Source organism: Calliphora vicina, chromosome 2, assembly GCF_958450345.1.
Source record: "Calliphora vicina chromosome 2, idCalVici1.1, whole genome shotgun sequence".
Classification (NCBI taxonomy): domain Eukaryota; kingdom Metazoa; phylum Arthropoda; class Insecta; order Diptera; family Calliphoridae; genus Calliphora; species Calliphora vicina.
The window spans coordinates 58,292,585-58,574,195 of record NC_088781.1 but is presented as its reverse complement, the minus strand read 5'-3'; the positions used below and the strand labels follow the sequence as shown (position 1 = coordinate 58,574,195).

At 31.0% G+C, this 281,611-nt stretch overlaps 10 protein-coding genes and 1 pseudogene across 30 annotated transcripts; 5 read left to right on the top strand and 6 right to left on the bottom strand.

Annotated features, from left to right (window-relative positions):
• The first annotated feature begins 7,540 nt into the window (after nt 1-7,540).
• On the top strand, nt 7,541-17,824 carry LOC135951836 (sodium- and chloride-dependent glycine transporter 2-like). 2 transcript variants are annotated; one of them, XM_065501571.1, is made up of 10 exons: nt 7,541-7,729; nt 10,348-10,482; nt 10,552-10,721; nt 10,780-10,868; nt 10,992-11,130; nt 11,317-11,644; nt 11,718-11,866; nt 12,621-12,749; nt 12,828-13,034; nt 17,440-17,824. In XM_065501571.1, the coding sequence occupies exons 1-10, from the start codon at nt 7,573-7,575 to the stop codon at nt 17,728-17,730; spliced, it is 1,794 nt and encodes a 597-aa protein (XP_065357643.1). In that variant the 5' UTR covers nt 7,541-7,572; the 3' UTR covers nt 17,731-17,824. The 2 variants fall into 2 exon arrangements, with proteins under 2 accessions (XP_065357643.1, XP_065357644.1); XM_065501572.1 differs by lacking the exon at nt 10,348-10,482.
• A 4,200-nt stretch (nt 17,825-22,024) lies between these two features.
• LOC135952013 (sodium- and chloride-dependent neutral and basic amino acid transporter B(0+)-like) lies at nt 22,025-39,152 on the top strand (annotated as a pseudogene).
• Nucleotides 39,153-46,518: 7,366 nt separating this feature from the next.
• LOC135950489 (sodium- and chloride-dependent neutral and basic amino acid transporter B(0+)-like) lies at nt 46,519-52,794 on the top strand. The gene is given in 11 exon segments (XM_065500027.1): nt 46,519-46,660; nt 46,730-46,864; nt 46,921-47,090; nt 47,158-47,258; nt 47,330-47,465; nt 47,545-47,872; nt 47,944-48,092; nt 52,019-52,147; nt 52,214-52,420; nt 52,487-52,712; nt 52,715-52,794. Coding segments are annotated over 11 exon segments (1,803 nt in total).
• A 5,377-nt stretch (nt 52,795-58,171) lies between these two features.
• Ntl (Neurotransmitter transporter-like) lies at nt 58,172-65,575 on the bottom strand. Its single transcript, XM_065500025.1, has 10 exons — nt 65,347-65,575; nt 61,322-61,453; nt 61,081-61,244; nt 60,949-61,010; nt 60,574-60,697; nt 60,180-60,513; nt 59,033-59,184; nt 58,846-58,974; nt 58,575-58,775; nt 58,172-58,515 (listed from the first exon to the last, which is right to left on the bottom strand). Exons 1-10 carry the CDS (start codon nt 65,573-65,575, stop codon nt 58,192-58,194), a joined length of 1,851 nt encoding a protein of 616 aa, XP_065356097.1. The 3' UTR covers nt 58,172-58,191.
• Nucleotides 65,576-72,633: 7,058 nt separating this feature from the next.
• On the top strand, nt 72,634-82,727 carry LOC135950155 (uncharacterized). The gene is made up of 7 exons (XM_065499683.1): nt 72,634-73,551; nt 73,662-73,920; nt 73,983-74,449; nt 74,508-74,795; nt 74,859-75,096; nt 75,169-75,257; nt 82,052-82,727. The coding sequence occupies exons 1-7, from the start codon at nt 72,670-72,672 to the stop codon at nt 82,340-82,342; spliced, it is 2,514 nt and encodes an 837-aa protein (XP_065355755.1). The 5' UTR covers nt 72,634-72,669; the 3' UTR covers nt 82,343-82,727.
• Nucleotides 76,536-79,838, top strand: LOC135951652 (uncharacterized). Its single transcript, XM_065501336.1, has one exon. It carries the CDS (start codon nt 76,536-76,538, stop codon nt 79,836-79,838), a length of 3,303 nt encoding a protein of 1,100 aa, XP_065357408.1.
• LOC135950154 (thioester-containing protein 1 allele R1-like) lies at nt 82,379-110,138 on the bottom strand. Its single transcript, XM_065499682.1, has 18 exons — nt 109,593-110,138; nt 93,572-93,749; nt 93,025-93,503; nt 92,629-92,959; nt 92,378-92,566; nt 92,218-92,312; nt 89,392-89,503; nt 89,054-89,324; nt 88,174-88,719; nt 87,978-88,109; nt 86,636-87,054; nt 86,200-86,547; nt 85,958-86,135; nt 85,536-85,891; nt 85,295-85,470; nt 83,378-83,501; nt 83,156-83,309; nt 82,379-83,074 (listed from the first exon to the last, which is right to left on the bottom strand). The coding sequence occupies exons 1-18, from the start codon at nt 109,688-109,690 to the stop codon at nt 82,857-82,859; spliced, it is 4,404 nt and encodes a 1,467-aa protein (XP_065355754.1). The 5' UTR covers nt 109,691-110,138; the 3' UTR covers nt 82,379-82,856.
• A 2,945-nt stretch (nt 110,139-113,083) lies between these two features.
• Nucleotides 113,084-115,443, bottom strand: Ugt36A1 (UDP-glycosyltransferase family 36 member A1). Its single transcript, XM_065501878.1, has 4 exons — nt 114,505-115,443; nt 114,002-114,432; nt 113,686-113,902; nt 113,084-113,620 (listed from the first exon to the last, which is right to left on the bottom strand). The coding sequence occupies exons 1-4, from the start codon at nt 115,140-115,142 to the stop codon at nt 113,335-113,337; spliced, it is 1,572 nt and encodes a 523-aa protein (XP_065357950.1). The 5' UTR covers nt 115,143-115,443; the 3' UTR covers nt 113,084-113,334.
• A 13,061-nt stretch (nt 115,444-128,504) lies between these two features.
• LOC135951762 (thioester-containing protein 1 allele S3-like) lies at nt 128,505-194,912 on the bottom strand. Of its 19 annotated transcripts, none has more exons than XM_065501466.1 (8): nt 194,657-194,912; nt 187,272-188,615; nt 186,947-187,208; nt 186,618-186,885; nt 182,672-182,900; nt 132,085-133,168; nt 129,251-129,769; nt 128,505-129,184 (listed from the first exon to the last, which is right to left on the bottom strand). In XM_065501466.1, exons 1-8 carry the CDS (start codon nt 194,719-194,721, stop codon nt 128,618-128,620), a joined length of 4,338 nt encoding a protein of 1,445 aa, XP_065357538.1. In that variant the 5' UTR covers nt 194,722-194,912; the 3' UTR covers nt 128,505-128,617. The 19 variants fall into 19 exon arrangements, with proteins under 19 accessions (XP_065357538.1, XP_065357535.1, XP_065357536.1 ...); XM_065501463.1 differs by lacking the exon at nt 182,672-182,900 and adding an exon at nt 178,950-179,190; XM_065501464.1 differs by lacking the exon at nt 182,672-182,900 and adding an exon at nt 178,950-179,187.
• Nucleotides 194,913-206,335: 11,423 nt separating this feature from the next.
• Nucleotides 206,336-225,765, bottom strand: LOC135952198 (pregnancy zone protein-like). Its single transcript, XM_065502038.1, has 9 exons — nt 225,655-225,765; nt 225,175-225,589; nt 224,260-225,083; nt 223,938-224,199; nt 218,660-218,942; nt 213,898-214,009; nt 212,746-213,820; nt 212,167-212,679; nt 206,336-206,901 (listed from the first exon to the last, which is right to left on the bottom strand). Exons 1-9 carry the CDS (start codon nt 225,726-225,728, stop codon nt 206,374-206,376), a joined length of 4,086 nt encoding a protein of 1,361 aa, XP_065358110.1. The 5' UTR covers nt 225,729-225,765; the 3' UTR covers nt 206,336-206,373.
• A 25,484-nt stretch (nt 225,766-251,249) lies between these two features.
• LOC135951192 (CD109 antigen-like) lies at nt 251,250-280,874 on the bottom strand. 2 transcript variants are annotated; one of them, XM_065500790.1, is made up of 8 exons: nt 280,035-280,874; nt 279,713-279,974; nt 272,599-272,875; nt 264,037-264,148; nt 262,885-263,959; nt 262,610-262,817; nt 262,305-262,528; nt 251,250-251,974 (listed from the first exon to the last, which is right to left on the bottom strand). In XM_065500790.1, exons 1-8 carry the CDS (start codon nt 280,832-280,834, stop codon nt 251,447-251,449), a joined length of 3,486 nt encoding a protein of 1,161 aa, XP_065356862.1. In that variant the 5' UTR covers nt 280,835-280,874; the 3' UTR covers nt 251,250-251,446. The 2 variants fall into 2 exon arrangements, with proteins under 2 accessions (XP_065356862.1, XP_065356861.1); XM_065500789.1 differs by having other exon boundaries at nt 262,305-262,817.
• Between the last annotated feature and the right edge of the window lie 737 nt (nt 280,875-281,611).

The window sequence follows — 281,611 nt, the reverse complement described above, 5'->3', positions numbered from 1 at the left end:
TAAATTTGATTTTTATGCGAAAAAAATGAACAATCTTGCAAAAGTAAACTGGCCTGGTTTTAATTAGTTCATATTATCGCTTATTGACTTAATATCATTTATTTTTGAAATTGTTATTTTCAAAAACTAGCAGTAAGAAAAAATTTCAAATCAAAATCTTTAATTTATTGGCAGCACTAAAATTAAAACATTTTTAAACATACTATGTACATTTGGAACAAATCAAGATCCCAGTAACAGTTTATATTTTCATTTTTTTTTTCTGTTAATATTCATATTTTCTGTATTGACGGCCATCGGCCGGGAGAAAGTACTTTAAACTCTGGGGTGTATCGAACACCGGCTTTGATAAAATCACTTTTTCTATATGTATGTATATTAAAATGTTCTGAAGCATTGTTATATAAATTAAAAAAGGAATTTTTGGTACCATATCGAGCCCTAACCGCAAAAATAACGTAAGCGACATTTTTTTCAAAATTGACTTTTTAATGAAAATCGATAGAAAACTTTCGTGCGCATCAACACACGAAATAATGAAAATTAAGTGTTTATATATACAGAGATATCGCAATTTCAATTATATCGTAAGCGACACTCACCTTTTTGCTTTACCGCAAAAATAACGTAAGCGACATAAAAGCAAAAACGGGCGGTAAATGAAAGTAAGAATAGCCGAAGAACTAGAGAGAAAATCAAAAGAAATTGAAATACAAAAATATAGATGTACTAAATGTGATCAAGGGAAAAATTTAGACAGCAATCACAACCAAACAGAAGAATTTAAGCTTAAGAATTTTTTTGAAGGAACAAAAACAAAGGAGGGAAAATGTTTTGTTTTTAGGTGCTAGTTTCGACCTTCAAAAAGTTTTGAATATGCCTCATAGTAAAACAAGTAAGAAAGTATGGTTGGTCAAGCCCGACCATATAATACCCTACACTAAGAAAAAGAGCAAAATCATTTTTCTTTTAAAATATCAATAATTTATATTTTTGAGTGATGGGCCTTATATGGGAGCTATGGCCAATTATGGACCGATCGCCATGAAATTAGGTAGTGAGATTTATGTTTACATGAAAGTTATTTATGTTGAATTTTATGTGTATACCAAAATTTTTAAGAGACTTATGCACGTTAAAGTGATTTTTGGAAGCGGGTCTTATATGGGAGCTATAACTAATTATGGGCCGATCACAAAAACATTTGGTGACATGAATTCCGTATATATAAAACTTATTTGGAGCGAAATTTGTGGATATATCCATATAAATTAAACATTTATGTCCGATAAAGTCCAATTTCGATAGGACATTTGTATGGGGCTAGGTAAAATAATGGACCGATTTCAGCCAGTTTCAATAGGCTCCGTCCTTGGGCCGAAAAATTAATCGACTCAGAAAGTGATTCTGAGTCGAAGGTGGGTGCTAGGCATTACAAACATCTGCACAAACGCATAATACCCTCCCCACTATGGTGGTGTGGGGTATAAATATTACACTGTTTTATTCAAGAAAATATTAGTATTGCAATTTAAGTGTTTATGGATTGTGTTTTTTATGGAGTGAAAAAGACGGCAAACGATGTTGTAATGAAATTTGTACTGCAATGTACAAATATCTCCTTATTTTAGACGAATGGAAAACTGTGAACGATTTAAGTTTGTATTGCGATAGCTGTGCCTGGCAAAATCATAATAAAACTATGTTAACCATGATAGCTTATTTCATTATATCATCCAAATTCATTAAATCTATTAAAATTACTTACTTACTACCACGTCTTACCATGATGCCTGTTGATTCTATTCACAGCACAATAGAATCATTTACCGAACTGTATGGGCTCCGAAGTGCAAGAACAAACCCTTACGGTTATGAGTGTATATCGTTGAAGCACTCTGATTTTCTAAACTGGAAAATGTTTTCTGATCTGCTTCTTCCAAAGAAAATAAGATTTCAATTAAATACAGCTATTTAGACAATATCGAGGAAAAGACTATTAACATTGATTTAAATACTTCTACGGTCCGTGGACCTCCTCCGCTATACAACACAGAATTAAAAAGTTCGTCACATAAATTCAATGATATAAAAACTCTTTGCAATAAAAATAGTATTCCTCAATGTTTTCATAACGAATATATTGGCATAAAACATTCCCTAAATATTAAAGACGCATTAAAGGAAACATATGAAGAAGATGTGCCTTAATTTCCTAAGTATAATTTATAACAAATATTTAATTTACTGTTTAATTTAGAAAATATATTTTTTCGAAACTTAAGAAAATATTTTTTCTTTGTAAAGCATTTATCGTATGCGCCACAATTTAGTCTCAGCTGCCTGTAATAGAGACGGTAAAAATAACGTAAGCTCCAAAATAAATATGTTGCTCATAAAATTAACTTAAAAATGCACTTATCGCATTTTAAATTTTTTACATTTTAATTTTTAAAGAAATCCTTCGCACAACTTAAAAAAAAAACGAAAAAAACTCTCTCCTATAAAATTTGATTTTTGGCGCTTACGTTATTTTCGTGGTTAGTGCTCGATATCTTCTTTATATATGGGGCATTTCATGTCAAGTGAACCAACTTTTGAAATCGATGTCTTCCGATCGGGATGAAATTTGCACCAAGGTTAGCTCTATTGTAACTCAGACACAATTTTTCAACAACATCGGTCGAGAACTCTCTGAGTTATAGGGGGTAAAATTTTGACAATTTGGTCAAACAGGGGTTTTTTCTTATCCATGTAACTTATTACCTATTGTTCTTAGCAAAATGTGTCCCAAATAGTATAGATAGCTATTTCTTCGATCTTTCGAAAAAAAATATTTAAAAAAAAAAATAAAAAATTTTTAATATTTTTTTTCCGAAATCAAAAACTTTTTTGACTTTTTTTTAAAATGGGTCCTTTTTTTTTTTTTTTTCTTAAAATAAAGTTTAGATATTTTCCTTGAACACCTACTTGGTCGCTTAGTGGGATGCGAGTGGGATATCTATCAAAATAAATATTTTGTAACTCAAAACATAAAATTTTTGACTTTTTTTGCAAAATCAAAAACTTTGTTGACTTTTTTTTTTCAAAATGGACCCTTTTTTAATCTTTTTTTTTAGGTCAAACAAAAGCTTAGATATTATCCTTGAAGACCCTTTTGGTCGCTTAGTGGGATGCGAGTGGGATATCTATCAAAATAAATATTTTTTAACTCAAGACTTACAATTTTTGACTTTTTTTTTTGCAAATACGATTTTTTTTCCAAATGGGCCCTTTTTTTAAAATTTTTTTTGTAGTCAAAAGAAAGCTTAGGTCCATTCCTTTAAGATATTTTTAGTCCCTTAGTGGGATGCGAGTGGGATATCTATCAAAATAAATATTTTGTAACGCAAGACATACAATTTTTTAATTTTTTTTTGCAAAATCAATTTTTTTTTCCAATATGGGCCCTTTTTTAATTTTTTTTTTTGCTCAAAAGAAAGCCTAGGTCCATTCCTTTAAGATATTTTTAGTCCCTTAGTGGGATGCGAGTGGGATATCTATCAAAATAAATATTTTTTAACTCAAGACTTACAATTTTTGACTTTTTTTTTTGCAAATACGATTTTTTTTCCAAATGGGCCCTTTTTTTAAAATTTTTTTTGTAGTCAAAAGAAAGCTTAGGTCCATTCCTTTAAGATATTTTTAGTCCCTTAGTGGGATGCGAGTGGGATATCTATCAAAATAAATATTTTGTAACGCAAGACATACAATTTTTTAATTTTTTTTTGCAAAATCAATTTTTTTTTCCAATATGGGCCCTTTTTTAATTTTTTTTTTTGCTCAAAAGAAAGCCTAGGTCCATTCCTTTAAGATATTTTTAGTCCCTTAGTGGGATGCGAGTGGGATATCTATCAAAATAAATATTTTGTAACAATTTTTTAATTTTTTTTTTGCAAAATCTAAATTTTTTTCCAATATGGGACTTTTTTTTAAAAATTTTTTGCAAAATCAAAAACTTTGTTGACTTTTTTTTTCAAAATGGACCCTTTTTTAATCTTTTTTTTTAGGTCAAACAAAAGCTTAGATATTATCCTTGAAGACCCTTTAGGTCGCTTAGTGGGATGCGAGTGGGATATCTATCAAAATAAATATTTTTTAACTCAAGACTTACAATTTTTGACTTTTTTTTTTGCAAATACGATTTTTTTTCCAAATGGGCCCTTTTTTTAAAATTTTTTTTGTAGTCAAAAGAAAGCCTAGGTCCATTCCTTTAAGATATTTTTAGTCCCTTAGTGGGATGCGAGTGGGATATCTATCAAAATAAATATTTTGTAACTCAAGACATTCAATTATTGACTTTTTTTTTGCAAATTCGAATTTTTTTTCAAAATGGGCCCTTTTTTAAAAATTTTTTTTTAGTCAAAAGAAAGCTTAGGTCCATTCCTTTAAGATATTTTAGGTCCCTTAGTGGGATACGAGTGGGATATCTATCAAAATAAATATTTTGTAACTCAAGATATACAATTTTTGATTTTTTGGCAAAATCAAAAACTTTTTTGACTTTTTTTTAAAATGGGCCCTTTTTGTAATTTTTTTTTTTGCTATAAAGAAAGCTTAGGCCTATTCCTTTAAGATGGTTTTGATCGCTTAGTGGGATGCGAGTGGGATATATATCAAAATAAATGTTTTGTAACTCAAGACATACAATTTTTGTGTTAAAACATTTATTTTGATAGATATCCCACTCGCATCCCACTAAGGGACTAAAAATATCTTAAAGGAATGGACCTAGGCTTTCTTTTGAGCAAAAAAAAAAATTAAAAAAGGGCCCATATTGGAAAAAAATTTTGATTTTGCAAAAAAAAATTAAAAAATTGTATGTCTTGCGTTACAAAATATTTATTTTGATAGATATCCCACTCGCATCCCACTAAGGGACTAAAAATATCTTAAAGGAATGGACCTAAGCTTTCTTTTGACTACAAAAAAAATTTTAAAAAAAGGGCCCATTTGGAAAAAAAATCGTATTTGCAAAAAAAAAAAGTCAAAAATTGTAAGTCTTGAGTTAAAAAATATTTATTTTGATAGATATCCCACTCGCATCCCACTAAGCGACCTAAAGGGTCTTCAAGGATAATATCTAAGCTTTTGTTTGACCTAAAAAAAAAGATTAAAAAAGGGTCCATTTTGAAAAAAAAAAGTCAACAAAGTTTTTGATTTTGCAAAAAAAGTCAAAAATTTTATGTTTTGAGTTACAAAATATTTATTTTGATAGATATCCCACTCGCATCCCACTAAGCGACCAAGTAGGTGTTCAAGGAAAATATCTAAACTTTATTTTAAGAAAAAAAAAAAAAAAAGGACCCATTTTAAAAAAAAGTCAAAAAAGTTTTTGATTTCGGAAAAAAAATATTAAAAATTTTTTATTTTTTTTTTTAAATATTTTTTTTCGAAAGATCGAAGAAATAGCTATCTATACTATTTGGGACACATTTTGCTAAGAACAATAGGTAATAAGTTACATGGATAAGAAAAAACCCCTGTTTGACCAAATTGTCAAAATTTTACCCCCTATAACTCAGAGAGTTCTCGACCGATGTTGTTGAAAAATTGTGTCTGAGTTACTATCCAATAGAGCTAACCTTGGTGCAAATTTCATCCCGATCGGAAGACATCGATTTCAAAAGTTGGTTCACTTGACATGAAATGCCCCATATATAATTCTTCTGTACGTGTGTTAGTAACTGAACTCCTCCTTAACGGCTGGGCTGATTTCGATGAAATTTGCTGTGTGTGTTTGGATGGTTTAGATTCACAATTGACCAATATAGGCACAATGGGTATGGCATCTCCCATACAAACTAAAAATGTATTATTCCATATCTGGATTACAATTATACCGGTAGTCTTCAAGCTTTGTGTGAGCTATGGCAGAACAACGTTTGCCGGGACAGCTGGTTAAGTGTATATCATGTTAAAGATATTTTGAAGTACTATTCAATGATAACATAATTAAGAGAGCTATGAGAACAAAAAATTATTAAAATGTAAGCTGATTCGATGATCTCGATGTATACCAATAATAAACAAGTAAGGGAACTATATATGGCTTCACCAAATTATACTTCAAAATACAAATTTTAAATATTTTTAGGTAAGAATTTTTATTTTTTTTTCGAATTATTTTAAAATTTTTAAATTTAAATTTGTTTTTTTAAAATTAGTTTTTTTATATTTAAAAAATTTTTTTTTGTTTTTATAAATTTTTTTTTTGGTTAAAAAAAAATTCGGGTTAAAAAATATTTTTTCCGATTTTGACCCATTGTAGGTCCAACTTACTATGGTCTTATATACGTCGTTGCAAAGGTCTTTGAAATATCTATCATTACATATCCATATTGTCTATATTAATGACTTAGTAATCCAGATATAGGTCAAAAATAGGTAAAAAATCGAGGTTGTCCTGGTTTTTTCCTCATATCTCAGCCACTTATGAACCAATTTTGCTGATTTTAAATAGGAAACTTCTCGAAAGCATGTCTGAATTATTGAAGATTTGGATCCCGAAGATATCTGGGGTCTTCAGAAAATTGATTTCAAAAGACGGACAGACATACAGACAGACAAGTTGTAGAATTATCGCATGTTCGTTCTTGTGGTGAATATGTATGAATTGACACAGCTAAATAAAATACACTTGAGTGTTAAACAGTCCTTTTGCATATATATTTGAAAAATTAATTGAGAATCACATGGAATATAGCAAACTATGTTGTCCCTAATTAGCTGGCCACCAAAGTATGTGTAATTTTGATTTCTCTCTTTCAATTATCATCTACTCCCCTGCACTAATGTTTCTAGGAAGATTTTTGAGGTTCTAACTATTCCAGTTCGTCATATATTCGATAATAATAATGTTCATTCCTGTTAATTGAAAATTACAAGGAAATCGGTTCAGCGGTTTAGTCTTCTATAAGGTACAAACATACAAACACAAATTCATTTTTATATATACAGAATCTGTATTACAGATATAGATTTTTAGCAGACATTGTGGTTAGCGAAGCACACCGGTTTATAATTTATTATTAAACGAGAGAGAGATGAGACAAAATAAAACAATGTGTCCGTTTGATTGGCTGTGTGTATTTTGTGTCGTTAGTATTCAAATTGCATCGCAAAATTGTGTTTTTTATTCGAAATATATCGTTACTTTTCAGTTGTTTCTACTAATTACAACAAGTAATTTAAAACTAAAGCTAAAAAATTAACAAAAAAAAAATATTTTTTTAATACTAAATACGGATGACTATATAATGTTCTCTTCCCTAAATATTAATATCAACAAGTGAGTTTTTTCCGAAATATTACTCTCGTACATTTTTCGGACATGCGTATAAAAGGTTTGATTTAATTATTAAATGTTTTTGTTTTCTTAATTTTGGTGGTCATAATTTTGAAATTCAATGTCAAGTTCACACAAAACAATTTTGTAGATAAAAGCTGAAGAAAAGAAACAAAACAAAAATAAAATTGTTTATATATTGTATATTTCTGTTAAGATTTCCATAATACGTTAGTGACTTGAAAATGGTGTATGAAACATCTTATGAGAGTGGCCGCACTCCCTTTATACCCGACACTAAACGTGGTTATTGGGCCAATCCCTATGATTTTGTCTATGCTGGTCTGGGTTTGGCTTTTCGTTTGGATGTGTTTACATGGTTCTATTTAATGCAATTGAGTGGTAAGTGTAAAATAATAAATAAAAATAAGCTAATGTTGATAATAACAGTGAATAAGTATAAGGACAATTAATCGGAAACAATAACAACAACACAAAATTTGAAGAAAACAATTAATTACTCAGTTGGGAACTGAACTCGCGATCTCTTGTTTAGATTTATTTTTGCGTTGACGATGGCTATACAATAAAGCATGAAGAATGGGTAGTGGAGAGTGGAGCGTGGCTGATTTATGTTAATATTTAATATCATAATATTAATAGGCAAGTCGATTTCTTTAGACCCCTTTTACGCTCACATTATACATTCAATTTGAACAAAAAATATACCATTTTAAAGGGATTTGGTCATAGATGTGCAGAATATATATTTAATTGAAATCGGTTCAGTTTTTTAGGAGTTATAAGCGTTTAAAGATGTTACTAACACATATGCAAAAACGTGTACATGTGAACCTTCCCAGCAGTTCTAGGAGACAGTACCGAACTAGTGATTTTACCCATCATTTAGGGTGGGAGCTAGTTACTTCAATAGCCACGTGACTAGTCATTTTAACACGGGCATGTCCTAGGCAGGGGGTCAATTGTCTCTTTTTGATTACAATGGGACTGTCTAATAGCTGGTCCAAAGTAGGCAACGCATTGGATTCACAAACTGGTTACATAGCGTCAGTTACCTTGCTAGCTTTGTAACTGGTTACTTGATCAGCTACTTGACTAGTTATTTTAACACGTGCATGTCCTAAGCAGGGGGTCAATTGACCCTTTTGATTACAATGTGACTATCGGATAGCTGATCGAAGGTAGTCAACGCTTCTGGTGGGTAAAATAAACTGCAGTACAAAAAAAAGTTTGAAGTGACTTCACCATAGGTTACTAAGAGACACTAAAGTGACTAATGACTTCATGCTATGTTACATGCGATATCAGTATACTTAAGCAAAAATAAAAATAAACTGTATGAGAATTATATTAACACAATTTGTAACAAAACCAGTTTGTACGAATTACTCACAAAACGTTTAAAGTGACTACACTCTCGATTAATTAGAGACACTTAAGTGACAATTGTCTTCACGCTAGATTACTTGGGATGCATAAAGTAACCAATTGTCTTCTCTCTGCACTACAAAGTGCACACTCGTGTCAAATGACCAAAATATATAAAATGGAGTCAGCCAAGTGATAAGACATTTGTGACAATTACTGTCTTTAAGGGATACATTGACTACTTGCTTAACTAAAAAGCTAAAGCTAAAAAGTAAACAAAGCAATGTGTGATTGTCCCGTTTGTTGTTGTAAATAAATAAGAGAAACAATTAAACAGTATTGAATTCGCTCTGTTTTAAGTGAGAGTTGTTATAGAAAACAAAGAAGAAGACTTTAGAAATTTAAAGTCACTTAAAAAAATATATTTTGAAGGTGTTTTTTTTATTTTCTAACAGTTTTTAAATTTATCAAAGATTTATAAAACAAAATTTCCATTTAAAATTGTTTATGCATATGGGGTAAATATGTAATTGTACATAAGTAAATAGTTATTTTATAATATGAGCAGAACTATAATAGTGAAGGTTTTCAAACTTCATACGAATCAATTTCTTATCACTGCATGAAGTGTAATCAAAAATGGGACGGGTACAAATGGTGAGTCACCTCCCATACAAAGTAAATTGTTATTTCTAAATATTTTGTGAAATATAATTGCAAGATTTTATAAATTTTGTCTAAATAGCTCCTTTATCATTTTGCATAGTTTCATTGACAATTTTCGGGATTGAAATAGTGGGCGTGGCACTCCCAATACAAAGTAAATATTTAATTTCGAATATTTGGAGAACTATAATTTTAAAAGTGTTTAAACTTTTTACGAATTAATTTCTTATTATTATGCGGAGTTTAGCTTAATATAGACGAAATTAGATTAGAGGCGTAGCGCCTCCCATACAGATTTCGAATATCTGGGAAATCAAAATGGGAGGGGTCGGAAAAGGAGGTCTGTCACCTCCCATACAAAGTAATAATTGCAAGGTTCTTCAAACTTTGTCTGCTTACCATTTTACATAGATTGGCTGAAAATGGTCGGGATTGCATTAGTGGGCGTGGGAGAAAGTAAATAATTAATTTTGAATATATGGAGAACTATAATTCTAAAAGAATTTAAACTCTGTATCAACCAATTTATTACCATTCTACGGAGGTTAGCTAAAAACGAACTTATTCCTGATTACTGTTCGCAGTTTAGCTAAGCATGATCGGCTTAGTAGGAATGATATCTCCCTTATAAAGGAAAGTTAAAGTAAAGCTTGATATTTACATAAAAGGTTTAAAAGGGATCAGAGCAGTGGAGTGGTATCTCCCATACCAAATTAGTTAGTTATTTTCGAATATCAAGTGAACTGTAATTGAGGGATTCTCAATATTTTGTATGTGTAGTTAGGTTTTATCAGAAATCCATTAATTTTTTTTTTAATTTTACTAGGGTAGGGGTAGCGAAGTGCACCGGGTTATGCTAGTAAACATAAATCTCCCCATTAATCAATTCATCTTAATGGCATTTTATGTTAAATAATTTGAAAAATGTTTCACATATTACTCAATTACCTATATTTCTATTACAGTTATTTCCTATGTGCCCATCTATTTAATAAGTTTATGTATCTATATAATACCATTTATTGTGATAAAATCATTTTTGGGTCAATTTTCCAGCAGTGGATACATCTCAGCATTTCGTTTAACGCCAATCTTTAAAGGTTTTTTTCATTTTATCTAAAAACAAATAAATGTTTCGAACCTATAACGTTTTAAATTTTTCATTCCAGGCATTGGTTATGTTTCGCTGGCCCTAAATATTTGTGTTGTATCCTATTATAGTATTTTTGCCATGGTACCTCTAGTCTACATGTTTGCCTCCATGCAACCAACTTTGCCTTGGGGCTGTGAAGGTCTGAAGAATTGGACCCATAAACTAACGGAACGGGAGAAGATAAATGTAATTTTTTTTTAAAGTATTTAATTTCGTTGAAATAATTAATTTTTCATATTTCTAGGTTTGTAATTTGTATGTACAAAACGAGACAGACCATACGTATAAGAACATCTTTTATAATCATCATATACCTTCTGTGTTGTATTTTAAGTAAGTTCCGGGTTCGATATTTTGTATACCCTACACCACCATAGTGGGCAGGGTACTATGTGTTTGTGCTGATGTTTGTAACGCCCAAAAATATTAGTATTTTTAACTTTATTTCATTTACAGAACTCTTTTTAATGATATAAATCTATTTAAATATGGAAGTTTTGCAAAGTTCTTCATGTCATGGCAATTGCTTGTATGTGCCATTATAGTGTGGACCGTTGCGATTATAATTTTTTATAAATTCTTCAATACAGAGAGAGTAAGTGTGATTTAAATTCAAAACTTATTGAAAAACAATATTTTGTTAAAATAACATGTTCGTTTATAACCGATTTGATGGAAAAGTTCAAAAACTGAAGTTAAAATATGTAAATTGAATGAATAGCAATATATGTATGTCTTTTCTCAAATTTAGTACATCATCTAATCCTATTTCGTTTTACAGTTCGGTCAAATTATCCGTTACACTGTTTGGATATTACTCGGTCTTTTGGTATTGTTAATAATACGCTTCAGCTTTTTACATAACTCTGGTGCTGTTTATGCCAGATTTTTCACACTTACTTGGTCAGATATAACAAATGGTTTTGCCTCCATACCTGTTTATGGACTAACCGCTTTTGGACCCGGCTGGGGTATCTTCATAACACTCTCCAGTTTTAATAAATTTAAAACGAATATTATGAAACAGAGTTGGTTCATTGGTCTCGGGCAGATGCTTATAGTTATTGGTTTGGACTTGTTGTCCAATTTAACGAGACAACATTTTAGTGGTAAGTTTTCGAAATTGTAATTAATTTCGCATATTCAGTGTGTATTTTAAATGTGTGTAATTTAAATTTACAGAATTAACAAACTTCAAATACTTTTCGGATGTGGAATATCTTTGGGTTTTATATTTATCACCAGCTAGTGTTATGTCCCATATGGAGTGGGCCAACTTGTGGACAATATTATACTATTTTATGCTATTTTTATCTGGCATGCTTTTAATTGTGAGTTATTACAATATTTATACTATTTAACATGTTTAATTAAATGCTTAGCGCACGCATCGAAATTAAATATTTATTTTGTATGGGAGGTGCCACACCCACTAATCCGGTCACGCCAATATTAAAAATTTAAAGACATTCAGAGTTAATCTTAATCACAATATATACTATGTTTTTATATCCACTATCAAAAAATGATGGAGGTATAATGATTTGGTCATTCCGTTTATAACACATCGAAATATTCATCGCAGACTCACAAAAGTATATATATTTTGGCTGCTTATGAAATTGACGACAAGGCCCAAGCGAAAGATGATATCTGGCTGAAATTGTCCATAATTATTGTTTGGTATTGATAGACAATATCGCTCCATGATTTCACCTAGCCCCCATACATATTTATGACTGTTTGAGCAGTCATAAATATGTTGATTATGCGACAATCCTGATACAAATTTCACAAATTAGGAAGGCCAAAATGGGTCTACACATGTCCCTAGTCCCCATACAAGGTCACACTCAGAAATGTCATTTTCTAATTGTCTTCATAATTGTCTTATAAAAATTAATATCGTGATGAAATGGGACATAAACTAGTTTTATATGAACCAAAATCTTTCTAACAACTTTTGTGAGTATCGGTTCATAATTGCCTGTACCCTATCCTACCCTATATTTGAAAAATATAGAGTGTGGATTCGGCACAAGCGAATACAACACTCTTACTTGTGACATATCGGTCTACTTCCAGATCACGCAATTGTTTACAATATTGACTACCATTTTCGATGAGTTTGCGGCCTTGAGAGAACGTAAAGCAGAAGTTTGCATGGGTCTCATAGCCGCCACAGCAGCCATTTCTTTATATTTCACCTCAAATGTAAGTATGATCTTTAATCGTTTTAAATTCAACCTTATAAACTCTTTTAATATCTAATTTGTCTCTCTCTCCTAATAGCATGGCGTTATATATTTCGTGGTTCTCTTGACCGATACTTACATCACACAAACACTTATTAATTTAGTACTACTCTTGATTGTATTGTGGATTTATGGACGTGAACGTTTTCAACGGGACATAGAATTTATGATAAATGAGCGATTTTCCACATGGAAAATAAATTTTCTACGATTTGTGGCACCTTTGGGAATGTTAATGATTCTGGTAATTTGTGGAAACATTTAAAAATTAATTGTGTATTTTAAGTTAAAATTGTATTCCAAAAGAGTTTCCAAAAGAGTTTTCACCTCAAAACAAGTTAGTTTGTGAAGCATTTCGTTACAGCAATATTCCTTATTGTCAACTAACTATCTATTACACTGTGCAACATGAGTTTTGCCCAAAGTCATACACTTTTTTTTATTATTATAAACTAAAGCATACTTTTAGGCAGCTTTAAAACAATTTATTTCGATTTTTTTAAAGTTTTTTGCGATTTTGATCTTGACATAAAGTTTTTTTTTATTTTATATGTTCACAATTTTTGTTCTTTATGATAAGGGCTACAACTTTTCCTCAGAGAGTAATTCAAAATTCCGAACTGTTTGCAAGATAGGAGCCTGAGAAAATTATCACCGAGGCCCCAAATTTTTGGGGGCCCATAAAAAAGTGCATGACTTTGGGTAAAACTGGGAGACACGTGTATTTTTTTTTTGGTCTTTTATAACTTAGTGGTGTCCGTATATGGTTATATTTCCATGACTCAAACAATTACACACAGCGTTATAGAATTGTAAGGTTTTGGAGAACGGACACTTTTTATTCCAGGATCTTACTTGTGTCATATAGCTTTTTACAATATTTTTTAAGATGTTTTAATTAAGGTTTAAAGATAACACAGTGCAACAGTGAAAAAAACACACGATCATGACTATATAGGTTCGACTCTACTACCAAAGGGTAGTAAAACCCTATACTCAGTTTGTCCATTTTGGTGACCGATTTTTTTTTATGGGCTCCCAAAGTTTCTGAAAATCAGTGGGGCCTCTAAAAAAGGTGTCATCAGTTTTTGGTTAACAGCTAATTCAGACTTTGTGATACAGCTTAACTTTATATGGCAATAATATAGCTAAGATTCCGCCAAATAAAGTTTGTTACAATTTGTTTTCAAAAAATAGCTTTTTCGTGCACTTTTGTTTAAAAAATATAGGAAGAAACATTTTTTTTTTACTTTTTTTAGAATAACTTCCAGGGTCTCCTAATTTTTCACTAACAATATTTAGCAAATTTGTAGCTACGGTAAAGTTGAACAACTCTTGAGAACAAATCAATGCATTCTGAACGTGTCTAGTCACTCTAAATAGCACATAAAAATCACTTTGTACCTAAAAATTTACGTTTTTACTATTTTATTACGCTAAAACAAAGATTTTTTGTCAAAATAGTATGATCAAGTCCACACTTCTATGTTGTGCTGTATTATTTACTCGGCTGAGGTGTTCGGAATGGGGATCAGTGAGTGGACCCTCAATGTCACACATTTAAAAAAAAATCGCCAAAAAGCCATTTATGATCCGAATAAGCTGAAATTTAAAATATAGATAGTCCTTGAGAAGGTCTACAAAAATATGATTTTATCTGTAGGTATCTCTTTTAGTTCAAGAGATATTTAAGTTTAATTTTTTTTTTTAATTTTGCTCGATCTTTCATTTGTATTTTACACATGATGGGCCTACGAAAGGTCGAAATTTGTTTTTTATATACGACGTATATTTGCGATAAAATTCTAAAGAAAATAAAATAAACCTGATAACAATTATTTCGTCCCTATAACAAGTTACATGCATCCAAAGTTGAAGCTTCTTTTTATATAAGGAGTGAGATCGAAAAATTCTTAACATACATATATGTTTATAAAAAAGAAACCACTAAACTTACAGCTTTAATTTTTTTTTTATTTGATTGAAATTATTATTACAATTTACAAAAAAAATTATTTTTATAGTTTTAATCACTAGTGATGAAATTTTGAACCTTTTTCGGAAACCCTTCCATTAACGTTTTTATAGTGCTTTCTGTCACTTTGCTCGAACATGTAGTCCATCTCCGTTTAAAATCTACCACACTTTTGGACACCTTTTTTGTACTCTTCAATTCTCTTTTAACAAGAGCCCAATATCTCTCCACTGGCCTTAGCTCCGGGCAGTTTGGAGGATTTGCCTCTCTTGGTACAAATACCACATTATTGTTCTTGTACCACTCAAGGGCTTGTTTGCCATAGTGACAGGATGCCAAGTCAGGCCAAAAATAAGTGGACACATTATGAAGTCTTATGAATGGAAGCAGCCTTTTTTGTAAACATTCCTTGATGTAAATTTCGGTATTTATAGAGCCCGTTGTAACAAATGAGTGGCTTCTTTTGCCGCAACTGCATATTGCTTGCCATACCAAGAACTTTCTGGGAAATTTTGTCTGCTTTTCTTCAACATTCCCTCGAGCATCAGCAACATAAAATTTTTGACCTGGAAGTTGCGAAAAATCTGCCAGAACATACGTTTCGTCATCCATTATGCAGCAAGAATATTTTTTTATAAAACTTGACTTCAATTTCCGTGCTCTGTTTTTGGCCTCTAAATTTTTAGTAGCGTTCCTGTCAGGAACTTTTTGAGCCTTGTATGTTTTTAAACCTGCATTAGCTTTAACTTTTCGTACCAAATAGTCCGAGCACTGAGCTAACCGGGCTGCTTTCCTACCGGATGTGTTGGGAGCTCTTTTGAAAATGCGTTCTATTTTTTTGGCTTTAGAAACATCATGTGGACCATTCCTTCTACCTGAACCAGGTTTTCTATCAACTGACAAGTTCTCCCGGTACTGTTTAATAACATTGGAAACAGTTTGACGGCAGACCTTTGTATGCTTGGCCAACTTTTTGTAAGACCAAGTTGGGTTTTGTTGAAAATATTTAATAATTTCAGTACGCACTTTTTTCTGGTCACTCATTTTAATCAGATTAACAAAAAAATTAATATAATTGACATTACACATAATAACTGACATGTTTTTCAAAGGTAACTTGATCAAAAAAAAATTCAAATAATACTTGGGTTAAAAAATGTAATGAAAAACGTGTGTTAAGAATTTTTCGATCTCACTCCTTACATTTCAACTTTGTATGCGTTTGTTTTTTAAGTTTTTTCCAAAAAAAGTCCCCATATTTTTTCTTTTATAAAAAACTAATTTTCTTCGTTGCTATATAAATTTTTTATGATCTGGAAAGAGAACTTAATGCAAAAACGTATAAAGTAAAATTTGACTAACTTAAGCGGACATTGTACCCCCCAGCCCTATCCAAACTTGGCCAATTTTGAAACAAAATTTTAGGTTTGAGTAAAAAATTCTAAAAACGCAAAGCACCGATCCTCAAAAGCTCGTCATATTTGTATAGCCCTATATATTGTTTATATACATACAAAACGTTTTTACTATCATACTGTAAATAATGTCAAAGTGGGCTATTTTCTTAAAAAGCTCAGTTTTTGGAACACATTTTCCCCGTTTTAGGAATTTCGATGTTTGAAATCAAAGAATGGCAACATTAGTGATGCCATTGACTTAAGAACATTTAGATCTATATTACTTCCAAATTTTATTGTGATGTCTATAACTGTTCAAATTTTACATTAATTCAAAGTTTTTATTTTTCTTGATGGAAAATCAACATTTTATAATATAGTTAGTTTTTAAGGTAAAATACGTCCGAAAAAACACAAAATTTATTCATTTCACTAAAATGTCAATCTCCAAGTCATAAGGTTTCCACCGATATCAAAAACTTTTATAAAAAGCTTATATTTACTCTTCAGAAGCTCCACAAACCTTGCCCCCTTTCAAAAATTTTGATGTTTTTTCATATCTTGCATCAAGCCGGTCTTGCGTGATCAACATTGGATACAGTGATGCGCCCGGATCATATCGATAATGATTTGCCCATTCTTCGTTATTCCAGCACAATAGAGAAGTATACACTCGAACATACATTTTTAACAACAAATTTTTGTTTTAGAGTCAAAAAATAGTAAAAAACTAAAATTTTTATGCTACAAAGTCATTTTTGACAGCTATTTAGAATGCCTAGATATGTTCGGATTACATTGATATGTTCACAAGAGTTATTCAAATTTACCGTAGCTACAACTTTGCAAAATATTGTTATTGAAAAATTAGGAGTCCCTGGAAGTTATTCTAAAAAAAGTTAAAAAAAAAAATGTCTTCCTATATTTTTTCAACAAAAATGCACGATAAAGCTATTTTTTGGAAACAAATTTTAACAAAATTTATATGGCGGACTATTAGCTATATTATTGCCATATAAAGTTAAGCCGTATCACAAAGTCTGAATTAGCTGTTAACCAAAAACTGATGACACCTTTTTTAGAGGCCCCACAGATTTTCAGAAACTTTGGGGGCCCATAAAAAAAAATCGGTCACCAAAATGGACAAACTGAGTATAGGGTTTTACTACCCTTTGGTAGTAGAGTCGAACCTATACTGTCATGATCTTGTGTTTCTCCAAAAGTCTTCATTTGTTGCATAGTGTAGTTAATACATTTTTTTAAAACTTTCTTTTCAGTTATATGGCTTTGTTTTAGCCTTTTTCGGACACTTGGCATCGAATATAGTAATTGCAGTCTTCGCTTTAATCTTTATTATTATTCCATGGCTATTAATACCGGTATATGTTGTCTATGCGATGCGCCACGGTATGGGTTCATTTAAGACTCGTTTCCAACGCAGTTGTAGACCAAACGATTGGTATCCTGTTGAACAAGAGGACCGTCAGTGTTATGAAGAAGCCATGTGTAATATGGATATAACTCATCAACTAAATGAGATTACCGACAATGATATATCGTCAATATAATAAGTTATGATTTCTTGAAGCTGTCAAATTATTTTTATACAACAATTTCAGAAAATTTTTAATTAATTCTAGCTAAAGTGTAATTGAATAAATAAAACTGTTGTCATATTCTTACAATATTGTCAGAAAATGTTCAATAAATGGATTTCTGAGCATGTTCCTGACAATCTGACAACCTTGTGTACGTTGATTTATGAGTGTTATATTCGGCAATTTTATATTTTCTACTACTAGAATATACATAGCAGTGGTAAATTTTACCTTTGCTAGATTCATGCATTCAAAAATTATCGGCAACAAAATATGTGTTGTTACGAAATTGTACTTGAATTCAAATATAACGATTTTAACGGCTGATTCAAAAGTTGCATAATGCTTTCAAATAGCAGTGCTGTAATAGCAAACTGTAACATATCTGTTAGCATTATTAACATTGAATAGAAGCTTTCAGTTGACCATTGATCGTAGGTATTGCAACGCTGTTTGCTGCGAATTCGAATATTCAGTTAAAGAACATTGTAGAAAATACACCACAGATGGCGTATGTATTAGAAAGCTCTAGAATATACGAGCTTTGACAGTTAAAGAGCAATTTAGAGTGCAGATGGCAGTGTTATAAATAGTTGCAGAGGTTGCAGTCGTGAGTGAGTTTATCAGAGACGCTTTTCAAATAAACATCAAATGAGTGCCTTAAAGTGTGCTGTGTTTTTCAAGTGAATTCGTGTACATTATAAAGTGTGTCTGTATTTCTGAGAATTTATAAACGTGTATAAAAAAACACTGAGTGACTATTTAATTCTGTTGTGTACATTTTAAATAAATAAAGAGTTGTTACAATTTTCAAACTACTAAACGGCTTTTATTTGCAATCAAAAGTATCCTATTTAATTAAAGGAAATAAAGCAACGTTTTGAAAAGGTTAAAACGTAACAGTAGCGGAGTTCAATATTAAGTGCGAATGGTATTGCATCATTGCAAATGCAAAATTGTAAATGTTTTTGTGTGTATTTTGTTATTGGATTACGGTAAAATTTTGCATTTGCAATGATGTATATAAATTCTGGGTCCTACAAAATTCTAAAATGAATTCCAAACATCTGTATGTTGATCAGATTAAAAATCGGTCATCTAGTACAAGAATTGTAGACCAAACTACTTACTACAAATATCTTCCCGGAATGTTTATAAAAAACCGACTTTTTAAACCGGTTTGGCGGTTAACCAAAAATTGGCCTTTTTAGAAAACCGGTTTTTCGGTTAAACAGGTTAACCGACATTGAATGGAATTATTTTAAAACAATACATTTTTATATGTAGCAAATATACAATATCCAATAAAGTAGTAGTCAGGAATGTTTAATATTTAATAACTCTAAATATGCTAAAGTGCCTAAGTTCATCTGAATTTGTGCATATGTTTGTAACGCCCAATAATATTAGTCTAACACCCACTTTAAAGTATACCGATGGACTTAGAATCACTTTCTGAGTCGATTAAACGATGTCCGTCCATCCGTCTGGCCGGCTGGCTGGCTGTCCATGTAAACCTTGTGCGCAGAGTACAGGTCGCAATTTTCAAGGTATTTCGATCAAATTTGGAAAATATTATTTTTTCGGCCCAAGGACCAAGACTATTGTAACTGTCTGAAATCTGTCCATTATTTCTCCTAGCCCCCATACAAATGTCCTTCCGAAATTGGACTTTATCGGTCATAAATGTTTAATTTATATATGTATCTCCCACTGCAAATAAGTTTCATATATACAAAATTCATGTCACCAAATTTTGTTACGATATCTCCATAATTAGTCACAGCTCCCATATAGACCCGCTTCCGAAAATCAGTTTAACGTGCATAAATCGCTTAAAAATGTTGGTATAGACACAAAATTCAGCATAGTTAACTTTAATATAGACATAAATCGCACGACCTAATTTCATGGTGATATGTCCATAATATAGCTCCCATATAAGGCCCTCTTCCGATAATCACTCAAAAATATAAATTATTGAAATTTTAAAAGAAAAATGTTTTGCTCTTTTACTTAGTGTAGGGCATTATATGGTCGGGCTTGACCGACCATACTTCCTTACTTGTTTTATTTTGTAAATATTTCAAAATTATTATCTCAGTCAAATACTTGTTTTAATTATTGATTTATTCATTAAATTTCAACCAAAAAATGTAAGTCATAAATGTTTTAATTAAATATTTGATAATTTTGAAATTTATTATACATATGTATATTTCTGATATGAAACAGAAAATGTTCCAAGTCCCAAAAAAAGGACCTATAAGATGCAAACGCACTTCTAATTAACTGTGACCATTTGTTATTATAAATCGTACCAGGGGGTGTTTGGAGTAACAAGTTAAAGTCCTAATCATCATCTAAAAATACATTAAATATAACATTTATATTTAAACTTTAAAAGCAAATTATTTAAGAAAAATCCCTCTTTAATTGCTGATAACGGAAATGGCACAAAATAAAGCAATTATATAATGCACATTTGCGAGGGATGCTAACATCGACTTAATGTTATAAATATCAGTATTGTGAAAAGAAAACTAAGCCACATTTTATGAAATTTTTTAAATCAAATTTTGATTTTAATATGGTGTGTTATTTATCTCGAACTAATGATTTTACCTAAAATTTTGGGTCACCACTAGTTACATAATTAGCTACGTGACTACTTATTTTAACATGTACGTGTTGTAGGCGGATGAAAAATGGCCCCAATAGTCAGTCTAAAAGACAGCTCCTAGAACTCAATCCAACCAAATACCAGCTAATAGTGCATTCTTAGTAGTGGACCCATTCTCAGGCAACATAGAGACTGTCCTATAACCGGCAGTAAGTACCGGTAGCAAATAGTAACAAATAGCAACAAATTGAGACTTTTTGATTAGAACAGAATAGCGACCCAATTCTTATTATCAGAATTATATTGTGATTTGATGGGGATGGGGTTTGATGGGGATTATTTTTGTGGAAGATCTCTCTCTCCTCTCAACTTCACCCTTATTTCGAGAAAATCAAAAAAAGTACTTTAAAGAAAAGACATTTAAGGATTAAAGTATTTTATGAAAATGTTTGCCGGAAAATTTCAATGGAGGTCACGACGAAGGGTCTAAATTTCTATAACTTGTTTAACTGCTGAGTAGATGTCCTTATTTAAACAAAAGTAAATACCCAATTTATTATAAACAAGTAAGAGTGCTATATTCGGCTGTGCCGAATCTTATATACCCTTCACCAATTTTTTTTAAATTTAAAATTTTTTTTTTTAAATTTAAAAAAAAATTTTCTTTTAAATTTTAAAATTTTTTTTTTTAAATTTTAAATATTTTTTTTTGTTTTTTCAATTTTTTTTTTTTTTTAAAAAAATTCGGTTTAAAATTTTTTTTTCCCGATTTTGACCCATTGTAGGTTCAACTTACTATGGTCTAATATACGTCGTTGCAAATGTCTTTGAAATATCTATCATTAGATATCCATATTGTCTATATTAATGTCTTGGTTATCCAGATATAGGTAAAAAAAATAGGTCAAAAATCGAGGTTGTCTTGATTTTTTCCTCATATCTCAGCCATTTGTGGACCGATTTTGCTGATTTTAAATAGCAAAATTCTCGAAAGCATTATTGAAGATTTGGATCCCGAAGATATCTGGGGTCTTCAGAAAACTGATTTCAACAGACAGACAGACGGACATGGCTTAATCGACTCCGCTATCTATAAGGATCCAGAATATATATACTTTATAGGGTCGGAAATGAAAAATGTAGAAATTACAAACGGAATGACAAACTTATATATACCCTTCTCACGAAGGTGAAGGGTATAAACATGAACTTAAGCCTAATTAAAATTTACTTTCAAATTATGTAAATACCCAATATTAATTTTTAAATCTCGAATGTAATAATTTATTATCGTACAATTGGCATCCCCAATAGCAATGTTGTCGATACCGATGTCCATGATGATGATGCTGATGACGACAACATATATTTGCTCACTCATCATGCACTTGATTTCTACAATGTGTACTTTCGATTGTATGCAGAAATTCTCGTTGCAGTTGTAGTTTTGAAAAACAAGTGTTTTGTGATAATCACATAAATACAAAATAATCAAAATGTGAACGAGAGGCCGTTAGTATTCCAATCGCATAAAAAAATTTACAAATAAAAAAAGGAAAATGTATTAATTATTTTATTTATTTATTTGTTTACTAATTCACTTTAGATTTGTCATCAGTGTTTTTAGTCGTGTGCCAAAGCTGCGACTATTTAGATCGAGCTGTGTGGCAAGTAATTTTAAAATATTATTATTTTTTTTTTGTTCGTGTATTCAAGATAATGCAATAATTTACTAGTAAAAAAAACATAAACAAATCAAATAATTAATACAAATAAACCTACAAATACATTTACAAAATTAAAACAAAAAAATAATAATAAAACTACGTCTCTCAAATTTGACTCTCAAAAAGTCTGTGTTTAAGATAAGAAAAAAATATTTTCTTTGTCAAGTTCACATAAGTATTAAACTGTGTTTATTTGAATTTAGTTTGATTAATTATGGTTTATGAAACATCGTACGAAACCGGTCTTCGTCCATTTGTTCCGGATACACAACGAGGCCACTGGGCCAGTCCCACTGATTTTATATATGCTGGTATTGCTTTGGTATTTCGTATGGATTTTTTCTCCATGTCATGGTTTTTTTCTATGGAATTTGGAGGTGAGTTTTTACAATTTTTTAAAGTAGTTATTTCCTATAGAAAATAAATATACATATGTATGTATGAGGAAAATCAAACAATTTGGAGAATCGTTGAAATTGTATTGTAATTCTATTGGTTTCCGAAGTTAAAAAAATCAGTGACACCTAGAAGAAAAGAACTGTGAAAAAGACAGAAAAATTTAAATTTTAAAAAATCTTTGAAACTTACAGAAAGAAGTTTTATCATTAATCTGATATCAGTATTAACAGTTTCTAACATACAGATTAAATCCAACATAAATTAGAGTCACTCGATTTTTGACATGTTTATAGCCTATAAATTAGTGTTTCCAAAAAACGGAAGAATTTCAAAACCGCTGTTTCGGTTGTAAATAAAATTGAAAACCGATTAATTTCGGTTTTGTGATAATTTATTAAATATTAAATTAATTGATTTATATTAAATTAATCACAGGTTTATTAATTAAATTTTGTAAGAAAATATTGTTTTATAAACCTTTGATAAATTTTAAAATTGTTTATGAATATGGCGGTAAATATATTAGAAACAAAATCAGTTGATAATATAGGAAAATATTATAAAATACACATATATGTATACTACATATGTATTAATGATGTCAAATACAACTACAATAATCTATATACATTAGAGTGACAGCCGATTTTTTTTTTTTAGATTTCAAAGAGTGCCGGGTGGAATATTGTGACACTAGGCCTAAATGTTAAGTGCTGAAAATTTGAGCCAAATCAGGCAACGATTTCTGGACGCGCATCGAGGTCAAAGTTCAGATATATGCAAAATTATACTATTTATATGGAATAAATAGGTGAAACTCGTAAAATTTCTGCATTGTTTTCTAGAAATGTATAGATTTATTTATATTAATGAATATTACATTAAAAAATTTTTTTGGAAGTTAACCCTGCATCTCCTTTGGGTCAAAATGACCCAAAAACTGTATTATCGCCAAAATTCGGAAAAAATGCAAATTTTTCAGATATTTTAAAAATTTTGCTATTAAATAAATACTTTTGTAATTGAATGCAAAAGAATCGAAATGTGTACGTAATTATCGTTGTAATGAGATATAAATGACTAAATTTGGTTAAAAAATGTTAAAGTTATTACAAATTCGCCAGACCATTAACGTGTTTCAGGCCACTTGAACAAAAAATTTAGGAAAAAAAATTAACATATTTCGAGAAAAATTAAAATAAAAGCTAATTTTTATTTAAAATATATCCGTATTTACTTGTGTATGAGTTTTTGTCTTCGTAGGATACCGTTAACCTATTCGCAGGTATGGCCAAAAAAAAATATTTTTTTTAACGGCTGTTTCAAATCTCCATTTTCAAATTTTTAAAAATTTTGTTAAACAAATTTCAGAATTTTTTGATCATCACATTGGGATTTATTGAGATCAAAATAGGGAATAAAAATATGAAAAAATTATGTCAATACCTCTTACAGTTTTTCCGTACCTGCGATTTAAATGTTGCGATTTTCAAGGAAAACTAATTTTTTGTCCATATTTAGGCGAATGAGCCCAATTTCCTTAATGTTATAAATTTTAAGTAAAACCTATTCATAATATTATAGTCCTTGTAATTTTAAATATGTTCTGAAAGTTTTACTAAAATCGGTAAACGATAACCTTTGAATCGTGAAGGTCAAAAGTCAAATTTTTCAATATTTGGAATTTCTAATGAAAAGATAGCGAAATGTTATATATTTTTGGGCCGATTTTAATGCAACTTAAGGAAAATATAACATAAAGTCCAGAATTTAAAATAGCAGATTTTAAACAAAAATGGAAATTAACCCTTAGCAGCACTTGGGGTCCAAATTACCCTCAATTTTTAAAATCACGAAAAACACAACCATTTGACCCCAAGTCCTCTTAAAGGTTAAAATTCATTTTTGCACTGTTTTTGTAAATGCTAGACCCCCATTATATATTTTCCTCAAGTTTCATGAAAATCGGCACAAAAATATATAACAGTTCGCTATCTTTTCATTAGAAATTCCAAATATTGAAAAATTTGGCCTTTGACCTTCACGATTCAAAGGTTATCGTTTTCCGATTTTAGTAAAACTTTCAGAACATATTTAAAATTACAAGGACTATAATATTATGAATAGGTTTTACTTAAAATTTATAACAGTAAGGAAATTGGACTCATTCGCCTAAATATGGACAAAAAATTAGTTTTTCTTGAAAAAACGCAAAATTTAAATCGCATGTACGGAAAAACTGTAAGAGGTATTGATATAATTTTTTCATATTTTTATTCCCTATTTTGATCTCAATAAACCCCAATGTGCTGATCGAAAAAATCTGAAATTTGTTTAACAAAATTTTTAAAAATTTGAAAATGGAGTTTTGAAACAGCCGTTAAAAAAAATTATTTTTTTTGGCCATACCTGCGAATAGGTTAACGGTATCCTACGAAGACAAAAACTCGTATACAAGTAAATATGGACATATTTTAAGTAAAAATGAACTTTTATTTTAATTTTTCTCGAAATATCTTAATTTTTTTCCTAAATTTTTTGTTCAAGTGGCCTGAAACACGTTAATGGTCTGCCGAATTTGTAATAACTTTAAAATTTTTTAATCAAATTTTGTCATTTATATCTCATTACAACGATAATTACGTACATATTTCGATTCTTTTGCATTCAATTGCAAAAGTATTTATTTAGTAGCAAAATTTTTTCAAAAACTGAAAAATTTGCATTTTTCTCTAATTTTGGCGATAATACAGTTTTTGGGTCATTTTGAACCAAAGGAGATACAGGGTTAATTTCCAAAAAAAAATTTTAATGTAATATTCATTAATATAAATAAATCTACACATTTCTAGAAAACAATGCAGAAAATTAACGAGTTTCACCTATTTATTCCATACTAACAGTAAAATTTTGCATATATCTGAACTTTGACCTCGATGCGCGTCCAGAAATCGTTGCCCGATTTGGCTCAAATTTTCAGCACTTAACAATTAGGCCTAGTGTCACAATATTCCACCCGGCACTCTTCAAAATTTTAACAAAAATTTTTTTCCATACAACTGATTGTCACTCTAATATACATATGTATATAAAAAAGAGTAACGTAACTGACTGATTCAACATCGACCAGCCCAAACGCCTAAAGCTAGATTCACTAAGAGGGAATTTTTGGGAATATCGATTTTTTAGGGAAATACACTTTATTAAAAGCCAAATTTAATAAAATTTTAAACAGGGAAAAATTTCCCTGGAATTTTGTTTAGATATTTCTGTATTATTTCAGTACAGATTCATTGTGATTTGTTGTCAATCGAATAAATCGATTATATTTATAGATTTTTTTCAGTTGCGGTAGCAGAATTTATTGTTAACGATTTTGTGTTCCTTGTATCGAAAAAATCAATGTTCTCATAGTCATAAAAAAACAAGTAAGAAAATTTGGTGGTTCAAGCCCGACCATATAATACCCTACATTAAGTAAATGAGTAAAAGCATTTTTCTTTTAAAATATCAATAATTTATATTCGTGAGTGGGGTTTTTATCCCGGGAATTCCCGGTACAAATTTCCCGGGAATTTTGGCAATTTTTCACTACCCGATTCCCGGTATTTTTAGTCGGGAATCCCGGGAATTAAAAATTGACGAAAATACATAGAAAACAAGTTAGAAATCTATTTTTTCTCCAAAAAACAGTGAAAGGTTTTTTACAGTTTTTTGCTTATTATTTATTTGGGGTTTTTCGTATGAAAATTTATAAAGTGAATTCATTATTTATAGAATTTATTTCTTATTGAATCATTCTAATTTCTTTAAATTTCTTCTTCAAATCCATAACAAAATAGCTTCTCAAATTTATTAATTGATTAAATTTGTCTTCAATTCAAATCTAGTACAAAAAGGCTTAAGACAATTTTTATACCCTTCACCTTCGTGAGAAGGGTATATATAAGTTTGTCATTCCGTTTGTAATTTCTACATTTTTCATTTCCGACCCTATAAAGTATATATATTCTGGATCCTTATAGATAGCGGAGTCGATTAAGCCATGTCCGTCTGTCTGTCTGTCTGTCTGTCTGTCTGTCTGTCTGTCTGTCTGTCTGTCTGTCTGTCTGTCTGTCTGTCTGTCTGTCTGTCTGTCTGTCTGTCTGTCTGTCTGTCTGTCTGTCTGTCTGTCTGTCTGTCTGTCTGTCTGTCTGTCTGTCTGTCTGTCTGTCTGTCTGTCTGTCTGTCTGTCTGTCTGTCTGTCTGTCTGTCTGTCTGTCTGTCTGTCTGTCTGTCTGTCTGTCTGTCTGTCTGTCTGTCTGTCTGTCTGTCTGTCTGTCTGTCTGTCTGTCTGTCTGTCTGTCTGTCTGTCTGTCTGTCTGTCTGTCTGTCTGTCTGTCTGTCTGTCTGTCTGTCTGTCTGTCTGTCTGTCTGTCTGTCTGTCTGTCTGTCTGTCTGTCTGTCTGTCTGTCTGTCTGTCTGTCTGTCTGTCTGTCTGTCTGTCTGTCTGTCTGTCTGTCTGTCTGTCTGTCTGTCTGTCTGTCTGTCTGTCTGTCTGTCTGTCTGTCTGTCTGTCTGTCTGTCTGTCTGTCTGTCTGTCTGTCTGTCTGTCTGTCTGTCTGTCTGTCTGTCTGTCTGTCTGTCTGTCTGTCTGTCTGTCTGTCTGTCTGTCTGTCTGTCTGTCTGTCTGTCTGTCTGTCTGTCTGTCTGTCTGTCTGTCTGTCTGTCTGTCTGTCTGTCTGTCTGTCTGTCTGTCTGTCTGTCTGTCTGTCTGTCTGTCTGTCTGTCTGTCTGTCTGTCTGTCTGTCTGTCTGTCTGTCTGTCTGTCTGTCTGTCTGTCTGTCTGTCTGTCTGTCTGTCTGTCTGTCTGTCTGTCTGTCTGTCTGTCTGTCTGTCTGTCTGTCTGTCTGTCTGTCTGTCTGTCTGTCTGTCTGTCTGTCTGTCTGTCTGTCTGTCTGTCTGTCTGTCTGTCTGTCTGTCTGTCTGTCTGTCTGTCTGTCTGTCTGTCTGTCTGTCTGTCTGTCTGTCTGTCTGTCTGTCTGTCTGTCTGTCTGTCTGTCTGTCTGTCTGTCTGTCTGTCTGTCTGTCTGTCTGTCTGTCTGTCTGTCTGTCTGTCTGTCTGTCTGTCTGTCTGTCTGTCTGTCTGTCTGTCTGTCTGTCTGTCTGTCTGTCTGTTGAAATCAGTTTTCTGAAGACCCCAGATATCTTCGGGATCCAAATCTTCAATAATTCTGTCAGACATGCTTTCGAGAATTTTGCTATTTAAAATCAGCAAAATCGGTCCACAAATGGCTGAGATATGAGGAAAAAACCAAGACAACCTCGATTTTTGATCTATTTTGTTACCTATATCTGGATTACTAAGACATTAATATAGACAATATGGATATCTAATGATAGATATTTCAAAGACATTTGCAACGACGTATATAAGACCATAGTAAGTTGGACCTACAATGGGTCAAAATCGGGAAAAAAAATTTTGAAACCGAATTTTTTTAAAAAAAAAAAAAAATTGAAAAAACAAAAAAAAAATTGAAAAATTTAAAAAAAAAAATTTTTTAAATTTAAAAAAAAAAATTTTTAAAATTTAAATTTAAAAAAAAAAAAATTTAATTTAAAATAACAATCGAAAATTTTTTTTTTCAAAAAATTCAAAAAACAACTGGAAAAAAAATTAAATTTTGTTTACCTAAAAATATTTAAAATTTTGAAGTATAATTTGGTGAAGGGTATATAAGATTCGGCACAGCCGAATATAGCACTCTTACTTGTTTCAATTAATTTTGTAAATGATTTAATTTAACAAAAATTTAATCATTCAAAGTTTGAATAAATTCTGTTACTAATAAACTTTAAAATTAAATTAAATATTAGGATGGATTTATGGAATGAAAGTTCGACATTCATTAATTGCGGATTAAGATTTTAGTGAATTAAGCTCAAATATTTTTAATTAATTCGAAGCTCTGATATTTAATAATTATAACACTAAGTTTTTATATGAAATTTGACTATAATATTCCTAATTTACAGTATCATTATATATTTCGGGAATAGCCGAGTACCCGGGAATGTAGAAAACAATTTCCCGATTCCCGGGAATCAAAAAAGGTCTGGAAATTAAAAACCCTATTCGTGAGTGATTTGCGGAAGTGGGACTTATATGGGAGCTATGACCAATTATGGACCGATCGCCATGAAATTAGGTCGAGTGATTTATGTCTACATGAAAGTTAATTATGTTGAATTTTGTGTTTATACCAACATTTTTAAGAGATTTATGCACTTTAAAGTGATTTTCGGAAGCGGGTCAATATGGGAGCTATGACTAAGTATGGACCGATCGTAACAAAATTTGGTGACATGAGTTTTGTACATATAAAACTTATATGGAGCGAAATTTGTATAGAAATAAATTAAACATTTATGACCGATAAAGTCCAATTTCGGAAGGACATTTGTATGGGGTCTATGCCAAATCCGGGTAAACAATTCGGTACTCTTTTTAAAATATATTTTTTCTTTAGCACATGAACACAGATTTAATTCGTTTGAGGTACATACACTTTGTCCCATAAAATTTTGCCAAAATGGAGTAATTTGAAAATTCAGGCTTGACGGATGTTAAAGAGGATAAAGGAATATTTGTACTTTTTCATTTAATGGTACTTTTTTTTAATATATTAAATTAGTTGTCAAGAGGATAAAGGAAGATTGGTAATTTTTCTTTTTATGGAACTTTATTAATATTATTACAATTTTACCTTTTAAAAACGGTGGTTATTTCTTTTAAATAAAAAATTTTTGAAAAATATTTTTATAAAATTCTTCAAAATTTTTGGTTTTTCTCATATATTCGCTAGCTCTATATATCCTTTAGGCAATATCTATCGCTTAGCTTAATATATAAAAAATCTGTATAACTAAGTAGTTTTAAATATTTCCCATTTATTCGTAACTTTCAGATACTGCCATTATACCCACATATTTATTAACATTGGCTGTGTATGGAATACCTTTGATGATATACAATCATTTTTGGGTCAATTTTCAAGCAGTAGTTATATATCAGCATTTCGTTTGGCGCCTTTATTCAAAGGTAAGTTATTTTTTGAAATTATATCCTAATATCTCTGCTAACCATTAACTATCTTTAGGTGTTGGTTACATAACATTAGCCATAAATTTGTGTGTAATCATGTACTATAATGTATTTGCTGTGATACCGCTGGTCTATATGTTTGCCTCTATGCAGCCCACCTTGCCCTGGAGTTGTGAGGGTTTTAAAAAATGGGCCATCAACTTAACAGAAGAAGAAGAGACCAATGTAAGTAAATAATTTAATTATTTACTTTTTATTTTCTTATGTGAACCCTATTAATTTATTAAATTGTTTCTAAAGCTGTGTAATATAAAATTTGCAAATGCTACAAATGATGATGATGGGGCCGGAAATGATACCACGTATGAATACATTAATCATCATATACCATCTGTCTTGTATTTAAAGTATGTTTTGAATGTAAATTGTATGTTAACAATTAATAATGTTTTATTATCATTTTGTTTTAGGAATATCTTTAATGATGAACACTTATTTGAATATGAAGACATGGCGTTTACTATGTCCTGGCAATTGGTTTTGTGCTCGATTTTATTGTGGTCTATAGTGGCTGTAATAATTTATAAATTTTTCGAAGCAGAAAAGGTAATTCAAAATTTATGATTCATGAACATTTAAGTACTTATTAGGAATTATTTCGAATTCAAAGAATTGTGGAAAAAGGTCTAACATGACCTAAAACTGCATTGGTCACAATTTCAGCCAAATCGTAAAATAAATAAAACTTATATGGGAGCTGTGGCCAGTTATGGACCGATATTCATGCGTTTGTGCAGATGTTTGTAATGCCCAAAAATATTGGTCTAACACCCACCTTAAAGTATACCGATCGACTTAAAATCACTTTCTGAGTCGATTAAACGATGTCCGTCCGTCAGTCTGGCTGTCCATGTAAACCTTGTGCGCAGAGTACAGGTCGCAATTTTGAAGATATTTCGATCAAATTTGGTACATATAACTTTTTCGGCCCAAGGACGAAGCCTATTGAAACTGACTGTAGTCGGTCCATTATTTCACCTAGCCCCCATACAAATGTCCTCTCGACTTTATTGGTCATAAATGTTTAATTTATCCATGTATCTACACAAATTTCGCTCCAAATAAGTTTCATATATACAAAATTCATGTCACCAAATTTTGTTACGATCGGTCAATAATTAGTAATAGCTCCCATATTAAAAATTTTGGTATATACCCAAAATTCAACATAAATAACTTTAATTAAGACATAAATCACACGACCTAATTTCAAGGTGATCGGTCCATAATTGGTCATAGCTCCCATATTAGGCCCACTTCCAAAAATCACTCACAAATATAAATTATTGAAATTTTAAAAGATAAATGTTTTTGCTCATTTACTTGGTGTAGGGTATTATATGGTCGGGCTTGACCGACCATACTTTCTTACTTGTTTTTAAAATTAGAATTGTTTCTATTGGGGGTATTCATTTCAAAAAAAATTTAAAATTACACTTTGATTTTTTTACACTTTTAAAAAACAAAATAATAAAAAAAATCCAAAAAAAAGTTGTATATTTTTTTGGGGAATTTTGTTCATGTTTTGATTGTGTAAAAGTGTAAAAAAATCATAGTGTAATTTTCCATTTTATTGAAATGAATAACCTTATTGATATACTGTTTACCATGATATAAAAAAATTACAGGGTAGTTTCATTTATATTTTTTTGACAAGAAAGGGGATTTTTGAAGTTTATTTTATTTGTAAATATTCAGTGAAGCGTTGCCACATTTAGACAAATGTTACAATACTTCAAGAAATTTTCAATGAAATATGTGTAGTATGTAACAGTTCACAATACTGCAATTTATATTTAAAATAAAAAAAAGGATTAATCTAAGACGTGTGCCTTTATATCACATAGGCCATGACAATTAAGAGCTGCCCGAAGATAGTGATACCTTTTTCAATCAGACTTTAAAAAAATGGATGCTTTTAAATTTATAAGAGGAAAGGATTTTCTGGTCGACTTTCTTTTATAAAACTAGCCTGTGCTACAAACGTGTTACTGGAACTACTTTATGAGTTGGCTAGATATTTGAGAGAAGACTTTTATCCCTATTTTCAACGTGTCCTGGATAGATTAATATGTTTGCTCAATAGTCATGAGGCTAACCAATTGGAGTGGACTTTTAGTGTGTTTCGCTTATCTATTTATGGTTCTTAAGCCTTATTTGAAACGCAATACAGGATTTGTCTTTAATTGTATACCACCCTTGCTGGACGACAGACGCTATGAAGAACGTGTTACCAATTATGCCGTTTTTCATTTATAGCTCGGGATGTCCGTGATTATGGCAAGTTCCTGAAGTTTATATTGAAAACTATAGAGCGTGAACAAGCTGATAGTGTGCAGGGCTGTGGGAGTTCATTGAGATAAAGCGTTGCGTAAAGGGACAATTCCATTGCATTACCGGAGACTTTGCAGTTTATTTTTGAATCTTTGGTGGCGGATAAGAAGATATAACCACAACAGAGCCATCTTTTGAATGATATAGTGGAATATCGTTAAATATTCCACTGTATCATTCATCATACCAAGTATCTCAAATCTTATTAATAGATTACCCCAACGGTTGTACATTCCTAAAATTGTTCTCTTATTCGTGGAGGTGCAAGAGGTTTGTGCCGCTTTGTGATTTAGTTGCAGATATAACCACGATCAAGCATAAACTAAATCCTTATGCTCAATGTCTTAGATAAACGCACAATAATATTTTGAATAAAATATTTTTAAATATACTTCAATAAACGCAAAAATCGGATTAATTTTAATGAATATGGTAGCTTTGTTTTAGTCATAAACTTCAAATCCCCTTTATTGTCAAATGCTTAATTAGATTGACATATAGAGAAAATGCAACTACCTTGTATTTTTTATATCATGCTATTTACATTTTAATATTTTTTAATGAAAATCTCCAATTTCATTGAGTTGCTTTTTTCATAACTGCTCAATCACGTAGTTGATATAGTGCCGTTTTCGGCTTATCATTTTCCAAAGCCCATTGTATGCATGTTTATTGATCGTCCACATTAAATTCTACGATTCCGTATTTGATAATTCCATTTGCTCCTCATTACTTTCCACATGAAATTCTTCTTGAATCCAGTTTTTATGTAAGCATTCGTGAAAAGATTTTCCGTATTTGAGCTGCAAGTGTACCAATTATTGAAAGATCTTCGTTTTCTTCCCGAATTATATTTTGTAAGATATTTAAGGGCAAGGCGTTCCGGGTTTTTGGGATGTTGGACACTCACATTTTTTCGCAGGACATAACTAGAATCTGAACTGCATTTTTATACCCTACACCACCATAGTGGGGAGGGTATTATGCGTTTGTGCAGATGTTTATAACGCCCAAAAATATTAGTCTAACACCCACCTTAAAGTATACCGATCGACTTAGAATCACTTTCTGAGTCGATTAAACGATGTCCGTCCGTCCGTCTGGTTGGCTGGCTGGCTGTACATATTACTTTTTCGGCCCAAGGACCAAGCCTATTAAAACTGGCTGAAATCGGTCCATTATTTCGCCTAGCCCCCATACAAATGTCCCCTCGACATTGGACTTTATCGGTCATAAATGTTTAATTTATCCATGTATCTACACAAATTTCGCTTCAAATAAGTTTTATATATACAAAATTCATGTCACCAACTTTGGTTACGATCGGTCCATAATTAGTCATAGCTCCCATATAGACCCGCTTCCGAAAATAACTTTAACGTGCATAAATCGCTTAAAAATGTTGGTATACACACAAAATTCAACATAGTTAACTTTAATATAGACATAAATCACACGACCTAATTTTATGGTGATCGGTCCATAATTGGTCATAGCCCCCATATAAGGCCCACTTCCGAAAATCACTCAAAAATATAAATTAATGAAATTTTAAAAGAAAATTTTTTTTTGCTCTTTTACTTAGTGTAGGGTATTATATGGTCGGGCTTGACCGACCATACTTTCTTACTTGTTTATAATTTAATTTGACCAAGTTTATAACATTTTGATCTAACAGTTGAATATGCGCAGTGCAATTGGATCTTCTCTTTTTAGTTCTTCAACTGGGTGACACGTCGCGTTATATAAAAGCAAAACAACCGTTTGAAGCTAAAAATTCTTGGACCTAACAAATTTTTACTTATGAACCACTTAATTTTACTAATTGGTGAAAATTAACTTACGTGGATAACAAATTGGTCGTCATCCAGGCGTTTTTATTGGATTTCTTCGCTCTTTACATATTTTTCTTCCGGTAGCAGTTTTCTCCTTACAACAGTGTGTTTTGGAAGCATCCTGTAATACAAACCAGATTCGTCGACATTGTAGATTTGATGAAGAGACAACCTATGCTCATCAACGTAATCCTTAAACTCCTCCACAAATATATCAATAAGATGAGGTTTCGAAGACAATTTCCCGACCGTAATTTTTAAAAATCTAATTCTGTCGACGCTTAAATTTCTTCAATAATGCTTCACTGGCATTGGAATTTGAATTGGTTTGATACATTTTGGAATACAAATGACTGGCTTTTGATTGTAAAATCGCTGCTGATATTGGAACATTTTTCCCCTTTTGTTTTATAAACCACTTACATATAAAGAAGCTTTCAGCTTTCTTTAAGGTGCAACGTTTGCCAGGGCCACTTTTTCTTGTACGCTTAATAATGCGTTAAACCGAAGTCTGCAACTTGTAATTCATGCAAATTGCATTTATGGAATCTCCACTTTTAATTTTTTTTAAATTTCTAATTTTTGAGAATTCGATGGCTTTAAAATATGTTGAGCTTTTCCCTTATTAAGAGACAAAATTTAATATAAAAATCATCCAAAAGGTTACCAAAAGACGAGGATTTCCCTTTTTTGGTTATAGACATTGTAATCAAATAGAACCCGTTTTTCGTAAACTGTCGCGATTATCCTCCTCAGTCCCAAGGAAAAACCAAGCGTCGGAAGTCTTCAAAAATATTTTTTTTATGCTTCTGGAAGAAACAATAGAATAAATAATGTGGACATAAAGGACGAAAGGTAATGAAATATCTTGTGTTTGAGGCAAAACTTCGGGTGGTGGTGACTCTTTTCTTTCCATTAATTCTTCCGCTATTTCCTCTTCAAAAGTCAAACCAAAATAAGGGCCTAGCAATAAATTTAATGAACATTTATGTACATTACATTGATTATCTAATTGTTAACAATAAAATTATATATTTCTTCACCTTCGTGAGAAGGGTAAATATAAGTTTGTCATTCCGTTTGTCATACAAATCATATTGTAATTTCCACAATATAATTTTCCGACCCCATAAAGTATATATATTCTGGATCCTTATAGCCATGCTTGTCAGTCTGTCTGTCCGAAGCCGCCAAATAACTTACATACACGATTTATACATACGGTTGCTATTTAAAATCGAGAAAATCCGTCTACAGATGGCTGAGATATAAGGAAAAAACCAGAACAACCTCGATTTTTGATCCATATCTGGATTACTAAGTCATTAGTATAGACAATATGGATATCTAATGATAGATATTTCAAAGACCTTTGCAATGACGTATATAAAACCATAGTAAGTTGGACCTACAATGGGTCAAAATTGGAAAAAATATTTTTTAACCCGAATTTTTTTCACCTAAAGCTTTTTTTTCGCTAAATATTAAAAAAAACATTGAAAAAAACAAAAAAAAAACAAGTAAGAGTGCTATATTCGGCTATGCCGAATCTTATATACCCTTCACCTTTGTTGTGGATGCATTATTATTTTTTATAATTAGTATATATGTATGTACATTGCCCACTTTCAGCGTACAGCATCCTAAATTTATCAAGAACACAAAAAACAACAACAACGCCAAACGAAACAAAACACCAAAAGAAAAACAAAAACAAAATACGCAAGGCAATGAAACCAACACACATCCAAACATACGTTTAATTGTATAAAAAACAACAACAACGCCAAAAGAAACAAAACACAAAAGACAAACAAAATACGCAAAGCATGCACATTCAAACATACGATTGATTTTTTGTCAAAAAAACCAACACACAACCAAACAAACGTTTAGTTGTATAAAAAACAACAACAACGCCAAAAGAAACAAAACACAAAAAAAAACAAAATACGCAATGCTTGCACATCCAACCATACGTTTTGTTGCTTTTTTGTCAAAGCATGCAATACATTGTGTTTTGTTGATGAAATTTTCAGAGGTTGTCTCGGATTTTTGCTCATATCTCCGTTATTTATGGACGGATTTTGCTGATTTTAAATAGCAAAATTCTCGAAAGTATGTCTGACAGAATTGTTGAAGATTTGGATCCCGGAGATATCTGGGGCCTTCAGAAAATTGATTTCAACAGACAGACAGACAGACAGACAGACAGACATACAGACAGACAGACAGACAGACAGACAGACAGACAGACAGACAGACAGACAGACAGACAGACAGACAGACATACATACAGACAGACAGACAGACAGACAGACAGACAGACAGACAGACAGACAGACAGACAGACAGACAGACAGACAGACAGACAGACAGACAGACAGACAGACAGACAGACAGACAGACAGACAGACAGACAGACAGACAGACAGACAGACAGACAGACAGACAGACAGACAGACAGACAGACAGACAGACAGACAGACAGACAGACAGACAGACAGACAGACAGACAGACAGACAGACAGACAGACAGACAGACAGACAGACAGACAGACAGACAGACAGACAGACAGACAGACAGACAGACAGACAGACAGACAGACAGACAGACAGACAGACAGACAGACAGACAGACAGACAGACAGACAGACAGACAGACAGACAGACAGACAGACAGACAGACAGACAGACAGACAGACAGACAGACAGACAGACAGACAGACAGACAGACAGACAGACAGACAGACAGACAGACAGACAGACAGACAGACAGACAGACAGACAGACAGACAGACAGACAGACAGACAGACAGACAGACAGACAGACAGACAGACAGACAGACAGACAGACAGACAGACAGACAGACAGACAGACAGACAGACAGACAGACAGACAGACAGACAGACAGACAGACAGACAGACAGACAGACAGACAGACAGACAGACAGACAGACAGACAGACAGACAGACAGACAGACAGACAGACAGACAGACAGACAGACAGACAGACAGACAGACAGACAGACAGACAGACAGACAGACAGACAGACAGACAGACAGACAGACAGACAGACAGACAGACAGACAGACAGACAGACAGACAGACAGACAGACATGGCTTAATCGACTTTATAGGGTCGGAAACGAAAAATGTAGAAATTACAAACGGAATGACAAACCCTTCTCACGAAGCTGAAGGGTATAATAAAAATTTAAAAAAATTTGTTTTAAAAAACAATTCGAAAAATTTTTTTTTCCAAAAAAATAAAAAAAAACATGTTCAGCTAGGTGTATAAATCAGGTCTGCAGACGTTTGAATGTCCAATAGTCTGCACGCCAGGACCGAGGAGGTTATAGAACCTGCAATTTTAAAAATTAAGCCGTCGTGATAATAGGTAGTCGTGAATACCGAGCTTGCACTGTATATGGGAATTATTTATGTCAAATTTTAACCTGATAGAGCTTTTTATAAGAAATTTATAAATATTTACGTGATTTTTCGATATTCACACAATATAGTAGTATCTTTTGTGAATAAATACTACTGATATCTGTAAAATTTTAATTCGGTAACGATATTTTTCAGGTATTTATGAAAACTATTGTGTTTTTTTTTTAATTGGGATCTATAACCACTTAAGGGCGATTTTTATGTACATGGGGACTATGCATATCGGATTTCAACCTGATAGCGAAATATTTAAGATAATTATCCGATAATTACTTTAACTTTTTTTAAATTTTGAATCTTCTATCTTTTCCAGCTGGGACAATTGATACGCTATGGCGTATGGACTTTTCTTTCTCTATTAATTGTGTGTTTAATACGCTTTAGTTTTCTACCCGGAGCCGGTGCAGTTTATCAAAAATTATTTCTACCACCATGGAGATATTATTTACGTGGTATCTCTATGATTCCCATATATGGTCTATCGGCTTTGGGTCCTGGTTGGGGTCTATTTATAACACTTTCCAGTTTTAATAAATTTAAAACAAATATCAAGAAAACAAGTTGGATAATTGGTTTGGCGCAGATGTTTGTAATCGTGGCACTAAGTTTATTAATCCATTTAACGGAAAGGTACTTCAAAGGTATGAGAGTTATACATAACTTTACATAAATATATGAAAATTAAACGAATTTGTATTTGTTTTGGTTTTGCAGAAGCTACTGATGACAATTATTATTCACGTGTGGAACGTGTTTCGACTTTATATTTATCCAGTGGCAGCGTTATGGCCCACATGCAATGGGCCAATTTATGGTCCATCTTATTCTTTTTCATGCTGTTTTTGGGGGCTCTTCTTTTGATTGTATGTAATTGGTTTTAACGCTTAACACTTATATGTAAATTTAATAAGTTTTCTTTAATTTAGGTTATACAATTATTTTCAATTTTAACAACAATATTTGATGAATTCGCCTCGCTAAGAGAACGTAGAACTGAAATTTGCATGATGCTTACTGGTGCCGTGGCATTGTGTTCCCTATACTTTACCTCAAATGTAAGTTGTTTAGGAATATAGAAAAATTGGCGGCATAATTCATGTCTGATTTTCTTAATTTTAGCATGGTGTTACCTATTTTAATGTACTTTTAAATGATTCCTACATTACACAAAATGCTACAAATTTATTGTTAATTCTTATTGTTCTTTGGATATATGGTCGCGTTAGATTTCAACGTGATATAGAATTTATGATAAAGGATCGTTTCTCAACATGGCAAGTAAATATTTTGAGATTTGTCGTACCATTGTTTATGATCTTGGCTTTGGTAAGTATTTAAGAGAAATAAATAGTAATTTAAAGTGGCCAAATTGGAAATAAATAGCATTAAGTTAATATTTTGTGGCCCGATTTCTTGTGTTTTCATTATGATCAATGTTTTTCTTTATACATATTTCAGCTCACTGCTATAGTAATATCAACGATGGAACATATTATCGCCGTTCCTGGCATAATATTCATTTCCTTAACATTTGTTTTTGTGCCTTGGATTTTTATACCCTTTTATGCCATTCGTTCCATGTACCAGGGTATAGGTACAATAAAACAACGTTTTCAACATTGTTGTCGACCAAACGACTGGTATCCCGTTGATGCTGAGCAACGGCAACGTTACGAGGAGGCAATGGGCAATTCTGATGCCACACATCATCTAAATGAGGTTACCGAAGACATGTAATTTCTGCTGAGATGTAGTTATATGTAATAATTAACATTCTGAGATTTATTAAATTCAAGCCAAATTCATGTAAAATGTGATAAATTTATTAAATTATAACTGTCTTAATAAATATAAAGTAATTATAAAAAACCTTTAATCGGGACCAAATGTTTATATATGGCTGTTAAAGTATGTTTTCGTTAATGGTCAAATTTCAAGAAAAGTATATTTTTATCCGATTTTTTTTAAAATAGCAATACGCTTCGTACACTCGAAAGTAGTCTCGGCCACTTATAAGTCGGTTCTTCTAATATTTAATACCAAATTCTTACGAATATATCAGATATATTGGTTCTATATGATGGTCCGTATGTTATCTATGGTCTTCGGAACATCTTCATCAACCAATACACCAAACAATCGGAAATCGCTTAATCGAATATACTATTTTCTTGGTAGGGCCGCAAATAACTCATTTTATAACCACCTAATTAATATTTTTAGTCATGAAATGGATAAGTTGTTCTAGGTATTATGAAGATAATTGGAATGTGGGAACTAATCATTGGAATTATGGTCGACATTTCAGCTAACGATATGCATATGTATGTATATCATTAGCTTAGCGTGCAAACGTTATAAGTTCCATTTCCTTCTAAAATCATTTGTTTTAAATATTTTTAAAATTTGTTAATACAAATTCATTACTCATTTGGTACATTTTATAACGATAAATAATCACAGTTATAACGATAAATAATCACAGTATATTTCTTTAAGTTTACTTTAATAATATCGGACTAACCGTTTTTGAGTAATCATTAATTATGTGGAGAAACGTCTAAAAAAAATCACAATTTTACTTAAATTTTTTTTTAAAAAAACCTCTCCATACACGCAGAGAAAAAACATGGTTCGACATGGTTACGACAACTATACTATGTTAATTGTAACAATATATTGTTGTAGTAAACATATAATTGTTGTTTTAATTTAATTTCAACAATATTTTAGTTACCTTAAACGTTTATGTATTCATGTACCACCATTAAATGTTATTAATTTGAATATGGTTCACCGAATGGTTCGGACAACTGCATAATGATAAATAGGTAAACATATTATTATTATGTACAACCATTAAATGTTAAGTTTCTATACTCGTAGTCATAATATGTTTAAGATGCAAACAAAATATGTTTACTTTTAATAGTCTTTTTCCCCACCATTTGTGAATGTTGGTGTTTGTCTAAGCTATAATATTTTTACGAGTAAATTTTGAGTGTATGTAATTCTCATTCGCTCCATAGTTTTAATTGTATAATATACAAAAAAAAAAAAAAAATACGATGTATATTATCTTTAACTTTCCTAGAGCGAATAAAAATAAATTTCAGTGAATTTATTAATAATATTTTCATTGGGAATTTAGTACCTTAAAACTGAAACCTATAAAAATAAAATTTTGTATTTTCAAAAATAAATTTTAATAATAATATGATTACTTTGGATCTTGATATGATTTCATTGGATCATAATATGATGTCATTGGATCATAATATGATATAATTGGGTCATATTATGTTTGATTTATATCATAATTTGATTATTTCAAAACATATGATATTTTATGATAATAATAATGATCATAATATGTTTTGGACAACAATAATAAATAATATGTTGCTCTTAGATTATGTTTACCACAACCATGTTTTTTCTCTGCGTGTAGAATTTAAAATTGGACCATATTTTTACTACTGGAACCACAATACATCAAAATTGTGTAGTGGTTTAAAAAGCCTCTAAAATTTTTTCGATTTTGTGTAATATTAAATCAATTTAAGAAATTTCGCAAAACATGTATCTTTTAATTAATAACAAACAAATAAAAATATAAACTAATTCATTTTATTATTCTATTTAAAATAAATAGCTGATAATGAAAATAAAATTATTAAGGCTTATCACTTTTGGTGGTAAATTTATCACCTAGTTACTACGAATTTGTTGTATATTGTAAACAAATAAAAAAACTGACTTTTTAATTAGATTAGAAAATATTTGGCGATATACATACATGAATTCCGATAGATACATATATTATTTAGTAACAAAATGCAATAATAGTTCAAATTAAATATTCTTACTTAACTCCTTGGTTCATGTTTGATTACACTGTCCAACAAATTGAGACTTTTTGATTGGAACAGAATACTGACCCTATAATTCTGAAAGAGCATGTTGAGTAGATTATTTTTGTAGAATAAACTTATAGTCCAGCTGGTCTGAATTTTTTTACAGTGGGTCAAATGTTATTATCTGAGAGAATTCTTATGATCAGAGTTATATTATGGAATTTTATGGGGATAATTTTTGTGGAGGATCTTAACCCTCTAGCTCCTCTCTTTAGAGGTCAATTTGACCCTTATTTGTGAAAATCAAAAAAAAATCCTTTCAAAAAGGACATTTAAGGATTCAAATATTCAACGAAAACTTTTGCCGGAAAATTTCAGTGGGGGTCACCAAAGATAATAAAGATGTATGTATATAAAGCTCTTTACGCTTAACCCATTATCGGCCACTACCAGAATCCGACGGAGCTTATTAAATTCCTTTTAAGGGCATGGTTTAAAAGCTCCAATTAAGAAAAAAAATTGCCATTTCCCTAGTATGGCTTGGTCGAAAAATCGACCATTGGCCGAAAACGATATAATTTAAGAAATATAAATATTTGCAATTAATAAAAGAAACTCTTTAGTTTGAAGGAAAATATTAAAGTAATGCGGTTTTATTTAAAATAATTATTATTTCTGAGTACGTGACATTTAAAAAGAATGTATGGTATTCATCAAAACATTTGATGTGTATATAAATATTGCACTTCTTACATGTAAATAAAGTGTGCTTTTTGCATAGCTTACACCGACTATGTTATTCTACGCGCTTTTTGATACGGCATGTACTTTCTCATTGATTCACATTTTCAGACTCATTATCCTTTTCATATGTCAATAGTTTACTTGTGACTTCAGAATGAAAATCAATTTGCGATAATGGTTTGTTGTTTTGAAGTTTTTCTATTCTTTTATTACTTTCGGCTATGGAATTGTTATGGTTTTCTTCTACTTGCGACAATATCCTTTGGCATTGCCCAGTGGTTCAACTGTGGAGTTATTGTTATAACATTACTGTTGACTATCAACTAAAGGAACAAATTCTCCTCGCTACCTTTCTTTAGATTTTGTAACGGAACATTTTCCATTCTGTTTTCACGTATAGTTCCAGTTGCATAAAATTTTCGCTCAAAAAGACACATAAGCTGATAAGAAGAACAAAAAATTGTCAAAGGAAACAGAATGAAACTCCGGATCAGGTACGTTAGCAAGCATATTTAAAACTTTTTGGGCACCAGGACATATGCTCTTACTATAAGATGTGGCTGAACCACTGTATAAAATACTATAAAATAAGTAGCCCTTTTCTGAACATAAGCACCACGACTTAAAGCCGAATCGAATTGGCTTTTATTTTATAAACATCTTACATGAGTGCAACAAAACGATCTGATATATCCAAATTAGTATTATCGGCAAGATGCAAATACTTGTTTCAACATTGATAATGCCATGTCGAATTGTGAAGACCAAAATTGATCGATATGTGGTAAAGTATGATAACCAGACAAATATAAAATTCCAATGAACCGACGCAATTCTGTTGGTGTATGGTTAGCAGTAGCATTATTTTCACGCACATAGACATTTGTAAAAGCAACCATTTCCGCAATAATGGAATTATCCAAATGTAGTGCATAAATATCAAAGGGAGATTTAGGTCCCACAAAACAAAATGATATGCATTTATCACACAAAAATTACCCAAGGGTAAAAATAAAACATATGTTATGATTTTGAAGCATTTTAATATAATAAGAAAAGAAAATAATTAAATTAATATGCACGACGCTATATGATGGGTTTCGGCCATTGGTCGAATTTTCGACCACCAAAAATTACGGCCTCTCAAAAGTAAGAGTTTTATCATTTTGAATATGATTTCTTTCTTTTCTGATAATTTGGTATTTTGTTTTCGCGGAAAAGTAATAAAAATAAATTACTTTTTTATTTTTTTAATTTTTTTAACATTTTAGAAAAGTGACTAAAAATTGAATTTTTTGCTCCATCAAGAAAAAATTCTGGTTTTACTTAAAGACAAAAAATAAATATATCAAAGATGTTAAAAAAATATAAAACTTCATTTCTGTTAAAACATATTTAAAAAAATATGGTCAGCTTCTTAGATATTCACTTACAAAGTTGCAGGTCGAATGACCACCAGCCGAAAATGGGTTAATTAGCAAAATTATACGCCACCTTGGCTGTAATCACAAAAAAATCTATTTATGATCCGAATGAGCTGATATTTAAAATATAAATAGTCCTAGACGACCCTGACCCACTTTAAAACAAAATTCAGACTAGCTGGACTATAATTTTTTTCTACGAAAATGATCTACTCAACATGCCCTTTCAGAATTATAGGGTCGCTATTCTGTTCCAAAAATGCTGTTGGACAGCTATCAAATATTAATTTTCATGTGAACTTACTACAGCTTTTTGTATGGTGTTTCTGAAGCAGCAAGTAAATTATGGTAAAGGGTGATTTTTAAGCCCCTTGAAATTGTTTTTGGTTACATAGCTTAGCTATTAGCAATAACTATTTGTGCCAAATTTCTAAGTCTACTCTAATCTGTGGTTTGTATATGCGAAAATCGATTTAAATCAAACACATACACACTTTAAATAATAGTTTCCGAAAAATTAATTCCATTTGAGGCAACGCCTTTTTCTATTTATTTACAAACATACAAAAACAGATTTCAAATATTTGTATCTTTGTTTATACATTAGGGTGGCACCAAACAAATTTTTGTAGATGTTCCCAACTAAAATAAAATTTAAATTTATTTTAATATACTAAAAATATTTGGCCTGAGTTCAGGATTTCACGCAAAGGAAACATTTGAAATATTAGTGTCAGGGGAAAGGTCCTTGAAAGGCGCTTTCAAAGCCATATCTGAATTCTCGTCCAAATCTAACAATATTTGAAGTTTTGTACATATGTATATAGTTTATTTAAATTTTGTTAGATAACTTTTTGTATTTCTGAGAATATTTTCTATTTTCCTCTTATTTTACTAGTTTTACCAGCATAGCGTTGCATACTTTATGATCGGTACTGTATGTATATTTCTATATAAATACATATACCCATTTATAAATAGGTACAAATAAAGTAAACAAAAAATGTAAAATACTATTTCCAGAGCAAAAACCAAGTTCCACAATGACGAAAGAAAAGTCAGTCGAAAAAATGTGTGTGAAAAACACTCAGTTTTTGTAATTCTTTCCAATCGTTTTCATATACATTTTTCGACGCACTTCTTTTTTGACATCGTGAAACTCGCAGTACATAATAAAATATTTTGTATATTACCGTGTAAATAAAAAATATATTTTTTAAACTGACAAAAAGAATTATTTTAATTATCATATCACACAATTATCAGCTGTGCCGAATCCTTTATACCCTTTATCAAAGTATTTTTTAAGATAGTGTTTAAGAAAATGTTGGAGAAAAAAATGTTTGTTAAAAAAAATATTTATAATGAAAAAAAGAATTTGTGGTGAAAAAATTGTTTACGAAAAAAAAGTAGACATATAAGATGCACTTGCGAAAAACATATAAATTTTGTTATCGAATCAAAAATTTACTTAGATCAGTAACATGTATGCAAAAACCATACTACTGAATTTTGTGATTAGCTGCTGGATGTTGTGACTATAGGTCCACAATTTTATATAGATTCTAAAAAGGCATAGTTCCCAAAATCAATTGTACGCGAAGAAATATCTTATTTATATTATCTAACTTAGAGATAAAGTTCTACTCTATTCTCTATTGATATATAATAATAACCATACATGACCTACTTCTCAGTCATTTCGACAGTGTTATGGTGTTATAGGATCCAGCTAAGACGCCAATACAAGAATAATATTCACATACACAAAGATCTAAACGTCTCTAACAAGTAAGAGAGCTAGCTATATTCGGCTGTGCCGAATCTTATATACCCTTCACCAAAGTATACTTCAAAATACAAATTTTAAATATTTTTAGGTAAACAACATTTTTTTTTTTTGCAAAGTTGGTTTTTTAATCTTTTGGAAAAAAATTTTTTAGAATTGTTTTCTTTAAATTTAATTTTTTTTTTAAAAATTTTTTAAATTTAAAATTTGGTTTTTTAAAAAATATTTTTTTCCGATTTTAACCCATTGTAGGTCCAACTTACTATAGTCTTATATACGTCGTTGCAAAGGTCTTTGAAATATCTATCTTTAGATATCCATATTATCTATATTAATGACTTAGTAATCCAGATATAGGTCAAAAATCGAGGTTGTCCTGGTTTTTTCCTCATATCACAGACTTAAAATAGGAAACTTCTCGAAAGCATGTCTGACAGAATTATTGAAGATTTATTATATCTTATTGGCCAAGATATTAGCGAATTTATATATTTCAAGTTTTTATATAAAAAATCGATTTTTGACCAGAAATATGAGTGATCACATATCGAACTCCTTTTCTTGATTAAACGCTTATTAGCGATTTTTACTACGAACATTTAAAAGCAAATTAGCCAAATAGCCATTTTCCAATTTTATGTAAATCGAAAAAGTGGGCGTAGAAGTGGACATGGTCAATTTTTCCTTCAGTGAAAACTTAAATTGGATGACTACGAACATTTAAACAAAAAATTAGCCAAATCGGTGTAGCCGTTTTCCAATTTTAGATAAATCAAAAAAAGAGGGCGTGACCAACATTTAAAAAAAAAATTGTCTAAATCGGTCCGGCCGTTCTCAACTGATGCAATTACCAACGAACAACAATTAATTTTTATTTATGTATATAGAAGATTTCTCAAAATATGTTAATTTTGTTCCTACATTTCTTGTTCTAGTTGCCTGTGACACGTTAATGGCCTGGCGAATTTTTAATAACTTTAACATTTTTTGACCAATTTCTGTTTTTTATATCTCATTAGAACGACAATTACGTACACATTTCTATTTTTTTAAATTAAATTGCAAAATTAATTTTTTAGTAGCAAAATTTTTACAAAAACTAAAAAAAATGCATTTTTTCCCCTTGTAAATGCATCTCAAAACTTCAGAGAGCTAAGTAGAAGTTTCTAGCACTGTAAATGTTGAATAGTTAATGCAGCTTCGTAACCATATATAACGAATTAAATCTATTATTTGTATTATTCGAACAAAATAAATATAATTTGGCTAATCAAATTCAATTACAATATCTTCTCATACACAGAAAATACAGGACCTAAAGCAAAAAATCTTAAAGCGAAATATAAAACTGAGCTTTAAATTCTACATTAAAATTTAATGTTCTGTAAAAATAATTTGAGTTAATTTCAGTTTGATTAATTATGGTTTATGAAATATCATATATTCCCGATAAAAAACGAGGCTTATGGACGACATCCAATGATTTTATATATGCTGGCATTGCTTTGGCATTTCGTTTGGATTTTTTCTCCATGTCCTGGTTTTTCACCATACAATATCGGGGTGAGTACTAGAGAATTTCTATCGTTTGATCAACTATATTTAGCTGTTTTTTGTATTATCTTTTTTCAGATACTGCTATGATACCATCCTATCTAATAGCATTGGTACTATTTTCAATACCAATGATGGTAATACAATCGTTTTTGGGTCAATTTTCAACCAGCAGTTATATATCAGCATTTCGTTTAATACCTTTATTTAAAGGTAAGTTTGTACCACCTCTAATCACTAATCATAATCACTTTAAATCGCACCTATAGGTGTTGGTTATATAGCATTAGCTATCAATTTATGTGTGCTCGCATACTATAGTATTTTTGCGGTGGTACCTTTGGTCTATATGTTCGCCTCTATGCAGCCCACCTTGCCCTGGAGTTGTGAAGGTTTGAAGAAATGGGCCACTGACTTAACTGAGGAAGAAGAGATCAATGTAAGTTAATAAATTAATTGTTTGTTTTTTTGTTTGACTGCTACTAATTTAATATTTTTGTCTCAAGCTGTGTAATATACAATTTCAAAATGCTTCAGCTGATTTGGATGGAAATAAAACCTTATTTAAAAATCTTAATCATTATATACCATCTGTATTGTATTTTAAGTATGCTGGGTTTTCTTTATTTTAGGTTTTTTCTTTATTTTAGGATTCAATTATTGTTTTTTTGCTTTCAGAACTCTTTTCCATGATCAAAATTTATTCAGATATGACTCTATGGAGTTCACAATATCCTGGCAATTGGTTTTGTATTCCATTTTAGTTTGGACCATAGTTGCAGTTATAATTTATAAATTGTTTGATACCGAAAAGGTAATTTATTATTATAGTTTATATTCTCAAGAATCTAGCTATTTTGAAGTGATAGATAATTCAAAGTCTTAATTTACAGCTAGGTCAATTAATTCGTTATTCTGTATGGATTTTCGTTGGTTTATTGGTCATATGTTTAACACGCTTCAGTTTTCTGCCTGGAGCCGGTTCCGTTTATCAAAGGGTTTTTGCGCCAAATTTTTGGGATTATAAATCTAGTCTCAACATGATCCCAATATATGGCTTATCCGCCTCTGGCCCTGGTTGGGGTTTAATAATAACACTTTCAAGTTTTAATAAATTCAAAACAAACATCAAGAAATCAAGTTGGATAATTTGCTTGGGGCAAATGTTTGTAATTGTGGCACTAAGTTTATTGACCCATTTAACGGAAAGATACTTTAAAGGTACATACATATGTTTGGATATACGATAAACCTGAACTTTTTATAATTATTTTCTTTTTTTGCTTCTACAGTAACAACTGATAACAACTATTATTCACGTGTGGAGCGTGTTTCGTCTTTATATTTAGCCAGTGGCAGCGTTATGACTCACATGTTATGGCCCAACTTATGGTCTATATTATACTATTTCATGATGTTTTTGGGAGCTCTATTATTAATTGTAAGTTGGTCTATTATTTTTAAATATTGTAAAGTTTTTACCTATTAAAAACAGTTGTTTATTTACTTTTAATAAACCAAATTCTTTTAATTGTAAATAAAGCGATCAGTAGTTTAAAAATTGTAACTCTTTATTTATTAAAAATGTTACTTTCTATTAATATATACGCTTTAAAAACACACTTTATAATTTACAAGAATACATTGCTTAATACAGTTGATGTTAACTCTAACAGCGCTTACGATGTACTAACTCACTCACAACTAGCTGTTACTACTTATATATACAGCGCCATCTTCTAGAAGTCTCATGAATAATCTAACGGAAGAAAAAACTCGAATGTTCCATTTCCACATTGATCAGCTAGAGCTTTTAAAGCTGCTTCACAGTTAATATTGTCATACTTATAATCAATGTTAATAACAGCTTGTTATCAACATTGCACAGTGGTTTAGAAACTTTTTTTTTTGGAAATAATTCGGTATCTTGGGAAATAGAGTTACAAAATTTCACATGGTTTGAGCCGATGTGTTTTTTTTAGTCGATTTACTTTATCCCCCCAAAGTTGATCATCTCGGGTCTAAATTTTTTTTAAAAAATCTCCGAAAATCCATTTATGATCCGAATGAGCTGAAATTTTATATATTAATAGTCCTTGAGAAGATCTACAAAAAATACGCTTACAAGTGTAGGTTATTATTAGCCTATTGTCAAATCTATCAAAGCTATTCGAAAAACTCTTAATGAACAAGTTAAAGGCGATAGTGAATCATTTTGATTATATTCCAACTCAACAAAATTACTACAAATTTACTGGCTAATTGGTAAAAACTCGAGATTGAGTTTAGATTGTAAACTTTTGCTGTACAGCTCAATAATAAAACCCATATGGTGCTATGGAATTCAATTATGGGGCACGGCCTCAGCTTTTAATATTGAAAAAATTCAAAGATTCCAAAATAAAATATTAAGAATGATAACATCAGCGCCCTGGTATGTGAGAAATATTAATATTCATAAGGACCTAGGTGTATTCCTGGTAAAAAATTAAATAAAAAAACTAGCGGAGTCATATTTGAAAAAGTTACCAGCTAGCAGGTAACTCCTCCCTATAAAAAGTTATACGCACCAAAATTTGGAACTTGTAAAAAAGGCCGTATTTTTACATTATTTACCAAAAAATCCCATATATTTTTTCTTTTGTAGAAAAAAATTTTAAATAACGTCACAGTGGGCACTTTTCTAAAGTTTTTGGAACACATTTTCCCCGTTTTATGAATTTTGGTATTTGAAAATAAAGAATGTCAAAAATTCTAAATCCATTGATTTGAGACCCGAGGTGACCAACTTTGAGGAGCAGCGCACTGGCCCCTATTAGCGCTAGGAAGCTGACTCGTAAATCGACTCGAAAACACCTCAGCTCAAAACATGTGAAATTTCGTAACAATATCTGCAATAGTTCCCAAGATACCGAATTATTTCCAAAAAAAAATTTTCTAAACCACTGCACAGTGGTATGAGAATAAAAAAAGAGGGAATTAAATCTGTAACTTCTAAACCCTTAGTCCGATTTGAATGAAATTTCACATGCGCAAAGAGGAAGTGTAGTCGAGTTCAAGTATTGAATTTGTTCATTGTTAAAAGTTATATACATTATTGGAAAGTATACAAAATCCTATATACATTGATATATAACATGTCTACCTTATGTTTTTTACGTGTCAAATAAATTAGGGAAAACTAAACAACTCGCTGAGAATTTACCTAACATAGAAATTCATAAAAAAACATGTTGCCTACATAACAACATTTTTATACCCTACACCACCATAGTGGGGAGGGTATTATGCGTTTGTGCAGATGTTTGTAACGCCCAAAAATATTAGTCTAACACCCACCTTAAAGTATACCGATCGACTTAGAATCACTTTCTGAGTCGATTAAACGATGTCCGTCCGTCCGTCCGTCTGGTTGGCTGGCTGGCTGGCTGGCTGTCCATGTAAACCTTGTGCGCAGAGTACAGGTCGCAATTTTGAAGATATTTCGATCAAATTTGGTACATATTACTTTTTCGGCACAAAGACCAAGCCTATTGAAACTGGCGGAAATCGGTCCATTATTTCACCCAGCCCCCATACAAATGTCCCCTCGAAATTGGACTTTATCGGTCATAAATGTTTAATTTATCTATGTATCTACACAAATTTCGCTCCAAATAAGTTTTATATATACAAAATTCATGTCACCAAATTTTGTTACGATCGGTCCATAATTAGTCATAGCTCCCATATAGACCCGCTTCCGAAAATCACTTTAACGTGCATAAATCGCTTAAAAATGTCGGTATACACACAAAATTCAACATAGTTAACTTTAATATAGACATAAATCACACGACCTAATTTTATGGTGATCGGTCCATAATTGGTCATAGCTCCCATATAAGGCCCACTTCCGAAAATCACTCAAAAATAAAAATTATTAAAATTTTAAAATAAAAATATTTTTACTCATTTACTTGGTGTAGGGTATTATATGGTCGGGCTTGACCGACCATACTTTCTTACTTGTTATGAATGCAAATAACAGTGATAGGTAAATTATCTACGAGTTGTTAAGTTTTCCCTAATTAATTTGCCACGTAAAAAACATAAGGTAGACATGTTATATATCAATGTATAGAGGATTTTGTCTACTTTTCAAAAATGTATATAACTTTTGACAATTAAAAAATTCATGGAATACTTTTTTGAAAAATATGACAAAAAATGCTTTTTAATGAGTTTTGGCATAGATACAAATTTTTCAAATTGAAATAAAATTTTTATTTATGAATATTTTATAATGAAATTTTACACTTATATAAATTTTTTTATTGAAAATGGAAAAATAAAAACAAATTTTGAAACTTATAATCAGGAATCCGGCAATTCCCAAAAAGTATTGAAAAATCCCAAAAATGGGATTTTTTCGTTTTTTGGCTATAATATCCATACAAGGGCGGGGTTATCGGAACCCTTTACAAAATAATTAAGAACATATTGGGCCATCTAAAATAGGTTTCTATATTTTGATATCGACTATGCGATTTGAGAATTTTTGCCCTAAAGTTGAATTTTACATAAAAAATAGGCGTTTTTTGAATGGACCTGGTCACCTCGTTATCAAAAATTATCAATTTTTTTTCATTTAAAATATTTTGTTTAAAGTTAGTTTTTTAAAAAGTACAAATTAATTATACATCCTCTTAGAAATTTTTTCGATAACTTACAAAGAATAAAAGTACTTTTTTACCAAAAAAATTGCGAAAAATCGCCTTTTTAAAATTTTTTAAATTCAAATGCATGTAACTTTGGACCCAGTCATGAGAGAAAATGGAGAAAATCGGGAAATTTTTGGAACCGCGGTCATCAAAAAACTGGAGTAGGGTGGGTAAAAATGTTGAAAATTTAATTTTCAAATGCGAATATCTCCTAAGCTATAAGAGATAATTGATATTTATGTAGAGCTCGACGAGAAGATTCCACAAACGTAATTTTTTTGAAATCGGAACACAAACGAAGAAATAGGATTACCCGTGGTGTCCTACTTTGGGGACCCCTGGCCCCGCTCCTGGTGGGCCCATGAGGTCCAAATTCGACAACACTTCCGCTTTGCGCTTGTGAAATTTCATTCAAATCGGACTAAGCGTTTAGAAGTTACAAATTTATTTCCCTCTTTTTTTTCCTCATACCACTGTGCACTGTGCTTTGTTGATAAGTAGACGCTTCTACTGATGGAAATGTTTATAAACATGATGAATGTTGCAAAATGTCGTTACAGAACGATAAATTCAAATTGATAATGCAATGCCGTAACAATATAACTAATAAAATGTATATTAACGCCAGGATAAATAGGTGTATACAAATTTTCTTTAATTTCAGATTATACAATTAATTTCAATTTTGACTACAATATTTGATGAATTTGCCACGTTGAGAAAACGTAAGATGGAAATTTGTATGATGATTACCGCTGTCATAGGATTATGTTCACTGTATTTCACCTCAAATGTAAGTTGTCAGTACAATAACACAAATATTTCCTAAGGATAATAGAACAAGCACATCTTTTTTTAGCATGGAATTACCCATTTTAACTCTCTCTCAGCGGGTTCCTACATTACACAAATCGCCCTAAATCTATTGTTGATTCTAATTGTTCTTTGGATATATGGTCGCACCAAGTTGCAGCGTGACATCAAATTCATGACAAATAAACATTTCTCAACCTGGCAAATAAACAGTTTGAGATTTGTGGTTCCACTGTTTATGGCATTTTCGTTGGTAAGTATCAAATGTATATTTTCTATTTTCATAAAAAATATGTTAATTTATTGTATGCATTTTCAGCAAACTGCTATATCAGTAGCATCTCATGAATATGATATCGCTGTTCCTGGTATTCAGTTAATTTCCATGATTTTTGTTGGTTTGCCCTGGATGTTTATTCCTCTATATGTCATACGTTTCATGTGTCAGAGTATCGGTACAATAAAACAACGCTTTCTGCGTTGTTGTCGCCCCAACGACTGGTATCCGGTTGATGCTGAGGAGCAGCAACGTTACGAGGAAGCATTATTGTCTTAACGCATCAACTAAATCAGCGGTCGGCAATCATGGCAACCAGTGGCCGCATACTCATACAAATTATCAAATAAGAATAAAAAATCACAATTAATAACTGGTCAGATGACAACAGATAATGAAAATGCTTAACATGTTGTTATAATCGATGTTATCTTAATGAAATTTTAGGAATTACAGATTAAAATTTTTTTGAAATTCTCCTACTGTGTTGGAAAAACTGTCAAGCGAGGCACCCGGCGGGTTAACTTAATTTTAGTACGCTGAATCCAGTGGTTCTAACAGTTTTTTATACCCTCCACCACCATTAGTGGTGAATGAGGGTATACATGTGTAAGTTTGTCATTCCGTGTGTATCATTGAGAACGGCCGGATCGATTTAGACAATTTTTTTTTTAAAATATTGGCCATAGGTTTTTATGGAATGACAAAATTTACCACGCCCACTTTTACGCCCACTTTTTCGATTTATCCAAAATCGGAAAACGGCTGCACCGATTTGGCTAATTTTTTGTTTACATTTTCATAGTAATCCAATTTAAGTCTTTACTAAAATAAAAATTGACCACTCCAATTCCAAAATCGCAGGACGCCTGGACCGATTTGGCAATTTTTTCTTAATGTTCGCAATAATCCGCAAAAGCTTTTACACAAATAAAATTTGTCCCCGTTCACTTATCAAATACATCTGCAAAATACATCGATCTGTGATCACTCATATTTCAGACCAAAATTCGATTACTTATATAAAAACTCACAACTTAAATCATTAATAATTGGCCAATAATCGTTTAATCAAGAAACGGAGCTCGATCTGTCATCACTCATATTTCTGACAAAAACTCGATTTTTTATATAAAAACTCAAAATATCTAAATTCGCTAATAACTTGGTCAATAAGCGTTTAATCAAGAAAAAGAGCTCGATCTGTGATCACTCATATTTTTGGGCAAATATAGATTTTTTATATAAAAACTCAAGTTATCTAAATTCGCAAATAACTTGGCCAATAAGCGTTTAATCAAGAAAAGCAGCTGGATCTGTGATCACTCATATTTCTGAACAAAAATCTAAATTCGCTAAAAACTTTGCCAATAAGAGTTTAATCAAGAAAATGAGTTCGATCTGTGATCACTCATATTTCTGCCCAAAAATCGATTTTTTTTTATCAAATACATAAAAAAACTCAAAATATCTAAAACCGTTAGTAACTTGGCCAATAATCGTTTTATCAAAAAAGCAGCTCGATATGAGATCACTCATATTTCTGAACAAGAATAGATTTTTTATATAAAAACTCAAATTATCTAAATTCCCTAATAACTTGGCCAATAAGCGTTTAATCAAGAAAAGGAGCTCGATCTGTGATCACTCATATTTCTGGCCAAAAATCGATTTTTTATGTAAAATAACTCACAATATCTAAAATCGTTAGTAACTTGGCCAATAATCGTTTAATCAAGAAAAGCAGCTCGATCTGTGATCACTCATATTTCTCAACAAAAATTGATTTTTTATTTAAAAACTCAAATTATTTAAATTTGCTAATAACTTGGCCAATAAGCGTTTAATCAAGAAAAGGAGCTCGGTCTGTGATCACTAATATTTCTAAACAAAAATTGATTTTTTATTTAAAAACTCAGAATATCTAAATTCGCTAATAACTTGGCCAATAAGCGTTTAATCAAGAAAAGCAGTTCGTGACTGCTTTGAAAGCGTTTAATCTGTGAGCACTCATATTTCTGGCAAAAATCTATTTTTTATGTAACGAGCTGCTTCTTTTTTTAGATATTTTGAGTTTTTATATAAAAAATCGATTTTTGGTCAGAAATATGAGTGATCACAGATCGAGCTCTTTTTCTTGATTAAACTTGTCTGCAAATATTGTACACAATTGGAGTCATGTTTTGACATACGAGCATCGACTAGGTCCAGATTTTTATGTATATATTTAACCTTCGCTTTACCAATACCCACCCGGGTGACCACTCGGTTTTTGTTAGCTTAATAATTTTTTTCATTTTGTTTCGATTTAAATAAAATTTAGACTCAATGAACAAATTTTAGAGTTCTATATAATTTAATAAAAACATTTTAAACTTTTTATAAGGTTTTTTCGATTTTTTAAAATTTTGTTCATCGGATATATGTATAGAAGTGCAGTATCACCCGGGTGGGTATTGGTAAACCTCGTACATAAAAAACCTTTGGTAAAGCGAAGGTTAAAAAAAAAACGCTTACATTCATCTATATGTATTGTACTAGCCTTTCACAATTGTTAGTGTAAAACAAAATAAAGCAAAAAACTGTAACTTACAAAGATGTTTTTCCCACTCACTCAGGATCAGATCCTTTATAATAGAAAAATCGAAAAACACCATACAAAAATGTTTTTCAGACGGACTAATGCATTGTTTTTCAGGCTGCGGTTTCGGTCATCAAGAGCGGTGGGAATTGGTGTTATCGGATATATGGAGTTGATTTTCGTATATATCCCATTAGCCAGGCATATTGTATAAAAGACATTTCTTGTTTAACAGCGCAACTTTAAATGTGTTCAGTTTGAACATTATCTAAATCATCTGGTTAAAAAACTAAATAATTCTAACCCCCATAACACGATGTCTGATTATGAGTTAACTAATATTTATACTGACAGTTTTCATACAGTTTTAACCGACAGTATAACTATTAATTAACACATAACAAGGCATCGCACAGAGGGGCCAAATATACTAATTTTGCGAATTAATTGATAAAACAAATTTCAAATTTCAAGCTTATAAAGCACAAAATTCTACATCTCAGGCAAGAAATTAATGTGAAATATGTAACGGTATTTTTATAGTCACGTGTTGAAATTACATATTGTGAGGAAAAAACCTAAAAAAGTGATAAAAATTTGCGCAAATAAATACTATTTGTAATAAGTAATTTCGAAAAATTAACAAATCTAATCAGGTATTTATTGATAGTTTTGGTTAAATTTAAATTATTTGTGGAATTGGCTTTTTTATTAAGTTTTATAATGGAAATGCAAAAAAAAATGGATTTTATCAGTTCAAATGGACATAAAGCTGGGCAGAGAATTTAATATAATTTAAAAGCCTGGACAGTTAAGCGTTGTTGCAGAAAAAATTAGTTTGCGCATCGCATCGTAAGTTATATGTAAATTAGTAACAGTTTCACCCGTTAAGTCTACCAACAAAAAGCACTTTGCGATTCTGCTAAACGTTTTATCGCTGTCGTTGTTGTTGTTATTGTCATTGTTTTTTGTTTTATAAGAGATGTTCAAGTGTTGTGATTATTAATACCTGATTCACGTGTGAGTCAGGCCTGGGCGTGGCTATATTCTTGTATTATAATGAGATAAACAATAATAAACTTTTATGAATTCCTTTTCTTTATTTCAGTTTAGTTTTCCATCCGTTGAGTTTATAATCGTGAATGAATAGCAAGCGGGATTTTAACAATTTAACTCTCACGCACTCACGCTTGTATATGCTTGTTTAAAAGTTTTTTTGTGATTAATTCGAAGACTTCCCCCTCCTATATTCCTAAAACTTTGTTACAATATGCGGATTGGTCTAAGAGTTACTCACGTAAAATTTTACGAGCATCGCTTTTATTGTTGTTGAGATTTGAATAAATCCGTAAAAAAGGGCATTTGACCCCACTGTGCATGGTTTTTTTTGCGGTTAGATAAATAATTTTTTTCGATTAGAAAAAAATTTTAAATTTTGAATTAAATTAAATGAATTAAATGACGGTTGTCAAAAAAAGTAATATCGAACCATATGCTCTACAACCACTTTTCAATGGTTGTGGTTGGCAGAGCGAAAGAAAAATAAAGTTTTCCATAGGCAACGAGTATGATATTTGTCACTCTTTCACAAGCACTTTGAAATTTTCTTTTCTGAAACAAGCTGATACATATCTCTATAATTTGAGCTAATATCTATCAGGGTTATCTATACGACATCCAACTTCGTTCTGGAATGACGAGAATCTCTTTACGATATCGCGAAACATTTCTCAGATTTGAGATGTAAGATTGCCTGTTTTTGCACGACCTGATGGATCTGTCATAGCTAGCTTGATAATAAAATTTCGATTTTTGAACTGAAATTTCAATCAATCACATTTTCATCAAAAATCAACATTTTTGTTCTTGTCGATTTAAAATATTGCTACGAAATTGTATTTGAATTCAAATGTAACGGTTTCTAACGGCAGGTTTCAAGTTGCATCAAGTTTCTCAACATTTCTTTTCTTGGAGACTTCTAATTGTGGACAATGTTGTTTACCGTTCGATTAACAGAAGTTAACATAACTGTAGACATTATTAACATATCTGTGGATATTATTAACATAGCTGTGGAACATAAAATATTGAATAAAAGCTTTTAGTTAATCATGGTAGAACTTTCATGAAGCTACTGGAAATAAGGTATTTGATATCATTTTTGTAAACATATCGCCTATTTGCTGCAACAACGTCATAACTAGGTTTGGGGTCCGGTATTTCCCGGCCAGGAATTCCTGTAAAATTATTGCCGGGAATTCCCGGGAAATTTAAATTTTTTTCCCGGGAAAAACCGAAAATTTAAAATTAATTAAAAATACTTTAATACATTTAACTATAACATCTATGTTTGATGAATAGCTTGTTCCAAATATTAGTTTTAAACCCCATTAAGGATACAGTAGAAGTATTAAGTTCTATGACGAACATATAACATTATTTATATGAAATAATAGCGGTATTCACAATTTGTCTAACAAAAGAGCAGCAGAAACCAAAAACAAAATACATTAGAACTACTTTTTTACTTATTTGCTCTTTTGAAAGCATATGACGTAATTTTTGTTTTGGAAATATATTAAATTTTATTTTAAAATATATTTCATAAAAAAATATAATAAAAAATATGTATAACAGAAAAATTAAAAGAATGAAGCTTAAACTGCATTACAAATGCAATTAAAATATTGATCGACAGTGAATTATAAAGGTACATTCACAATGTATAAAATTTGGCTGTGGAACATAAAACATTGAATAAAAGCTTTTAGTTAATCATGGTAGAACTTTCATGAAGCTACTGGAATTTTATTTGCAGTCACATTTATCCGGTTTAGTTAATGGAAATAAACCACCATTTTTAAAAGGTAAAAATGTAACAATATAATACAGAGAATACAATATATTCTAATTTAAGAAGTCCAATCTGCGAATGCGCAAAAATTCAACTCGGTTGTGTAGAATTTTTATAGAGGAAATTTCTGCATGATACTTTTAACGATGATGTCTTTTGATGTTCCAAAACAATTATAAAAACACCACATATTATTCTAAATTGTCTTAAAATTTTTGGAATTTATTAAAACGTTGTACATCTTTTTCATGCAATTTGTACTAAGAAGATAGTTAAACACTATTACTTAACCCTTAACACTATATAACTAAACTACTTTTTAACTTTCTTTAACAATTCTAAAGTTTCAAAATTATTCATAGTTAGTTCTTTCATAATTTTTTGCGAATTCTTAAATTCATTATAGGCCAAGCGATAATCATCTTGAGCTGGTAACCAGAATTTAGCCTGCAACGAACGCAAGAAGTTCTCTTTTAGAGTGCCTTTGGGCAGTAAGATTTTCTTTAGCATATATAAAGGAATGCAAATTATAGAAATGGCACAACTGCACCAGCCCACTATAATGGCCCATTCGGGATAGCTTTGGTCATTATAACGCACGGGCCTATTGAAGACAATGGTGGTAAAGAAAATCGACTGTAAAGATATAAATTATGAAAAATATTAACAAATTAATGCATATTATTTGCACTTACCACCAAAATAAGTGGTGTTATATATTTCCAACAATAGCGCCAGATTATTTCGGGCTTTTTGCCAATCATAAAGTAAATGTCATCAATAAAGTTATCGACTCCATAAATCCAACCGACCATTATAATCTCAAATATACAAATCAAAATCACCGATACTGAAGCTGAATACCAATCCAGCAATTGCAAAATGAACATGCCTCCCTAATTATAAATTATAAAAATTGGTTTTATTTTTAAATTGCTTAGAATTGCTTCCATTATTTGTATTTACATTTGTAGTAAGTATGATGGACATGGAGAACATCAGAATACAGGAAATTAAGGTTACTGCAAATTTATATGGCCTCACTTTGGGAATTTCATCCAATATGGATGAAATTATGGCTTCGATCTGTACAAACTGTAAAGGAAATATTTAAGATGTAGCCTCTATATAATTTAATAATTAGGGAATTTACCACACTGTCCAACCCCAGCAAAAAAAGCATACTGAAGAATAGACCTGCCCATACTTGAGAAAACGGCAACATTGATATTGCCTGCGGGTAAGTTATAAATGCTAGACCGGGTCCAGATGTTGCAACAGTTGCCACTGGAATTCCAGTTTGATCTAAAAATATATATTACACAAATTTTAATAATTTTATACTAAAATTGCTTTTATAGAAAAATTGCTTGCAAGAGAAGCTACTATTCTATAGAAAAATTGCTTGCAAGGGACGCAACTTTTCTATAGAAAAATGTCTTGCTCGGGAAGCAACTTTTCTATAGAAAAATTGCTTGCAAGAGAAGCAACTTTTCTATAGAAAACTTGCTTGCAAGGGAAAAAATTTTTCTATAGAAAACTTGTTTGCAAGGGAAGCAAATTTTTAATAGAAAAATTGCTTGCAAGGGAACCACCTTGTCCATAGAAAATTTGCTTGCAAGAGAAGCAGCTTTTCTATAGAAAAATTGCTTGCAAGAGTAGCAATGGAAGCAACTTGTCTATAGAAGGGAAGCTAATTTTCTATAGAAAGATTCCTCACGTGGAATCAACTTTTCTATACAAAATTGCTTGCAAGGGAAGCATTATTTCAATAGAAAAATTGCCTGTAACGGAAAATTGTTTGCAAGGGAAGAAAATGTTCTATAGGAAAATTGTTTGCAAGGGAAGAAAATGTTCTATAGAAAAACTGTTTGCAAGGGAAGCAACTTTCTATAGAAAATATCTTGAAAGGGAAACAACCTTTCTATAGAACAATTACTTGCAAGAGTAGCTACATTTCAATGAACAATTGATTGTAAGGGAAACAACTATTCTATAGAAAAATTGCTTGCAAGGGAAGTAGCTTTTCTATATAAAAATTGCTTGCAAGGGATGCAACTTTTCTATAGGAAATTTGCTTGCAAGGGAAGTAGCTTTTCTATAGATAAATTGTTTGCAAAGGATGCAACTTTTCTATAGAAAAATTGCTCACGTGGAAGCAACTATAGAACAATGGCTTGCAACAGAAGCCACTTTTCTATAAAACAATTGCTTGCAAGAGAAGCAACATTTCTACAGCAAAATGTCTGCAATGAAATCAACAAAAAAGCTAACTATTCTATTGAAAATAAAATACTTACGTGACAAAAATCCCAATACCGAAAATACCACAAATCCCGCAAAAATACTCGTGGAACAATTTATAATCGGTATATAGATAGAATCACCTTTCGCATTATTACGAAAGTTATTAAAACTAGCCATATTGACAATACCACCCCAACCAGGGCCCAATGAGAAAAATATTTGTATGGCGGCATCAGCCCAAACTTTGAGATCTAATAGACGAGACCACTCTGGATAAATGTAAAATAGAATGCCTTTGGCGGCACCGGGTAATGTTACGCCACGTATAAATAAAATGAATAGTATGATGAAGGGAAAAGTGGCGGTAAAATAAACCACTTTACCGACCTGCAATGAATAGCATAATTATTTTTGAAATTATTAAACAAAACTCTGTAATAAACTTACGGTTTCAATGCCTTTAATAATGCACACATACACCATAATCCAGGCTATCAGTACGGCCAAAAAAAGCTGCCATTGAACAGTGCCAATTTCATCAATCCCTTTGGATATTTTTAAAATTTCTAAACTTGAAGTAAAAAAGTATGTATAATAACTTTAATGATGATGTGAATAACAAATAAATCAATAACTATTTCCTAATTATTTATTCAAAGGAACCAGAATTTCTTCTTAGAACCAGAATCTCACAATCATGTTTATTTTAAAGAAGTCTCAATAGAATTAACTTCAAATGATATTTTTCATTGATGTAGCACATATTTTAGACAGTCTTCTAAAGGAATCTCTATATGAACTATAACATTATATCATACTTACTGGAAAAACTCATCAGCTGGTGTTTTGAAATCTCCACGATGCGTAATATTACGATGAGCCATCTATGATAAATTTCAAAAATAAAATTAGAATAACTACAGCTATATGCAGATATCGGAAATAAATTCTTACCTCAGTCACCTCAATACAATTATCCGTATTCCAAGCATTCCCACAAGATTCCCACGGTAATTTGTCAGTAAATATATGTTTAAGAAACATTAAGGGATACGCTATGATTACCGAATAATAAACGGTACAAAGTATATTTACTACAACTATTGCATAGCCAGCTCCTGAAATCGGCAAATAAAATATGGTTTAGATATACACTGAATATATTTGTTGAGCTCGAAATACGTTGTGTACTTACCTTTGAATAAAGGAGCCAAGCGAAAGATTCCAATACATCCTAAACTAGAAAATTGACCCATAATAACTTCCATAAAAAATAATGGAATGCCACAGAAAAATAACATTAAAAGATATGGAACTAAAAATGCACCTGTAAAGTAGAAAGATAATGTGATAGGATAATATAAAGGATAAAAATTATTTATTAGAATGTTAAAATTTTGATACAATTATTTATTTGAGATTTATTAAATAGTTGACCGAACAGAATAAGCAGCTAATAGCTCTAATGCAATTCATTGCCAAAAAAGAAGGCATGGATCCAGCAATAAATACCTGATTATAAGCACTAATCTACTTAGGATAACGTTATCCCGATTCGAAGTTTTTTACTAATTACACGTTTACGGCTATTCCAAAAATAGTTTTTCTAGATCACTTAGTTTTTAAATGGAAAAATTAAAAATTAGTTTCAAGAGAAGTTATTTATGATGTTTTGAAGTTGTAACTTTAACCCTATGTCTCCAAGTAGAAATTTTTATTGCTAAACACAAGCAATAACGTCGACAGAACAACAGCACAGCGATTGCTGATTGCTTTAGGTGGAGAAAATGTTCGTCACAAATACAAATTTTTCAACGCGAGAAGTTCTATGAAAAACTGATGTGTATTTTGCTTATATTTTGTGTTGAATGATTATTTCACTAATTTCTTTGTTTTTTTTTTTTAATTTTGGTACTTAAATAAATAAAATATGTATAAATTATTTGCACTGAATAACAGAAAGAAGAAATTTTACATTAATGTCAACTAAACTGACAGCTTATTGCTCAGGCAATCAGTAAAGCAATCAGTAAAGCAATCATTGCGCAATGGATTGCTACATATGGCAATTTTCGGTCTACACTCGCAAATTTAATTGACGCAATCAAATTTGACAATTGCAGCAATAAATATTGCTACGTGGAGACCTGGGGTAAAGCAATCATTGCGCAATAGATTGCTATTTATGGCAATTTGCGGTCTACACTCGCAAATTTCATTGACGCAATCAAATTTGACAATTGCAGCAATAAATATTGCTACGTGGAGACTTCGTTAAGAATCTAAAACGAAGTGATCGAACAAAACTTAAAAAATTTCAGTACTCTATGGACTTAAATAAAACATAATTGCTAAATGACAACCTCTGCATTTTATTTTTTTGGTTCACTTTAAACATCAGTATCTCTTTTGTCAATATTTGGACCAGAAAGGCATAAACAGGGGAAAACGGTAAAATTGGTATCTTTAGTTCTTAAACAATCAAGACTAAGCGGATTTGATTGAAATTTGCAACGAAGATACATATTAACATCAATGGGCTATTTATATTTTTATAACTTGGACCTTGAAGGGATGAAAAGGGGAAAATCGGGAAAAAGTTTATATTTAATATGGAATGTCTGGTAAGTTACGATTGTGCGCTGCTTAACGCAAAATTGACGGGATTGTATAAATCATACAATCACCCATACTAAATAAATAGTTATTTTCTAATATCTGCAGAACTATAATTGTGACAGTCTTCAAACTTTATACGAATCAATTCCTTATCACTGCATGAAGTTTAACCTAAAATGGGACGGACCGGAACAACATACAAAGTAAATAGTTATTTCTGGAGAACTATAATTGTAGAAGTCTTCAAAGTTTGTCTAAAATGGGCGGTATTGATTTAGTGGGCGTGGTAACTCCTATATAATGTAAATTGTACACATTTACTTTGTACACATTTATTTCTTATCACTATACGGAGTTTGGTTAAAAACGAGCGGGATTTGTATTTGTGGGCGTGTCACCTATCACACAAAGTAAATAGTTATTTTCGAATATCTGGAGTACTATAGTTGAGAAAGTCTTCAAACTTCATATAAATCAATTGCTTATCACTGCATGAAGTTCAACCAAAAATAGAAGGGACCGGAAATGGGGGTAAGTCAGAACTATAATTACGATATTCTTCAAACTTTGTCCGAATAGCTATATTATCATTTTACATAGTCTGGCCGGAAATGTGCGGAAGTGGATTAGTGGGCGTGGCACCTCATACAAAATACATACTTAATTTTAAATATCTGAATAACTAAAATTGTGAGACTCTTCAAAATTTATCCGAAACATTTTTTTTATGTAATTTGTCTGAAAATGTGCGGGTTATTAATAGTGGACATGGAACTTCACATACAATATAAATATATATTATTAAATATATGGTGGATTGTATTAGAGAAATCCGTAAAATTTTTAAGGATTTATTTTGTTACCATGTTACGTAGTTGGCTGAAAATGTGCTGGATTGTATTAGTTATTTTCGAATATTTGCAGAACAAAAATTGTGAAAGTCTTTAAGATTAGTACCACAGTACGAAGTGTAGCTAAAAATGGGCGAGTTCGAAACAGACATTACTTTGTCTGAATCACTTTGTAATATTTTAGGATGTTTGGCTGAATAGGGTGGAATCGGATTAGTAGGAATGAACCCTTTCATGTAAAGAAAATAGTTATAATTGAATATATAATAGTTAAAATAATGCTTCAAATGAGTTAAAGTATCAACATTTTTTAAAAGAGCAGGATATTTTTTATAAATTCCTGAATTAATTATATTCATTTATTTATTATACAAAATCCTTTCACATTTTTTATTTTACTACCATAGGGGTAGCGAAATGCACCGGGTCAAGATAGTGTTCAGCATATATTGCATTTGATCTGGGTCATAACATGTTTTATTTAAATATTTGACATACATATGTATTTAATTGCCCAATTATATCTGAAAAATTCGAGTTATGAGACTTACTGCACTAATTTTTTTTTCTTTAATATTGGGTGAATGACTTAAAAATGCGGAATTTTTTTAAATTGTTAGCTTTTATTTTGCAACATTTGCGTTGTCATGATGATATATTCATATCTGGCAGTTTTTCGTCAACTGCTCGCATGAAACGAATCAGTTGCATTCGGTACAGGTTCCCTGTGATGGTCTGGCCAGATTTCAGCAGCCCCTTCGGTCCCACCAAAAACAGAGCATTATTTTTGCGAAATGGATATTTGGCTTTGGTGTGATTCGGCTGGTTGGCCGGGCTTCACATACGATCTCACGCTTCGAGTTATCGTAATGGATTCAATTATCATCGCAAGTAATGATTCGGTGCAAAAATTATTTTCTTTTCAAAATTGTATTTCAAGGTCTCTTGGCTTCAATTCGTATGTTTCCCGATTTCTCAGCTTTTGAATGAATCCTGATACTCGCAAACATTTTGAAATTACAGCTTGAGCAGCTACTAATGATTTTTCAAGCTCTTCTTGAGTTTGACAAGAATCTTCATGGATTAATGCCTCCAATTCTTCCGTGTCAAAACCACCACTTCTGAACAGATGGAACAAATTCACCATAAGCTTCGGTAAGCTTTTTTTCAAACCAAAAAAAGAGCGAGTAAAATTTAAAAAAACTAATAAACATAAATATCTATTGAACTAAAAGAGATAACTTACATATTTATGCATGTTTTTGTAGATCTTCTCAAGGACTATTTATATTTTAAATTTCAACTCATTCGGATCATAAATATATTTTTTACGATCTTTTATTCTACAAAAATGATGTACTCAATATTGCCTTTCAGAATTATAGGGTAGCTATTCTGTCAAAAAGTCTTAATTTGTTGGACAGTGTATTTAATTTGTAAAGAAATTATTCCTTAATGTATTCAATACGATTGAAGTACTAAGGAATAGATTCGTGATCAATGCTTTAATGGAATGAAGAAGAATCTAATTTGATTTTAAAAAATTGAATTTGGTATTAATTATTAAAAAAGAGCTATCTCAATAGCATTTATTATCACTTTCGGATAAATTCCGTCTATTCCTGAGGGCTTATTGTGAAATAAATTTGGCAAATACTACATTCAGGTTGTTTTCGATCTAAATGTCGGTCTGCATTTTAGCAATCCAATTACCATATTACAATTTATTAAAAATTACTATTTAACTTACCGCCACCACTGCGATAGCAAAGATATGGAAAACGCCAAACATTTCCCAGACCAACCGCATAACCTAGACATGATAATATAAATTCGGTCTTTGAACCCCAACGACCTCGATTTTCATCGGGAGTGTATTTGTCAGCTCCAGCAACATCAGCAACAGTTGACTTTGTGTTTAAACCGCCACTATAGTTTTCAGCATCAGTTTGTTGTTGCACATGTTTCGCACTAGACATTTTCAAATTTATAACAAATCTCACACCAAGGCGAATATATTTACAATGTATTAAGAAAATAAAGAAAAAAACAATTCTGTTCACTTAAAATTTGAATGCGAGTGCACAATGGTGTAGAAAATTTTAAAATTCGTTTTTAAGTGTTGTGTTTAATTTGTTTCTAAATTTAGTAACACTTGATTTTCACTTTTAAATATGTACTTTAATAGTTTGATCATAGTTTTTATGGATTTTTATATTTTCCTTTAAACGTACTTAGGTATTTGCAAATGTATTTTTTTTTAAATATTCCTTTCTATTCACATTGCTTTACTTCTTGGGGAGAATTTCCACATTGTAACCGTTCAAAAACTCGATGTCAACTAAATTGAATTTGTGTTTTGGATTTGAAGAACTTTTTTACATTTTGAGATTTTTTTTCTTTGCATTTTTCCTTTTGCGCCCCCATTTCCGTCACTCCCCAAATTACGTTGTCTTGATCCATGTATTTGTTGTTGCTGCCACAGCAGATGTTGCTATTTTCTCATTCTTTAGTAAATTTTTGTCTAAATTTGTGTGAATTTTTTTAGTTTTCACTTGTAGGTACTCGTTGAGAGTGTTTTTTTTATTGTTGCTAATTTAAATGATTAAGCATCGTCAATTTAAGTATGAGGAACTAAACAAAAAAAAAATATAAAATAAAATGAATAAATAACTAAATCGTTTTTGCAACAAACTAAACACAAGGTGCCATACGCGCCATATGACAAATATCTACACAATAAGAGAAGTTCACAACTATTAAGGTTGTTATAGTGTTAATGACATTTTGTTAATTTATTAAACAGTAGATAATCAAAGAATTATTTAATAATCTAAACATCAGAGTGGAGTAACGAGGGTTTTAACAAAAGTTTTACACAACTGTTTGACAATAAGTACTCGTATGTCTAAAAAAAAAATATTATTTATCCGTAGTTGCTGTAATGAATTTCTCTTTCATCCTGTGTCCTGTTTAATCAATTGTTACTTTTATTTAATATGGTGAATGTACTAATGGTGAATTTTAATTTTTGGATTACAGTACGAAGCATGGGCTGAGATATGCTAATAGCTCAATCTTTATTCTAAAATAACCGTAGGGTTCCATTTTTTTTAATTATTCTTATATTCTCCACCACCAAAAGTGCTGAATATATTTATTTTTGTCATTCCGTGTCTAACATTGGGAAATATTCACCAGAGACCCAAAAAAATATATGTATATATTCTTGATCCGTCTGTCTGTCTGTCTGTGTAAAACACTATCGTCCAAAATACATAACCGAAATTAATGAAATTTATACCGTAGCAAAATCAGATTAGCTGAACCAAAGTTATTGACCAAAATGTAAGACCTCCAAAAATTTTGATAATTTTCACATACTGCATGCATATTATTGATTATTTTTTGTAAACACATTGCAGATAACACCGTACAACAAAAAGAGAAAAAATCGTTAGACACGAACCGGATCGTTAGATCCTCTATCCTTTTTAAAGGACTTCAAAGTTTCAAAGAAGTACATTTTTCAAAAAATATTTAAAAATACTTCTGCTGCTCCAACAATACCAAATTTGATGTCAAAAGAACAAGAAGAGTTGTGAAATATTTTGTATTATCTTTATTTTATCCTGTCAGGATCAGAAGATGTCAAAAAAAAACCAAATTTTGTGACGATCGGTCCTTAATTAGTCATAGCTCCCATATAAGGCCCACTCATTTGGACCACAAAATAAAAAACTGAGAACGCAATTTGGCTCCGTTTAATCTCTAGTTTCAGACTTTTATCATCTGGTTCGTGTCTAATATTGAGTGTCGTACGGTGTTATAAAAGGACAAATTGTTAAAAATGTATGAATCGGACAATGATTTCTCCTAGCTGTCATTTAAATTTCTCTCCGGAATATGGCTCTATGGCTTACAAAAAGTATCCATACAAAATGCAGCAAAAATAAGTTTGGAGCAAAAAGGAGTATTCCTTTAATGGAGTGGAACGGAGTAATTGAGACATCTGCAAGTCCTTGGAGTTCGCCCGTAGTTTTAGTTAAGAAGAAAGACGGCAGCACCAAATATTGCGTTGATTATAGAAAGCTGAATGACGCACAGTGGTATGGAATAAAAATCTGTAACATCTAAACGGTTAGTCCGATTCGAATGAAATTTGACATGCACAAAGAGGTAGTGCTGCAGAGTAATCCGGAATCTCGCATATCCCAAAAAAGGGTTGAAAAATCCCAAAAATGGGAATTTGTCCTTTTTTAAATTATTTAAATTCAAATGCATATAACTTTGACTGACACCTTGATGAAGTCATTAAACAAATATCAGTGACTGGACTAAAATGAGTAAATTCACTTAATTGTGAATAAATTCGAAAAAATCAATCGATTTTTATGATCGATATCTCATTTAGTTGCTATTATATTTGGGTTTGCGATAAATCAATAAACCTGAACCATTTCTGCCGTATTCGATTTTTCATGAGTTTTTTAAAACCAAAAAATTTGCTATTTTCATGTAAAAAATATATTTTTTGCTTCAATTTGTTATTATAACTCCGAATATACTGAGCCGATTAAATAAACAGATTAAAGGTTATGTAAATTGGAACTTTTTTAAGTTTACTTAAATAATATCAGACTAACAATTTTTAAGTTATCATAAATTATGTGGAGAAACATCTACAAAAATTCGCAATTTTGGAAAAAAAATCTATCCATAGAATTCAAAAATTTTACTATTTTTGTACTTTTTTTAATTCCTTCTATTACAAATTGAATGGTTGTAAAAAGTTTTAATTCAATTTGTAATAGTTTAATATTAAAATCAATATACATTGCGCAAATACGAAATATACATATATACACTTTTCTAAATTGAATATTTAAATGTATGTAATTACAGAGAAAATCATAAAATATTCATAATAAAAATTTAAACCCATTGGTTAGGATATAAATATATATATTAACATATTTATTTGTCATAATATTTTTATATCTTATCATTTGGGAACTTTTACTAATTTATATTGGTGTGGTGCAAATCTATTTCTGTCATTATATAACAAAACTGCCAAGAAAAAATTAAATAAAAAATATTGTTCAATAATTTCTATTTAAATAAAATAAATTAAAACAAGTAAGAGAGCTATATTCGGCTGTGCCGAATCTTATATACCCTTCACCAAATTATACTTTCAAATAAATTTGTTTAAATATTTTTAGGTAAACAAAATTTAATTTTATTTTTTTAATTTTTTTCCAAAATTTTTAAAATTTTTTTTTTTAGTTTTTAAATTTTTTTGAAAAAAAATTTATGACAAAAAAAAATTCGGGTTAAAAAATATTTTTCCGGATTTTGATCCATTGTAGGTCCAACTTACTATAGCCTTATCTACATCGTTGCAATGGACTTTGAAATATCTATCATTAGATATCCATATTGTCTATATTAATGACTTAGTAATCCAGGTTTTTTGCTCATATCTCCGTTATTTATGGACCGATTTTGCTGATTTTATATAGCAAACTTCTCGAAAGCATGTCTGACAGAATTATTGAAGATTTGGATCCCGAAGATATCTGGGGTCTTCAGAAAATTGATTTCAACAGACGGACAGACAGACAGACGGACATGGCTTAATCGACTCCGCTATCTATAAGGATCCAGAATATATATACTTTATAGGGTCGGAAATGAAAAATGTAGAAATTACAAACGGAATGACAAACTTATATATACCCTTCTCACGAAGGTGAAGGGCGTAAAAATGAGCGAATGTGATTTTCCTCCGACGACTTAATTGAAGGTGTAAATTATGACCCCCCAAAAGAAAAACGACAAAAACGATTTCGCGAAAGAAATAGCAGCCGGTCATTCTTTGGGTATACATATCACTAAATAGATAAATTACCATTTTTAAAGAAAGTTTGCAGCATTAGCGTGTAGAAACTTTACAGTTTGCCATAATTTTGTAAAAATTAATGAAATTATTGAAGAAATACACAACGAATACAACCTCAATAACAGACAAATAGTTGCTACAGTAACAGACAATGCGTAAAATTTCATCAAAACATTGAAGGAATATGGAATTGAGACTTTTTATGATTCATCGGATTGTTTAAATGAAGATGATGAATTCGAGTTTCATAATGACGATATTAAGAAATATCTTCCTGCCCATTTACGGTGATGCTCTCACACACTAAGTCTTTTAGCCTCCAAAGATTTTGAGTCAAATTTTAAGAAATTTCATAAGAAGGTAAAAACATTTATTTTGGGACATTCTTTAAAATGTCCTGTAATAACCCGGTGGAATTCACTTTTCAACGCTTTTGTTCAACTTGTGCAAATAAAAGAAAAACTTAAGAATATTTCAGCAATTTTAGAACTTACACCCTTTACCGAAAATTTTCATTATACACACTCCCCAACTTCAGAATACCTAAATTACATGATAGATCAATCCACTGAAATCCAAATGCTGAGTAGGTATCCGAAACTTAAGAATCTTACATCATCGACGCCAGTGGAATGAATGTTTTCATACGAGGGTTTAGTTTAAAAAATTATTTAATTCAATTTGTAATAGATTGAATTTGAAAAAAAATGTTTCATTCATAGTGAATTTAACATTGCACTATAGGTTAAACGGTTACCAAAACTGTGCTAAAGTCCAATTTTTCAAATGCAAATATTGCACTTGTTTTAATGCCATTTTGTTTTTGGTAAATATTAAATTCCATTGGACAACAAGCAGTCAAAGACATTGCATCGTAATTACTTAATACATTTTGTTGAAAAGCCTGTATTGCTTTCAAATTTTCAATTACATGTTTAAATAATTTCGCGAGTTATAAACAAGAAAGTGAAAATGGAGAACAATAAACTAAGTAAGTAAGTAATGTTTTTTGTTAAAAAATGTGATAAAATTGTTTAAAAGTGCTGTGATTGTTTTCAAAATGTAACTTCGTGGAAGCTTTTAAAATTTCGGCAAAGTTCGGCAGATTAAATGAAATCAGAAATGAATATATTGAAATGTTATAAACCAATTTTCATTTACATATAATAGCCCTTTTTAGCCGTTTTCGAATAATACTATCTTTTTTAGGTTTTTTTTTAAATTTGGCTTAACGAAAATTCAAAAAAAGAAAAATTTTATGCCGTTTTCAAACATGTAGTGGACAAAATTGAAGTAAACGTATTTTCAGATGAAGTGGAAAAGCATATAACGAAAACAATAAATTTGTTATACCCTACACCACCATAGTCGGGAGGGTATAATGCGTTTGTGCAGATGTTTGTAATGTCCAAGAATATTAGTCTAACACAAACCTTAATATGGTACATATAATTTTTTCGGCCCAAAGACGAATCCTATTTAAATTGGGTAAAATCGGTCCATTATACCACCCCATACAAATTTCCTCCCGTAATTGGACTTTATCGGTCATAAATTTTTAATTTATATATGTAGGTATCTACACAAATTTTATATATACGGAGTTCATGTCAGCTAATTTTATGATGATCGGTCCTTAATTAGTCATAGCTCCCATATAATACCCGCTTCCGAAAATAACTTTAACGTGCATAAATCTCTTAAAACAACAGAAAATTCAACTCTCATAAAGAAAATAATCACACGACCTAATTTCATGACGATCGGTCCATAATTGGTCATAGCTCCCATATAACCCACTTCCGAAAATCACTCACGAATATGAATTATTGAAATTTTAAAAGCAAATGAGACTCTTGACAAAGTTTCCTTGCAATCTATTTTACTTCATATTGCTGAAAAAGTTTTGAGATGCAAAAAGACGCTGTAATGGAAGCGGAGAAGACATATTTTTTAAGCTCCGAATTAATATTAATATTAAGCTGTACCTCAGATCCATTAATTTCCACATAATTTTTAGATAGGCGCTTTCAAAACCGAAAACGTTCCACACTTCTACCAGAAGTAATTCAACTGTTATGTTGCAGTGAATCCATGGAAGAATTAATGTATTAAGTTTGCATTTATGATTGTAAATGGGTTAATTTTTGGTCATTAGTGGGTTAAATTCCATTTTTTAATAGAATTCAGGATGCACTAAGTAAGGTGAAATCAACCACACAGCTGATTTTTATTTATCTATTTTGAAAGTGCTTGTGTTTTGTCAAACTGAATTTATTTTGAAAAAATAATAAATTTTATTTTCAAAGAAAAAAAATTTTAAATCAAAAAACATGAATGAAAATGTGAATAGAAAGATGTCATATAATGAAATTTGGATAAAGCACTATTAAACCGTTGTTCTTTCTCAAAAATAATTTAAATTTAACGGCCGTTTTTTAGTTAATATGCAAAAATAAAATTTGTTTATTTTTTATTTGACAAATTCAATTTTGACAAAACCTATGCTCTTATCAGCAAGAAATATTGTGTTTGTTGTCGAAACGCTCTCACCTTACTTATTACATCATGAATAGAATTATTCTTACTTTCGAAATTCTTTAAGGTTTTGGTTTGAATACCATGATTTTGTAGTCGTTATTAATTTAGCACAGAAAAAGTAGTCATTTAACCTATAGTGCATTGATAATAATTCATTCAAAAGGAATTTGTCATTTCATAGGAATTAATTCACCTAGGAATTGATTCAACAACATCAAAAGCTTTAAGAATTAATTATTCGAATTATATCTTACAGAATGCCTTATAAGAATTGTTAATTCCTTAAAATATAGTTCAATTTCTAAAATTCTTTTACAGCTTTGCATACAACTATCAAATTATTTCGAATAATATGACAGTTAAAATAAAATATAAAACTTTTTGACAAACAGATGTCGCTGACATCTAAAACAATTCTGGTTTGTCGTTGCAACCCTGTTTCGCCACACTGAACATACTGCATCATTCAAATGACGGCGGCTGACAATTGTTTAGTTTGCTAATTTTTCAAAAGTCTCATTTAATTGTACCGCAAAAAGGAATTTTTCTTTGTTTCTCTTATTTGTTTTGCATATTTTTACCGAAATAATTATTTAAAAGTATTACACATTTGAAAGCTGAAATATGGTGTCGCGTAAAAACAACAGCAATCATAACAACGATACCTCCAATGCCTTTAGCTATGTGCGTGATTTTAGTGCCCAGGCCAGTCATTATCGCAACAACAAATCGGAAGAATCTTTGGTACTACTTAACCGCACAGCTTCCTTACTAAGCACAGCCATACATCCGCATCATTTTTCACCGGGCAATTTGGAAATCTCCAAGTTCTTCATTGATTTGCATGCCGTCATGGGAACTTTGTCAATTGATTGTGATGCTTTGTGGACTTGTGTGGGTATATTGCAGCATTGCTCTAAAAATCTGGAGGCACGTAAAGCCATTGTGGATGAATATCGTTATATACCTCTGTTGAGCTTTATACTGAAGCGTTCACAAGCGGGAGATAAACGTCACCGTTTACTTACCCTTTTGCAGGAATTGACATTTGGCATTAAAATCACCTGGGAAGAACCATATATAATAGTGTTGTTGGAACAGTTGGTTCAAATTATTTACCAAGCTGCTGACGAGGGCGAGGAAATACATGCTCAATTGTCGCTGTCAATTCTGATAAATCTTTGCTACAAGAATTTTGTGGTTTTATTTTTGTTCTTGCGCTCTGTAAACATTTCCAGTTTCAGTCGACGCATACAAAACTATGGCATGTTGGCCAACAAGATGTTAATCATTCTCTCTGAGGACATACATTCGCCGGATCAAAAGGAGTTGCATATATTTTTACGTTCCAGTTTTGCCGCTGTTGATGATTGCATCAAGCTTTGGAATGTTCCGCATTTGAGGCATATTGTAGAATTTCTCAGAGATTCACGTGCCTACAGTGGTCTACATCAGGCTATGCTGTGCTATGAGTACTATTGTGAAGATATTGAGAAGCTGTTGGATGTAAGTTTAATATACTCTCCTACATATTTGATTTTCACATAACGATTCGTGGAAATCATTAAAGTACTTTTTGGCAAGTTCGTTATTTGAATACAATTTAAATTTTCCAGCATATAGAAGCACGCTCCTCCATGGATGACTCTAGTGAAGAAATTCGTAAGCATCAGCAAACGTGCATGGGTTTACTGTTTCAATTAATTGAATATATTATGGAATTATCCGCACAGCCAGATACGGATGGTAATGAAAATGTGGCAATTAGTTTAGATTCAAATATACCACGAATATTTGAACTGTTAAGTAATTGGCTGGAATCGGAAGTATGTGGAGTGGAAGCAATTAATCTATTGGATAGTTTAGTGCGATTAGGTAATATTATATTCCATAAATACTACAAGATAAATTCATTTCAATATAATTTCTTTCCCCAGCTAAAAAAGAGACTATAGCCCCACGTATAGCCAGAGATCCCTCAATAATAATACAACTTATAACAGCCTCGGAGAAAACTGATGCATCCGCTCTACACACTGCAGCAGTTTTACAACTTTTAGTATCGCTGTTGCATCAAACAAAAACGGAGAAATTAATTTTATCGAAAATAACTGAATCATATTTTGATAAAATTCTAGCGCCTCTATTGAATATAAAGTCAGAAATGCCCGATAATAGTTTAAGCATGGAAGAAATTGAAAAATTCATATTTTGTTTACTATTACTCATAAATTTCACAGAAATAGCTAAAAAGGCGTATTTTGAAAAATGTTGCACTCTACTGCAATTGCCCCAAATACAAAATGCTTTGGCACGGGCCATGATAACAGGCAATGAGAAATTATGTTCGACAGTATTTCAAATATCACAATTTGAACATTTTCCACAAACAGAAGTGGCCAAGGTAAAATATATTTTTATAAATCTTTTATTATACAATAATTCATATATTTCATTATCAGCTTATTTCGAAATTAAATGCTTCAACAAATCAATTGACTCCGGCGGCTCCTACGGGCGATCAATGGCGTAATTTGAATGCAATTTTAAAGAGTCATAAGACATTTGTCAGCAAAGAACTGGAAGAACGTCTACAGGCCCTCATTGATGTTATAACACAGGCCCAAAACAACAATCAACTGCATAATGTGGCCACTTCGCAAATTATAGAACTTTTCAATTATAAAATCGAAAAATTTAATTCAGCCGAAAGTTGTATGCAAAAAAGACTAGAAGAAGCCAGTAAAGAGGTCTTATGGAAACTCATAATGTTTAAACATTTTTAGAATTTAGAATTTTTTCTCCACTTACAGATCACTCATTTAACCCAGCGCATCAATTTACAAAATGCCGAACTGGACAAATACCACACCATGAACTTTGAACTGCACATTAATCAGGAATCTTTGCAGACTCAGTGCAAAGATTTGAAACATCAAAAAGATAATTTAAAGCGTAATATGACCGATGTAATGAAAAAACTTTCAGAACTATCGGAAACCTTAAAAATTAATGAGAAACGTTTATCGGTTAAAGTATCGGAAATGATTGGTATGATTATTATTAGAATAGTTATAGTTTTTTAAATTTGTTACAATAAAATATGTGTTTTTTGTTTTTCAGTTTTACAAAAAGACTTTAATGATCTTAAAGACGAACTGCAGGTTAAAACGGAAGATTTAGAGAAGCTTCATGTGGCTGCCAAGGAAAATGTAAGTAGATTTTTAAACTTAAAAGTGCTTATATTTAAGTTGTGAAAAGCCATGTTAGCGTGTTAATGCATGACATTAATAATTATGTTGCTTACGAGCCAATTTGGACTCTGCAAATAATAATAATTTGGAAATTTCGCTTCTTAGTTGAAAACACATTTTTGCATATAATCAGCCCAATTATGAATAAAAAATTCAGCGGTAGTTTCTTTCTCGGGAGTTTTTTCCCATTGAATTTGAATAGGAAAAATGAGAAAAGGAAAAAACTCCCGTGGAATTTTTATTCATAATTGGGCTGAATATGATTTCGAGATTTTTCCTATTGAAAATAAAAAAAATTGGTTTAAGAATATATTTTTAAAAAATATACGGCAATTCTTTGAAAGTTTGAGATGTTCCTCCATCAATAACCTATACCTTAATAAGCTAAAATTTAAGTATATTTTAAATGATATTGTCAAAATTGTATTTGACTAATTTGATGAATATGTCGTGTATTATAAAAACTGAAAATCGGTCAATTTTTTTTTCGCTTGTCTACAATTTTCTGCCAAGAAGTATTACTACAATTATGTAAAGAGTACCAAAAAGTACAAAGTCTAGTAACTCTAATTTACTTTGGCTTTAATCTGTGAGTTAGAAACAGTGATAACAGATATCAAATTAAATTCTTGTATGTTTCACTGTTACTAATTTTTTCATTTTAAAACATAAAAGAAATACAAAACATCTGAATTCAGTTTCAACGATTCTCCAAAAGTTTGGATTTTGGATTTGGATGTATATATAAAAGAGCAGCAGCAACTAAGTGATTTTTGGAAATTCAGGGCCTTATTGTAGTATGAAGTACATAATATCGGGAGCTGTCATGGACTGTATTACATCTCGGAACGAACTAGTGATGCACAATGAATTGAGATTGTGATGGATACCTGGCCATCAAGGTCCTCTCGAACTGCCTTCATTCCCTTATTATTCATTCCTAGCTAGTTAACTACAACAAGGTTGTTTCTTATAAAGAGCGCTTTTATAAACTACCTTTAAATTATTCCAAATATTCATTAAAAAGCACATTAAAAGCCATTGAAATTTTGTAATCAACATTGCCCTAATGATACAACAAATGAATGTCACACTAATCACCTATAAATTGAGTAAATTACAACCGGCATTAACGTAACCATGGTAACAATAAAACCACAACCAAGTTTTTAACTATCCTTAAAATTTTTCACATTTGCCAACACCAATCACTCAACACAATAAAAGCAACAAAGCATGAAGCATTTATTTCCAAATATTCTAATTATTTCAACAATTTTGCTGCAAATCTCTAAGATTTCAACAGAAGAAGTGCCATCCTTTCGCATTGTGGCACCACAAAATCTGTGCAAACACAATGACAGCGAAACGGGAGCAAAGCAACCCGAGGGAGTGACAATAACTTTTCAACCCAAAGACGGCATTAAATTGTCGTATAAATTTAAAATATTCTTTAAAATCATTGGACCAGAACCGCTGACACAACGTGAAACGTTGTTGGTATGGAAAGCGGTCAGAGCTTTGGAACAGCACCTGAATAGCAAGGAGAGATTGCACATCATGAAGAATAATATGGCTTTGATAAAGAAGACACAAGTAGTGCCGGGTGTAAGTTATATTTTCCATGTGGTGGGCATAACAGATGCAGGAGAAACTAGTCGTGAACAAGTATTCACCATTGATTATGCGGAGGGTGTTTTACAGAATAGCAATGTGCCGGAGGGTATTAATTTCCTGCTTATAGGCTCAGAGGAAGTTGTGGCCAGCATAGAGTATAGTGTCATGGCTAAAGTTACTTTTTGTAAACCTAAAAATGACTATTACATACAGTGGAAGGTAAGCGATTTAGAGGAGAGATATCAAATGATAGAAAATACCATTTCAAGTGTTTTGCTGATACCACCAAATGCCTTGAGTGCTGAGAGGAAAACGGCCATTGAAGCGGAAGTCAAGGAGAGTGGTAGCAACAGACTTTTAGCTAAAGAAGTAATATGGGTGGAGATCTTGAACAAAGGATTCCAGGCCATGATTATACCGTGTGCGGCCAGAATTGGTGAGGGTACTCATTTAACTTTTCGTCTATTTCTACGCAACTACGATCGTGTACAGCAGCTGGAAATTAAGTGGTTGGTAGAGGATGCCATAACAAACGATGCTTTGCAGACCAGAGAAGACAATCAGCAGTATTTTAAAATATTATTCGAAAAAGCCGGCACCTACCAAGTTGTTGCCCAAGTTAAAATCAATGACATAGTTACTAAGGTTAAGGCCGATATTGAGGTGATATCTTCGGTGTTTATCAGCTATGATTTTCAGGAAATACCCAATTTAAATCCTTCCTCCTATGAGGAATTTAAATTCTCGGTTATGGTCATGAATATGGTGGCCAATTGTGAGGCCAGTTGGTTGAGTGCCCAGGAAGAAGGTTTTCGACTTATACCCAGTGGTGTCTTGGATAAAGAGCACTATGGTTATACAAAAATAACCAATTTGGAGAAGTATTATCTGGAGGAAATTATAGACTTTACAAATTCCACAGTAAATCGGGAGATTACTTTAAACATACCCACACAACACATAAAAACCGATATAATGTGGCCAGGCTTTGAAGGAGATTCCATGTATAAATTTCGTTTGGATGTTACTTGCCCCAAACCGTTTACCGAAAATCCCCAGCAGGGGGACATAGAAAGCGAACCTTGGATAAAAGTGGTCACTAGTTACTTCATCATAGACATACACACCAACGCCCCGCCTCAAGCCTTAATGGTTTTAATGGATCCCCTGCAAGGTGTGGCCTTGAAAACTGTTTTCAATATTAATTCTCATGAAGCAAAAGATCTGCTTTTGGATTCTCCTGTTAGTTATGAACTAAAGGTTATTATGGATAAATTTGAGTTATCATTTGGTAAATACTTTCAATACAAAACCTGGGAAACCATATTGCCCTATACTCTTACACCTCTACAAATAATGGTGGAAATATGTGATATTCGCCAGGCTTGTAGTACAATTAAGAATGACACAAAATTGTCTATAAATTATGAAGAATTTAATAATCTAGATTATGCAGCTTACGAACATAAGGTCAATGGTCTTTTTATGAGAACCGATTTCCAAGATGCTTTAAATTACCTAATAATGGCCACTATAACCTTCAAAAACACCCAAAGTCCGTTACATGAAAAATGGCTGGATTTTGTTAAATTTTCCATTCACAAAGAAATTGACAAACTTCTGGAGCAGCCAGAAGATAAAATCTATATTAATTCAGATTCAAAATTAATATTTGTAGTAAAATGCAAAGAAATTTTAGATTATACCCATCTTATGAATAAAGAAATGCTGGAAAAACTTTTAGAGATTCTGGAAAACCTAATGGACTATACAGACGCAAAAGCCGATTTACAAAAGCAAGCACGTTTTAAGCGCTCCAGCCGAAAGAGACGAATTGTTAACCATTCCCAGCAGTTATATACCAAAACTCAGTTGACTTTATTGGAAGATTTACTGAAATCAGAAGAGTACTCTTCGCAAGCTTTACAAAACTTTATTGGCAAAATAACAAATTTAGCCAAAAAGATGTGCTTAAATGAAGATGTAAGTCAAGAGTCCCTAAAATCCTCACTCGTATCCTTGACTTTGAGAAAAATGCAAGGAGCATTTTTACAACAGCACACCACGCAAATAAATGAAAATGTTTTTGACAAACTAATACTGCAATTCAAAACCATCAATATGAATTTTATAAAACCTCAAGCAAAATATTGTTTAATCATAAAGTCTTACAACTTTAAAGAGAATTTACAAGATGATATCTCGCTAATCGAATACAATATCTATGAAATAATTGATACTACACAACTGCAGGAAATAAAATTGGGGGAGCTCAACAAAACTCCCTCCAATGTGCAATTAGACATTTATCCCTTAGAGCAGCATGTCAACAAATGTTTAATGAAAACATCGTACACGGCACCCTGGTCGCCAGAGCCTTGTAAATCTTTGGTAATGGGAAAATTCCTGAGATGTTCTTGCTCACAAACTGGATTCCTTAAAACGGCTCTGGTAAATATACCCTCAACATTGAGACCCATAATAAATAATGACCTAGCAACTGCTATGACTTCTCTGCCCACATTCATCTCATTAACAACACGCTCTGTTAGCACGTTTGCCACATCTACTGTTTCTACAAGAGCTATTGCCACCACCACTTCCTCTACCACAATGGCCTCATTTGTACCAAGTATTAAGCCAGAAACCAGCAATGACATGCAAGTTAATCCCACTACTTCTTCATCGGACATGGATATTGTGCAAAAGGCCTCACCTTTGACTTATATTATTCCCCTTATATTGGTTTTAATTCTCTTGTTGTTTGGCATATTGTATATATTACATCATCGCCGCTTAAATCAAGCTTCGAAAATACCCTCTATTGCAGCACCTTCCACAGTTTTGGAATTTCGTCAACCAGCTTCAGGCATTAGATATGCAAATATATACGATGATCATTTGTTAAGTGGTAATTTTTAAAGATTGTTTTTTTATTTTTTCTATTACTTTTATTGCTGTTTTTATATAATTAAAGTTTTTTTTAATAAATTGCGTTTTAAGCATAAAACTTGGTATTTTTTCTGGGGGACAGGATTTAAATATGGGCAACGATCAATGTGAGAAGTACCAAATTAGTAATGTCGATTCGTTGGTAGCATGCTGCACTCACTCATTCAAGTAGAATCAATTATATAGTCCCCTTAATAAAACAATAGTGTATAATTTTTTTGCCATTTCGAAATAATTGAGTTTAAAATTTTTGTGTTAGTAAACATCTAGAACAAAAGTAATATTTCAATTGATCTTTTGACCCACTTTGTTGAAGTAGAACTTCCCCAAATTTTTATCCTATTAGATCGCATAATTTGATGTCGTCCGATGTGTAATCTGTAAACAGGATATGAAAAACTGTTTATTCTCGGTCCAGGTACCTGCGGAAGTAACTGTTGAATGGAATTCCGAGTTTAATTGCATGCTTGCCTATCGCCCAGTGACCAGTTAGCCTCGAAATGGGCATCCAGGATTTGTATACTGCGTTTCTCGTTGTAAGCTGCCCACAATCTTCTGGCTGTCTAGCTTGTTTCCAATTTGAGCCACCTATTGACAGCCTTCTGAAGATTTCGCTTCTAATTGTACCAATCAGTATTGCGACAAATAATACATTTGCGACATCCAAAGCCTGCTCATAACCGCAGTAATGTAGTAATCTATCCGCAGGGACCCAAAGTAGAGTGATGTCAGTTATACGGACCCAAAGTAGAGTGATATCAGTTATACGAATTAACCTAGACAATTCTTTCTTGCACTGCACAGTGGGGCAAAATCAAAATTTTTTGCAAATAAATCTGTCATTTCTAAACGGCTGGTCTGATCGGGATAAAATAGGCCCTACAATAGATCCTGGGGCTGCGCTATGGCGACTCAAAGTAGGGTACCTTCGACATGTAATATTTTTAACCACGAATTTTTATATTTTTGGAAAGCGCTCGGCTAGGTCGTGAAAAAACTTGCTTGCGTGTGCTATTTATCTCTTATAACTTTCAAGTTATAGGCATTTCAAAATTGAAATTTTAAAAATATAGGTCGTACTTTTGGATCGAATGTACTCGAATTTTTTCTGTTAGTTAGACAACAAAATTACGAATAACATACAAAATATTTCAGAGCAATATCAATTATGGATCAAAAAATAAACGATTTTAAGTTTATATATTCAAATAATAGTTAATTTTTACTGTTTTTTGGCCAATTTTCGCTCCAATTTTTAGGAATTGCGGGATTCCCTTAGACCTTTTGACAAGTATTTTTACACTTTTTTATTTAGAATGACGGACCAGCCGTTTAGAAATGCCAGATTTATTTCCAAAAAATGTTGATACTGCCCCACTGTCCACTGTCGGACTAAAGTAGATGTCGTGGTATATTACTTAAGTGACACGAGTGTCGCCTGGCTTTCGATAAAAATTTCAGTGCTGCCGCGAATATTCCTTTCGCAAAGAATTTTACATACCTCCCTAATCGCTAATATTTCAGTTAGAAAAACACTGGCTTTAACTGGAAGACGTATTGGGGATTTTAGGACGAGTTCATTCTTTGAATCATCGGTTTATACTTTTATGTCATTCTGCCGTCCGAACGGAATAATAGTTTTGAACAGCTTATCAGATGTTTAGTGTATATGACAGGGAGGCAAGTTGAGTATATTTGCATGTCCATACGTTCTGGATCTCTAGAATCAATATTGAATATTTTTAAATACTTCCCAGTAACATTTTTGTTCTGGGATTTTTTGAGAAATACCTTAACCTGTTTGTTTTGATATGAACCATTTAATATTTGGTCCGAGCCCCAGGAGGTGAGTTTAGGACTTTAGGCTTGGATTCCACTTTCTGTTCGTTATAGGTATTTATATAGTAATTTAACCACGTCACCTCAGAAATGCAATGTGGAAACAATCTTCCTGTAATTCGGTAAGTGGTGCCAGTATAGAACACGATGATTTCAGATGATATTTTCACCCACACGTATCACATATTATTGACTTTTCATATCCAGCCATTCAATAAACTCTAGAACTCAATTGTATATTTAGGATAAGTCATTGTATTGCCCACCTATTTATATTTAATTAAAAACCATAAACATTTTCATATTCATTAAAATCTAAACTTTCTTCTCACATTGAATTGCAGACTTCCCGCATAGATAAATTGAAAAAGACTATAGCGGCCTTTGAAGTGGACATCAAAGAAAAAGTACGACACATTGAAGAGAAAGAACGTGATTTGGCCAAAACACAAAAGGCTTTAGAAGAACAAAGAGAATCTAAAAGGAAATCCGATGGCGTCATAACGGTGCTAGAGTCTCAACTGCAGGAGAAGAATGAACAACTACGCAACTATGAATTGGAACTAAGTGAAACAGAAGAGTTGCGTAAAACTATCATGAGTCTGATGGAAAGTAAAAAACCGAAGCGCAAATAAGATATAAACGCAAAAAACAAAACAAACTTTTAATAATTGAAGTTTTAGTCTTGTTAAATTTATATTTATTAGAGAAGAAAGGCATTTTTACACTTACAAACTAAATTTATTTGTTTGTTTAAATTTAATAATTTTTGCACAATTTTTTTTAAACAATTATTAAGTAGTATCTACAACTAATATTAGTTAATATTACATATTTTAGTCTTTTTACAATTAAATTAATATTTTAATAAGTTTTTATACTTGTTTTTTACACTTATTCATTCGCATTAAGATTTTAACATATTTTACATTAAATTTCATTAAATTGTACAAAATTCTCTTTTTAATACACATTTTAAATATACATACATTAATTATGGTTTATTAATACAAATATGAATTTATATAAATAGTTTATATTAATTATTGTTAAAGCTTTACTGAGGATTGGTCTTTGATCGAATTGTGAGTATAATTTTATTTTTTTTATAACTAAACATTTTCGGCATTATTATTACTAATTAATTAATTAATTCATTATTTTAAATAGTACAAAAACTAATAACATTAATATCGTATTTACAGCAACATATCTAGCTGAACTGCGTTCTTCAAGTAAATCATTTGTATCTAATTTACGTGACTCACGCTTTTCGGCTTTTTCGCACAATTCCCCGCAATTGGCGTGCTCACAAATGTCGCATATATGTGACTTTGGAGCTCTATAGAATTGTCTGGCTCGTCGTACTATAACAATGACATTAATTAAAATCATGGGTAAGTTATTGTATTTATAATTGCATTTAGATTTAAGTGCATTTTACTTACCATTGTCATAGTAGTCATACATTATTACAGGTACTGGCTTGTGGTTGGTTACTTTAACCACTTTGTAGGCATGTAGGGTGGGGCATACTTCTCTGCGATCCAAATAATCAAAGTAAATTATAACAACGGTATTGCGTTTCTGGGTTTCCACTTTCTGTAACAAGGGCATACAAAGTTATATGCAGTTTATTTAAATTTGTAAATGCGTTTATAACTTCTTACCTTTATCCTTTCACTGGACTCCAATGTTGGCAAAGTATCGGTATCAACAACAAAACCACTGGGTAAATAAATTTCCATTACAGCCATATTGGAACGATTTGAATCGCCTTCAGCTGGTACAAAACTAGAAAGAATGAACCATTATTAACATATTTTTAAATTGCAATTAAGAATATTGGTTGATATTGTAGCAATTTTTTAGTTCAGAAAACAAAAGACATTTTTTAAAAAGTACTTGCTTAACAAATTCCAACTCTAGCCTTTTCTATGTATCGGAATTATCCGAGTTCACTCTTTCAAGGCCTGTTAACTCAATAATAATATTACTATTTTAGACATTGGTACAATATCTTTCATCAACGATGAATCACACTTGAAAAGAATTCAGTTCCATAGTTTTAAATAGTTTCAGAACTGACTGAATCATTAAGATAACTCGATTATAGCAGCAAAATAACATAGGGCTCCAGGAAACATACAACTACTTAAGTAAATTAATAACGGGTACAATATTCTCATAAAAGTATCATAAACAATGGTGAAGCTAAAACTATACAATTTTCTAATCTGCATCAAGGTCATGGCCAAGAAATTATGCTACTTCAACGGGGTTGGTCCACAACTCCATTACACTAAGTGATGTAGGCTTGGATGAACAGTTGAATATGTGGGGGTTTCATGGGGACCCCGACCACATGCTGGCCATACATTTGGGACGGCAATACGGGACCAGTAGTCATTCAGCCTGTTGCACCATCTTTATATTGTATATAATCCTCGGTCCTTCCTGACATGTCTTCGGGGAGGCTAATGCTGTGAGAATTGTTGCAGCTAAGACCATTCCTCCGATGACATCCCAGGAGAAATGTTTCGACAACATTTAGTTCTGGCTTTTTGGCTTTCACAATAAAATGCCGGCAAAACGAACATGAGCGGATATGGTGGTATCCGCAAACTTAATCGCGACCCTGTCTTCCTTCTTCGTCGGATTATAGAGAGACCGAACCATAGATTACAACTTACTAACTCCTGAACATAAGTTACAGTCAGGGTTATCATATGTCAAGTTTTCCCCTGTTTTTAATGGGTCGATTATGGATGGCAACCGAACTTCAGTTGCGTTGTCAGTTGCCTAAATTGTATTCCAGATGGCAACTGGCAGCATCATTTTCTGTGGTCAAATGGCAACCAGAAATTTGTGGTTGCCCTCTGGCAACGCAACTGAAGTTCGGTTGCCATCCATAATCGACACATAAGTTTTTCGAGATGCAAAACTGTTTTTAATCTACTTCTTCATATGCTGAATAAACACAAACGTGCAGCTAGTCATTAACATGGTGTCCTTAAAAACCACCATATGATTAACCGACATAACGGGTTTGTTCGGAAATGCATCACTGCGCTGCTTCTGACGCGCAGTACGTTCTAAAACGCGAAAGTTGACAACAGTGCAAATGTCTTGAGTTCTAAAAAGCAACAGTGAAAAAGCAAACTAATCACAGATGCGCATCAAATGCAGCGCAATGATGCATTTCCGAAAAGGCTCAACATTAGGGTGGGCAGTTATATTAAACTTAGTCCAGAATGTCCAGTGTTTTAAAACCTTTGCTACTGTTAACAAAAGATAAATCGTTGAGGGCCCATTTGTAGCATGATTCTCGAAATACCGTCCATATAACCGATATACACTACGGTCTGCCCGATATACACTACGGTCTGTTCTTATCCGATAGTATCCTTTGATAGTGATTGAAATTTTGATATAGTTTCTCATTAAAAAGTTATTTTCATGTAAAAACTTGCTAACTCCAAGCATTTTTTGAAAAAAACAAGGTATTTTTCGCGGTAAATTTCGAACTGTCACGATATAGATATACTAAAAGCTCTTGAATTAAGAAATATTTAATTTCTATTTACCTGGCACACGCTGACAAATGTAAATAATCCGAATGAGAATTTCTATTCACTGTTGGGTCCAATACAAAACGAGGCCAAGCACTAGTAACATTTGTATTGTAACGATAAGTTACTTGAGCCAAAGCCAAACCATTACCGGTAGCAGAAACTGTAAGATTTTTCAAATTATTGGGCAACTGGAAAAAAGAAAGATATTTTCATTAAATTTACTATAAAGCAACAAAAAATTGTAGATACATACCTCAATTGTTTGCAAAACCAAAGAATTTTGGGCATTAACATTTAACACCGTTTCTGCATTTTGGCCATAATTAAATAACAATTGCAAATTATTGGCTTGACTTGAAAATCGCTCGGCAAAAGATACTAAGGCCTGCAAGCCCACCACAGAATCTTGAGAGCTGACAAAGCCACCCAAATCATTACGTTGATTCATTAACCATTTCAGAACGGGCAAGGCATCACCAATTAAATTGTTCTCCAATAGTGATAAAACCGCATAAGAGGTAATCTCAACATTAACGCTACGAGTGGAATTATACCAGGGTGACATGGCTTCGGTAGGAGGTGCAGATTTATTCCACCATTTCATGCCATCTGGAAAAGAAGACGAAAACATGAATTATAGATAAATTCTTTAAAAAATTGTCTGTAAATAACAACCTTCATTTACAGCCATGGCATCTAGTCTTTGTACAAAAGAAACTTTAGCATCATGATTGGATTTAGCCAGCACATATGTTCCTATAGCCATGGCATGTAAATTATCCGAACTATCTAAGCTGCGTGTTATAAAGTCCAAAGCTTTATTGATATTGTTTTTATACTCAGGATAGGCATTCTAGAAATGTTTTTTTAATGTAATTGGTCGTTCTTCAAAAGCTGTATTTTTGAATACCACTTACCACGTTTTCCATTAAAGCCAATGTTGCAAAAGCACTTAAACTCAAACCTTGATCATCATATTGTTCGAATATATCTCCTTGTTCTTCGAATCCTCCATTAGCCGCTTGCTTGTCCACAACATATTTTAGTGCTGTCATTATTACTTCATCATCGATTTGTATAAATTCGCTGGCCATGCGAAAAGCTTTCGCCACATATGCCGTTAACCATGTTGAGCTTTTCTCTTCACTCAAACCAAAAGCACTAAAGCCACCATTTTTGTGGCGATAATAGAGTAGACGTTGATATCCTAGTTCCAGATTCTTTTTCGCACGCATTTCTAAGGATGGCGATAGCTGTCTAGTGCGCTGGAAGTATACAATTTTAAATATAATCTTAAATATGGAGAAACTGGGGGCAGTAATAAATGTCAAAAGTTTTGGTAAAAAAATGTACCTGTAAATACTTCAGCACCATTAAATTGGGCATAAATTGTATCATTGTTTGTTCTCCACAGCCCGACGGCAATCTAATCAAATTCTCCAAATTGCCCAATATACTGCCAACAACATCTCCCACAGCGGATATTTCAATTTTGGCTGAATCTGCTATAGAATTTCGGGGAATGCGTATGGAAACATTGGCCTTGCGTTGAACACTCGAACCCATTTCGAACAAGAAACCCTTGTTAACGATTTCGGTAGCACCAGGATGTTCTACTAAGAGTATAGATTCTATTGAATCGCCAGCCAATTGATTCGAAGCTACAGCTTTAATCGTAATATGACCCACACGTTTGGGAGTAATAATAAAAGCAACTGATTTGGAAGATTTAGCTAGAACTCGTACCAGGCGACGGCTATAAAGTTCAATTTCTGCAAGATCAAGAAAAGAAAAGTAAGTTTTGGAATTTTTTTTCATAATTATTTACACAGTGCAACACGAAAAAATATAACCATATACGGACACCACTACGTAATAAAAGACAAAATGAAGACCCGCGTCTCCCAGTTTTGCCCAAAGTCATGCACTTTTTTGTATGGGCAAAAAAGTGACCATTTTATCAGGCTCATATCGTTCAAACATTTCGGAATTTTGATTTACTCTCTGAGGCTAAGTTGTAGCCCTTGTCATAAAGAACGAAAAATGTAAATATACCTATAAAATCCAAAAAACTTCATAAAAGGATTTTTATTACCTTTTTTACCCTGTTCAGGTCCGTTCAAAATTCAAGGAAACAATTAACTACAAAAATGCATCTAAGATCTCAATAAACATCTTTATAGAACACTAGCTGTCCCGGCAAACGTTGTTCTGCCATAGCTCACACAAAGTTTGAAGACTCCCGCTATAATAGTACTCCTGATACGCAATAATAAATTTTTACTTTGTATGGGAGGTGCCATGCCCATTGTGCCTATATAGATCAATTGTGAATCTAAACCATCCAGGGACCCACTCAAACACACACAACAAATTTCATCGAAATCGGCCCAACCGTTAGGGAGGAGTTCAGTTACTAACACACGTACAGAAGAATTATATATATAAAGAAGATATGAACTTCCTAGAAATGATTCTTAACAGAAAAAATTAAAGGAATTAAGTGTTTTGGGCCATAAACTATTAAATTATTATAAATTAAAGCATACTTTTACTTTCGAAAAAATTAATTCGAATTTGTGCAAAACAGGGATACACGAGTCTTTTTTTTTGGTATTTTATCACGTAGTGGTGTCCGTATATGGTTATATTTCCATGATTTAAAAAAAATTACACACAGTGTTATAAAACTTACTTGGTTTTGGCTGGGCCTTCTTATCAATTTGAGGAAATTCAAACTCTTGAGCAGTGTTGTACAAAGTAACATCCACATCTAAATCACTATCCTTGTTATTGAAGACCACAAATGGCACAGCAATGGTCTCACCTAAAAGTATGATTTACAGAAAATGTTGAATTTGTTTAAGCAAATAATAAATTTCTAATAATACCAATTCTTATAGAATAAGGCAATTCTGATGTTATATAGAACTCCTTAAAGGTTTGCATCATTTTCGAGGGCATCGTCAGGCCAATTCCCTGCACCGGATCTAAAGCAAATGCCGAGACAACCCATGATGTCATTGAACTTGGCAGTCTTCTGTGTATTGTTGTCTTGCCTTCACTACCGGCTGAGACATTCATAAACAGCCAGGTATCCGCCGGTGGATGCATAACATGTATGCGTGGATTATGCCAAAATGGTTTGGGTGTATAGGAAAATGCATAACGTCCTTTACCCGGTGCCAAAGTATTCGTTTCTATAGCATGAGCTGGTCCAATATCTGTTTTACGTATTGTGGTAAGTTTATGTTCATCTTCATTTAAAGCTCTACCCAGAGCTGGAGTTGTTTCGGGTTCTTTTTCAATTATGAAATCGGTATTGGTCATGGTAATAACTCCGGACTCTTTACCCGGAGATCCAATAGGTGTGTTGTAGTCATTGAGTTCGTATTGATTAAGAGCTCTCATTAGATTGGAGGTGGAAAGATCATTTCCTATAAATTAAAACATGGTCTAATATTAAATCTTTTTGGAAATTTAATTTTTTACAATAAAACTTATCAATAAATTGAAGTTTCTATAGAAAATTTAACAAGAAATTAAATTTTCTCTAGCAATATTATCGATACTAGAAATTTTCTATATACAATTATAGATAACTGGAAGTTTCTATAGAAAACTTACAGACAACAGCAATTTTGATAAAATAATTTATCGGTAACTGAAAATGTATCGATAATGGAATTTAAACTTTCTATAGAAAAGGTTCCAATTATTGATTATGAAACCTCCAAAAAAAATGTGCATTCCTTTTTAGATAATACCCACCTTTACGAATATTTAAGGCATTTTGATCGACCACCATTAAACCAATATAATTATATGGCTTAGAGGTAATCGTTATATCAATATCCTGTCCTGGTGGGGCCTTCAATGGCGCCTCAATTTGAACATTATTCAAAAGATTTTCCTCGAACTGTATGACCTGTTCGTCATAAACAAATTCTCCATTGATGACCGTATAAACCAAAAGTTTAGCTCTGGGCATCATGGCAAAAGTTGAAATAAATTTGAAGGTATGATATGAGTTATCAGCGACCTAGAAAAAATATTAAGAAAATAATCTTTATTTTGTTGAAAATAAAATTATTTAATTTTATACTTACATCTACAGCACGTGATAGTAAAATATCACCACGTCCAACAATTTGATATATAAAATATTTCATGGGTTCACTGCTGCGTACGGCGATATTTATTTCTTGATTTACCATCAGTCTTAAAGAAAATTGAGATTAAGTTAAGGATATTCATGAATTTTACATTATTTATTTTTCTATCAAAATTTATTTAAGAAAAAATTATTTCCGAAATGAAATTGAATCCTTAAAAATTTTTTTAACAGAGTGATTAGACATTAAAGAATTAATCCAAGTTTACAATTAAAACTTAACTTAAACTTAAAACTAAGTATTTTTCATAATTTTGAATAAAAAGTGAGCCGAAAAACTTATACTTGTATTAAGTTAAATAAAACTTGAACCGTTCAATATAAAAATCTTCATAAATACGTATAGGTGTATATTTTTATACCCTTCACCTTCGTGAGAAGGGTATATATAAGTTACTCATTCCGTTTGTAATTTCTACATTTTTCATTTCCGACCCTATAAAGTATATATATTCCGGATCCTTTTAGATAGCGGAGTATATTAAGCCATGTCCGCCTGTCTGCTGAAATCAACTTTCCGAAGCCCCCAAATAATTTACACGATTCATACATCAATAAGTCCGGAATTCTTCCATCTCGGTTTGCTATTTAAAATCGAGAAAATCGATCCACAAATGGCTGAGATATAAGGAAAAAACCAGGACAACCTCGATGTTTGACCTACATATATCTTGATTATTAAGTCATTAATATAGATAATATGGATACCTAATGATAGATATTTCAAATACCTTTGCAATGACGTATATAAGACCATAGTAAGTTGGACCGACAATGGGTCAAAATCGGAAAAAATATTTTTTAACCCGAAAAAAACCATTCGAAAATTTTTTTTTTACAAAAAATTAAAAAACTGCTTTGGAAAAAACATTATTTTTTTTCAGTTTACCTAAAAATATGTAAAATATTTATTTTGAAGTATAATTTGGTGAAGGGTATATAAGATTCGGCACAGCCGAATATAGCTCTCTTAATTGTTTTATTTAAAATTTGACCTCAATGTTTTTGCTCAATCTTTTGCTTCTAAGTTCTTTACCGCATTACGATTTGGAACTTTCTGAACTTTATACGACTTCAACCCAACATTAGCTTTGTCTCTGCTCACAAATGAATCAGAGCATTTACCTTTACGAGCTGCTTTTCTATTAGAAGTGTTCTGTGCTCTTCGAAAGAGTTGATTGAATTCTTTTGTATTACCAATATCAGCTAGAACTTTTTTCTTTTTCATCCAGTTCTAGGTTTTGTTTCAATGTTCAAGCGTAGAAAAGGGGTATTCAAGTTTAAGTTATTAAAATGGACCCTACAAATGCTCCAGGGACGGCGCTAAGGGAGCTCAAAGTAAGGTACCTTCGACATGTACAATTTTTAAACACGTGCCATTTTTTTGTTTCCCATCCGATTTGAAAGACTTTTTACAATTTTCACAAAAATATGCCATTTATCTCTTATAATTTCCGAGTTATAGGCATTTCAAATTTTAAAATTTTGCCATACCTTGGATCGCATTTTTAAAAATATAGGGCGTACTTTTGGACCGAATGGACTCATATTTTAGACCACTAAGTTACCAATAATATACAAAATATTTCAGAGCAATATCAATTATGAATCCAAAAATAAACAATTTTCAATTTAAAAATTCAAAAAATAGATTTTTTTTTATGTTTTTTGGGCGAAAAGGTGACTTAACTCTTTTTTATTAAAAAAAACATTCTTTAAGAAAATATATCAATTTTATGTTTTTCTGTAAGGTATCTTTACGGAGAAGATTTCGGTATAAAAAACATGCCTTATTTTTCGAATATGTCGCCCCTACTCCCTTCGGAATTTGACCTATTTTTTTACTAAAATTTCAACTTTGGTCTACATGTTCTAAAAACGGAAATCAGCTTTGGAAACCATGATGTGTTCCCTATTTATTCCCAAAGTGTTTTCCTAACCCCGAAGGAATGTGGACCCTAGGGCAAAATTTAAAAAAAATACAATTTTAGTGATTTTCGCTCCAATTTTTAGGAATGGCTGGATTCCTTTTGACAAGTTTTTTTACACTTTGTTATTTAGAATGACAAATTTAAAAAACGTTGAAAATTGAATTGTGTTTTGTTATTAAAGATTTTATTACATATTTATTGATTTTCTAAAACTAAAATTTGTGCCAAATTTTAATAGGATTGCAAATATTAGGAACAATTTGATCCACATTTATTCCGAACTATTTTTTTGTTTAGATAATTTAATTTTTGGTCTTACACAAAAATCAATATGTGAATTAGATTCCACTTTAAAACTTCGCGCTTTCCAAAAATATAAAAATCGTATGAAAACCAAAAAAAAGGCACGTGTTTAAAAATTGTACTATGAGCCCCCATTAATAGGGTCCTTTTTAATAACTTAAACTCGAATACCTCTTGGCTACGTTTAGATATGAAAGATTTATTTCCACAAAATTTTGATTCTGCCCCACTGCGTACTGTTTAATGGCTTTTGAAACAGTGTGTCGAAGAACCTTTAGATCTATTGCTATTGTTTTGAAAGTCCATATTGGATTTTTTTTATTTTAATTATTTTAGCATGTACATTTTGACCGAAATAACAGTTGAAAGTGAATGATTTAAAAAGATAATATCTGACATATTTTTAAAAGCTAACATTAAAAAATAATAATTTGTTGAACCAAGGATAAGTTCGGATAAACAAATATATTAGTCTAATGCGACTAACATGTGCAAATTATATATTAATTTGATTATAAAATTCTTACTTGTCATTTAAAACTTTAGCGGTGAGAAAATTTTTACTGTGCAAATGTTTGCGTGGTACTTTTCCAATATCGGTTATAATGCCTTGATAATCGACCTGAAATTTTAATACAAATAACAAACATTTCAATTTATAAAAACTACAAAATTCTATACACTTACAATAACAGAGTGATATTCATCTTTGTCTCCAAGTGGAACTGTAAATTTCATTTTAACTTCAGAACGAGAGTCCAAAGTGTAGACTGTTTTATTAAACATTTCGCTGCTGTCATAGGAATTCGTTAAATAAGCGGTCAAGTCGGGTTTGAAATCTTTCATCATAGCACCATCATTACGCAATACTTTAGCCTGTGGAATGAGAACATTTCATCACTGTCTTAATCTTATTTGGAACATATATTTTTACTTACCGAAACTTCAAATGGTACGCCCGGTATATAGTTGCTTGGCAATTTTGTTGCTTCTACGCGATATGGATCCAGATGTACTGTTATCACAGTTGAGAAATTTTGTACTGAACTGGTGGATGTTTCCTCTACTAAAGCATCCAACAAATATTCACGTTCATAGTCTTCTTTCAATTTCAATTCATCTCTAATATCAAACTCAAAATAAGCACTACCATCAATGGGCACTACCTTGCGTGTAATTAAATCATTAACAAATGGTTGCAGAGAACCAAAGAAGGTGGGATAAATGGAGAGAGTAGCTTCACCCACAATAGGTTTGCCAAAGTCATAACTAAAACAAACAAAATCAAACATTAATATATATTCCCAGTTCCCCAAACTAATTAATTTACTTACTAAGCTTTAACTATAGCCCGAATTTTACCATCCTTATAGATCACATGTTTATCCGTATTAATATCCACCACAAATTTAGGCAATATATACTCAACAACCTCAAATGTTCTCTTATAGGTTTCATCCATTATCTCAACTTCTACCGACCACTCACCAAATTTAGGATAATCCGACAACAAAAGATCATTGGCATAGACTCCGCTCGTTAATTTTACATCTTTATATTTTCGAATTACATTATTACCACCATCTTTGATAGCGATATTGACACTTCCATAATTTATTGCGGGTTTCAAATTGGCATCCATTATTAAGACACGATAATGTACAATATCTTCAGGTTTGTAGATGGCCTTATCAGACTGCACCATAACCGTAAATTGTTTAGCATCAAAATTTAATTGCGTCTCATTGGTAAAGCGTATACCTGAGAGTCCTTCAGCTGTTAGATTATAGCGATCTCTCTTTAAGGAGGGTATCTGCAACAAAGAATATCAAAAAAACTATAGTTCAGTGTTCTCAATTTCTCATTGCTTTTACAACTCACCTCAAAATGTACCATTTCTGTAGAATAGGGTCTGACTTCTACAGTTTTGAAGTCACTATATGCACTGCCGATTATTCCAACTTTAACTTTGGCTGGCTCTGCAGCTTTGTGTATACTTACAGCTACATGATACTGTGAATTTGGTCTTAAAGTATTTGGCGCAATAATTGAATATAAACTGAAAGTAGAAAATGAGAATCTGATAATTTTGTTTTGAAACAAAAGGTCTAAAAAATAAGTTTAAATTAATAAATGATATGAATAAACCCATATATATACATATATATGTAAAATCTTACTGCATTGGACCTTCAGTTATGGACCGATCCACATTATATTTGGTTATTGAATTCGATAAAGTAATTTGCCTGAGAGGTCCTTATATGAGACCTGGGATATAAACTAGGTTTCCTCATTTATCAGACATTTTTCATTCCCGGTAAATAATAAAAAGATATGTTCAATCCCGGGTATTCCCGTTAATTTTTAATTATTAAATTAATTTTTAATTATTAATTATTAAAATCATTATTAGTGGTTTTCGTTTGTCCTTGTGTAGGTCGAAATAGATTTTTGCAAAGACCACGCAGCCGTCATGAGAATTTTCAAAAACCCACGCCTACCTCGATATTTTACCCAGCATTAAAAATAATCATTGGTAAATTACCAGAAATACTTTTGGAATTGTCTGTGTTAAAAGAATCATCCAAATCAGTCTATAAATGACCAAGATGTTAGCTAAAATCTTTTTTATTTTGATATGTAGATTAGGGTTAATTTCAAAAATTTGATTTGCGGGTATCATAATTTTTCTGAAGGTTTTAGTACCGTTTTGATAAGCTTAAAATGCCTTTTCATCGTGCATGTTTAAAAAACTAAAATCCTTCTTTATTTTTTCAATGAGGTTTGCGCCCTCCAAAAACATCAACTGTATTAATTTTTGATGCAGAATCGACTGGTGAAATCAGATTAGCAATATATTCAACCATTTTGGTTCTACAGAAAAAGGTGATCAAAATCCGCGTCTTTAGGTGCGTTGAACCACCACAAGGAGTGAAAATTTTCCAAAAAAAAGGACGCCATTATTTTTATTTATGCAAATACCTTCAGAAAAGTTATGATACCCGAAAAACAAATGAAGTGACCTGGTCACAAACGAACTCTAATGTAGATATCAATTCCCAAATTTTACTTTTTAAAATTTTTTTCAATTAAAATAAATTTTTTCGATTCTAATAAATGATAAATTAGATAATTTTGACCCCACATATTAACTAATTAACAATGTCCTAGAAATTTAAAGTTTCATTTATTTTTGAAATTCCATTATATCGATATCGAATAAAATGTATAGAATTTTATATTGATGTCATTCGATAACGTGCGAGTTTTCACTCGAAAGCTTTGGTTTTAGATGACGGAGAATAATTTAGATCTTGGGAGCATCGGAAATCGACTAATTATAGCCGACAAAAAAAAAACGGTTTCCTTAACGAATTTGTCCACAACTTCGCCCGGTGGGAAGGTATTGGGCTCTTGTGAAAAATAATTAAAGAACACAGGAAAAGTATCCCAGGAAATTTTCGATTTTAAGGGTAAGTGGACTACCTCATTCAAAAAGGTAAGGGAAGCAAGGATAAAATCTTTAATGAGAGAAGTTTCGGAATATTACAACATTTGAATAAATTGACATAGTTACCACATACAATATTTTGCAATGAGTGGTGCTTACCCAACTCATTATTGGCAAACACTATAGTTTTGCTATTTGTAAATTGTTCAAATTTATTTTGAAAATCATGGTTCAATTCGACAAACTCATCGGGCATTACGAGCATTTTATGGTGCTCATAATCGATACGATAATAGGCAACGATAATTAATAGGCATCCCAAAAGACGCCGTATAGTGCGCACAGAATAAGATATTGATGGTGTGCCGCGTTGATGATATTCCAAATAACGGATCAGGAAGTTACAGTAAACAGTGACGGCATTAGATTATTTTCTCTGGGGATATGTAAAGTCCCAGGACTATGCACTTGGCAGCGAATATTCGAAGCGTTATTGCCGAACTACTGTCTGATTTTCTGCGAATGGTGTGCGAAAATTGGAACTCGGGCTACACGCCAATTATATGGATATTAAAAAAGTTTTTCTCTGTTTTATTTCAAGTTACAAGTTGTCCGCCCCTAAAATTATGGTTTTAAGTTTAATTAAGCTTTTCAGGAATTCTTAAGCTGGGTTTCAGCATACACCGTAATCGGCGCCGATAACGAAAACTGAAACTGAAAAACGTTGGTGTTCGTCACTGGTCGTCACTGTTTCTGAATTGTTTTCGTTTCAGTTGGGAGCGTTGCGGCATAAAACAGAAACGAAATTATTTTTTTAATTTTGGATGTCGCACATTAAATAGAATTTCATTATTATACCCTTCACCTTCGTGAGAAGGGTATATATAAGTTTGTCATTCCGTTTGTAATTTCTACATTTTTCATTTCCGACCCTATAAAGTATATATATTCTGAATCCTTATAGATAGTCGATTAAGCCATGTCCGTCTGTCTGTCTGTCTGTTGAAATCAATTTTCTGAAGACCCCAGATATCTTCGGGATCCAAATCTTCAATAATTCTGTCAGACCTGTTTTCGAGAAGTTTGCTATTTAAAATCGGCCCATAAATAACGGAGATATGAGCAAAAAACCAGGACAACCTAGATTTTTGACCTATTTTTGATCTATATATGGATTACTAAGTCATTAATATAGACAATATGGATATCTAATGATAGATATTTCAAAGTCCATTGCAACGATGTAAATAAGGCTATAGTAAGTTGGACCTACAATGGGTCAAAATTGGGAAAAATATTTTTTAACCCGAATTTTTTTCATCAAACAGTTTTGTTGTCATAATTTTTTTTTTTTAAAAAAACTAAAATAAAAAAATTTTAAAATGTTTTTTTAAAAAACTTTTTTAAAAAAAAATTAAAAAACAATTTCGAAAAAAAAAATTTAATTTTGTTTACCTAAAAATATTTTAAAAAACTTATTTTAAAGTATAATTTGGTGAAGGGTATATAAGATTCGGCACAGCCGAATCTCTTTCTTGTTTTTGACAAAATCTATTATTTTTTCCTCTTCCAATAAAGAAAATTTATTTTTTTATTTATTTTGATTTTCTTTAAATTTGAAATAAAAAAATTAAAATAATTTCGTTCCTACAGCACCGAAAACAACCTACTTGAAGTTGTTTTCGTTCCGGCCCTAAATGACGGGTTTTTCGTTACTGATCGGTGCCGTTTCGTTCCCAATTTTCGTTGCCGATTTCTGAAACGAACTTTTTTCGGTGCAAATGTATGGAATTTCGTTTTCGGTGCCGATTACGGTGTATGCGGAAACGTTGCTTTGGTGGTGAAATGAACCAGAATATAAGGGTTTCGATTCAATAAGAATTGTATATTGTTTAATTCGAATACGATTGTCAACATGTACATGTACATCTACAATTTATAAGATATAAAATTGACCTTGGTTCAGCTACCTTAGGATCTTTATACAGTATTTATTTTAGCTCAAATATACAGTTATATTTATAAACACTGAATGGGCTATATCTCGGAAATGTTTGAGTCAATTTAGTCAAATTTAGTAAGAAAACGTATTTTGCAAGTAGAAAAAAATTCCCCGACTACTACACCATTTTTCATTGAAATTGAGAAAATTCCAATTGAAATTGAGAATAACAATATGAAATTGAGAAAATTCCAAATGAAATTGAGAAATTCAATTTGAAATTGAGAAAATTCCAAATGAAATTGAGAAAATTCTAAATAAAATTGAGAAACATTATATAAATTATTTTAGTTGGGCTATCAGTCATCTTAACTCGTTCTGGCATGTGACAATGCCCCTTGCCACAGTCGTCAACGTGCAATTTTCACCAATGCTTATTGAAATAATTTGGTCCAAAATCAAAAGTATTCTGAAGTCAAGGATGAATATACCATCCGTAAATCCTCCTAATGTAGGAGAGCAGATGATTTTATATCTTGAAGTATTAATAATTAACGATTCCAAGTCCTGTATAACTACTGGAGATTGCAGTAGAGCAATACAACATACAACATCATTGCAACAATGCGCTTTGGAATTGCAAGATATGCCTGTTGGTCAATAACATTACATATTTATGTAATTTGTTTAATGTATATTATTTATGTAGAGTAAAATAACATTTTCACAATTTCATTTGGAATTTTCTTAATTTCAATTGGAATTTTCCCAATTTCATTTGGAATTTTCCAAATTTAAATTTCTCAATTTCATTTGGAATTTTCTCAATTTCATATGGAAATTCTCAACTTCATTTGGAATTTTCTCAAATTAAAATGGAAATTCTCAATTTCATTTGGAATTTTCTAAATATCATGTATAATGTTCTCAATTTCAATTAAAAAATGGTGTAGTATTTAGCTAATGTTCGGAGTATTCGGTCGGGCTCTACTGATTTGTTATACTTTCTGTGATATTGTAAGTAATTACACTACCTTTTACCAAAACTGTTGAAAAAATAGCACATTGGCTAGAATAATCTCAGTTTTATATCAGAAGAAAAAAATAGAACGTTAGATATTTAAAACTTAATAACAATATTCCCAAATTAATCACACAAGTACCAATCAAATAGTTGTAGGTTTCGTTCCAAATATGGGGCGATTTATAAATAAACCACATTATAACCAAAAGGGGTTAACTCAATATATATAACCATAGTATGTATTTTTAAATTCCGTTAATTCCCACACTTGTTTTCAAAATTTAAATTCATTCCAAAACCACCTAAAAAGATGCAAAATCATGTTGGTACGTACAACAAAAGAAACTGAAAATCATTAAAATATTTAAAGAAAAAAATTAAAATCCATACAAAACGGTAAACAAAAATTAAGACAAACAGACAAGTGTTTATTTAAACATGAAAAAATATTAAAAAGACAATGAAATTGTGTTGTTAAAAACATTAATTGTATAATAGTCATTGTTGGTTGTTGGTTTAAGTAAAAATCTTTTACAAAGATACAAAGTCAAAGTAAGTTTTTTATTAAGGAACCGTCAAAAAAAAGTATGTAGGTGAATAAGATACAATTTTTTCTATTCAAAGTGTAAAAAAATATATATTTTTTTATGGTTTAAACAATTGCTGGTTTTTTAGCTTTAGACTCAATTGATAAAGTCGTGTTACAGTCGTAAGTGGAGGTTATTAAACTTTTTACCACAATGGCACCAATGATGAAGATGACGAAGCTGTTAAAGATGATGATGCTGTAACAAAATATAAAATTACTATTTGTATTTTTTTTATTTTATTTTATAATAAAACGCTTTTACAATGTGATGTATGTTTAATAATAACAATAATTATTATGTTGCTAATACATCTTCATGAGGAAGTTATTAGAAAGTAAAATTAATCATTTAAATTCCCAACATACTTTCTTGGAGTGTGAATTTCTATAAACTGTTCATTTAAATTTTTAAAATTTGTTTGCAAGAGTTAAATTAAAACTGTTTATTTTTTAAATACCCTGCTTACCAGACAATTTGACATACAAAATTCTAAAAAAAGAAAAACATATTCTATTTATTTAATTAGTTATAAATATAAAACACACATTTTCGGTTTCATTAAGTTTCTATTTCGTTTTTTTTTTATTTAATGAGTTATACCTACTTGTCGGTTGTTAAAAATGATTTATGATCTTTGTTTATTTTACATACTGTAACACAAGATTTTCTTTTTTAGTGAACAAATATTAAAAGCAACTAAAAAGAAACACTAAAACTACATAATTAAACTTTGTTATTTATACTTTAATGACAAATGAAAATACGTTGAAGTTTATTTTTGTTTTATATTAATACGGTAGTAAATATATTTTAAAATTAGGGTGGGACTTGTTCAAATAGAGTAGTTTTGAGATGCTAACGACTGAGATAAAAATAATTTTAACACCCGTTTCCCTTTTCAAAACAGGCATGTGATGAAAAACTATCGTTTTCAAAACTGAAATCAATCTCGAAAACGATTTAATTTCGATTGATTTCATATTCCATTTTAGTTTCATTCCGTATCATTTTTATACCAAAAAACAACAATATAAACAAGTCCGCATTTGTTTACCTTAATTAATGTGAAAATTTAATTTAGATAAATTCCCTTTGAAACAAATTGGAATTTGAAATTAATATGACAACACGATTCAAACAAACACATCACACCTATTGTCGTTTTGAAATCGTTTTTGCATCTAAATCGTTTTTCATTGCATACCAGAATTTCTTTGCCAATTTCTAGTCCAATTTTAGCTTCAATCGTAAATCTTTATGTAGTCCAATTTTAGCTTCACTTACAGGTCAATATGTAGTTCAATTTTAGCTTCAATATTAGGTCTTTATGTAGTCCAATTAAGGCTTCAATCATAGATCTTTATGTAGTCCAATTTTAGCTTCAATCATAGATCTTTATATAGTCAAATTTCAGCTTTACTTATAGGTCTTTATGTAGTCCAATTTTAGCTTCAATCTTAGGTCTTTATGTAGTCCAATTTTGACTTCAATCTTAGGTCTTTATGTAGTCCAATTTTAGCTTCAATATTAGGTCTTTATGTAGACCTATTTTAGCTTCAATCTTAGGCCTTTATGTAGTCCAATTTTAACTTCAATCTTAGGTCTTTAGCTTCAATATTAGGTCTTTATGTAGTCCAATTTTAGTTTCACTTATAGGTCTTTATATAGTCCAACTTTTTCTTCAATCTTAGCTCTTTCTGTAGTCCAATTTTAGCTTAAATCTTAGGTCTTTATGTAGTCCAATTTTAGCTTCAATCTTGGGTCTTTATGTAGTCCAATATTAGTTTCAATTGTAGGTCTTTATGTAGTCCAATTTTATGTAGTCCAATGTAGTCCAATTTTAGCTTCAATCTTAGGTCTTTATGTAGTACAATTTTAGCTTCAATCTTAGGTCTTTAAGTAGTTCAACTAAGGCTTCAATCTTAGGTCTTTTTGTAGTCCAATTTTAGCATCAATCTTAGGTCTTTATGTAGTCCAATTTTAGCTTCAATCTTGGGTCTTTATGTAGTCCAATTTTAGCTTGAATTATAGCTCTTTATGTTGCCCAGTTTTAGCTTCAATCGTTGGTCTTTATGTAGTCCAATTTTAGCCGCAATCGAAGGTCGTTATGTATTACAATTTTATTTTCAATCTTAGGTCTTTATGTAGTCCAATTTTAGCTTCAATCATAGATCTTTATATTTCAGCTTTACTTATAGGTCTTTATGTAGTTCAATTTTATCTTCAATCTTAGGTCTTTATGTAGTTCAATTAAGGCTTCAATCATAGGTCTTTATGTAGTCCAATTTTAGCTTCAATCTTGGGTATTTATGTAGACCAATTTTAGTTTCACTTATAGGTCTTTATGTAGTCCAGTTTTAGCTTCAATCTTAGGTCTTTATGTAGACCAATTTTATCTTCAATCGTATGTTACTATTTTATATCATACACATTTTCAAAAATACAGGCCTGTCACATAATTCCATTCTTTTTTTTGCTTCTTCAGAAAAAGTAAAACGAAATTTTTTTCGGAATGAAACCACTTTCAGTTTTCAAATTAGAATTGATATTTCATTGCAACTATTGATTTTTCTAAAATTTGTAATCAATTTCTGTACCAAAAACTTCTCCTTTGTTTTAATATAAAAAACGCTGTCAAATTAATATCAGAAATACAGAATTATTAAATATGTTTGGAATTAATGAATTACACGGAATCTGAAGAATCTAAAACGAAATCGATCGGAATGAAAACTACGGAATTGAAAACATTCCGAACAAAATGTGTGACAGGCCTGATAGAATTCCATTCCGATCGGAAGTGGAATTAATTCCGTATTTTGCTTCTTCAGAAAAATTAAAACGAAAATTTCTTTCGGAATGAAACCACTTTCAGTTTTCAAAGTGGAATTGATTGATATTTCTTTGTAATTATATATTTTTCTAAAATTGTTAATAAATTTCTGTACCAAAAACGTTATTTTTGTTTTAATATTAAAACCGGTGTCAAATTAAAATCACAAATTATTAAACATTTTTGGAATTAATAAATTACACGGAATCTAAAGAACCTAAAACGAAATCGATCGGAATGAAAACTACGGAATTGAAACCAGTCCGAAGAAATTGTGTGACAGGCCTGATAGATTCCACCCTATTGTCACCATTTACATAAACTACAAATACTTTTCCTAATTAGAATAAATACTCATTTTCTCACAGAAATTAAAAGTGTTTCTTAGTGTTTCATGCATCGTTGATTGCCATCATAATCTACGCTTACAGTCATATTAATTGTATAAGACTCTTTTAGAAACGATTTTTAGTTTATTTTTCTACAATTCCATAAAGTAGTTATAAAGCCTCTGTGTGGTTTTTTGTTTAAATACGAGTGAGTAGAGTCGTTGGTTTGGGTGCTTAGTTTAGTTCCCAATTAGGTGATCATACATTTATTGTAGTTTATTTTTCGAGTTTGTTGTTTTTATATTGTCTTGGTGCCTGCCTCATATGGTCAAGTGATTGTGAGTGGTATAACCACATTCATTTTATTTTATTTCATACGTTTTTTTTTAAAGCTAACAAAAAATTTGTTGTTTTTTAATACATACATGTAGTGGGTTAAATCACGTAATTTGATTGGAGGTAAGTTGGTGTGATGTATTGTATGGGTTTTAATTTTTGTAATTTGTTTTCCTTAAATCTGGATTAATATTGGCCTAGATTGCGGCCGAATAAATGTTTTAGGCAGATTTTAGATTGTAATCAAGTTTGCAAGGGTGATAAAGATAGCTTAATTTTTTGTATTACTTGTATGATGTCAGGTGAACTGAATTTGAGAATCTACGGGCATAGAGAATAGACATAGAGCGGAAACTCTCCTGTCAAAGACCTAACTCGGTTGTCAGAAACTTAAGTGGTGAGAATGTATTAGTAGAAAAAACTATGTGAAAAGTCGAGTTTTTTTCTAGTTTCCGCTCTATGTTTCTCTATGTCTACGGGTATCAAACATTTTGAGCCAGAATGAAATAGTGATGTTAATAGTTGCTTAAAAATAAGGAACGGTTCATTTAAACAGAACGCCAATATTTAAGTATATCGAGGGACTATATTCAAAATTATATATCTTAGAAAACACAAGTTTTCAGGAGACCAAAAAAAAACAGTTTATTAAATTATTTCTTCTACAATATATTTTTAATTCCAAACAAAATTATTTTTTTTTCGATATTGTCTTTTTAATTTTTTTCAAAATATATTTATGACAAAAAAGTTAAAAAATTGATTTCCCGATTTTGACCCATTGTAGATCCATCAATGTGGGCCTTATATACATACGTCGATGTAAATGACTTTGAAATATCTATCATCAGATATCCATATTTTCTATATTAGTAATCTAGATATAGATCAAAAATAGGACAAAAATCGAGGTTCTCCTGGTTTTTTTCCTTATATCTCAGGCATTTTTGGGCCGATTTTCTCGCCTTTAAATAGCAACCGAACCGGGTCATACATTGATGTATGAATAATGTATGCAAGTTATTTGGGCGCTTCGTACGGACATGGCTATGTCGACTACCCTATCTATAACGATCCAGAATATATATAATTTGTTGCTTCGCAAATGAAAAATGTAGAAATTACAAACGGAATGAAAAACTTACTACTCATGGTTAGGGGTATAAACAAATCCTAGAATTTTTTCGTATTCAAAACTTATTTGGACCGAAGCTGATTTGGGATTTTAGAACATATAGGCTAAATCGGTTACGTCCCTACACTTTTGGATAGTAAAAGTAAAGGTGAAAATATATATACGATTTATTAAGAATACAAAAAACATATTTGCATACTTTTTGGAATTTCGTCCATAAAGTCCACATTTGGTCCGGGCTGGTTATAATATGAATGATTTGGAATATATCATAGTATATACAGTTGTTGCAATACCTACGTAGGGATTTTAGAACAGTAAATTTGTCGTGTTGTCGAGTTTAAGTTGTAAAAATGGACCCACCAGAGACGCGGCCAGGGTTCCCCAAGGTAGGACACCTCGGATATGTTACATTTTTAAAACGATCCTATTTCTTCAAAAAACCGTCGTAGATTCTATCTTCTTGAATCTACGACGGTTTTTTGAAGAAATACGATCGTTTTAAAAATGTAAAATTTTTGGAAATTCTACATGTCTGAAGTATCCTAATTTGAGACACCATACCGCCGACCCTAAGGGGTAAGAAGGGTGCGTTATCAAAATTTAAACTCCAATGCTCCTCTGCTACGTCTTTCTTGTAAATAGGATCAGACAGTTAGAAGTGGCACAATTACTTAAAAACTATAAAAGCTGTGTAGCCCAGTGCTATTAAGTAGTTTACATAAATTTCTATTAAATACAAAATTCTTAGCCGTTTTCTGTTACTAATTATTCTCAGAATCAATAATTAGTTTGAATTTCTATAAATATTTAACCAAGTGTTTGTTTTGACTCACAACATTTGCTTTAAATTTTATTATATTTTACTTAAAAACATCGTCTTTAGGTAGAATAATTTCACTTTATTGTAAACAAAACGAGTTAATTTTAAAAAATGTTTAAAAACATGTATGTAGTATTTATTTATTTAGTTAATTTCAAAGTAAATAAATACATAAAGGTATTGACTTAAAAAAGCACTCGTTTAAATAAACGCTAATAACAATAAAAAAACCGACAAGTCAAGGTAAACTAAAGGAAATACATAATAAATATTGAGCAAAAAAAATTTATGAAAAAAACAACAAATCAATGCGTAGGTTTCAAAACATGCTATAATTTTATAGCTTTTATATAAAAATAAATTAAAAACAGAAAGAATAAGAAACAAATTTAACAAAACCAAACAAAATGGCAAGAAAACAAGAAGCTGTCAAGACAAGTAGTAGTTACTTGTCTTACAAAAAAAACACAGCAAAAATGAATTAAAAAACAAATCATCAAACAATTGTTCATAGAAAGACAATAAAGAATTATTATAATGTCTTCAGAAAACCATTACAAATCCGGCGCACTTAACTCATTGACAGACGGCCGGACGGACAGTGTGGTTAGTTTTGTTGTTTAACAGCACGCATCCAATTGCCATACAGTGGGCCGATAGTAAGATAAACTATAACAAATTTTAAAAAATTATGTATCAATTGGTAATAAAATAAATGTATAAGCAAGTCTGTACTCAAATTTTTAAAATTATGAATCACTTTTTAATAAATTAAGGTATATAAGTCTGTGATTTGTAACTTTTAATACCCACCATCAAAAAAGATGGGGAATATTGGTTATACCCTACACCACCATAGTGGGGAGGGTATATGCGTTTGTGCAGATGTTTGTAACGCCCAAAAATAACACCATCCTTAAAGTATACTGATCGACTCAGAATCACTTTCTGAGTTGATTAAACGATGTCCGTCCGCCTGGCTTGTCGACTGGCTGGCTGGCTGTCCATGCAAACCTTGTGCGCAGAGTACTGGTTGCAATTTTGAAGATCTTTCGATTAAATTTGATACATATATTTTGTTAGGCCCAAGGACGGAGCCTATTCAAACTGGCAGAAATCGGTCCACTATTTCACCTAGCTCCCATACAAATGTCCTCCCGAAATTGGACTTCATCAGTCGTAAATGTTTAATTATCATCAAGTATCATCAAAAATTTTGCTCCAAATAAGTTTTATATATACGAAATTCATGTTACATCGAAATATTCACCGAAGACACACATTAGTATATATATTCTGGGTTCTCATAAGATTTTAAAACGATCTAGCTATGTCCATCTCCCGTCTGTCTGTCTGTCTGTTAAAGATACGATAACGATCTAGCTTGTTGAAATTTTTGTTGAATTATGAAATTCTATTTAATGTGCGACATCCAAAATTAAAAATTAATTTTGTTTCTGTTTTATCAACGTACCCAACTAAAACGAAAACAGTACGTCTTCGCCTTTGAATCTGCCACCAATGATTCTTGCCTCAATTAAATTTGGTGAAAATTTTTTGATGGTCAATCTTGTTCCGCTGCATAATTTTGGCGCGTTTAAGATGTGGAGAAGCATTATGGGTGATCAAAACTTCAATGTTAATACATGTGGTGGCATTCCAGCTGGTTCCAATGAATTCAAAAATTCAGTAGGATAATTGACGGCTTTTTCTTCGTTCATTACTGTGTCAATTTCATTGTTTCGCCAGGTAGTTTCAATTGAATTTGCTCATTGAGCTTGTTCACAGCCAATTCGACAACGGCTTGTATATTCATTTGCATTTGGCAGAAGTTCGGCGGGAACGATATCTCATTTGTGGCGGGATGAATTGTTTTGAGAATGTTTCGGCAGAAGGGTCTTGCAGTTAATGCATACACATGTTCGTCGATAGCGTTCGGCTTCTGTAGCTTCATTTCCAGTGAAATAAATTTGAAGGAACTTCGGGAGCAATGATCAATTCTGTGGTACATATGGCCTTGAACTTTAAAGGTGGGCATGAAGCCGACATTGTTTATGATATTAGTTGCACGAAGGACGACATTTGAAAGCATAAGTCATACTTTCGGATATTTTGAAGGAAGTGCTTGGAAATCGGAGTAGCGCCGGAAATGTAACATGAAGCTAAAGAGCGAAATATTGTCAGGATATATTTGCATGCTTTTCCAAACTTACGTCCATTGCGGAATCCACTACGGGAAATAAAACTTGCGCCCAAATCATCCGGAATGTATTCCATAGAGCGAATTTGAATGGTATACAATTCAAAGGATTTTTATACCCTACACCACCATAGTGGGGAAATCGATCCATTATTTCACCTAGCCCCCATACAAATGTCCTTCCTAAATTAAACTTTATCGGTCATAAATGTTTAATTTATATATTTATCTCCACAAATTCCGCTCCAAATTAGTTTTATATATACAAAATTCATGTCACCAAATTTTGTTACGATCCGTCCATAATTTGTCATACCTCCCATATAGACCCGCTTCCGAAATTCACTTTAACGTGCATTAATCGCTTAAAAATGTTGGTATATACACAAAATTCAACATAGTTAACTTTCATATAGACATAAATCACACGACCTAATTTCATGGTGATCGGTCGATAATTGGTCATAGCTCCCATATAAGGCCCACTTCCAAAAATCACTCAGAAATATAAATTATTGACATTTTAAAAGAGACATTTTGTTGCTCTTTTACCTAGTGTAGGGCTTGACCGATAATACTTTCTTACTTGTTATTTTTGGATAGATGTGTTGTTCACAGACGAGAGCAAATTTAACATACATAGCAAGATAGTGGATCGGTGATGGTTTAAGGGTCTTTCTCGGCAACTGGTCCAGGTTCTCATAATTTCATCGAAGGCATAATGGACCAAAAAATGTATTTAGAAATTTTAAAACTGGAATATCCATTGTCAAAGCAAAAACTGAGTTTATCAAACAATTACTACTTCTGCCATGATAACGACCCTAAGCTTAAAGCTTACAATGTCTGTTAGTGGTTGTTGTACAATTATCCTCTTAGTAGGTGAAGTTCAGAGAAGTTCATAGCACAAGAGTTGAATGTAGGATTCCGTTAGCGAGATATGGCGACCAATTCTAGCACTTGTCATTAAAATACCTGTTCGCTTGGAGCACAAGGAGTACATGAGCACTTAAACCCCTTGTGCTCTAAGCAAATATTAAAATTCTTGTTATCAAAACACCTGTTTCAAATACCTTTGTGGATTATTTACCAAAAAAGAAAAAGTAACATAAAATAATGGAATCGAGTATATTAATAATTGTTGATTGTTTATTATTTTTGATACGTAAAATCAGGGCACACTTAGAAAGATGACTGCATCACTACAACAATACAAAAACAACAGGTACTTTGTTTTTGTTAAAAAGTAGGTGAACTGTCAAAGTTGCCTGTTGTTGTTTTTGCTTTTGGGTTTGTTGTATTTTTCGCCACAACAACCACAAGTGAATTGACAATTCAAACTAAATAAAAAAAAATAATCAGCTGTTTCATCGCAGTCACCTTACTAAGTGTGCCCTGCGTAAAATCATTAAAAATAAGTGAATCTGAAAATAATATTAACGAATTCTCTGAATCTGATCATCTTATACAAAGATGATCTTATGAATTTGAAAGAAAACTTCACCAAAGTAAATATGAAATCTCGAAATGTTGGCCGAGCCGTGTAGTTACTACCACAACTTCCTCCAAAAAAACAGCTTAAAAACATTAATGTTCCAGAAATTAAAGAACATACAGGATCTTCTTTGCTGGAATGGAAGAAATTCCGGAAAGAATCGAAAGTCAAAGTGAGAATGTAGATGAGCCCGATTATGACGACTAAAAAATGTAACAAGGAACCATAAAAGCTTTTCTTAATAAAATGTTAATAAAAAATATTGAGTCTATGAGGTTTTCTTATTAGGTAATTCAGAAATTTTTAAAAAAAGTTAATGCACAAGGGGTATAAGTTCGACTTTCCTTACTTCAAAGGTAATTTTTGGGTATTTGTATATGTAAAAGATTGTATTTTTTTATCGTGTTAGAATAAAATATATCTCAGGATCTCTATTAATTAAAAGTAATATTCCAGAGAGCATCTAACAATTTTTATTGTAATTTTAACCTCTTTTTTCTCATTATTAAACATAAGTCATTTGAACCCCTTGTGCTCTAAGCCCCTCATACATATAAATATATTGATAGATAGGTTGTTGTTTACTTATGCGAAATTAAAATTAAATCTTATTTTTGTTTGTTTAAATTATTAATTAAATTAAAGTATAAAGGTTTTAAAATATGGTTAGGTATATATTTACAAATGTTTGTTTTATTTTGCTTCTGACAATTCTGTCTCATCCCCTTGACCGTATTTACCCCATGGGTGGGGCGGTATCGCCATTTTTGCTCACCGGTAGGCACAATTGAAATAAGTAAAACTAAAGCATACATATCTGACTATTTGAATAAAGAACAAATTTAAGAATATCTTTTATCGTTTTTAAAAGAGAGCCTTCTACCCTACATTTTTCGGTGACCATTTTGATCGAATTAACATATTTTTAAAAGCTAACGTGATTAAAAAAACAATAATTTGTTGGACCAAGGATAAGTTTTGGCTGGAGTGTGTATAAGTTTTTTTTTTATTGACTCTTTACATATTTTGATCCCGATAACATTTAAATGCATGAATCTAGCAACCCGAAATTTACCACTGATATATTCTAGTAATACAAAATATAAAACTAAACAAATCGGGTGAATCAGATAAATGTTTTATACAAAATGCAGAATAATCGGTGACCGTATTATATTGGTGATGGGTATAAAAGATTCGACACAGCCGAATATAACACTCTTACTTGTTATATATAAAGATTGAAATCTAAAATTGATTACACACTGTGCCCACTATATGGCTCTATTGTAAGTACAATGTGTCTTAAGTCTTACGTTTGTTATTGTTTATTTACCGAACAAAGAGTTTGAGAGATGGGTGGAGGAGAGAAGGAGAGGATAAATAAATAAAGTATGTGTCTTGTGTTTTTAATATTATGTTTCATGACTGTGACAATTAAGTTTGTTTCTTAACTTTTTTGTTTTTTTTTATATTTTTGCAAGTGTCTAAAAAGCGGGTAAGAAAGCTTCATTCATATCTCACTTATTTGTTTATAACTTTAGTTTATTTGTTGTTAAATGTTTCATTAAAATTTTGTCCATATATAAACTGGATTTGTATCTGCTTCTTCTTTATTGTATTTCAATCATTTTGCTTATGAGATCATTTCAATTTAAAACTGAAACTTATACTCAAACATACAAAAAACATATGGAGAAATAAGTAGTGAAAATAATAAAAATTTAAATAAAATACAAACCCTTGAGTAGAATTTAAATGCACCAGTAGTGATAAAATTATTAAGCACTTTAAGTATAACATTTTAAACATATTAATGTTATTATTGTTGCCAAACATATTTAACTTTACGCTCTTGTTAACATTTGGTTTGTTACTTAATTCCACACAAACAATGTCTTAAAATGACAAACTATTTTAAAATTTTTGTAAAATATTTATTAAATCACTTTTAAATTTAGTTAAACTAATATTTAAAGAATTTATTAATCATCAACTTTATATGTGTATGTATTATTTCTAGTTTAAACGATTTTTATTGAACTTTCTGTGTGGGCCGTTTACACTTTTTTCCAAGTTTGTCAGTTTGATTTTTGTTTGTATATTTTATTGCTTATATATTTTTTTAGTTTTAATAATGTAGTATGTAGATCTATTGTTTCAGCTAAGTAAGTATATATCACGTTTGTTTTTTTCTCTTTTTTTAGCTGTTTATTTTTATTTCTCAATTATGCGCGTTTTTAGGTCGACGTCATTTGATACTTTTTAATTTATCCGTTTTTAGTTGTTGACCATCGTAGCATCGAATTGTAACTAACTTGTCTGTTTTTGTTTTGGCTTTAATCAATGGAGAGTATGTTGAATTTGTGTTTAACTTTTGTTATGTCTTAAAGCTTTCCAAAAATAAAGCTTGCTTGTCAAATTATGAGAAAAGGTTGTTGAATTAGCTTGCAATGCCTGAGGATGAAATTTGTGTTTTACATTTTTTAAAATCAATGACCGATTCATCATAAGTCAGGAAGTACAAGTCAACACCTAAAATGCAGGTCACCACAAAAATGTTACATAGTTTTATTTTTCTGAAATGTTTAATCAATTTCTTTACCAACATTTCTTTGTTTTCTTACATACATTTTTTTTTGAACGTTTATTATATTGTTCCTGCTTTTTAATGTCTAGGCATTACAATAAGTATCATCAGCTCTACGCAGCCTTGATCTATCTTGGGTTACTCTAAGTAGCCTTGCGAGCGGATTCGGATGATAATGTAATTTTGACAAATAAGCTTCACGAGTTTTTCTAAATTCGTCCTAAAGTCTCTGTGGATGTTATCATTTCTTATGTACCATGGAGCTCCCGTAATGGTTCTAAGAATTTTGGATTGTGCCCTCTGTATGAGATCTATACTGGTATTACTTTATGTTCCCCATAATTGGATTCCGTATGTCCAAATTGGTTTTAAGACTGTCTTATACAGGATGACTTTGCAGGATTAGCCAGTGTAAATTAGAAGCTTTTAGTTTTATGTAGAGCCACCTGGCTTCTATGTGCCGACGCCAAGTAAGACGTCTATCTAAATGAATGTCAAGGTATGTGACGTGATCAGACTGTGGAATGTTCGCACTGTTTAGTGTCACTGGTGGACAACTTCCTCTCCTAAGTGAAAATGTTATGTGTTTGCTTTTGATTTCATTTACTTGTATTCTCCAATTATTTAACCACGTCTCCACGTGCCTGAGATAATTATCAAGGTTTCTAGATGCTATATTTAAGTCCACATGAGACCTAAGAATTGCAGCGTCATCTGCAAAGGTGAAAATATTTAATTTTCGGACTCGGACAAATCAGAGGTGTATAATAGGTACAGGGTTGGTCCTAGATCACTTCCCTGAGGTACACCAGCATTAATCGCATAGTTGCTTGTTACATAATCGCCTTATTTTATCCTAAACAAGCGATCCGATAAGTAAGACTCTAGTATTTTGTGTGTACTAGAAGGCAGTAGGCATTTAATCTTGTGTATTAGACCTTTATGCCAAACCTTGTCAAAAGCCTCGGCAACATCTAGAAATATTGCCGAACAGTACTTTTTTATTTCGAAAAATGTTCGTATCTCTCCAGTTATGCGGTTAACTTTCTCAATTGTTCCATGTCGCTTACGGAATCCGAATTGAAGATCTTGATAAAATTTACCCTTGAATTATTATGTCAAATAGTTTAGACAAACAAGGCAATAAACTAATAGGTCTATAGGATGATGCCAATGTCAAATCCTTTCCTGACTTCGGTATCATTATAATTTGGGAGATTTTCCAATCATTCGGAAAAACTCCTAGAGACAATATCGCATTGAATAATACTGTGAGCACAATAATGGCCACATCTGGTAGGTTTCCAATCATGGAAGGTGTAATTAAATCATAACCTGGATTGTCCTTTATGATCTTCTGAACATCTTCTATACTAACATTGATTAGTTCGTAGTATGTTGCTATGCGAACAGGTAAAGACTCCAATATAAAATTATTTGTTGGTGGGTTTCGTTGGAACACATTACTTAAATGTTCAGCGAAACCTACGGCTTTATCCTTTGCACTACGTGCCCAGGTACCATCAGATTTTCTTATCGGACTTTGACACTCTACCGGTGGCTTAATGTTCTTCGCTGCCTTCCAAAGGGAGACGTTTGTGTTGTTGTTGCTGTAGCAGCAGTGTTTGCTGCGATGACAGCCCTTGGCCGAGTGATCTCGGGTCATTCCGGTGCATAGAACCGGCTGTCGTGGGAATGAGAAGTTTGTGTGCTTAGTACTGGTTAAACATTCAATATAGTTTCGATTTCTGCGATCCTCTTCAGACTGAAGGTCTTTTTTATATTCTTACTTGCAGTGGCCAGCCTCTGCTTAGCAGCAGGATATCTTTTGTATTGCCAAACTCTTCTACATCTCCTCTTATCGAGAAGGAGTATTAATTTCTGCATTAGAAATACACATTTTAGGTTTAGGAGGAATTTGGCACTATGAGTGATCCAGTCGCCACAAGCGAGGAAACGATCTCCTAGTGTATTAAAAAATTCTTCAAAATGTTCACAGAAAATCGTGGGGGGCAATATATTGAGCTTAGAATTAAATATCCAAATTAAATTCTAAGCGAATGGATGTTGCTTGCAAATAGTTTTTGGAGAATTTTTCTAGGGTATAATTAAAATGCCAGTACCACCATGTGCCTTACCATCAGGATGATTCGTTAAATGATTTTCCGAGATTAACAATACATCTATATTGTTTTCGTTGATAAGGGTGAGACCTCAGCTTTGTGCTGGTTCAAGCCATTTGCATTGCAGAAACAAATTTTTAAAAAACTCGTTTTCTTGTTAAGAGTATTTGAATCATTTGGTTCCAAAAAAACGAAATATGTTATACCCAGTTTACATCAAGTTTAAATTAGATTTCGATCACAATCTAGTTTATTTTACTAATTTTTAATTACCGATTCGGTATTTGTTTAAAATCTAGATAGTTTTTTTTTTAAATTAACATTTTTAATGCATATTCAATTCTTTTAAGAAAATATGTAAGCCACGCGTAAAAACATTAATTTTCAAAAAAATAAATTAAAATCACCCTTATCTAATATATTGAAATTAAAACTCTTATAATTAAAATATTTGCACAAATTAGTAGGTTTATTAATACATAATATGTATGTTATTTTACATAAAATCTACTTTAGAGCCAAACTTACATTATTATTAAAAAATATATATTCCTGAGTATTTAAATACAAAATATAAAATGTACTCAAAATTTTTATTATTTAAAAACGTCATTGTACTTAAATTTTGCTTCCAATTTTAATTAAGGCACGTTTAGTTTTTTGCTATGTATGTTCCAATACTAATTAAAAAATAAATATTTGTTTTATGAATAAGTTCATTAAAAAACTATAAACAACACTAGAACCGGAGCACAATTTACAATCATTTCTTAGTTATTTTTCAATTTATCATATTTAGCGTTGACACATCTATTCAAAATAAAGCTCAATAAAAATTTTGTAATAAATACGAATACAACAAAAATGACTAATAATAAGGAGATCACATCCAATGAATAGTACACAAACCAATTTAAATCGACAGCATAGGAGTGTAAAACTTCTTCGGTTACCTTATGTTTTAATAAATGTTCAATCCACCAGGTGGCCGTGTCAAGAGGTTTTGATTTACGATCACGAAATATTTTTGATATTTCTAAAGCTTTTTTTGAGTAACTGTAAAAGAATGTACATTTTTATTTAGTGACATTCAAGTTTGATCAGATATTATTGAAACTTACTTGGCATGCAGTACTTGGTTTAATTCTTCTTTTAGAGTCTTCTCTGCAATGGTATCAAAGTTAATTATGCGACCAATTTTTCTATTTTCCACAGCAAAACCATTGACAAATTGATCACCATAAATTGGAGTCAATAACATAGGTTTGCCACAATACACAGCTTCAGTGGTACTTAAAAGACCACCATGACCCCAGAACAGTGTGATTTTTGGATGGCCTTAAGGAAACAAATTGGAACAATATTAACAAAGTAAGTAAAGAGCTTTTAAATTAATCAGATACTTATGAAAGACTTTTAAAATATATAACAACTTACAAATCAATGCTAGCTGAGGAGCCCATTTAATAAATAAAAATTGATCGCTTTTAATTGGTATTTCATCTGATTCCCACTTCCATATGACTTTTATATCCAACTTGGTTAAAACATTTAAAATTGCCTGCAATTTATCCTGATCCAAAGTCGATGCTTTTATCATGGAACCCCAGCTTATAAAAAGAACATCCTTTTTAGTATTTTTTAAAAATAAATCCACTTCTGCAGGTAAAGCTTTGTTAGCTTCTTTTTCACTGATGTGTATGCCTCCGATTTCAACAAATTGTTGAGTAAATGGCCTAATACCCATCAAAGAATAATGTTGATTGCCAAATATTAAACGGGTATTTTGTTTAGCAATCTGAGTTACGTCAACATCAATCTTCAGATAGTGTTGTATCAATTTGTTATCGAGATAGTTGGTATAATAACTTGAAAAATTAAGTGCACAATTATAAATCAAGTCTATATTGAATGATTTTGTAAATAACTCAGGTACTTACCGATAGAATAGTGATAAAGCTTTTGCCTGCACAAAATTCATTAAACGTTCATGCCAAACGAGAGGTGTGCGAAATCCTACAAATTCTGATTGCACATATGAAGGTGTATCGGGCATTAGTATACGATCATAGTACCAGGGCATTAAAAGGCAACTACTTAGAGCCACCACTGGTGTTTTCATCAAATAAGGCAATGCTAATTGGCAATCCGAGTTGAAATATTCGGTTATAACAAGATCGTATGGCTGTTGCTGATGACGTTTTAAAACTTCCTCAATGTGGCCACTTTCATAAAGCCTTTCACAAGACCTTTGACCCTCATCATGCAATGCAATGTATTCGTCGAATAAACCTTTCCAGGTTCTAGCTTTCATTTCATCAAGTGGCACCACATTAACTACTTCCATGCCTTCCAATATCAATTCCTCATAATTACCCTTTGGCAAATCTGTTGCTTTTATATAAGTAATTACGGTTACATTGTGACCCCTTTCCGATAAATTGTGCAATAAGGGATAGAAGACCTTGAAGTGACTGTAACCAAAATGTGGAAATATACCCAGTATTTGCTTTGTTTCCACTTGAATTAGCAAAACACAAACTGTAGCAAAGTAGCAGAAGAATTTTAAAAAATTCATTATCACTATAAATTACTATCGCCGCCCGTATCAGTGAACTGAATTGTCTAATCGTTCTAATACAATAGAACTATCAGCCCAAGCGTCTACTAAAAAACTAAACAAAACCATTGTAAAAATAAAACTAAACATGCCGCGCGGTGTGACAGATGATACCACATGAAAATCACGTAAACATTAATCAATTGCTTTATTAACATTTAATTTATTTAATAATTGGGAACATCATATGTAAACAACAAAATATTTCCATAAATACGGTTTGAAAAAATGGTCTAGTCATAGTTTTCCAAAAAATAATTAACTAACAACTGCTTACATTGTGGATTATTATTCAAAACTACTATTTTTCAGCTATTACATTTTAATTTTAAAATATATAAAATTATAAATAAATAAACAATAATATTATTGTTTTGTTTATGAAATGACATTTGGTAGCAGTATTGCCACATTTAAAAATTGTTACATTACACTGCAAATAAAGAGAAACATTTGTAATATAAAACCATCAAAGGGTGTGTTCAGTGATATATTTCAAAGTATTGAAAGAATTAATTCTTTAGTTCACTTTTTGCAATAGAATTAAATTGTTAAGAATAATTAATTCTTTAAACTTATTTCCTGAGTAGTATTTCTGAGACTGAAGCTTTCGACATAATAGAAGGACTTAATTCTTTATACTTTGGGGATATTGAATTTTTACAATATTTAAACCTTGTGGAAATTCATTCCATTAAAAAATTTATAATTTTGTTATCACGATTGTATTCAGCACACATCCAAAATATATAACAAGTTTTTGAATCGACAGCAGTGACGAAGGCTGCACGCAACTCGAAAGCAATTTATTATGTTTATTAATTTACAAACAAATTTAATTATTTAAATTTATATCACGGCGCAATATTTATAAAAAAACAAAATGAATAAAACATTTAATAAGAATATTTTTGCGACAAGAAAAATGCAAAGTTGTTCATAAGAATTGTTATCAACAGTTAGTCCGATTTGAATAAAATTTGACATGCGCAAACAGGAAGTGTTGTCGACTTTTAGTTTAGAATTTTGGACCTCATGGGCCCCATCAGGCGCGCCATATCTCGGGTATGTTACAAATTAAAGGAATTCAGATTAATTTTTTTTCATTGAAAGCTCTACCTATTTGAAAGTAATGAAATATATTTGTTAAAAAAATAAATTCATACTAAAAAAAATTAAAACATCACTTAAGTCGGGTTTAGCAACATTTCCTATCACGTCCAAAATTTCACCGTTATTAGAATTAAAATCCCCGACCACCCAAAAGTAGGCGTGACCGACAATACATTTTTCGTTATTTTAATCAGAATCAATAACTCTAACAACGATGAACTTTTGCGTGTTATTTGAATTTTGTTGTGCTAAAATCGACATAAGACGAGTATTATATACATATTTCATTAAATAAACTAAAAAAAACTTCTATAAAATAAAGTATCACAATTATTTTTCCTGTATGTAGATTTTATTGTGCTCTTACTGTATATAGAATCTCCTCTATATATAATTTTCTCTTATTGCTCAGGATATATTCACTTTTGATAATTAAATTTTCAACATTTTTACCCACCCTACTCCAGTTTTTTGATAATAGCGGGTCCAAATATTTCCCTATTTTATATATTTTTCTTTTGTTGGACTAACAAATGTAACAGATGTATATTAAATACTGTAGTGTTTTATTTAGATTAAAAGTATAACATTTGCAAAGCATATTATGTCAATATTAATATATTTGTTTTAACGCTGTGTAAAAGTTTGTGTTAAATAAAAGTAAAAATGGCGATTAAACGTAAGGAATTATTTCTAGTTTGGCGAAAAACAAAGGAATTAAAGAAAAAAAATCGACCATCCTAGAATATGTTTTACATTTTCGCGGACAAAAACAAAAAATGGTTAAATCAAGACATTAGTATTAAAAATTTCAGAAGAAATTCGAACGCGGAAATTTGTCCCAAAGAAAACCGTGGTCGCCCTTGTGCAAAATTTTTAGAGTCATCCGACAAAGCACAGAAAAGTAACATCTCTGGTCCAAAACTCAAGTAAAGAAGAGCTCTTAGTCGCCACACGGGTAAGTCTTTATAAAAGTGGGTAGCGAATGGCTGCTCCAGTTATAGACAAAATACAAGCTGCTAAGATTAAAAAAGCTTTATCCAGTCCTCAAATCTCCCTATACACCCGATGAAGCCTTGGCATTATTTATAGATGGAAAATTTACCAAAAAATCATATATGCTTATGCAAGCAGGTGCCAAAAGTCGAAATGCAAATATATACCCACCTTATGATGTTTTAAAGGAAGCCAAAAGAAAATGCTATCCAGAGGAAAGTTCTATTTCGGTAGCAGATATATGTTCAGAAGTCGATTAACAAGCACTGGTTGATCATACGGTACAGAGAGTAGTTGAATACCAAAAAGATGCTTCAATAGAAGCTTTAAATGATAAAAAATTCCGAAATATTACTATGATAAACAAATGAGGTTGTGACGGAAGTTCTGCTCATCTGCAAACAAATCGGATGCTTATTTGTTTGCTATATGTTTAGTTCCTCTTCAGCTCAATATAGATGAAAAAGTCGATTGGAAAAACCCCAGACCATCATATACACGATTTTGTCGTCCCATAAAATCAGAAGTTATGAAAATAAATAAGCAAATTGAAGGAATTGTCCCGACCAGAATTGATAATCTCTGTTTAGGTATAGATCATAAGTTTTGCCTGACAATGATCGATGGTAAGGCATTTAGTGTTATATCTGATACATCTACACATTATGTGGAATTTGTGGTGCTACGCCTAAGATTATGAATGATCCAACTAAATTTTCAAAATTATCACCAAATTTGGAAATGTATCAGTATGTACTTTCTACGCTTCACGCTCGAATAAGATGCTTTGAATGCATACTGCATATCGTATATACTGGACTTAAAAAAATGCCAAATACGTAGTCCGATTGATAAAGAGGCATTTAAAGCAAGAAAAATTAAAATAATTCAGGAGTTAAAAGAAAAAATGCACATTCTTGTTGATATTCCAAAGCCGGGATGTGGGACAACAAACAATGGCAACACCTCCATGATGTTCTTTAATAATCCATATTTAGCATCAAGCATCACTGTGTATCGACGAAAAATTAATAAAAAAAATTGGTACCATCCTAACCACCATGTCTTCAGGATATGGCGTAAATATCAACGCTTTCCAAAACCTATGTAGAGAAACTCTAAGTTTATATTTTAGTAAGTACAATTGGTACAACATGCCTTCTAGTGTACACAAAATATTAGTGCATGGAGCAGATATAATACAATCTGCTACTTTGTCCATTGGAATGTTGTCTGAGAGGAGCAATGGAATCAAGGAATAAAGATTTTCGAAATTACAGAGAATTCCATTCAAGAAAAATGTCAAGAGAAAAAACTATACGTGACCTCTTTAACCGATTACTAATTACATCGGATCCTGTTATATCCACATTGTCCAGAACTTCATCTGCAAGCTATAAAAAAGTGTAACCGTTATCGAAAGATGTTAGGGAACTTTTGATGGATCCATTACTTCCTAGTGATTCATCAGACGACCAATTTAAAAAAAAATTAAAAATCTCATAATAAAAATTCACAAAATTGTAACAAGTGTTAGTTAGCTTAATTACTTTTTATTTCATTGTTTAATTATAACTAAATTTTTTTATAATAACTAAATAAAATCATTTCATTACTAATAATTGTGATTCGTTTTTAAAAAGAAACTTATTAATAAGTCTAAAAAAGGTTTAATTTTATATGAATATTTTGACCTATGCCGGCAATAGGGTAAATGTCCAAAATCTATAGATTTAAATAGTTACTTTCTATAAATAAAATTACTTATACAATTTTAATTTTTTGAAAGATATATTAAAATAATTTCTCACAATTGAAAATATTATAGAATTTCTTCCCAGGTAGTGTAGTTTAGCAGCCTCTCCTGATCATTCTACTGAAGTAGCAGTACCCATTTTGCATTACTTTATTAGCTTACCTCCTTGCCTGCAATATCTTCATATACATGAAAATAATTTGGCCAAGCGTTTAGAAGAGACGAATTTAATTCCACTAAATTAGGGTTTTCTCCCACTGTGCGATCGTCATAAAATTTGGTGGTGCGAGTTCCGCTTTTATAAAACTGATTTGTGCTGAATTTGGTATAGATATCTATATCACTAAGATATTTGCTCTCATAACTATTTTCAGATAGCGCAATCATATGGGGGCTAGAAATAATGGATATTCATAATGCATATACAGTCAGCGTCTAAAGAAAGTGTACAACTTGTTTTTACATTTAAAACATTTTATTTACATATTAAAAAACTATTTGTTCTCCAGTTCTAGTATATTTAACAAAACATTTAATTTTTCTCTTGCAATATATAAACAAAAAACTAAACTAGTTCAACTGCAACAAAAACAGTAACAACAAAACCAAAAATACTCCATTTTTAACGTGTCAAAAAAAAGTGTACAGTTTAGGGAAATTAGAAGAAAAAACGTGTTTAGTATTTTATTTGACATCTTTTGGGTTTTAAAACAGTTTCAAGCCTCCTTGGCATTGTTTCTACCAATTTTGATGTCACCGATGTTGGGATGTTGAACCACTCTTACTGCAGGATTTCGTGTAGAGAGTCATTGCTGGTAATATTTCATTTTCTGATCTGTCTGTCCAAATGCTACCACAGATGTTCAATGGGATTAATGTTCGGTGACTGTGGGGGTTGTTCCAGTTGTTTCGGTGTATGATACAACAACCATTCTTTAACAAGTTAAGAAGTATGCTTCTGATAGTTGTCCTGTTGGAAGATCCAGGTTCGGTCTAGATTTAATTTTCTAATGATGGGTTCCATATTTTCTATAAGAATGTTTAGGTAATCGGTTTTGCTCATCAAACTATCAATAAATATGAGTTTTCCCATGCCACTTGCCGCCATAAACCCCCACACCATGACCTAGCCACCACCATGCTTTACGGTGGATAGTATATTTTTTGGTCTAACTCTTGATTTTTGCTTCTCCAAATTTTACTCCTTTTTTTACTTCCGAAAATCTCAAACTTGCTTTCGTCCGTAAACAGCACATTATTCCAAAACAATTTTCTTGGTTTTTATACCTGTTTGCGAATTCTCGAAGTCGCTCTTTATTTCGTTTGGAAATGTGGTGTTATTCTCTCGGAACTCCACCATATAGAGCATTTGGGTGTAGCGCTCGAACCGTACTGTTACTAACTCTCACTCCAGACGAATCTGTTAATTCTTCGCATAATTTTACTGCACTTACTGTGAATACTTTCTTCACTGCTCTCACAATCGATCGTATTTCAAGGTTGTTAAGGCGTTTTGGTGTTCCGGCACGTTGCTGATCTTCTAAAATTCTAAATTTTTTTGTTTGTCTATAATTTTTTTTACTGTATTATGGCTTCTTCCTATTATAGAGGAGATTTCACGTGACGATTTGCCTTCATTTTTAAATTTTATGACTTACTTTCTTGTTTCAATTGTAGTTTGTTTTCCCATTTTGGTTTTAAAGTTCTCGCGATCAAACAAGAAAAGCTACTATCTTAAAATCTCATGAGATTAGCAGCAAGATCCACAAAAAATTATAATCTAGGCAAAAATAAAGAATAACAATATATTTTTTTATGTAGCTAGAAAAATCTTATTGCAATTCTAAATGTGTTCACTTTTTTCTGACGCGTTAAAAATGGAGTATTTTTGGTTTTGTTGTTACTGTTTTTGTTGCAGTTGAAATAGTTTAGTTTTTTGTTTATATATTGCAAGAGAACAATTAAGTGTTTTGTTAAATATACTAGAACTGGAGAAAAAATTGTTTTTTAATATGTAAATAAAACGTTTTAAATGTAAAAACAAGTTGTACACTTTCTTTTGACGCTGACTGTACCTATCAGATATGGAGGTAGTGCACTAAATTTGCAGTTACCACTAAAAGTTAGTGATAGTGCAACATTTTTTTTTTTATTACAAGAAAGTTTTTCACTAAAATTAATTTAGTGATAGTGAAAAACCTTTTTTTTACAGCTTAGTGGAATTTTTTTTTCTCCACTTACAGGATAGTGGAAAAATATAACCATTCACTAATGATAATGGAACTCAAATACATATCATTAAATTGCATTATTTTATACTTTTTTATTTTTTTAACTTAATATTTTATTCTTTAAGTTTATTTCTTAAAACATTAGGTTATATTGCGATATACGTTGTTAAATTATATTACTACAAATTAAAATTGCTAAGATTTTAATTCCTGAAATTTACTTTACTTAAAAATTTAAAGTTTTTATTTAATTTTTTTTATACAATAAAAAATAATAAAATGGAAATATTTTGCATATATTTTCAATTTGTTTGGAATATTTCTATAAACACTATTTTTTGAGATTTAAGTGCAAATAATATAACTAATGCTTTCATGTAGTGACTGTTAAAAATTTGCACTATTTTATTGTAGTGAAAAATTTTCACTACCACTAATTTTTTTAATGGTAGTTAAAATATGTTTCACTACCACTAAATTTTTTAGTGGTAGTTCAAATATTTTTCACTACCACTATAGTGATGAAAAATAGTGGAAAATCAAAGTGTTGTCACTATAGTGGGATTTAGTGGAAACCTTAGTGCACTAAATATTTAATGCACTACCCCCAACTCTGATAACTATAAACGCACACTACTTTTTTAAAAAAAATTGTAAAAATGAAACAAGAACATATTTAGGGGGCTACCAATTTGTTTATTAAATTAGTTAAGACTTCACTTAAAATATTGTTACAAAAAAATTTTTTTTGTACTTTATTTATTTTTTTTTACTTAATTTTCGAGATTAACAGCCATTTTTAAGGGTATTTTCCTATAAACGCACTTTAATTTATGGGCCACTGTAGCATTATTAATAATGTGTGGATGATCCCAGACTTGTTTAATTCTTAGTTTCAGCTCCGTCAGAGTCATTATGCTTTCATTCTGGGCATTATTTGCATAAACTTTACGGGCCATGTATCCCCACAAGTTCTCCATTGGATTTAAGTCCGGACTACAAGCCGGCCAGTCCAACAGAGGAATGCTATGTTCATTAAACCAAAATTTCGATTGCTTAGAAACATGGATTGCAGCATTATCTTGTTGGAATATGCAATCTTCATCCATTTTTTCACACATAAATGAGAGAAGAGCATCTTCCAACAGTTCGTTATAAATCGCACTATTCATTTTTGTCGGAACAAAGCATATTTTCGACTTGCCAACTGCAGAAAACGCTGCCCATACCATAAAGGGTGGATTAGCCGACTGTAATGTAATGTAACCTTAACGGAACGGAACAGCTGATCGTTTCTATTGTGTGTAAAGTAGTTAAAGCAGTTATAGTGACAAAATGTAACGTAACTGTAACGTCTGAACTAAAGACCTGCACATGCAGCATTGTTTAACATGAAGACAATTGCCACATGATGCTTTTGTCATGTCATGTTATGTTCTTTTACCTACTTAACAGCAACACGCAAAGGCAATGTATATCAAAACAAAAAACAAACGCAGCATCATTTTAACAACATCATAACACACACAACATTAAAAAAATTAACAGATGCATGGATGACATGGAAAATAATTTCAAGTCATTTAAATCATGTATGAGGCCTTTTTTGTATGAGATGATTTCAATTCACTTGTAGTATTTATTGTGTGCAATAAGAAAAAATCTATATTAATCTATATTTGTTTGAGCATCACGCCTAAACGGCTGAACCGATTTTATTGAAATTTGGAACGTAGATAGATCCTTACTGGGAAGCGTCAATAGGCTATATATTTTTTTTACTACGACAGGGCTAGCGAAGAGCACCGAGTCAAGCTAGTTGACTATAAAAATACAACTGAAATTTATATTTATATTTGGTCAATTCACAAGGGGTCTTATCATGTCATATTGTCATAATGTCCTAATATTTCACAATGGTTTTTATTGTTTTTCAAGCAAAAAATGTCCTAATATAATACTACTCTGTATGCTATGTTTATGGTGTTATCGTAACCTACCAGCGGAGACCTGCGCCGAATGCCTAAGAGTCGGTTAAGCCGAGCTGTCGAGTCGAGATATATTAGGACATTATTACAATATGACTGATAAGAGACCTTGTGAATTGACCAATTATATAGTAGGTCAAAATAAAAATACGAAAGTACACCAATGGGTTTTACAATGTTGTTTTGGAAAATTTTACAATATTTAGTAATATTACCTGTTATATTATTACTTAAAAAGGAATACGTGGAATATAAGCCATAAAATGCCAATAATTTTCATGGAATTAAAAATGTAATGTGTTTCACATACATATTTTAAATACTACCTGACTTAGGTACAACCGCTCGAATATTATTAACGGGACATTTAATAATTACATTGCTAAATAATATAAAACTTCATGAACAAAGCTAGACGGTGTTTAATTAAAGAAAATTAAATTAATGTATAAATCCTTAACGGTGAAGTTTATAATATATTTAATGATATTAAAGACAAACGTGTTTATTATACTCGTTGTAAAAACGTGTTTAAATTTAATGAAGTGTCTCTGAATCGTTCGCGGCATAATTGCTACAAAAATATAAATCTACGAAAATGATCCAATGGAACAAAAGCAACTGCCCAACGATTTGAAGAAAAAGTGTAGGGCATTTATTGCGTAACTTCACAGAATTTGTTTCCCTATTTTTTGTTTTCAAATAAAATCTAGAAGGCTTGAACAAAATTTTTTAAATTTTCTAGTATATTTTTATGTTATTCAAAAATGTTTGAAATTTTTCTTGGAAAATATTTAATTTTTTTATGATTTTCAGCTATACAATGAGAAAATATGTATACGTTTCAGACTTTTCTATACATTTAGAAATATTGGCCAATATTGGGATATTATACAAAAATATTTGAACTACATAATGCAATTTATTATAAAATAGCAACAAATTTGTGTAAAAAAATTAAAAATTTCCTTCATGTACAAATTAATAATATTTATGAACATGTTCTTATTCTGAATGAAAAAAGTTTGGGAAAAATTCATGTTCGATTAATAATATTTATTAAAACATTCATTCCAATTATGAATTTCTTTTTCCTGTGTTACACTTTATTATTTATATTTTTTAAAAATCCTTATATTATTTGTTCTAAATATTTAAAAAAAATATATAATGCTAAATAATAATAGTTCTCAGATTTTCACAGTTTTTATTCTGCCTAACAATGCGACACTTGTTAACATCAATTCAATTCAAGCTACCACACATAACAACAGCATCATCAATAGTTATAGACATGACATGGCACAACACGGTTTTCGCGGCGCGATGACATGGTACAACATGGTTTTTGCGGCGCGATGACATTGAACAACATGATGTGCGCGTCGACACAACAAAACAAAGCATCAAATTTTGAAGTAAGACATTTTTCTACAAAATGTTGTCTTGTGCAGGCCTTTAGTCTGAACCTGTTAAAAACAGAATTTCTTTACGTTTCAACGTGACATTTACTAACGGTGTTGTCAACTTGTTGATTTTAAAAGTCTTGTATAAAAAAATACTTATGCTCAGAACGCTTAACAATATTTTCAATGTTCTAAAAATGTTTTAAATATTTCAATAATATAAATACATAAATAAAAAACAAAATGTAAGAAAAGATAAACTCACTGTTTATTGTTGATTTTTTGTTTAAGCTTTGATATTTTTACAAATAAAGCTTGAGTGTCTGCAATTCTCATTCACTCTAAGTTTGATTTGTATAATATCTTTAGTTTTTCTAAAGCCTTTTGGGAAAAGGTTTCCTGATGATCTGGCTTAAGCAACCAGTGAAATGCGCATAGTCTACGTTTACAATGCAGAAATTGAAAGGTAGACAGACGAAGTTTGAAAGCGAGGTGTTGAAGAGGTACAGTGTGTATTACACAGGTTTAGGTTAGTTCCAAAGAGAATGAGAAAAATGTCTGCCTTTCAATTTCTGCATTGTAAAAGGGGACAAAGGAACTAGCATATCCCACAACAATAAATGTCAGTGAATTTATCAATAATTGGGAAATTTAGCACAATTCTTACTAAAAACAAAATTTTTTTATTGTTATGGTAATATTTACATATTAAGCAAATTAGTTCACACAAGCATTTATAAAATGTATACTAATAATAATCGAAAGTAATAAGTTTGAAAATATTAAATTAATATTTTGTATAGACAAATTAAATTAACATATTAGGGCCATTATTACAACTTGCCTTTATGTTCGAAATAGTGAAGGTGAAACTTTAAGCAATAGAAAAAGGTACCCTTAAAGTTAACTATTACTATTACGAAAATAAAGGCATGTTGTAATAATGGCCCTTAGTATAAAGTACAATATTAATTAATTTTTAAGTTATCGGACCTTTAATAAATAAAGTATGTATGACAAGGTAATAAATAATATTTATAATTGTCTCCTAATGGGTTAATATAAACATATATGAAGTCACTTCGAAGCACTTCACAATGATGATGAATACATTTTTTTTAAATCGCAGAAAAAAATTATAAAATCGCTTGAACAGTATTTAAAACAATTGTGTTGATAACACTTTCAAACAGCTGTTTAAATTTGTTTGTTTATGTCAAAAACATATGACACGTTTTTAATGTTCTATAATCGCACTAAAGTGTTACGTTAAGTCAACATTACGGTTACATTACATCAACGGTCGGCTAACCCAGCCTTAACACTGCCACCACCGAAATTACGTTTTGACATCCGAATATCGTTTGTTCTCCAATCGTGCCAATAGCATGAGTATGAGTCAGGACCGTCAAATTAAATTTTTTTTCGTAAGAGAAAATTACTTTTTTCCACTCATCTGTCAATTTCATATATTTTCTTGCGAATTTTAGACGATTTTCTTTATGGCTTTTTCCATTTTATGTTTTCATCGTTTCGTAAAATGCATGATAAAAATATAGAAGGTAGTTTCAATCAAAATTTTTTTTTCAAATAAGGTTTTTTGAAGTTTCCTTATTTTGTGAGCATTATAAAAAGCGTTGCCACATTCCTAAAAATGATTTTTATTTTGGAGAAATTTTTTACAAAAAATGTGTAATTTATAATTTAGTATTTAAATAAAAATGTATTAAGTATGTTGTGTTGGAAGTTAATGATTCAATTCCTAACATTCGCTTACTTATAATTAAAACACGTTTACTATTTTCATAGGTATATTAAGTAAGAATTTTTTAATTTTTTTATTACTATGAACATATTTTGTATCTTTTAAATGGCGGTTTAAAAACCGAATTCGAAAATATGTTCTCCCAAGATAAAACCTTTTAACAATTTTTTTATCCAAATTTACATTAGTTGAATTTAACAAATTTAACATATAATTTGGGCTACCTGACAAAGAATTTTCATTAAATTTTAAAAAAAGTTGCATTTAAACGTTCCAAAAGGCTTAAAAACTGGTGTTTGGTTTGTATGTGCACCCTCTGACAATAAATTTGTATATGTATAATTTTCATCTTTTCCTTCCGATGTTCTGAATCCAAATTCGGTAAGACCCATTTTTGAAATAATGTAACCGGCAAAATTTTCCAAACCGTCAAATTCTATATCATTTAATTTATAAATATTGTCCAAAAACTGCTCAGTTTCTTGATATTATGTAATCTATAAAAAGAATCATATAAATATACATAAGTATAAAATACGATCAAAAGTTATTTGCCTCAATTTGTTCTTCATCATCTATTGGTATTTGATTAATTGGGGTAAAAATTTGCTGACTTAACGTCACGTCAGGATCTATTGTTTGAAGGTCCAAAATGTTTTCTTCGCAGTTTTGGACATTCGCTTCCGAACAATGAATATTTTCATTGCGACCTGATTTTATAGTAAATTTTAAAATTAAAAAAATATATACATATATAAAAATTCATTAAATGTACCTAAAAGATATGATCGAAGACGATATTTAAACTCTAATGGTGAGGGGAAAATTTTTAATTAATATGGTATTACTATTTTAACGAAAACGTCAAAATCCTTAAGCATGTCAGACGTAGAATTTTAATAAATAAAGAGAGAATGAAACTACCTTCTATTTTTCTACTATGGTAAAATGTGTGCATCGCTGGAAGATTCAATTTATTCTTTATTTGTGTGGAATTCAATTTGTTGCGGGTTGCTTCTTGTTTTATTAGATTAAATTGTCTTCTTGTTAGTTTTGTTATCCCTTTTTGTAGGTTTGCGAACTCCATAATTTTGTTCTTTCTTCAAGAAATTTCGCACCACACTTTCCGAACGATTGATTTTACGTCCAATTTCTCTATTGGAACATCCTTGGTAGTGAAAAAATTGAATTTGAATCTTTTCTTGATCGGACAAAACAGTTCCCTTGGGCATCTTTAAAAGTGATGAAATTTATGATTCAAATAGAAAAAGTTGTAGTAAATTGATATGTTACTATTAGAAACGTAACTTTGGTTGAAAAAAATTGATAATATTTTATTTTTGGTAACTTTATTAAAAACAAATTTCACGTCTGCGTTTATACGAATCTTCCACTGAAAATAGCACCAAGAAAATTTGATCGCATAATTAAGGCAAACAACAAGAATAAGAAAAAAAATTGCCTTATTTTTAAGCGATTTATGCACGTTAAAGTGATTTTCGGAAGCGGGTCTATATGGGAGCTATGACTAATTATGAACCGATCGTAACAAAATTTGGTGACATGAATTTTCTATATATAAAACTTATTTGGAGCGCAATTTGTGGAGATACATTTATAAATTAAACATTTATGACCGATAAAGTCCAATTTCGGAAGGACATTTGTATGGGGGCTAGGTGAAATAATGGACCGATTTTAGCCAGTTTGAATATGCTTGGTCCTTGGGTCGAAAAAATAATATGTACCAAATTTTATCGAAATATCTTCAAAATTGCTACCTGTACTCTGCGGACAGCCAGCCAGCCAACCAGACGGACGGACGGACGGACATCGTTTAATCGACTCAGAAAGTGATTCTATGTCGATCGATACTTTAAGGTTGGTGTTAGACTAATATTTTTGGGCGTTACAAACATCTGCACAAACGCATAATACCCTCCCACTATGGTGGTGTAGGGTATAAATACAGAAAAAAAATAAGTGCGTTTATAGCAATATGCACCAGTGTAGGCTTCGTCCTTGGGGCAATATAACCCTAATATAAATAAAACGACAACGTTAATTTTAATTTTACTTTATGCATTTATATCATATTAATATTTTATATCATAACAATATGTATAAATTTAGGGAATAAATTGAGAATTTAATTAAAAATATATTTTAAATAATTCATTAGAATTTATTGGCTGCTCTATTGTCACAGCCTTTGCCACATTCTTCCTTTTCGCAAATATCACACAACGATGACTTCACTTCATAGTATACAGTGGCGCGTTGTTCTGAATTATAGTAGTCATACATAGTGATGGCAGCTGGCTTTTGCTTGGCCACGGCATGAGTCTTCTCTGCATTCACTTCAAAGCAAACCTCTTCACCAGCCGTAAGAAAATCGAAATAGATTATAATGGCCGTATCGGAATTTTTAGTTTCAACGCGTTGCACTTGTTTGGCTTGACGTATGGCATCGAATTTATCTGCATCGGCGGTAAAACCAGATGGCAGATATACCTCCATAATGGCCATGTTTGATTCTTTGATGTCACTCTTAGCTCCAGGAACAAAGTCGGCGCAAACATCCATTTTCAATAGACTGGGATAGGGAGTTGATTGAATTGTGTGCTTGATGCTGAAACTAGGTTTGTCATCTTTGGTGGCTAAATTGTAGCGGTAGGATAATTGTACGAGCGATGAGCCTTCACCATTGGCTTCCAAAGTTATTTGGCGCGATGATTTGGGAAGCTGAAAAAGGGACAAAATAATGAAATTTGTTTTGAAGACTTTATTATAAAGATTATTGCAACTTACCACATGGGTTTGTAAAATCAACGAATTCTCCTTATCCACCGAGAAACTACCTTTAGTTGTTTCTTTTCCTTCGCCATCTTGAGCCTCGAATTTAATTGTCATTTTACCATCACCAGCAGTAATATACTTTTCAGCAAAATTGATGAGGGCTTGTAGACCCACAACTGTATCTTGTGTTGAATCGAAGCCTCCCATGCTATTACGATTACCTATCAACCATTTAATAATGGGCAATAGTTTTCCAGCTGGTTCGCTGTACACATAAGCTTCCAATATATAAGCCGTTATTTCGATATCATTACTATGATCCTTTGCTGAATTCGTCCACCATTTAAGACCATTCTCCTCATGAGCTAATTTTTCTAGTTTTTCCATAAGTTTGCCGGCACTAGGATGTTGTACTTTCTTTAAGACCACAAGCGATAGAGCCAGAGCATAGGTGTCATCCTCCTTGTCAATATTATCTACCAAGTACTTAATACCCATTTCGATTTCGGGTTTGTATTTGTTGGAGTAGTCCTGCAATGAAAGGGGATAATAAAGAAAATTTTAATTCTGTTTTGCAGATTGAGAGTCGTTTGTGTAATAAAAGATAGCACAGTTACACTCGGTCATAACTCGGGAACTATTGTTCCATTATTCCTATCGTTAGTTTTAAATAGGAGTAACGGAACCCTATATTTTAATATAAGACAAATCATGTTTTAGTTTAATTAATATATATCAAAAAAAACGATAGGACCTGGAAGAACGGGTAAAACCCTGTTCTCTGGGTCTATGAGGACCTACCCACCTATGCTTTGGATGCTATTCAGTACATCCCACCTTTACATATAGACTATCGGGTCTATCCGCGGCTAAGCCGCATGATCTATTTAGATACATGCATATTCTAGGAATCTTTAATAATCACTCTATTTTTGTCTTTATTCATTCCACTTGGGAACATAGGGTTTTTACAAGAAAATTCCAACTTATTCTATCATTACATACAACTTTTATTTTGTCAAATGATTTGTTTTGGACTAAAAATTTCCTACTTTGGGGAAGGAACTTTAGAGTCCTTCTACTTGAATGGGATCAGTGGTCAGACCAACAATGGCACGATAATGTCGATCAGGTGTGGTTCACCGATGGTTCCAAACTATAGATGGAAAATGGGTAAAAACCCAATTAGTAAATACCCGGTAAAAGGGGTAAATTGGGTAAATACCCAGGTGTATACTAAAAATGTGGGTAAAAACTATCTTGAAGATTATGTGGAGCAGAAAACATTGGATGGTTCAAGAGAATGATTTTTTTTTTATTTAATTTTATAAAGAAAAAATTGTACATAGTAGTTGTAAAATAAAGGCCTGAAGACTTCTTATTCACTGTCGCTGAAACTTTCAATATTAGTTTCACTTGGGAAATAATCAAAAATAGTATGAGGTGTCGGTGAAGAATGGATTATTCCAGTAGAAGTGGATGGTATATCATCAAATGATTCGGAAGAACTGATATCGTCCTCATCTGGAAAGATTTTGATACAATTGTTCTTCGGCTTTGTATCTTTATTGAAGAGATTCCAATTATGTGATATAAAACAGACTTTCCAGCATTATCGGCAGTTAACCTTGGAATGAATAAAACTTTGTGTGCTGAATGAATGAAAATTTGTGGCATTTTACATTTATACAATACATTTTACACAATAAACGCATACCTTCTCGTGGAATTACAAATTTAATTGGCCTTTTTGAATGTTTTTTAGTTTCTAATTTTTAGGTTTGATTGACATTCAGTTTTTGAAAATATTTTGATATTAAAATCATTTTATAAATAACCAAAAAAAGATTAAAAAAGAAATATACCTGGTATTTACCCAGTATTTACCCATACATAGAGTCCCATCTATATTCCAAACAGGTCAAAGCGATATTCAAATGGGTACATACCCAACAATATTTTAGGCGGAAATTTATGCCTTCCTAATATGCTATGCTGAGTGTTTGCGAAGGGGACTAAAGGTCTTTATGATATTTGTTATGTAACATATTACTTAGGGCCTTATATTCCTATGAGGTAAGATCTGGAGTCGTCATTAACTGTGTTACATCTTTGAATGAACTCGGTGAGCATAATTATCTGACATTGTGCTGATTAGCTGTTCATGAGGGACACGCGTCGAACGAATGGACCGATTATATGGCCAAAAGAGTTTGATGTTGGTTTGAAACTGGAACTTGGTTTGCCCGCCACTGGGGTAAATTCTCTGAACTTGGGCTGGTCAAACGATACATTACTCTGTCCAAAATTAAATTCCAAAAGTTGCAATCGCTCGGAAAGAGATATTTGAGACAACTTACTGGATTATTTACCGTGCATTGTGCTCTTAGATACCACCTATATATCTTAGGGAGATAGTTCAGATTTTTTGATGTACATGATGAAACCTCTGAATACGTGCTTTGTGATTGCCCAATGTTGTCGACGAGCATAGCGAAATTGCTCGGAAGGGTCTTAATGGCCCCTGGTGATCTTTATGTTCTTTCATCTAACTGGATAATTGGCTTCAGACGTATCCTGAACCTGTCATGATGAAGCTAAGGGCTGCATAAATGATCCTATGGATCGCAGTTCGTGAAGCCTCACTATTTATAATAATAATAATAAAAGCCTGTACTCTGAATTGTTTGTAAGCCAAACGCAACCCCAACAAAGTTTCGAAACTCCATCTCATTCTGAAGAAACAAGAAAGCTCTGCTAATAATTACAATTTAAATCCTGATTTGACTGTTTTTCCTTATTAATACCAATTAATTTATTAAAATACAAAATTATTTAACACTTACCATGTCCTCCAAAAGAGCTTGCAATGAAAATGCCGTAAAGCCAACATCGTTCTGATGAGCTGGATGGAATAAACGGCCGGTCTGTTTAAATTGACCGCTCTTCTCTTGATTCGATACTACATATTCCAAAGCTTGATCAATGACGTCCGTGTCAATGGTAATGTATTTTCTAGCCTGTATAAAGGAACGTGCCACATAAGCTGTGAGCCAACTGTTTGGTTCACTGTGGCCCTCGCCGAAAGCACTGTAGGCTCCATTCTTATGCTTATAGGTCAATTCGCGTTGATAACCAACTTCCATGTAATTTTTGGCCTTTTGAACTACTGTTGGCATATCACGGTTAATAGCATCCAAATAATGCAACACCAGTATATTGGGCACAAAGTTGACCATATTCTGTTCACCACAGCCGTACGGTTTGCGCACCAATTTGTCGATATTCTTAATGGTGGGACCTAAGATGTCGCCAACCACAGAAAATTCCAAATATTCCGAGTCCAAAACCGCATCTTTGGGTATAGCTGCCTTAAGGGTTTCCTTAATGGGTTCTTTAGAAGCAGCTGGTGTTATAAATATGGCTTGATTTTCATACTGAGTAATACCTTCTGGTTCAACTTTGAGCTTTTGATGTATGGCATCACCAGCCAAGGGTGTTATGGCTTTAATTTTCAATGTGATTTCTCCCACTTTGTTGGGACGGATCATGAATGATACACTCTTGCCGCTGTTCGAGGCCACTGTTACTGTTTTCTTACGTTGCTTCTCCTCCAAAACCAATTCCTCAATTTCATTGGAGACTTCAGTGAAATCATATTCGTCATCGGTATTTTCCATAGTAACTTCAGCATCCAAAGCTTTGTCCATGTAATTGAAGACAACTATGGGTATGGATATCACCTCACCACGCTTAACGGAATATGGCAAATTAGTGCTCACAAAGAAGGGTTGGAATACTTCGATGTTTGTGGGATTTGCCACCATGCCAAAGCCGGTTTTGTCGTTCAATGAAAAGCCGGTTACCACCCAAGAAGTTATGGTGTCGGGTATGTTTTTGGTAAGAGTAGCCAAACCATTTTTATCAGTGCTATATAGATTTGTCAAGCAATTTAAAGTAAACATGGAAGGATAAGGGAATATATTAATTAAAATTTTTTAAATATTTAATTTAATCAACATAAACACAGTTACAACACAAAAAGCTTTACATTTAATTACATATATATGTACAAAAATTAGTATGATTTATGGAATAAAAACATGCAGAATTTACAAAAAATTGTTAGTAAAAATCAAACAAATATGTGGTTTAAATACAATTTTCTCAGTGTTTGAGTTTTTAAAATAGTGGCTTACAACTAAAGCTTTAATTTTATTAATAGGAACAGTATAGAAAGTAGATGGAGAGAGTGGAGAATAAGTTTTTAAATCTTAGCTACGTTTTTAAAAGCAAAGCTTAGCTAAGACACCAACCTTTGAAAAGTTAGAGAGAGAAAAATAGTTTACAATTATATACATTTTACTGATCTTCCCAAATCCGAACTTGTATAAAAATGGTTGGCGTAATTTGAGTTCCAAGTTTTATTAACATTGAGTCATTAGCTTCATTGGCAAATAATTGCTCACTACAATGTGCAAACAATTTCTAAGTCATTGACGCAGAATTTCAAAAAGTAACGGGAAATAAATCAGCAATTTCAAATTTGATAGTTTGATTTTTTCAAAATTTCGCTACGGATCATGAAAAAAAAAATAAAATTTGAATTATAGTTTATTTTGTAAACTATAAGTAATGGTTCGAAAGAATTTCGAAAATCAAATTAAATTTTGAATCCTTTGCGAATTTATTCTTTATAGAATTAATTCCTCATTGAATCATTAAAATTTTCTTTAATTCAAATCCATTAAAAAATAGCTTCAAAAATGTATTGAATGATTAAATATTTCTTCAATTTAAGTCAACTTAAGTCAATTCTGTTCAATTCATTTTGCAAATGAAAACAAAGCAAAACAAAACGTAAAGAATTTATTTCCATTTTTTATTCTTCAACTGACTAAATATAGCCATGCGAAATTTTATTAAAATCGGACTATTTGTTTAGAAATTGCAGATTTATTTCCAAATTTTGCTTTTACGAAAGTAGACAAAGGTCCCAAGGAGTTTTGCATAGTTATTGTGTCCTCTTGAATTTGGTACATTTTTCAATATTTATTTGATTATTAGTAAAAAATAATAAAATTTATATAAATTCATTTTAGGAAAACGATTTTTGACAAAATACTTGTCTAAAATATTAAAAATTCTGCTTTAAAAACTCCCTGGGGATTTTGTTTGACCAATGGTACATTTTCAGTTCACGTTTCAATTGGTATTATACAGACTTGAATAAATAAATTATAATTAAGCAATAAAATACACATAAAATACCAAAAAAAACTATAAGTTATAAAAAAATTTCAACAAACATTTTAAAAATGTTCAAGTAAGACATTCAAATTCAAACAAAAACTCATTAATAACAACTAGAAAGAAAGATAAAAACGTTTAATAACAAATTAGCAAGGTTGGCTGCCGATTCGAAACTCTTAAAAGGTAACGGTACCGGTATTTCGGTAAACATATGTTAATAATAACGCTAATTTTTAGCTGACTCAAATAAATTTCACAAAAATTAAAAATAAGTTCCTGATTTATAGTGCATTTGCACCGAAGCGAAATCTAGTACATATGAGATTTCATGCCAAATCTAGTTATTTTGACGAGATTTCCCATACAAAATGAAATCTACTTCGTGGCTAGATTTTGGGGAAATCTTCTCAAATCTATTCAGTACCAAGTGATGCAACAGTGAATTTCTTAACAATGTCCTAAAAAATACAGCACTGTACAAGTAAAATTTGACAGATGCAAATCCAAAAATAATAATCTTATATATAAATAGGCCACACGTTTTTTTGTGGTACACTTTTAAGTATGTTATTGTCCACCAATTTTGATGAAACTTATATGTTTTAAAAGGTTATTTTCTCTAGATGTGCACAATATACATTTTTTTAAAAAATTCTTTCCATAAAAGTGGTAAAAAGCATTTTAAATTAGCTTGAAAAACAACAACAACAACATGTTTATGCACATCTAAATACATACACGTGCATTTGTACACAAACGTGAAAAATATTTTTGCGTATAAACAAAAGTAACTGTATAATTTCGTTATTAGTGGTCGAATTTTGACCACCAGGCGATCCTAGTAATAAAATAATCAGCCCAATTATGAATAAAAAAATTATAATAAAAAAAATCTGCGGGTTTTTTTAGTCAGCTGTTTGTTCCCGGGAGTTTGTTCCCCGGGAGTTTTTTCCCATTGAATTGAATAGGAAAAATGAGAAAAGGGAAAATACTCCCGGGGGATTTTTATTCATAATTGGGCTGAATATAAAAAGTGTGGGAAAGTGTTAGCATTTGAAAAATATGTTCAATGGATGCAAATATGAATAAAAGTTAAGTGATACAAATTATATTACTAAAAATTATAATAAAAAAAATCTGCGGGTTTTTTTAGTCAGCGGTGTAACCCTAGGTCTCCACGTATCAATATTTATTGCTGCAATTGTCAAATTTGATTGCGTCAATGAAATTTGCGAGTGTAGACCGCAAATTTTCATATGTAGCAATCCAATGCGCAATGATTGCTAAGCAATAAGCTGTCAGTTCAGTTGTAAAATATATTGATTTTGACAAAGATTTCAATTGTAATCCACTAGATTTCGCTTCGGTGTAAATGCACTATTAAATAAAACACGAACTTGTTTTTAATTTTATATAAAACACTTAAAATAGACTTGGATGTAGGAACCTTTATTATGACCCGAAAGAACAGTCTCCGAAATTTTATATAAAACACTTAAAATAGACTTGGATGTCGGATCTCTATTATGACCCGAAAGAACAGTCTCCGAAATTTTCTTATATTTTCGGTCACTATTTCCTGCATTGCTACCGATATCTTTCAACTATCGATTCAAGACTTGGAAGCCAACATTATTCAGGTAATTCGCGAGATACCGGTAGCAATGCAGGAAAGAGTGATCGCGGCCAATATTTGATTAAAATTATCTTTTAAAAGTAAATGTCCGAGGTAGTTCTTTCAGATCATTATAGATATTCCGACATCCAATTCTAGTTTATATAAAATTAAAAAAAAAGTCTAAATGAATCACATTTTATTAAGTGTTAACTTCTGTAGATATAAATTTTATTTGTATTTTCATTATTTATAGAATATTTTTGAGGTAAAGGTATTTTCGATTATTTTGGTAACAATAATTCCATTTAATTCGCAAACGGAAGGAACTCAAGCTGGGTTTGTAATGGGAAACGGTAGCCAACCTTACGAAAAACATAAACTTTATTCAATTTAAAGCTCACAAAGTCAACACATAGAACAACTAAAAAACTAAATAAATTTCATGAAAAATACAAGCCTACTTTTTTAAATTTTCCTCTAAAAATAACCAACATTCTTGGAAATTTTCTCTTACTAGGAAATTTTTCTGCTCAACTCTATACGCCTCAGTAGATGTCATTATAATAGGCTTGGCGGTGGTTGTTGTCTTAGCATTTAAACTTGCCCCCATAATAGGTATATATTGACTTTCAGATGACACTGGTTTTGGTCTTAACTTATGTACTTAAAATATATTAAAGAAGTAAATAAAAAATCAATTTAAAGTTTTGACAAAAAAAAAACATAATTAAAAGATTTTTGAAATTTTATACCAAATATGTAAATTTAGTTTAGTTTATAAATATAACAAAATATGTAATCGTTTTTTTGGCGGTAATTACTCGTACTTTTGAAAATTTTGAAAAATCAAAATATGGGTAAAATGTTTGCGTATATTTGTGCTTAGACCGTCATCGTTCATTTCAATATCACCGCCCATAAGTGTTGACAAAATGTTTGAACCAAATCGTACCCCTATACTGTGTGGTCTCTTAAGTGTTAATAGATCATATTTAAAATCTAAAATAAATTAAAGAGAAACGTTTTCAAAAGGGGTTTGACAAAGGGGTACGTACTAAAATAATAATTTATGTTTTAGCAAAAAAAAAAAAAGAGTAAGAAAGTCTGGAACCGATCATAATCTGATCTCTTTGAGCTTCCTAGCTCAGTTAAAATCGTATATTCTAATTTGTACCGAGTTAGAATATTCAAAATTCATAATATTTGATTATTTTTGTTGTCAAATAAAATGATAACTATAAATAACATTTAAATGGATAAAGTTTGTTAAATACATATTCTTAAACCGTCTGCCATTAATCCAAATCCATTTAACATGAGTAGATTTTACCAAACAATGAACGAAATTTTTGATTTAGTTTCCAATTCATTAACACGATTATTTCAATATTAATCTGAGTTATTTATGAATGTTAAAATATTTAATACATGTACATATGTATCTTGAAATTACTTATTAAGCTGTGGAAAAATCCAAACTTCTTCAAAGTTGCTACGAATTTTTGGATATGTAGAGACTTGTTCAGTTGGTGGTACAATTTCGGTGGCAACTGCTAAATATGTGTGAATCTCAATACTGTCTTTAAGTTCATCCTCAAACCTGATGTCGATTATATCGTAATCTTCTGTAAACATTTTATAATAGATACTTTGTTTTAATTTGTAGCTAATCACAAATCGGGGTTCGATAGCAAAATAATATAAAGATAGAACATTTTGTTTAAAACATAAATAAACCGGCAATCTCTAAATGTATAGTCCGATTTTAAAGATATAACTAGAATACTTCAGTTTAAGATTAAAATATTTTGCTGTTTTATTGTACGTTGGGTAATGCAGTGATCGGTAATGCAGTGTATCAAAAAATATATGACAAAACTGAACAAGACTTTAGTATGTTGTTGATTCTGAATATATTAGTTTTACTAGTGGCAAATATAAGGAAGAAGACCACGATATTTAACATGCGTCGATTTTACCAAACAATAAACGAAATTTTAGATTAAGATTCCGATTCAGTAACACGAATGGTAAGAATATTTCAATATTAATCTGAGTTATTTATGAATGTTAAAATATTTACATGTATATTGAAATTACTTATTAAGCTTTGGAAAAATCCAAACTTCTTCAAATTTGCTACGAATTTGCGGATTTGCAGAGACTTGTTCAGTTGGTGATACGATTTCGGTGGCCCCTTCTAAAAATGTTTGGTACTCAATAGTGACTTCAAGTTCTTCCGATATCCTGATGTCGATTATGTCGTAATCTTCTGTAAACATTTTACAATAGATACTTTGTTTTAATTTGCAGCTAATGAGGCACAACAGCAGGGTTTGATACCAAAATAATATAAAGATAGAACATTTTGTTTAAAACATAAATAAATCTGCAATAGTATAGACCGATTTTAATTATATATATGGAATACCTGAGATTATGATTTAAATATTTGTACATTAGGTAATACAGTGATCGGTAATGCAGTGTATCAAAAATATATGACAAAACTGCACAAGATTCAGAATATTTTTTCTATCTTATTGATTTTTAATACATTAGTTTTACCAGAGGCAAATATAAGGAAGAAGACTGCGATATTTAACATGCGTCGATTTTACCAAACAATAAACGAAATTTTACATTCAGCTTACGATGCAGTAACACGAATGGTAAGAACATTTCAATATTAATCTGAGTTATTTATGAATGTTAAAATAATTCTTAAAATAAATCTAGAAATTACTTATTAAGCTTTGGAAAAATCCAAACTTCTCCAAAGTTGCTACGAATTTGCGGAATTGTACCACTAGTTGGTGGTAGGATTATGCCGGGAGCTGCTAAATATGTGTGGAACACAACGCTGTCTTCGTAATCATCCGCGATCCTGAGGTCGATGTAGTAATCTTCTGTAAACATTTTATAATAGATACTTTGTTTAATTTGTAGCAAATGAGATACAAAAACGGCGTTCGATAGCAAAATAAAATAAAGATAGAACATTTAGTTTAACACATAAACAAATCTGCAATTTCTAAACGTATAGTCCGATTTTAATAAAACTTTAGATGTCATAACTAGAATACTCGAGTTTAAGATTTAAATATCTTACTGGTTTGTTGCTCGTTGGGTAATACCGTGATCGGCAATGCAGTGTAGAAAATAATATATGACAAAACTGCACAAGATTCAGCATATTTTCTGTATGTTGTTGATTTTGAATACATTATTTTGACTAGAGAAAATATAGGGAACAAGACTACTTTCTATATATCAAATTGTAGGGAATTGTGTCTCCTTTTTAAAAAAAATTATAATATTTTTAATAGTAAACAATTTCATGGAAGATTTTTTCCAATAAAAAGACCGTGACCGTGCTACCGTGAAAATAAATGAAAAGAAAATTTAAGATTTTTTATTGAAAATCCACAATTCCAAAAAAAAAAACGTTTAAAAATTGTAGATTGCAACAAACAAAATTTTTGGATTTCAATTATGCGATTAGAGAAAATTCGTCTTAAATTAAAAATTTACATGAAAATAGTTCTGCTTTGAGCAGATTCCAGTCCTCATAGTAAGAATAATTTCTGAAATATTTTCCTTTTATATATTTTTTCATTAAAATTTCACTTTCTTAAAAATTAGCTTGTGTGACGAAATCTCCAATTCAAATAATTTTTTATGATGATTGTTGACTGTTGCTGAATATCGGATGCTTACTGAAAACTTAAAATAATATTATCAAAGCTCTTCTTTTATTTCTGTAACAAATTTCAATAATATATACATATGTATGTAGATATTATTTAGTTCAAACGTTTTATATCTATAGCCATTTATTTTGTTATTGCCGCCACTTTGCTGGGTAAAATTGTTAAGATAATTTCGTTTCCAGAAATGCTCATTCTTATTTAACCGAATCGATGCCTAAGTTCTTTACAAATCGAGGCACAGATGTTGGCATTTTTTTTACCGACAAAATAAAAATAGGTTTACCGAATAAATGCATTTTGGTTATTTTTAAAGTTAGAGAAGGTTGCCTGAAACACCACAAATAACACGAACAAATCCTATAACTAGTGGATGAGAGTAGTATCTAGTTAGGGTGTGTAATTCCTCCTTATGGCTTTATCATAGGGATGACAATTTTATTCCTTATGAAAAAATATAGGGTGGTGTAACAAGCCGTATTTCTATTCTTGTTTTCAGAATAACTATACTTATAGGATTTTTCGATTTCCTCGCTATGCAGTTTTGAGTCGTAAATATCTTAATATTTAGTAGGTTAAAATTTTAATTTTGTGTATGCATGAGTTTTATTAGAGAACAACTTATAATCTATTGGCAAAATAAACATAAAAAAATAATATGAACTCCAAAATGGAAATGTTTTTGCATTTTGGTGTTTTACAATGTTGAGTATTTGAGTATAAATAGCACTAGGAACAAAAGTATAAGCTTTTTTTGAAAAGGAGGGCTGATATAAAGCAAATTTGTTTCACAGAAAATAAAACTCTGTAACCCCCTGTCTATACTTGACAAATATTTATCATAACAAATAATGACTTTTGTTGTCAAGACAAAGTTGTCTGAGCAAAAGCACAAACAATTTTGTCATAACGAAGCAATAATACTAATAAATGGAGACTATACCTAATAATTTTTTATCTTGACAACCATTTTGAAGTTTATCATGATAAAAATTTGTCAGGTATAGACAGGGGGTAAGTGTTTTAGTCAAAAATATTGTCATATTGCCTGCAAAAAATTTTATAATTACATATAGTATGTTTTTTATTTGATAATTGAAGTTATCACAAAGGATGGCTGTCTGTTTAGTGTTAAAAAAATATTAAAACTCACATGGCCTTTTTGCAGGCTAGGCAAAGTTAAACTTAATTTATTATTGTAGCAAATTAAAAAAGTTTATTTTACTTTCGCTTCTAGTATTATTCTATAGTTTATATTAAGCTACGTATACACGGTTGTTAGATTGTCAGAAACATGCTCAGAAAATGGTTAACACAACCATGAGAACTTATGTTGAAACATATGATTGTTAACCATTTATTGAACATTTTCTGACAACTTTGTAAGAATATGACAACCGTGTTAGTAATTTTAAGTATTTAGTTGTATTATTTTTAAACAAAGTGTCCAGAGATGTACAGGTTTTTGTTGGAATTTACTGAATTTACGTTTTTTCAGTATTCCTGTAAATCTGCAATTATTTATATTTTAAAAGTTCATACTGCAATGTTAAACAACGAAATTTAAAAACTTAAAATACTGAAAATATTATGAATATATTTTTAATACCCAATTTGTTAATTACAATGTTGTAAATTATGTTTTCTCCAGTTATAATTTGCATGGTTATATACGACCCCCTTGCTCCCTGTGATTTGTAAAACGAAATACTTGATTAGGCTTGATTAGTAAGTTTCGTATCGATCTCAAATCGTATCGTAGAAATCTATTTTATTTAGAGTACTCAGCAGTACTGGGTAGTGATTTCACCTAACATTTACTAATTACTTAATTTTCTATTTGATTCATTATTTTATTATATGTATGTCTTATTGCAATCCGTTTTAGGCAAGGGGACTCAGTGGTAATTGACTTTTCAATACATTACTTCAGGTCAGTAAAATAACTACTTTTGGATAGAACAGATTACACTCTAGATTACTTAGGGACACTAAAATGACAATTGACTCCACGCTAAATTATGTGTAAAGTAATATGTTTGCCACACTTTGCATTACAAAATAAAAAATGAAATCAGCCAAGTACCTGGATATTGTTTTAAAAACTGTTTAAAACGAATACATTGGCACTATTAAAACTGATCGGTATTACCGGCGGCTATGATACGAATCGATTGATCAATAAATCGCCAGATAACGATACGATAAACTTGTTTGATCAAGCCTTTAAAATGTTCAATTCCCAACTGAAATTGTAGCTGATGATTGTCTACTTCTGTTTCATTCAAATGTCATTCACTTGAAACTGATATTTTGAATGCCGTAGCCAATTTTAATACCGGAATAGTGTGTCACAAAATGTTTTTTTTGAAAAGGGGGATCGTCATCTAGGCAGTTGTGAATAGAACACATATGTATTTCGTTTTACAGCACAAGGTACAATATTTCACATTTACAACCAGCTAAATAGTTAATTCGACTAAATTTCTGATTGAATACAAATTCGGAACTTTTCGAAAGTGAAAAAACATTTGTTATAATTGTATCACTGTTTTAAAGTTCAGAATATGGTGATAAGACTTAAATGCCACATAATTACTTATTAAGCATTTGATAGATCCAAGTTTCATCAAAATTGCTACGTATATGTGGTGAATTTTGGTCAATTTGTGGAATAACTTCGGTAGTAAGTGGAAAGTTTGTTGTTTCTTGATATTCATCATACTCTAGGACGTAGTCTTCAGTGACATCGTATTCGTAATATGGTACATCTGTAAATAAATAACAAATTTTAACAATTCGCACAATGAAATTGATGAACAATATTGACTTTAACACCTGCAATATTATGATCGAAAATTCGAAATTTAAAGTTTATTTTATTCTTTTTAGAGCATTTAAATAAAAACAGGTTTTCATTCTTTTTATTATTAATTTATTTAATTTATGGTGAAGCTCTATTGTTAACTAATTCAAATATATTGCTGAACGACACAGGTTACTAGACCTGCCACTCATTCACCTCGTAATGATTTAATTACTTAGTATTCCGATAAATTTTCTTCAGATTCCGTTTAATTGTGTAAATTCATATGCGGAAAGTTTTGCTTCATTTGTTGAATTTGAAAACAAGTGTCGCTAAAGAACACAGATGGTTTGTGTGGTTCATAAGTGGTGGTTTTGACATGGAAGACAAAGATCGCACAGGCCTTCCAAAAAAGTTTGAAGGTCAAGAATTGGAGGCATTACTCTATGAAGATTGTTGTCAAACTCAACAAGAGCTTGGAAAATCATTGGGAGCAGGATTCACACAATAGCAGGGAAATTGGGTACCATACGTATTGGAGCCGAGAGTCAGAGTTCTTGCGATAACCCGAAGCATCGATACCAAAGCCAAATATTTATGGTGCTAAGGTAATCATCAGTAATTGGTGGGAGCAAAAGAGTCCTATATATAATGAGCTGCCGAAATCTGACCAGAACATCACAGGTAACCTGTACCGGACGCAACTGATTCGTTTGAAGGGAGCATTGACCGAATAACGCCCAGATAGGAAACCGTAATATTTCATCATGACAACGCTCGGCCACATGTTGCAATACCTACTAACAAGTATTTAGAACAGAGATGCGCAAAAATGAATTCTCTCACCAATACACTTACTCCCACCAACACATTCAATTCTTTATTTTATTTAGTGCATCTACAAATATTAGATGAAGTGATTGGGAAGTTTTGCCTCACCCGCTTTATAGTCCAGACCGTGACCCGTCAGACTATTATTTGTTTTGATCGATGCAGAATGCTTTCTCTGGGATACTCTTCACATTGACTTGATTCGTTCTTTGCCTTTTTGGCTCGGAATACATATGTTGCCAGAAAGATGTGGAAAGGTCATAGCTAACAAATTTACTTCGCATTCGATGAAATTGTGAATTAAACAAAAACTATCGAAATTGGAATAAATAATAAATGTTGAAAAAAACAAGTCCATATACAATATTGATAAGCTAAATCACTAATAAGCTAATTGAACAAGATTAGAAGTCATGCTATTGAATTTGTAGTCATGCAATTGAATTTGTAGGTGTTGATATACAAAGGTTGAGTTCTGTACAAAAATTTACAAAACATTCGTAAGTTCTTAATATACAATTAAACAGCTTTGCTAACAATAGAAAATATTACAGAAAGTAAATTAACTATTTATTCATTTAGAAAAATTAAAAAATATTTACATATTTTTGCACTCATATATCCAAACTTCATTGAAATTGCTGCGAATTTTGATGGGTTCAAACATTTGAGTTTTCCCTGGTTTTGTGCGAGTTCGACCACGGCAACGTCTACAAGCATCTAAACATTTTTAAATATGTAGATATTATGAATATTGTTAATTTATTATTGCTATAAAATGTGTATTCAAAAAGTTCTATAAGGACATTTTATCCTAAATTGGAATTTATTTTCATTTAAATCCTCAACACAAGGAACAAATTATGTTAAATTAAACGATTTGATATCTTAAATGAATTAATATCTCAACCAACGCTAAAAGAAAAACCAATAGATGTCCTTCTATAATGAAACTCAACAATTGTGAATCTGAGTAATATGTTAGCAAATTTGTTTGATTTGAATCCACAATATGTCTGATAGTTACCCCTACACATTATACCCTAACCGTGCTACACATTCCCAAATATTGACACTGTTAATTTATTGGAAAGTTTAAGTAATCGAAAGATTTCGTCTAATTATGATCCTGATGGCATTCTGAGCAGAAATAATATGACAAATTTTTCCAAAATTTTGAGGCCTCCTATATCATTTCATTATTTAAATCTGGTAATAAATCTGATAGGGGTGGCATGGGGATATGGTATGCCAAGCAACGGTCTGATTGGCTTTGATTTGGCTAAGCCCAGTACCTGGCTTAATCCCTCCTGTATCTCAAGTGGACATATACCTCCTCGTGGTGGCAACTGGGGTAGCTGCTTCAAATACCCGTTTCGAAGTAGTGAGCTAATTTGTACCACGACTTAGTTCACCACAAAAAAAAAAAAGATGGTTGGGGCGTTGTACTTGTAATTCACCCCTACCCTATAATGAAAGATAGAAAGAATAGTACGGATCTGCATCTGGAACGTTCGTACAGAGCAGATGCAAAGATCTAATTGGCGGGCGTACTAAATAAGTACAGATCCGAGATTGCTGCCATCCAGGAAGTAAGATGGAATGGACATGGTGTCATCACAACACCACATTGTGACGATATACTTATACTAGACACGAGTTTGGATGTGTTTTCGTAGTCAGTAGCCCAAAAACACATGATAGGACCAGGTGTGTCGCAATGCAACTGCAGAGGAAAACGCTGCATAACTGTCAACACTGTAGTCCTCTGTAACGCAAGGAGTAGGGAAGAGTTACTGGGAAGAAAGGAAAGAGGAGAAACGCCTGTTCTTCCGCAAGAAAAGGGAAATGGAAAAGCTTTGGGGCTCAAGCGTAATTTGAAAGCTTATATGGTCAAATATTTTTTAAATTTTTTTTAGATTTTTCGGAAGAGGTTTAGAGGTCGCTTGAGTCAAATTGAGTTTTTGTCAAAAATCGGGTTTGTCGGCCTCATTTGAGTTTTCTTCCTCTTTTTGGCAAAAACTCGACTTGAGCGACCACTAAACCATAGAGAAAATATACATAGAGCGGAAAATCTCCTGTCAAAGACCTAACTCAGTTGTCAAACAATAACAACACTCGTATGTGTAACATTTTAGAGTAATTTTTTTGTTTGAGTTTTATTCTAGTTTCCGCTCTATGTATATTTTCTCTATGCACTAAACCTCTTCCGAAAAAAATCTCAAAAACTCTTTACCCTATAAGCATTTAAACTAAGCTTGAGCACCCATGAAAATAAAAAGAAAACACTAATGTACTGGAGTAGAAACGAAGTCCTCAAATTCTACCAAAAGGTAAAACTCCAAACAGAGGACATTGGTACTGGTAGTTCCTCCTGTAAGGATAAAGACGGAAACCTTTTGACAGATACTGAAAGTGTACTGATGACATGGAAACAACATTTTTCCATGATGTTGGTATCGACGAAGATACCCTTGAATAACCGATGTCTGGAACCTCAGCGTATTGTGTCCTGTGCATAAGAGAGGAGGTATAAGTCACACTCCTATTGCATACAAATTTCTATCGAGCGTACTATGTGAAGGATTGGGAACAAAAGTCAGCGAAATAATAGGACCCTACCAAAGTGGCTTTAGACCTTGATATCATGGGGCGGACTGTGCGAGAGGTAACTGGAACATTCTCTAGAACCAAACAAGAGTCGGCGAAAGTGGCTTTGGTAGTAAATGAGGATAAAACGAAGTTAATGGTATCATCCAACAAGGAAGCAACAATACTGGGTCAATGTGTGAACGTTGGTGAGGTAGTAATCAACATTATCTATGTCGGTACCACCATAAAGTACCAACGTCATTCGAATTCGATCCCGAAGGAAGACGTAGAAGGGGAAGACCCAAACTCCGGTGGAAGGATCAAGCTGAGTAAGATCTCGCAAAACTTGGTGTTAAAAACTGGAGGCGAAGCGCATTAGATTAACGCGCATGGAAAACTATTATTCTGGACCTAAACGGTTGTTTGTAGCCATCTAAGTAATAAATCTGATATCTCCAATTACAGAGGTATTATTAAGGTTTTTGAGCATTTGATCACTAATTACATGTACCATCAATCATTGTCTATTCTGTCATCATGTCAACATGAATTTAGGAATGATTGCTCTACTACAACGAATGTCCTTCATCTTACAACACACGTAAATTTAAGCTTTCTGCAAAGAAAACAAACTGATGCCGTATGTACCAATATTAGTAAAGCTTTTGATAAAGTAGATCACAACCTTCTTTTTATTAAGCTGGACCTTCTGGGTTTTACAGCTCGCAACTTGTCACCTTGGTCCTATTCTCTTCTCCCTTTTCATTAATGAACTTCCGGAAGTTTTAAATTTTCGCATCATTCGAATGTATGCGTATGATGTGGATTATTTATATCTTCAATCCGATCTTAATAAATTTTGAAATTTAGGTAATTACCAGCTTGAATCTTTTGAAAATTTCCTTAATCTCGAAATTTTACTAGACACTAAATTGAACTTTGTTTCGCACATTAATATGACAATAAATATAGCTAGAGATGAACTTGCATTTATAAAATGATGGTCTAAGGAATTTAGCGAACTCAACATCACAAAACAACTTTACATCTCTTTGGTAAGACCTATATAGGAATATGGCTCTGTTGTCTGGGATCCTTATTACAATATTCATGTACAATGTGGTTCACGTTGGAACCCTGAAATAAACCTACCATCACAAGCTGATGTATTAAGGAGATTATACTGCGAATATAACAATCTTTATCAAATCATTGATTTTTCTCTTAAACCGAATGTAATTAAACATAACATAATTTATTTTTTAAATGATTAATATTTGTAAATTCTTTGTAATTATATGTAAGGATTTAATCCATTGACCAAAGTAATAAATAAATTAACACCATAACACCATTTATTAAATCCTTTGATTTTTGTTAAATACAACCAATTGAAAGTGTATAAAAATATTTGTTTGGTGCTACCAATAAGAAATTATTTTGCACAGAAACCACTTAATTATTTGTAATTATAAATTAGATAATAATTACTTATTAAGCATTTGATAAAACCAAATCTCTTCAAAATTGCTACGAATTTGTGGTGGGGCTAGATCAGTTTGTGTTATAATTTCCGTAGTACCTGGTAAAACTGTTGTATAAAATTCAGGACTTGCAAAAGCTGTTGTATAAATGACATAGTCTTGTTCTAGAAACTCCGGAATTGCGTAATAATAATCTTCCTCTGTAAAAATTTAAGAAAATTTCTAGATATAAAAAAATGGCACTTGCGATATTAAATTAAATATTATGGTCCAGAATTGTGTTTTTTAGACTCCTCGAAATAAATAAAAAATATCCTAATAGGCATATTATAAATGCTGTTCCTAGATTTGATGTCTCCAGCCTAAATTCCGCACCAAACACTGACACGTTGTGGATTCATTTGTTTCTGAACCTCAAATTCGTCATTTTTGACGTATAACATTTTCACCGATAAATCAGGTGAAAATGTAGTTCATCGCTTAGGATCATTTTGGTCGGAGATTTGTGGCCGCCAAACTATCATTAATGTTGAAATATTGTTCAACATTAATTTTTACTAACCCTAAACAGTCAGCTGTCAAACTGACTGTTTTGGTTGGCAATACTTTACTGCACAATGGCAGACAATTCAAATGTTCGGTGTTTCATACAATAACTGCGAACACGTTTCGGAGTTTCTGATATAAAACCCCTGATTCAGAAACTCGGATGGAAATAATAATTCATTTGAAAAACACTGAGCAAATATTTAAAAACTGTGTGATTTTCATACAAACTTTTAAACCAAATGTTCCGTATATATTTCTGAATCATCATCTGATGGTTAAATTGTCCACATTAAATGTGACAGCTGCATGCAAAATAATGCAATGTCAGAAAAGCATCCTTACATGAAATGTCATATCAAATTTAAACGATAATTTTTCTTACCCCCATTTTCTCAATCTCTGGTAACTTTTTATCGTGACGATAAACTGACAGTTCTCATACAAAAAAAATGTTAATTGGAGGTTTATCGTTACGAAAAACGATAACCAGATATTGAGAAAATGGGGATTAGATTTTAAAAACAATTATGAGTTAAGTTAATTTAAAATATGCAGCCAAAACAATCACCAAAATCAAATTAAAAAAAAACTAGTTTTACATGTTAATCATTTTAAAAATCCAATTTTCTATAAAATTTTTACGAATCATAGGTTCAGTCTCGATTTTTGATGTCAATGGTTTATCGCCTTTGATTTTCATTGCGATACGACGCTTTCCAACTGAAAATTTAAAAATTTATTGTATATAAATGAAAATAATTGAATGTCTAAGACCCATTTTCTCAATCTCATACAGTTCTCATACACAAATTATATTAATTGGAAGTATATCGTTACGAAAACAGAGATTGAGAGAATGGGGCTTAAATAATAATGTGGGTATAGTTATATTTGGACGGGACCTGTATGTTAAGCTGAAAATCGAAATATTTATGTATATGTTCAAATATTTTTTAATGGGTTTAAGGTTTTCATTAGACATTTGATAAAATAGAGTGTGTTAAATTCTACATAAAGGCAAATTTGTTCATAGGAATTTAAATTTATCAAAGGCCCAATGATATCATATCTTCAGAAGATTTTTGATGTTTTTTTTTTTGTATAAAATAAATATTAATGCACAACGTTCCAACACATAATAACTAATAAATTAATAAACTCAATAATTAAAATTACTTTTTTAAATTGTCATAAATCCAAGATTCAATAAAATTTTTACGAATTTTCAAGTGGTCTGATGTATGAGAAGGAATTATTGTTTCTACATTTTCCAGCACCTCATTTATATTATCAACTCTCGACATACCTCCTCTATATTTTATCATCTTTCTCTTTTTGAGAATTACTGAAATATAAAAATTGTTATTAAATTATTAAAACTGACAATATAACTCAAACATAGTGTTGTGCATTGATATGCCGAGCGTAATATGTTATGTTATGTCAAGATTTAGATGTGCAACGTCATGAAGTATGAATTTGCTGCTGTTTTATTACGTTGTACATATTGCACCTTCAATTATTAGGTTTATATTTCACCAAATATATAAATATTTTACTGTGTTCTGTAATTAGTATACAACGATGGAAAGTAAAAACAGGCATTACTGTGAAAATCTGGAAACTATTAATAAATTTGGTTGGTTTTCCTCTGATTGCTATTCCCAATTTTCAAATATTTAAAATATAAATGAAAATGTACAAAAATATTACAAAAAAAAATTTTAAAAGCTCATACAACGAAATTACATGAACTTGAGCAGAGTTCAGCATTGCCTTTGCAGTTTTACATAAATTGGAATCGTATTTAACCAAAGGCTAAACAAAAAGTTCTGTAACGGCATGGTGTAGTGGTCAAAGTCCTTGCCTATAAAACCAAGCACGCCATGTTCGATCCCTCATCATGGTTTTAGAGTTTTTAAAAAGAAACATCGTACATGAAGACGCTCGATACTCCAATAAAGTAGTGCAATCTTACATGGGAATTATGTAAAAAAAATAACAAATCATATAAGATGGAGATGCTTTGTGGAACCCAAATGCTCCCTAGAGGGGTAATGAAAAAAAAAAACAAGTAGAGAGCTATATTCGGTTGTGCCGAATCTTAGTACCCTTCACCAAATTATACTTCAAAATAAAAATTTTAAATATTTTTAGGAAACCAAATTTATTTTTTTTTTGGAAAATTTTTTTTTCGAATTGTTTTTTTTTAAATTTAAATTTTTTTTTAAATATTTAGCGAAAAAAAAACTTTTGGTGAAAAAAAAATTCGGGTTAAAAAATACTTTTTTCCGATTTTGACCCATTGTAGGTCCAACTTACTATGGTCTTATATACATACGTCGTTGCAAAGGTCTTTGAAATTTCTATCATTAAATATCCATATTGTCTATATTAATAACTTAGTAATCCAGATATAGGTCACAAATCGAGGTTGTCCCGGTTATTTCCTTATATCTCAGCCATTTGTGGACCGATTTTCTCGAGCCGGAAGAATTCCGGAGATATTGATGTATGAATCGTGTATGTAAATTATTTGGGGGCTTCGGAAAGTTGATTTCAACAGACAGACGGACGTGTCTTTATCGACTCCGCTATCTATAAGAATCAGGAATATATAGACTTTATAGGGTCGGAAAATTATATTGTGGAAATTACAAACGGAATGTCAAAATGAAGGGTATAAAAACAAAAACTTAATACTTTTTTAGTAAGAATTAGAAATAAATTCAGCCATATTTAAATAGAGCTGTGAACATTAACTGTGAAGCAGCTTTAAATGCTCTAGGTGATCATCGTGGTAGATAATACAGTTCTATAAGATGGCGCTGGTGTGTATATATACTGGCAGAATAAACGAACAACAACAAATCAATTGATTATGGATCTTGATTGAGGCAACATCAAGAGTGTTCTAAAACCGTGATTTAAGTTGATTATTTTTGTGAAATATAAAAGAGTATTTGTATAAAATACAAAATACACAGAGTGACTATTTAAACCATAGAGCGGAAACTCTCCTGTCAAAGACCTAACTCAGTTATCAAAAACCTAAGCGGTGAGAATGTATTAGTAAAAAAAACTATGTGAAAACAAAAACAACATTCGTATGTGTAACTTTTTTGAGTAATTTTTTTATTTGAGTTTTTATCTAGTTTCCGCTTTATGTATATTTTCCCTATGATTTAAACTGTAGTGTACTTTTTAATAAATAAATAGTTGTTACAATTTTAAACTACTAAACTGCATTTAATTGCAATTAAAAGAGTACAATTTATTTAAAGGAAATAAACCACTGTTTTTAAAAGGTAAAAACGTAACAAAATGTTTTGTTACTCAGTTTTTTAGAATTAAATCAAGATATGAATTTGGAGATTGCTGTATTTGATTTAGCCAAATAGACAATGCTACGGTTTAGACAGTTTGATCGGCTCCAAAATAAATAATACAAAGTTTAAATTTAAATGAAAAATATTTAATTCTAACACGAACAAAATATAAAAAAAAACAAATATTATTCATAGAGTTAGTTCTTAAGCAAATAGTTAAAAATATTTCACTTTGACTTAATGAAAAATTGTTGATGGAATGGCTATCTCATAATGAGAGCAAAGTAAAAGCTACTAGACTTACTTAAAGGTAATTTTATTGCGGAATTTCGGTTTTTTTCAGTTTATTCCATAAACTAAACTGTTTTTGAGTTACGCGAATATATGTATGTTATGCAACATCCTCCATTTTCGAAATAACGGTATATCTCGAAAATACGAGCTAACCTAAAAAAACGGTTAGCACCACTGAATTCAGCGTACCCGAATTAGTTTAAGCCTATGGGTGCCCCTCTTGACAGAAAAAACGTGTCAATTTCATGCTATTATCCAGAATTGGGTCCAAATATTATTAACAACTAAAATCCCAAAAATCTTAAAATTAATTTAAAACCATTTAATTTTTACTCCTACATACCATATTAGTAACAAATAGCGCATAAATTATTTTATGTTAAAAACTATAAATTAACAAAAAAACATCTTTAATAAATGTCCACTTTTCGTACTTATTTAAATTATGGAAAATCCAATTTTCAATAAATTCTTTACGTATTTTTGGTTCTATGCTGGAACTTACGGAACCAGACGGACCAGCTAGGCCAGATTGTGCTAAAGCTGGTTGTGCAAAAACAGAAAATCCGCCTCCTGTAATTCTTACACTTTCTAATAGTACAGGTCCCGAACTAAACGGTAAAGCCATTGGTAAATATTCTGAAAAATTGTAATTAACATAATTGAGTAATAATGGTGTTTGAATTTGAGTTAAATGTAAAATTTTAGAGATTCAACTAAAAACTATGGCAGGTTTAAGATCTAATCTTGAACTGTGTTGGGGATTATTGGTCCTAGTACAAAAAATTTCAAAATTGTAAGATAAAATGTATATTTTAAATACATTTAAAGCAGTCACATGGAGAATTGTAAAGTTATTAACGATCACTACTTATAACTATTTGTAGTTATTCATTTTCACAAGTTACGAGATAAGTAAGTTTTGAGCAATTTGGTCACACATTTCCCACAAGTTAAATTGAATACTGATAATTAATATCGCGTAAGACTATCAAATTTATATGACTTAATTTTACAATTACAAATAACATATATTGTTAATGAATTGAATATGAATATAAGTAATTATGGAACATTTTAATTTTGACTTAATATAAGCAGACACTTACTGACATTTATATTGCACATTTGCAAATGTTAGCAAAAACGAACAGATTAGTAATAAATAACAAATAATTGTGTTAAATATTATTGTCATACTTATTTAGATTATTGAAAATCCAGTTTTCCACAAATTCTTTACGTATTTGAGGTTCTATACTGGGACTAGGCGACAGACCAAATGCACCAGCAGGACAAGCATATTGTGGTTGTGGTGAGTTGAGACTATAAGCTATGCCTCCGAATCCGCTTACTGTTAATCTATTAACAGGCATTGCTCCAAAGCGGAGGCCATTAGCTGGCATACTATAGTAGACTCGTGGATAATCTGAAAATTGGTTTTATTTTAATTGAGTTACATACCAGAGCTGTAAATGAATCACTCATTTTTGAATTAATTCGCGAATCATTCACACAAAAAAATGAATTGAATGAAATTTGAGTCAATTCAAATGAATTTGGTAAAAATGAATTGCAATTCGTTTCCAATTCAAATGAATTGAATTGATTTTGAATTAATTCAAATGAATTTTGTAAAAATGAATTGCAATTCGTTTAGAATTCAAATGAATTGAATTGATTTTGAATTAATTCAATTCATATGAATTGAATTGATTTTGAATTAATTCAATTCATTTGAATTGAATTGATTTTGAATTAATTCAAACGAATTAAAAAAAAAATTAGCAATTCATTTCCAACTCCGACGCGAAATTCGCAGCATATTTAGCAGATTCTTCAATGTCATTAAGTATGCAGTATAATTAATCGACGGTTAAAAAGTCTTCCTTTAAATATAATGCGCCGTTACCATCGTCACGTGGATTTCTTTCAGATGATAATTTTGAAAAGCTATTGTTGTTTAAGGTGAATGATGCATTCTAATTAAATCGAATTAGCCTTATTTATGAAACTCAATTGTGTTTTGAACTACATACATTGTTATTTTTCCTGATTTTTGATTATTTTTGGAAGATAGTTTTATTTTTTTGAAATAAATATAATATAAATATTAGCAAAAAGTTTGTTGTTGGGTGGTCGTGGGTCACAAAATTTCAAAAATTATTAATTGCTTCTTGAATATTAAATATTTTTTGTCGTTCAGCGTATTTCAAAATAAAAATCAGTTCTTCTTGAAGAAATAAACTCCAAACACCATGTTTTCATTGATCAGGTGCGTATACAGGACAAGGCTTTTCAATTGTTGTACTGGATATTTTCATTTTGGTAGGAGAATCTGCTCTTGAATTTGATTGATTGCAACTCATTTTTGAATCATTCTTTTGAATTGCTATTCTTTTTTCTAATTCATTTGAATTAATTCAAAATCAATTCAATTCAAATGAATTGTAAATGAATTGCCACTCATTTTTACAAATTCATTTGAATTGGAAATGAATTGAAATTCATTTCTGCCTAATTCGTTCGAATTGATTCAAATTTCATTCAATTCATTTTTTCAATTCAATGAATTAATTCAAAATTTAGCTAATTCATAATGAATTAAAATCAAAAAAGAATGATTCATTTACAGCTCTGTTACATACTTCCTAAATTGTTATTCGTGGGAATTCATAAAATAATTTAATTTGAATTCCATGTTCATTAAAGTTTTTTAAATAAATGGTAGTAGTTACTCGGAAATTTAAGTTATTTTAAGTATACGAGTATTAAGATTATTAAATAATGCATATACTGCAGTGGAATCAAAATATTTTGGAAATAGATCTGCCATTTCTAACTGCCTGATCCGATTTGCCTGAAACTTCGCATATGGGTAGCAGATGAGTATTTTTAAACTCTTGTGCAATCCATATCTTATAGTTATTGAGTTCCATGCATTTGAATATTCACTAGGGTATTCGAATTATTCGATTTTTCTCTTGTTCGAATAAAACGAATAATACGAATAAGAGATTTTAACTTGTTCGAATAATTCGATCACACGTTTAAAATTAATCGAATTATTCGAATAATTTAAATTTTTTTAAAAAAGTAAAGATTGAAATTTTGATGTCGGTTTTTTAATATTTTATTGTTAAAGAAAAACAAAAATAACGTCAAAGTTAACAATTCAAGTATTGATAATGTTAAAAAACATTCGAAAACAAAGTCCATCATTAAATTTTCAACAGAAATATTCTGATCAGATTAACTCCCGAACAATCTAAAAAACAATTGACTAGTTTTAAAAAATGTGAGCTAGTTGGACATGATCCTGAATTCAAATACAATATAAATATATTTCAAGATCATGGCCATCATCTATTTCAATGTAATCATTGCAAATGTCATCCTTAATATCACTTTCGACGACCGTTTCAAAATCACATTCTCCATCACATTCCAGTCCACTTTAATCTATGTTAAAATTTTGATTATTAATTGAGATTCTTCTAATATTTCGCCAGCTAAATAACAAATATTTTATTCCGTACCTTTTATTTTCATTGGTTCAAGTCCAAAGTAAACAATTTTTAAAGATTTGTTTTTAGAATTGTAACTTCTTGCAGTAATATTTATATATTTATAGAAGGAGCTATCGGAACACTCATCTACAGTGATCGAAAGCCTCTTTGTCATTAGTTATTTGTCGAATTTCAGAAACAATACAATTTTTGTGAGTCATTATTACTTATTTAAATTTGAAATTATGAAAAATTTTAAGCAATTTTATAAATTTAAATATATATGAACATTTATTCGTTTTATTCGATTATTCTACATAAAATTGTTCGAATTATTCGTTATTCGAAAATTGCCATATTTAAATTGATCGAATAATTATTCGTAAGAAATTATTCGATTAATCGAACGATCATTAGTCGAATGAATACCCTAATATTCACATTTCAAAATTTATCCATATCTTGGCCCAGTTTTTTCACAATATCGCAAACAATATACATCTCTTAGTTAAAAAACAAATAAAAAGGGGCTGGTTAAAGTTTTTAATCTTAACAAGTAATAGAGCTATATTCGGCTGTGCCGAATCTTATATACCATTCACCAAATTATACTTTAAAATAAAAATTTTCAATATTTTTAGATAAAAAAAATTAAACTTTTTTTTTAAAAAATAGTTTTTAAAATTTTTTTTCAATTTTGGTGAAAAAACATTCGGGTTAAAAAATATTTTTCCCGATTTTGACCCATTCGAGTCGATTAAACCATGTCCGTCTGTCAGTTGAAATCAACTTTCCGAAGCCCCCAAATAACTGACATACATTATTCATACATAAATATCTCCGGAATTCTTCGGCCTCGGTTGCTATTATAAAATCGGTCCACAAATGGCTGAGATATAAGGAAAAAACCAGGAAAACCTAAATTTTTTACCTATATCTGGATTACTAAGTCATTAATATAGACAATATGGTTACCTAATGATAGATATTTCAAAGACGTTTGCAATGACGTATATAAGACCATAGTAAGTTGGACCTACAATGGGTCAAAATCGGAAAAAATATATTTTAACCCAAATTTTTTTTTCACTAAAACTTTTTTTCGTTAAATATTTAAAAAAAAATTAAAAAAACAAAAAAAAAATTTTAAATTTAAAAAAAAATTAAATTTAAAAAAACAATTCCAAACAATTTTTTTTCCAAAAAATTAAAAAAACAACTTTTGAGAAAAAATTTTGTTTACATAAAAATATTTAAAATTTTTATTTTGAAGTATAATTTGGTGAAGGGTATATAGAATTCGGCACAGCCAAATATAGCTCTCTTACTTGATCTCTTTTGTTTGGTTGTCACTGAGACGGCGACGAATGCACATTAGAGTGCTCCAAAATTGTATGGACGAAACAAATTTTCTAGATACAGGCCGTCCCCCCCCTCTAGAATGGTTCTATGTAATGTAGAAACTCGTTGTGTAAAATATTAGGATGATAGGATAACGTTAACTGATGCCGCAACGACGCTGAAGTTTTGAGGTGCATTTACAAGTGGAAAAATGCATTTTTTTCAGTTTTTGTAAAAATTTTGCCATTAAATAATAACTTTTGCAATTTGATTTAAAAGAATCGAAATGTACACGTAATTGTCGTTCTAATAAGATATAAAAGACAAAAATTGGTTAAATAATGTTAAAGTTATTAAAAAATCGCCAGGCCATTAACGTGTCTCAGGCCACTAGAATAAGAAATGTAGAAACAAAATTAACATATTTTGAGAAATATTATAATAAAAGTACATTTTTACTTAAAATATATCCATAATTAATTTTTTAACGGCAGTTTCAAAACTCCAATTTCTAATCATAGAGAAACATAGAGCAGAAACTGGAAAAAAAAACTCAAACAAAAAAATTACTCAAATTTTTTTTCACATAGTTTTTTCTACTAATACATTCTCACCACTTAGGTTTCTGACAACTGGCTTAGGTATTTGACAGGAGAGTTTCCGCTCTATGTCTAATCTCTATGTTTCCAATTTTTAAAAATTTTGTTAAACAAATTTCAAAATTTTTTGATCATCACATTGGGATTTATTGAGAACATAATAGGAATAAAAATATGAAAAAAGTATGAAAATACCTCCTATAGTTTTTCCGTACCTTCGGATTAAATTTTGAGATTTTCGAAAAAATCTATTTTTTTGGCCATATTTTGGCGAATGAGCCGAATTTCTTTACTGTTATGATTTTTAAGCAAAAGCTATTCAGAATATTATATTCAAGTTATTTTTAAATATAGTCTGAAAGTTTTACTAAAATCAGAAAACGTTAACCCTTAAATCGTGAAGGTCAAAGGTAAAATTTTTCAATATTTGGAATTTCTCATGGAAAGGTAGCGAAATGTTATATATTTTTCGGCCGATTTTGATGAAACTTAGTATAAATATATCACAGTCTAGTATTTACAAAGACAGCAGAAAAATTTAAATTAACCCTTAATAGCACAACAACACCGTATATAGCCACGGGAAATTTTATTAAAAAAATATTAGTAATCACTAAAACCCCAAAAAATCTTAAAAATAATTTAAAACCATTTAATTTTTACTCCTTAATCCCATATTAGTAACAAAAAGCGCATACTTAATTATGTTAAAAACTTTAGATTAACAAAAAAACATCTTTAATAAATGTTCACTTTTCGTACTTATTTAAATTATTGAAAATCCAATTTTCAATGAATTCTTTACGTATTTTTGGTTCTGTGCTGGAACTAATGGGACCAGCTTGTTGTATTGCTGGTTGTGGAAAACTAGAAAATGCACCTCCTGTAATTCTTACACTATCTAATAGTTCAGGTCTCGAAGCAAGCGGTAAAACCATTGGACCATTAAAATATATCGGGAAATAGTCTGAAAAATTGTAATTTATATAATTGAATTTGAGCTTGATAAAATGATCGACTTTAAGGGAGTTTTTATTTTAGTCAAAATGTAAAATCTTTTTAATATTTCAGTTTTGACTAAAATAATTTGTTTATAGAGTGTAACTAAACGTAACCTAGAGAAAAGAGAATTGACACGAAATTGGGTAGTAGGGACAGGTTCTAGTTTAAGGGCGGAGTCAATAGACACAGATATTCTGTGATTAGTGTCAGAATTATTTAACTTAATTTAAAACAATCACAAAATGTGTTTAATGAATTGCATATGATAATGAACATTTTAACTTTCACTTAATTTAACCCAAAATAAAATTGTTTTTAGCAGACACACTCGCATTTATTTTGCAAATTTGGCAAAAATTATTAAAACTAGTGCTTAAACGAACAGATTAGTAATAAATAGCAAATAATAATATTAAACATTTTTGTCATACTTATTTAGATTATTGAAAATCCAATTTTCCACAAATTCTTTACGTATTTGCGGTTCTATACTGGCACTAGGTGACAAACCAATTGCACCAGGAAGACCAGCAGATTGTGCTGATATGCCTCCGTATGAGCTAAATGTTATTCTATTAACAGGCATTGCTCCAAATCGACGGCCATTACTTGACATACTATAGTAGAAACGTGGATAATCTGAAAATTGGTTTTAAGTTTAATACTCTCTAAACGGATTGCCTCTAGATTTCATAAAAATAATTGTATTTAAATTGCATTTTCAATATGTAGAAATTCATAAATTACACTGTTTGTATCTTTTTGAGTCATAGAAATATAACCATATACGGACACCACTACGTGATAAAAGACCCAGTTTTGCCCAAAGTCATGCACTTTTGTTTTAATGGGACCCCAAAGATTTGGGGCCCATTTTCTCAGGCTCATATCTTGCAAATAGTTAGGAATTTTGATGTACTCTCTGAGGAAAAGTTGTAGCCGTTGTCATAAAGAATAAAAATTGTGAACATATAAAATCAAAAAAACTTCATCTTCAAGATCAAAATCGCAAAAAACTTAAATAAATTAGAAATAAATTTGTTTAAAGCTGCCTTAAAGTATGCTTTAGTTTATAATAATTTAATAGTTTAATGACCAAAACACTTAATTCCTTTAGTTTATTATATCTTATATTAACCTACCTAAACGGTGTTAGGAATCATTCCTAGGAAGTTCATATGTTCTAGAAAGTTGTTTATTGAGATCTTAGGTACGTTTTTGTAGTTGATTATTTCCTTGAATTTTGAACGGTTTGCTACCTATGGACCTGAACAGGGGAACAAATTTAAAAAAAATCAAATTTTTTAAAGTTTTTGACGATTTTGATCTTGAAGATAAAGTTTTTTTGATTTTATGTGTTCACAATTTTTGTTCTTTATGACAAGGACTACAACTTTGCCTCAGAGAGTAAATTAAAATTCTGTTTGCAAGATATCAGCCTGAGAAAGAACATTTTTGCAAAAATGACACCCAGGCCCCAAATCTTTGGGGGACCATAAAAAGAGATGACTTTGGGCAAAACTGATGGTGTTCGTATATGGTTATTTTTTTTCGTGTTGCACTGTGTTATCTTTTGTATTCAATTCTTAAAAATTCAAACTGACTATTTAACACTGAAATACAAGTAGCAAAACTCTCCAACTATGAAGCGAACTGACAATGAACTAGTCATGTGTCTTGTACCTTTTAGTCACTCTATATTATACATCACTGAACTAAACTGATCCGTTTTGGATATTTTAATACTCCGCTAGAGGGAAAGATACTGATACCAAACTGGCTATGTATGCGATAGTGTCTTCGAATTTATATGACAACTAGTTGATCGCCACGGCTTCGCCCGGTAGCATTTACTAATTTTAGTTCTTCGAGTTTCTCCAACCCATACACACCACCCTGTTCTTATTTATTTGCAAATAAAATATCTAAATTTGTACTGCATTTTTTAGGGAGCTTTCTTAATAACAGTTGACTGGACTCACAAAAAAAATAATTTCCGAGTTTTACCCGGAATTTTTTCAATTTTTTTTCTTTACAAACCATCTCCTGAAAATTTCGAATCGAATAAAATAAAAATCAGCCAAATCGCTCCAGCCGTTCTCACGTGATTACATACATGGACCATTTCATTTTTATATATACTAGCATAACCCGGTGCACTTCGCTACCCCTACCCTAGTAAAATTAAAAAAATATGAATGGAAATACGAAAATAACACATACATTGCAGTTCACTTGACATTCGAAAATAAGTAACTAATTTTGTATGGGAGATACCACTGCTCTGATCCCACCCATTTTTAAACCTTTTATGTAAATATCAAGATTTACTTTGACTTTCCTTTATATGGGAGGGGTCATTCCTACTAAGACGATCATGCTTAGCTAAACTTCGAACAGGGATAAATAAATCAGGAATAAATTCGTTTTTACCTAACTTCCTTAGAATGGTAATTAATTGATTGATACAGAGTTTAAATTCTTTTAGAATTATAGTTCTCCAGATATTCAAAATTAATTATTTATTTTGCGCCATAACCACTAATGCAATCCCGACCATTTTCAGCCAATCTATGTAAAATGGTAAGAGAGCTTTGCGGACAAAGTTAGAAGGACCTTGCAATTATTACTTTGTGACTCACATCCTTTTCCGACCTCTCCCATGTTGGGTGCTATGCCCTGTAATCTAATTCCGTCTATATTCAGCTAAACTCCGCACAGTAATAAGAAATTAATTCGCTAAAACTTTAAACACTTTTACAATTATAGTTCTACAGATATTCGAAATTAATTATATACTTTGTATAGGGTGTGCCACGCCCACTATTCCAATCCCGAACAATTTCAGCGAAACTATGCAAATTTATAAAAGAGCCATTTAGACTAAGTTTGAAGAATCTTGCAATTATAGTTCACAAAATATTTAGAATAACTATTTACTATATATGGGAGGCGACTAACCATTTTTTCCGACCCGTCCCATTTTTCATTAAACTTCATGCAGTGATAAACCGTTGAAAATCGTCACAATTATAAAATAACTATTTACTTATCTACAATTACATATTTACCCCCATATGCATAAACAGTTTTTTAAATTTGTCAAAGGTTTATAAAACAAATTTTGAATGGGAAATTTGTTTTATAAACCTTTGATATAAACCTTTGATAAATTTAAAAATTGTTTATGCATATGGGAGTTAGAAAATAAAAAAACACCTTCAAAATATATTTATTAAAGCAAAGTCTTCTTCTTTGTTTTCTATAATAACTCTCACATAAAACAGAGCTAAATCAACACTGTTTAATTGTTTCTCTTATTTATTTACAACAACAAATTGGACAAACACGCATTGGTTTGTTTACTTTTTAGCTTAAGCTTCACATGTACACGTTTTTGCATATGTGTTAGTAACATCTTTAAACACTTATAACTCCTAAAAAACTGAACCGATTTCAATAAAATATATATTCTGCACTTCTGAGAATAAATCCCTTTAAAATGGTATATTTCTTGCCCAAATTGAATGTATAATGTGAGAGTAAAAGGGGTCTAAAGAAATCGACTTGCCTATTAATATTATGATGATGATGATAGAAGATAACATGTGAAATTCATGTGAACTTTTCATTCACAATAGTTGATTTAGTTCGTAACAGCTGTTTCAAGGCGAATCTTATATATAAATAGGCCACACGTTTTTTTGTGGTACACTTTTAAGTATGTTATTGTCCACCAATATTGAAGAAACATATATGGTTTAAAAGGTTATTTTCTGTAGATGTGCACAATATAAATTTTTTTTAAAAATTCTTTCCATAAAATTGTTAAAAAGCGTTTTAAATTTGCTTGAAAAACAACAACAACATGTTTATGCACATCTAAATACACGTGTATTTGAACACAAACGTGAAAAATATTTTTGCGTATACTCAAAAGTTACTGTATAATTTCGTTATTAGTGGTCAAATTTTGACCACCAGGCGATCCTAGTTTATATAAATTCGCCTTGAGCTGTTTATTGTTTACAAAATTCCATCTAAAAATTTCATAACATGAGGAATTTTTTCACGTGAACAAAGTTGATGGACGAAAAATGGGAAAAGGGAACATATTTCATGTGAAATATTGTTTCGCGATAGGGGTGATTGGGTTTTTTTTTACCAAATTTGTTAAAACTCATTAAAACTAGTCAAAGTGCTAAAGAATTGATTTAAATATCAGTTTCTAGGTCTTAATATTAAAAAATATTAATATTAATTGTAGTAAATAAATTGTAGTAAATAAAGACCTATATTTAGTACAAACTTCTGGTTAAGTGTTTATTTTTAAAGTGGATTAAAATTTTGGAAATTTCATTAAAGAAATTCAAAATTTGTTAATAAATTAAAAGGAATCAAATTTGTGTTAATGGGGATTAATAAAATTATTTACATTCCAAGGTTGTTCGTTGACCTACTAATTTAATATTTTGTTAAATTTTTACATTGAAAATCTCCCAATAGTTAAAACTAGTACGTAAACGAACAGACCGTTAGTTTTTTAATAATATTAGTAACAAATAGTATATAATCATGTTCAACATTCCATATTTTATAATTGAAATTATTTCGTACTTATTTAGACTATTGAAAATCCAATTTTCTATAAAATCTTTACGTATTTTTAGATCCATACTGGGAATAGGAGTTGTACTAGGATGACCAGATAGTGTATTTATTGACATTTCATAGTCGAAGACATCAAATTTACCTTTGAACCCAAATGATAATATATATCTATAATCTGAAATTTATTTTTAACTTAATAGAGTTTCCAACTTTCGATATGTGTTTCGTAAATAGCAATTATACTCAATGTTTGTATTAAAAGTAATACAAAGGGCATTAGTTAAAATCGGTATTATTGTTACGAAATTACATTTATATAGTACTTGAGTTACAATTTTAGTCACTTAAAACAGTAAACGAACAGACCATTAGTTTTTTTAATAAGATTAGTAACAAATAGTAGATAATCATGTTAAACATTCCATATTTTATAATTGAAAATTGTTTCGTACTTATTTAGACTATTGAAAATCCAATTTTCTATAAATTCTTTACGTATTTTTGGTTCCATACTGGGGATAGGAGTTGTACTAGGATGACCAGATATTGTATTTATTGACATTTTAAAGTCGACGACATCAAAATTGCCTCCGAACCCAGATAATATTTGACTATTACCAGGTAGTGGTCCTGGTCTACTATAATAGATACGTGGATAATCTGAAATTTATTTTTAACTTAATACAGTTTCAAACTTTCGAAATGTATCATTTTGTCAAATGAAAATTTTGTAAATGGCAATTATACTCAATAATACAAAGGGCATTAGATAAAATCGGTATTATTGTTACGAAATTAAATTTATATATGGTCAATTCACAAGGTCTCTTATCAGTCATATTGTCATAATGTCCTAAATTTCAAAATGATTTTTAATGCTTTTCAAGCAAAAAATGTCCTAAAATAATACTACTTTGTATGCTATGTTTATTGTGTTATCGTAACCAACCAGCAGATACCTGCGCCGAATGCCTAAGAGTCGGTTAAGCCGAGCTGCCGAATTGTGATATACTAGAACATTATAACAATATGACTGATAAGATACCAATAGTAAAAAAAATACAGTGCTAGGATTACAATTTCAGTTACTTGAACCTCGTTCCTTGTCATAACTTAAGTAACTCTCAATTGCTATTTAGTTAAGTTAATTAAAACCGCTCCATATTTACGAATAAACCTACTATAATTAATAATTAAATTAACTATTTACAAACTATGCAGCATTAAAAATTAGTATTAAATGAAGCGTTTTACAATTGTCTGAAAAATCGTAAACGTTGACAAACCTAAAATTTATGCCCGAATCCCATATCCAAATTTCATTGAAATTTTTACGTTCTATAATATTTAAATGTGTGCCTTGCGTTTGCACTGAAATAATATCATATTCAAACAAATCGTTTTCGTCTTCCGAAAAAAATTCTTCCACGTCTTCTTCCTCATAATCTAAATCTTCGTCAGAACGTTTGGCTAAAAAAGCAGATTGATTTATGGGTTAAATGATAAAAAAATGTGAAATATAAAGGACAATATACTTAAAATTACTAAATTAATTACAATTTTATTTACAAATTTTCTCTTAATGTTAGTAGCGAATAGCAAAAGGAATTAAAAATCTTAAGAATACCTTAAATAATTAAAAAAATTTAGCTGTTTGAACTTATTTATGTAATTGATAAACCAATTTTTTACAAAGTCTTTAAGTAATTTTGATTCTATACTATTGGATATATCCGGATCTAGAGCTCCTACTTTTCCTAAACGCAATGCAAAACTATATATTTTATAAAATTCACAGGCTCTGGCATTTCATTTTATAAAGATAAGACAAAATTTCATTAAACATTTGCTAGTCTTACATTAATATGAAAACAACTGGGTGTTGCGGACTGGTTAACTTTAACATTGCCATTGGCCAAGGACAAATTATACTTTTTGACAGATCTTGCATCTAATTTGAATAAACATTTTCAGTGTTGGTCGCTAAACTTGAACATGCTACCTTGAACAATTAAACATTTGACAATAAATTGTCTATTTTTACATTTATCGTAGTTTAGAAATTCTATTTTTCACTATTATCACAAATTTCATGCAGTTTCATTTCATTCTTAATTTCTCTAATTAAGTGCCGTGGTATTTAGTAATTTAAAAGTGTCGAAGGACTGTTTTTCTGACAGACCTCGGTTTCTGTTTCGAGGTAGATTCTTAAAACTATTTATTGAATAGATGGAAGATCAATTGGTCTATTATTTTTGAAGTAATTAACTCTATTGATAATAAGTCCAACATAGACTAGGCAGCTGGAACTATTATTAGAATGGTGTTAGGAGTTAATAAGGATTGAGATCGGAAAAACCTTAAAAGTTACAAAGGTCTGCCGTCAAACTGATTCCAATGTTATTAAACAGTATCGGGAGAACTTGTCCGTTGATAGAAAACCTCCGTTGGTAGAAGGAATGGTCATGATGTTTCTAAAGCCAATATATAGAAAGTATTTTCGAACGAGCTCTCAACACATCCGGTAGGAAAGCAGTCCGGTTAGCTCAGTACTCGGACTATTTGGTACGAAAAGTTAAAGCCAATTTTTAGCAGAATTCCTTGCAGGCTTAGAGACCAAAGACAGAGAAAGGAAATTGAAGTTAAATTTAATAAAAAAAATATATACCTGCTGCATAATGGATGACGAAGCGTATGTTCTGGATAATTTTTCACAGCTTTCGGGTCAATCACCCCTATCGCGAATCAATATTTCACATGAAATATGTTCCCATTTTTCGTTCATAAACTTTATTCACGTGAAAAAATTCCACATGTTGTGAAATTTTTAGATGGAATTTTGTAAACAATAAACAGCTGCTACAAACAAAATCAACTATTGTGAATGAAAAGTTTAGGGGAATATCACGATAGCAATTTTCCCTTCGAGGGAAATGAATATTTCATGGAAACATAAATTTCACATGTTTTTCACGATAGGGGTGAATATTTTTATGTTAATGATGCTCGATGGAATGTTGTAGAAAAGTTTAGGACCCAAAAGCAGAAAATTTTCTCAAAAAGTTATTGGTATGGCAAAAGAAGCCAAACATTTGTTTCAAATACCGAAATTTATATCAAGGAATGTTTACAAAATATGATTCTTCAATTCTTAATGTGTCCACTTATTTTTGACTTGACAATAATGTGCTATGTGTAACAAGAGAGGCAAATCCTCCAAACTGTCTGGAGCTAAGGCCAGTTGCGAGATATTAGGCACTTGTTAAAAGAGAATTGAAGAGCACAAAAAAAGTGTCCAAAAGTCGATTTTAAACGGATTTTAAAGTCGATTAAACTTAATGAAAGGGTTTCCGGAAAAGGTTCATAAATTCATCACTATTGATTAGAACTATAAAAATAATACTTTTTGTAAGTTGTAATAATTTCAATCAAATAAAAGAAAAATCAAAATTGTAGTCTTTTCTTTCTAGTTTCTTTTTTATTAACATTTCACTCCTTAGGTACAACAAATATCTTGAACTAATACTGGTTAGTATACAAAAATGGAACATGAGTACAAAATCCAAGACCATTAAAGCGGCATTTTCACAATATTGCTCATGAATCAACTACGATTTTTTTTATCAAACCAATACCACGTATTTTGATAATGGTGGCGTTTATGGTAACATGATCACTTTGGACTACTTCATCTAAGGCACAGACCAATATTTTTAACTGATTACTACCAGATATTCCGGCAAATCAAAAAGCTCCCAAAACATAACAACTTTCAATATGGATCATCATGTGATATACGTGTTCGATCTAGGATAAGGAATATATAGGATAAATCCGACTATCACATGTGATATCGTAACATTGCGATTGTCCATCAGATTTCTATGTTTTGGTAGAATAATTCAATGCGAAGAGATATCAATACATTCATCGGTTATCCTTATATGAATTCCTGGACATTAGGGTGGGTCGATTTCTGAAATTTGGGCGCCTCGAAAATTATTTTTTTGATATGTCGTAGTTGACTCCAGCAAGTTTTATATAAGTTGTAACGACGAAAAAGGAGAGGAGACAACTGAGCATCTTCTTTGTAAATATTGGTTTTTGGTGACATAGGACACACTATAATGTTTTATCAGACTTGTCTCTCTAAGAGTAATTTGAAAAGTAACGGTGACCAACAATCATAAGACAATGCGTATCACAACGGGATATTCGTTAGGGCCCAATTGAGCTTCGGCCAATTAAACTTAACCCAAGCAAAAAGACAAAACATTTTAAAATGTTCGCTTCAACAGCGACTGACAGTTGGTGTTAAATACATGGATTTATGTACATATATATAATGTGGCCCAATATTTACACTGTAAATTTTACAGTGAACTTTAGCAAAGTACAAAATGCATGCATGAATTTTCATTTCAGGCCAACATTCATTAATTGAAATAATATGTATAATAAAATTTACTTTTGAATATTTTCAATAATCCAAGATTCAATAAAATGTGTTCGAATTTCTATATTTTGTATTTCGACGTGTTGTAAGAATGATATTGTAGAAGTGTTTGAGGATTTTAAGTAGACATCTTCCTTCATGAATTGTTTACTTTTTTTGTTATTGCGACGTGCTGAAATGTCAAAAAGATATTCCAAAATATTTGATATTTGTGAAATAAACAGATAATTACTCTGACGCTGTCAGAATATTAATAAAAAATGTCCGAATATTATGACTAATATTATAATAAAATATTTTTTTTACCCTGCCCGATTTTGAAATATGTAAGATTCCAAATTAAGTCAAAATGTATCCGAATATATCGCTCTTAATATATTCGGCTATGCCGAATTTTTCCACCATAGAGTTTTGACCCATTGTCGGTAAGAATTTATATGGCGTTGGAAATGTCTATCATTAGTAATCCAAATATAGAACAAAAATAGTACAAACATCGGGGTAGTCATATTGTTTTGGCATTTTGGGCCGATTTTCTCGAATTTAAATAGCTACATCAATCAATCAATCATGTATGTAAGTTATGTTTTTGGGGGCTTCCCAAAGTTGATTTCAACATACAGAATTACAAGGCTATATCGATTGCCATCTACATATAACGATTCATAATATACATATATACTAAGCAAATGAAAAATGTTGAAATTACAGAAAAATTTATAATTATGAAATATGTATGAGATTGTAAATATACTATATAATAGTAACCTTAACCTAAAATAATAAAATATTTAGGCGTATGTAAGTATTAGAAGCAAATATAATACTTAAAATATTTTTAATTTTAATTTATCGTACTTATTTATATTATTGTAAATCCAATTTTCAATAAATTCTTTACGTATTCTTGGTTCTACACTATTTGCAGATAGATTCACAAGACCACCAGTTGGACCGGAAGGAGCTGGTACAGCTAACGGACGAAGTTTAAACGCAGATAACCGTCCGGGAGCTAATTTTGGACTTTTAAGATGGAATCGAGGAATTTCTGAAAATGTTTTTTAAAGGTATTCAAGAGATTTATTGTTTAGCAGATGTTAAAATATTTGCTCTGTTCTAATTGTGTTTAAAGATACATACATAATAATGCAGCCAGGTTAAGTACAATTTATTAAAATAATTCTCAACTCATTTGGCAAATTATTAAATTTTTGCATCATGGCTAAATAAGTACAAAAATGGTTTAATTTTTTAATTCTATTGATAATTTTTTTTTAAATAATTTTTAAGAACAATTGTCAATATTTTGACACATTTCTGCACTTAAAAACAACTAGTCCGATTTTGTTAAACTAAATTTACAAAAATTTAGGTTTACAATATATTGAAATGATGTATACAATTGTTTTTAATGCGATCAATAGTTCAAAATTTATGAAACAATTGTTATGCAAAAAATTAAATGAAGGTATATTTCAAGGAAGTTTTCCAATCTGAGTATAGAAAAGCTGAAAGCAGGCTTATTTGACGGCCCAAAAATTCGCTAATTGGTGAAAGAGAAGAATACATGAAATGCTATAAAGAATTGATTCTACACAGAGAAAATAGATTCGTAGTAGCAACCGAATTTATTGCCAATCGAATGATTCGGTTGCAGACATAGAATTTTTCAGTTCTATCAACAGAAAGTCAGTTGACAATGAAGAATTTCGGTTGAAGCAACCAAACTTGTGTTACGCCTTCTACAATTTTGTAGCCACAAATGTAAAATTCGTTCACTAAGATAGAATAATTCGATTGGTAACAAATTCGGTTGCTATCACGAATCTGTTTTCTCAGTGTATAAGAAATGAAATCGTATAGAAATGAATTCAATCAGATTGAAGTACGAAGAAATTAAGTCTTAATTCGTAATGAATGCTTTAATTGTTTAAAATAAAGCATTGTTCACATAAAATCCGGTTACAAAAAACTAGTGGCAACATTTTTGTTTTCTTTTGGCATAACTTTCTTAACAAACCAACCGTTGTGCACAAAAATCCTACATGGTCAGGTACAATGATAGAAAAAAAAATCTGAAGCTTCCAAAAAGTACTGTGAATGATGCTATAAAACGTTACAGGGGAACCTTAAGCACGGATCGTAAGAAAAAGGAAACCAAAAAAGTTAGCAGATGAGACCAAGACCTTACAACGAAAATAGTGCGTTGTATTAAACAAAATCCTGGTTTATCTGATAATGATCGCACCAAAAAATATAAACCAGCCGTAGTACAGCAAGAAGAATACATTAAATATCCAAATCGTGCAGAAAAGCAAAATATTACTGCTGTAAAACGGTCTCGTTTACTTTACGAACAAGTTTGGACAAAGTTTAATAACTGCCTTATCATGGATGATGAAACGTATGTGAAAATGTTACCAGGACGGAAATTTTATGTTGCAGAGAGCCGCGGGAATGTCGATCAAAAATATAAATAAAAATTTATAAATTTCGTAAGAAGGTAATGGTGTGGCAAGCTATTTGTAGTTGCGGTCTTAAAAGTGCTCCGTTTGTAACCTCTACAACTATGACTTCGGATATTTACATCAAAGAATGTCTTCAAAAACGTTTGCTACCCTTTATTAGACAACACTATTCTTCAGTAAAGTTTTGGCCTGATTTGGTTTCCTGCCACCATTCCAAAGCTGCCTTGGATATTTTCAAAGCTATCTTAAAGAAAAATGGAAGCGCTATTATCGACAATTAAAGAATTTTATCTGCTTGGAATAAATATGCAGCTCAGGTGGACCGAAAAGTTTTGCAAAATTTAATGTATACCATCAAGTAAAAAACTAGAAATTTTTATTAGAAATAAAGATATTTAACTAGTCTTTTTGCATATTCATAATTGCTAATAAATAAAATTTAATTTATGGTTGAACATTATGAATTCGCATTTTTCTTTATGTAGATATTAAAACTTAAGTGCGACCGGATTTTAAGTGAACAATGATTTATTTGATTTAATAAAAACTTAAATATTTCGAATCTTTGGCAAGGTAATGAAATTTGTTTCTATGTATTTTTACATACATGCCTTTAAATATCTATGAATGTATGAAAAACTTTGCAAACAATGATATAATATGCATATATTTACATTCATATATAATCATAATTTAAATACATAAATAATATTCGTACTTGTTAAAATTATTGAAAATCCAATTTTCAATAAATGTTTTACGAATTTGCGTTACCACATTATCATCTCTAGGGGCGGTTTGAAATACAAATTTTTCGTGATTTTTCGTAAAATCACCACCCGGATTTAGAAAAGACTGAGTATCGTGGTTGAAAAATTTTAGTCTGACAGCTTTATTTCGAAACGATTGATCGTACATCATTCGATATATGTAAAAGAGAGTTAGTTCGTTTTCTGAAATTTTTTAAACAAAAATTTTTCATATTCTTATATACTTATACTTTGAAAAAATCCTATCATAATCTAATTATAATTTTAAAACCAAACAGTATTGTATAGTTTTCTTCTTTTTCTATTAAACTTAGGTTTGAATAATGTGTGAATATGTATTTGTTTCCAAAATTATTCTCCATCATCTAAGCACGAAATTGGAATATTTGAACAATATTTAAAAAAGTTTCGAGTTTGAACATTTTATTTTGAAACGTTTAGCATTTGGCTTTTAAATGAGGAAGAACAATTTTAGAACTTGCCACCAGCATAGATGAAAAACTTTCCAAATAAGGACATTGCACTTTGACAAATTAACATAAATTAATATATAAATACTCGTACTTCTTAAAATTATTGAAAATCCAATTTTCAATAAATGTTTTACGAATTGTTGTTACTACATTCGTGTTAGATGCAGCCATTGCAGTGACTTTGTGTTTTACCATTCCTTTATGTATATTCAAGTCAATACTTGGACCTCGAAGAAATGAGTTTGCGTAAAAGAAAGTTCTAGGTTGCATATCTGAAATTTTGTATATTTTTTGACATTTACTTTGAAATAGAAAGTTTATATAGAGTGAAAACTTTTATAAAACATTTAGTGGATTCATAAGGTATCCTATCACGTCATATTATCATAATGTTCTAATATTTTACAATGGTTTAAAAATGTTGTTATTGCCTTTCAAGTTAAAAAATTTCCTAAAATTCCCTAAATTACAAGCTCCGACCAATAAATTTTGATAGAGGATACAAAAAAAAGAGCGTTTTGAAAGTTTACATCTGGATTTCCTTTGGATGGTGTTTTTTGCTATTTTTTAAAAGGGCTAAAGGATAAGCCGAGTCGCCAAGTTGTGAAATATTAGAACATTATGACAATATGACATTATAGGATACCTTGTGAATCCACTAATTGTGTAATAAATAAATACCAACTTGTTTGTGTCAAAAATTCAAAATGAGCATTCATTATTATAATTTGATAACTTAGCAATAATAAAAAAAATTAAGATAGCTATATCCGGCTGGGCCGAATCTTATATACCCTTCACCAAATTATACTTTTAGGTAAAGAAAATATAAATATTTTTTTTTTTTTTAAATAGCTTTTTAATTTTTTTAAATTTATTAATGAAAACAAATTTATGACAAAAAAAAAATTTGTTGGTGAAAAAAAAATCTGGTTAAAAAATATGTTTCCCGATTTTAACCGATTGTAGGTCCAACTTACTATGGCTTTATATACGTCGTTGCAAAGAACTTTAAAATACATATCTATCATTAGATATCCATATTTTCTATATTAATGACTTAATAATCCAGATATAGATAAAAAATAGGTCAAAAATCGAGGTTGTTCTGGTTATATCTCAGTCATTTGTGGGCCGAACCGAACTGGGTTTATATCGGATATATTTCATTCTGGTTTCTTGTTTATTAACATTTATGTATGTTAAGATCTCACTCCTTAGGTACAACAAATATCTTGAACTATTACTGGTTAGTATACAAAAATGGTACCTGAGTACAAAATCCAAAACCATTAAATCGGTTATACGATTTTTTTTATCAAAGCATTACCACGTATTTTGATAATGGAGGCGTTTATGGTAACAGGTGCACTATTTTTAATTGGTTACCACCAGATATTCCAGCAAAACAAAAAGCTGCGAAAACATAACAATTATGGTCATACCAAAATTATATGTGTTTTCAATATGGATCATCCTGTTGATATAGTACGTGTTCGATCTAAGTTGGGTAAGGATTATATAGGATAAATCAGACTACGACAACGACCTCCTACTTCTTTAATTCACTGACGTATTAATATCACATGTGAGGATCAGATGAGACTGTCCCTCAGATTACTATGTTATGTTAGAGTAATTCAAAGCGGCGATCTCTACAGTGGCTTTCACTGGAAGAGATAGCAAAACATTCACCGTTTACCATTATATGAATTCCTGAACATACATTAAGGGAAATTGCAGGTCTGACGAATTGCGAATCTGTCACGAGGTATAAACAACTGATTTCATATAAACTTTATTTCATTGCCAAAGTGAGATTGTAAAAAGTGCACAATTGCATACAGAACTGAAAAAAATGGGGCCAAATATGGATATGATGAGGCCGCGACTTTCGGTAATTCTACCTAAAAACTTTATAGCTATCATTACTAATCACTTGGACTCCAGCAAGTTTTATGTAAGTTGTATCGACGAAATAGGAGAGGTGACAACTGAACATCTTCTCCGTAAATATTGGTATTTGGGGATATACTATAAATATATTATATTTTTTATCAGATTTGTCTCTCTAAGAGTAATTTGAAAAGTAACGGTGGCCAACGATGTGTATCACAACGGAACATTGGTTTGGAGCCATGTGATCTTCGGGCGCCTGCCAATTAAACTTAACCCAAGTAAAAAGACAAAACATTTTAAAATGTTCGCTTCAACTGCGACTGACAGCTGGTGTTAAATACATTAATTTATATATAATGTGGCCCGATATTTACAGTGATCTTTAGCTAAGTGCAAAATGCAGGCATGCTTGTTCAATTAAAGAAATTAACACAACTTATAATATCCAATCATATTATTCGGATTAAAGCAATATGCAGGCCAATATTCTTTATTTGAAATAATATAATAAAATTTACTTTTGAATATTTTCAATAATCCAAGATTCAATAAAATGTGTTCGAATTTCTATATTTTGTATTTCGACGTGTTGTAAGAATGATATTGTAGAAGTGTTCGTGGATTTGAAGTAGACATCTTCCTTCATGAATTGTTTACTTTTCTTGTTACTGCGACGTTCTGAAATGTCAAAAAGTAGGTTGAGTTTTGTTTTTATTTTAATTATTCAAAACCTGTTGGACCTTTAATACAAGATATTATGATATTTGTGAAATAAACAGATAATTACTTTTACACTGTCAGAATATTAATAAAAATGTCGGAATATTATGACATCTATATTTACGGCTGGGCCGATTTCTGTAAAAAATTTTATTAGTTGTTTGTATTTTCGAGGAGAAGGTTTTTACGGAAGAAAATTTTGTAAAATCCCTCCGGAAAAGTCGGAAAATTGGAAAAATCGAAAATCTAGTTTTTGTATGAAATTTTGAAATTATTAGTTATTATTCCTTAAGGTATTTATAGACGGCAATACTGAGTATAAATATTTGTCAAATACTTAAGTATCATAATACAATTATATCGTCTAAATAAAATTTGTATTAGGTTTTCAAAAAAATACGAATGATTTTTTTTTGATTTACGGTCGGTATTCAAAATTTGTTTAAAACTTTTTATTTTCATATGTATCGGGAATGTATTAATAAATACAAATAAGGCAAACACAAATGTCAAGAAAATAAAAAATAAAAATAAAGTTTGGTGAAAAATATCAATCAACAAAAAAATAAACTATTTGTAATACGATTTCTTGACATACAGAATGATTTCAATAATATTTTAAATTTGAAAAGTGTTAATACTCAGTATTGCCGTCTATAAATACTTTTAATGGCTTTCCAAATCAAACAATAGAAAGTTCTTTGTGTAAATCATGGCTTAAAATTGGGGAGAGGCGAAGTTCGCCGGGTCCGCTAGTGTATTATAAAAAATATTTTTATATTTTAAAACAGTACATTTGTAGGTCAAAATGTGCTGTGTGATTCAACGGCTTTTTATAAAAATATATCCGAATATGTCTCTTTTTATATATTCGGCTCTACCGAAACGTTCCACCAGAGTTTTTTGACCCATTGTCGGTCCGAATTTATATGGCGTTGGAAACGTTTTTGAAATGTCTATCATTACTAATCCAAATATAGAATAAGAATAGGACAAACATAGGAATATTCATATTGTTTGGGCATTTTTGCACCTATTTGTCCAAATTATAGCAGATATATTAATGTATCAATCATGTATATAATTTATTTGGGGGCTACCGAAAGTTGATTTCAACATACAGACGGACATATTAATTGTGCTATCTATAACGATTCAGGATATATGTATGTATATATTACGCAAATGAAATTACAAACAAATTTTCACTCATGGTGAAGGGATAATTACAATCGATTAGAAAATATTATTGGGGGATTCAAACGGTCTGCTATTAGGTCATATTGTCATAATGGCCTAATATATTATGATAGTTTAAACAAATTGTTGTTGTGCTTCTAAAAATGTACTTCAAACAAAAAATGTGTTGTTTTATGACAAAACAATAAACATAGTTCAGAAGTTTGAACTTATGACAATATGACCTAATAGCAGACCGTTTGAGTTCCCCATATACATATGTTATAATATTTTTATAACCTTCACCTTCGTGAGAAGGGTATATATAAGTTTGTCATTCCGTTTGTAATTTCCACAATATAATTTTCCGACCCCATAAAGTATACATATATATTCTGGATCCTTATAGATAGAGGAGTCGATTAAGCCATGTCCGTCTGTCTGTCTGTTGAAATCAATTTTCTGAAGATCCCGGATATCTTCGGGATCCAAAACTTAAATAATTCTGTCAGACATGCTTTCCAGAAGTTTCCTATTTAAAATCAGCAATATCGGTCCACAAATGGCTGAGATATGAGGAAAAAACCAGGACAACCTCGATTTTTGACCTATATCTGGATTACTAAGTCATTAATATAGACAATATGGATATCTAATGATAGATATTTCAAAGACCTTTGCAACGACGTATGTATATAAGACCATAGTAAGTTGGACCTACAATGGGTCTAAATCGGAAAAAATATTTTTTAACCCGAATTTTTTTTTTACCAAAAAAAATTTAAAAACCAAAAATTTTTTTGTGGAAAATTTAAAAAAATTAAAATAACAATTCGAAAGAAAAATTTGTCAAAAAAATTAAAAAAACCAACTTTGGAAAAAAAATATAAATTTTGTTTAACTAAAAATATATTAAATTTGTATTTTGAAGTATAATTTGGTGAAGGGTATATAAGATTCGGCACAGCCGAATATAGTTCTTAATTGTTTGAAAATAGTTTGCCTTTTATAAATTGAATTTTTTAATTGAACTATTTGTATTTGCTCAGTTCTTATTGTGTTTAAAGTTGTATAATATTGCTGCCAGGTTAAGTACAATTTATATTAAAATAATTCCTAAATAAATTCATACATTTTTGAAAAATATTTTTTTCATCCAATTTGTTTTTGTTTTTAATTAATTTCAAAATGAATTGAAAAAATTATTTTCTAACGATAATTTGTAATTGATTTGAATTGAAGAAAAATTTAATGATTCAATATATTTTATGAAGCCAAATTTTACAGGAATGAATTCAATAAGTTGGAAGTACGAAGGATGTTATTTTCTTTATTGGTAATTAATGGTTAAAATATTTGATTTTGAAAATTTAATAAAAATATAATTATTTCGAAACTTTGGCAAGGTAATGAAGTTTGTTTCTATGTACTTTTACATATGTACATGTCTTTAAATATGTATGAATGTATGAACAACTTTGCAAACAATGACATAATATGCATATACTTTCACAAATAATCATAATTTAAATACATAAATAATATTCGTACTGGTTAAAATTATTGAAAATCCAATTTTCAATAAATGTTTTACGAATTTGCGTTACCACATTATCTTCATGGATTGCATCATCAATGGGATTTGCGAATAAAAATTGTACTTGATTATCGTTCGTAAAAAAATCATCATCTAGATTTAGAAAATACTCAGTATCGTACATTCGATCGGGGTAAAAAAGTTTTAGTCCATCAACTGAAATTTTTTTTTATAATTTTTTATATTTATTTATAATTTTATAACCAAACAATAGATATTTATTACATATTGTAGTTTTCTAATTTGTCTACTAAACTTATGCTTGAATGATTTGAAATCTGTGTGAATATGTATTTGTTTCCAAAAAAAAAAAATTTTTTTCAAGTTATATTGGACTTTTTCGTTTTTCGATGCTATCTAAAAATTATTCTCCAATTTTAGACCTAGGTAGCACGAAATTCAGAATATTTGAGCAAAATTTAATAACTTAAAATCGAGGTTGCATATTTTATTTTGAAATTTTGGCCACCGAAATGGCCAATTTAAGAAAACCAAATATGATTACCCCCAAATTTATACCCTACACTACCATAGTAGGGAGGGTATATTGCGTTTGTGCTGATCTTTGTAACTTCAAAAATAATAGTCTAACAACACCTTAAAGTATACGGATCGACTCAGAATCACTTTCTGAGTCGATGTTCCGGCCATAAACCTTGTGCGCAAAGTACAGGTCGCAATTTTGAAGATATTTCGATAAAATTTAGTATATAAAGTTTTTTTCTTTACATACAAATGTCCTACCGAATTGAGAATTTCCATTTCAGATTGAGAAAATTCCAAATGGAATTGAGAATTTCCATTTTAAATTGAGAAAATTCCAATGAAAATGAAAATTTCCATTTTAAATTGAGAAAATTCCAAATGAAATTGAGAATTTCCATTTTAAATTGAGAAAATTCCAAATGAAATTGAGAAATTCCATTTCAAATTGAGAAAATTCCAAATGAAATTGAGAAATTCCGTTTCAAATTGAGAAAATTCCAATTGAAATTGAGAATTTCCATTTTAAATTGAGAAAATTCCAAATGAAATTAAGAATTTCCATTTTAAATAGAGAAAATTCCAAATGAAATTGAGAAATTCCATTTCAAATTGAGAAAATTCCAAATGAAATTGAGAAATTCCGTTTCAAATTGAGAAAATTCCAATTGAAATTGAGAATTTCCATTTGAAATTGAGAAAATTCCAAATGAAATTGGGAAAATTCTAAATAAAATTGAGAAACATTATATAAATTATTTTAAACTAAAAAGAACAAAATTAACGATTATATCAGATGAGGAAAGATGTGGTGGTCTGGGTAGAGCGACCAATTTCAATTTATTTTGTCGTAGAAAACATGGTTGGTCTTGTGTTGGATCTCGAACAGTTCTTTTGATACCTACTTCCCGTGGCCCCGACATCCATCTGATAGGTGCAATTGGTACCGCAGGCATTATTCAAATGGATAGTCGCAGAGGTTCGTTCACTGCCGAAAGCGCAAACGAATGGGTCAAAAGTGTTAATAGCAAGAGGTGGGTAATCAGTTATCTGAACTCGTTTTGGTATGTGACAATGCCCCTTGCCCACTCTCCAGCAACACTTTTACCATTGAGTCCCTATTCACCAATGCTTAACCCTATTGAAATAATTTGGTCCAAAATCAAAAATATTGTGAAGTCAAAGATGAATATACCAACCGTAAATCCTCCAAATGTAGGAGAGCAGAGGATTTTATATCTTCAAGAATTAATTTACGATTCCAAGTCCTATATAACTATGTACTGGAGATTGAAGTAAAGCTATACAACATACAACATCATTCCACCAAAGCGCTTTGGAATTGCAAGATATGCCCGTTGGTCAATAAGACTGTGTACATATGTTTTTTGATTAATTTATATTATAATAAATTTTCTTAATTTCAATTCGAATTTTCCCAATTTCATTTGGAATTTTCTCAATTTGAAATGGAATTTCTAAATTTCATTTGGAATTTTCTCAATTTGAAATGGAATTTCTCAATTTCATTTGGAATTTTCTCAATTTAAAATGGAAATTCTCAATTTCATTTGGAATTTTCTCAATTTAAAATGGAAATTCTCAATTTAATTTGGAATTTTCTCAATAATGTTCTCAATTGCAATGAAAAATGGTGTAGTCACTATTTTAAAGTTTAATTACCAAGTAATAAGTTAAAATGCTAATATTCTGACACTTTACTACTTACACAATACTAAAACCGCTTATAAATAAATCATTATTTTGGTATAATTAAAACCAATTACCAATTAGTAATGACTTGAATAACTCAATGAACGTAAGAACTCACAAAAGCCATTACTATTACAAATAGAACGTGCCCATGCAAAAACGTCATTATTCAACTGCTCTTAAGTAATGCCGACGGTATGTGATAGTAATTTAGTAAGTGTAAGTTATAAAAAAAAATCTTGCTGGGCAAGTAGGGAAGTGTTAGAATATTGTCATTTAAACTTATTACTAGCTAATGATAGTTTATGTTGTGTTATTTCGAAATTATCAACAATTTAAAACATTTAAATGGAAAGCAATACAACCACAAGAACATCACAGTACAAGAATGCTAAATAATTTTTTTTTTTCAAATAAATACACACTTGTTCAAATTATTAAAAATCCAATTTTCAATAAACATTTTGCGCACTTTTGTTACAACGTTTGCAGCAGATGACGTAGTTCGTGTAGGAATATGACTCATGTGGTTAATTTTTTGGTGATTATCTCCGGCACTTGATAGGTATAATACGCGAGGTCGCGAATTGGATGAAAATCGTGGCTGAATAAATTCAAAAGATGACCTATCTTCAAAGGCATAGTATAGCATTTCTGAAAAGTCTGCTGTAGAAAATTAAACACTAACGGTCGGTCGTATTCATAAACAGATTTTAAACTTAAACAATGTTTTAAAGCAAAATTTCCATAAAATATTTGATTTTAAAATGTTGTTTAAATTTAAAAATTGTTTAAGAATAAGGCCTTAAGTTTTTAAGTATTTTTTTATAATTTCTAACTTGTTTTTTGTTCGGATCAAAGTTTATGTACTGCAGCTATTTTATCATTATATAAAATCAGTTGCCTAGTAACGGTTTAGAAAAAGTATTAAATATATATATTATTATTCCCTTAATAGATATTTTGAGTTTTTATATAAAAAATCAATTTATAGGGCGTAAAAAACTTTTGTGGACTATTGCGAACATTTAAAAATAAATAGCCAAATCGGTCCAGGCGTTCTGCGATTTTAGATATATCGAAAAAAAAGTGGGTGTGGTAAATTTTTCTTACGAATTTTACTACGAACATTTAAAAACAAATTAGCCAAATAGACGTTTTCCGATTTTAGATAAATCGAAAAAGTGGGCGTAAAAGTGGGCGTTGTAAATTTTTCATTCCGTAAAAACCTAAGTTGGACTATGACCAACATTTTAAAAAAAAAATTGTCTAAATCGGTCCGGCCGTTCTCAACTGATGCAATTACCAACGAATTATATGGTCGGGCTTGACCAACCATACTTTCTTACTTGTTTTACTATGAGGCATATTCAAAACTTTTTGAAGGTCGAAACTGGCACATAAACACAAAACATTTTCCCTTCTTTGTTTTTGTTCCTTAAAAAAAATTCTTAAACTTAAATTCTTCTGTTTGGATCAGACTGCTGTCTAAATTTTTCCTTGATCACATTTAGTACATCTATCTTTTTGTATTTCAATTTCTTTTGATTTTCTCTCTAGTTCTTCGGCTACTCTTACTTTCATTTACTGCCCCTTTTTGTTTTTATGTCGCTTACGTTATTTTTGCGGTAAAGCAAAAAGGTGAGTGTCGCTTACGATATAATTGAAATTGCGATATCTCTGTATATATAAATACTTAATTTTCATTATTTCGGGTGTTGATGCGCACGAATGTTTTCTATCGATTTTCATTAAAAAGTAAATTTTGTAAAAAATGTCGGCTTTTTATTCTTGTATTGAAATGAATGTGCGTGCTCAACATTTTTTTCGGCCCAAGTAAGAACAAAATTTGGTACAGTTACTTGGTAGAATTTAATGTTTGGCCTTTTTTTAATTCCCGGGAATCGGAAAAATTTTTCTCTTCATTCCCGGATACCCGGCTATTCCCGAAATATATAATAATACTGTAAACTATGAATATTATAGCAAAATTTCATATAAAATCATTATATATAGAGTTTCGTATTAATTAATTCAATTTGTGCTTAATTCACCAAAATCTTAATCCGTAATTAAAAAATGTCAGCCTTTCATAAATCCATTGCCAATATCAAATTCTTTAGCTTCCTTCAAAAGCTTCAATTGAATTAATTTTGAAGTTAATTAATAACAGAATTTATTCAAACTTTGAATGATTAATGTGCTGTTTTTCTATAGCGAGTAGACGTTTTGAGTGGACGTTTTACATGTATTTTGTTTTTGTTACAATAACAAAACACATGTTAAATTTCCACTCAAAGTACTCGTTCGCATAGAAAAACAGCACATAAATTTTTGTTGAATCAAATCTACTACAAATTGAGTTAAATTGTTTTTTTCTTCATTCAGTTTTATTTAGCTTTTAATCATTTTCAAAGTGAATTGGAAAAAAATTCTTAGCCTTTTAGTAAAAGGAATGAATTCAATACATTTAACTGAATAGTTAAGAGATAAAATTTATGTTGATCTCGAAAATTTCGAAAAGTTAATTTTTATAATACAACATCTGCAAAACACACTCATTATAAAGCTGTCATCTATTCATCATTCAATTCTATACTTGAATAATTCGCACCGGTCAATCTTGGCAAATGAAGATTATTCACCTTTATTTCTAGATCGTGCAGTTTTCCATGGGCTTTTTTAAATGTTCATTCAAAAAAACCCAAAATTATAATAATAATAAGCGGTCTATTATTGCCGAGTTATAAACAAAAAACTGTAAAAAAATTTTCACTTTTTTTTTTAAAAAAATAGAGTTTTATCTTGTTTTCTTTGTAGTTTCGTCAGTTTTTAATTCCCGGGAATCCCGATTAAAAATCCCGGGAATCGGGTAGTGAAAAATTGGCAAAATTCCCGGGAAATTTGTCCCGGAAATTCCCGGGATAAAAACCCTAACTGTAAGCCACTTAAATTACTTGATTATGTACTACTGGTCTACATTACCTGACAATAACTATATACTTTGAAAGCCATCTATCTAAGCCAAGATCGCGACTTTTTAGTTTGTATTAATAAAAATATATAGAATTTTTTAATCATTCATGTTTAGCTGATTCATGAATTTTATGTATTAAAAACTAGTCCACATTACCCTCATATAGTGGTCCACATACCCTCAAATTTTTTTAATGTTGGTTTTTCGGAAAAAATTTTCAACTGCAAAAACAATTAGAGAATACATTAGCTAATTTATTGCTTCACAATTTTTTAATATCCATATTTATTGTGACCAAAATTGAGAAAAAACAAAACGGTAGTCCACATTACCCGAAGTTACTCTAATACATAATCACCTAGATGATCTAATTTCGATATCGTTATATCTTTGGTTTATTGGGAAGAGAAAAATCTTTATTTAATAAATCGGTTAATCAGAACGAAATCAAAAAATAAAATATACTTCTGGGGCCAGGACTCAATCTTAAAATTCATATAATATGTATATTAAAATAAAGATTTTCTCTTCCTAAACATCATTATTTAGAAGTACTCGAATAAAGATATTTCTATTATCTGATATAAAACAGATTATTTAGTAAGGTCACTGTCTTAAATTAAATTAATAAAGAATTCAAGTTTGATTGTGTACTCAGCTAAAAGTTTCATTACCAAGTAATAAGATAAAATGCTAATACTCTGTCACTTTACTACTTACACAATAGAATTTTAACACAGTGATGTCAGACAAGTTCTTAACAAAATCGCTTACAAATAAATCATTATTTTGGTATAACTAAAAGCAATTACTAGTAATGACTTGAATAACTTGAATGATCGTAAGAAGTCACAGAATCCATTACCATTAACAACAAGACGTGCCAATGCAAATGTCTTAAAAAAGTCATTATTTAACTGCTTCTAAGTAATGCCGACGGTATGTGATAGTCATTCAGTAAATGAAAGTTATAACCAAATTCTTGCTGGGCAAGTAGTGAAGAGTTAGAATATTGTCATTTAAACTTATTACTTGGTAATGATGGTTTATGTTGTGCTGCTTCGATACTATCAACAATTTAAAACATTTAAATGGAAAGCAATACAACACAAGAACATCACAGTACAATAATGCTAAATAATTTTTTTTTTTTTTCAAATAAATACACACTTGTTCAAATTATTAAAAATCCAATTTTCAATAAACATTTTGCGCACTTTCGTTACAACGTTTGCAGCAGATGACGTAGTTCGTGTAGGAATATGACTCATGTGGTTAATTTTTTGGTGATTATCTCCGGAACTCCCGAAAAGGTATAATACACGAGATCTCGACTGTGGCTGGCTATATTCAACATATGAACTATCTTCAAAGTCATAGTATTCTTCTGAAGAATCTCCTGTAGAAAATTAAACACTATGTTTTTTAAGGGCCATTATTACAACTTGCCTATAAGTTCGAAATAGTAAAAGTAAACTTTAAGGGCACCTTTTTCTATTACTTAAAGTTAACTTTTACTATTTCGAACTTATAGGCAAGTGGTAATAATGGCCCTAAGTATTTTTTATAATTTCTAAGTTGTTTTTTGTTCGGATCAAAGTTTATGTACTGCAGCTACTTTAACATTAGTTGTGTTCGCGTACTTGATAATTTGTAATAATTTGTACAAACTATCACTGGAAGTTACGGGATTCCGTTCGTTTACTTTTAAAAACTTGTAACGAGAGAGCAAGAGAGTGTTAAAAGTGACAGTTCGTAGATAGAGAACATGATATTTTTTACTGGACATTTTTTGTCCAGTAAAAAATATCAACATAAAAAACGTTTAAAACATATGGTTGCAAATGCAAACAAAACTAAAAAGTTGAAAATTAATACAATTTACAAGTTTTGCAAAGAAAAGAAGTAAAATAGCCCAAAACAAACGTTTTAAATTAATTTATAATAAAATACAACTTATTTTTACAAATTGTTGTTCGCGTACTTTTTTCTTACATTTCAGATTGAGAGTAATTTATTTTTACTCTCCTAAAATAAAGTTACTGGATATTTTTTACTGGAAAGTACGCGAATACAATTAGTTGTCTACTAATGGTTAATAAAACAGTGCAAGTATAATATAGCCACACACACCTAATTTTTTTTACAAAACATACTCAATATCATACAAATCATATATACCAATTTTAAAGTATGTAAATCTGACAATGTGCACCGTTTTAAAAATACCGAGGTTTCTTTAGTGGTTCTTTCAACACATGACAAATGAGTTAATTCCAGTGAACATCACACTGTATTCTCATGCCAGCACATCAGGTCCTTTTGGTAAGATTTATACAAACCATAAATACAAATAAAGCAATATGATCTGTCGAGTTTTTGTGATATTTTTAGATATTTTAAATCGACCCTATTGAGCGAATCATGATTATGTATATGGAAAATGTTGCTGTCATCTGCAGAGATTAATAAGGTTGAATGTTTGACCTAGAACGAATGTTCCCGGTACACCCTGTAAAACATTTCGATAGAAAAGTGCCTGTATAAAAAACATTTCGATAGAAAAGTGCGTGTTTAAGAAATATTTCGATAGAAAAGTGTCTGTATAAGACACATTTCGATATAAAAGACTCTGTATAAGAATCACTTCGATAGAAATGTTCCTGTATAAGAAACATTTCGATACAAAAGAGTCTGTTTAAGACACATTTCTATAGAAAAGTACGTGTTTGAGACATATTTCGATAGAAAAGGTTCTGTATAAGACACATTTCGATAGAAAAGTGTCGGTATAAAACACATTTCAATAGAAAAGTATCGGTATAAGACATATTTCGATAAAAAAGAGTCTGTTTTAGACACATATCGATAGAAAAGTGCGTGTTAAATATTTCGATAGAAAAGTGTCTGTATAAGACACATTTCGGTAGAAAAGAGTCTGTATAAGACATATTTCTATAGAAAAGTGTCAGTATAAGACACATTTCGATAGAAAAGGGTCAGTATAAGACACATTTCTATAGAAAAGTGTCTGTATAAGACACATTTCGATAAAAAAAATATGCATGTATACGACACATTTCGATAGAAAAGAATCAGAATCAGACACATTTCGATGGAAAAGTGACCCTTTTCTATAGAAAATAGTCTGTATGAGACATATTTCTATAGAAAAGAGTATGTATAAGACATATTTCGACAGAAAAGTGTCCGCATAAGACACATTTCGATAGAAAAGTGTCTGTATAAGACACATTTCGATAGAAAACAGTCTGTATAAGATAAATTTCGACAGAAAAGTGTCGGTATAAGACACATTTCGATAGAAAAGTTCCTGTATAAGAAACATTTATGGAGTCCCAATTGATGAGAATTGATATAAAGGTAGCTTTAAGAATAAGTCCGTTTTCACTTAGAAATTATTGGTTGATAGAATGCGAACAATTAAATCAAACATCAGCATAGAATTTAATTATTGTCTAAAACATTTTACTTGTGTTTATAAAAACAAGTAAGAGTGCTATATTCGGCTGTGCCGAATCTTATATACCCTTCACCAAATTATACTTCAAAATTTTAAATATTTTTAGGTAAACAAAATTTATTTTTTTTTTAGTTGTTTTTTAATTTTTTGGAAAAAAAATTTTTCGATTGTTATTTAAAATTTTTTTTTTTTAAATTTAAATTTTTTTTTTTTTTAAATTTAAAATATTTTTTTTTAAATTTTAAAATTTTTTTTTTTGGTTTTTTAAATTTTTTTTTTTTGAAAAAAAAAATTCGGGTTAAAATTTTTTTCCCGATTTTGACCCATTGTAGGTCCAACTTACTATGGTCTTATATACGTCGTTGCAAATGTCTTTGAAATATCTATCATTAGATATCCATATTGTCTATATTAATGTCATAGTAATCCAGATATAGGTCAAAAATAGGTCAAAAATCGAGGTTGTCTTGGTTTTTTCCTCATATCTCAGCCATTTGTGGACCGATTTTGCTGATTTTAAATAGCAAAATTCTCGAAAGCATGTCTGACAGAATTATTGAAGATTTGGATCCCGAAGATATCTGGGGTCTTCAGAAAACTGATTTCAACAGACAGACGGACATGGCTTAATCGACTCCGCTATCTATAAGGATCCAGAATATATATACTTTATAGGGTCGGAAATGAAAAATGTAGAAATTACAAACGGAATGACAAACTTATATATACCCTTCTCACGAAGGTGAAGGGTATAATAATCGGATTCAAGTAAGTATGTGGATGTATAATATTGTCATTCTGAAAATGTTACAGAATGTATGTGTCATTAATTTAAAGTTTAAATTGTCTTCAAAATTGTAATTAGTTTTTGAAAAAATTAAAATTAAACCTGCACTGAATTTTATTTGTCCTAAGTTTAAAACGTTTAGATAAGCTGCAAGTACATTTTTTAGTACGATTGTTCTATAAGTATATTTAGAGAATTAAATTAAGTGTGTTAAGTATAACATAATTCAGTAGGTATTCTTATACTTATAACACAGATAAAGCTATGTAGGATCAGCAGCCAAGAGACCCTGAACTTTTTCGCAACCAAGATCATCTTAGTACATAAATTTAGAATATAATGTTTAATTGCTACATAAAAATAAATTTTTAATTTTAAGAGAATTTAAAATTAAAGAGAATTACCGAAAGTTAAAAATTATAAAGAAATATATAAAACAAATTGTACTATATATTGAAAATTTGAAATTAGAATAAATATGCCTTTATATAAATCGTAGTATGTATAATAATAGTTAACCAACACCCTAAAGGTTTTACAACTTTAACCAAATTCTCAAAAATTGGGGGAACGGGCTCAGAACCAACCTATTAATTACTTTGTAAATCCATACATCGGCAAAATCTGTACGTATCTTTAAATTGAACGCACTGTCAGTTTCAGTTTCTATATTAACGTTAGTGCTTTCAAATCTATTGACTATTAAGTAATCAATATATGGAAATTCAGCTGCATCGTTCACGTAAAACATTTCGTCGTTGAAATTTATAACTTGGATAATACGAATTTCCACAGCAAAATTGTTAAATGTTAAAAATCTAAAAATATTTCCATGCAAAACTTACCGGTGGAATAAGGATAATTGGCATTGGTTTGGGTAATCAAACCTGACGCTTTACCCGGATAGGTGCCATAACCCCTAATGTAAGGTGTTGTAGTATCGTAGGTACTTAAATCGTTAATTATTTTGTTGGAATCCAAATCGTTGCCTGATTGCAGCAATAGGACACTTTGATCTACACCCAAAAGACCCACAAATGAATCTGGATCAGTTTTAATGTTCAATGTAACCTCTTCACTTGGCTTAGCTTGTTTGGGGGCAGTAATTTCAATCTTTAAAAAATAATTTCATTATAAGACAATACAATTATTATTGCTAAATAATTAAACTTACTTTATTTAGAAATTCTTTGGGAAAATTAAGTGAAATTTCTTGAAACTTCAAATCGCCATCAAGCACGAAATAAACATATAAATGTGACTCGGGTACCATTTCAAATGAAGGTTTAAATTTGATTTCATGAGACTTGACATTTTCCGGCACCTTAACATGTTCCTGTTTGATAATGTTGCCACGGGCTACTATGGCATAGACGTAATAGGGAATATTTTTATTAGATTTCACATCGATTACAACATCTTGATCTAGTTGAAGTCTGTAAATATTGGATTTAATATCAGTTGCAAAGCCATTAAAACCTCTGCATTCAATTACTTACTTTTCCGTTTTCTTAACCAACTTCAAGGGTCCCACGTCTTCTTCACCATCTTTAACTTCAATGTCTTTGTCATCGTTCTCATCCTTTTCCTTACCAGTCAAACTGGGAAGGTATTTCATTTGATCGGCATATGTCAATTTCACATTGTAGTAGTAACCTACCGAAGGTATAGTCACCTTAAACACAGCCATACCATTTTTATCGGGTTGACTAGTAAACTCAAAGTCTATTTCTTCTGCCTCTGCATTGTCATTGTAGTATCGACGACTTTTACCGATCGTTAGTTTAGCCATATGCTTGCCATCCTGCACGGGTGAACCATCAAGATTTTTCACAAATGCCTTTAATTCGAATGGTTTATTGGCCACATATTGATAAACATTTTGAGGCACCTCAACGTTGTAGCGTGAACGATGTAAATTGACAGTAGTGGTTTTATTTTGTTTATTGCCTGTGTATTCTTCTGACATGACAGCCAAGATATTGATTGGCGGTGTGTACGAATAGTAGCCAAAACGATTATTATATTCGGGAAATGCATAATCCAGATCTTTTTTTAAATCGAATTCTACATGGGCTTTGCCATCTACTTCGATGATTTTCTCCGACTTCGATTGTCCATTATTGGCATCCACTGTAATGGTAGCTTGACCCTTAACCGGTTTACCGTAAGTGTACTTGGAACGTACTGTAATTTTCAGAGCATCCTCATAGGAAATATCCTTAGCAGTCTCTATCTCGACACTGAATTTGGGCAACACATATTTGGCCACTTCAAATTTCTTCTCAGTTCTAGTATCATCTTCATTGGGGCCCAAATTAACCTGCATCATCCATTCACCCAAAACCGGTTGTTCGGATAATTGAAACTCTCCGGTGTAAACACCTTTTGTCAATTTGATGTCTTTTATTTGCTTAATAAAGTTGCCGGCACCATCTTTAAAGCCTAATCTCAGAGGCTTTTCTAATTTTGCGGGTCTTGTGTTTTCATCCAATACAACAATGCGATATTGTACTAAATCACCTGGCTTATAGACCGCTTTGTCAGTTTGTATATATGTTTTGGGTTCTTTATTTTTAAAATTCAATTCGGTGGAGTTTTTGAATATTAAACCTTTAATGCCCTCTGATTCTAACTGATATTTGCCCGATTTTAACTTGGGTATTTCGAAATTTACCACCTCTGTTTGGGAGGGAGAGACATCGATGGTTTTTGCTTCATTGTATGATGGTCCCGTTATGCCCACTTTTATTGTAGCCGGTTCTGAGTTTTCATGTAGAGTGACACTGACCGAATAATCATGGTGAGACTGTATGGTGCCAGGAGCCACAATAGAGTAGAAACTGTAAGGGGGGAAAAAAATATTTAAAATTTTATGTTTCATAAGTAAATTTTTTTTCTTAAATTAATTTGCGTGATTTCCTGTGGTCTCTGGAAATTGATCACTACCAAATAATATATTGTATGTATGGAGAGATTTGATAAATTTTCGGTTCATATACCCCAACAAATTCTACATAGTGTTTAAATCCATTCTGCAAATTGTTGGATTATCCATTTTTTTTTAAATAACCGAGATAAGAAACTATTCAAAAAGTGTATTATAAATTATACTGTCACACTGCCTCCATCGAAGTTGCGTTTCGACAATCGAATCTCATTCGATCTCAAATCATGCCAATAACAAATTTTTTTCATCAGAAAAAAGTGATTAGTGTCATTTAATCATTCCGTAGAAGTAAGTTTGAATATTCTGGATCCTTATAAATGTACTAGCAATGTCCGTCCATCTATTGAATGTACTGTAGGGCCTAGGCAAAAGGACTTAGAAGTATGAAATATTATTTGCTGATCAGAAATGAACTATGGTTCTATAAGTCTTTCTAATCGACTTTTTGCTGAAAAAAGTCGAATATTCGAAATCGACTTTTTGGTCGGAAAAAAGTCGAAGTTTTTGATTTCGGAAAAAAATATTAAAAAGACCTAAGCTTTCTCTTGAGCAAAAAAAAAAATTTGTAAAATCGAAAAAAAATTTTCGATTTTGAAAAAAAAAAGTCAAAAATTGTATGTCTTGAGTTACAAAATATTTATTTTGATAGATATCCCACTCGCATCCCACTAAGCGACCAAATAGGTCTGAAAGGAATGGAACTAAGCTTTCTTTTGACCTAAAAAAAGATTTAAAAAAGGGTCCATTTTGAAAAAAAAATCAACAAAGCTTTTGATTTTGCAAAAAAAAAAGTAAACAATTTTATGTCTTGAATTACAAAATATTTATTTTGATAGATATCCCACTCGCATCCCACTAAGCGACAAAATAGGTCTTCAAGGAAAATATCTAAGCTTTATTTTACGAAAAAAAGTAAAAAAAGTGCTTGATTTCGGATAAATAACTTTAAAAATTTTTTATATATTTTTTTAAATATTTTTATAACGATCTCCCCTAAATAGGTCACAGCTTCTATACAAAAACATTGACATAAATTTGTTTCAAATATGAATAAATCCTACTACTGCATTTTGTGATTATTGATCCATAATTATACATACATAGTTCCGTCATAAGGCCCACATCCGAAAAAGACATTAAACTCGAAACAACTTAAGTGGAATTTTAAATTTTTTTAATATTTGTTCTTAAAGAATTTCGAAATTTTTGTATAATGCTTTGAGACAAATATGAAAGTTCTTTAAGGACAAATAATAAAATAATTAATGATCAATTCAACAGATTTTACGCTCACCAGAAAAAGAATGAAAGAATTTGAGAATTCCACATAAGTTGTTTTGTCAAAAGTGCAAGATATATAAAAGTAACGTTATTGAGTGACTGACTGATTCAAAATTGCCCAGCCAAAACGGAAAAAGGGAGATTCATGAATTTTGGACTATAGGTTTCCCTCATCCTATGTAATTCCAATAAAAAAGAGTTTTTGGAAATTCGATGGCTTAGGTGGTAAATTCGGTAACCTTATATGTTCTAAGCTAATACAGACAACATTTAAAATGCATCATTATCAATTGAAAAAGTTAGCAGACAGTTGTTTGGTGCTTTTTGGAAATTCGAACTGTTTAGAGGAGACAACGGATAAAAACTTTTAAACCAATAAAAAAAAAAATCTGTGGTCGTTTGGAAAAACTAGTTAACTCCAATTTTTGTGAAAATTGTGATAACACCAAAAATAGAAATTGCGTTTCATTTAGTATCACTCTGTCAGATCGAAATTTTAAATGAGATATTTTTTGAGATGTTTTTGAGATATAGATGTACAGGTTTTACCCGTTTTTTCCCAATTTATTCCCCTTAATGACCAAATTTTCAAAAATCCCTTCTTAGTGGATCTACACATCGTAAAAGGAACCCATCCGAATTTCAAGTTTTTAGCTTTAGCGGTTTGGGCTGTGCGATGATGAATGAATCAGAATAATTAATTATTTCTCTAGCTTAAAAGTTAAAGATGAGAAAAATTGCTTTTAATTTTATGTTAGAAATTTGCTTGATTAAAGTGACAGTTATGCCGAAGGATTTTTCATTTTAATAGAAGATATAAGTAAAAATCTGAATGGACATTTAATATATTACTTTAAAATATCCTTGCTTAAAGGATATTGTTTGAATTTATTATCTTTTTTCCTACATAACAGTGTATGTGGTGATAAACTCTGAAAATTTAAGTCCCTACGATTTATATGAAGGGTATTTCATGTCAAGTGAACGAAGTTTTGAAACGTCTGGAGCTGAGGTATTTTTGGATTGATTTACAATTGTTTAGCTTCTCAGGATGAGAAAAAACACATGTTTGGCCATAATGTCAAATTTTGATCCCCTCAAACTCAGACCGATCTTTGTGTTGGGTATATGACTTAATAATGCGGGATTTACAATAGATGGCGTATCTCTAGAACGCGGTTTTTATTTTTAATAACTTATATGGCATTTTGAAGGGTAAATATAAGTCATTTATTCGCACTTAGTTATTGAACATGCAATAATTGGTTTCTGCGATTCAGAAGTCGTAATTTTGTAAATGTTTGAAGAATTGGAGAAATTACTCCATGAAGATTGTTGTTAAACTCAACAAGAGCATGCAAAATTATTGGGTGCTACTCAATTAGTAATTTCAAAACGTTTTTGAACAGCAGTATTCATCCAAAAGCAGGGAAATTGGATACCATACGAATTGAAGCTGAGAGACCTAGAACATTGATTTTGCATGTCTAAAATGCTGTTTTAACGCTGTAAAAGAAAATAATTTTTGCACGGAATCATTACTTGCGATGAAAACTAATCCGAAGCGTAAGAGATCGTATGTGAAGCTGGATCGACACCATTGCCATATAGTCACGGCGCTAAGGTAATTCGATGTATTTGGTGGGAGCTGCCAGACCATCACAGGGAAACTATACCAAACGAAACTGATTCGTTTGAAGCGAGAAATGGCAAATATCGCCCAGAATATGAAACCGTAATATTCCACCATGACAACGCTCGGCCACAAGTTTGACTCACACGCTTTATAGTCCAGACAAATTTTTTTCAAAATGTTTTGAAAAATTACCGCATTTTTAAGTCATACACCCAAAATATTAATTAAATTTTATTTAATTAATTTTGCGAAAATATTAATATTAAAAATTGCATATTTCTCGGTGTCAATGAGTATTAAACCCTGTTATGTTGGGGGTTTCCGAATTAATAATAATTCCCGGTATTTAGTACATACCCAGCAGTTAAGCAAGTAGTCAATGTATCCCTTATAGACAGTAATTGTCACTAACGTCCTATCACTTGGCTGATGCTCTTTGTAGTGCATAGGGAAGCCAATTGGTTACTTTATACATCCTACATAATCTAGCGTGAAGATATTTGTCACTTAAGTGTCTCTACGTAATCTAGAGTGTAGTCACTTTAAGCGTTTTGTGAGTAATTCGTACAAACGGGGTTTAACAAAGTTGTGTTCATATAATTCTCATATAGTTTATTTTCATTTTTGCTTAAGTATACTTAAAATATTTATTTAGTCCTGCACTTTAGAAAGTAGTTATTTTACCCACCAGAAGCAATATATTGTAGAGTTGTTGGAGAAAGGTTTGTTTACAAGCAATCGTTTATTGGACTGTCTATGATATGTCTTTTTAGCTGACTATTTGAGGTCAATTAGCACCCGTGCATGTTAAAATAACTAGTTATGTAGCTGATCAAGTAACCAGTTAGGTAGCTAGTAGGGTATTCGATTTTTCTCTTGTTCGAATAAAACGAATAATTCGAATAAGAGATTTTAACTTGTTCGAATAATTCGATCACACGTTTAAAATTAATCGAATTATTCGAATAATTTAATTTTTTTAAAAAAAGTAAAGAATGTAGTTTTGATGTCGGATTTTTAATATTTGTTTGATAAAGAAAACCAAAAAAATAACGTTAAAGTTAACAATTCAAGTATTGATAATGTTTAAAAACCTTCGAAAACAAAGTCCATCATTAAATTTTCAATAGAAATATTCTCATCAGATTAACTCCCGAACAATCTACAAAACAATAGACTAGCAAACCACTTTTTCCGTTTTGGAGCTATGCTTTAAAAAATTTGAGCTAGTTGGACATAATCCTGAATTCAAATACAATATAAACGTATTAAGAACTTTTTTATGTCGTTCATTAATTCGGGTTTTAAATATAGTAACTAATTCTTTAGTAAATTAATTATTCACTATTTCTAAATTATTTATAACAAATTGTATTATAAATCAAGCTCTATCAACGTTGCCGAATCTTTGCTTAATAAAGTGGTCTTGGGGAATTACACAATAAAGGGAATCTGTCCAAAGTTTGATATCATTGTCAGTGAACGTGGCTAATTTGAAGTCAGGCAGTGCATGATTGACGCATTTACAAATACGCAAAAAGTTTATTTCCATGTTAGACAAAGATATTCAAAATCATGTATAAGACGAACTCCATGCTTTTCTTTCAACAAAACATTAGTTTGCAATATTTGTGTTTATCATTCGATTTATTAAAAATTTTGGAACACTTACGTACGCGGTTAATAACATCACTTAAATATATTTTAAGATCATGGCCTTCATAGATTTCAATGTAATCATTATAAATATCATCCTCAATACCACTTTCGACGACCGTTTCAAAATCACATTCTCCATCACATTCATCTCCACTTTAATCTAAGTTACAATTTTGATTATTAATAGCTATTATTCTAATATTTCGCCCGCGAAATAACAAATATTTTATTCCGTATCTTTTATTTTCATTGGTTCAAATCCTAAGTTAAACATTTTGAAAGATTTGTTTTTAAAATTGTAACTTCTTGCAGTAATATTTATATATTTATAGAAGGAGCTATCGGAACACTTTGTCTCTTTGTCTTTAGTTATTTGTCTAATTTCAGAAACAATACAATTTTTGTGAGTCATTATTACTTATTTAAATTTTAAATTATGAAAAATTTTAATTAATTTAATAAATTTAAATATATATGAACATTTATTCGTTTTAATCGATTATTCTACATAAAATTGTTCGAATTATTCGTTATTCGAAAATGGCCATTTTTAAATTGTTCGAATAATTATTCGTAAGAAATTATTCGATTAATCGAACGATCATTAGTCGAATGAATACCCTAGTAGCTAGTAAGATAACTGACGCTATATAACCAGTATGTGAATCCAATGCGTTGACAACTTTGGACTAGCTATCAGACAGTATCATTGTAATCAAAAAGAGTCAATTGACCCCCTGCTTAAGACATACACGTGTTAATATAGATAGTCACGTAACTAGTTGTCACCCTAAATGATGGGTAAAATCATTAGTTGGGGACTGTCTCCTAGAACTGCTGGGTACTAATCTGTAGGCTTGTATTTATGTATATTTATGTATGTATATAGGTGAATTTAATTAATAAATAAACATACATATTTTCATTATCATATTTGAAATTTAGTTTCTTTATAAAAGTTGACTTCTGATAAAGAAGGGCAAACACAAAACAGCTGACAAGTATTAAATATAAAAAACAAAAATATATTTAAAAAGAAATTTATTCTTTTTGGGGAAAAACCAGTTTTGACCTTCAATACAAGCTCAACTGATAAGACATTATTCACACAACTACAGAAAGTGTCAAAAGTAAAAAAAAAGTGAACCACAGTTTTAAGATCATTGCATCGTATCGTAAATTATAAAATCAACAACAAACACTTTTTTCCTTAGAAATTATTTCACTAGTTTATTTATTTAAATACAAATTCTTTGAAATTAACAAGAAATCACGTCTTTTGTATTTTTTTAAAAAAAATCCCCAATTTATGAATAAAAAAAAGAACACGAAAAATAGCAATTAAGATAGAAACATACCCGCTGGCATTAACAAATATTAAAATTTGTAAAAATATTAAAGCTAAGCTTAATATTGGCTTCATGACTTTTCGATTTTTAAACAATAATTAATCGTGTTAGAATATTTAAATTAATTAACACAATTATTATTTAAAAATTTTATTTATTTTTATTATATTTATTTATACACACAATAACCAAAAATAAAAACAAAAAACTCGCAACCGGTTTTAAATGTTTGTTCGTTTAGCGTCAGATCCAAACTGGACTTGAGTTAAACTACTACTGAGTTTTGTTTGATACATAACAGAGATACTTATTTGAACAAAATCTGTGATTTTTGTTTTGTTTATTTTTTTATTTTCATATTGATTCTAGTGACTAGTCTAGCCACTACAAGGTAGCTTTTTCATATCTGTCTCAACTTAAATACAATTAAAGCGATGCACAGTGGAAGTAAATCTGTGCTTCTCAACTGATAGTTCGATTTTAATAAAATTTCTCATGGCTACAGAGGATGTCAAGCTGAGTTTAAGTTTAGAACTTGGCCTTAAGAGACCACAAATTAGGGTATCTCGGGTATATGAAAAATTAACAAGTAAGAGAGCTATATTCGGCTGTGCCGAATATTATATAGGTACCCTTCACCAAATTATACTTCAAAACAAAAATTTTAAATATTTTTAGTTAAACAAAATTTTTCCAATTGTTTTTTTAAATTTTAAATTTTTTTTTTGTTTTTTAATTTTTTTGTCCTGGTTTTATATCTCAGGTTGTCCTGGTTTTATATCTCAGCCATTTGTGGACAGATTTTCTCGATTTTAAATAGCAACCGAGCTGGAAGAATTCCGGAGATATTGATGTACGAATCGTGTATGTAAGTTATTTTGGGGGCTTTGGAAAGTTGGTTTCAACAGACAGACATACGGACATTGCTTAATCGACTCCTCTATCTACAAGGTGGCGCAAAAGTAAACTTCCGATGTTTTTTGGCTGTAATTAAAAAAAAATGAAAAACTTTGATTCTTCTTGTGGATTATTTTTATTTGGTCTTTTAATTTTTTTAACATCAAGTCGAGAATCTTGCTGGCCAGTGCAAATCGCCAAAACGGGAGATTAGGCGCCCGGGAAATGCATCCTTCAGCATATCGGTTGTGGCACGTGCAGTGAGTGCCGTTGCACCGTCCTGTTGGAACCACATGTTTTCCAATCCCAATTAATCAAGTTGCGGCAAAAAGAACTGCGCCACCTTGTATAAGGATCCAGAATATATATACTTTATAGGGTCAGAAAAGTATATTGTGGAAAATACAAACGGAATGACAAACGTATATATATTCTTCTCTCGAAGGTGAAGGGTATAAAAATTATGCTATATTTTTGTTCTCGATCCGTACTCTAAGAGACCTAAAAAAAAACATTGCTGGATTTTAGCTATTTAATTTTTAATTTCCAAAAGTTAAATTTTCTCAAATTGGTTTTGTTACATCTTTATCATATGCATTGTGCATAATTTTTAAAATTTCATTAATTGTATTAAAACTAATATCAATATTTAATGGCCACATTTTATAAAACGAAACGTTTCGAAATCTATGAAATTATGTGCCAACAAAGCGTCATATGCGGGAAATTTTGCTTTACTTCACAAATTTAAAAAAAACAACTAAGAAAGTATGGTCGGTCAAGCCCGACCATATACACTAAGTAAAAGAGCAAAAAAATTTTTCTTTTAAAATTTCAATAATTTATATTTTTTAGTGATTTTCGGAAGTGGGGTTATATGGGGGCTATGACCAATTATGGACCGATCACCATGAAATTAGGTCATGTGATTTATGTCTATATTAAAGTTAACTATGTTGAATTTTGTGTGTTTACCAACATTTTTAAGCGATTTATGCACGTTAAAGTGATTTTCGGAAGCGGTTCTATATGGGAGCTATGACTAATTATGGACCGATCGTAACAAAATTTGGTGACATGAATTTTGTGTATATAAAACTTATTTGGAGCGGAATTTGTGGAGATACATATATAAATTAAACATTTATGACCGATAAAGTCCAATTTCGGGAGGATATTCGTATGGGGGCTAGGTGAAATAGTGGACCGATTTCAGCCAGTTTCAATAGGCTTGGTCCTTGAGCCGAAAAAATAATATGTACCAAATTTGATCGAAATATCTTCAAAATTGCGACCTGTACTCTGCGCACAAGGTTTACATGGACAGCCAGCCAGCCAGCCAGCCAACCAGACGGACGGACATCGCTTAATCGACTCAGGAAGTGATTCTAAGTCGATCGGTATACTTTAAGGTGGGTGTTAGACTAATATTTTTGGGCGTTACAAACATCTGCACAAACGCATAATACCCTCCCCACTATGGTGGTGTAGGGTATAATTACTGCTGAGGCACACCGATGTTGAATGTGTTCTATCGGTTTCATCGCCCAGGCCAGCAAAAAAAAGTTTGAAGACCAAGAATTGCATTAACCCTAGGAGGTATAACCAGGTCTGTGCAAACCTTTTGCATATAAAAGTGTGTATAACTTTATTGTTTTTCGTGTTAGAGACAAATCTTTTCATGGCTTCCTGGACCAACATTCTCCGGACACAAAAACAAACCGATTGTGGATCCGGGTTCGTCTTAATCCAGATTTTCAAATGTTTTGGTTCAAACGTCAAATTTATACATACTTTTAGGAGACTTGACTATGTATTTCCATACAAATCCCATATAGGTCTGCACAAACCTGGTTATACCGTTTAGCGCCAAAAAATCCCTATACCTCCGAGGGTTAAGATTATTGTCAAACTCAACAAGAACTTGCAAAATTATTGGGAGCTACTCAAACATCCATTTGTGATCTGCTGGATTCATTCAAAAAGGAAGAAATTGGATACTACACAGAAAAAACTATTGGTCAATTCACATGGTCTCTTAACAGTCATATTGTCATAATGTCTTAATATATCTCGACTCGGCAGCTCTCTTAACCGACATTATGCATTCGGCGAAGGTCTCTACTGGTTGGTTACGATAACAAAATAAACATTGCAAAACAATAAAAACCAACGTGAAATATTAGGACATTATGATAAAATGACATGATAAGAGACCTTGTGAATTGACCATATATTTCAATTCAAACATTTATCACATATTGAACTGGTTTCAATTATTTCATAATTGAATCAAGTATTCATGTGCTCAAAAACAAAATTTTCTGATATTTTCTATTGAATTTTGTGTTTTGAATTTGATAATTTTGACAATTGAATACACAATTTTCGTTATTGGTTGAATTTTAAATACAAAAATTATTGAATAGATAATTTTCGTAATTGAAAACACAAAAAATAACAAAAATGCGTTTTCAATTACGAAAATTATTTATTCAATAATTTTTGTATTTAAAATTCAACCAATAACGAAAATTGTGTATTCAATTGTCAGAATAATCAAATTGAATATAAGATATCAAAAAATTTAGTTTTTGAGCACATGAATACTTGATTCAATTATGAAATAATTGAAACCAGTACAATATGTGACAAATATTTGAATTGAAACGGTTTAAGAAATAGTTTTTTCTGTGTATATAAATTGAAGCCGAGATACCTTAAAAGACGATTTTGAATGTCCAAAATGATGCTTTAACACTATAAAAGAAAATCCTTTTTGCACCGAATCATTACATGCGGTGAAAAATTAATTCATTACGATAACTCGAAGTGTAAGAGATCGTAATTGGTGCAAAGAGGTCCTATCTACATTATGAGTGTTTGAAATCTGACCAGACCATCACAGGGATCCTGTACCGATTGATATTTTTTATAGACACCATATTTTTGGAATTGAAAGGGTCTCGAATCAAAAACACTAGCAATACAAATACATAGCAATAACTGTGGTAAATTTAGTTAAAATCGGAAATGAGAAATACGAATAGTGCTGTTTTATGTCTGGGATGGATAGGTGAAATAAGATTGTTTGTGAAGCTTAGACTAGAACATTTGACCCTTGTACAATCCTTCAAATCGTGTCCCGATTTGTGAATTTTTGATACAAATTTCATGAAAACTGCTTAAACTATATGTAAAGTTTTATTAAAATCGAACTATTCAATTAAATTCCAATTTTTTTAATTCTCCACTGTGCGTCAGTCTACTGAGCTGACACTTAATTCATCTGCATCTGATTTAATTGAGAAAAACGATTCTCCAGCTAGTCTTGTAGCCGGCTTTTTATATTTGTATGGGAGAGAATAAAGCATAATAAACAACTCAGTTGCCGGTTTGAAATTGTTTCTACGAAATTTGTGCAAACATGTAAATCCCACTGACGTAATTTATTTTTACTCACTTTTATTAATTGTTTTGTTTAAAAGAATTTGCAAGTTGTACTGATAATCACATCCATCTGTCGTCTACTATATGTGATGGAGCTTGTAAATGTGACGGCAGTATGTAGTACTACATTTCGAATCTTCTCTATTTTAAGTTTGTTTTTTTTGATGCGCTGGTAGGGTTGCCTAGTCTGTTATTAATAAAAATTGGTGGTATTTGATAATTTGTTTTTTGGAATGCTTGTCTTCGATTAAAACCGAACCGAAAAAATGTTTAAAATTTGTAATACATATTTGAATACTGAGCAATTCTAAAACTTTTTAACAATATGTAATCATACGCAACATCGTTTGGTAACTCTACAGATCTGTTCTGCTTTATTTCTGATAACGAAGTGATCTTATAATAGGTTGTGAAATTAGTTAAAGTTCAAACATGATAATAAACAAAAACATTAATACAAATAAAAAGTTGTATTAAAATAGAAAAACCCAAATCTTTTATATACGAGTAGGCATGTATATGCAATTAAGCTGCTTTTATTTAGTTTCTTTCACAAATGTTCAAAAGCTCTCCGGGTTATAATTCTAGATACTTATAACACTAATTTCGATAATACGTTTGGTATTGAAAATCAGATAAATCGGTTCATAAATGTAGTGTTTATGACAGTATAACCGAAAACCCGGATTTTTTTTCGAAATTTCGTTTTTTTTTAATTGTATTTTTGGTTAGATTTTATGTTTTGGTACATGATAATTTCCAACAAAAAACACTTACGGAAAGAATGTGTTTGCTTCATAAACTTTTCTGGATATAGTTCCGAAGATGACAATTTCAAACAAAATTCATTATTTGAACCAGAACGGTTCTAAGTAACGTGCGGTAATTCCGCAACGCTTCCTTAGAGCCAGTTCTGGTGGTGACAATTTCAAACCAAAATCATTGATCCTTGATATTTAGTTTTATCTAAATACACTAGAATATTTCATCCGTTCGTAATAGACAGCATGAGAAACAACTTACTATAACCTCATTCCCACGACAGCCGGTTCTAAGCACCGGAATGACCCGAGTTCACTCGGCCAAGGGCTGTCAACTCAGCAAACACTGCTGCTACAACAACAACAACTTACTATAACCTAATCAAACTATCATGGACTAAAGAAAGAAAACGACCATTTTGATTTTTTGTTGCTTCCAATCATAGGTTCGAAATAATTATTTTTGAATTAAAATTTTATATTTTAACCATATCAAATTAGTTCATAGGCTTAATTCCTTAATACTTCATACGTATAGAATTCATTCCTAAAATAATTGATTCTTTATAGAATCAATGTAATTGTCTTTGAAAATAGCTTTAGAAAAGGTTTTTCAATTCCGAAAACGATTCGAGACAAATTTGGTAATTCAAACATGCCTTAAAGAGTAGAATACATGATTCGAATTATAAAGATACGATAAATCTCCTTAACGTTACTCATAATACTGGAGGTCAAAGGCTACAAAAGTCACACAATAATTATAATTCAGTTGTATATTTTGTGTATAAAACTAAGAAAATAACAAGTAAGAGAGCTATATTCGGCTGTGCCGAATCTTATATGCCCTTCACCAAATTATACTTTAAAATAAATTTTTTTAAATATTAAAAATAAATTAATTTTTTTTTTAATTGTTTTTCAAAATTGTTTTTTAATTTTTTTTAAAAGTTTTTTCCAAATATTTTTAAAATTTTTTTTTTAATTTTTTTTGGGAAAAAAATGTATGACAAAAAAAATTTTTTGATGAAAAAAAAATTCGGGTTAAAAATTATTTTTCCCGATTTTGACCCATTGTAGGTCCAACTTACTATAGCCTTATCTACATCGTTGCAATGGACTTTGAAATATCTATCATTAGATATCCATATTGTCCATATTAATGTCTTAGTAATCCAGATATAGATCAAAAATAGGTCAAAAATCGAGGTTGTCCCGGTTTTTTGCTCATATCTCCGTTATTTATGGACCGATTTAGCTGATTTTAAATAGCAAACTTCTCGAAAGCATGTCTGACAGAATTATTGAAGATTTGGATCCCGAAGATATCTGGGGTCTTCCGAAAATTGATTTCAACAGACAGACAGACAGACGGACATGGCTTAATCGACTCCGCTATCTATAAGGATCCAGAATATATATACTTTATAGGGTCGGAAATGAAAAATGTAGAAATTACAAACGGAATGACAAACTTATATATACCCTTCTCACGAAGGGGAAGGGTATAATAAGACATTCAAAAGACAACAAGTTTTTTAAAATCGAATGATGCGTTCAAAAGTTATTCAAACCTAAACATAGCTAATTTTTCAAAAAATGTTCGGGAAACTTTAGAGGCCTATAAAATATTTTTATAGGCCTATTAAATTTTATTTGAATTTAAATATAACGGTTTTAATGGCTGGTTTAAAGTTGCATCATGTTTCTCAACTATTCTATTTCTCAACTCTTCTAACTTTCATAAAGCTACTGGAAGAAAGGTGGCGCTGTGTATAAATAGTTGCTGCGGTTGCAGTCGGAAGTTAGTTTATCATAGACCCTGTTAGACTTAAAATCAACCCCAGCAAAAACTTGGTAATGACTTGCAATTACTGAACAGCTTACTTTTCAATGACTACTTCATACCACCTGCATTACATGTAAGTAGTTTAGTAATGACTGGCATATAATCTGATACAGAAGCACTTGTTTATGTGCTGATTTACCAAATTCAGAATTATTTCATAATAAAACGCTTTTAACGTTTTATTGATTAAATTTTTGTTGATTAAAATCTAATACAAATTGATGCTTTCTTGAAAACTTTCAAATATTTTCAAAAATATGCACATGTGATATGAATGAGATGAAAAATTATACTTTGTATGTCATACTTATATAAGTCCCTATTTGTAAGTGAATCTGGAAATGACTTATTTAACTCACTATTTGTAAGTACTTGCCTCCAATGACATCACCGCCGAGGATCCGCAGAACAAAAGGTACTTTTTCGAATATTTTTACAAATTTATTGTTTGGTATTTTTATAATATTCGGGTTGAAATCTTCTATCTCCCAAAATTTTTAAATTTTCAAAAAAGTACCTTTTGTTCTGCGGCTCCTCATAAGTGGTGAAGAGTAGTTATATTAGCTTTTTAACTCATAACTTTTCAATGTAAGTTTTTGCTGGGACTTTATTACCAGTGTATACTTGTACATTATAAAGTGTGCATATTAAAAGAAAGCGACTATTTAAACGATTGTTGTGAAAATTTGAATAAATAAAGAGTTGTTACATTTTTAAACTGCTATTATTTGCAATCAAAAGTATCCGGTTTATGTAAAGGAAATTAACCACCGTTTTTAAAAGGTAAAACCTTAACAATATGAACAATATACGACATGGGCTTGGTTAATACGTCATAAAATCCACATTTAAGTAGAATGAATATATTTCATTTAAATAAAATCAGAAATAGTAAAAATCCGACTTGAGTTGAAATAAAATAGAATTTTCGAATGAACAAACAAAATCATTTTAATTCAATTTGCATTAGATTTAAATTAAGAAGATTGAATTAATAATACTCGCATTATGAATTTATTCAGCAATGAATGAATTGTATTCTAATAAAAGCCTTTGAGTGAAGATAAAGAATTAATTGTTATGGAATGAATTACAGACATTTTCAATTCTGAATAAAGATTGTGAATTAATTATTTTAAAGCTCACTGCACAGGCTGCAAACGTGAATTATGCAATAGCCACCATAGGCATTTTAAGCACCCTATTTATAACATTAGGAAAGCATTTATGCCAATTATCATTTCACGATCTTTCATTCCTTACTGCAACTAGACTATAACTAATTTTCACATGTTAGACCGAAAAAGCACGTACCAAAAAAGTATATAATAAATAACTTGCTTTTGGCAAACAAAATAATAATTAAAACAAATATATAACAAAATAATTAAATATTAAAAGTTCTACTTATTGTAGCTGCATGACTTTTTGTTAAATTTTCTTAATAAATTTTTTTTTTATTCAATTTGTACTGACATTGTAAACAAACAATACATTTATACACTACAACACCTTAGTAGGGAGGGCCCAAACATATTAGTCTAACCCATTTTAAAGTACACCGATCGACCCAGAATCAGTTTCTGAGTCGAATACGTCCGTCTGTCCATGAGACCTTATGGCCAAAATACAGGTAGCAATTTTAAAATTTTATCAAATTCTGTATATACATTTTTTAGCCCAAGGACGAGGCCTCTTGAAATTTGCTGAAATCGGTCCATTATTTCACCTAGCATACTCAATTTCCGGACGATAAACGGTGGATAAATCTCTTAAAAATTATGGTATTCATATACAATTGAACATAGTGTCATGTAGATAAATCACACGACCTAATTTCATGGCGATCGATCCATAACCCCTTACCTGATAAATTTTTATCATGATAAACGTCAAAATGGTTGTCAAGATAAAAAATTATAAGGTATAGTCTCCATTTATTAATATTATTGCTTTGTTATGATAAAATTGTTAGTGCTTTTGCTCAGACAATTTTATTTTGACAACAAACGTCAATTATTGTTATGATAAATATTTGTCAAGTATAGACAGGGGGTAATTATTCATAGCTCCCATAGAAGGCCAACTTCCGAAAATCATTCACGAAAATACATTATGGAGGTAAAAAAGGATAGAGTCATTCCGCTTCCCAAACCTGGAAAGGACACGACTGAGTGTATCCTACATGACGATTTCCCTTTTTTCACCTGTCGCAAAGTCTCCTGAGGCTCTTCTCCTCTCAAAGCTGACTCTGCATAATGTATAGCCCAACACAGCTTTAAACGCCATTTGCTACTTAGATCTCATAGGGCTTAAATTAATAGAGGCCTCTGATCTATCGATCTGTCGAAGGCCTTCGACACTATCAGTCACTCCGTTCTCTTTCAGGACATCCTGCAGTTCTCTATGCCCAGCAACTATCTATAATGAGTACCTCTGGGTGTGTCCTATCACCACCTATGTTTAACTTATCTCTAAACTCTATAGTGGATGTCATTTCATATGCTGACGAGTGTACGGGCCACGACATGGTCCTCATAAGGCTAGCCGGCAGCACATGGACACAAAGTATACAGAGGCGACACGGCAAAAAAATGTATTTGTCTCTTTCGCACGAAACCATTTCAACTGGTTTTGTTTTGGGCTTATTTTTTAGCGCGTTTTTATGGTTTTCTTTCAGTAGTCAATTCCGCTGCTGGAAATTCGTTGAGTGATAACCAGTGGATTAATATTTAAAGCCGTCAAAATGATGCATGCAGATCGAAGTTCGTACACGACAGCTTTGACATTCATACAGACGCCATGAATACTGCGGTTGAATGAATGAATGTCGCATTTGGACCATAGTAGAATCGGAGAAAAACCTGCCGCGGAATGAGTAGTTGTGGCACAACTGAACACACCTTTTGCGGATTCTTACCCATTCAAGATCAAATGTGTATAATTTCATGATTCCGTGTACATTAGGGTGGAGCGATTTTTATTATACCCTCCACCACCACAAGTGGTGAATGAGGGTATATATAAGTTTGTCATTCCGTGTGTAATATTGAGAAATATTCATCTAAGTCGATTGAGCCATGTCCGTCTGTCTGTGTGTCTGTGTAAAACACGCTCACGTCCAAACTACGCAAACAAAATTGGTAGACTTGCAAAAAATATGTTTATTGTTGTCCTAAACAGTTTGGTATTGAAAATCAGCAAAATCGGTTTAGTAGAACCAGAGCTATGAACCAAAATGTGAGACAACCTAAAAAAAATTGACAATTTTCACATACCATAAAACTTTACACACGTTATTTTTATAATAAAAGGACTAACTCTGGTGAAAATTATAATAATCGGTTCATGATTTCTCCTAGTCCCCATACCAATTTCTTCCCGAAATATGGTTCTATGGTCTATAAAGGCCTTCAGAATTGCAGTATCAATACAAAATTCAGCAAAAATAAGTTTCGTGCTAAAAGAAATCACAACACTAAATTTTTTGTGAATCGGCCCATATTTGACCATAGCCCCCATATAAAGGTCACTTCCGAAAATCACTTAAATTAGCAAAAATATCTTATAAATATCGCTATTAAGTTGAAATTCGTCATAAATAATCCCCATATATAGCAAAATCGCTATACCTAATTCTATGATGATCGGCCTATAATTGGTTATAGCTTCCATATATATCAACCTAAAAAATATGTATGCAGGTGGAGGGTATTTAAGATTCGGCAAAGCCGAATATACCGTTCTAACTTGTTTTTTTCGTAATCGCTTTGGAATACCTGTTAAAAGTAGAGGTGCCCCATATCATTATAATAATACAAAAATAAATGGCTCTAGAAAACGGGGGGAGTGGAAGTCCCCAATGCCCTCCTTATGTCTAGTAGCCTTGGATTCCCTCTATCAGTAAAAAAAATAACCAAGTGATTAGGCCCACTTTCCTAAGCTACAAGTACAATTTTGTGGAATGGGTATAAAAATACCCACTTCGGCATATGTGGGTTGTATAACGTATGAAATATAAATTTAGTTTTTCAAGTAAAAATGTGTTTTTTTAATTATTGAATAAACACAAAGGGAATATTGCTTGGACCCACGTGAGCTGCTATTCTTTTCTTTCATTTCGTGGCTGCCTGGAAACCTAATTATTGGATATAATTATATTGACCTAACAATACATAAAAATATTTATATTCAACATAAACTAAAGTTTATTAAGTATAAGGTTGTTTAATGACCATATGAAAAATAGGCAATTTTTTGATTTTCAATTGTGTTGGGGCACCTCAAAACATCAAAATAGGTAAGTAATCTTTCGAACGTTTAACGTACTCATTAAAAGGCAATTTTATATCGCTATTCCATTGAAAACATAAAACAAACAAAAAAATTTTATACATTATCGCTCCACATTAGTGTACATTATTGTAAATGTTTTCAAAAAGTACCATTATAATAAAAAAAAGTACCATAAAGTCCCCCCTTTGGATTCTTATTTACTCAGAAACAAATATGCTTAATTTCATATTTCTAGGTCCATTATTAAAGAAAATTAAAAAAGTACCATTAATAGAACGAGAAAGTACCATATTTCAGCTCTCACATGTTGGTACCTAATTATTATCCCCTATTACTAAATCTTACTTCACTTTAATGTCGATAAGTAAAATAATTTCAAATATTAAAAAAAGTACCATTAAGAGAAAAGTACCAAAAATTAAAAAAAATACTCCATTTTGCTAAAAAGATGTACAAATTTATTTATAAACAATTTAATTATGTTGAATTTCATACGATACCGCAACCTGTCGATCCGAATGATAGTATTCATAAACTAAAATCGTGGATGGTTTCAGGTTTCTCACATCATCCTTTTTGTCGGCCAACAGACTGATTGTCTTCTCTTTATTCGGCTCGATATATGCGAAATATAAAACTACTTTATCTGGTTGACTATCTCCAACTCGATCGACATAATCACTATTTCTGAATTCTTCGACATTTTCCTCGTTGGCAATGTAACCGGAGGGAAAATTGACTTCTGCAACAATCATGTTTGTCTTTAAATGTTTGACATCGTCTAGTGGCGTATAGACAATGCTTAGTGTCACATTCATTGTTAAACTATTGGCAGCTAATTCGGCTTGAGTTTTAACAATAAAACTTTTTGGTAACTCTTTGGTAGCTTCGTTGAATATCCGTCTCTTTATCAATGATAATCGATAATTATAGGAGAACTGTAGGAAAATACTGCCAGTACCAGAAATTTCAATGTCTATGGAGCGTGTGGCAGGTGGCAGCTAAAAAAGATAGAATGAGAGTTTTAAATTAAACTTTATCACGTTAAATAATGGAGACCTAAAGTACGTTTCAGTAATATGAACATTTTTGTATTAAAATATTACTATCAGTAAAGACTCTACACCTAAAATAAGCCATATAAGAAACATTTTTGGAAGTGCTATGATCTGAATTACTGGTTCCCTTAGATATGGAGATATGGCTAATTATGGATTGAACGTCATAAAATTAGATGTCATGACTTCTGTATATGTATGTATATTGTGTTAAATTTTAATTATATACCGATATTTTTAATTTGATTTTTATGCTCCTTAAAATGATATTCGGAAGTGGGCCTTAAGGAGTGAGATCGAAAAATTCTTAACACACGTTTTTCATTACATTTTTTAACCCAAGTATTATTTGAATTTTTTTTTGATCAAGTTACCTTTGAAAAACATGTCAGTTATTATGTGTAATGTCAATTATATTAATTTTTTTGTTAATCTGATTAAAATGAGTGACCAGAAAAAAGTGCGTACTGAAATTATTAAATATTTTCAACAAAACCCAACTTGGTCTTACAAAAAGTTGGCCAAGCATACAAAGGTCTGCCGTCAAACTGTTTCCAATGTTATTAAACAGTACCGGGAGAACTTGTCAGTTGATAGAAAACCTGGTTCAGGTAGAAGGAATGGTCCACATGATGTTTCTAAAGCCAAAAAAATAGAACGCATTTTCAAAAGAGCTCCCAACACATCCGGTAGGAAAGCAGCCCGGTTAGCTCAGTGCTCGGACTATTTGGTACGAAAAGTTAAAGCTAATGCAGGTTTAAAAACATACAAGGCTCAAAAAGTTCCTGACAGGAACGCTACTAAAAATTTAGAGGCCAAAAACAGAGCACGGAAATTGAAGTCAAGTTTTATAAAAAAATATTCTTGCTGCATAATGGATGACGAAACGTATGTTCTGGCAGATTTTTCGCAACTTCCAGGTCAAAAATTTTATGTTGCTGATGCTCGAGGGAATGTTGAAGAAAAGTTTAGGACCCAAAAGCAGACAAAATTTCCCAGAAAGTTCTTGGTATGGCAAGCAATATGCAGTTGCGGCAAAAGAAGCCACTCATTTGTTACAACGGGCTCTATAAATACCGAAATTTACATCAAGGAATGTTTACAAAAAAGGCTGCTTCCATTCATAAGACTTCATAATGTGTCCACTTATTTTTGGCCTGACTTGGCATCCTGTCACTATGGCAAACAAGCCCTTGAGTGGTACAAGAACAATAATGTGGTATTTGTACCAAGAGAGGCAAATCCTCCAAACTGCCCGGAGCTAAGGCCAGTAGAGAGATATTGGGCTCTTGTTAAAAGAGAATTGAAGAGTACAAAAAAGGTGTCCAAAAGTGTGGTAGATTTTAAACGGAGATGGACTACATGTTCGAGCAAAGTGACAGAAAGCACTATAAAAACGTTAATGGAAGGGTTTCCGAAAAAGGTTCAAAATTTCATCACTAGTGATTAAAACTATAAAAATAATTTTTTTTGTAAATTGTAATAATAATTTCAATCAAATAAAAAAAAAATTAAAGCTGTAAGTTTAGTGGTTTCTTTTTTATAAACATATATGTATGTTAAGAATTTTTCGATCTCACTCCTTATATCGGAACTATGACAATTATGAAATTAGGTGGTATGATTTGTATAAATGTAATATAAGGACTGAAATTGTAAAATTCTTAACACACGTTTTTCATTAAAACTTTTAAGCCAAGTATTATTTGATTTTTGTTTTGATTAAGTTATCTTTGTAAAGCATGTCAGTTATTATATATGTATAATGTTAATTATGTTCATTTGTTGTTAATCTGATTAAAATGAGTGACCAGAAAAAAGTGCGTACTACAAAAAGTTGGCCAAACAATCAAAGGTCTGCTATCAAAGTGTTTCCAATGTTATTAAACAGTACCGGGAGAACTTGTCCGTTGATATAAAACCTGGTTCAGGTAGAAGGAATGGTCCATATGATGTTTCTAAAGCCAAAACACCTCCGGTAGGAAAGCAGTCCGGTTAGGTCAGTACTCCGACTATTTGGAAAAGTTGAAGGTAATGCAGGTTTAAAAGCAGACAAGGCTCAAAAAGTTCCTGACAGGAACTCTGCTATCAAAATTAGAGGTCAAAGACAGAGCACATAAATTGAAGTCCAATTTTATACAAAAACAAGTAAAAAACTACTCCATAAAGTACGACCATATAATACCCTACACTACGTAAAAGAGCAAAAACATTTTTCTTTTAAAATTTCAATAATTTATAATTTTGAGTGATTTTCGGAAGTGGGCCTTATATGGGAGCTATGACCAATTATGGGCCGATCACCATGAAATTAGGTCGTGTGATTTATGTCTATATGAAAGTTAACTATGTTGAATTTTATGTGATTTATGCACGTTAAAGCGATTTTCGGAAGCGGGTCTATATGGGAGCTATGAATTTGTGGAGATACATAAATAAATTGAACATTTATGACCGATAAAGTCCAATTTCGGAAGGACATTTGTATGGGGGCTTTTGTGAAATAATGGACCGATTTCAGCCATTTTCAATAGGCTTGGTCCTTGGCCGAAAAATTAATATGTACCAAATTTGATCGAAATATCTTCAAAATTGCGATCTGTACTCTGCGCACAAGGTTTACATGGACAGCCAGCCAGCAGACCAGACGGACGGACATCGTTTAATCGACTCAGAAAGTGATTCTAAGTCAATCGGTATACTTTACAAACATCTGCACAAACGCATAATACCCTCCCCACTATGGTGGTGTAGGGTATAAATATACCAGTTGCATAATGGATGACGAAATGTAATTATGTAAAATTTTTCGCAGCTTCTGGGTCAATTTTTATACCCTACACCAAATCAAACGAAAAAATATTCAAAACTGTAAGTTTAGTGGTTTCATTTTTATTAACATATATGTACAGTGGTGGCCACCAATTTAAGACAAATACTTGAATTTTTTTCATCAACTGAATTTTAAGTGCGATAGAGCCAAAATAAAAGGACCTCTAAGGGTATGAAATTTATTATCAATGTTTCTAGTTTCTGAAAAATGTTTGGAAAAATCGGTAAAACAAATATGGACAAAGATATGTGGAAATACGTTGACCCACCTCAGCGAACATCCGCTGTTAATAACATGATATGACCGAAACTAATGGAACTAAAAATACGAAATTTGGTCCGAATATTTTATAATAATAAAATTATAATGATATAAATGTGAGAAAATATGTTTATTTAAAAAAAAATTTTTTTGGTCAAGTTGTAGAAAAATTTTATGTGTTCATGGTGAATATGTATGAATTGACACAGTCGAATAAAACACACTTGTGTGTTAAAACAGTCCTCATGCATACATATTTGTGGAAATATTTGAAAAAATAATTGACAATTACATGGAATTTAGCAAACAATTTTTGTCTTAAATTCATGGCCACCACTGTATGTATGTTAAAAATTTTTCGATCTCAGTCCTTATGAAACGAAAGTGATTTATTTTGATTTTGGCATTTTTAAAGGATTTATGCTCATTAAAGTGATTAAGGAAGTGGGCATTATATGAGCGCTATGACTAATTACAGTAGGCTACACCAAAAATAGGCTGATGGTGTGATATAGCAATCCTGTTTTATTGGAGTCCATAGAATTCGTAAATACTTATATTTATTCTCGATATGCGAGCTATGACCAATTACACAGGGCAACAAAATGGAAAAAAATTTAGAGGCTTTTAAAATCACAACACAATTTTAATGTATTTTGGTTCCAGTAGTACAAATATGGTACAAATTTGTACCATATTTGTATAATAATAGCAACAAATCGAGGTATAGAAGAAAAAAATCGATTGATGCTTTTCGTATTTATTCACAATTAAGTGAATTCGCTCATTTTCACAAAATTTTACTTTTTTGTATGATATTTCGATTAATTAAATGTTGAAAACATTTTCCCCATGCTATGTACAAATTTTCACATATATATTGTGTTTTAATCGGCTCAGTAGTTTCGGAGTTATAATAACAAATTGAAGCAAAAAATAAATTTTTTATGTGAAAAAATCCAATTTTATTGTTTTAAAAAAATCATGAAAAATCGAAAACGGCAGAAATTGTTCAGATTTATTGGTTTATCGCTAAACCACATGTAATAGGAACAAAATGAGATATCGATCATAAAAATCGATGGATTATTTTCGAATTTATTCACAATTAAGTGAATTCGCTTATTTTCAGAAAATTCTATATGCGTACAAGCGTGTACTTTAAGTGTACATTTTATATGTGTTTTGTGTTTGTTAAAATTTTTGTTACAATAGTTGTGATCGCGTACTTGATAATTTGTACAAATTATCACTGGAAGTTACGGGATTCCGTTCGTTTTATTTTAAAAACTTGTAACGCAAGAGAGTATTAAAAGTGACAGTTCATTTTTTCTCCAGTAAAAAATATCAACATAAAATTGTGTTTAAAACATGTGGTTGCAAATATAAACAGAACTAAAAAGTTGAAAATTAATACAATTTACAAGTTTTGCAAAGAAAAGAAGTAAATGAAACACAAAACAAACGTTTTAAATTGATTTATAATAAAATACAACTTATTTTTACAAATTGTTGTTCGCGTACTTTTTTTTTGGTAATTTTTCAGATTGAGAGTAATTTATTTTTACTCTCTAAAATAAAGTTATTGGATATTTTTTACTGGAAAGTACGCGAACACACTTAATATCTTAGGTTACCATGATAAAATCTATATAGTGGGTAGTGAAACCTTTTTTTGCTGTTGATCTGTGTTATAGGCCAATCTTCATATAATTCGGTACCGTGATTTTGATGTATACTAAGATCAGTTGTGTTGAATATGATGGAGGTATTTATAAGAGATTTATGAGTATTTAAGTGATTTGAGGAAGTGGATCTTATATGGGCGGTAAAATATGGACTGATATTTACAAAATTCTTTAGGATGCTTTTTGGATACAAATTACTGATACGTGTAAAATTTTATTTTAATATACTACTTTGTTGGGTCTCAGATGAATATTTCTCAATGTTACATACGCCATGACAAACTTATATATAGCCTTATTTACAACTTTTGTTTGTGGAGGGTACAATAACAAATGTAAATAAAACTTTAACTTCTAAACGGATAGTACGATTTTTGTACACACAATTTGCTTGTGACTTTATACTTTTGGGTTAATAATATTTACCTGCTGATGTTGCATAATCTTCGCATTGTCGGGTTCTAGACCCAAAACATTATTTTCTAATTCTTCGTTTTGTACACCTAAAGCTCTATACGACACCTTTATCAGAGTGTCATTTTGTGGCGCAGTGAACTGGAAGAATTTAATCAGAGCCTGTAAACCAACAACAGTATCTTGTGTTGACTTGAAACCACCATGACTGTTACGCTGTTCCAGCAGCCATTTTGCTATGGGCAAATATTGACCGGGTGTATGTAATAAAGCCAATAAAATATAAGATGTGATTTCTATATTAGTTACACGATCACCTGTACTGGCCTCCCACCATTGTAAATCATTTTCTGTTTTGGCCAATGGCTTAAGCTTGTCTAGCACAACAGAAGCATGTTCGTGTTTGGCCATTTGAAATGTTGTTGCCATAATGGCCAAGGAGTAGATGTCATTGATTTCATCCATATTGTTGGATAGGAAAGCAAGAGCTTTTTGTATTATCTCTTGGTACTGATTGGCATATTTCTGAAATTTAAAAAAAATATTAATTTAACCAAATATCTACCACAAGTTATTTAAATTTAACCTTACCTTATTTTCCAAAAACGACAACAACACAAATGCCGTAAAACCATAACTACTTTGATAGGCCGGATGAAAGACATAACCAGCATTTGCAAACTCGCCGTGGCTCAATTGTTGATTAGCCAAAAAACTTAAACTACTCTCAATAATTTGCGGCTCGATGGGCTGATATTTAAGAGCCTTAATAAAGAAACGTACAACATAGGCTGTTAACCAGTTACTTGGTTTACGACTCCGCCCTGGACCAAAAACACTATAACCACCATTCTTATGACGAAACTTCAACTGTTGCTGATAACCGATTTCAGTAAATTTCTTAGCTTTCGCGACTAGCTTTGTGTACTTTGAAGTTTGTCGCGTTGCACTTAGATATTCCAGCACAAGAATATTGGGAGCAAAACGTATCATATTCTGTTCACCACAACCAGTGGGTTTATTAACTAAATCGTCTAAGTTGTCCAAGGATGGCAATAGAACATCGCCACTTATTGACAATTGAAGAAATTCCGAATCGGGTTCAACATCGGCCGGTATATTGGTCTTATAGTAGTTGGTGAAGGTTTCTTCCGGTTTCAGTGAAACGTACAGTTCGTGATTATGTGCTATGGCCAAACCATCCGGCTCAACTGTTAGTTTTTGCAAAACTCCATCAGTTGCTAATTTATTTTTAGCTTTAACACGTATCTCAATATTACCAAGTTTCTGTGGGTATATTAAGAAATTAACACTTTTACCACCATTTGCCGGTACAATTATATTTCGTTGTTCAACTAAAGAGTTGGTGGTTTGATTACTCATGCTGTCTACAAATTTAAATTCGTCCAATGAGTTCTCCATTACAACATCGGTCTTTAAACTTTCTGGGTTGTAATTGAAAATAACTATGGGTATGGAAACGATTTCTCCACGCTTAATCGAATATGGTAAATATGTGTTGATAAAAAATGATTTTGAAGCGGTTATTTTCACAGAGGAATCCAAAAGCCCAATACCGGTTTTCTCATTAATCGAAAAAGCATCAACAACCCAAGTCGTTATAGAGTCAGGTACTTTGAAGTTAATCGTTGTTACTGCACTAGTGCTGTCATAATTACAAGTAAGATTAATTTATATACTGGATGTAGGTTAATAAAGCGTGATATTTTAAAAAATACTAACACTTCAAAATCTGAATATATCCAAGTTTCCGGAAAGTAAGAGCGCATATCTGCGATACTCCAATCATGGGACATGGGGTGACTTTCCGCAAGTCCAGCGACGCCGGTTTTCTCTATAATAAACAAAATATATGTTAGTATGTATGGATACTATACTTTTCAAGACGATTAACGTCCTAAAACTCAAAGGTTATAATTTTAAAGTATAGAGTCTAAAGGTTATATGTGGTAGGTTTTCCACTTTCCTGTTATCGCCAGCGATGATCTGTCAATGGAAAATAAACTGTGAAACCTTAAAAAAGCCAATAAAAAAAATATAAAAGGACTAGCTGACCAGACGTTCGATTTGTGAATTTGTGAGAAGCTGTTGGAAATGTGTAAAAATAGTTAAAATAAGAAAAAATACTTATATTTGAATGATAATTTGCATTTGATTTGAAAATATGTACAATGAATCTTATGGTGTTCTATTTTCATTTTGATGGAAATATCGATGGTCAGGTAACCAATTAAAATAAAGAAATACTTTTTTCGATTGCTTTGCTTTGATATCATAATTTCGCTACACAAAACGGACGACTTGAAATATACATTAAGTTCATCGGCTGGCGTTGACCGTGGAATCACTGGCAATGTTTGCCGAAAATCACCTGCCAACAGAATCATCGCACCACCAAACTGGTCTGAATTTTGTTTCGTAAATCTTGCAACGTTCTTGAAAATGTTGCATGTTGGATTTTCATTGTATATTCTAGAGTTTCGTGTTCGGTTTTAACCGAAACCGCGGTTTTTCAAGGCCTAAAACCAAAACCGACAATTATTCTTCGGATGTCACTTTGAATTTATTTTCAGTAAAAAAAATTCAAAATTTAGAAATGAAAAACAAACTATTTCATTCACTGATTCATCTAATATCTCTAAAAACAAATCAGTTAAAATATCTTAAGATTTCTTAAAATTGTTTACATTGTATTACAATAATTGTTTCAGATGATGTTGCAGGCTACCTTTCATAGGCTAGGCAAGGAAACCTGTTAATAGAGAATGACACAAACTCATTTAAAAATATTGATCTACAAGTATTTTCTGATAATTAAACCAAATTACTATCAAAAAGTTATACGGGAATACAAAATTAATTTTTTGGTTAAGAATTAATGTGCTGAATTCCCAATTATTGATAAATTCACTGAAATTTGTTGATGGGGGATATGCTAGTTCCTATGCGCATTTCACTGGTTCCATCAGGAAACCTTTTCTTAAAAGGCTTTAGAAAAACTAAAGATGTTATACCATTAAACCAAACAGTTAATGAGAATTACAGACACTCAAGCTTTATTTGTAAAAATATAAAAGCTTAAATTACTGTTTATTTATTTAATTAAAAAAAAAATAATGCAAAAGTTTTGTAACAAGTCTCCTTTTGTGAATTAATAACAATTCAAGATAACATGTCTCTAATTCCATGTTAATTGATTCATTGTAAAGTGGAATTTATCTCATTTGAAACGTATTATTTGAAATTAAAAAAGTACCATAAATACCCACATTTTGTATTCCCACTCAGCATCAGATTCTGGGTCCACTATTATAGATAATGCTAAAGAAAGGTACCACTAAAGTCACATTTGGTGAATTTTAAAAAATTGTGCCTAACAATTTTACTTGAATCTCCGTCAAGTTTGAAATCAACAAAAAAGTATCATTTTAAGAACGAAAAAGTACTCCTTTGTTTGGCTTAGTTCTCCGTTTTGGGTATCATAATACCATTGAACCCCGAATTCTTGATTTTTATATTACTGGAAAGCAAATTAGCCAACGTTAATGTATATAAGCTAACTAATTTGAAATAAATATTAAAAAAGTACCATTAAAAGAAAGAGTACCAATTTTCCTTTATCGTCTTGAATTTTAAATTTGTATAGCATTTCCTATATTATTAACTGATTTTGTTTCTATAACATTAATATTTAACAAATTATCACAAAACCGAAATAAAATCGGTTTTCAATTTTTTAAAACCGAAACCGAGTTTTTGAAAATTTTCGGTATATTCAATGGCAACTTGAGTGCTAAATAGGGTATTCAATTAATCGGGTTTCTGGTTTAATCGATTAATCGAGCAAATAATTAATCGAGGTTTAGATTTATTCGGTTAATAATCGGTTAATTTAAAATTATTCGATTAACCGAATAATTTCTATTTTAATTTTAAATTCAAAATACAACAGCGAATTTTGTGTACAAAAACATAAAAAAACGGCAAATAAGGTATTTAAGATCATTTTTGTGACCATATTGCCTATTTGCTACAACAACGTCATAACTCAAAATCCGTGTTTTTTGAACTGAGTAATACAAAATTATCAGCTTTCAAAAAAGTCAATTATTTTTTGTATGAGAGTATTTTTTTTTTGTTGGAAACATCAAAATTAAAATTCATGTTTTCTCGTATATTTTATATGTAAAAATTTGTTTAAAATTTATTTAAGAAATAGTAAAATGTCATAAAACATTCAAAGGCGTTTTTATCGAAACAATTTTTTTTTAATTATGACGTTGTTGCAGCAAAGAGCGATGTGTGAGTTTTTAGGGTTTTAGTGAGACCTTCTGAAATAATCTTTTATAAAAAGAATATAATTTAAACGATTTTTTCTTTAGATTTAATAAAACTTTTCTTGGAAAAACACTCTCTCGGTGATTGTATATGTTGGAGAAATCAAAAGCATGATAAAGAATACATATTCCTTTTTGGATTGCTTTAGATTTAGATTAATTTAATAGTTTCGTTTAGTTATGATAAAAGACTCATTTAAAAAAAAAGTTTCGTCTATACATGTAAATACAAATAAAGTTTCAAAGACATGTAAATTAAATATATCAGTTGTTATACATACTCACTAATCATGTTTATTGGATGTTCCAAAAATATCTAATTTTAATTTGAAATTTGTATTTGAATTGAAAGGGAAAAATAAATACAAAAAAATTGTTTAAAGTGCAAAAAAAGGAATTTCGGTTAATCGGTTAATCGACAGAAATTAATCGGTTTATTTGTTATTTGAAAATCGGCAATTTTAAATTATTCGAACAGTTAACCGTCCAAAATTAATCGGTTAACCGATTAACGGTTAATCGATTGAATACCCTAGTGCTAAATGAGCAGCCTTCCAACAACGTAGCTGCAATTCCTGATGAAGCATGTATCGCTGCCAAAATCAACTCGATGTATCGTGCATCGGATAATACCTTGATCGACATCATCAAGATAATTTCCTCAATTAGAGTAAGTTCGGGAAATGTGGTATAGGTGGGTAATGTGGTATAACTGCTTTTCTCTAATACTAAGAGCATAGGAGTAGCGGTACCAAGCTTAAGAGTTTTATGATCTCAGAAAATTAACATTGGGTGAGTGTACTTCATTTTTGCAGGTCATGGAAATAGTCAGTTGTAAAAAATTAGCATTATCTTGTGATAGACTTTTTTTGTGATCTGTTAAAAATTAATTTTTTTCTAAAATCACGTGTTTTAAACTTCATTAATTTAATTTTAAAGTCAAATGGGAATATTTTGCTATTGAAGAACACATGTAACAATATAGTATATTTAGTGAATATGTTTAATTTTATAATAATTTCAATAAACCACGTGGTCGGCTAATGTGGTATAGCTAAAGAATTTCAAGCAAATAATATGCCAAAGAAATGTGAAGTATGAAAATGGGCAACGGAAGATTTGAAGAACGCTATATGAGCTATTAAAAACAACAAATGGAAATTTAAAAGAATTTTTTCAATGGCTTGTTTATGGGTTTTTTCTCTTTTTCCCAAATTTAATTTGTAAACCTAACACTTGTAGTAGAACACCAGCTGAGAACTGTTCCAATCGAATTAAGATTTTAAAAATTATAGTCAAATAAAAAATAGGTATACCGCATTACCCGAACTTACTCTAATATCAAAGCGTCGTTGTAAATTTCCTTGCTCAGTAGCAAATTTGGATTTGATGTTATAATATGCATCTGATGCAAATTACCATCCCACAAGGCATCTTTGTATTTGCTCTACAAATCAGTCGGTTTGATGGGAAACATGTTGAGCTAATTATCCAAAGCAATATTCGTATTTGATGAGCATTTGACGAAAGCACATATCCGAGGGTGTATTCCCAATTAGTGTCATTGTCTAAAATTCGCAAGCGTTGGCACGCTTCTCTATACGTGTCACACAGTTCGCCGGTGGGAAATAAATAATGGAAAGATGGAACTGGATTTCCTTGTTTCCGCCGTTGAAATTCCGTTGACGGTTGATTCCAAGTTCGGCCAAATTCATCATTCTGATATTTTTCAAAAAATCTGGTCAATTCGTTGAAATACATTCTCCTCAGTTCTCCTCTTTGATCATTTTCCAGAATGAACAGTAGTTGGATGTTTTTCATGAATGTGGACGTGGTCAATTTTTCCATCAGTAAAAACTTAAATTGGATTACTAGGAACATTTATAAAAATTAGCCATATCGGTGCAGCCGTTTTCCGATTTTAGATAAATCGAAAAAAGTGGTCGTGGTCTAATTTTCTTTCTGTAAAAACCTAAATTGGACTATGCGAACATTAAAACAAAATTTATTTTTGAATTATGTGCGAGTAGAGAAAATTCTAAAGTTTAAATTTATATAAAAATATCAAAATAAGGTGAAATTTGTGCTTGGTATGTAACTACTTTAGTTTTATAAATATTTCAATAATTTTTCACTTAAAAACTTACCCACACCGATAGGCATAAAATCGTTTTCTCTCACATAATGTCCATCAGTTAATGTAACTAGACCGGATATTACACCCGGATTTCTACGAGAACCTCCTAAAGAGTAGCTTACATCACTTCGCATGATATACAAAAGATGATTTTTGTTTATTCTATAGGCAGAACGATATATGAGGGAACTGAAATCAACAGCAACAATTGCAACATGTGAACCTGGTTGGGCGTTAATTGTCATTGTAATGTCTTCGCCAGGTCGGACGTCACTAGGTGCGAAAATGGACAACTAAAAGTAATAAAATAAAGAGGAGCTTAAGTTGTTTGTTTTGATGAGTTCTTTACTTTTCGAGAGAATAGCTAATTTTATACAATTATTATAAAAAATTTAAATTAAAACACCGTACGACACTCAATATTAGATACGAACAGGATGATATACATACGTCTGAAATAATAAATTAAAGGGAGTTTTCATTTCGTGATCCTGTTTCCTTTTAAAAGGACTTCAAATTTTCAGAGGAGTAAATTTTTCAAATACTTCTGATCATCCTACTATGCCAAATTTGGTGTCAGATAATCAAGAAGAGTTGTAAAATATTTCGTATTATTTTTATTTTATCCTGTAAGGATCAAAAGATGTCAAAAATGTCCTTTAAAATATTTATCCTTGAATATCCTTTTAGATTTCCAATAATTTTTTTTCAAAAAACAGTGAGTTAAAGATCCAAATATTGAATACCATATGCCAAAATTTCATTATCTAATCTTCAGTACTTAAGTGTTAAATAATATTTTAAATTTGCATTATTTGATTTTTTATATTTTGTTTTAATATTTCATTCGAAAAAAATATAACAAAAACCGAAGCAACGAATAATACTTTTTAATAAACAAGTAAAATGGTATAGTCGGACAAGACCGACCTTATGATACCCTACACCGAGTATATGATTATAAAGAGTTTTCTTTTGATATGAAACTTATTTGTGTTGAATCTTATTTGAATACCAACATTTTAGGTAGTGGGCCTTATATGGGAGCCATGACTGATTATGGACCAATTGTCACAAAATTTAGTGGGATGATTTGCGAATATATGAAACATATTTGTGTTGAATTTTGTTGGGATACTGACATATTTCAGAGATTTATGTGTATTAATGATATTTTCAAGAATGTTGCTTATATGGGAACTATGGAACATTGTTGACATTGGTTTAGAAACTTTTTTTTTTGGAAATAATTCGGTATCTAGGGAACTGAATTTAGGTTTGTTCAGCTTCCTAGCGCTAATAAGGGCCAGTACGTAGCCCCTCAAAGTTGGTCACCTCGGGTCTCAAATTTTTTAAAAAATCCATTTATTGTCCGAATGAGCGGAAATTGGAATATAAATAGTCCTTGAGAAGATCTTCAAAAACCACCCTTACAATTATAGGTTATCTCTATTAGTTGAAGAGATATTCAGGTTTATTGATTTATTTTTTTAATTTTACTCGATCTTTTTATGGTTTTATAAATATGGCGGGCTTACGGAGGGTCGAAATTTATTTTTAAAATATCAGCTATATTGGCGATACAATTCTAAATAAAATAAAAACAACTTGCTAATAGTTATCTCTTCCCTATAAAAATTTATACGCATCCAAAGTTGGAAAAGTCCATATATTTATTCATTTGGAGAAAAAAATTTCTTCGGGACTATATAGAATTTTGTGAAGGGAGATCGAGTTGGCGTACGTGTCTACATTCCCGATATTAGGTTATCTTTTAGACTTCCGAATGAATGTAGCATTGTTCAGGCTGAAATATCAGCCATCAAAAGGGTTGCTAACTGGCTTAGTTATAACAAGATATCAGACAGGGATATTTGTATATATACTGACAGACAGGCCGCTATAAAATTCCTAACAGGTGTATACACAACATTTAATTTAGTCCAGGATTGCCGGGCATCCTTAAACAGGATGGCCAGACATTCAACAGTCGTACTCAAGTGGGTACGGGGATACTATGGGCCGATGATCTGGCGAAAAAAGGCGCCATGTTACCTGACGGAGACATAGATTTCCTATGTGGGATTCCGTTATCCAAATGCAAGCTACAAATTAGTAACTTCTACTATGAGCTCGCTCAGGCAAGATGGGAATGTGAACCCACATGCACTATAACCAGGACGATGTGGCACCGATTAAATCGGGGACGAACAGTACATCTTCTTGGCTTTACACGCTCACAATTGAGTGGTGTAGTGGCGGTCATAACTGGACACTGCACCTTTGGTAACCACGCTAGGAGACTTGGTTTGCCATACCACGACTTCTGCAGAAGTTGTCAAAACGAGGAGGAGGATGAAACTATTTTTCATCTTCTTTGTCATTGTCCGGAGATCTACGCCTAAGGTTTCTGGGACATCGTTCCCTAAATAGTCTTTCTGAGCTCTCGAATATGAGGCCTGAGGGCATTAATGCCTTTATAGGAAGTAGCAACTGGTTAAAAAGACCAGACACGGGGATTACTTTAGAGTGACCCAATAACCGCCGACTCATTGGCACTTAACTTTTCTTTTTTTTAGGATCTACTCCCTCTCTCTTTCCTCAGACATCTCCTTCTTAACATCTTCAATCTTTTCCTTCTCTCTTTTTCACTTATATCTGTCCCTCTTTCTTCTGTTTTCTTCTACTTTCAGGTAACACAAAGGGACCACAGCCTGGACCCATGCGAGCTGCTCTTCTTTCTTCTTCATTTCGTGGCTGCCTGGAAACCTGAACCTAAACCTAATATAGAATTTTTATATGATCCGGAAAGATAACTTGATGCAAAAGCGTGTAAAGAAAAATTTGGCTCAATTTGGCTCACCCCCAATCCTATCCAAACTTGGCCAGTTTTAAAAAAAAAATCTCGGTTTGAGTAAAAAATTCTAAAAAGGCAAAACACCGATCCACGAAAAGGCACCATATTTGTATAACCCCATATGTTTCTTAAATACATACTAAGTATTTTTACTATCACACGGTAAATAACGTCACAGTAGGCACTTTTCTAAAAAAAACTCAGTTTTTGGAACACATTTTCCCCGATTTAGGAATTTCGGTATTTTAAAATAAAAAATTTAAAAAATTCTATTTAGCGCTAGGAAGTTGAACAAACGTAAATTAACTCGAAAATACCTCAGCTCAAAGTGTGTAAAATTTCGTAACAATATCTACAATAGTTCACAAGATACCGAATTATTTCCAAAAAAAAAGTTTTTAAACCACTGTTGATCGTCACAAAATTTGGTCGTGAGAGTTCCGCTTATATAAAACTTAATTGTGTTTAATTTGGGGGCTAGGAGAAATAATGGACCGATTCTAACCAAATTCAATAGTATTTGTCCTTGGGGCAATATAAAGGTTTGTGCCAAATTATGTCGAATTATCTTTAAACTTACGACTTGAAGTTTGATTACAAGGTTTACATGGACGGACGGATAGACAGATAGATATCGCTTAGTCGACTCAGAAAGTGATCCTGAGCAGTATGTTTAAGGTGGGTGTTGGGACAATATTTTTGTATGTTGCAAACATCAGCCCTAACCCATAATACCTCCCCCACTATGGTGGTGTAGGTTATCAACATGCACTTTTCTTAATTAAACTTTTTTGTATAATAATAATTTTTTTTTTATTTTGAAATTGAATTATATATATAAATAAAGGATGAAATTTTGACATTTAGTATAGCATATTTGGGTCTCTAACACACTATTTTTTTAAAAGGAATTTATTGGCAATCTTAAAGGATACAAATTTTAAAGGACATTTTTGATATCTTTTCATCCTTACAGGTTAAAATAAATATAATACGAAATATTTTACAACTCTTCTTGTTCTTGTGACAAAAAATTTGTTATTGTTGGATCAGCAGGAGTATTTTTAAATATTTCTTGAAAAATGTACTTCTTTGAAGTTATTTAAAAAGGACAGCGGATCACGAAATGAAAAACTGAAAACGCAGTTTTTCTCCATTTAATTTATAGTTTCCATACCATCCGCTTCGTGTCTCTTTTTGTAGTACGGTGAAATCTGTATACCAAGTTTTAATTAATTTGAACGGGTAAGGTCCAATGCCTTGTCGAAAAATTAATTTTCCTCCCATTTTTTAAATTTCCAATGAATGAAATTTTAACAAGTAAAAGAGCTACATTCGGCTGTGCCGAATCTTGTATACCCTTCACATAATTATACTTTAAAATACAAATTTTAAATATTTTTAGGTAAACAAAATTTAATTTTTTTTTTCAAAATTGTTTTTATGACAAAAAAATTTGTTTGGTAAAAAAAAATTCGGGTTAAAAAAATATTTTTCCCGATTTTGACTCATTGTAGGTCCAAATTATTATAGCCTTATTAGGGTTCTATATGTCGAAATCGACTTTTTGGTCGGAAAAAAGCCGAACAATCAATCGATTATGTTATCTCAAAAGTCGAATAGTCGATAAAAGTGGAATAGTCGATAAAAGTCGACTTTTTAGATTGTTAAAAATAAATATTTAATTGCAACATTATACTAAAACTATTGCAATTTTGTACACTTGCATTTTTTGTAGTGTATGCTAATATATGTAGATTCTACATATGTACAAATCTTTCAAATCGGTTAGAGAACAAAAACTTGGCATCATTTTAATTATTAATATACCCGAGACACCCTAATTTGGGGCCTTGAGGCTCCCACCGTAGTGTTGACAATCAAAATTTAAAACTTAAGCTCAGTAACAACTCCTCTATAGTCGTGAAAAATTTAATTAAAATCGGATAATCGGTTTGGAACTTACAAGTTTATTTACACTTTTTTATTTTTCATTTCCCCCACTGTGACCCAAAAGATCGGTTTTAGGTTTTCGCAAAACCACAATATGGGATTTTATAACCATCCTCGGGTGAAGTTTATTGATAATCTCCTCCATTTGCAAAGACTCATATTTTTTGCCTTTCTTTCCTTTTAAAAAAGCCCAAACATAGTCAAGTTTCTTAAAAGGCTCAATAAAATGTTAGCATATTTAAACAAAAATATAAAATACGAAAGGAAAATTTTCTCGTTAAAAATGGTAAGCTCGATTTTCGGCAAAATTTCTTAGAATTCATCGTAGATTACGATTTTGATAACCGCTTTGTCGAGAAAAAAATTGACCCACTCCAGTATATACCCTTGCCACTCATGGTGAAGGGTATAAAAATATAAATTTCCTTAAAATCCAGTTAAAAAATTATCAAATTTAAAAGTCTTCGAATAAACTTACCGTATTTTCAAGCACTACGGGTAGCTCAATTTCTGTTTCACAATAAATCATATTACCACCGACCATATAGTGAACGTATAGAAATGAAGTCGGTGTCATTTCCTTACTCGCCATCAGCTGGATTGTATAAGAGTTTGTATTGGAATCTAATTGAACGAATTCACTTTTTATAATGTTGGCATGCGATGTCAGTGTGTAGACTATATAAGGTATATTTTGATTTGATTTAACGTCTATTTTAATCTCTGTATTAACTTGTGGGCTGTAAATTCAATTAATCAAATTAATTTATTAATGTGTAGTTATTAATATAAATATTTACCGTTTATTCTTCAATTTTAAATTGCAATGAAGAGACTGTTCTTCCGGCTTGAATGAATAGTCATAGGGTATAAAATTGTACATTCGTCCTATAGAGTTTTTAAACGAAAATGTGTAACCATCATTTTCCGAGAAGCCATACTCGAATGTGGCCATTCCATTGTCATCTAATTTTGATTCATACCTTGTGGTGCCATGTTGCATAAACATGCTTGTTTCCCGATCATTAACTATGGAGCCATTCCAATGCTGTACTTTTGCCTTTATCCGATAAGGTATTTCGTTTCGATATTCCATCTCCTCAAAGGGTATGGTTATTTTATACCTCTGTGTTTGTAGATGGATTTTAGTTACGGTAGTCTGAACGATACCTGTTTGTTCTTCTATTAGCGAAGCGCTAACAATTAATACTTTGCTTATCAAATTATAAAATTCGTTGCAATCAATTTCAAATTTTGCCTGAAAATCAACAACATCAGACGTATAACTACCCAAATTTCCATCATAGATAGGTTGTTCTATTGTCAAATTTACTTTTCCCTGCACATATTTATTGTAGGTGTATTTACCGAATACATTGATTTTCATATAACGATCTCCTTCAACAAAATTTTCATCGGTTTGAATGTGAACCTTGAACTTAGGCAATATATATTTTTCAATCTCAACTTTGGCTTCTTTTTCGATGGCATATTTTCCACCAATGAAAACCTTTATAGACCAGGTACCTAATAGGGGTTCTTTGGATATTTGAAATGCATCTGTGTAAACACCTTTCTTTAAAGGTATGTCTTTGAACAGTTTGACACGATTATTGGAGGCATCCTGTAAAGTGGTCCATTAGAAAGTACGGTTCATACGGCTTTCATCCTTAAAATCGTTTTAAACGATCCATAATAGATGTTAAAATACTTACAAATATTTGAACCTTTATTGGCTCTATAAAGTTCATCGGCTTGCCATGCACATCCAATATAACGACACGAAATCGCAGTAAATCTCCAGGCTTATACGCACCCTTATCAGTTTCTATGTAAATATTTACACCCTTGTTGGGTCCAACCTGAATGAGTGTACTACTCTTGAAATACAAACCCTTGACACCTTCGGCAATTAGTTCGTATAGTTTATCTGATTCTAATTTAGGCGGATAAAAATCAAGCATTTTAGTTTCGCATGGCTGGAGCTCAACCAGTTCTGTTTGGGTCCAAGACAAATTGCTACGTATTCCGATACGGAAAGTAGCAGGTTCCGAGACATTATGAAGTGTAGCAGAAACTGTATATTTTCGGTTTGATTGAATAGTGCCGGGTGCGTTAATGCTGTAAGAACTGGAATTTTGTTTTTAATTTTTTATTAATAACGGCAGGATTTAAAATTTCTAAAATAATTTTACCCTTTACAATTAATAAATGTAAGGAAATTACAAATCAATAACAGTTTTAATAAAATGATGCATGATCGCATCATATTGATGTTTGACCGTTTCGCAACTTAATAGATTTACTAATGAAATCGATTTAGATTTATTTGCTCATTTAAATAAGAGCAATGCCATTTGTAGTTGAAGTTCACGCTTGTATAGGAACTATGCTTATCTTGTAAAATAATCTCGCCAATGGGAAAATATTAAAAATTAATAAACGGAAAAACCATTTGTATATTTAAAAGAGTGAAAACATATTTAATGTTAACATCAAGCATTCATACATGACTTGTCATTAAGCTCATTATGTGAAATCAAAGAACAGTTAACGTCTTTCCCCGCGTGTATTTTCGAACTGCGCACACTTAACTTCTAACTGCTCAACCTCAAACACCGACAGCAAGCATATGCACCTGCCTTCAACACCACGAGGAAAATCAATTTAATACCGCACACCCGAGTATCTCCTAAAAATCATTCGCGATTTCATCCCTGAAGTCCAATAAAGCACCTGTTTCTGACAACATACCTTCAGAGCTGAACTCTTGCATCCACTCATATCGGAGTTCTGGGATAGAGAAACATTGCCGACTGAACTCACGGAGGGGATTATAACTCTGCTGCCAAAGAAAGGCAACCTCTCTTATTGTAAGAATTGGAGAGGAATAACGTTACTAAGCATGGTGAATAAAATAGTAGCGCATATCATTAATAAGCGACTATCAGACCACGTGTCACCTAATCTATGAAATGAGCAAGCTGGTTTTAGAGCGCATCGATCATGTGTCGACCATGTAAACACATTGCGCATAATAGTGGAACAATCCGTCGATTGCGCACACCGCTCTACTTGTACTTTTTAGACTTCGAGAAAGCGTTTGACACAATGAAATACAATGTAATCCTGAGATCGCTAGAATGCAAAGGAGTCCCGAACAAGATCACCAGACTAATCACCGAATACGTCACGAACAGCAACTAAGTGGCCAAATTCCAGTGGAGAAAGGTGTGCGCCAAGGATGCATCTCCATTGCTGTTTAACATCGTACTAGATGTCGTACAAGGCAATCTTGGAGATCTAGCATACGCTGATGACATCTGCCTCCTCGCACATTAACCCACCGATATAACTGGTATTGAAAACCCTGCTAGGTGCAGCATTCAGCACTCTGGAAAAGATATGGAGGTCCACATACATCACAAGGAGCTGCGAGACATGGAACGTTGCCAACAAAGAATTGCAGGCTTTGCAAGCCTTTATCAACCGCTGCTTACGGAAAGTCATGCGCATTTTCTGGCCGAACACCATCACCAATGCGGCATTATGGTCGGCAACGCATCAGGAGCCAATATCGTTCGAAATCCGACGCCGCAAGTGGATGTGGATACCTTAAGAAAGCCATATGACGATATCGCACGCTCAGCTCTGGATTGGAATCCTCATTGTGCGACTGGTAGTCGTAGTAGCACTGGAAGCTGGCTACACATGGCGGGAAATTAAAAACTTAAGGCGAGAATTTGTTAAGGCCCTATGTTCCTCCTAGGAACTATGAGAATATATATATATATACACTTAAAAGTACAATATCATAATATTAATAGGCAAGTCGATTTCATTAGACTCCTTTTACGCTCACATTATACATTCAATTTAGACAAATGATATATCATTTTAAAGGGATTTATTCACAGAAGTGCAGAATATATATTTTATTGAAATCGGTTCAGTTCTTTAGGAGTTGTAAGCGTTTAAAGATGTTACTAACCCATATGCAAAAACGTGTATATGTGAACCTTAAGCAAAAAAGTAAACAAACCCTGAAGGAAACCTGGGGACAAGTGTCTCCAAGTCACCAGTTTTGTCGACTATTTTGGTGACTTTTTAGCGACATTGTCAACGAAGCGTCGACGAAGACGACTTTTCCATCTGTTATGAATTCATACCATTTCGTTTTTTAATTTGTTTAATACAACGTCAAATGTTAACAAAATATGCAGTTTCATTACTTACATCTACTTCAGAAAAGTACCAAAAGTGTAGATTAGAATTACTAAAATGTACTAGTGAATAAGTACCTAGTCAATAGTAATATCGTCAGTAGTAGACTTCCAATGACACGCACATGTCAAATGTCTATAGTAAATAGCATTGTCTGGGGTAAAATAAGTCACTAGTACTGGTGACTGTGTCAATAGTAAGTCAGTATAGTTTCACTATTGACACTTCCTGCAGGGAAGCAATGCGTGTTTGTGCAATATGTTGTTGTAAATAAATAAGAGAAACAATTAAACAGTATTGATTTCGCTCTGTTTTAAGTAAGAGTTGTTATAGAAAACAAAGAAGAAGACTTTAGTAATTTAAAGCGTTGGTGGCCAAGCACTCACAAAAATATATTCTGAATGTGTTTTTTTATTTTCTAACTCCCATATACATACATAAACAATTTTTAAATTTATCAAAGGTTTATAAAACAAAATTTTCATTCAAAATTTGTTTTATAAACCTTTGACAAATTTAAAAAAACTGTTTATACATGTGGGGGTAAATATATACATAAGTAAATGGTTAGTTTATAATATGTGCAGAACTATAATTGTGACGGTTTTCAAACTTCATACGAATCAATTACTTATCACTGCATGAAGTTTAATCAAAAATGGGACGGGTCGGAAAAAATAGTGAGTCGCCTCCCATACAAAGTATGTAAACAGTTATTTCTAAATATGTTGTGAACTATAATTGCAAGATTCTTCAAACTTAGTCTAAATGGCTCTTTTATAATTTTGCATAGTTTCGCTGAAATTGTTCGGTGGGCGTGGCGCACCCTATACAAAGTTTATAATTTATTTCGAATATCTGTAGAACTATAATTGTAAAAGTGTTTAAACACTTAGCGAATTAATTTCTTATTACTGTGCAGAGTACCCAAAATGGGAGAGGTCGGAAAAGGAGTCACCTCCCATACAAAGTTATAATTGCAGGGTTCTTCAAACTTTGTCCGCATAGCTGTTTTACCATTTTACACAGATTGGCTGAAAATGGTCCGGATTGCATTAGTGTTTGTGGCACAAAGTAAATAATTAATTTTGAATAACTGGAGAATAGGGTTTGGGGTTTCCCGGATAATTTTATTTAAAAATTTTATTTATAAAAAAGAAAATTATTTTATAAAATTGTGTAATTTTATTAAAAACAAAAAGAAAAAAATACATTATTATTCAATTGTATTAACATAAAACAAAAAAATTGGTAAGAATATTTGGAGATCATTTTATTAAATATTATTTCATACAAATAATGTTATTTACATATACATATGTTCGTCATAGAACTATTTTTTTAAAAAATCAGTTTTTAAAATAACTGAAACATTCAATAAGTCATCTGACATCCGATTTCTTATTTTAGTGGCAAAGTTTTCAGCCACTGAGGAAACTCTTTCGCTTTCCACAGATATTGGCTTTATCGTCAATAAAACATTATAAAGACAATCTAAATTTTTTGGGAAAAAATTTTAAATTTCCCGGGAATTCCCGACAATAATTTTACGGGAAATCCAAACCCTACTGAAGAACTATAATTCTAAAAGAATTTAAACTCTGCATTAATCAGTTTATTACCATTCTACGGAGTTTAGTAAAAACGAATTTAAAGCTAGATATTTACATAAAAGGTCTAAAAATCGGTGGGATCAGAACAGTGGAGTGGTGAACTGTAATTGAGAGATTCTCAAATTTTCTATGTGTTATTTTTGTATTTCCATTCATATTTTTTTAATTTTACTAGGGTAGGGGTAGCGAAGTGCACCGGGTTATGCTAGTAACTAATTAAAGCACCCTACCAACTATTCCGTACGTACATACATACACAGAAAAAACTATTTCTTAAACCGTTTCAATTGAAATACTTGTCACGTATTGAACTGGTTTCAATTATTTCATAATTAAATCAAGTATTCATTTGCTCAAAAAAAAATATATCTTGATATTTTCTATTGAATTTTGAGTTTTGAATTTGATTATTTTGACAATTGAATATACAATTTTCGTTATTGGTTGAATTTCAAATACAAAAATTATTGAATAGATAATTTTTGTATTTAAAGTTCAACCAATAACGAAAATTGTATATTCAATTGTCAAAATTATCAAATTCAAAACTCAAAATTCAATAGAAAATATCAGAAAATTTTGTTTTTGAGCAAATGAATGCTTGATTTAATTATGAAATAATTGAAACCAGTTCAATATGTGACAAATATTTGAATTGAAATATAATTTTTTCTGTGTACGTACATATATGGGCAAAAACTATTTTCTTAAATCAAAAAAAAAGTTCATGGGAATATCACGGTAGCGAATCAAGTCATACTCGAATACTCTGTTTCAAAGTGAAGCCTAACATATAGTAGTCGGACGGGACAAGGTCTGGACTATAAAGCGTTTGAGGCAAAGTATTCTAACCAATTCATTATAAATAGTTTTTAACAGGTATTGTAACATACATATGACCGAATATTATCATGATGGAATATTACAGTTTCATGTCTGACCACATATTCTGTGGTTGAATTTTCCAAATGAATGTTGTTGATGAGTTTCTATGTCTTTCAAAATATCGGTATTTAACATTTAAATTCTGTAGATCATTTATTAAAAATAAACCCAAAAATTATATTTTTACCCGTTGTTACACACTTGAAGTTGTACTTTCGAAGAAGAACTTTTCTAATAAATATATTTGTGACTACAGAAATCTAAAATAAAAATTTTATCATTTTAATACAAATAATAGTCATTGTTTAAGAACAACAACTAACTATTTTACCCGTTTTTATCCCTTTCTGGCCTTAGTTTAGAAAAACATTTTTAACATTTTAAATTTAAAATTTGCAACTGATGTAATAGTAGTAACTTTTTTATTAAATTTAAAGTATTGGAATATTAAAATGAACTATTTTGAGTAATGCGTATCTATCTGATTTGACTGAAAGTTATGGCAATGCTAACAAAATTGACCGTTCATAATTCATTAAATAAAAACACAATCATTGGTCCACCTAAATTCTTTTTTTCAGATTTAACTTAACACCGTATTAAACTAGGTTTAAGTAACAAGTAAAAAACTAGCTCCTAACTGATTAATTTGTCAAATCAATCGAGAATTAAGAATCGCTAGGGGCAACAAGTGGATGTCATGTGTAACAATTGTTTGATAAGAAAAATTTCGGAAAATCCCCCTTTATTAAATTATAAACTTTATTAAAATATAAACGATTTAGTGGTTCGAGTCGAAATTAAGATGCTCTTCGACATATTCGGGGTTGTCATAGAATCCAATCATTGTCGGAATCGGTTTTGAAAACCACAAAAAGGTGCATTTGACTTATAAAATTCCATGTAATTTTTTGTTTAATCGCTAAAGAATTTAATTCTAGATCGAATATAAAACCGATAACTTTCGATTTCACGAGGCCAATGTACTTTTTATGTCGTTTTCAAAACCGATTCCGACAATGATTGGATTCTATGACAACCCCGATTATATTGAATTGCATTATGCGTTTGTGCTGATGTCTACAACCCACCTAGTACACCGATGGACTCGTAATAACTTCCTGAGTCGCTTTACCTATGTCCGTCTGACTGGCTGTAAACTTGTGCTCAAAGAACATGTAGCAATTTTTAAAACTCTTGAACATTTTGGTATTCAATAAAATTCAACAGAAAAAATTTCATATTGAAATAAATCACACGACATACACAATTTGCTGACGATTTGCTTATTAACCCGATGTCGGGCTTGACCGACTATACTTTTACTTGTTTCGCTTTGAATTAATTGCTGTCATAATAATAAACAAACAAAAGTTTGTATTCTAATCGTTTGTTTGTATGTACATAAATGTTTTATTTTTATTTAAAATCAATAAAAACAAGTAAGAAAAACAAGTAATACCCTACATCAAGTAAATGAGCAATTACATTCGTGAGTGATTTTCGAAAGTAGCCTTATATGGGAGCTATGACGTGATTTATGTCTATATGAAAGTTATTTATGTTGAATTTTGTGTATATTAAAGAGTTTTATGCACGTTAAAGGAATAGACATAAGCTTTCTTTATAGCAAAAAATTACAAAAACGGCTCATTTAAAAAAAAAGTCAAAAAAGTTTTTCATTTTGCCAAAAAAAATCAAAATTTGTATATCTTGATTTACAAAATATTTATTTTGATAGATATCCCACTCGTATCCCCCTAAGCGACCTAAAATATCTTAAAGGAATGGACCTAAGCTTTCTTTAGACTAAAGAAAGGGCCCATTTTGAAAAGACCTAAGCTTTCTTTTGAGAAAAAAAAATATTGGAAAAAAAAAATCGATTTTGCAAAAAAAATTAAAAAAATTGTATGTCTTGCGTTACAAAATTTTTATTTTGATAAATATCCCACTCGCATCTCAGTAAGCGACCAAAAATATTTTAAAGGAATGGACTTAGGCTTTCTTTTGAGCAAAAAAAAATTAAAAAAAGGGGCCACACTGTGGGAGAAATCAACAATTTAGTGGCGCAAAATAAAAAAAAAAAAACTTTCGCATATTTGATTTATTGTTATGTAGTTTCAATCTATAGTTGTTGCTGTACTTAAAAATATTTAACATTTATTAATAACTTCAGTGGTTTGGTATTGACAACTATTTAAATGTAAAAAATATTTTAGAAATTTTTTTTATGAAGAATTGGTTTCAAAGTTGTTATTAACCTGGATAGTATAAGGTTTTATTTAAGTTGTATTTTTACTTTTTTTTATGTAGATGGAATATGAGGCTTGATAAATCAGAAAAATAAAAATATATTTTCCGCTATTTGTGATAACCAATGGCCATATTCTTATAGCATTTTATTTTTTTTACTTTTTGAATTTTCGGAAGGTTGCCAGTTACTAATGCTGTGAGATGCAGTCCTAATTTTTTTGCCAATATCAAGGCCATATTACAGACTACATATGGTAAAAAATTTAGCTGCGAAAAAGTGCGAGGTGAATTTATATAATTTTTTTAAGAAATTATTATCGTTGGGACGATGTAAAATCTCGTACTAAATTTGTTCCTTATTTTTTTAAGATTGTATATAAGAAGTGTTATTGGTCATTACTAGGGGGCGGATTTTCATGCATTTATTATTGTAAAATATGCGCCTAAAATATGCTTCAAAAAAATCAAAATATGACCTAAAAACTTAAAATACATGCGCTTATATTTTAGTACATAAACATAAAGTAATTAATAGGGGGCGGATTTTCATGCATTTATTATTGGAAAATATGCGCCTAAAATATGCTTCAAAAAAATCAAAATATGACCTAAAAATTTAAAAAATATGCACTTATATTTTTGTGGCAGCAGTTAGAACTCTTTAAATTATACCAGGAATTAAACAATTAAAGTTCTAAAACTATTTTTAACATAACTTTTCTTCTGAAAAAACGATGTAATATCTTGGTATGAATACTTGTTTAAAGCCATAGAGGTTCTATATTGTGACTTTCCTTTTAAAATCATCAATATTTTGATCGTGCTGTAAAGTAGCATCCAACCTTAATTTTTATCTCGTAATAACCCAGAAATTAAGCAATTAGTAAATGTATCCCTTATAGACGGAAATTGTTAATAATGTCTGATCACTTGGCTGACTACAATTTATATATTTTGGGTCATTTGACGAGCTATTTGTAATGCAGAGAGAAGTCAATTGATTACTTTATACATCGCATGTAATCTAGCATAAAGACAACTGTCACTTAAGTGTCTATGTAATCTATAGTGTAGGGACTTTAAACGTTAATTGTGTAGTGCATTTGTCTCTAAGTTATCCAAAATCACTAGTTTACGAAAGTCTCGTAGAACGGCTTGCAAATGACTGTCAGGAGCGGTTAAACTAAACTTTTTTGAAGAAAAATTTTTTGAAATGATAATTTTCAATTACTGATAGAGAAATGAAGAACTTAATGCTAGTTTTTCGATGTCGAACGAAGTTAGTCGATAACAAATTCAACAAAAAAATGTTTGTCGAAACAATGTATTGCCCATTAACGACAAAAAATTATATTTTTATTAAAAATTGGCATAATATGCATAAAAATATGCATTTTGAAGTAAAATATAACAAAATATGCATTATCAATAAAATATGCAAAAATATGCACTAACAAATCGATGCCATTTTGCAGCAAAATGTGCGATTCGGATAGATAATTAGTCTACATTGTATTTGGAAGTTCGAGAAAAAACATGCATTTGCATATAAATCCGCCCCCTAGTAATTAACTATAATTCGCGCAATGTCCAAAAAATACACAACAGTGTTCCCAACAGTTAGGACTCTTTAAATTATACTAGGAATTAAATAGCTAAACTTTTAAAATTATAATTGTTATTCTGAGAAAACGATAAATATATTAATTAACCTTGGTATGAATGAATGTCAGTATATTGATCGTGATGTAAAGTAGCATCCAACCTTAATTTTGATCTCAGTTAAGCAAGTAGTAAATGTTTCCCTTATAGACAGTAATTGTCACTAATGTCTAATCACTTGGATGACTCCAATTTATATATTATGGGTAATTTTTTAGGTGCTATTACATTATACATCCCATGGTATCTAGCGTAAAGACAATTGTCACTTAAGTGTCTCTAAGTAATCTATAGTGTAGTCACTTTAAATTGTGTACTGCATTTATCTCTAAGTTATCCAAAATGGTCAATTAATCCCCAGATTACCGGTTGTCACACTAAATGATAGGAAAATTACTAGTTCAGGACAGTCTTCTAAAACTACTGGGAAATGACTGTAAGTAGCGGTGACTGTGTATGTGGAGTTAAAAAATCTTTCGATAACGAAATCTCTTATTAATCGGAATTGCAATGAAAACAATTATGACTATTTTCGATACATTTAATGAAATTTTGATACTTAGAAAAAAATCTAAACTTTTTTGAAGCAAAATGTTTTGTAATGATAATTGTCAACTGCTGATAGAGAAATGAAGAACTTAATGCCAGTTACTCGATGTCGAAAGAAGTAAGTCTATAACATTTAATGCTATTTCTATAATAAAGTCGACAAAAAACTTTTTGTCCAGACAATATATTGCCCATTGTCGACAAAAACATATATTTTTATTAAAAATTTCGATAATATGCATATAAATATGCATTTTAAAGTAAAATATAACAAAATATGCATCATCAATAAAATATGCAAAAATATGCACTAACAAATCGATGCCATTTTACAGCAAAATGTGAGATTCGTATAGATAATTGGTCTACATTGTATTTGGATGTTCGAGAAAAAACATGCATTTGCATAAAAATCCGCCCCCTAGTCATTACATTATATAAAAATGAAATTTATGTAATTCTAACTACTTACAAGTTGCTAAAAACAAATGCCCATATACCAAATTTGCCTTAAAATTATGAGTCCTTTTAAATATGGTAGTGCTTTATTTAGATTAAAAATATAACATTTGCGTATTTCGCCTTTTATCCAATAAAAAAATACTGAAATATCATTGGATAAAAGACGAAATGCGCAAAATAGGATTTGATTTTAGACCTATCGTTTCTTTGTTTTTTTCGTCAAAAAAATCGACCCACCTTAATATACATACTTTATTGTTATTTGTTCTTATATAATGTACTCATGCAAGTATTTTAAGCTTTTTGGTGTCTAATAAAAATTAATTGCTAAATAAAAAATTTTCTTTCAATTGTAAAGACATAATTAAGTACGTTTATTTCTTATAATTCGGGATTTTCGGGAAATCTAAAATCCCGAAACCCCGGGTCGGGATTTCGGGATTCTTTACCAAATCCCGAACCCCGGGATTTTCAAAAATCAGTCCCGATTAGCATCTCTAGTTTCACCTGCAAGCTATAAAAAAGTGGAACCGTTATCGAAAGATGTTAGGCAACTTTTGTTGGATCCATTACTTCCTAGTGATTCATCAGACTCTGAAGTCGACTAATTTAAATAAATTTTAAAAATCTCGTAATAAAAATTCACAAAATTGTAACAAGTGTTAGTTAGCTTAATTACTCTTTATTTCATTGTTTAATTATAACTAAATTATTTATAATAATGAAATGAAATCATTTCATAACTAATAATTGTTATTCGTTTTTAAAAATAAACTTATTAATAAAACTAAAAAAAGTTTAAAAGTTTAAAAGTTTATGCCGGCAATAGGGTAAATGTCCAAAATCTATAGATTTAAATAGTTACTTGCTATAAATAAAATTACTTATAAAATTTAAATTTTTTGAAAGATATATTAAAATAATTTGTTACAATTGAAAATAGTATAGAATTTCTTCCGAGGTAGTGTAGTTTAGCAGCCTCTCCCGCTCATTCTACTGAAGTAGCAGTACCCATTTTGCATTGCTTTATTAGCTTACCTCCTTGCCTGCAATATTTCCATATAAATGAAATTAATTTTGCCAAGCGTTTAGAAGATACGAATTTAGTTCCACTAAATTAGGGTTTTCTCCCACTGTGGGCCATATGGAAAAAATCGATTTTGCAAAAAAAGTCAAGAATTGTAAGTCTTGAGTTAAATAATATTTATTTTGATATATATCCCACTCGCATCCTACTAAGCGACCAAAAGAGTCTTCAAGGAAAATATCTAAGCTTTTGTTTGAGCAAAAAAAAAATAAAAAAGGTCCATTTTGAAAAAAAGTCAAAAATGTTTTTGATTTTGCGAAAAAAGTCAAAAATTTTATGTTTTGAGTTACAAAATAATTATTTTGATTTTAAGAAAAAAGGGTCCATTTTAAAAAACTCTAAAAAGTTTTTGATTTCGGAAAAAAATATTAAAAATTTCTTATTTTTTTTAAATATTCTTTTGATTGAAGAAAGAACTATCTAAACTATTTGGGACACATTTTGCTAAGAGCAATAGGTAATAAGTTACATGAATAAGAAAAAACACCTGCTTGACCAAAATGTCAAACTTTGACCCCCTCTAACTTGGAGAGTTCTCGACCGATCTTGTTGAAAAATTGTGTCTGAATTACTATCCAATAGATCTAACCTTGGTTAAGTTCGGAAGACATCGATTTTAAAAGTTGGTTCACTTGACTTGAAATGCCACATATATAAATTAAACATTTATGACCGATATAGTCCAATTTCGAGAGGACATTTGTATGGGGGCTAGGTGAAATAATGGACCGATTTCAGCCAGTTTCAATAGGATTGGTCCTTGGGCCGAACTTATATGTACCAAATTTGATCGAAATATCTTCAAAATTGCGACCTGTACTCGACTCAGAAAGTGATTCTAAGTCGATCGGTATACTTTAAGGTGTTCGACTAATATTTTTGGGCGTTACAAATATTTGCGCAAACGCATTATACCCTCCCCACTATGGTGGTGTAGGGTATAAATATTGAATTCTTTGTTGTACGAATATGTGGTTCCCTCAATTTTTTTATTGCATAATAAGAATCTACATAACTATATGTGGTCAAAATTTGGTGAAATTCTACTTCCACAAAGTGGGTCAAAAGATCAATTGAAATATTACTTTTGTTCTACATGTGTACTAACACACAAATTTTAAACTCAATTATTTCAAAATGTCAAAGAAATTATACACTATTGTTTTATTAAGGTGACGATGTATTTTTTGAATTTCCTTATTTTAATAAATTAAAAAATATTCAGCCTAACTACAAAAGCCTTAAAGTCGATTTAAGTACATAAAGTTCACTATTATTTTAAATTTCGTACCATAAACAAATTTCAATTATAATTTATTTCAAAAACAAACTTTTTGTTTTGATCTTTTATATATGATAGATATTTCAAAGTCCTTTGCAACGACTTATATAAGACCATAGTAATTTGGACCTACAATGGGTCAAAATCGGAAAGAATGTTTTTTAACCCGATTTTTTTTTTTTTCACCAAAAAAAATTTCAAAAACAAAAATTTTTTTTTTAAAATTTAAAAAAAAAAAAATTTTACAAAAAATTTAAAAAAAAATTTTTGTTTACCTAAAAATATTTAAAATTTATTAAAAAAAAGCTTTTTGTTTTGAACTTTTATGTATGATAGATATTTCAAAGAACTTTGCAACGACTTATATAAGACCATAGTAAGTTGGACCTACAATGGGTCAAAATCAGAAAAAAAGTTTTTTAACCCGAATTTTTTTTTTCACAAAAAAAAATTAAAAAACAAAAAAATTATTTAAAATTTATATTTTGAAGTGTAGTGTGGTGATGGGTATATAAAATTCGGCACATCCGAAAATAGCTCTCTTACTTGTTCTTTACAGTGGGTCAAAGTTTTAATTTTTTGGTCGAATGGAGCATTATACTAAATGAAAAAAATGTTGTAAGTTAATGTCTGAGAGAATTCTTATTGTCAGAGTTGCATTGTGGAATTTTATGGGGATCATTTTCATGGAAGATCTTAACCCTCTAGCTTCACACTTTGGGGGTCAATTTGACAATTTTTTCGAGAAAACCCAAAAAAATCCTTTAAGCGCATTATTGTTTTTTGGAAAAAATACCTTTGTTTACAATTTATGCTGTAACTTTGGAATGGAAAGCGATAAATTATTAAATATTTATTAATTTAAAAAATTATAAATTTATTGTATGTATTTATTCTTTATATATATAATTCTTCTGTACGTGTGTTAGTAACTGAACTCCTCCTTAACGCTGGTCTGATTTCGATGAAATTTGTTGTGTGTGTTTGAATGGGTCCCTGGATGGTTTAGATTAACAATTGACCTTTGTAGGCACCTCCCATACAAAGTAAAACAGCTAGTATTAGTATAAATTTTTATTTAAAATACAAATTTTGTTTTACACAAAATTTTATAAAAATACAATTGTTTTAAAAAAAGTCACTAAAGAGAATATTAAAAGTTTTTAGTAATAAATAATCATAAATCTATAAAAACACAGCACTTTAGAAAAAAAAAGTTTTAAACTAATTTTTTTAACCCGTTAAGTGCATTATTATTTTTTGGAAAAAAGACCTTAGCTCACAATTTATGCTATAACATTGGAATGGAAAGCGATAAATTAAAGAATAAAATTGGAAATTAAAGCATACTTAATGTGCTATTAAAAAAATCAAATAATAAGTTTATTATATGTATTTATATTAGTATAAATTTAATTTAAAATTTCGTTTTAAACAAAATTTTATATGTATATGACTGCCAATTTTTTTTTAGATTTCAAAGAGTGCCGGGTTGAATATTGTGACACTAGGCCTAAAAGTTAAGTGCTGAAAATTTGAGCCAAATCGGACAAGGATTTCTGGACGCGCATCGAGGTCAATGTTCAGATATATGGAATAAATAGGTGAAATTCGTTAACTTTCTGCATTGTTTTCTAGAAATATGTAGATTTATTTATATTAATGAATATTACATTATAAATTTTTTTTTGGAAATTAACCCTGTATCTCCTTTGGGTCAAAATGACCCAAAAACTGTATTATCGCCAAAATTCGGGAAAAATGCAAATTTTTCAGTTTTTGTAAAAATTTTCCACTAAATAAATAAATCGTGAAGGTCAAAGGTCAAATTTTTCAATATTTGGAATTTCTAATGAAAAAATAGCGAAATGTTATATATTTTGGGCCGATTTTAATGAAACTTGAGGAAAATATAACATAAAGTCCAGAATTTAAAAAAAACGGCACAAAAATGGAAATTAACTTGACATTTCGCTATATTTTCATTAGAAATTCCAAATATTGAAAAATTTGACCTTTGACCTTCACGATTTAAAGGTTAACGTTGTCCGATTTAGTAAAACTTTCAGACTATATTTAAAATGACCAGGGCTATAATATTATGAATAGATTTTACTTAAAATTTATAACAGTAAGGAAATTGGGCTCATTCGCCAAAATATGGACAAAAAATTAATTTTTCTTGAAAATCGCAAAATTTAAATCGCTGGTACGGAAAAACTTTAAGAGGTATTGACATAATTTTTTTTCATATTTTTATTCCCTATTATTATCTCAATAAATCCCAATGTGATGATCGAAAAATTCTGAAATTTTTGTTTAATAAAATTTTTAAAAATTTAAAAATAGAGATCCAGCCATTAAAAAAAAATTTTTTTTGGGCCATACCTGCGAATAGGTCAACGATATCCGACGAAGACAAAAACTCATACACAAGTAAATACGGATATATTTTAAATAAAAATTTGCTTTTATTTTAATTTTTCTCGAAATATGTTAATTTTTTTCTCCTAAATTTCTTGTTCAAGTGGCCTGACTTTAACTTTAACATTTTTTACCAAATTTTGTCATTTATATCTCACTTGCTGATCCGGTGCGCTTCGCCACCCCAATTGGAAGAATGAAATAGTACTATTAAGTCTCCCTTTGTGAATCTAATTGTAAATGTCTAATTTCATATTTCTGGGTCCATTATTATAGAAAATGCAAAAGAAAGTTACCCTAAAGTCACCTTTTGTGAATTCAAATTCATTCAGAATCATGTGTGCCTAATTTTAAATTTCTAGGTTTATTGTTATAAAATATTCAAAAAGTACCATTGCAATAAACAAATAGTACCATTGATTATCACTTTTGAATTCGCATTCATTAAAACATAACCCGTAAAGTTTGAATTTTAAATTTTTATTGCCTTTCCTATATTATCAACCAATTTATTTTCTATAACAATTAATATTTAAAAATTATCACAAAACCGAAAAAAAACGAAACCGCGGTTTTGAAATTCTCGGTTTTTTGGAAACTCTAGTTCCATTATTATAGTAAATTCACAAAAGTACCCATAACAACAAAGAAAAAGTACCAAGAAGAATGACCTTGAATTTTCACTCACTTGGGACCATATACACCTAATTTCATATTTCTATGTCCATTATTGCAGAAAATTCAAAAAGTACCATTAGAATATATAAAAAGTACCAAAAAGCCCCCACTTGTGGTTTCCCACTCACTCCCATATAAGCTTAATTTCATGGTTTTAGGTTAATTGGTGAAGAAATTACAAAAAGTACCATTCGAATAAAGAAAAAGTACCAAAAAGTCTATCCCTAGAATTCTCAAGCACTTTAGAACATATACGATTAATTTCATATTTTTATATCCATTATTACAGAAAATTAAAAAAGTACCGCTACAATAAAATGTACCAGGAAATATCCGCTTGAATTTTCACTCACATAGGACCATGTACGCTTAATTACATATTTCTAGGTCCATTATTTTAAAAAAATCGTACTTTTTGAATTATTATAATATAGAAAAAGTACCAAAAAGCAGTCACTTTGAGATTCTCACCCACTCTGGCCCATGTAAGCTTTATTTCATGTTTCTAAGTTCATTGGTGAAGAAATTACAAAAAGTACCATTCGATTAAAGAAAATGTACCAAAAAGTCTACCCCTAAACTTCACACTCACTTAGGACCATATATTCTTAATTTCATGTTACTAATTGCATTGTCATATAAAATTCAAAAAGTACCATTAGATGAATAAAAAAGTACCTATAGTTCAGTTCTCACATTTTGGTACCTAAATATTGTACCCTATTCCTAACACAAACTTCACTCAGATACATATCAGCTAACTTTAATGTCGATAAGTGAAATAATTTAAAAGTACCATTAGGAGAATAGTACCAATTTCCCTTTTCTTCCTTGAACACCACTCAAGTTCGAACTTTAAAAATATTCCATTTTGCCAAAATTGTTTATGCTACAGACATGTCTCAAGATATTAAAATCTGTGTTAATGTGCCCAAGAAAAAATATGTTTTAAAAAAAGTACCAAACTGTTTACCCGGATTTGGCACAATATACACCTTGGCACTCGAGTTCCAAATAACACGTTGTTAGTTAATTTTTGTATGAATGCAGGAACCAATGTTAAAAAAATTATCAAAATTGGCTCAATAATTTCAAATAAAATGTATTTTCCCGATTTTATCCCCTTTTTAGTACCTTTTTTTATCCCCATTGCTTTGGTAAAATTTTATTCAAATAAATTTCTGTATCGTGGTGGGAGATCATAATAAAATATTCGTATGTCTATGTCAAATTATAGAAAAACATATTTTATGAAAAAGTACCAAAAATAAACACAATTTTTATCCCTTAAGGGTTCGAATTTCCAAAAAGTACCAAACCTATGTTTTTTATTTTTTGGTAATTAAAGAATACGATATAAAATTTGTTTCTATGTTTATTGGTTTAAAAGATACATAGGGTGCCAAAAAAGTACCAAAATACAGTTTTTACCCGTTTTCTCCCCTAAAAGGTTCGAATTTCCAAAAACTACGAAATACCTGTCAGCTTATTTTTTAAATGGAGTAACATGCAATTTTAAGTATTTTTGTATCTTTAATAGTTTTGAAGACATAAGGTTAACGAATTTATCCGTTTTTACCTTTTTACCCCCTAAACGTTCGAATTTCCAAAAATCCCATCTTAGTGGATCGTTTTGGGGAGGGAGGAACCCACAGTTAAAATTTCATGATTCTAGCTTCAGTCGTTTGGGATGTGCGATGATGAATCAGTCATCAACGCTGATTGTCTTTTTAACCCCAAGTGCTATTAAGGGTTGATTTTGATTTGATTTTTGTGCTGTTATTATAGATACTAGACAGCATGTTAACTTTTCTTAAGTTTCATCAAAATCGGCCCAAAAATATATAACATTTCGCTATTTTTCCATGAAAAATTCCAAATATTGAAAAAATTTACCTTCGACCTTCTCGATTTAAGGGTTGACGTTTTCCGATTTTAGTAAAACTTTCAGACTATATTTAAAATTACATGGACTATAATATTCTGAATAGCTTTTACTTAAAAATCATAACAGTAAGGAAATTCGGCTCATTCGCTAAAATATGGCCAAAAAATTTGTTTTTCTCGAAAATCACAGGTACGGAAAAACTATAGGAGGCATTGACATAATTTTTTCACATTTTTATTCCCTATTATGTTGACAATAAATCCCCAAGTGATGATGAAAAAATTCTGAAATTTGTTTAACAAAATTTTTAAAAATTTGAAATTGGCAGTTTCAAATGCCGTTAAAAAAAATAATTTTTGTTGGTCATACCTGGGAATAGGTTAACGTTATCCTACGAAGACAAAAACTCATATACAAGTAAATATGTATATATTTTAAGTAAAAATAAGCTCTTATTTTATTATTTATCAAAATATGTTAATTTTGTTCATACGTTTCTTGTTCTAGTGGCCTGAGACACGTTAATGGCCTGGCGATTTTTTTGATAACTTTAACATTTTTTATCCAATTTTTGTGTTTTATGTCTTATTAGAACGACAATTACGTACACATATCGATTATTTTAAATTAAATTGCAAAAGAAATAATTTAATGGCAAAATTTTTACAAAAACTGAAAAAATTGCATTTTTTCCCTTGTAAATGCACCACAAAACTAAATCGCAAGTCGGCACGGGTTGCAATCATGTTAGAAAGATAAAATTTCATATTTAACTATAGTTTTATATATATAAAAAAATAGAGGGTATGCGTTCCGAAATTCCAAAAAAAAAATTTTTTGGGACACTCTAATACATATGTGAAATTTTTTTCCAAAAAATCACAAAAGAGAATATTATAAATTTTTGTAATGAAGAATCATAACCCTGCCAGCAATTGGAAGTTATTTTTTGGATATGTAAACTAAAATGTGTCTCTTTTGTGTCTCTAAAATGTTACTCAGCATATAAAAAACATTTTACAGAAACAATTTACATTACTATCGAATTATACTCATCTTAATGTACATTTTAGTTATAAACAAAGATCCCTAAAAATTAACTTAATAGATAATATTAAAAAGTACTTTATGATACAAAAACGATCCATTTTAGTATACAAAAGAATATTATTTTTGGTTAGTGACAAATTTTACAATAACAAATTACATTAATACCGACTTTTTACTCAGTATATTTATGAATTTTAAAATCATCGGTTGTGTTAAATAAAAAGTGTGTGTTTTAACTTAAGTTCAAATTAAATAGTGATAAATAAAGTTTTATTAAATAACACTGTGCAACAACCAAAATCGGAATGGGATGAAACCAATATCAAATGAAAGCTGACGTTTTCCATAACAAAACCCTCAAGGCTTTTTTCTGGTTCAGCGCTAGATTTTTTTTTACACGCATTTGAAGTTGGTGATTTTGGAACGCTGTCTAACAATAAAAATCATTAAAAATTTGATAAAAAAATGCCTAATTATTTTTATTATCCCGGAAAGTTGTAGTATCTTACTGTTTATGGGGTCGAGGAATCCATTTTTATTTCTTGTAGATTTCCAACTTCATTGCAAAACATATTTCTAATGATATTGCGAAGGCTTGAAAAATATTATTTCAATTTCGTTTATATTTTTATGTTGTTTAAAAATGTTTGAAATGTTCCTTGGAAAATTTTTTTATGTTTTATTCAGCTACAAAATGAAATTGAATCAATTTTTTTAAGAGGATGAAATGCTTTAATGTTTATCGATGTTTAATGATATTTTTAAATTTCAGAATTTGTTGATTCATCTTAAAATATTGACCAATATTGGCTATTATGCAATCATTTTGAACCAATTCATTAGATAATACAATTGATTATAAAATATCAAAAAATTTACGTAAAAAAGCCAAGTTTTTCGTTATGTATAATTTTATAATATTTATAAATATGTTCTTATTCTGATTGCAAAAAGTTTGGGAAAAAAAGTCATGTTCGATTAAAAATTAAAAATATGTTTTATTCTATTTTCTATTATTAATGATATTTTTGTCTTTTTGGATCAGCTAAATCATCATCACTGTCAATTTTCATGTTTAATGTTTCAAAGGTTCCAGAAGCAGTATATTGTGGATCTGTGCATGTTTCTGGTTCTTGTTCATCGTCAGTATCCTCTTCATCGGTGGTTCTCTTTAACCACCAGCATAAATCTCCTAACATAGAATCTAGTTTCTTTCCTCTGTATCTAGTTTCCATGGTTAAAGCTACTTGGTGAAAACGTTCACCTTGCTCATCAGATTCGGTGGAAAGTTGGTTTTCAAACCAATCCATATGGTGATGGAGAAAATGAATTTTTAATGACATATTCACACCAAGTTTATCAAAGGCTTGCAAGAGACGTTTAACCCTTTGTTTACTGTCTGCCTTTTTTTTACCAAGAACATTATTTATTACGTCTTTCATTGCATTCCATGCAATTAATTGATTTTGATCCAAAGAATTATCAAATTCATTACTTTTCATCAATCTTCTAATATCAGGACCATTAAACATACCTGTAAAATTAGAAAAATAAAATATTGTAATGCATTTTTCAAAATTATTAAATTTGTATACAACACCTTCTTTTACTTTGTTAGCACTGAGTCGTGGAAATGTAGATCTTAAAGTAGTATAAACTGGTCCATCTTCAGAAAACACTTTTACAAAATTTTTGAAAAGACCCAATTTAATATGAAGTGGTGATAGCAATATTTTATCTATTGGTACAAGAGGTACATGGATAACGTTAGCTGTTCCAACACGAAAAACGTCTCTCTTTTCCCAGTCACGTTTTTGATATTGATTTCCTTTGTAACGTGTGTTCCACAAGCATATAAAGCACATGTTTTTCGTATACCCTCCTTGTAAACCACAAACTAAGGCCACCATTTTCAAATCACAGCATATACGCCATTTATGCTTCTTATAGTTCACTGATTCCAGTAGATATTTTACTGATTCGTAGGTTTCTTTAGTGTTCAAATTGTATGCTATTGGAATGCTTGATTTTTTGTTATTGTAGTATAATAAAACTGCTTTCATACTGGTTTTTGAAGAATAAATAAATAATCTCCATTTATGAGGAACATACTTCGTACCCATTTCTGTCATAAGTTTTTCAACATCATTACAGTAAACGAATGTATTTTCTTCGTTGACAGAGAAGTATTGTTGAAATACTTCTTGACGATTACGATATGCAGTTATTCTTACACCAGGTTCTAGCAAATTGTTTTGTTTTAGTTTACGTCCAAAATACTCTGAATCACGCTTTGACATATTCACGTGTTTGAGTACTTCATCTAACCAGGTTTGTGATATTGGTATCATTCGATTGTTAAATTCAGAAGGCTCGTAAGTTGGATCGTAGACACTTGTCTCTGCAGCATTTGTAGATACTACGGTAGTTAAATATGGACTTCCTGGTTTTGGTATTGGAATAAACTCTGTATGTGGTTTTGGTAATTCCGCATATTTTGTACCAACATAAATCATGACTCCTCTATTTTCTATTTCTTCCTTTAAAACTATTTAAACACACATAACACTGTGATTAATCGTGTTCACCTGAAAAGATAAAAATCCAAATATATATGATATAAAATAAATTTAAAAAAAATTACCTGGATTGTACCATATCATTGCAACTCCAAACTGCATTGACTTCCTTTTATTTTGTAACCACGCAGTTAACGAATTATTACAAGTTCTGCAAACTTTTTCAGGTACCCAATCTACATTTTCAATAACCTCTACTCCAAAAACTGCAAATACAATTGTTTTATACTCTCGTATTTTGGGAGCAAATTTTGTTTCTATTATATTTTCCACAAACATAACAATAAAATTTTAAATGCTGCAAACATTCATTCATTGTTAAATTAAATAAAAGTAACCCGAACCAAAAACAAAAGAATTAATCACTTGACGCTACTACATTCATTTTATTTTAATAAACATAAGAAGAAGAAAAAGAACGCCATGTGTAAAACATGTGTAAACAGCAGTAATTGTCATACATTTAGGTTGGGTTTTTGAGATCTCAGTTAAACTAGGTTAGGTTGATCTGAAAACAGATTTGTGCCGCCGTTGAATCCATTTCATTATTTTTTCTCATTGTTATTTTGTTTTATATGTTTTTATAAAAATATTATTCTTTTAAATAAAAAAATAGTTTTTGTAACAAAAAAATCTTTTTTCCGAAAAAAACACAATTTTTGTCGATAAAAAACTATTTTTGTAATAGTAACGTACTAATAATAATAAAATGTACTACGCAATATCATTAGAAATAATATGTTTTGCAATGAAGTTAGAATCAAAAAAAATTTTTTAGCCTGAAAAAATGTAAAAACACTGGTTTTCTATGAAAATCTACAAGAAATAGGAAAATTTGTATGACAGCGCCATCTAGCGTGTATCTTAGGTAAAATTAAATATCAAAAATGGATCCCTCGACCCCAAAAACAGTAAGATACTACAACTTTCCGGGATAATAAAAATAATTAGGCATTCCGATTCGGAAAGTTCGATTTTGTGTCACAGTGTAATTAGTGATTAATTTAAATTATATTTGTAATTGAAGTGTTTGTTAAAAGTGTATCAATAAACAAAGTTTTTTTTAAAGGTAAAAAACTTTGTTTATTGATACGGTCCCAGGGACCGTAACAATTATGACATTTATAATAAAAATCACAACATAATTGTTATTTTCTGAGTTTTATTTTTTTTGTCAGAAATAATTGTTATTTTAGATTTTTATTTTTTTTTGTCAGGAATAATTGTTATTTTTGATTTTTATATTTTTTGTCAGGAATATTTGTCAGACTTTGAGTTTTATTTTTTTTGTCAGGAATAATTGTTATTTTTTTGTCAGAAATAATTGTTATTTTTTGATTTTTATTTTTTTTGTCAGATATATTTGTCAGACTTTGAGTAGCAAGGGTATATATAAGTTTGTCATTCCGTTTGTAATTTCTACATTTTTCATTTGCGACCCCACAAAGTATATATATTCTGGATCGTTATAGATAGCGAAGTCGATATCGCCATGTCCGTCTGTCCGTCTATTCATCTGTATGTTGAAATCAACGTTCCGTAGCCCCCAAATAACTTACAAACATGATTAATACATCAATATATCGGGAATTCTTCCGGCTCGGCTGCCATTTAAAATCGAGAAAATCGGCCCACAAATGGCTGAAATAACGGGACAACCTCGACTTTGGCCTATTTTTGATCTATATCTGGATAACTAAGTCATTAATATAGGAATTATGGATATCCAATGATAGATATTTCAAAGTCCATTACAACGATGTATGTATATAAGACTTTGACCTACAATGGGTCAAAATCGGGAAAAATATTTTTTAACCCGAATTTTTTTTTTTACCCAAAAATCTTTTTGTTTACCAAAAAAATTTTTTTGTCATACATTTTTTTACCAAACAAATTTTTGTCATACATTTGATTTTCGAAATGTTTTTTAAATTTTTTTAAAAAAAAATTTTTTTCCAAATTTTTTTTTTAGTTTTAAAAATATTTTTTTTGGAAAAAAAATGTAAGACAAAAAAAAATTTTGATGAAAAAAAATTCGGGTTAAAAAAATAAAAAAAAATTTATGTCAAAAAAAATTATGACAAAAAAATGTATCAATCATGTTTGTAAGTTATTTGGGGGCTACGGAAAGTTGATTTCAACATACAGACGAATTATTATTTTCGGTCCCTGCGTATTCCAATTAATTAGTGAAACATATTTTATATAATTTTTTATACTCTAATTTTTAATTAAAGTCGTATTAAGTTAAGTTATATCATTATTTTATTTATTTTTAATGTAAATAAGTATATGCATAGTGTTTTCATAACTGGAATGCAATAAAATATTTCCAATTTAATGCAAGAAGCAGAATTGGAAACATTATCTTCTCTCTGGACACTTTTTAGACATAAATTTAGATATAATAATACACTAAATGGATAGAATTGGTAGGTATCATATGCGTGGCACGTTTTCTCCCGCACTGTGACACTATTACGATAAGAAAGCGATATCATATTCGATGAGTTTCAACTTCAAGATGATACGTTTGGAACACTTTTGGGATAGTAATAGTTGGCAGGGAATATATATAAAAGAGTAACGTTACTAACTGACTGATTCATCATCGCACAGCCCAAACGAATGAAGATAGAATGATGAAATTTTAACTCTCCCCAAAACGGGGGTAAAAAATGGTAAATTCGGTAACCTTATATCTTCAAAACTAATAAATATACAAAAATAGTTAAAATTGCATGTTACTCCATTTAAAAAATAAGCTGACAGGTGTTTCGTACTTTTTCGAAATTCGAACCTTTTAGGGGAGAAAACAGGTAAAAACTTTATTTTGGTACTTTTTTGGCACCCTATGTATCTTTTAAACCAATAAACATAGAAACAAATTTTAAATCGTATTCTTTACTTATCAGAAAATAAAAAATATAAGTTTGGTACTTTTTGGAAATTCGAACCCTTAAGGGATAAAAATTGTGTTTATTTTTGGTACTTTTTCATAAAATATGTTTTTTTATAAAACGATATAGAATCTTAATCGAGAAAATACATTTTATTTGAAATTATTAAGCCAAAATTGATAATTTCTTTAACATTAGTTCCTGGATTCATACAAAAATTAACTAACAGGGTGTTATTTAGAACTCGAGTACCAAGAAGTATATTGGTCCAAATCCTTGTAAACAGTTTGGTACTTTTTTTAAAACATACTTTTTCTTGGGCACATTAACACAGATTTTAATCTTTTGAGACATGTCTATAGCATAAACAATTTTGGCAAAATGCAATAATTTCAAATTTCAAACTCAAGGAGAAAGGGGAAATTGGTACTTATCTCCTAATGGTACTTTTTTAACATTTTAAATTATTTCACTTATCGACATTTAAGTTAGCTGATATGTATCTGAGTGAAGTTGGTGTTGGGAATAGGGGATGAAATTTAGGTACCAAAATGTGAGAACTGAACTATAGGTACTTTTTCATACTTAAAATGGTACTTTTTAAATTTTCTATAACAATGGACTTAGAAACATAAAATTAAGCATTTGTGGTCCTACGTGAGAGAGAATTCTAGGGGAAGACTTTTTGGTACTTTTTCTTTATTCGAATGGTACTTTTTGTAATTTCTTCACCAATGAACCTAGAAACATGAAATAAAGCTTACAAGTGTCTGCTTTTTGGTACTTTTTCTATATTCTAATGGTACTTTTTGAATTTTCTGTAATAATGGACCTAGAAATATGAAATTAAGCGTATAGGTCTTAAGTGAGTGAAAATTCAAGCGGATACTTCATGGTACTTTTTCTTTATTCGAATGGTACTTTTTGTAATTTCTTCACCAATGGACCTAGAAACATGAAATGAAGGTTAAATGGACCCGAGTGAGTGGGAAACCACAAACTTTTTGGTACTTTTTCTATATTCTAATGGTACTTTTTAATTTTTCTGTATTAATACTATTAATTTAATAGACATACAAATATGAAATTAAGCGTATATGGTCCTAAATGAGTGAGAATTCTAGGGGAGAGTTTTTGTAACACTTTCTTTATTTTAATGGTTGTTTTTTTGAATTTTCTATAACAATGAACTTAGAAACATGAAACTAAGTATATATGGTCCTAAGTGAGTGAAAATTCAAGCAGATACTTCATGGTACTTTTTCTTTATTCCAATTCTACTTTTTTTGAATTTACTTTATTCTAATGATAATAATATCTGAATTTTCTATAGCAATTGACCTAGAAACATGAAATTATGCTTTATGGTCATGAGTGAGAATACAAGGGGGAGACTTTTGCTACATTTTCTGTATTCGAATGGTATTTTTATACCCTACACCACCATAGTGGGGAGGGTATAATGCGTTTGTGCAGATGTTTGTAACGCCCAAAAATATTAGTCTAACACTCAACTTAAAGTATACCGATCGACTTAGAATCACTTCCTGAGTCGATTAAACGATGTCCGTCCGTCTGGTCGACTGGCTGGCTGTCCATGTAAACCTTGTGCGCAGAGTACAGGTCGCAATTTTGAAGATATTTCGATGAAATGTGGTACATATAATTTTTTCTGCCCAAGGACGAAGTCTATTGAAACTGGCTGAAATCGGTCCATTTTTTCACCTAGCCCCCATACAAATGTCCTCTCGAAATTGGACTTTATCGGTCATAGATGTTTAATTTATATATGTATCTACACAAATTTCGCTCCAAATAAGTTCTATATATACAAAATTCATGTCACCAAATTTTGTTACGATCGGTTCGTAATTAGTCATAGCTCCCATATAGACCCGCTTCCGAAAATCACTTTAATGTGCTTAAATTACTTAAAAATGTTGGTATATACACAAAATTCAACATAAATAACTTTCATTTAGACATAAATCACACAACCTTATTTCATGGTGATCGGTCCATAATAAGTCATAGCTCCCATATAAGGCCCACTTCCGAAAATCACTCAAAAATATAAATTATTGAAATTTTAAAAGAAAAATGTTTTTGCTCTTTTACTTAGTGTAGGGTATTATATGATCTTTCTTACTTGTTATGAATGTAAATAACAGTACTAGGTCAATTATACATATATGTATTAAATGTTTATTTCAGCTACAAAAATGCATAATCTTATATATAAATAGGCAACACGTTTTTTTGTGGTACACTTTTAAGTATGTTATTGTCCACCAATATTAATGAAACATAAATGGTTTAAAAGGTTATTTTCTCTAGATGTGCACAATATAAAAAATATTTAAAAATTCTTTCCATTAAAGTGGTAAAAAGCGTTTCAAAATTGGTCGAATTTCGGCCACCAGGCGATCCTAGTTGTTTATAAACATCTTAATTATGTGGAATTTCATACGATACCGCAACCTGATGTTTCGAATGATAGTATTCATAAACAAAAATCGTGGATGGCTTCAGGTTTCTCACATCATCCTTTTTGTCGGCCAACAGACTAATACACTTCTCTTTATTCGGCTCGATATATGAGAAATATAAATCTATTTTATCTGGTCGATCATTTCCAATTCGATCTATATCAAGACTATATCTGAATCCTTCAATAGTTTCCTCGTTGGCAATGTAACCGGAGGGTAAATAGATTTCTGCAACAATCATGTTTGTCGTTAAATGTTTGATATCATCTAGTGGCGTATATTCGATGCATAGTGTCAAATTCAGAGTTAGACTATTGGGAGCTAATTCGGCTTGAGTTTTAACAATAAAACTCTTTGGTAACTCTTTGTAATCATCGTTCAATATCCTTCTCTTTATCAATGATAATCGATAATTATAGGAGAACTGTAAGAAGATACTGCCAGTACCAGTAATTTCAATGTCTAAGGAGCGTGTGGAATGTGGCAGCTAAAAAAGATAGAATGAGAGTTTCATTTAACACAAAATTTCAGTTAAAATTGTATAAAATTTTATATCGTTAAAAAGTTTACCCTATGCCGCACAGTGGGGGATCTGAGAAAAAAAAGTGGAAATAAATCTGTTAACTTCTAAACAAATAGATCGATTTTAATAAAAATTCCCATGGCAATAGAGGAGGTGTTGATAAGTTTAAGTTTTGAATTTGGGCATATAACACCAAGGTGGCGCCGATCCACAATCCATAAATTTGACTAGTGGAAAAGAAAAAATATACATATTATACATTAAAGTGTTGGAAATTATGTCCTCTTTTCAAAAATGTACAAATTTTTTAAGAATTAAAAAAGAAGACTTTTTTCAATAATATGGAAATAAAAGGTTGTAGCGGATTTTTTTGGAAAACTTTTATTTTTAAAATGCTCTAAGTTTTGTTTATGAATCGCTTTTAATGAGAGTTTGAACTTATATAAAAACTTTTGATCTAAATCCAAAAGTGAAAAAGATATTTGTGAATTGTTAATGACAATCCCACAATTCCCAAAAAACTTTTCAAAAATCCCAAAATGATAATGGCTAAAGCAATGTAGATCTGTAAATCTTGTCCAGTAGATTCCATATATATATAAATCTATTAAATCGGATCGCAAACAAAATATACCCGAGATGCCTCAATTTGGGGCACTGTGGCTCGGCGTCCCCTTGGTGTTATATGCCGGTTATAATCGGTTTTTTTTGGTTAAGTCGATTTTGGTTTTTGTTGAAAAGCTCACATTTCGAATATCGAAGAAACCGGATTTTTCACCTCGAATAGTTGGTTTTTTCTAAAAGTGTGTTTTTATGAGTTTTAGTGTATAAAAACTTTAAAAAATATTCAAAATCCATAAAACTTTTTTAAAACAAATACTTCAACTATTTTAGAAGACTTTTTTATATTTAGACAAATGTCACAAGCGTTTAAACTGTGTTTTATTCCTAAGGGATTATTTTAACCTTCATAAGGTCTTAAAATAAATTTAATAACGTTAACGATCTTTGGGTAAAATTTAACTAAAATAGAGAATATATATTTTGTTTGCCAATTTTGCTAAAAACAAGTAAGAGTGCTATATTCGGCTGTGCCGAATCTTAAATACCCTTCACCAAATTATACTTCAAAATTTTAAATATTTTTAGGTAAACAAAATTTAATTTTTTTTCCAGTTGTTTTTTGAATTTTTTGGAAAAAAAAAAATTTTTCGATTGTTATTTAAATTTTTTTTTTTAAATTTAAAATTTTTTTTTTTTTAATTTTAAAATTTTTTTTTTTGTTTTTTAATTTTTAAAAAAAAAAAAAAAAAAAATCTGGTTCAAAATTTTTTTTCCCGATTTTGACCCATTGTAGGTCCAACTTTCTATGGTCTTATATACGTCGTTGCAAATGTCTTTGAAATATCTATCATTAGATATCCATATTGTCTATATTAATGTATTAGTAATCCAGATATAGGTAAAAAAAATAGGTCAAAAATCGAGGTTGTCTTGGTTTTTTCCTCATATCTCAGCCATTTGTGGACCGATTTTGCTGATTTTAAATAGCAAAATTCTCGAAAGCATGTCTGACAGAATTATTGAAGATTTGGATCCCGAAGATATGTGGGGTCTTCAGAAAACTGATTTCAACAGACAGACGGACAGACAGACAGACAGACAGACAGACAGACAGACAGACAGACAGACAGACAGACAGACAGACAGACAGACAGACAGACAGACAGACAGACAGACAGACAGACAGACAGACAGACAGACAGACAGACAGACAGACAGACAGACAGACAGACAGACAGACAGACAGACAGACAGACAGACAGACAGACAGACAGACAGACAGACAGACAGACAGACAGACAGACAGACAGACAGACAGACATACAGACAGACATACAGACAGACAGACAGACAGACAGACAGACAGACAGACAGACAGACAGACAGACAGACAGACAGACAGACAGACAGACAGACAGACAGACAGACAGACAGACAGACAGACAGACAGACAGACAGACAGACAGACAGACAGACAGACAGACAGACAGACAGACAGACAGACAGACAGACAGACAGACAGACAGACAGACAGACAGACAGACAGACAGACAGACAGACAGACAGACAGACAGACAGACAGACAGACAGACAGACAGACAGACAGACAGACAGACAGACAGACAGACAGACAGACAGACAGACAGACAGACAGACAGACAGACAGACAGACAGACAGACAGACAGACAGACAGACAGACAGACAGACAGACAGACAGACAGACAGACAGACAGACAGACAGACAGACAGACAGACAGACAGACAGACAGACAGACAGACAGACAGACAGACAGACAGACAGACAGACAGACAGACAGACAGACAGACAGACAGACAGACAGACAGACAGACAGACAGACAGACAGACAGACAGACAGACAGACAGACAGACAGACAGACAGACAGACAGACAGACAGACAGACAGACAGACAGACAGACAGACAGACAGACAGACAGACAGACAGACAGACAGACAGACAGACAGACAGACAGACAGACAGACAGACAGACAGACAGACAGACAGACAGACAGACAGACAGACAGACAGACAGACAGACAGACAGACAGACAGACAGACAGACAGACAGACAGACAGACAGACAGACAGACAGACAGACAGACAGACAGACAGACAGACAGACAGACAGACAGACAGACAGACAGACAGACAGACAGACAGACAGACAGACAGACAGACAGACAGACAGACAGACAGACAGACAGACAGACAGACAGACAGACAGACAGACAGACAGACAGACAGACAGACAGACAGACAGACAGACAGACAGACAGACAGACAGACAGACAGACAGACAGACAGACAGACAGACAGACAGACAGACAGACAGACAGACAGACAGACAGACAGACAGACAGACAGACAGACAGACAGACAGACAGACAGACAGACAGACAGACAGACAGACAGACAGACAGACAGACAGACAGACAGACAGACAGACAGACAGACAGACAGACAGACAGACAGACAGACAGACAGACAGACAGACAGACAGACAGACAGACAGACAGACAGACAGACAGACAGACAGACAGACAGACAGACAGACAGACAGACAGACAGACAGACAGACAGACAGACAGACAGACAGACAGACAGACAGACAGACAGACAGACAGACAGACAGACAGACAGACAGACAGACAGACAGACAGACAGACAGACAGACAGACAGACAGACAGACAGACAGACAGACAGACAGACAGACAGACAGACAGACAGACAGACAGACAGACAGACAGACAGACAGACAGACAGACAGACAGACAGACAGACAGACAGACAGACAGACAGACAGACAGACAGACAGACAGACAGACAGACAGACAGACAGACAGACAGACAGACAGACAGACAGACAGACAGACAGACAGACAGACAGACAGACAGACAGACAGACAGACAGACAGACAGACAGACAGACATGGCTTAATCGACTCCGCTATCTATAAGGATCCAGAATATATATACTTTATAGGGTCGGAAATGAAAAATGTAGAAATTACAAACGGAATGACAAACTTATATATACCCTTCTCACGAAGGTGAAGGGTATAAAAAACATAACGTAGTTGTTGACATTTGAAATTAAATAAAAGTCATAAATTCAAAATATGTATGTATGTATATTTTTTTATCATAATTATATGATCTCTTTTTTGTTTTCTTATATTTTTGCATGAACTGTTTTTGTTTTAATAAATAAAACTTTTATTTTTCTTATTTCTATGCGCTTTAATATCTTGCCAAAAACCGGTTTATATTAAATAGCAATTTTTCGAAGAAAACCGAAAACCGGTTTCTAAAAAATGTCGAAGAATCGATCAGTATCTACTAGTATCTACTGAAAATATAAAATATACTTTTAGTAGTTGGATGTGTAGACGGCACACACTTTGGTTTTCAAGCACCCACAGAAAATGAGTACATGTTCTTCAACAGAAAAGGATTTCACAGGTTAAATTCAATGATAGTAAGTTATATTACAAATATTACAATTAATTCAATATACGGCGGTGCTTCGCACGGCAGTTTTGTTTGGAAGCATTGCGAAGAACGTCGCACGGTGCTTTGTCTCATAGACAAAAATCAAAAAAAATCAATTTTAGTCTCAAAATATGATAAAATATATATTGATGGATAGCTAAAAACACAGCTCAAATAAATTTTTAGGAATTGGTTTTATTTGACTCTCCTAGACTTCACCAGAGGTCGCTAAAGTCAGTTAAATTTAAGCAAAAATTAATAAATAAAAAAATTATTTGAATTGCTTCAAGAAAATAATTCTCAAAAATTAATCTTCTTAAAATGGAGTTTAATTTTTTGTTTTCTGAGTTCTTCGGTATATTCAAAATTTGGCAGTAGTAAAATTTTTATAAAACATTTCGACTAAAATTATTTTTTATCGTTCAAAAAAATATTTTTTTTTAAAAAGAAATTCAAAAATTACAAAAGTTTGTTGGAATTTTAAAAAAAATCGTATAAAATCGTACATTTTTTTATTTCGTTTTTTCTTAGTAAATAGTGTTTTTAAAAATAAGTGCCAAAAAAAAGTGCGAAAAGATAAGTGCCAACTTTTTGCCACAACTTGAAAAAAATGAATTTTAAAATAGGTCTAAATTCACAATTTTTACCTAAATTTTATAGAGTAATAATGTTAAAAGTGATATGAAATAATATTAATATCTTAAATTCAATTAAAGAAATAGTGAAAATTTATTATATGGAAGTCAACTTGGGCACCACATCTTAACCAGAGTTCGCTAATATTATATAATTTTAAGCAAGATGAGGTACTATGTTATATCCACCTGTTTTTGTGACATATCTCTCAATATTTTTCTTATGGATTATTTATGTATTCAAAATCAACAACAATCAATTAATATATTTTTGTGCACTGCATTGCCGACTACTGCATTAGCAAAAGAGAACACTACAAAATGAAATTAATTACTGTGAGTTATGTATTTTGAATCCATTAATGAGACTTTTGGAAAATATAAGATATACATACATATTTGTTCAATTCACAACTGACGTTGCAAAAAAGCAAAAAAAGTCTGAAAAAAACTGACGTCTGAAAAAAAAGTGCAAATAAATCTGTAACTTCTAAACGAATAGCCCGATTTAAAAAAATGGCCATAGAGTTTTGAATTTGGGCTTATAACATCAAGGGGGGCCGAGCCACAATACCCCAAAGTGGGGCACCTCGGGCATATCATTAAAATTAAAAATGATGCCAAATTTTTGCTTGCGATCCGATTTGAAAGATTTTTATATATATGGAATCTACTAGACGAGATCTACATATTTTATCTCTTATAGTTTACTAGTTATTCGCATTTGAAAAACCAAATTTTATTTTATTTACCTACTTTGGTCTGGTTTTTTGCTAATAACGGATCCAATTCTTTCCCGATTTTCTTGAAATATAATTTTTTGAATTAACAAGACATGTAGTAATAATAGTAGGAAAGAACTGTTTAAAAACCTATACTAAGTCAAAAGTTATGTGCATTCAAACTTAAAAAAATAAAAAAGTCGTTTTTTCGCCATTTTTTCGAAAAAAGTACTTACGTTAATTTTAAATTATAGAGAAAATAAGAAAAACATAAATAGTGTGTTTATATTTTTTTGAAAGACAACATTCCGGGAAATATTATAAAAGCAAAATAATATCATAGTTCGTATTATTCCGTGGTCCAGAGCCTTCCGAAGTAGACCTATTTTTTATATAAATTTCAATTTAAGACAACATTTTCTCAAATCGCATAGCTGCTTTCAAAAAATGAAGACTTGTTTTGTGTGTTCCAATATGTTCTTCAATATTGTGCAAAGGGATTTCATAGCCCCGAGCTTGGTGCCTTCAATAAATCAAAAAACCTAAAAAATTAAAATTTTTTTTTGTGGGAATTGTGGGATTGTCATTAACAATTCACAAATATCTTTTTCACTCTTTGATTTGGATGGAACGTTTCTATATAAGTGTAAAATTTCATTAAAAACGATTCATAAACAAATCTTTTATTGCATTTTAAAATCTAAAAATAAAAAATCAGCTATAATTTTTTATTCGCATATTTTTGCAAAAAGTCTTCTATAATTTTTTTAATTCTTAAAAATGTTGTACATTTTTGAAAAGAGGACATAATTTCCTACACGTTGATGTATAATATGTATATCTTTTCTTTTCCGCTAGTCTCATTAATGGCTTCAAAATATATATGTAACTCATAGTAATTAGCTTCATCTTGTAGTGTTCACAGGTATTTGGTTATGCAGCAGTCGGCAAGGCAGTGCAAAAAAATGTTTTACAAAACGGCAATATTTTATAATTTTCTGTTTGTTGTTATTATGCCGAATTTAATTTTAGTTTTCAATAGATTAATTATGTGAAATTTATTCTAAAAAAGTTTTTAAGTAAACTCATCGTCCTCTACTATTCAGAATCAGAATCATTGTAAAAATCGGGATATGCTTGTTTCTTTGCTGCAAAAACCATGTGCGCATCCTCTAACTCTGGATTTTCTGCATTTTTCATAACTTTTCTATTTCCTAAAAAAAAATTATTATGAAAATGGCTTCAGGATGATGTCAAAATTACGTCAAAGCCGCATGCGCATGTGGCATTTTACATTCCGTGTACTATAGGCTTAAGTATTTAAGAAACATATGGGGTTATACAAATTTTAGAATTTTTTACTCAAACCGAAATTTTGTTTAAAAAATTGGCCAAGTTTGGATAGGTCTGAGGGGTAATATGTCTGCTTAAGTAAGCCAATTTTTTTTTTTTGTAACACTTTATTGAATTATTGAATCTGTCTGTTATCGACATTACAATAAGTATTTAAATCTTATAACTAAAATTAAAACTATTTGCTCTTCAACAAGAGAGCCTTAATGGTAAACTGTAACTCATCTTAGCGGGGTGGTAGATCTGCTCTACGGAGCCTGGATCGGGTTTGGGTCTGCACAAGTTGTCTTGCAAGCGTATTGGGATGGTTTCGCAGTTTCACAATATATTTCTCACGGACTTTCTTGAACTCTTCCTTTACCAATTTTACTTCTAGGTCTCTGTGGATGTTTTCATTTCTTATGTACCATGGTGCTCCCATCATGATCCTAAGAATTTTAGATTGGGCCCTCTGTATAATATCAATACTGGTGTTGCTAGCCATTCCCCATAATTGAATTCCATATGTCCAAATTGGTTTTAAAACGGTCTTATACAGGATGACTTTATATTCATGGCTTAATTTTGATTGGTCACAGATTAACCAATGAAAGCTAGAGGCTTTTAACTTCATGTGAAGTCTCATGGTTTGTATGTGTCGGCGCCAAGTAAGCCGTCTATCTAGATGAATACCAAGGTAGCTGACATAATCAGACTGCGGTATATTAACGTTGTTGAGTGTGACAGGTGGGCAATTTCCTCTCCTTAGAGCGAACGTAACATGTTAACTTTTCAGCTCATTTACCTTTATTCGCCAGTTTTTCAACCATGACTCCACACGTACGAGGTAATTCTGTAGTTGACTAGATGCCATGTGTGGGTTTTCGTCTGAGCTAATAATGGCGGTATCATCAGCAAATGTTGAAATTGTTAGTTTATCGCACGTAGGGAGGTCGGAGGTGTAAATAAAATATAGCGTAGGTCCTAGTACACTTCCCTGTGGAACGCCAGCTCTAATCTTGTATTCTCTCGTCACATAATCATTGTACTTAACTCTGAAAAGTCTATTCGATAAATAAGACTCCAGCAATTTATGAGTACATAGTGGTAGTAAACATTTCATTTTATGTACTAGACCTTTATGCCATACCTTGTCAAAAGCCTGAGCAACGTCTAAGAAGACGGCAGAACAATATTTCTTTAATTCGAAAGATTTTCTAATCTCTCCAGTTAAACGATTGACCTGTTCAATGGTGCCATGATGTTCACGGAAACCAAATTGGTGTACTGGGATAATGTTTCCATCATTCAAAAAAGGTATTATCTTTTCCTGGAATATTTTCTCGAATAGCTTCGACAAAAAAGGGAGTAGGCTAATAGGTCTATAAGAAGAAGGCAGGGTTAAATCTTTACCTGGTTTAGGTATCATTATTATTTCCTAGTTTCAAGATCTCATTAAACAATATAGATAGCACAATTATCGCCACGTTTGGTAGGTTCCTAATCATTGATGGCGTTATTAAATTATATCCCGGTGATTTTTTCAAGTCTACTTTATTTTTAATTACTCTATTAACATCCTCAGGACTAATATCGAATTGGGCTGCATTAGCCATTGTTGAAGTTGGCAATTCTTCTAGTTCAAGGTCATTTGCTATGGAGTTGGGTTGGATTACTTCACTTAAATGTTCAGCAAATACTGAGGCTTTTTCTACAGCACTTCGTGCCCAGGTTCCGTCAGCTTTTCTTAAAGCGCTTTGGGCCTCTACCGGTGGCTTAATGTTCCTCGTTGCCTTCCAAAGAGAGAAATTTGTGTATTTTGTACTCGTCAAACTTTTAATGGGCTCTTTTCAGTTTTCGTACTGCAGCGGACAGCTTCTGCTTTGCACCAGGTGATCTATTATGTTGTCATTCTCTTCTGGGTCTTCCCTTTTCGAGAAGAAGTCTTTCAATATCCAAATTTGAAATAGGCGTATTAGTTTTTGGAGGGATTTGGCACCTAGAGTGTTCCAGAGCCGAAACAATCAATGACGTGAAGTCTTAAAATACAATGAGTCCTTAGGAAATCTTGGGATGTTGGGTCTCTCACAATAATTAATAATTACAGGAGAGTGGTCAGAAGATAGATCATAGAATATTTCTGTGGATATTGCATTTCGAATAATATTTCTACATATGGCAAAGTCTATTAGATCAGGAATTTTTCTAGGATCAGTTGGCCAATAAGTTGGGTGTCCAGGAGACACGAAATCTAAGCAATTTTTGCGATCAACTAGAGCTTTATACAGCTGTCTACCTCTGTATGTTTGGCATTGTAATCTCCACATGCCAGAAACCGATCTCCTAGTGTTACAAAGAATTCTTCAAATTTCTCCTTGGTCATCGAAAAACGTGGTGGGCAATATATAGAGCTCAGAGTTAAGTCTCCAGCTGGGTATTCAAGGCGAATAGATGTTGCTTGCATATAATCCTTTGAAAACGCATCTAGGGCATAGTGTCTCAATCGGTTTCTAATTATGATACCGGTACCGCCATGTGCCTTACCATCCGTATGCTTTGTGTAATAAAATGAGTATCCTGATATATTAAAGTTATATCTATTTGTAAGATGTATCTCCGAAATTAACATCAAATTTTTCTTGAAAAAATTAAATTACCTATCCAAAACAAAAAAGTTGTATGCCCTAATTTTGTAAATCACATCACCTAAGTGATATTTACATATGTGGATAGCAAAAACAACATTTAAAAAATTTTCAAAATTTGTTTTTTTGTTTTTCATACAAAATTTTCAAATTATGAAAGGCAAATCAATGCCTGAATTTTGGTGCGGTTGTTCTGTTCAGAATTTGTATATAAAACAAAAACAAATTTTTAAAATGTTTGTAAGAAAGTATAACAAGTAGTCCGACTCTTAATTTTTAAAAATTACTCTCTCACATATACGGGTACCGTGTGAATTCAACACCCTTGTGAAAGAATTAAACACAACAAAATATTTGAAATTTTAACTACTATTATCCGACTTAATAAAGGCTCAACCACGTTATTACACTGTTACACAATATTTTACTAATTTTTTAAATATTTTGCAGCACACATTTATTTTCAAATTTTGAACAAATGAAAAAAATATTTTTTTTAATTTTTGACACTTAATTTTATTTGTGGAAGAATTCAATTATAGAACAGAGTTTAAAATTTTGGTATTGAAAATCAAACAAATTGAAACTTAACACAAATTTATAGAACTGTGTAGGTCTGATGAAAATTGAAAAGGCACCAACATACATATGTACATTTTTATTACTAATACATGTTTAGAGTTAGGTACTGCTGTCAAAGAGTTGGACCACTTGTTATATCTTGGTTTGAAATTTTGTTTTTGCAAAATTAGGAAAAAGGAAAAAAGCAATAAAAATGTAAAATAAATTTTAAGTTGGATACGTACCTATTCTAAACGGATAGTCCGATTATTGTAAACATAATTTTCTTGTGACTATACTTTAGGGTTAATAATATTTACCTGTTGCTGTTGCATAATTTTCGCATTGTCGGGTTCTAGACCCAAAACAATATTTTCTAATTCTTCGTTTCGTACATTTAAAGCTCTATACGACACCTTTATCAGAGTGTCATTTTGTGGCGCAGTGAACTGGGAGAATTTAATCAGAGCCTGTAAACCAACAACAGTATCTTGTGTTGACTTGAACCCACCATGACTGTTACGCTGTTCCAGCAGCCATTTTGCTATGGACAAATATTGACCGGGTGTATGTAGTAAAGCCAATAAAATATAAGATGTGATTTCTATATCAGTTACACGATTACCTGTACTGGCCTCCCACCATTGTAAATCCTTTTCTGTTTTGGCCAATGGCTTAAGCTTGTTTAGTACAACAGAAGCATGTTCGTAATTGGCCATTTGAAATGTTGTTGCCATAATGGCCAAGGAGTAGATATCGTCGACTTCATCCATATTGTTGGACAGAAAAGCCAGAGCTTTTTGTATTATTTCTTGGTATTTGTTGGCATATTTCTAAAATTTAAAAAAAATAATAATTTAACCCAAATCTCTACCACAAAATATTTAAATTTAACCTTACCTTATTTTCCAAAAACGACAACAACACAAATGCCGTAAAACCGTAACGACTTTTATAGGCCGGATGAAAGACATAACCAGCATTTACAAACTCGCCACTGCTCAATTGTTGATTAGCCAAAAAGCTTAAACTACTCTCAATAATCTGTGGATCGATGGTCTGATATTTAAGAGCCTTAATAAAGAAACGCACAACGTAGGCTGTTAACCAGTTACTTGGTTTACTACTCCGCCCTGGACCAAAAACACTATAACCTCCATTTTCATGACGGAACTTCAACTCTTGCTGATAACCGATTTCAGAATATTTCTTAGCTTTTGCCACTAGCTTTGTGTACTTTGAAGTTTGTCGTGTTGCACTCAGATATTCCAGCACAAGAATATTGGGAGCAAAACGTATCATATTCTGTTCACCACAACCAGTGGGTTTATTAACTAAATCGTCTAAGTTTTCCAAGGATGGCAATAGAAAATCACCACTTATTGACAATTGAAGAAATTCCGAATCTGGTTCAACATCGTCCGATATATTGGTCTTATAGTAGGTGTTGAAGGTTTCTTCGGGTTTCAGTGAAACGTACAGTTCGTGAGTATGTGATATGGTCAAACCATCCGGTTCAACTGTTAGTTTTTGCAAAACGCCATCAGTTGATAATTTATTTTTAGCTTTAACACGTATCTCAATATTACCAAGTTTTTGTGGGTATATTAAGAAATTAACACTTTTACCACCATTTGCCGGTACAATTACATCTCGTTGTTCAACTAAAGACTTGGTGGTCTCATTACTCATACTGTCCACAAACTTAAATTCGTCCAATGAGTTCTCCATTACAACTTCGGTCTTTAAACTTTCTGGGTTGTAATTGAAAATAACTATGGGTATGGAAACGATTTCCCCACGCTTAATCGAATAAGGTAAATATGTGTTGATAAAAAATGATTTTGAAGCGGTTATTTTCACAGATGAATCCAAAATCCCAATACCGGTTTTCTCATTAATCGAAAAAGCATCAACAACCCAAGTCGTTATAGAGTCAGGTACTTTGAAGTTAATGGTTGTTACTGCACTAGTGCTGTAATAATTACAAGTAAGATTAATTTATATACTGGATGTAGGTTAATAAAGCGTGATATTTTAAAAAATACTAACACTTCAAAATCTGAATATATCCAAGTTTCCGGAAAGTAAGAGCGCATATCTGCGATACTCCAATCATGGGACATGGGGTGACTTATCTCAAGTCCAGCGACGATGTTTTTCTCTATAATAAACAAAATATATGTTAGTATGTATGGATACTATACTTTTCAAGACGATTAACGTCCTAAAACTCAAAGGTTATAACTTTAAAGTGTTTAGTCTAAAGGCTATATGTGGTAGGTTTTCCACTTTCCTGTTATCGCCAGCGATGATCTGTCAATGGAAAATAAACTGTGAAACCTTAAAAAAGTCAATAAAAAAATATGACCAGATGTACGATTTGTGAATTAGTGAGAAGCTGTTGGAAATGTGTAAAAATAGTTAAATGAGAAAAAATACTTACATATATTTGAATGATAATTTACATTAGATTTGAAAATATTGTTACGTTTTAACCTTTTCAAAACGTTTGGTTTATTTCCTTTAAATAAACCGGATACTTTTGATTGCTAATAAAAGCCGTTTAGTAGTTTGAAAATGGTAACAACTCTTTACTTATTCAAATGTACAACAACTACAGAATTAAATAGTCACTCAATGTTTTTTATACACGTTTGTAAATTCGCAGAAATACAGACACAATTTATAATGTGTTTACTTGAAAAACACAACACACTTTAAGGCACTCAGTTGATGTTTATTCGAAAAGTGTCTCTGATAAACTGACTCACGACTGCAACCTCTGCCACTACTTATAACACTGCCATTTGCACCCTAGATTGTTCTTTAACTGTCAAAATTCAAATATTCTAGATCTTACTAATACATACGCCATCTGTGGTGTACTTTCTACAATGTTCTTTAACTGAATATTCGAATACAGCGTTGCCAACTTACGATCAAATCAACTGAAAGCTTTTATTTAATAATGCCCACAGATATGTTACAGTTTGCTATTACAGCACTGTTATATATATCAGCCCTTAAAATCATTATATTTGAATTCAAGTACAATTTCGTAACAATATGTACAATGAATCTTATGGTGTTCTATTTTCATTTTGATGGAAAGATCGACGGTCAGGTAACCAATTAAAATAAAGAAATACTTTTTTCGATAGCTTTGCTTTGATATCATAATTTCGTTCATTGCAATGCTCCACAAAAGGGACGACTTGAAATTTGCATTAAGCGCATCGGCTGGCGTTGACCGTGGAATCACTGGCAATGTTTGCCGAAAATGACCTGCCAACAGAATCATCGCACCACCAAACTGGGTTTGATTGTTTCGTAAATCTTGCAACGTGGATTTTTGCATGCTGGATTTTCATTGTATATTCTAGAGTTTTGTGTTCGGTTTTAACCGAAACCGCGGTTTTTCAATGCCTAAAACTAAAACCGACAATTATTCTTCGGATGTCACTTTGAATTTATTTTCCGTAAAAAAAATTCAAAATTTACACAGAGAAAACAGATTCGTGATAGCAACCGAATTTATTGCCAATCGAATGATTCGGTTGCACACATAGAATTTTTCAGTTCTAACAACAGAATGTCTGTTGATAAAGAAGAATTTCAGTTGAGACAACCAAACTTTAGTTACCCCATACAAAATATTGTAGTCACAACTGTAAAATTCAGTCACTAAGATAGAATCATTCGATTGGCAACAAATTCGGTTGCTATCACGAATCTGTTTTCTCTGTGTAGAAATGAAAAACAAACTATTTCATTCAATGATTCATATAACTAGTATATCCCGGTGCACTTCGCTACCCCTATCCTAGTAAAATTAAACTACGTACAATGTAAAAAAAATAACTCATATTAAGCTTCACTTTAACATTCCTTTATATGGGAGGCGTCATTCCAACTAAGCCGATCAAAGGATCAAGAATAATTTCGTTTTTAATATGGAAATAAATTGATTGATATACATTTTAAATACTTTTAGAATTATAGTTCTCCAGATATTCGAAATTAATTATTTACTTTGTATGAGAGGTGCCACCACTACTGCAATCCCGACCATTGTCAGCCAATCTCTGTAAAATGGTAATAACAAAGTTTGAAAAATCATGTAATTATAACTTTGTATGGGAGGTGACTCACATCCTTTTCCGGCCCTCCCATTTTGGTTCCCCAGACATTCGAAATTAATATTTACTTTGTATGGGAGGTGCTACGTCCTCTAATCTAATTTCGCCTATTTTCAGCTAACTCCGCACAGTAATAAGAAATTAATTCGTAAAAAGCTTAAACACTTTTATAATTGTAATAGTTCTCCAGATATTCGAAATTAAATATTTACTTTGTATAGGGTGTGCCACGCCCATTACTCCAATCCCGAAAATGTTCAGCGAAACTATGCAAAATGATAAAAGAGCCATATGACAAAGTTTGAAAAATCTTTACTCGCCACCTATTGCAATCCATCTCATTTTTGGTTAAACTTCATGCAGTGATAATAAATTGATTCGTATAAAGTTTAAAGCCCGTCACAATTATAGTTCTGTAGATATTATAAAATAACTATTTACTCACAATTACATATTGAGAAAATAAAAAAAAACCTTCAAAATATTTCTTTTAAGCGACTTTAAATTATTAAAATATTCTTCTTCATTGTTTTCTATAACAACTCTCACTTAAAACAGAGCGAAATCAATACTGTTTAATTGTTTCTCTTATTTATTTACAACAACAACACGCATTGCTTTGTTTACTTTTTAGCTTAATGTTCACATGTACACGTTTTTGCATATGTGTTAGTAACATATTTAAACGCGTATAACTCCTAAAAAACTGAACCGATTTTAATAAAATATATATTCTGCACTTCTGTGAATAAATCCATTTAAAATGGTATATTTCTTGCCCAAATTAAATGTATAATGTGAGAGTAACAGGGGTCTAAAGAAATCGACTTGCCTATTAATATTATGATATCTCTAAAAACAAATCAGTTAAAATATCTTAAGATTTCTTAAAATTTTTTACATTGTATTACAATAATTGTTTCAGTTGATGTTGCAGGCTACCTTTCGTAGGCTAGGCAAGGAAACCTGTTAATAGAGAATGACACAAACTCATTTAAAAATATTGATCTACAAGTATTTTCTGATAATTAAACTAAATTACTATCAAAAAGTTATACGGGAATACAAAATTAATTTTTTGGTTAAGAATTAGTGTGCTGAATTCCCAATTATTGATAAATTCACTGAATTTTTTTGCTGGGGGATATGCTAGTTCCTATGCGCATTTCACTGGTTTCATCAGGAAACCTTTTCTCAAAAGGCTTTAGAAAAACTAAAGATATTATACCATTAAACCAAACAGTTAATGAGAATTACAGACACTCAAGATTTATTTTAAAAATATCAGGGTTTACATTTGCTACTATATTAGCCGTCAATTGCAGTAAATATACATTTTTATCAATTTGCATACTAAAAATATAGTTACTATTATAATTTTGTATAACTCTGCTAATATAAATTGCTGTTACTATTCATATATTACTATATAAATTGCAGTGTTAGTTTGCAATTTCTACTAGCAGATACAACCAATTGTCAACTTGTTATTTGTAGCACAACAACCAAAATATATGTTCATGCTATAGTAGCATACACACTTTTTTGCCGAACTAATATTGCGCGTCAGCATTCGTTTTTGTTTTGTTCTGATAGCAATTTTCTCTGGCTGCAATTTACATTTCTATGTAAAATGTAAAAAAAATCTTTATTTATTAACAAAGTCAATGAAATTTTTTTTTTAATTTGTCATTCCAAATTATAAAGTGTAAAAAAACTTGTCAAAAGGTCAAAAGGAAATTTAAGCGAAAATCCTAAAAATGGTATTTTTTACAATTTTAACCATAGGGTCTACATTTCCTTTGGGGCTGGGAAAATACTTTGGGGATAAATAGGGACCACATCAATGTTTCTAAAGCTGCTTTCCGTTTTTTGATCCCAGCTTTGGGATTTTAGAACATGTGGCCCAAATTGAAATTTTGATAAAAAAATAGGTCAAATTCAGAAGCACGTAGGGGCAATATGTTTGAAAAATAGGACATGTTTTTTATTCCAAAATGTTCTCAGTAAAGCTACCTTACAGAAAAATATAAAATTGGTATATGTTCTTAAAGAAAGTTTTTTTAATAAAAAAAGAGTTAAGTCACCTTTTCGTCCAAAAAACAGCAAAAATCTACTATTTTTTGAATTCTTAAATTTAAAATCGTATATTTTTGGATCTATAATCGATATTACTCTGAAATCTCTTGTATGTTACTGATAATTTAGTTGTCTAAATAACACACAAAATTCGAGCCCGTTCCGTACAAAACAACGACCTATATTTTTATAAAAGCGGGCCAAGGTATGGCAAAATTTTATAATTTCAATTTTGAAATGCCTATAACTCGGAAATTATAAGAGATAAATAGCACACGCAAGCATGTTTTTTCAAGACATAGGCGAGCGCTTCCCAAACATATAAAACTCTTTGAAATCGAATGGGAAACAAAAAAATGGCATATGTTTAAAAATTGTACATGTCGAAGGTACCTTACTTTGAGCCCCCATAGCCCCTGTGGCATTTGTAGGGCCCATTTGAATAATTTAAACTCGAATACTAGTTGGCTACGCCCGCGTCAAATTTTATTCTGATCGGCCGTTTAGAAATTCCAGATTTTTTTCCAAAAAATTTTGATTCTGCCCAACTGTGTATTGGGTGTGTTTACTGATATGTTGTTATACAATTAGCAATAACAGCAACTAATAGCATCAATTGCATAAATGTCAATTGTGCTATAGCACAACCAAAGAAATGTGTATTGTTGTTTGCCAGCACAACAAAATACAACGAATGCCGTGCAATATTTGCACAACAAACAAGTAAGAAAGTATGGTCGGTCAAGCCCGACCATATAATACCCTACACCAAGTAAATGAGTAAAAATATTTTTCTTTTAAAATGTCAATAATTTATATTCGTGAGTGATTTTCGGAAGTGGGCCTTATATGGGAGCTATGACCAATTATGGACCGATCACCATAAAATTAGGTGGTGTGATTTATGTCTATATTAATGTTAAGTATGTTGAATTTTGTGTGTATACCAACATTTTTAAGCGATTTATGCACGTTAAAGTGATTTTCGGAAGCGGGTCTATATGGAAGCTATGACTAATTATGGACCGATCGTAACAAAATTTTGTGACATGAATTTTGTATATATAAAACTTATTTGAAGCGAAATTTGTGTAGTTACATAGATAAATTAAACATTTATGACCGAAAAAGTCCAATTTCGAGGGGACATTTGTATGGGGGCTAGGTGAAATAATGGACCGATTTCAGCCAGTTTCAATAGGCTTGGTCCTTGAGCCGAAAAAATAATATGTACCAAATTTCATCGAAATATCTTTAAAATTGCGACCTGTACTCTGCGCACAAGGTTTACATGGACAGCCAGCCAGCCAGCCAGCCAGCCAGCCAGCCAACCAGATGGACGGACGGACGGACGGACGGACATCGTTTAATCGTCTCAGAAAGTGATTCTAAGTCGATCGGTATACTTTAAGGTGGTGTTAGACTAATATTTTTGGGCGTTACAAACATTTGCACAAACGCATAATACCCTCCCCACTATGGTGGTGTAGGGTATAAAAACTGTGTGTGCTACTAAGCACGAAAATATATTTTGGTGGATATTTATTTTGGATAATGGATTGTGTTTGCTACTAAAAATTGCAGACTAGCATTGCAATTTTAATAGTAATACGAACGAACAGTATGAATATTTGTATTAGTTGATTGTGATGAAATGAGATAATTTCATATTTATTGCATAGTCAAATGTAAGAAATGTAAATGTAAATATTGCTAGAGCTGAATATCGAAAACCTGAAAAATATCAAAGCTTAAATTACTATTTATTAATTTAATTAAAAAAAAAAATAATGCAAAATTTTTGTAACAGTCTCCCTTTGTGAACTAATATCAATTCAAGATAACATGTCTCTAATTCCATGTTAAGCGATTCATTGTAAAGTGGAATTTATCTCATTTGAAACGTATTATTTGAATAAAAAAAGTACCATAAATACCCACATTTTGTATTCCCACTCAGCATCAGATTCTGGGTCCACTAAAGTCACATTTGGTGAATTTTAAAAAATTGTGCCTAACAATTTTACTTGAATCTCCGTCAAGTTTGAAATCAAAGTAATTTCTTGATTCTAGGTTCAATATTATAGAACATTCAAAAAGTTTCATTTTAAGAACGAAAAAGTACTCCTTAGTTTGGCTTAGTTCTCCGTTTTGGATATCATAATACCATTGAACCTCGAATTCTTGATTATTACATTACTGGGAAGCATATTAGCCAACGCACAGTGGTATGAGAATAAAAAAAGAGGGAAATAAATCCGTAACTTTTAAACCCTTACTCCGATTTGAATGAAATTTCACATGCGCAAAGAGGAAGTGTAGTCGACTTTAATTTGGACCTCATGGGCCTACCAGGAGCGGGGCCAGGGGTCCCCAAAGTAGGACACCTCGGGTATGTTCAATTTTTAAAATGATCCTATTTCTTCGTCTGTGTTCCGATTTTAAAAAATTACACATATAGGTAAATTCTCAGCGAGTTGTTTAGTTTTCCCTAATTTATTTGACACGTAAAAAACACAAGGTAGACATGTTATATATCAATGGATAGAGGATTTTATCTACTTTTCAAAAATGTATATAACTTTTGACAATTAAAAAAATTCATGGAATACTTTTTTGAAAAATATGACAAAAAATGCTTTTTATTGAATTTTGCATAGATACAAATTTTTCAAATTGAAATAAAATTTTTATTTAAGAATATTTTTAATGAAATTTCACAGTTTTGTAGATTTTTCTATTTAAAATGGAAAAATAAAAACAAATATTGAAATTTGTTATCAAGTATCCCGCAATTCCAAAAAAAATCTTGAAAAATCCCAAAAATGGGATTTTTCGTTTTTTGGCTATAATATCCATAATAGGGGAACAAGATAATTAAAAACTTATTTTTGCCCTAAAGTTGAATTTTACATAAAAAATAGGCATTTTTGAATAGACCTGATCCCGTCGGTATCAAAAATTATAAATGTTTTTTTCATTTAAAATATTTGGCGTAAAGTTAGCTTTTCAAAAGGTACAAACTCATTATACATTCTCTTAGAAAATTTTTAGATAACTTAAAAAGAATAATAGTACTTTTTCCCCAAAAAAAATTGCGAAAAATCGCCTTTTTTAATTTTTTTTATATTTTTAAACACTTCTTTCCTTATTTGATATATAGATCCATTGTTAATCCTATAAAAGAAAAATGGATAAAATCGGAGAAGATTTGGAACCGCGGCCACCAAAAAACTGGTGTAGGGTGGGTAAAAATTTGAAAATTAAATTTTCAAATGCGAATATAAACTATAAGAGATAATTGATATAGATAATTGATGTAGTGCTCGACGAGGAGATTCTGTATATGTATTTTTTTTTTAATCGGAACACAAACGAAGAAATAGGATCATTTTAAAAATTGAACATACCCGAGGTGTCCTACTTTGGGAACCCCGGGTCCCGCTCCTGGTGGGGTCATGAGGTCCAAATTAAAAACTTAAACTCGACTACACTTCCTCTTTGCGCATGTAAAATTCCATTGGAATCGGCGTAAGGGTTTAGAAGTTACAGATTTATTTACCTCTTTTTTATTCTCATACCACTGTGCGTCGTTGTAAATTTCCTTGCTCAGTTGCAAATTTGAATTTGTTGTTCTAATATGCATCTGATGCAAATTATCATCCCACAAGGCATCTTTGTATTTGCTCCACAAATCAGTCGGTTTGATGGGAAACATGTTGAGCTAATTATCCAAAACAATATTCGTATTTGATGAGCATTTGACGAAAGCACAGCATAACCGAGGGTGTATTCCCAATTAGTGTCATTGTCTAAAATTCGCAAGCGTTGGCACGCTTCTCTATACGTGTCACACAGTTCGCCGGTGGGAAATAAATAAGGGAAAGATGGAACTGGATTTCCTTGTTTCCGCCGTTGAAATTCCGTTGACGGTTGATTCCAAGTTCGGCCAAATTCATCATTCTGATATTTTTCAAAAAATCTGGTCAACTCGTTGAAATACATTCTCCTCAGTTCTCCTCTTTGATCATTTTCCAGAATGAACAGTAGTTGGATGTTTTTCATGAATGTGGGCGTGGTCAATTTTTCCATCAGTAAAAACTTAAATTGGATTACTAGGAACATTTATAAAAATTAGCCATGTCGGTGCAGCCGTTTTCCGATTTTAGATAAATCGAAAAAAGTGGTCGTGGTCTATTTTTCTTTCTGTAAAAACCTAAATTGGACTATGCGAACATTAAAAAAAAAAATTATTTTTGAATTATGTGCGAGTAGAGAAAGTTCTAAAGTTTAAATTTACATAAAAATATCAAAATAAGGTGAAATTTGTGCTTGGTATGTAACTACTTTAGTTTTAAATATAATTTCAATAATTTTTCACTTAAAAACTTACCCACACCGATAGGCATAAAAAATAAAAAAAAATGTCCATCAGTTAATGTAACTAGACCGGATATTACACCCGGATTTCTACGAGAACCTCCTAAAGAGTAGCTTACATCATTTCGCATGATATACAAAAGTTGATTTTTGTTTATTCTATAGGCAGAACGATATATGAGGGAACTGAAATCAACAGCAACAATTGCAACATGTGAACCTGGTTGGGCGTTAATTGTCATTGTAATGTCTTCGCCAGGTCGAACGTCACTAGGTGCGAAAATGGACAACTAAAAGTAATAAAATAAAGAGGAGCTTAAGTTGTTTGTTTTGATGAGTTCTTTACTTTTCGAGAGAATAGCTAATTTTATACAATTATTATAAAAAATTTAAATTAAAACACCGTACGACACTCAATATTAGATACGAACAGGATGATATACATACGTCTGAAATAATAAATTAAAGGGAGTTTTCATTTCGTGATCCTGTTTCCTTTTAAAAGGACTTCAAATTTTCAGAGGAGTAAATTTTTAAAATACTTCTGATCATCCTACTATGCCAAATTTGGTGTCAGATAATCAAGAAGAGTTGTAAAATATTTCGTATTATTTTTATTTTATCCTGTAAGGATCAAAAGATGTCAAAAATGTCCTTTAAAATATTTATCCTTGAATATCCTTTTAGATTTCCAATAATTTTTTTTAAAAAAACAGTGAGTTAAAGATCCAAATATTGAATACCATATGCCAAAATTTCATTATCTTATCTTCAGTACTTAAGTGTTAAATAATATTTTAAATTTGCATTATTTGATTTTTTATATTTTGTTTTAATATTTCATTCGAAAAAAATATAACAAAAACCGAAGCAACGAATAATACTTTTTAATAAACAAGTAAAATGGTATAGTCGGACAAGACCGACCTTATGATACCCTACACCGAGTTTATGATTATAAAGAGTTTTCCTTTGATATGAAACTTATTTGTGTTGAATCTTATTTGAATACCAACATTTTAGGTAGTGGGCCTTATATGGGAGCTATGACTGATTATGGACCAATTGTCACAAAATTTAGTGGGATGATTTGCGAATATATGAAACATATTTGTGTTGAATTTTGTTGGGATACTGACATATTTCAGAGATTTATGTGTATTAATGATATTTTCAAGAATGTTGCTTATATGGGAACTATGGAACATTGTTGACATTGGTTTAGAAACTTTTTTTTTTGGAAATAATTCGGTATCTAGGGAACTGAGGTGTTAATTTAGGTTTGTTCAGCTTCCTAGCGCTAATAAGGGCCAGTACGTAGCCCCTCAAAAATTTGGCTCACTAAAGCGGACATATCACCCCCCAATCCTATCCAAACTTGGCCAGTTTTAAAAAAAATCTCGGTTTGAGTAAACAATTCTAAAAAGGCAAAACACCGATCCACTAAAAGGCACCATATTTGTATAACCCCATATGTTTCTTAAATACCTACTAAGTATTTTTACTATCACACGGTAAATAACGTTTCTAAAAAAAAAACTCAGTTTTTGGAACACATTTTTCGTAAATTCCTAAATTCCCCGTTTTAGGAATTTCGGTATTTTAAAATAGAAAATTTAAAAAATTCTATTTAGCGCTAGGAAGTTGAATAAACTTATTAACTCGAAAATACCTCAGCTCAAAGTGTGTAAAATTTCGTAACAATATCTACAATAGTTCACAAGATACAGAATTATTTCCAAAAAGAAAATTTTTTAAACCACTGTCGATCGTCACAAAATTTGGTTGTGAGAGTTCGGTTTATATAAAACTTAATTGTACTTAATTTGGTTTGAATATGTTTATAATTAAGATATTTATGAGATCTTGACTATTTTCAAATAGGGCAGTCATAGGGGGCTAGGAGAATAATGGAAGATAATACGAAATATTTTACAACTCTTCTTGAAAAATATACTTCTTTGAAAATTTGAAGTTCGGATCACGAAATGAAAAACTGAAAACGCAGTTTGTCTCTATTTAATTTATAGTTTCCATACCATCCACTTCGTGTCTCTTTTTGTAGTACGGTGAAATCTGTGTACCAAGTTTTAATTAATTTGAACGGGTAAGGTCCAATGCCTTGTCGAAAAATTTATTTTCCTCCCATTTTTTAAATTTCCAATGAATGAAATTTTAACAAGTAAAAGAGCTACATTCGGCTGTGCCGAATCTTGTATACATAATTATACTTTAAAATACAAATTTTAAATATTTTTAGGTAAACAAAATTTAATTTTTTTTTTCAAAATTGTTTTTATGACAAAAAAATTTGTTTGGTAAAAAAAAAATTCGGGTTAAAAAAATATTTTTCCCGATTTTGACCCATTGTAGGTCCAAATTACTATAGCCTTATTAGGGTTCTGTAAGTCGAAATTGACTTTTTGGTCGGAAAAAAGTCGAACAATCAATCGATTATCTTATATCAAAAGTCGAATAGTCGAAAATAGTCGATAAAAGTCGAATAGTCGATAAAAGTCGACTTTTTAGATTGTTAAAAACAAATATTTAATTGCATTATTATACTAAAACTATTGCAATTTTGTACACTTGCATTTTTTGTAGTGTATGCTAATATATTTAGCCCCCATTAACACGAAGTCTGGTTAGGTGCTAACTAATAGTTATACTGTCATTTAAAATTATTTTTGCATGCAAACTGTCAGTATAACAAATAGTTAACACATAACCAGACTTCGTGTTACTGGGGGTAAATAATAAATAAATGTTTATAAAATAAATCGTTTTTCTACACAAAATTCTTACAACATTCTTCTAACTATTATCGCCTTGATAAATTTAATTTTTACAAAAGGCGCATTAATAAATGTAGAAACCATGTATTTTTTTACAAGAAATGGTAAAAAGTTGAAAAAAGTCGAAAATAGTCGGAAAGTCGAAAATAGTAAAAAAAATCGAAAAAAGTCGATTAACTAAAAAGTCGAAAGTACGAAAAGTCGACTTTTCATAAATTACCAAAAGTCGAAAGTTCGAAAAGTCGACTTTTTAAAATCGAAAAGTCGCTATATTGTTGCAAATACATCGTTTGGAAAATCTATCATTAGATATCCATATTGTCTATATTAATGACTTAGTAATCCAGATATAGATCAAAGATAGGCTAAAAATCGAAGTTGTCACGTTTTTTCCTTATATCTCAGCCATATGTGGTCTGATTTTATCGATTTTAAATAGCAACCGAGCAGGGAGAATTCTCGATATATTGATGTATCAATCATGTTTGTAAGTTTTTTGGGGGCTACGGAAAGTTGATTTAAACATACATACAGACGGACGGACGGATAGACGGACATGGCTATATCGACTTCGCTATCTATAACGATCCAAAATATATATACTTTGTGTAAATAATGTAGAAATTACAAACTTATGTGCATATACTAGAGTGGGTCAATTTGTATGGATCCAAAAAATGCAACAAGCGGTTATCAAAATCGTAATATACGATGAATTCTAAGAATGTTTGCCGAAGAAACTATGGGTCTAAAATCAAAAACGAGCTTCCCATTTTTAACGCGAAAATTTTCCTTTCGTATTTTATATTTTTGTTTAAATATACTAACATTTTATTAAGCCTTTTAAGAAACTTGACTATGTTTGGGATTGTTCGAAAGGAAATAATGGCAAAAAAGATGAATCATTGCAAATGGAGGAGATTATCAATAAACTACACCCGAGGAGGGTTACAAAATCTCATATTGTGGTTGTGCGAGAACCTAAAACCGATATTTTGGGTCACAGGGGGGGAAATGAAAAATAAAAAAGGTGCAAATAAACTTGTAAGTTCTAAACCGATAATCCGATTTTAATAAAATATTCAACGACTATAGAGGAGGTGTTGCTAGGCTTATGTTATGAATTTGGACTTTCAACACTAAGGTGGGGCGGAGTCTCAAGAACCCAAATTGGGGTGTCTCGGGTATATTACAAATTAAAAATGATGTTCTCTATCCGATTTGAAATATTTGTATATATATGGAATCTACTAGAAGAGAGCTACAAAAAATATTACCATAACATTATTTTATCTTTTATAGTTTACGAGATATTCACCATTGAAAATTAAAATTTTATGTTTTTTACTTACCTTGGTCTGTATTTTTGCAAATTATGGATCCAAATCTCTCCCGATTTTTTCAAATATAGCCTTTAATTAACAATAAATTTATTAGTATTATAAGGAAAGAAATATTTCAAAATCGATACCAAGTCAAAAAATTAAAAAGTTGTTTTTTCCCGATTAATCTTTAGTTATACAGAAAATAAAAACAAATTAAATAATGCGTTTATATTTTTCTCAACGGTAAGATATTTGTATAAGTGCATGGTCAAGAGCCTTCCGAAGTAGACCTATTTTTATCTAAATTTTAAATGTATGCCAAATTTTCTCTAATCACATAGCTGCCTTCAAAAAATTAAAACCTCTTTTATAAGCCCCAATATGTTCTTAAATATTTTGCAAAGGCAATTTATAGCCCGGATCTCTCCCTTGACCACGCATTTATACAAATATTGAAATTATTTTTCTTCTATAGTACTTCGCAAAATCTTACCATTGAGATAAATATAAACGCATTATTTATTTTGTTTTTATTTTCAGTATAACTAAAGATTATTGTAAGTACCATTTTTCAAAAAAAAAATTGGGAAAAAAATACTTTTTCAAATTGTTTGAATTTAAGTGCACATAACTTTTGACTTGGTATCGATTTTGAAATAATTTGTTCCTTATAATGCTAATAAATTAGTTGTTAATTAAAAAATATATATTTGAAAAAAATCGGGAGAGATTTGTATCCGCTATTTACAAAAATGCAGACCAAGGTAGGTAAAAAACATAAAATTTTAAATTTCAAATGTGACTATCTCGTAAACTATAAAAGATAAAATATAATTATAGTAATATGTTTTGTAGCTCTCTTTGTAGATTCTACATATGTACAAATCTTTCAAATCGGTTAGAGAACAAAAACTTGGCATAATTTTTAATTATTAATATACCCGAGACACCCCAATTTGGGGCCTTGAGGCTCCGCCCCACCTTAGTGTTGACAATCAGAATTTAAAACTTAAGCTCAGTAACAACTCCTCTATAGTCGTGAGAAATTTAATTAAAATCGGATTATCGGTTTGGAACTTACAAGTTTATTTAAACCTTTTTTATTTTTCATTTCCCCCACTGTGACCCAAAATATCGGTTTTAGGTTTTCGCAAAACCACAATATGGGATTTTATAACCATCCTCGGGTGAAGTTTATTGATAATCTCCTCCATTTGCAAAGACTCATCTTTTTTGCCTTTCTTTCCTTTTAAAAAAGCCCAAACATAGTCAAGTTTCTTAAAAGGCTCAATAAAATGTTAGCATATTTAAACAAAAATATAAAATACGAAAGGAAAATTTTCCCGTTAAAAATGGGAAGGTCCATTTTCGGCAAAATTTCTTAGAATTCATCGTAGATTACGATTTTGATAACCGCTTTGTCGAGAAAAAAAATTGACCCACTCTAGTATATACTAGGGTATTCGAATTAATCGATTTTTCTCTTGTTCGAATAAAACGAATAATTCGAATAAGAGATTTTAACTTGTTCGAATAATTCGATCACACGTTTAAAATTAATTCGAATAATTTTAATTTTTTAAAGAAGTAAAAAATTAAATTTTGATGTCGGTTTTTCAATATATTATTGTTAAAGAAAAACAAAAAATACGTTAAAGTCAACAATTCAAGTATTGGTAATGTTAAAAAACATTCGAAAACAAAGAATTTTCATCAGAAATATTCTGAACAGATTAACTCCCGAACAATCTACAAAACCATTGACTAGCAAACCCTTTAGTTTCCGTTTTGGAGCTATGTTTTAAAAAATTTGAGCTAGTTGGACATGATCCTGAATTCAAATACAATATAAACGTATTAAGAACTTTTTTATGTCCTTCATTAATTAGGGTTTTAAATTGAGTAACTAATTCTTTAGTAAATTAATTACATATTCACTATTTCTAAATTATTTATAACAAATTGTATTATACATCAAGCTCTATCAACGTTGCCGAATCTTTGCTTAATAAAGTCGTCTTGGGGAATTCCACAATAAAGGGAATCTGTCCAAAGTTTGATATCATTGTCAGTGAACGTGGCTAATTTGAATTCAGGCAGTGCATGATTGACGCATTTACAAATACGCAAAAATTTTATTACCATGTTAGACAAAGATATTCAACGATGTTCAATCATGTATAAGACGAACTCCATGCTTTTCTAGGAACAAAACGTTAGTTTGCAATACTTGTGTTTATCATTCGATTTATTAAATATTTTGTAACACTTACGTACGCGGTTATTAACATCACTTATATACATATATTTTAAGATCATGGCCTTCATCTATTTCAATGTAATCATTGTAAATGTCATCCTCAATATCACTTTCGATGACCGTTTCAAAATCATATACTCCATCACATTCAACTCCACTTTAATCTAAGTTAAAATTTTGAATATTAATTGCGATTCTTCTAATATTTCGCCAGCTATATAACAAATATTTTATTTTCGTACCTTTTATTTTTATTGGTTCAAGTCCTAAATTAAAAAATTTGGAAAGATTTATTTTTAGAATTGTAACTTCTTGCAGTAATATTTATATATTTATAGAAGGAGCTATCGGAACACTCATCTACAGTAATCGAAAGTCGCTTTGTCTTTAGTTATTTGTCGAATTTCAGAAACAATACAATTTTTGTGAGTCATTATTACTTATTTAAATTTGGAATTATGAAAAATTTTAAGCAATTTAATAAATTTAAATATATATGTACATTTATTCGTTTTGTTCGATTATTCTACATAAAATTGTTCGAATTATTCGTTATTCGAAAATGGCCATTTTTAAATTGTTCGAATAATTATTCGTAAGAAATTATTCGATTAATCGAACGATCATTAGTCGAATGAATACTCTAGTATATACCATTGGCACTTATGGTGAAGGGTATAAAAATATAAATTTCGTTAAAATCCAGTTTAAAAATTATCAAATTTAAAAGTCTTCGAATAAACTTACCGTATTTTCAAGCACTACGGGTATCTCAATTTCTGTTTCACAATAAATCATATTACCACCGACCATATAGTGAACGTATAGAAATGAAGTCGGTGTCATTTCCTTACTCGCCACCAGCTGGATTGTATAAGAGTTTGTATTGGAATCTAATTGAACGAATTCACTTTTTATAATGTTGGCATGCGATGTCAGTGTGTAGACTATATAAGGTATATTTTGATTTGATTTAACGTCTATTTTAATCTCTGTATTAACTTGTGGGCTGTAAATTCAATTAATCAAATTAATTTATTAATGTGTAGTTATTAATATAAATATTTACCGTTTATTCTTCAATTTTAAATTGCAATGAAGAGACCGTTCTTCCGACGTTGATGTATAGTCGCGGAGTACAAAATTGGGCATTCTTCCTATAGAATTTTTAAACGAAAATGTGTAACCATCATTCTCCGAGAAGCCATACTCGAATGTGGCCATTCCATTGTCATCTAATTTTGATTCATACCTTGTGGTGCCATGTTGCATAAACATGCTTGTTTCTCGATCATTAACTATGGAGTCATTCCAATGCTGTACTTTTGCCTTTATCCGATAAGGTATATCGTTTCGATATTCTATCTCCTCATCGGGTATGGTTATTTTATACCTTTGTTTTTGAAGATTGATTCTAGTTACGGTAGTCTGAACGATATCGGTTTGATCTTCTATTAGCGAAGCGCTAACAAATAATACATCGTTTTTCAAGTCAAATTTGTATAAATCAATTTCAAATTTTGCCTGAAAATCAACAATGTCGGACATATAACTACCCAATGTTCTTGTATAATAGTCAGGTTTTTCTATTGTCAATTTTACTTTTCCCTTTACATATTTATTGTAGGTGTATTTACCGAAGACATTGATTTTCATATAGCGATCTTCTTTAACAAAATTTTCATTTGTTTCAATGTAAACCTTAAACTTAGGCAAGATATATTTTTCAACAACAACTGTGGCTATTTTTGCCAGGGCATATTTTCCACCAATGAAAGCCTTTATAGACCAGTTACCTAAAAGCGGCTCTTTGGATATTTGAAATGCATCTGTATAAACACCTTTCTTTAAGGGTATATCTTTGAACATTTTGACAAGATTATTGGAGGCATCCTTTAAAGAGGTATAAAATTAGCTGGACAATTAGAAAGTACGTTTTATTCGGCTTTCATACTTAAAATTGTTTTAAACGATTCATAATAAATGTTAAAATACTTACAAATATTTTAACCTTTATTGGCTCTATAAAGTTCATCGGCTTGGCATGCACATCCAATATAACGATATGAAATCGCAGTAAATCTCCAGGCTTATACGCACCCTTATCTGTTTCTATGTAAATATTTACACCCTTGTTGGGTTGAACCTGAATAAATGTACTACTCTTGAAATACAAACCCTTGACACCTTCTGCAAATAGTTCGTATAGTTTATTTGATTTTAATTTAGGTGGATAAAAATCAAGCAGTTTAGTTTCGAATGGCTTCAGAGCAACTTGTTGTGATTGGGTCCAAGACAAATTACTACGTATTCCGATGCGGATAGTAGCGGGTTCCAAGACATTATGAAGTGTAGCAGAAACTGTATATTTTCTGTTTGATTGAATAGTGCCGGGAGCGTTAATGCTGTAAGAACTGGAATTTTGTTTCAAATTTTACTTAATAACGGCAGGATTTAAATTTCTAAAATAATTTTACCCTTCACACTTAATAAATGCAAGGCAATTACAAATCAATAACAGTTTTAATAAAATGATGCATGATCGCATCATGTTGATGTTTGACCGTTTCGCAACTAAATAGATTTACTAATGAAGTCGCTTTAGATTTATTTGCTCATTTAAATAAGAGCAACGCCATTTGTAGT

Bases quoted from the DNA above. Each gene is read 5' to 3' on its own strand.
- LOC135951836 (XM_065501571.1), top strand. From the start codon at position 7,573: ATGGTGTATGAAACATCTTATGAGAGTGGCCGCACTCCCTTTATACCC. The intron at 10,483-10,551 runs GTTTTTTTCATT...TTTTCATTCCAG, and splicing joins TTTAACGCCAATCTTTAAAG to GCATTGGTTATGTTTCGCTG. The intron at 13,035-17,439 runs GTAATTTGTGGA...CTTTCTTTTCAG, and splicing joins TGGGAATGTTAATGATTCTG to TTATATGGCTTTGTTTTAGC.
- Ntl (XM_065500025.1), bottom strand. From the start codon at position 65,575: ATGTCTAGTGCGAAACATGTGCAACAACAAACTGATGCTGAAAACTAT. The intron at 60,698-60,948 runs GTAAGTATGATA...TTTTACTTCAAG, and splicing joins CCAGCTGATGAGTTTTTCCA to TTTAGAAATTTTAAAAATAT. The intron at 59,185-60,179 runs GTAAGTATTTTA...ATATATTTTTAG, and splicing joins GGTATTGGGATTTTTGTCAC to ATCAAACTGGAATTCCAGTG.
- LOC135950155 (XM_065499683.1), top strand. From the start codon at position 72,670: ATGGTGTCGCGTAAAAACAACAGCAATCATAACAACGATACCTCCAAT. The intron at 73,921-73,982 runs GTAATATTATAT...TTCTTTCCCCAG, and splicing joins GGATAGTTTAGTGCGATTAG to CTAAAAAAGAGACTATAGCC. The intron at 74,450-74,507 runs GTAAAATATATT...TTTCATTATCAG, and splicing joins CACAAACAGAAGTGGCCAAG to CTTATTTCGAAATTAAATGC.
- LOC135951652 (XM_065501336.1), top strand. From the start codon at position 76,536: ATGAAGCATTTATTTCCAAATATTCTAATTATTTCAACAATTTTGCTG.
- LOC135950154 (XM_065499682.1), bottom strand. From the start codon at position 109,690: ATGTTTGGCAACAATAATAACATTAATATGTTTAAAATGTTATACTTA. The intron at 85,471-85,535 runs GTATGTATCTAC...TCTTTTTTCCAG, and splicing joins TGGTTTTGCAAACAATTGAG to TTGCCCAATAATTTGAAAAA. The intron at 83,310-83,377 runs GTAAGAAGTTAT...CCCTTGTTACAG, and splicing joins AGTCCAGTGAAAGGATAAAG to AAAGTGGAAACCCAGAAACG.
- Ugt36A1 (XM_065501878.1), bottom strand. From the start codon at position 115,142: ATGAATTTTTTAAAATTCTTCTGCTACTTTGCTACAGTTTGTGTTTTG. The intron at 114,433-114,504 runs GTAAGTACCTGA...TAATTTTTCAAG, and splicing joins GCTTTATCACTATTCTATCG to TTATTATACCAACTATCTCG. The intron at 113,621-113,685 runs GTAAGTTTCAAT...ATTCTTTTACAG, and splicing joins AACCAAGTACTGCATGCCAA to TTACTCAAAAAAAGCTTTAG.
- LOC135951762 (XM_065501463.1), bottom strand. From the start codon at position 194,721: ATGAAGCCAATATTAAGCTTAGCTTTAATATTTTTACAAATTTTAATA. The intron at 133,169-178,949 runs GTGTGTATTTAT...AAATCTATATAG, and splicing joins ATTTTTAATAATTTGAACAA to CACTGATAAAAATGGTTTGG. The intron at 129,770-132,084 runs GTAAGTGTTAAA...CTTTCATTGCAG, and splicing joins AAGCTCTTTTGGAGGACATG to GACTACTCCAACAAATACAA.
- LOC135952198 (XM_065502038.1), bottom strand. From the start codon at position 225,728: ATGATGCGATCATGCATCATTTTATTAAAACTGTTATTGATTTGTAAT. The intron at 214,010-218,659 runs GTAAGTTTTTAA...TGTTTATTATAG, and splicing joins TTTTATGCCTATCGGTGTGG to AGAAAACCGGCGTCGCTGGA. The intron at 206,902-212,166 runs GTAAATATTATT...TATCTTTTTTAG, and splicing joins AGATTATGCAACATCAGCAG to CTGCCACCTGCCACACGCTC.
- LOC135951192 (XM_065500789.1), bottom strand. From the start codon at position 280,834: ATGTTCAAAGATATACCCTTAAAGAAAGGTGTTTATACAGATGCATTT. The intron at 279,975-280,034 runs GTAAATATTTAT...TTGAATTTACAG, and splicing joins TTAAAATTGAAGAATAAACG to CCCACAAGTTAATACAGAGA. The intron at 263,960-264,036 runs GTTAGTATTTTT...TAATTATTACAG, and splicing joins ATATATTCAGATTTTGAAGT to CACTAGTGCAGTAACAACCA.